Source organism: Heteronotia binoei, chromosome 20 (assembly GCF_032191835.1).
Source record: "Heteronotia binoei isolate CCM8104 ecotype False Entrance Well chromosome 20, APGP_CSIRO_Hbin_v1, whole genome shotgun sequence".
In the NCBI taxonomy this organism is placed as follows: domain Eukaryota; kingdom Metazoa; phylum Chordata; class Lepidosauria; order Squamata; family Gekkonidae; genus Heteronotia; species Heteronotia binoei.
In genome coordinates this window covers 10,269,013-10,556,236 of record NC_083242.1, presented here as the reverse complement: position 1 = coordinate 10,556,236, position 287,224 = coordinate 10,269,013, and the positions used below count along the sequence as shown (strand labels likewise).

At 48.6% G+C, this 287,224-nt stretch overlaps 2 protein-coding genes and 1 non-coding gene across 4 annotated transcripts; 2 read left to right on the top strand and 1 right to left on the bottom strand.

Moving 5' to 3' along the window:
- Positions 1-50,251: 50,251 nt before the first annotated feature.
- Positions 50,252-50,318, top strand: TRNAL-GAG (transfer RNA leucine (anticodon GAG)). Its single transcript has one exon. It is a non-coding gene; the product is annotated as a tRNA-Leu (tRNA).
- A 25,275-nt stretch (positions 50,319-75,593) lies between these two features.
- Positions 75,594-215,099, top strand: LFNG (LFNG O-fucosylpeptide 3-beta-N-acetylglucosaminyltransferase). 2 transcript variants are annotated; one of them, XR_009556494.1, is made up of 9 exons: positions 75,594-75,978; positions 106,443-106,491; positions 112,384-112,483; positions 114,051-114,204; positions 115,228-115,313; positions 115,929-116,094; positions 118,921-119,006; positions 119,643-119,783; positions 215,089-215,099. XR_009556494.1 is itself a non-coding variant. In XM_060260489.1 (8 exons), exons 1-8 carry the CDS (start codon positions 75,634-75,636, stop codon positions 119,707-119,709), a joined length of 1,053 nt encoding a protein of 350 aa, XP_060116472.1. In that variant the 5' UTR covers positions 75,594-75,633; the 3' UTR covers positions 119,710-120,105. The 2 variants fall into 2 exon arrangements, 1 of the variants encoding a protein (XP_060116472.1); XM_060260489.1 differs by lacking the exon at positions 215,089-215,099 and having other exon boundaries at positions 119,643-120,105.
- Positions 152,976-265,400, bottom strand: TTYH3 (tweety family member 3). The gene is made up of 15 exons (XM_060260488.1): positions 265,256-265,400; positions 216,412-216,581; positions 208,972-209,083; positions 207,856-208,076; positions 206,257-206,352; positions 201,725-201,797; positions 199,579-199,654; positions 183,317-183,372; positions 177,522-177,614; positions 177,300-177,392; positions 176,341-176,477; positions 167,827-168,003; positions 166,198-166,273; positions 162,297-162,400; positions 152,976-153,059 (listed from the first exon to the last, which is right to left on the bottom strand). The coding sequence occupies exons 1-14, from the start codon at positions 265,382-265,384 to the stop codon at positions 162,320-162,322; spliced, it is 1,590 nt and encodes a 529-aa protein (XP_060116471.1). The 5' UTR covers positions 265,385-265,400; the 3' UTR covers positions 152,976-153,059; positions 162,297-162,319.
- Positions 265,401-287,224: the final 21,824 nt, after the last annotated feature.

The following is a 287,224-nucleotide window of genomic DNA, read 5'->3' as shown; positions in this document are numbered from 1 at the left end:
GAGGTGGTGGTGGCTACAAGCATAGCCGGCTTCAAGAGGGGATTGGATAAAAATATGGAGCAGAGGTCCATCAGTGGCTATTAGCCACAGTGTGTGTGTGTGTGTGTGTGTGTGTGTATATATATACACACACACACACACACACACACACACACATATATATTGGCCACTGTGTGACACAGAGTGTTGGACTGGATGGGCCATTGGCCTGATCCAACATGGCTTCTCTTATGTTCTCATGCGTATTTTTCATATAGGAGCTAAAACCAGTTCAAACGGATTCATTTAACCAGATGCTCAAGCCTTCCGGAATTTGCTTGCCTATAGCCCTCTATAATATATTCAGCAAGCTGTTCTTAAGATGGCCAGTTGCTCTTATTTTCTGTATCATTAATTTTAATATCAGCAAGCCCTTCTTTTTGCAGCAATTTTAGCTCAAAACACTTAAGTGTATGATGTTAAACAGGCCAGTACCGTGCCTATCCTGAATCCAAAACCTCTTAGAATTTACTAGTCTCCAAAGACCCTGAAGCAGGAGAAAGGTCTCCAAACCGGGGGATGCCCTGCTCCCACCTGGGGATTGGCAACCCTAATTTGTTGAGAGGATTTGCCGAGGTGTCGCTTCTTTGGACCCGGCCACCTCGTTTGCGGTTGAGCAAGCTGCTTTGGGGCCCTTGCCAAGCGCTTGTTTACGAGGAGGAACGTTCTGGCGCTGGCTGTGGAAGCGGGACCCCAAGGGGGCCGTGGGGGAGGGGTGCTGTTGGCGGGAAGGCGCTGAGCCAGAGCCGGTCTCCTCTGAGTAAGCAACAGGCGGGAAGCCTGCCAAGAACAGGGAGGCATCTTCTGCAGGTGGGGCCCAAGCGGCGGCCTGTTCTTTCCCCACGGCGACTTCTGACTGCCGTGTCTGACAGAGCCTGGCAAGTAGAGGCTGGTCGGTGGGGCTCGGTGCTGTCTGGAACGTCAACAACGCACTCTGTGCTCGGTGCAGAGGTGCCGCAGGGCTGGGATGGGCAGCCGTTGGCTCGCTCGGCCGACAGCTGTGTTTTCGAGGGACTGCTCCATCTCCTGCTTCACCTTTGTCAAGACCTGGGGAGTCCCAAGCCCCAGGCGACAAAAGAACCACCTCAGCTTTCCCCTCAGGGCACTGTTTGGATCGCTGCATTCTAAACCAGAAAAGCAAACTCCTGCTTTCACCTTTGGTGTTAGGGTTACCCACGGATGTTTTTGTAGCAGGAACTCCTTTGCATATGAGGCCACACACCCCTGATGTAGCCAATCCTCTTAGAGCTTACAGGGCTGTGAGTGCAGGCCCTCCTGGAACGCGACGACCTAGCAACAGTGATTCATGCTACGGTCACCTCGAGGTTGGACTACTGTAATGCCCTCTACATGGGGCTACCCTTGTGCCGGACCCGGAAATTGCAGTTAGTGCAGAATGCCGCTGCCCGGCTGCTATTAGGGCTCCCAAGATGGGAGCACATTCGGTTGGGGCTTCGGGATCTGCACTGGCTGCCAATAACATTCCGAGTCCAGTACAAGGTGTTGGTCATTACCTTTAAAGCCCTATATGGCCTAGGACCTGCCTACCTTAAGGACCGTCTCTCCCCACGCGTTCCCCAGAGAGTACTACGATCGGGTTCACAAAACCTGTTAGTAATCCCCGGGCTAAAGGAGGCCCGCCTGAAATCCACCAGGGATCGGGCCTTCTCGGTAATGGCGCCTTACTGGTGGAACCAGCTGCCGGAAGAGGTATGGGCCCTGCGGGACCTAGGGCAGTTCCGCAGGGCCTGTAAGACAGCCCTCTTCCGGCAGGCCTATAACAGCTAACTGACATTGAGAATATCTTCTGGATGGAACTAAAAATGACATTGAGAACATCTTCTGGATGGAACTAGAAATGCATCTACAGACCGCTGGTTTTTATTCTTATTTTTATGTCTTATTAAGTATGGTTTTAACTTTATTATGTAAATGTTTTTAAGCTGAATCTATGTGAATTATAATGTTGTAAGCCGCCCTGAGCCACTTTGGTGGGAAGGGCGGGATATAAGTCTAAATATAAACAAACAAACAAACAAATAAATAAATAAATACTGTAATCTCCAGGAGGATTGGCTACATCGGGGTGTGTGGCCTAATATGCAAAGGAGCTCCTGCTACAAACAAGCCCTGGGGTTGTCTAGGTCTGGGTTGGAAAATACCTGGAGACTTTTGGGGTGGGTCTGGGAGAGGGTGGGGTTTGGGGAGGGGAGGGAGCTCAGAGGACTGCAATGCCACAGAGTTTCCCTCCAAAGCAGCCGTTTTCTCCAGGGGGAACTGATCTCCGTCGACTGGAGATCAGTCGTAATCGGTGTCCCTCCAAGCTGAGTTAGTGTGAGCTAGCTCACCGTTTTTTAGCCTCCGGCTCACACATTTTTGTCTTCGCTCGGGGGAAAAACTGACCCCAGAGCAAACGAATGCATGCAGCGGCTCGCAACTTGAATGCCAGGAGCTCACAAAGCAGAATTTTTACTTCCAAGACTCCACAGCTTAAAGGGAGCATTGGTTGTAATGGCGAGAGATCTCCAGCCGTCACCTGGAGGTTGGCCACCCTAGCAGGTTAAACGAATACACTGCCTAGTGGAGAACAGTGTTCCCCAGTGAGCAATGGGGGCATCTCAGGCAGTGACCGCAGGAGGAGGACGAGTCTGACAGTCTCTCAGCTTTCATTTGCGAGACGCTGGCAGACTTTTGAAGCGTCTTTGCTGCAATGGTGTCGGCCCTCGTTTGAAAACCCGCAAGCAATTTTCTCGGCCTCCCAGCAGCCAACTGAAAACTTGCGTTCCAACAAAGGGAGCTAAAACTCTTGAAAATGTAAGTTCCCAGTATATGCAAAGGAAGTGTCTTGGACACTCAGAGTGCCATAAAGATACTAAAAACAAAGTCCAGCAGCAACTTTAAGACCAACAAAGTTTATTTCTGGCTGGGTATAAACTTTGTGGGTCTTAAAGGTGCTACTGGGCTCCAACTTTGTCATAAGAACACAAGAGAAGCCATGTTGGATCAGGCCAATGGCCCATCCAGTCCAACACTCTGAGTCACATAAGAACATAAGAGAAGCCATGTTGGATCAGGCCAATGGCCCATCCAGTCCAACACTCTGAGTCACATAAGAACATAAGAGAAGCCATGTTGGATCAGGCCAATGGCCCATCCAGTCCAACACTCTGTGTCACATAAGAACATAAGAGAAGCCATGTTGGATCAGGCCAATGGCCCATCCAGTCCAACACTCTGAGTCACATAAGAACAGAAGAGAAGCCATATTGGATCAGGCCAATGGCCCATCCAGTCCAACACTCTGTGTCACATAAGAACATAAGAGAAGCAATGTTGGATCAGGCCAATGGCCCATCCAGTCCAACACTCTGTGTCACACAGAGGCCAAAAAACCAGGTGCCATCAGGTTCACCTGGGGGGCCAGGACACTAGAAGCCCTCCCATTGTTGCCTCCCCCAAGCGCCAAGAATACAGAGCATCACTGCCCCAGACAGAGTGCTCCAACAATACGCGGTGGCTAATAGCCACTGATGGACCTCTGCTCCATAGGCTTATCCATTCCCCTCTTGAAGCTGTCTATGCTTGTAGCCATCACTACCTCCTGTGGCAGTGAATTCCATGTGTTAATCACCCTTTGGGTGAAAAAGGACTTCCTTTTCTCTGTTCGAACCTGACTGCTCAGTCATTTCATGTACTTCTTTCTCTATCTTCTCTTCCTACGGCTTCAGACCAACCTGGCTACCCCCCCCCGCCTCCCCAAATATAAATACTAAGCATTACAAAACATGAAGAAATACAAGTTAGATCTGCAGACTTTCTCACTTTGTTCTGGTGCCTTTTAACTGTGAAATAAAATAATGTGAGGAGGAGGAAGAGGAGGAGAAGGATTTATACCCTGCACTTCACACAGAGTCTCAGAGCATCTTACAATCTCCTTCCCTTCCCTTCCCCTCCCCACAACAGACACCTTGTGAGGTAGGTGGGGCTGAGAGAGCTCATTCGAGAACAGCTCTTGAGAGAACAGGTCCGAGAGAACTGTGACTGGCACAAGGTCACCCATCTGGCTGCATGTGGAAGCGTGGGGAATCAAACCCAGTTCTCCAGGTTTAGAGTCCACTGCTCTTCACCTCCAGCTCTCAGAGCTTTCCCCTATACCATAATAACCTTAACGTCTTGCTTCTTAAAGGCCCAGATGCAAGACCAGTCAAGGGAAAATTGCCCACTTTTTTTTTAAACACTCGCATGTACTGATGTTCGCACGGCCCCTGATACCCGGAGCAACGATGGAAGAGAAAAACCTCTTTCATTTTTTTTTTTTTTTACTTGCGCTGGCTTTCCAGCTCGTACATTTGTGTGCGCTGAAATGCAAATACAATCTCAGTCCAGGAATTTGACAATTACAGGACGGAACCTCCGGCAAGAGCTGTTTTTTTCCAGAGCATCTCTCAAATAAGCCGTTGCCGACAAGTCAAAACAGGAACATCTGAACACAAGAGGCCTCCAAGTGAAGCTCGGGAAAGATCTGTTGAGCCGGCAGCCGCAGCAGCCTCCCCCTAACCTGCCTCCCCCTAACCCTTCAGTTCGCATTCCTCCGGTTCTCTGATCCTCTGAAAGTGGGGGTGGGAAACCCCTAATTAAAGGCAAAGCCAATAATTTGCCATTGAGAAAAGTAATAAAGCATTTCCAGCTCCTTTCGAGGCACACGGAAGTGAGGCAGGTCTGGGCCAGGTGAGTTCGGGGATCGGAAGGCTCCTAGGGAAAGAGTTCTCCTCAGCGTATGCAACCACTATTGAACACGTAGAGCTGACTTGCAAGCTGGGTTGCCAGATCCGACGCAGGAAATAACTGGGGGCTCTGGGGGGGCGGAGCCAGGAGACTTTGGGGGCGGAGCCAGGAGCAAGGTTGTGACAAAAATGACTGAATTCCAAAGGGAGTTGTGGGCACCGCATTTCAAGGGACTGACTGTGTGCCTTTTAAATTGTGTATCAGTATAATTATTTGTATCAATGTATTCAAAATAGGGATATTGGCAGTATATCTCATTACATATGCTTTACCCATTTGCTTGCTGACTAGCCATTCCTCTCCAGGATCTTCTTTGGAGGTTCTTCTTGTCCATTTTATAGGAGATTTCTGGGATCTTCTGCTCATTAAGCTCGAGTGCTCTCCGAGGGCCATGGGCGTCTCCCCATTAAATGGAAATATGCCACACCTCTTTCTTGTAGGGCATTTCTGGTTATCTATTTTATCATCCTAATTGCCTCCCAATTCATAGAACAGTGTGGTAGAGAGCCACATTTGAAGACACACTGTTTGTTGCCTTGTTAAAGGAAACACATTCTTTGAACAGTTAAATGGCGGTGCTCTAACATGGGCCATCCCATGAAGACAGCTCAGATACCTCAGGTAGTGCAAAATGCAGTGGCTGCAGCATTAGGAATAGGGCCCTTTGGCGTCAGGACATTTCAAGGTGGGACAATTGCCAGGGCCCAGAGATTCTAGGGGGACCTACTGATGCTGGCCCTATTCCAGAGAGCCAGTTTGGTGGAGTGGTTAAGTGCGCGGACTCTTATCTGGGAGAACCAGGTTTGATTCCCCACTCCTCCACTTGCAGCTGCTGGAATGGCCTTGGGTCAGCCATAGCTCTGGCAGAGGTTGTCCTTGAAAGGGCAGCTTCTGTCAGAGCTCTCTCAGCCACACCTACCTCAAAGGGTGTCTGTTGTGGGGGTGGGGGGAAGTAAAGGAGATTGGGACCGTACTGAGACTCTGAGATTCAGAGTATTAGGTGGGATATAAATCCAATTTCTTCTTCTTCTTCTTCTTCTTCTTCTTCTTCTTCTTCTTCTTCTTCTTCTTCTTCTTCTTCTTCTTCTTCTTCTTCTTCTTCTTCTTCTTCTTCTTCTTCTTCTTCCTCACTTACTAGTGGTCTCCCATCCCTACTCCCAGATGCGGGCCTTTCCTGGTGCCACCAGGGAAAGGATGTGGGGGGAGCAGGTGGCTGTGAGGATGGGCGCGAACCAGCTGACGAACTAAAGATGGGAACGAACCAGTTGATGAACTAAAGTTGATTGCAAATGTTGGCTGGTTGGTGGTTCACGAAGCAATTTTCCCAAACTGAACAAGCACCATGAGCTTTCACGAATTTTGATTCATTGTGGTTCGCGGAGGGTTTAACCCCCTGCTTTCTGCTGTTCTTGAAAATTGCATTCGGGTCCTGGTATTTTGCTCCATTTACACAGCAGGACTACACAACTGGCAAAGCCTGCTCGAATTCTATTAGCTCTCTTCAATACTTTCCGTGGCCTGCCGAATCCTGCAGGCCTCTAGGTATTTTTCAGGTTATGGATATCAGGTGGAACTGGCTGCATCCATGTTTGCAACCAGTCATCCCCTAAATCGACATTTTGTGATTGCAGAATTTGTGCATCTCTTATGGCCGGATGTCTTAGTCTGAATAGGCCTGTGCAGGGCTTTTTTTGGTAGAAAAAGCCCAGCAGTAACTCATATGCATATTAGGCCATACCCCCTGACATCTCCCTTGTTTCACGCAGGGTTTTTAATAGAAGAGGCCTGGCAGGAACTCATTTGCATATTAGGCCACACCCCTCAATGCTGCCATTGTTTCACACTGGACTTTTTTGTACGAGAAGCCCAGCAGGAACTCATTTGCATATTAGGCCACACCTCCTGACACCGAGCCAACCGGAACTGTGTTCCTGCCCCAAAAAAGCCCTGGGCCTGCATCAGCTATGTCAGGGGTGGCCAACGGTAGCTCTCCAGATGTTTTTTGTCTACAACTCCCATCAGCCCCAGCCAGCATGGCCAATGGCTGGGGCTGATGGGAGTTGTAGGCAAAAAAAATCTGGAGCGCTACCGTTGGCCACGCCTGAGTTATGTCTTTGTGGATGGGCAGCTCTCTGTTTTCAGTGATCTTTCTATATTCCCAAAGAAAAGCATCTTGACTTTGGCGATGCAGGGGAGCGATGTGGCACAACGTGGGTAGCCAATAGGTCGGAGTGAGTTTTATACATCTACTTATAGAGAGAGCCAGTTTGGTGTAGTGTTTAAGTGCGCGGACTCTTATCTGGGAGAACCAGGTTTGACTCCCCACTCCTCCACTTGCAGCTGCTGGAATGGCCTTCAGTTAGCCATAGCTGTCGCAGAGCTGTCCTTGAAAGCCATAGCTCTCCCTTCTGGGAGAGCTCTCTCAGCCTCACCCACCTCACAGGGTGTTTGTTATGGGGGAGGAAGGTAAAGGAGATTGTGACCGCTCTGAGACTCTGAGATTCAGAGTGAAAGGCGGGATATAAATCCAATATCATCATCTTCTTCTTCTTCTTGTCATATTGAGGATCGAAGCCCCTCCCCATCTGATGTCCAGGGAAGCAGCCGCCGAATCCCAGTGCAAGAACTCCTAGCACAGATGCAAGAGTAGAAGAGGGAGTCACGCAATCAGAATTTCAGGGGCGTTTATTTTTAATGTCCAGAACTGTTCTGGATTTCAGCAAGTCACCAAGAAGTCAGAGATGTTGCATGCTTTGTTTGATCCCGTACCCAACGCAGACCATGTGCCCGGTTAATGCTCTGTCCAAGGCCAAAACAGGCCCTCCGTAAGCTCACACATTCAGCCCTAGATTAGCACAGCTATCAGGACAATTTAGATATGGACAATTTCCTCTGCGGTCGCTTGAGCCAACGGATCGAAATGTGCAGGGCGGCCGGAGAAGGAGGAGGGAAGAGCATCTTACTGAGCCAGCCGAGCTGGCTTCGGCCAGCCCCAGCGGTGCAGGGACTCTTTACTAATCGGATTCTGCTAACGCGAAGCGAGGGGAGGGAAAGAGGGGGAGGTCACATGACTCCTCCAGAGGCATATGGCTCTCGGCGTGGGAACTGTGTGGGAACCAGACGCTGGAAGGAACTTGTGATGGGGGACAAGGGGGGAGAGAGAAAGAGAGAGGGTGTTTGCGGGGGGGGGGGGAAATCATGCAGTAGTGAATGGCTTTTAAAGATGGGCCATATATATGGTTACCGACAGGGGTGGAACTATTTTGCATATTATGCAAATGTGTTAACACCTCAACTAACCTTTTTATTCAGGAATTTTTAATATTTCTTAGCTCAAAATGGTGAGTCTACGAGAGGTGAGGTGAGCAAGGATCTCGGTCGAGGTTTACGGAGATAGGCCGCTGGAAATCCTTTGGTTAATAATGGATTTTATTATAGGTATTGGTTTTCAAATAGTTACACCCCAATCAAACAATTCCAAGCATACAAGAGGAATACAGTGGTTAGCTGAATAAGTGTGGATGGGGGAGAGGTGATACAATACCCAGATGTTGCAGAGCGGGCTCAGTCAGAGGAAAACACAAGGCCTCTGGAGGGAGATTTCTCTTGAGAAGAAGGGGAGGTAGTGATGGCAGGAAGGGATGGAGGGAGGAGAGGATGGAGAAATCCAAATCTTGACAGGTAGGATTGCCTGTTTTCTAGGGTAAATTATGTCACATCAAGCAATTCAATTACCTATATATGGGCCATATATATGGTTACCAACAGGAGCTGTTTTGCATATTAGGCCACTCTACCCCTAATGTAGCCAATCCACCAAGAGCTTACAAAAAAGAGCCCTGTAAGCACTTGAAGGATTGGCTACAACAGGGTGTGTGGCCTCATATGCAAAGGAGCTGCTGTTAGAATTCCAGTCTCCAAGTCACACCTGGAGATCGTACTGCTTCCCAAGTGTAGCCACATAGACATGAACGTCAGATATTTGAAGGAAGGAAGGAAGGAAGGAAGGAAGGAAGGAAGGAAGGAAGGAAGGAAGGAAGGAAGGAAGGAAGGAAGGAAGGAAGGAAGGAAGGAAGGAAGGAGGCTGAGGTTCTGGGCTTGCACTGCATGGCTTTCTTGTTAGGAGCCACAACCTCTGGGCCCATTTGAGCCATATCACCTCTCTGTCTACGAACTATGTCCGGTTTGTGCTGTGCTGGAACCCCCAGGCCCACCAAAATGTTTTGAAGCAGCTCAGGCAGAGGTCTTTGCATATGGTTGCCAACTCTGGGTTGGGCAATTCCTGGAGGCTTTGGGGGCGGAGCCTGAGGAAGGTGGAGTTTGGGCAGCCCAGAGGGGTACAATGCCCTAGGATGTACCCTCCAGGGGAGTTGATCTCCATTGTCTGGAGATCAGTTGCGATCCCAGGGCACTTTCCGGAGGTAGGCAGCCGTAGCGTGGCTTCCCAAGTGTAGCTTTCTGCAAACAGATGGGCCCTGGCCATGGATAGGTTCAGCTGGGGCATGTTTACACCCCTGAGCACCGGGTGCAGAGAGAGGTGGAAAAGCCGAAGAAATGAGATTCCCATCCTTGGGATGGCGTTTTCCAGAGGGAACTCGAAGGACGCCAGATGAAGGCCTGCTCTCTGCCACCGACGCTGGCCGGCTTTGTTTCCAGGCCTTGTTAATTGGAGCAGCTGCCGGCCATGCCCTCTGCAGGGATGGGGGGAGAGGGTCAGGGGACAGCCCCAGACAACAGACTGGGGACAGAAATATGCGGGGACAGATTGCTGGGATGCTGAAGCAGCCGAGAAATTACCTTATCAGCCCCCGTTCCTCTCTCTGTCCTTCTCTACCTTCCATAGCATCATTTGTCTGGGTGTTTCCAAGGTCCCGCAGAGGAGATTATAAAGGAGCACAGGGATACACACACTCCCTTTCAGTCAGTCGTGTGCTTGCAGTGTCCAGGGTACTGAAAGAACTGGATTTTTTCCCTGTTTTCTGAGGTTGCTGTCATTGAGTTGCCAACTTCAAGTTAGGAAATTCTTGGGAATTTGGAGAACAAAGCCCGGAAAGGGCAGGCTTCGAGCCAGGGTGGGAGTTCCATGGGGTATAAGAAGACCATAAGAGAAGCCATGTTGGATCAGGCCAATGGCCCACCCAGTCCAACACTCTGTGTCACCCAGTGGCCCAGGAGGTCCGTCAGTGGGGCCAGGACACTAGAAGTCCTCACACTGTTGTCCCTCCTCCGCACCAAGAATACAGAGCATCACTTGCCCCAGACAGAGAGTTCCAACACGGCATATGGTCAACACTCCCTCAAAGCTGTGGAGTCTTGTGAGCAAAAATTCGACTTCATGAGCTACTGGCAGTAAAGCTCTGAGCCAACGATTTGGCTACTGCATCAGTTAGTTTGCTCTGGAGCCATCCTTCCTGAGCGAAGACAAAAATGTGTGAGCTGGAGGCTAAAAAACTGTGAGTTGGCTCACACTCAGCTTAGAGGGAACACTGCATATGGGCTCCTTCCGAAGCAGCCGTTTTCTCCAGGGGAGCCGACCGCTGTCATCTAAAGCTCAGTTGTAATTCCAGTCACCTCTATGTGGCTAAAATGTGCTGCCTCAGTTGGAGAGATTTCAAAGTCTCTCTAAACGGATTCTTCGTCCTGTGTCAGGAACGGATTGGTCCAAACTGCTCACCATCAAAGTGGTCCCCATTGGGGGGTTTTTTTGAGCAAGAACACACAAGAACGCAATTCTGGCTGGCTTGGCGTCAGAGGGCGTGGCCTAAAATGCAAATGAGTCCCTGCTGGGCTTTTTGTTTTAAAAAAATCCCTGTGTGAAACAATGGTGATGTTTGGGGTGTGGCCTGATATGCAAATGAGTCCCTGCTGGGTTTCGCTTTAAAAGGCCCAGTGTGAAACAATGGTGATGTTGGGGTGTGGCCTAATATGTAAATGTGTTTCTGCTGGGCTTTTTATATATATATATATATATATATATATATATATATATATATATATATATATATATATATATATATATATATATATATATATTAAAAAGCCCTGGTCTCCATCAAGAAAGCCAGAGGCATGCCTGGGGGAACAAAATCAGGGAGCAATGCTCTAGAATGGGGAAGAAGAACTGCAGATTTATACCCTGCCCTTCTCTCTGAATCAGAGACTCAGAGCGGCTCACAATCTCCTTTATCTTCCTCCCCCACAACAGACACCCTGTGAGGTGGGTGGGGCTGGAGAGGGCTCTCACAGCAGCTGCCCTTTCAAGGACAACCTCTGCCAGAGCGACGACTGACCCAAGGCCATTCCAGCAGCTGCAAGTGGAGGAGTGGGGAATCAAACCCGGTTCTCCCAGATAAGAGTCCGCACACTTAACCACTACACCAAACTGGCTCTCACCAGCCTCCGGGTGCGACCTGGGAATATCCCCGAATTACAGCTCATCTCCAGATTGCAGAGATCAGTTCCCCCTGGAGAAAATGGCTGCTTTGGAGAGTGGATTCTATTAATTTTTTTTTTATCTTTTCACATTTCTATCCCGCCCCACCCACTGAGGCCCCCGTCCTTCCCAGGCTCCACTCCCAAATCTCCAGGAGCTTCCCAACCTGGATTTGACCACCCCATCACCCACCATGGGCCACAGAGGATCTGGCAACTCTATGACCAGGCCTCAGGGAGGTTGCTGGGATTGTTTGGGGATTTTTAATTTTTTTTTCTTTGCTTGCTTGCTATTGTAGCATTTGTGCAAACAAGCGGACTGGGTTCAATCGTGAAAGAAGAAGATGATATTGGATTTATATCCGGCTCTATACTTCTGAATCTCAGAGTCTCAGAGCAGCTCACAATCTCATTTACCTTCCACCCCCCTCACAACAGACACCCTGTGAGGTAGGTGGGGCTGAGAGAGCTCAGACAGAAGCTGCCCTTTCAAGGACAACCAATGCCAGAGCTACGGCTGACCCCAGGCCATTCCAGCAGCTGCAAGCGGAGGAGTGGGGAATCAAACCTGGTTCTCCCAGATAAGAGCCCATGCACTTTACCATTGCACCAAACTGGCTCTCCAAGGTAGATGCTGTCTTAATGCTCATGCTCTTTTTGCTTCGGATGGTCGCAGTGGATGTACATAAAGGCTGGATTCAGACGGCCAATTTGAGCTGACAAGGTGGATCAAAAAAGCGAGGTCAAACACTAGGGTTGCCAATCCCCAGGTGGGGGCAGGGGATCCCCCAGTTTGGAGACCCTCCCCCCGCTTCAGGGTCGTCAGAAAGCGGGGGGAGGATAGGGAAATGTCTGCTGAGAACTCTATTATTCCCTACGGGGATTTACTCCCATAGAAAATCATGAATTGATCCGCGGGTATCTGGGGCTCTGAGGGAACTGTTTTTGGGGGTAGAGGCACCAAATTTTCAGTATAGCATCTAGTGCCTCTTCCCAAAATGCCCCCCATGTTTCAAAAAGTTTAGACCAGGGGGTCCAATTCTATGAGCCCCAAAAGAAGGTGCCCCTATCCTTCATTATTTTAGATGGAAGGAAGGAATTGAAAAGGTGTGCCATCCCTTTAAATATGAAAGCCAGAACTCCCTTTGAAGTTCAATTATGCTTGTCACAGCCTTGATCTTGGCTCCACCCCTAATGTCTCCTGGCCCCACCCCCAAAATCTCCTGGCTCCACCCCCAAAGTCCCCAGATATTTCTTGAATTGGACTTGGCAACCCTATCAGACAGGCACAGCAGCCGCCCGTCCTGCTCTTGCACTCACCCCGTCCTCTGGTGTCCCTGAGATGGACCAGATAGCTACCACTTACGAAGAAGTAGCAAAATCTTCTGCCACATCCCTCACGTCTTTCCTGGTGTCTAAATGCAGGAGCTTGCAAACGAGGCTGACCAGCGGTGTGAACCCACCAAACTGCTCTAGACGCTTACTGGTTTTTTGTTTTCTTTAAATCTGCCGAATGTCAAGACCCCAGCAGTTCAGGAAACACAAACAGTCCACTTCCTAAATGGCAGTTTATTGATTACTGACAGTTCTGGAGGCAAAATGGGCCTTGCAAAGACTGAAGGGCTATTGCGCGGCCCTCTTATATATGCTTAGCTGTAACCATTATAACTTTAAGCAAAAAGCAGGAAGCAAAGTGTGGGCTCCCTTGTCCCCTCCCCCTGAGATGTGTCTAGGCCCCTTCCTTGCAGGTGCATCTAATTTAGCAGTTTGACCTTGGGGTTCCCGTAGCAATCCGCTAGACAGGCCGAAGGAATTTTGGTTAACTTGTTACAAAAGAGATGGGAGCAGCGGAAGCAGCAAAGCAGTGAAACAGTCAGAGCGAAGACACCAAAGCGCATGAGTGCATGGGTGCTAAAAATGTAAGGGAGAAAAGAAACCCAAACTGCTGTAAGGGGCTGGCGCGCAACAACCGTGTGAATGCGCCAAAGCGTCCCCCGCACGATATATGGGTGCCTTGTGTGGAAGCGTCTGACTGGGATTTGTCCACTCCATTTGGGGATGGCTCAGTTTGTGGCGCCTCTGACGTGCATGAAGCTGCCCAAGCCAAAGTGTAATATACAGGGTGGTAGGGTGGGGAACACATGGAAATAGAAGGGGACGACTTGGAAATAGTGACAGACTTCACATTTCTGGGATCCAAGCTCACTGCAGATGGTGACTGTAGCCATGAAATTAAAAGACGTTTGCTCCTTGGGAGGACAGCTATGGCGAACCTGGACAGTATAATAAAAAGTAGAGACATCACCCTGCCATCAAAAGTCCGTATAGTCAAAGCGATGGTATTCCCAATAGTAATGTATAGCTGTGAGAGCTGGACCATAAGGAAGGCTGAGCGCAGAAGAATAGATGCTTTTGAGCTGTGGTGCTGGAGAAGATTCTTGAGGGACTGCAAGAAGATCAAATCAGTCAGTCCTAAGGGAAATCAACCCAGACTGTTCCCTGGAAGGTCAGATGCTGAAGCTGAAGCTCAAAGACTTTGGCCACCAAAGGAGAAGGGAGCACTCCCTGGAGAAGACCCTGATGGTAGAAAAGACAGAAGGCAAAAGAAGAAGGGGACAGCAAAAGAGGAGATGGCTGGACAGCATTGCTGATGTAACTAACACGAATTTGAGCAGGCTTCGGAGGATGGTGGAAGACAGGAGGGCCTGGCGTGACTTGGTCGGACTCGACTGTGCAACTGAACAACAACAACAGGGCGGCTGGGAAAGCTGCTCGTGAGCTGAGCCCACCGCCTCCTTCCCTCCCCCCTCCGTCCCTTTAGCATCTGGCCAGTTCCAGTCTCATTACTGTCTGTCCAGCTCTTTTCTCCCAAACCTCCTGCTCTCTGGCCTGGGAACCTTCTCCGTCTCTTGCGGAGCAGATGGCTCTGGATTTCTTTCCCCGTAGCCTGATAAAAGGGGGCATTGATGCTGGATCAGCTCTTCCCCCCTTCCATAGCTAGAGGACGGAGGAAACAGGATTCGGCAAGGAAAAAACGCCATTGAGAGTCGATGATAAAAACGACAATAGGTAGCTGTTTGGAGCAAAGAGAAGCTCTCCGGGCCTTGACAATGGTCTATAATGCCCCACATTCAAATGCCAACTATCTGGAGTCTCAGTTCTCAGTGGGTTTTTTTGTAATTGCCTCTTTCTCAGACAGATAGTCCCTTATCAAGGGTGCAAGTTTCAGCTTTTGTCAACGGGCGCGCTATCAGCGATTGCAATTGTTGCTTGAAATGTGGCACCCTTCTATTCTGCCCAAGGCACAATGCAGTGAAATGCAAAACGCCCCCGTGCTCCTGTGGCGCAGCTAAGCTGAACAGGGGTGGATCGGTCTGCCTGGCTGGTCTGCTGTTCTAGAAAACTGGAATCATCCTACCCCACTGAACGAGGGTTGCCAGGTCCGATTCAAGAAATATCTGGGGACTTTGGGGGTGGAGCCAGGAGAGCTGAAGGCGGAGCCAGGAGACATTGGGGGTGGAGGCAGGAGCAAGGTTGTGACAGGCATCTGGCTATCACATGTAAAGGGACTGCACACCTTCCCTCCATTGGAAATAGTGGAGAGGGGCACCTTCTCTGGGGGCTCATAGAATTGGACCCCTGGAGTCAATCTTTTTGAAACTTGGGGGGGGGGTGTTTTGAGGAGAGGCACTGGATGCTATGTTGAAAATTTGGTGCCTCTGCCTCAAAAACAGCCCCCCCTCCAGAGTCCCAGGTACCCACAGATCAATTCTCCATTAGGCCACACCCCCTGATGTAGCCAATCCTCCTGGAGCTAACAGTAGGCCCTGTACTAAGAGCTTTCTAAGCTCTTGGAGGATTGGTTACATCAGGGGGGCGTGGCCTGATATGCAGAGGAGCTCCTGCTAGAAAAAGAGCCCTTATACCCTATGGGAATCGGTCTCCTTAGGGTACAATGGAGTGCCCAGCAGACATTCCCCAACCCCCGCTTTCTGATGACCCTGAAAGAGGGGGAGGGCCTCCAAACCGGGGGAAACCCTGCCCCCACCTGGGGATTAAGGCAACGAAAAAGAGTAACTTGGAAAATGGAGCAGGTAAATAGCACAGGCATCCACGAAAAACCAGCCCCAAATGTAGAAAACCTGGTAACAATTTATATGGACCAATTAAGGCTGGCATCCTTTGCTGCAATGCCTCCTGTGCCAGCCGTTTTGTGGTTGCGCCCACCCCTCCTGTGTGTGAATCCCAGCGCTGCCTACAGGGTCAAAAAGGCTGGGAGACACACACACACACACACCCGGTGTTCCGGGAGCCCTGAAATAGCTAAATAAATAAACAAGGAGATGGAATGGATTGCAAGATCAGAACGCCCACCAGCTGCAGAACTCCATGCAAATATTCCAGCAACCCTCAGGCACCGTGAGGGGGAAGTCAGCAGGAATTGGCCACTATTATGGTTGCTAAGCTCCAGGTATGCCCTGGAGACCTCTTAGAATTATGCCTAATTGCTAGGGTACATAGTTGCTTTGGAGCAGTGGTGTCAAACATGCAGCCTGTAGGCTGGATCAGGCCCCCGGAGGGCTCCTATCAGGCCCGCGGGCAAGTTTTCTTCCTTCTCCCCCTCTCTCGCTTCTTTCTGCATCACAGCTTGCTTTGCCAGGTTTTCTCGATCACACAGGAGCTACAGAGCAAAGCCTCTATTTTCTCCATTGGCTGAGGCTCCTCTCTTGGGGAGGAAGTGTGAAGGGAGGGAGAGTTTGCTTTGATACTGACCACAGTATTGCAAAAGTGTTAATCTTTTAGGCATGTTTTATTTTAGGGTTTTTTTTAAAAAAATCTTTAATTGTGTTCGTCTGGGTCCTTTATAAGAGCTCCATGGTGCAGAGTGTTAAAGCTGCAGTACTGCAGTCTTAAGCTCTGCTCACGACCAATGTTCCCTCTAAGCTGCAGAGTCTTATGAGCAGAAATTTTACTTTGTGAGCTACTGGCATTAATGTTGTGAGCTACTGCATAAATTATTGTGCTCTGGGGCTCTTTTTCCTGAGCTAAGACAAAAATGCATGAGCTGGAGACTAAAAATCTGTGAGCTAGCTCATGCTAACTCAGCTTAGAGGGAACATTGCTCGTGATCTGAGTTCAATCCCCAGTGGAAGCTGGGTTTTCAGGTAGCCGGCTTGAGGTTGACTCAGCCTTCCATCCTTCCCGGGTCGGTAAAATGAGGACCCAGCTTGCTGAGGGGCAAGGGTAGATGACTGGGGAAGGCAATGGCAAACCACCCCGTAAAAAGTCTGTTGTGAAAGCAACGTCACCCCAGAGTCGGAAACGACTGGTGCTTGCGCAGGGGACCTGTCCTTCCTTTCCTTGTGTCCTTTATAAAGTTTATCTCTCTGCTACCTAGAATTACATTTTATGACATACGTGGCTCGGACCGGCAAGGTCTCATTTATGTCAGATCCAGCCCTCATAACAAATGAATTTGACATTCCTGCTTTGGAGGGTGGACTCTGTGGCATTATATATGATTGAAGTCTTCCCTCTTCCCTCCCCAAACCTCCTCCCTAGGTTTCACTCCCAAGTCTTCAGGAATTTCGCAGCCTCGTGCTGAAAACCCTAGTCATTGGTCGGGGGTGAAAGCAGGGGTGGAATTCTAGCGGGAGCTCCTTTGTACATTAGGCCACCCCTCCCCGATGCAGCCAATCGTCCAAGAGCTTACAAAAAAGAGTCTTGAAAGCTCTTGGAGAATTGGCTACATCAGGGGGTGTGGCCTAATATGCAAAGGAGCGCATGCTAGAATTCCACCCCTGGGTGAAAGTAACTTCAATTTCTGACTCTCTCAGGGCCCTGAAGCAAATGATGGGAGGTTCTTCCATGGTGTTGTTCTTACTTGTTTTCTGTACTGACCCATGGCGACTCCATTTCACCCCTTCCCTTGGCCCCCTCAGGAAGTTACGGTGGTAACATGAATCTGATTTAATTTAATCTAGATAGCATCTGCCCGTCTAGCTGCTGTTAAGGTTCAGTTGATTGGGACCATGTTCTAATACAAATTAAAACTCGCTCCTGCGCCAACAAAAAGATATGTCTTTCTCCCCTTGCCCACTTACTAGAGCTCGAGGGCATCCGATGAAGCTGAGGGGCATGTAGGTTCAGGATGGAAAAGGAAATACTTCTTTACCCAGAGAGGAAATAAATAGAGGTTTACAAGATTATACATGGGATGGAGAAAGTAGAGAAAGAAGTACTTTTCTCTCTTTCTCACAATACAAGAACTTGTGGGCATTCGATAAAATTGCTGGGCAGTCAGGTTAGAACAGATAAAAGAACAGATACTTCTTCACCCAAAGGGTGATTAATGTGGAATTCACTACCACAGGAGGTGGTGGTGGCTACAAGCATAGCCAGCTTCAAGAGGGGATTGGATAAAAATATGGAGCAGAGGTCCATTAGTGACTATTAGCCACAGCATATTATTGGAACTGTCTGGGGCAGTGATGCTCTGTATTCTTGGTGCTTTCGGGTGTGTGTGTGTGTGTGTGTGTGTGTGGCAAAGAGGAAGGGCTTCTAGCTCCACTTGTGAACCTCCTGATGGCACATGGGGGTTTTTTTTGGCCACTGTGTGACACAGAGTGGATGGGCCATTGGCCTGATCCAACATGGCTTCTCTTATGTTCTTATGTGACACAGAGTGTTGGACTGGATGGGCCATTGGCCTGATCCAACATGGTTTCTCTTATGTTCTTATGTGACACAGAGTGTTGGACTGGATGGGCCATTGGCCTGATCCAACATGGCTTCTCTTATGTTCTTATGTGACTCAGAGTGTTGGAGTGCATGGGCAATTGGCCTGATCCAACATGGTTTCTCTTATGTTCTTATTTGACACAGAGTGTTGGACTGGATGGGACATTGGCCTGATCCAACATGGCTTCTCTTATGTTCTTATGTAACTCAGAGTGTTGGAGTGCATGGGCCATTGGCCTGATCCAACATGGTTTCTCTTATGTTCTTATGTGACACAGAGTGTTGGACTGGATGGGCCATTGGCCTGATCCAACATGGCTTCTCTTATGTTCTTATGTGACTCAGAGTGTTGGAGTGCATGGGCCATTGGCCTGATCCAACATGGTTTCTCTTATGTTCTTATGTGACACAGAGTGTTGGACTGGATGGGCCATTGGCCTGATCCAACATGGCTTCTCTTATGTTCTTATGTGACACAGAGTGTTGGACTGGATGGGCCATTGGCCTGATCCAACATGGCTTCTCTTATGTTCTTATGTGACTCAGAGTGTTGGACTGCATGGGCTATTGGCCTGATCCAACATGGCTTCTCTTATGTTCTTATGTGACACAGAGTGTTGGACTGGATGGGCCATTGGCCTGATCCAACATGGCTTCTCTTATGTGACACAGAGTGTCGGACTGGATGGGCCACTGGCCTGATCCAACATGGCTTCTCTTATGTTCTTATGTGACACAGAGTGTCGGACTGGAGGGGCCATTGGCCTGATCCAACATGGCTTCTCTTATGTTCTTATGTGACCAAGAGTGTCGGACTGGAGGGGCCACTGGCCTGATCCAACATGGCTTCTCTTATGTTCTTATGTGACCAAGAGTGTCGGACTGGAGGGGCCATTGGCCTGATCCAACATGGCTTCTCTTATGTTCTTATGTGACCAAGAGTGTTGGACTGGAGGGGCCATTGGCCTGATCCAACATGGCTTCTCTTATGTTCTTATGTGACCAAGAGTGTCGGACTGGAGGGGCCACTGGCCTGATCCAACAGGGCTTCTCTTATGTTCTTATGTGACCAAGAGTGTCAGACTGGAGGGGCCACTGGCCTGATCCAACATGGCTTCTCTCATGTTCTTATGTGACACAGAGTGTTGGACTGGAGGGGCCATTGGCCTGATCCAACATGGCTTCTCTTATGTTCTTATGTGGGATTTGCTGCCAGAGGATGTAGTGATGGCCACAGGAATAAAGAGCTTTGAATTAGACAGCTTCATGAAGGACAGTCTGTCAAGACCTAACCATGGCGGCTGAGGGGAACCTCCACATTCAGAGGCGCTAAAACTCTGGATTTCAGAGCCAGGAGGCAACATCAGGGGAAGGCCTCGGCCTCTACGCTCCATTGTTGGCCCTCCAGATGAACTGGTCTGCTAGTGTGTGAGACAGGATGCTGGACCACCAGTCTGATCCAGCAGGCCTCTTCTAGTGTTTTTATGAAGGCCTCAGCCTCTATGCCTTGTTATTGCCCCTCCAGGGGAACTGGTTGGCCTCTGTGTGAGACAGGAGTCTGGGCTAGATGGACCGCTGGTCTGATCCAGTCACAAGTTCTTGCAGAGCTGTTCCTCTCAAGAGCAGTTTCTTTCAGAGCTCTCTCAGCCCCAATGACCTCACAGGGAGTCTCTTGTAGGGAGAGGAAGGGAAAGGGGATTGTAAGCCACTCTGAGTGAATAAATCTGCTCCTCCCTCCTCCTCCTCCTCCTCTTCTTCTTGTTCTGTCATATTTTTCTTTAGAAACTAAACTAATATGTTGTACTCTTTTAGTCATTGCTCAAGTTCTATTGATTGGAGGAAAGGAAGGAAAGGATAATCACTTCATGCCTCTGAAGAAGTACACAGTGAATCACGAAAGCGAATTTCCAATTCAGGCCTTGAATTCAGCAGGAGCTCACAGGAGCACAGCTCCTGAACCTTTCTGAGGGTTCCCCCTCTTCCACCCCACCTACCTTGTCCATTGAATAGTAGGTGCAGCTGCATAACAATCCCTGGATTAGGAGAGCGGGCAGCCAGCCGGCCACCAGGGGCTTTGCCACACCCCCAGCAGCCCTCATTAACCCCTGGAGAAGCCCATGCCACCCTTTCTCAATTCCTTAGGTGATTTTGGGTGGCGGGTGGCTTGCTGGGCTTTTGATTGGGGAGGGTGGCCAAAGAGAGCCCCTGGTGAGCGAGGCCTGCTTGGGCTGGCTGGATCTCTAGCTAGCCCAAGCAGGCCTCACTCGCCCGGGGCTCTCCTTTCTTGTATCGGGTTGCTTTTGGCTGGTGGGGGGGGTGGCATATGCTAATGAGTGATGCTAATGAGCTCCACCACCTATTTTTCTACAAAACAACCCCCGGATCAAATGAACACCAGTCTTTTAAGCACTTCTTTAAAGAGATTGTGTCGTTTTGCTACGACGGGCTAAGAGGACGGCCTTTTGGGGATTTACTAAAAATGTTTTATACGAAAGCAGAATCACTGGGGTGGGGGTGGGGGATACACCACATACTGCTTTCTTGGTACCCAAATATCATTCTCAGGGCCTGTAGGGAAGTGATTCTTCATTAGTATGCACCTCACATCTCTGGCGTTGGTCCCCCTACCCTCCCAGGTTGGCACCCCCCCAGTTCCTTTCCCTTGTTCCCATCACCTCCCAAGCGGATGTCAACTTTCCTCTCCCTCCATCCCAATTAAGAGACGGCCATCTCTTTTGTTGTCCCCGGCATTCCAGAACCATGTCCAATAGCCCGCCCCATCTCTCTCGCAACCCCCCCCCCTTACTCGGCCAAACCAAAAGCTCTCAGACAAAGAAATCTCAGTGTACGCTTTGTTAAGAAAGTTTCTGGTTCATTAACGGTAGCCTGGCGGCATTTTCAAACCGGCTGGAATTGGAAGGACAAGGGCAGGATTCCAGGCAGACCTGAAGAACTTTGGGGACAGACACGAAACACCCCCAAAGCATAGCTGTTTCCTGGCATTGTATGCAGAGTTTTGGGACTGAGAAACACCGTACGTCCCCGCGAAGAGGAGAGTCCCCAAAATGTGAGGGTGCAGGGCTGTTTTTGAAGCAGGAACTCCTTTGCATATTAGGCCACGCACCCCTGATGTAGCCAATCCTTCTGGAGCCTTCATTAGGCCCTGTACTTAGAGCCCTGTAAACTCTTGGAGGATTGGCTATATCAGGGGGTGTGGCCTAATATGCAAAGGCGTTCCTGCTACAAAAAAAGCCCTGCAAGGGTGGATGTTTTATGGTAGTCCGAACCTTATTTTGGAGTCCAGAGCTTTCAAACTCTTCTCAATATTTTTTGGCTGAATTCGTGAATAAGTCACAAACAAGGAACGGGGAACCAACTTCAGCCTCCTTCTGTAAATGCAATAGGGCAACTCGGAGGAAAGAGCCTGGTTTTGTTCTGTGGCTCTTTTCTCTCTACTTGAAAAACACCATTCACGGACACCTCTCTGTGGAAGCTAATTAGGTCAGGGAGGGAAATTCCTGGCAACTTGAAGGAGACCCAGTGAATCATATTCGAAGGGCCTCAGCCAGAGACATCATGGGAGCATGTCGAGAAGAGTTTTTTTCCTGGATTGAAGGAATCCTGCCCACAGGAACAGGGAGTTGGGAGGCCGTACATAACAGAAGGCCTATCCAGGTGAGCTTAAAAGCGTGCCTGTACTGGTTTGCTCGTATGCCTCACGAGCTGAGGATATGTCTGAGATTACATTTGGCAGGTCGGTGTTGGAAAATACTTGGAGACTTTGGGAGTGGATCCAGGAGAGGGTGGGATTTGGGGAGGGGAGAGGTCTCAGCAGGGCTTTTTTTGTAGCAGGGACTCCTTTGCATGTTACGCCACACCCCCTGATATAGCCAATCCTCCTGGAGCTTACAGTAGGGTCTGTACAAAGAGCCCTGTAAGCTCCAGGAGAATTGGCACCATCAATACCACAGAGTCCACCCTGAGGGTGGAGCCTGGGTTGGGGGTGGGGTTTGGGGTGGAAAAGGACCTTGGCAGGGTACAATGTCTTAGAGTCCACCCTCCAAAACAACCATTTTCTCCAAGGGAACTGATCTCCAAAGCTACAGTTGTTAGTAGTGGGAGATCTCTAGGTGCCACCTGAAGGTTGGCACCTAGGGCTGACAAGTTCCCGGGTTCTCCCATTTTGGAAGTCCCTAATGTCACCAGCATGATGTCATAAGTAACGTCATCACGCCAGAGGCATCATGCTCTAGGATCTTCCGGGGAAACATTATGATTTCCCCGGACACTCTAGCAATTTGAGAGGGGAAAAAAAACTCTATGGTACCATAGAGTTTTTCCTCCCAAATTGCAAGAGTGTCCGGGAAAACCATAGCGTTTTCCTGGAAGCTCCTACCGCGGCCGGCTCGCAACATCGTCGGCATGATGACGTCACTTACGAGTGATGTCATCGCTCCTTGCATGCAATGTGCGTGTGAAAAAAGTCCCCCTGCCAGAGACCACAGGGGATTTGGTAACACTGTTGCTACCCCAACTTGTGGCAGCCATCTTTTGGCTCCCGCGGCGGCTATCTTGCAGCAGCCATTCTGTTGCTACACCGATCAAGTCATCTCTAAATTCCAAATGTTCCTGCAGGCTCAAAAAGGTTTGGGGGTGCGTGGGTTAGACTGTTGGATTCAGATCTGGGTTTGAATCCCAACCGCGGAAGCTTGCAGGGCGCCCTCGGGCCTTCCCGAAGTGGGTCATTGCTCGACCCAGACAATGACCCTTCCATCTACGCTTTTGAGAAACAAAATTAGTGTTCTTTTGCAGAGCAGATTAGGTTTGGAGTGCCTTCATTCCTCCCCCACCTCTGTCTGGGTTTTCAGGCTCCAGCTAAAGAGGTTTGGGCCTTCTCTGTGGCAGCAGCAGCTTAATTAAACATTATCAGAGATCAGAGCACTCCTCTCTTGGTGCATCAGACTTTCTTTTCCGCTAGTCATATGATCTGGGGGGGCACGGGAATTCCAGGGAGGCTGCCATCTGTGAAGATCAGCTGTTAGCAAAAGCCGCCCCCCCCCCACATCACCCTGTGGTTCTTTTTAATTCAGGAGTCTTCTCCATTACAGGTATTTTCTCTGTCCTGATGTCCTTGTGGATCATTCTAACAGGGAGTGTGGGGGTTTCGTACAACCCATCTTCACAAGTGGCATTTGCTAGGGTTGCCAGTTCTGGACTGGGAGATTCTTGGACCTCTGGAGGTGAACCCTGGGGGAGGGTGGGGTTTGGAGAGGAGAAGGACCCCTTAGCAGGTAATGCTACACAGCCCACCTTCCAAGGCAGCCGTTTTCTCCAGGAGAATTGATCTCTGCAGTCTGGAGATCAGTTGTAATTCCAGGGGATCTCCAGGCCCCACCTGGAGGATGGCAACTACATGTGCACCACCGAGTTGAACGTGATACTGCTGAAGCAGCATTTAAATGATGTGTTGATTGATTAAAAGTATTAATAGTAAGAAAAGAAGAACCCTGCTGGATCAAGACCAATGATCCATCTAGTCCAGCATCCTGTCTCACACAGAGGCCAACCGGTTCCTCTAGAGGGCTAACAACAGGACAGAGAAGCTGAGGCCTTCAAAAGAACATTGGAAGAGCCCTGCTAGATCAGGCCAGTGGTCTCTCTAGTCCAGTATCCTGTCACACTCAGAGGCCAGACCAGTTCCCCTGGAGGACCAACAGCAAGGCAGAGAGGCTGAGGTCTTCATAAGAACATCAGAAGAGCTCTGCCGGATCAGGCCAGTGGTCCATCTAGTCCAGCATTCTGTCTCACACAGAGGCCAACCAGTTCCTCTGGAGGACCAACAACAGGACAGAGAGGCTGAGGCCCTCATAAGAACATCAGAAGAGCCCTGCTGGATCAGATCACCATCCTGTCTCACCCAGTGACCAACCAGTTCCACTGAAGGGACAACCACAAGGCAGAGAGGCCAAGGCCTTCATAAGAACATCGGAAGAGCCCTGCTGGATCAGGCCAGTGGTCTATCTAGTCCAGCATCCTCAGAGGCCAACCAGTTCCTCTGGAGGACCAACAACAGGGAAGTGGGGCTGAGGCCTTCATGAGAACACCAGAAGAGCCCAATTGGATCAGGCCAGTGGTCCATCTAGTCCAGCATCCTATCTCACACAATGGCCAAGTTCCTTTGGAGGTTCAACCACAGAGTATAGGAGTCGAAGCCTTCATAAGAACATCAGAAGAGCCCTGCTGGATCGGACCAGTGAAGATCCATCTAGTCCAGCATCCTGTCTCACACAGGGGCCAAAATCATTTCCTCTGGAGGGTCAACCACAGGGCATGTTGATGCCTGGCTCTGAGATGCAGATTTAGTGCCTTAGAATGTGGAGGTCCCCCTCAGTCACCATGGCCATTGAAAGACCAATCCTCCATTGATCTCTCTAATCCTCTTTTCAAGCTGCTTATTCCAGTGGCCATCACGACATCCTCTGCCAAGAAATTCCACATTTTAATCACTCTCTGGGTAAAACAGTCTTTCCTTTCATTCATCCCTTTAGTCTGCCTTTCTTACTGGGACTCAAAGTGGATTACAGAGACAATAAAATGAAGAGGATGTGGGGTTGCCAACTCTGGGTTGGGAAATTCCTGGAGATTTCGGGGGTGGAGCCTGGGGAGAGTGGGGTTTGGGGAGGTGAGGCACCTCCAAAGAAGAAGAAGAAGATATTGAATTTATATCCCGCCCTCCACTCCGAATCTCAGAGCTGCTCACAATCTTCTCTATCTTCTCCCTGTGAGGTGGGTGGGGCTGAGAGGACTCTCCCAGCAGCTGCTCTTTCAAGGACAACTCCTGCCAGAGCTATGGCTGATCCAAGGCCATTCCAGCAGCTGCAAGTGGAGGAATGGGAAATCAAACCCGGTTCTCCCAGATAAGAGTCTGCACACTTAACCACTACACCAAACTGGTATAATGCCATACAGTCCACCCTCCAAAGCAGTCATTTTCTCCAGGTGGCAGATCTCAGCCCCCTGGAGATCAACTGGGACAGCAGAAGATCTCCAGGTGCCACATGGAGGTTGGCAACCACATCTCAGTAAACAACAAAGTAGGCTCTAAGTAGTGGGACCAATCAGATATTAAAAAAAAAACAACAGAACTGAATCAAAGCAAATTGTCAGCATGACACATTAAATGAAGCTAAATTACATGGTAGGAGCCAACTTGCAGCAAACTATACACCGTCGTGTAGACCACAGTCCCTAATAACGTATCCAAGTAACTTTGTGAATCATTTTTGGACAGCGCTACCCTATCATCTGCGTAGCAAACCCCTCTTCAACGATGACTGGCGGCGATTCGAAGGGGAGGCTATTCATTCTGTTGGGGAAACCTGGGCGCGTTTCTTTATTGACGTTTACCTTCTTTGTCGTCTACCGGCCTGGATACCCCATCCCGAACTTGCAAGCAGAGCGAAGCTGGCCAGTTGAGTGAGAGACCACCAAGAAAAGACAAGAAGGCAGGCAATGGTATACCACCTCTGGTCATCTCTTGCCTCAAACATCCCATGGATCGGGTCCCCATGAATCGGTTGTGACCTGATGGCACCTTGGTATGTGTGGGGGGGAAGCGCTGTCAACTCACAGCTGACTTCTGGCAGCCCTGTGGGAGTTTTCAAGGTAAGAGACGTTTGCCATTGCCTGCCTCTGTGTTACAGCCCTGGTATTCTTTGGAGGCCTCCCATCCAGATATGAGCCAGAGCCTGCCCCTTCTGAGCTTCTAAGTTCTGGCAAGGTCGGTCTATCCTGGGCTATGCACAGGGGTGGAATTCCAGCAGGAGCTCCTTTGCATATCAGGCCACATACCTCTGATGTAGCCAATCCTGCAAGAGCTTAGAAAAAAGAGCCTTGTAAGCTCTCGGAGGATTGGCTACATCAGGGGTGTGTGGCCTAATATGCTGAGGAGCTCCTGCTAAAATTCCACCCCTGACTATGCAGGTCATGACTGATGGCACATGATGCATTATTTAGAGTTTGCTCGCTCTGAGTGGGGAAATACTTGGAGATTCGGGAGGGCGGAGCCTGGGGAGGATGGGTTTTGGAGAGGGGAGGGACCTCAGTGGGGCATAATGCCATATTGTTCACCTTCTACTACAGCCATTTTCTTCTGGCAGCCGTTTTCTCACCTTCTACAGCAACCATTTTCTCTGTAATCCAGAGACCAGTTGTAAAACTGGGAGATCTCCATCCATTACCTGGTGCAGGGGTGGCCAAAACTGTGGCTTGGGAGTCATCAGTCAGTCAGCTTGGAGCAGGCATTTGTCTCTTTAAATCACTTCTCCAAGCCAAGCCTGGCAGCAGCTTGGAGAATGCATTTAAAGTTAAAGTTGCTTTCTTTCCACCACTCCCTCCCCATCTATTTTCCTTCCTTCCTTCCTCCTCCCTCCCTCCCTCCCTCCCTTCCTGTGGCTCTCAAACATCTGACATTTATTCTGTGTGGCTCTTACTTTAAGCAAGTTTGGCCACCCCTGGCCTGGCAGCTGGCAACCCTGTCTGTCTTTCACACTGAGATAAGTGGATTTCCCTGTATAACATCCCCTGGTGCTATTTCAGATTGGGGGAAAGGGGCAGGCAGGAAAGATGAAGCCCGTATCTCACCGGTGCTGTGGTGCCAGTCCAAACGGGCCACTGCATGCACGGCAATTGACTCAAACCCATGACTCATCACATCTTTCCCTTCTGACCAGGGCTATTTTTCTAGCAGGCGCTCCTCTGCATATTAGGTCACGCCCCCTGATGTAGCCAATCCTCCTGGAGCTTACAGTAGGCCCTGGACTAAGAGCCTTCTAAGCTCTTGGAGGATTGGCTACATCAGGGGGGCGTGGCCTGATATGCAGATGAACTCCTGCTAGAAAAGGAGCCCTGCTTCCAACACAGGACAGGACGAGGGTTCCCTCGAAGCTGAGTTAGCGTGAGCTAGCTCACAGATTTTTCGCCTCCAGCTCACCCATTTTTGTCTTAGCTCAGGAAAAATGGCCCCAGAGCACAACAATTCATGCAGTAACTCACCCCTTGAATGCCACAAGCTGACAAACTTTAATGCCAGTAGCTCAGTAGAATTTTTGCTCACAAGACTCTGCAGCTTAGAGGGAACATTGGACAGGACCCCAAGCCTGTGTCTTCTGTGCAGATCTGTTTTTCAACATTTTAAAAAGTTCAGAACAGCATCCGGAAACATGGTTGCCAACTGGCCAGGGGAGTTGGGGGGGGGAGCTGGTTTTTGGGCCTTGATCTTCCACCGGGAATGCCGAAAACAGGAGATGAAGTTTTGCATCGCGCTGGAGATAAACATCCCCACCCACTTCCAAGTGCATTCTGTCCAGGAAACGGTTCTTCCTCGTATCCCTCCGGTGCTGGTAGACTGAGATCTCTCGCATCTGTTGCTCTGCTCTTCTCATTCCTTGTATCTCCCTCTGCATTTGGGGGGAGGGGAGGGGAAGTAATTTTTTTTCCCCCTGTTGTGGAATCTACGAGCTTTGGAGAGGCGACCTCCTGCTTGATTCCCTACCTTGGCCCCTTTGCTCTCCCAAAGGAAGGATGGGGTTAACCCTACCCTTCCCCTTGTAAGTTTGTTTATTGGCAAGATGAGTCTTTTTCCAGATGTGCTGAGAGAAGGCGGGGGGGGACACAGAGAGGCATCCCTTCATTGGAGATCAAGTCGTTCAAAACAGCTTCGTGGAGACAGCTTCTGCAAATCCGTCCATTTAGCAACTTGGACCGGCCCGTGTGAGCTTGGACCGGCTCCCAAACCAAACCTTTGTTGTGTCACGGGATATACAACACACACTCCGTTGGTTCTCCAAGCGGCACACAGCTGTGAGGGGGGGGAATCCCTTTGGAAGTCCCTCCAGCTGGGCGATTTGGCTCGTGAACGATTGGGGCTGCCGAAAACGGAATGGTCGCTTTCCGAACATGTTCACTGCGGAAGTTTGCAGCGGGCCTTTTGCAGTAAGAGTTGTTTAACGTTTCAAATGGAAAGGAAGGTGGGGTGAGCTCCCCCTCACTGGCAGTCTTTAAGCAGAACACTCGTTGGGGATGCTCTAGGCCAGGGGTGTCAAACATGCCATTTGGGGGCCAAATCAGGCCCCCGGAGGGCTCCTATCAGGCCCTCGAGCAGCTGGCTGTCATCTGCTTCCTTCTTCCTCTCTCTTGCTTCCTTCTGCATAACAGCTTGCTTTGCCAGGCTTGCTCAATTGCACAGGCGCTTCAGAGCAAAACCTCTATTTTCTCCATTGGCTGAGGCTCCTCCCCTGGGGAGGAATAGCCAGGCTCTCTCAATTGCACAGCAGAGCTACTGAGCCAAGCCTCTCTTCCTTCTATTGACTGAGGCTCCTCCCCATCCTGCTCCCCTGGTGAAGGAAGGAAAGAACCAGAGCTTCCTTTGCCCAAATACAACAAAAGCATCTTTAAAACCAACTAGTGCTAACGTTTTTAGTGTGTTTTAAGTTTTTAAAGATATATATTTGTGCTTGTCTGTGTTCTTTATAAAATTTATATCCCTGCTACACACATTGCCCGGCCCGGCAAGGCTCAGCTCAACCCTACATGGCCTGGCCCAACAAGGTCTCATTTATGTCAGATCCGAGCCTCATAACAAATGAGTTCGACACCCCTGCTCTGGGCTGATCCTGCATTGAGCAGGGGGTTGGGTTGGATGGCCTCTATGGTCTCTTCCAACTCTGTGATGCCAGGATCCCATGCCCTAATTCTCCTTCATGGTTATGACTAGTCAGGTCAGGTCATTAAATGATGCAGGGCCTGTCTCCTGATCCCATGAGGCTGTGTACGAGATGGACACGCGCAGAATCATTTTAGTGATTACACCGACTTAAATAAACACCAAACGGTAGGACTTTTCGTTTTTAAAGCGTTCCGTTTATAATCCCTGACGAACTGATTGGCTTGCTCACTCTTTATTGAGAAATGATTTCTTGCCGAGTGATGGGCGATGACGTTGGGTCCAGGGAATTAGGACTTTCTGTCAGTTGGTGCCAAAATGGGGTGTGTGTGAAATGCTGCCAATTGAACTGTTTGGATACAAAGAATGTGGCATAGAGTGTTGTGCCCAGGGCCTTTTTGGTAGCAGAAACTCCTTTGCATCTTAGGCCACACATCCCTGTTAGGGCCAATACTGCAAGAGCTTACAGTAGGCCCTGCAAGAAAAGCCCTGTAAGCTCTTGGAGGATTGGCTACATCATGGGGGTGTGGCCTAATATGCAAAGGAGTTCTTGCTACAAAAAAAAGCTCTGGTTGTGCCTGAGAGGTCTGGGTACAAAGTCCCACTGTGCCATGGAAGTTCGCTGGGTGGCTATGGGCCAGTCACACCTACACAGTTTAACCTACTTCACAGGGTTCTTGTGAGGATAAAATGGTGCGGAGGAAGAAGAGAGAGTTGGACTCATACCTCACCCTTCACTTGGAGTCTCAGAGCAGCTTACAACCTCCTTCCCTTCCTCTCCCTACAGCAAACACCCTGTGAGGTAGGTGAGACTGAGAGAGCTCGAAAAGAACTGCGACTGGCCCAAGGTCACCCAGTTGACTGCATGTGGAGAAGTGGGGAATCGAACCCAGTTCTCCAGATTAGAGTCCACCTCTCTTAACCACTACACCCAACTGGCTCTTGACATCGTGTGCCACCTTGAGTCCCCACTGAGGACAAAGGTAGGGTATAAATACAGTAAACAATACATCGTCGTCATCATAACCCAGCGAAAGGTTTTCTACTCAGTAGAAGTTCTGGTGATTCACTGATTCAAAGGCCGATGACAAATCATCTTGACTAAAAACAAGTGCCCACGGTGGGGCTGAAAAACTCTTAAAGTGATTCACAGGCCCACAATTAGACACTCCAGCCATGAGAAATCTCACGTTGTCAGTCTCAATTCCCACCCCCTCCAGGGGGGGAAAAAAAAGGCCAACTCAATGGCAGAACTGTGCATCAGACGGCAGGTCAAAAGGTGGGAATTCTAAACTGTACTGAGATTCCAGCGTTGGTAAAGCGCTGTCTATTGAGGGTGAAGAAGAGGTTTGCACTTGGCAGCGTAGCGACGGAGAGAAGCCCCTTTCTCCATTGTTCAGCTCATCCAGGCCCGTCCATTCCCACAGCCGTGGGGACAAAAGAGACACAACAGGTTTCTCTGGGGATAAAACCTAATCTGAGAGATACCAAGTTTCTGAAAAGCTCTTCCTCCCCAAAGCCAATAAAAGCTCACAGTGAAAAGCTTTTTGGGTCCTGACACTCGATCCGCTAGCTTTTTGGGTATTATTCTCCCCGGCATTGTCCGTCTTCTGAATGTGATGCTTGTTTCCCCGCAGCTAATGGAAAGCGATTGCGCCGGGAGGGAGCGCTTCGGAGGGGACAGAGGTGTGTTGGGTTTTCCCTCCTAGGCAGCGGGTGCCAAGCGGGCTTTGTCCCACCTGAAAATGACACTCTGGAGGCAGAGAGTAAGCCAGGTAAAGAAAGAAAAGGGGGAATGCGAGCTCGGAGGGGAGACTAGCCCCTGGCTGTTGGGAACCGTCGGGAAGAAAAAGTGGGTCATGGCGATAGAATGACACGTCGACTGCATTCTTGGGGGGGCGAAGGCATGCCGGGCTCCCATGAATGAGGGTGACCCTGATGGGTTGTGGGAAATAGGTCACTCTAACGGAGGGCAATGCTAACGCTTGATGATCCAACTTGCATTTTTGAAGTCATTGTAGCCCTCTGTTCTAGAAGCGTGCCTGATTCGGTGCGGGCGAGATACTAGTTTGTTTTTTTTAATTCTGCTTTGCCTTCGTAGCCTGAAAAACACACTTTTGACGTCACTATCTAGCCAAGTATCTCTCTCTCTCTCTCTCGGCTTGGCTTCGCGAACGAAGATTTAAGAAGGGTGCAATAGTCCACGTTTGCTGCAGGCTCGCTGGTGGCTGACAAGACCAATGTGGGACAGGCAGGTCCGGCCACAGCGGCTGCAGGGAAAAGTCTGATTTAGGGTTGGTCCTGTAGCAGTGCGATTCTTCCTCAATCTCCTTTTGTCCTCAAGACCAGCTATGCGTGTGTTCTCAAAGGAAGAGACAGCCTGGTGGATGGTGTGCCTCCATGCTTTGCGATCTGAGGCTAGGTCAGACCACTGGTGATGGTTGATGTGACAGGTGCTAAGGGATTTCTTCAAGGAGTCCTTGTACCTCTTCTTTGGTGCCCCTCTATTTCGATGGCCGGTGGAGAGTTCGCCATACAGGGCAATCTTGGGAAGGCGGTGGTTTTCCATCCTAGAAATATGCCCTGCCCAACGCAGCTGCGTCTTCAACAGCAGTGCCTCGATGCTGGTAACCTCTGCCCGCTTGAGGACTTCAGTGTTGGTCACAAAGTCACTCCAGTGGATGTTGAGGATGGTGCGAAGGCAGCGCTGATGAAAGCGCTCAAGGAGTCGCAGGTGATGACGGTATAAAACCCACGATTCGGAGCCATAGATGAGGGTTGTCATCACAACCGCTTTGTAAACATTGATCTTTGTGCCTTTTTTCAGATGCTTGTTGCTCCACACTCTTTTGTGCAGTCGGCCAAATGCACGGTTTGCCTTTGCCAGCCTGTTGTCAATCTCCTTGTCGATCTTGGCATCTGAGGAGATGATGCACCCCAGGTAGCTGAACTGCTGGACTGTCTTCAGAACTGATTCACCCACAGTGATGCAGGGAGGGTGATAATCTTCCTGGGGTGCAGGCTGGTGGAGAACTTCTGTCTTCTTCAGACTAACTTCTAGGCCGAATAGCTTGGCAGCCTCTGCAAAGCAGGACGTCATATGCTGCAGAGCTGATACCGAGTGGGAGACAAGTGCAGCATCATCAGCAAACAGTAGCTCTCGGATGAGTTTTTCCATTGTCTTGGAGTGTGCCTTTAGTCGCCTCAGGTTGAACAGGCTGCCATCGGTGCGATAGCGGATGTAGACACCATCGTCCTCATCTAGATCTACTGCGGCTCTTTGAAGCATCATGCTAAAGAAGATCGTAAAGAGAGTTGGCGCGAGAACGCAGCCTTGCTTTACACCTGTGCCTATTGGGAAGGGCTCCGAGAGGTCGTTGCAGTGTCTGACTTGGCCTCGCTGGTCTTCGTGTAGCTGGATGATCATGCTGAGGAACCTTGGGGGACATCCTAAACGTTCCAAGATTTGCCACAGGCCTTTCCTGCTAACGGTATCGAAAGCTTTGGTAAGGTCGACAAAAGTCACATACAGAGCCTTGTTCTGTTCCCTGCATTTCTCTTGGAGCTGCCTGAGAACAAATACCATGTCAGTGGTGCTCCTGTTAGCTCTGAAGCCGCACTGGCTCTCTGGGAGGAGTTCTTCTGCAATGGTGGGCACCAGTCTGTTCAGGAGTATTCTGGCAAGGATTTTGCCTGCGATGGAGAGCAGGGTTATCCCCCGGTAGTTGGAGCAGTCTGACTTTTCCCCTTTGTTCTTGTATAGGGTGATGATGATTGCATCGCGAAAAGAACATGAAAAGGGAACACGTCCTTTAGAAGAAGAAGAAGAAGATAGAAGAAGAAGATATTGGATTTATATCCCGCCCTCCACTCCGAAGAGTCTCAGAGCGGCTCACAATCTCCTTTCCCTTCCTCCCCCACAACAAACACCCTGTGAGGTGGGTGGGGCTGGAGAGGGCTCTCACAGCAGCTACCCTTTCAAGGACAACCTCTGCCAGAGCTGTGGCTGACCCAAGGCCATTCCAGCAGGTGCAAGTGGAGGAGTGGGGAATCAAACCCGGTTCTCCCAGATAAGAGTCCGCACACTTAACCACTACACCAAACTGGCTCTCCTTTACACAATAAGTGATTAAAAGGTGAGATTCACTGCTGGAGGTTATATCATTATGCCAATAAAGGTTTTTGGAATTGGAATTGCTGGAGGTTATAGAGACAGTCGCAAGCATAGAGGGCTTTAAAAGGGGATCCGACAGATTCAGGGAGGATAGATCTATCAGTGGTTACTAGCCACATGTGCTAAAGGACACTTCCACTAAGCCTTTGAACCCCAGAGCCAGGAGGCAACATCAGGGGAAGGCCTCAGCCTCTCTGCCCTGTTGTTGGCCCTCAAGAGGAATTGGTTGGTCACTGTGTGAGACAGGATGCTGGACTAGATGGACCACTGGTCTGATCCAGCAGGGCCCCTCTGGTGTTCTTATGAAGGCCTCGGCCTCTCTGCCCTGTTGCTAGTCCTCCAGAGGAACTGGTTGGTCACTGTGTGAGACAGGATGCTGGACTAGATGGACCACTGGTCTGATCCAGCAGGGCCCCTCTGGTGTTCTTATGAAGGCCTCGGCCTCTCTGCCCTGTTGCTAGTCCTCCAGAGGAACTGGTTGGTCACAGTGTGAGACAAGATGCTGGACTAGATGGACCACTGGTCTGATCCAGCAGGGCCCCTCTGGTGTTCTTATGAAGGCCTCGGCCTCTCTGCCCTGTTGCTAGTCCTCCAGAGGAACTGGTTGGTCACTGTGTGAGACAGGATGCTGGACTAGATGGACCACTGGTCTGATCCAGCAGGGCCCCTCTGGTGTTCTTATGAAGGCCTCGGCCTCTCTGCCCTGTTGCTAGTCCTCCAGAGGAACTGGTTGGTCACTGTGTGAGACAAGATGCTGGACTAGATGGACCACTGGTCTGATCCAGCAGGGCCCCTCTGGTGTTCTTATGAAGGCCTCGGCCTCTCTGCCCTGTTGCTAGTCCTCCAGAGGAACTGGTTGGCCACTGTGTGAGACAGGATGCTGGACTAGATGGACCACTGATCTGATCCAGCAGGGCCCCTCTGGTGTTCTTATGAAGGCCTCGGCCTCTCTGCCCTGTTGCTAGTCCTCCAGAGGAACTGGTTGGTCACTGTGTGAGACAAGATGCTGGACTAGACGGACCACTGGTCTGATCCAGCAGGGCTCTTCTGATGTTCTTATGAAAGCCTCAGCCTCTCTGCCCTGTTGTTGGTCCTCCAGAGGAACTGGTTGGTCACTGTGTGAGACAAGATGCTGGACTAGACGGACCACTGGTCTGATCCAGCAGGGCTCTTCTGATGTTCTTATGAAAGCCTCAGCCTCTCTGCCCTGTTTCTGGCCCTCCAGAAGAGCTGGTTGGCCACTGTGTGGGACAGGATGCTGGACTAGATGCACCACTGGTCTGATCCAGCAGGACTCTTCTGATGTTCTTTATGAAGGCCTGGGCCTCTCTGCTCTGTTGTTGGTCCTACAGAGGAACTGGTTGGCCACTGTGTGAGACAATGCTGGACTAGATGGACCACTGCTCTGATCCAGCAGGGTTCTTCTGATATTCTTAAGAAGGACTTGGCCTCTCTGCCCTGTTGTTGGCCCTCCAGAGGAACTGGTCGGCCACTACGTAAGACGGGAGGCTGGATTAGATGGACCACTAGTCTGATCCAGCAGGGCTCTTCTTCTGTTCTTACCACAACAACAGATATAATTGTCTGTTTAAATAATTTGCATCCTGTCTCCCCAGCCTGAAGGCTCCAGGTGTAATAAAATACACAGTATAATTAACCTTCCCATCCCAAAAGCAAAGCAAAAAAAGAACAAACAAACAACTGAGTCTGAAACACTGGAGCCATGAGCAGGACTATAGGTTTCCTAAGGCCCATTTGCTTCTCTCCTGAAACTAGGCTCGCCAGGCTGCAAGCTCTGGGTTGGGAAATACCTGGAGATTTTGGGAGCGGAACCTAAGTAGGGCAGGGCTTCAGGAGGGGAGGGACGTCAGTGGGGTACAATGCCATAGAGTCCACCTTCCAAAGTGACCATTTTCTCCAGGTGAACTGATCTCTGTCACCTGGAGATCCGTTGTAATAGTGGGAGATCTCCAGCCTCCTCCTGGAGGTTATGAGTAAACCAAAAATGAGAATCACGGTAGTAGGTAGCAAGAGAAAGCACAAGGCTTCCGTGATTACCAGCCTCAATGATTAACAAATTTCAAGAAGCTATCAAAACTCATATAAACCCTCCCTGAAAATTAGCAAAATCCCATGCACTCATTTAAACAGAACAGAACGGCTCAGAAGACTATCAGAAATAAAGTCCAACTCATAAAGTAATCCAATGCTGTCTTCTTATCAAGAAGTCTGATGGTGAGAAGAAGGATGATGTAACAACAGTCTAAATTTGATCTGTACAGCAGCCAGCAGTCCAGTTACTGCAACAAGACTGTACTCATGTCCTTGTTTCACAGTTGCTTCTTCAAGTTTCACATTACAGATAACAGGTAAGAACGCCAAAAATCCTCTCAGTTCACTTTGTAGCAAGTAAACGATGGTCTTCTGAGCTGCTCTGTTCTGTTTAAATGAGTGCATGGAATTTTGCTAATTTTCAGTATGTATTATATGAGTTTGATAGCTTCTTGGAATTTGTTAATTATTGAGGCTGGTAATCAAGGAAATGTGATTTCTCAGGCTACCACCTGGAGGTTGGCAACTCCGAAAACACCTCTTCCCCAGAGCAACCCCCCCCCCAAAAAAAACCTTGGGTTTTCATTGGAACAGGAGGTGTTTCCAAAGTCCCAGGAGATATCTCAGGGTGTTCCTGTTTGGAAATAGCTGACCCCATCATAGGACTATGCTTGGCTTAGAACGCCCAACATTCTGTGAATGTCACTCAACTCCCCCCCCACCCTAATGCTTCAGCAAAAATGAATGTGTTGGAAATCAGGTTCCACTATTCAGCCACTTGTTGGAAGAAGACATTTTCTGAAACATTTAATAAATTACCTAGGAGAGGCATTCGGCTGACAGATGGGGGCATCAGACTCATTTGCTATGAGGGCCGGATCCTGACCTTGTCGGGCCAGGCCATGTGTGTCCTAAAATGTAATGCCAAGTCAGGATGATATAAACTTTATAAAGGACACAGACAAAAAACACACACACAGCCTAATCCACCTCACTGGCTTGCTGAGCCTCAGCCAACATTCATCTTACAGTTGTTCTTACTGCTTATGGATTTGTAGTACCTTAAAAGTTAAATGGTGGCCTTGGTCATGAATAAACTTCTGTCTGGCGGCAAAATGACACCGGTCAGCTTCGCGGAACAACCACAAATTCGGGTGCTTTGGACAAACATATTGCTGTCATCCATAGCTGACTCTGTCTATCTCTGGCTCTCTCTAGTTCGCATCACTTCCTGTTCCTCCCAGTTTACCCTCAAGTCCAAAATGGCTTTGATTCAGATTCAATGACTTGGATACTCAGGGCGCACATCCGTATCTGTGGGGTGGGTGCGCACACGTGTGCGTCAGTTGTTGCCAAGTTGGCCCATAACCTCGATCGACGTCTCTCGTATGCCCTTTGCCGGGGTCAGGGCCGCTTCCTCTCTGGCCCTGGTTCCCCAGCCGTGCATCCGTTCAGCTCTCCCCCATTCCCCCTCTGAGGATCTCTGTGAGCTGCTCTCACGTTTGTTTGCTTTTCAAAGGGGAGGCTTTGCAGATATTAAAATATAATCCAGGAAGAATTTGCTTTGTGAGGGATTATTTGGCAGAGAAGGAGGGTCATTCGCGGGCTGAGGGAGGGGAGCGGAGAGAAGGTTTTGATTCCCCCTTTGGCGTCCCTTTGGGGTCCGTGTTTATGCTTCCCTAGAAACAATAGCGGCTGGGTGGGAAGAGAAGTCGGAGACTTTAAAATATTCCAGGCATTACAGGAGGCAATGATCAAAGCGTTCTGGTAGGGAATGGTAACACTAGATGGGCCACCGTGGGTTTTTTTGGCTAAGGAGGGGGAAACGTTTCTTGTTGGTTGTGGGCCTGAAGAGAAATGAGAAATGAAGGTGGGTGAATGAACCTGGGAACTCAAACAAGAGACGATCATGTATAAGAAGAGCTGAGCTGGATCAGACCAATGGTTCCACTAGTCCTGTAACCCACCTCACATACAGACCAGCCAAAGAGGGTCCCCACCTCTGGGTTGGGAAATACCTGGAGATTCTGGAGGTGGAGCCTGGGGAGGGCGGGTTTTGGAGAGAGGAGGGACTTCAATGAGGAAGAAGAAGATATTGGATTTATATCCCGCCCTATATTCTGAATCTCAGAGTCTCAGAGTGGTCACAATCTCCTTTACCTCCCCCCCCCCCAAAAGTCACCCTGTGAGGTAGGTGAGGCTGAGAGAGCTCTTACGGCAGCTGCCCTTTCAAGGACAACTCCTACGAGAACTATGGCTGACCTAAGGCCACTCCAGCAGCTGCAACTGGAGGAGTGGGGAATCAAACCCGGTTCTGCCAGATAAGAGTCCACACACTTCACTACTACATCAGACCACTACACCAAATGAAATCTAATGTCATAGAGTCCACCTTCCAGAGCAACCATTTTCTCCAGGAGACGTGTTCTTGACTGTGCCAAGGCTAAATTGGGGCCCACCACTGTCCTGGCATCTGCTCCTTAAAGTCTGCAGCCCTTTGTGGTTAAAGAGCTGCATAGTGTTTGTATAACTGAAAAGATATGGAGTCACATGACTGATCATTGACATGTGGATTAATTATCCATAAAGTTTCTGTAGCCGAAACACTTGTTATTGTGGATCCTGTATTAGATAGGAAGTGGAACATTCCCTATCCCTCACCATGTGTATGTGACTTCCAAGCACAATGGGAAAATGTCAACGAATAGCTCTAGGAATTGCTGGAAACTCTATGGTAAAACCATAAAGTTTCCTGCACTTCCTAGAGCTACCTGTTGTGATGTATCAGCACAGAGGCTGGTTTTTTTTTTTTAATTTCTCCTGCTGCCACTTGGAAGAAGCAGAAGAAAAAGCAGGAGGAGGAGAGATGCCCTTCACTTGGAGTCTCAGAGTGGCTTACAATTTCCTTCCCTTCCTCTCCTCACAACAGACACCCCATGAGGGAGGTGGGGCTGAGAGAGCTCTGACAGAAACTGCTTTTTAAGAGAACAGCTCTGAGAGAATTATGACTGACCCAAGGTCATCCAGCTGGCTGCATGTGGAGGAGCAGGGAATCAAATCCAGTTCTCTCAGATAAGAGTCCGGGCACTTAGCCACTACACCAAACGAGTGGCAGCCATCAGTGAAGGCTGGCAACGCTAGCATTGTGAAATTATTTTAGCATACTGGCACAAATCTTCACATGGTTCGCCCACGGATTATGGGCCACTGTTCGCCTCGGTCATTCTTTTTCTGTAAGTGCTTTAGTCTCATGAGAAATATTTCTGCCCACCATTCCTTTTCACATGGCAGCTATTCTAGCATGCCGCCTACTCAATGTTCCCTCTAAGCTGAGGAGTCTTGTGAGCAAGAATTCTACTCTGTGAGTTAATGGCATTACGGTTGTGAGCTGCTGGCATTATAAATCGTGAGCTACTGTCAAGTCGGCAGATTCAATAACAAGTTGTTGATACAAAGAAGCTACTTTATTGATACTGATACTTGAGGCTAGGCCAGCATTGAAAAGACTAAAGAGTATACAGTAGATACATTGCATATAAGGAATGCTTTAAAGGGATTCCTAAGGGGGGAGGATTATGCAGGGAACATTCACACATTGATGCTACCAATTCGTTCTCCGGCTTGCATGGCCTTGATCGTAGTGGGCTCCTGACTCCCTTCCGAGAGCCAGGCCTGAGAAGGTACAGATAAGACTTTCACATCTTTCCATTTCAAAGCAAAGCTACACACTACAAGAAGGGAGGGGTAGGGAGAGTATGAGCTAGCAGCACTTGATTATACTTTGGTTCTACCCAGAATGCTCTTTGACTGAGCCAGAGTTACAGACAGACTTGACAGCTACTGCATACATTAGTTTGCACTGGGGCCATTTTTCCTGTGAGCTGGAGGCTAAAAAATTGTGAATTTGCTCACAGTAGCTTAGAGGAAACACTGCGCCTACCCCTCCTCTAAATCTTAAATTAGAGGTATTGGTTTTTTTTTTTCTAAGAGTCGTTTTGGTTCGGCATTGAACCCCATTCAGCTGTAGAGCTATAGTGGCAGACACCCCCTCCCCTTCTAAAGATGAACATGCCAGATCTGTGTGTGTGTGTGTGTAGGGTGTGGAACTGCCCTAAATATTCAGACAATAATAAAAAGCAAGAAAGGAAGAACTGTGATGAACATAACAGCACACAGAGAGCGGAGACATCATTGTTTCCAAGAAAGGAAACTGTCCCGGGGCTGTTCTTTTTTGGGGGGGAGGGAAAGGGGAGAATTCCCACCTTTCATTTCTTAGAAGTCATTTTTCTAGACGCTGTTCTCCTTTCCCGAAGCTGATGGGTTTCAATGTGTATATTTGTATGTGGTTAGGAGATTAAATATCTTTTTCCCCAGGGAACCAGCACAAGGGTTTAGCTACCCTTGGTTAGCCATGAAGAAAACATTCCAAAGGACTGACTGATTGGGGTTTTAAGTCCCTTCTTTCCATGCAAAAATAAAATAAAATAACAAAACCCCTAAATCCTTGAAAAACTTTTTTTCGAAAAATGAATCACGCTGGTTTTCTTCCTCCCCTTGATGGTTCGGGAATTGAATCTGATTGCATCTGAAACCGCTAGGGCAGTAATGAATCCCGTATGGAGAAGCCTTCCCCCACCCAGCCAGTTCACACAGTTGTCACTTGATTACGGCGGCTGTCGAGGGATGACTTGCATGCAGAACTTTTTATGAAGCAGGAACTCCTTTGCATATTAGACCACACCCCTCTGATGCAGCCAATCCAAGAGCTTACGGGGCTCTTCGTACAGGGCCTACTTTAAACTCCAGGAGGATTGGCTATATCGAGGGGGGGAGTGGCCTAATATTTATTTATTTCTCGCATTTATATCCCGCCCTCCCCGCCGAAGCAGGCTCAGGGCGGCTAACAACAGTCAAACCCAGACAATAAAATAATAGCAAACAATTAAAATTAACAATAATCATTGCCGAACGAACAAGTTAAAACAAGTTAAAATGATCTAAAACCATTTTGGCGCTAGTGTTGGTACTAGTATGCAAAGGAGTACTAATAGTACTAATATGCAGAGGAGTTCCTGCTACCCAAAAAACCCTGCTTCCGTATGTGAAGGAGGGATTGGAGAGATCCCAGCAGAAAGAACGTGTCAGTTGACCTATATGGAATAATATACCAGTGAAATTGGAACTCATGCATTGCAGATATGGGAATGGCATTCTGGAAAGGTTGGGTGCAAGCAAGGGTTGCCAACCTCCAGGTGAGGCCTGGCGATTTCCCAGTGTTAGTGATGATCCCCAGGCAACAGAGGGCAGTTCCCCTGGAGTTAGGCTTCCCAATCCCCAGGTCCCAGAGGGGGATCCCCCGGTTTTACAGGTTTCCCCCCTCCCCCAGCCAGCTGGCCGGCGGGGGAAGCCCCGCCCCCAGAGCCATCATGCACCTCTATGAACAATTCCCATAGGGAATTATGGGGAATTGATCCACGGGTATCGGGGGCTCTGAAGGGGCTGTTTTTTGAGATAGAGGCACCAAATTTTCAGTATAGCATCTAGTGCCTCTCCCCAAAATACCTCCCAAGTTTCAAAAAGATTGGACCAGGGGGTCCAATTCTATGAGCCCCAAAAGAAGGTGCCCCTATCCATTATTTCCTATGGAAGGAAGGCATTTAAAAATTTGTGCAGTCCCTTTAAATGTGATGGCCAGAACTCTCTTGAAGTTCAATTATGCTTGTCACACCCTTGCTCTCGGCTCCACCCCCAATGTCCCCTGGCTCCACCCCCAAAGACTCCTGGCTCCACCCCCAAAGTCCCCAGATATTTCTTAAATTGGACTTGGCAACCCTACCTGGAGTAAATGGCTGCTTTGGAGAGTGGCATTATATTCCACTGATGTAGCATTGCCAGATCCCTTCTAGTAAGGGGGTGTCTGGGCTTTTTTTCAGCAAGAACACAGTTCTGGCTGGCCTGGCATCAAGGGGTGTGGCCTAATATGCAAACGAGTTCTTGCTGAGCTTTTTCTACAAAAAGGCCTGTGCAAAACAATGGTGATGTCAGAGGTGTGGCCTAATATGCAAATGAGCTCATGCTGGGCTTTATTTTTCTACCCCCCCCCCCCAAAAAGGCCTAGGGGACGTTACCAAGAGAAAGGGAAATGTCCAGGTCATATTGTTGCCATCATACAGGAAGTGATGTCATCATCACACCTCTGTCTTCCGGGTGACCATCTAGTATTTGGGCAAAAACTCTATGGTAAAAGTGGCTTATACCATCGCGTTTTTGCCCAAATGCAGCAAGTCACCCAAAGTCATTGACATGATGACATCACTTCCTGTGTGATGCCGGTGAAGTGGCCTGGGCCTTTCTCTTTCTACTAGCAATTCCCCCTGCCAGCCAGCTGATGGATGGATGGGGGGCAAGGCCTGACGATGAGGGACCTCCATCTACACCAAAGGGTTTGGTAACCCTACACTGACATCTTGCGCCTCCTTAAACCCTTCTCGCCCCAGGCTCCACCCCCTAAATCACCAGGTATTTCCCACCCCAGAGCTGCCAATTCTACTTTCAACCTGTACACAGAGAGTTTTTTGTAGCAGAAGCTCCTTTGAATATTAGGCCACACCCCCTTGATGCAGCCAATCCTCCCAGAGCTTACAGGGCTCTTCTTACAGGGCCTACTGTAAGCTCTTGGAGGATTGGCTACTTTGGGGGGGGGGTGCCTAATATGCAAAGGAGTCCCTGCTACAGTCTATCATACATTTATCGCATCTTTCCTTCAAGATGCATGGGGCGCCGTATGTGGTTCTTCCCCATTTTATCCTCACGACGACTTTGTAGTGTTGGTCAAACCTGTGCATCCGAGCGGCTGTTTCAAAGGCCAGTTCCAGGCTTGCTGTGGTTGCTGACGAGATGAGGACTTTTCCATTTAGCAAAGACGTGGCTATGGGAGGACGAGAGAGAGGTTTACAAAATGATGCATGGGGTGGAGAAAGTGGGCAAATGAGATATTTTTTCTCCCTCTCCCAAAAGGCTAGAGCTCGAGGGTATCCAACAAAGCTGATGGGCGGTGGACTGAAGATGGGCAAAAGGAAACACATCTTCAGACACTGTGTGATTAAAACGTGGAACTCATGGCCAGATGATGTAGTGATGGCCCCAGGCAGAGACGGCTTTAAAAGGGGATTACTCAGACTCATGAGGATAGGTCTATCAGTGGCTACCTCTGAATATTCGTGCCAGAAGGCAACCTCCGAAGGAAGGCCTCAGCCTCTATGCCCTGTTGTTGGCCTTCCAAACAAACTGGTTGGCCACTGTGTGAGACAGGATGCTGGACTAGATGGACCACTGGTCTGATCCAGCAGGGCTCTTCTGATGTTCTTATGAAGGCCTTTACCCCTATGCTCTGTGGTTGGCCCTCCAGAGGAACTGGTTGGCCACTGTGTGAGACAGGATGCTGGACTAGATGGACCCTCACTGGTCTGATCCAGCAGGGCTCTTCTGAGGTTCTTATGAAGGCCTCAGCCTCTCTGTCCTGTTGTTGGCCCTCCAGAGGAACTGGTTGGTCACTGTGTGAGACAGGATGCTGGACTAGATGGACCACTGGTCTGATCCAGCAGGGCTCTTCTGATGTTCTTAGGAAGGCCTTTACCCCTATGCTCTGTGGTTGGCCCTCCAGAGAAACTGGTTGGCCACTGTGTGAGACAGGATACTGGACTAGATGAACCACTGGTCTGATCCAGCAGGGCTCTTCTGATGTTCTTAGGAAGGCCTCAGCCTCTCTGTCCTGTTGTTGTAGAGGGACCGGTTGGCCACTGCGTGGGACAGGATGCTGGACTATATGGACCACTAGTCTGGTCCAGTAGGCTCTTCTGATGTTTTTATGAAGGCCTCAGCCTCTCTGTCCTGTGATTGGCTCTTCAGAGCAATTGGTTGGCCACTTGTGAGACAAGATACTGGACTAGATGGACCACTGCTCTGATCCAGCAGGACTCTTCTGATGTTCTTATGAAGGCCTTGGCCTCTCTGCCCTGTTGCTGGCCCTCCAGAAGAACTGGCTGGCCTCTGTGTGAGACAGGATGCTGGACTAAATGGACTTTGACCCAGCCCATCTCTTCTTATGTCCTTTTTAAAATGCTGCTGTTGCGCTATTACGCCAAGGTAGTTTCAGAGGACAGCCATGTTGGCTTGCAGTAGAAAACCAAGAGTTGAGTCCAATAGCACCTTGAAGACCAACAAGATCTCCAGGATATAATCAATGGTCTCTAGTGAAAAGCATCTGACAAAAGGAGGTTTGACTCTCAGCAGCTTTACACCCAGGAAACCTCGTCGGTCTTTAAGATGCTACTGGATTTGAATCCTGCACTGTTATACCGAAACGCCTAGCCCTCATGAGTATGAGCATGAAGCACTACCATTTGTCTGTTTACATATGGCAAGCATTGTGCTACAGATGTAATATCCGTGTCTCCAATATGTGAACAAGGCCTCAGTTATCTGCCTTGGCAAGATGACTGTGAAAGACGAACAAGTTAATTAAGGTAAGACTGAAAGGAGAGAGAAACAATTTCCTTTTGAGTAATCCCCACTGCCTTTCTGAGTTTGTTGCGTGTCTCGGCAGGGCAGGGCCCCGTCTGGCATCTTCTTGAAAAGGCGACGCTTTGGTTGCTTCAGCTCTTTTGCTGTTGTTTGGGAAGCTGTTGGCAAAAATGCAAAAAAGAAACCACTGGCAAAGTGGGTCGTTGGATGAAATCCCGGGTACCCAGGCGTAGGGGCCACTAGGAGAAATGGTGCTAATCCTCCCGGTGAGGGGGTCCTCAAGTGTTTGGAGCCTGTGGGAACCCTTGGAATTTTCAGAGCGGGTGGTGAACACCAAATCCAAAATGGATGCCAGAGGAGGCGGAGACATACACAAAATGGCCGGGGAGGGGGTCCTCAAGTGTTTTGAGCCCTGTGGGAACCCTTGGAATTTTCAGAGCGGGTGGTGAACACCAAATCTAAAATGGATGCCAGAGGAGGCAGAGACATACCCAAAATGGCCGCTGTTGGAGCCAAACTCAAAATGGTTTCTACAGGAGGTGGAGCCGAATGTAAGAACTCCCTCTTCACTCTAAAAGAATCACAGGAGTGGAATAAAAAGTAATAGGGGAAGCTGGTGGAGGAGACAATGGGAAAAGTCAGCTTTTTGCCTTCTTGTCCTTCCAGTGTATCTGGCAGTCATGACAGGGTACAAAATACTGAACCAGATGGACCTGATCCAGCAGAGGTCTTCTGGAGAGCCAGTTTGGTGTAGTGGTTAAGAGCAGTGGACTCTAATCTGGAGATATGGGTTCGATTCCCCACTCCTTCTCCACATGCAGCCAGCAGGGTGACCTTAGGCCAGTCCCAGTTCTCTCAGAGCTGTTCTCTCAAGAGCAGTTCTCTCGGAGCTCTCTCAGCCCTGCTTACCCCCACAGGATGTTGTGGGGAGGGGAAAGGAAAGGTAGATTGTAAGCCACTCTGAGACTCCGAGTGAAGGGCGACATACGAATTCAAACCTGTGTAGAAAGAAGACACCCTCCTTTGGCCACAGTCGTTTCTTGTTATCTCCCTCAATGAGGTGCTTTGCAGACCAGAGATGACAGTGGGCACCATGATCCATGTCTTCTCTTTGCCTCAGTTATTTGGGGAGAGGGAGCTCAAACAATGTAAGGAGATGTATGATAGCACATTAGAAAATCTCGAGTCAATTGTATTGTGGATGCTGGAGGAGGAGGAGGAGGAGGAGAAGAAGATATTGGATTTATATCCCATCCTTCACTCTGAATTTCAGAGTCTCAGAGCGGCTCACAGTCCCTTTTATCTTCTTCCCCCACAACAGACACCATATGAGGTGGGTGTGGCTGAGAGAGCTCTCCCAGAAGCTGCCCTTTCAAGGACAACTCCTGTGAGAGCTATGGCTGACCCAAGCCCATTCCAGCAGGTGCAAGTGGAGGAGTGGGGAATCAAACCCGGTTCTCCCGGATAAGAGTCCGCACACTTCACCACTACACCAAACTGTAGAGGAGGAGGAGGAGGAGTTGGATTTATTCCTTGCCCTTCACTCGGTGTCTCAGGGTGGCTTACAATCTCCTTGCCTTCCTCTCCCCACAGCAGATACCCTGTGAGGCAGGTGGGGCTGAGAGAGCTCTGAGAGAACTGTGACTGACCCAAGGTCACCCAGAAGGCTGCATGTGGAGGCAGAGTGGGGGAATCAAACCCCATTCCCCTGATTAGAGTCCCCCGCTCTTAACCACTGCACCAAACCGGCTCTCTCTCTATTGCCAGACTGATATAGCATATATGTATAATATAGCAATAGAGCAGATTAAAGAACCTCGTGAAAGCAGACTGGAGAATCTCTGATGGATCATAACTGTCATGATGCTGTCAATATAGCGGGTCAACGTAACAAGAAATTCTAAGAGGTTTTGAATTCAGGATAGGCACGGTGCTGGCATGTTTAAAATCATACACTTAAGTGTTTTGAGCTAAAATTGCTGCAAAAAGAAGGGCTTGCTCGATATTAAAATTAATTATAAAGAAAATAAGAGCTAATGGCCATCTAAAGAACAGCTTGCTGAATATATTCAAGGAGGGCTATAGGCCAGAAAACTCCAGAAGGCTTGAGCATCTGGTTAAATGAATCTGTTTGAACTGGCTGCAGCTCCTATATGAAAAATGTACACACTTACGTGTCTTGGAGAGACTGAGAGAAAAGATGTGGTAAGAAGAATCATGAACATTGGTCAGTACTAGTGGCTGTTACACCTGGAAAAAACATGGAAAGGTTTCAGGTTTTCACGGCTGGCATCATCATTAGGGTTTGTAGAATCTTTTGGGCTCAAGTGCCGTGTTCTACTGGAGAAAGTTTTCCTTCCAGACGTTTCGTTCTCAGCTGCGGAGAACATCTTCAGTGGCGTTGCAGCCGGAGCAGGCGCTCTGACCTTCTTGGCTGCTGTGCATTGAGTCAATGCACAGCAGCCAAGAAGGTCAGAACGCCTGCTCCGGCTGCAACGCCACTGAGGATGTTCTCCGCAGCTGAGAACGAAACGTCTGGAAGGAAAACTTTCTCCAGTAGAACACGGCACTTGAGCCCAAGGAAGTCTACTGATGAAATGGGCCTATATCCGGGTGCTCATAGACTTTTTTGGCAATATGGAAATGTTAATATTGGACCTCTATTACAACATGAGGTATGCAAAATTTACAATATGAAATATATGAATGGATATTTAAATTGGATTTTTTAATTATAACATGAAGTATGCAAAATTTAAAATGTGGAGCATTAAAATATATGAAGGTTTTTAAATGGATGCTGCAAACTTTGTTTATCATCACAGTAGTTGTTTAACTTCCAAATATAGCGGATCAAGGCAAGCGCAGGCCGTTGCCTCCGGGTGGCTGAGAATACAAGGTAGGCAAATCCACATTCTTTTTGAGTGCTGAAAGCATTGCACAATTCTTTTAAGGGAATTCAGCGGCAGCAACATCATGTCAAGCCATTGTTAGGTTCCACACTGTTCCTGTCCTGTTAAAAATTGCTTTCTCAAAATGCTTCACTTGAATGCCGTAGGCATGGGCAGCTTTAAAAGGGGATTCGATACATTCCTGGAGGACAGGTCTATCAGTAACTACTAGCCGTGGTGACTAGGGCTTTTTTTTGTAGCAGGAACTCCTTTGCATTTTAGGCCACACACCCCTGATGTAGCCAGTCCTCCTGGAGCTTACAATACTCTTAGTATGGGGCCTACTGTAAGCTCCAGGATTGGCTACATCAGGGGGGTGGCCTAATATGCAAAGGAGTTCCAGATAGATAGATAGATAGATAGATAGATAGATAGATAGATAGATAGATAGATAGATAGATAGATAGATAGATAGATAGATAGATAGATGATGGATGGATGGATGGATGGATGGATGGATGGATGGATGGATGGAGAGAGAGAGATGGATGGACGGACGGACGGACGGACAGACAGACAGATAGATGATGGACGGACGGACAGACGATAAGAAGAAGATGATATTGGATTTATATCCCGCCCTCCACTCCGAAGAGTCTCAGAGCGGCTCACAATCTCCTTTCCCTTCCTCCCCCACAACAGACACCCTGTGAGGTGGGTGGGGCTGAGAGGGCTCTCACAGCAGCTGCCTTTTCAAGGACAACCTCTGCCAGAGCTATGGCTGACCCAAGGCCATTCCAGCAGGTGCAAGTGGAGGAGTGGGGATGGATGGATGGATGGATAGATAGATAGATAGATAGATAGATAGATAGATAGATAGATAGATAGATAGATAGATAGATAGATAGATAGACAGACAGACAGACAGACAGACAGACAGACAGGCAGACAGACAGGCAGACAGACAGACAGACAGACAGACAGGCAGGCAGGCAGGCAGGCAGGCAGGCAGGCAGGCAGATAGGCAGGCAGGCAGATGAGAGAGAGAGGGAATTGGTACATGGCCTATGTGTAGCCAAGGAGTACCGTGAAGTTGACCTAAAGCAACCTCTGGCCAGCAGCTCCCTCCTGTCCTCCACTCCTTCTTTCTTTTCCCTCCCCCCCCCCATGTGAAAAGTCAGTCTTAGTGACTTGCATGACAAACTAGATGGATCAGGGCAGTTCCTTCTGCCACTTGCTTTGGTGGCTGGGGTCAGTGTTTTCCCGGGCCCATTGGTCTTTCCCGGCCCCATCGCCCTCTGCCACAATGGCCGCCATCAGGAAAGAGAGCGAAGGGTTGGCTGGCGTTGCCATAGGGAGGAGAATGTTGACTGGGGGGCTCTGGCAGTGGGGGGGGGAGGAGGGGAATAACTTAGCCCTGAAAGAGTCACTGCTAGCTTCCAAGGGACAGAAAAGGAACGCAAATCCTTTTAAAGAGAGACAGCTTCCTTTCACGAAAGCCCTCTCAGTCTTTTTGTCTCCTGGTGTTCCTTTCTGACAAGAGGGCTCGAGGAAGCCGCCCCAATACATTAACCAATTTAAGTTGTCATTGACTCTCCCTGCCAAGCCCTCAATGGGAACTCCTTTCCCGCCTCTGGGCCCCCCTTTTCAGCGTCCCCCTCCCCTGCTGTTCCTTGCCTCACAGGCCTCTCTTTCCCTGGCCCTCTGGCTCAACCTTTCTCAGGCTTTTCCGTGAGGCCTGGTTCAACCTGCACCCCTTCCTTCCACATCGCCATGGAGAGATGATTTCCCCACAAGAATTTTCCCCTCCACAAGGAGGAGTTTGTTGGAATGTTGGCAGGCTGAGGGGGCTCCAGAGTTTTCATTTCGTATTTGCATTTTATTTGGCATAAGTTGCAAGCAATGTTCCCTCTAAGTTAGGGTTGCCAATCCCCAGGTGGGGGCAGGGGATCCCCCGATTCAGAGGCCCTCCCCCCCCACTTCAGGGTCATCAGAAAGCATGGGGAGGGGAGGGAAATATCTGCTGGGAACTTTATTATTCCCTGTGGAGATGTATTCCCATAGAAAATAATGGAGAATGGATCCTCGGGTATCTGGGGCTCTGGGGGGGGGCTGTTTTTTGAGTTAGAGGCCCCACATTTGCAGCATAGCATCTGATGCCTCTCCCCAAAATACCCTCCAAGTTTCAAAAAGATTGGACAAGGGGGTCTAATTCTATGTGCCCCAAACAAAGGTACCCCTATCCTTCATTATTTCCTAAGGAAGGAAGGCATTTAAAAAGTGTTCAGTCCCTTGAAATGTGATGGCCAGAACTCCCTTTGGAGTTCAGTTATGCTTGTCACACCCTTGTTCCTGGCTCCGCCCCCAATGTCTCCTGACTCCACCCCGAAAGTCTCCTGGCTCCGCCCCCAAAGTCCCCAGATATTTCTCGAATTGGACTTGGCAACCCTACTCTAAGTGGTGGAGTCTCGTGAGCAAAAATTCCACTTTGTGGGCTGCTGGCATTTAAGTGGTGAGCCGCTGCATCAATGAGTTTGCTCTGGAGCCATTTTTTCCTGAGCTGAGACAAAAATGTGTGAGCAGGAGGCTAAAAAACTGTCAACTAGCTCACACTAACTCAGCTTAGAGGGAACATTGGTTGCAAGTCCTTTTTATTCATCGACAACGACAGGATGACTTATCCTGGCTTTTGTCTTCTGCTCGGGGCAGTGGGTGCGACTCTGACCCCATATTATCCTCATAATAACCCTGTAAGGTAGGTTACGTTGGAAGACGGAGATCAGCCCAATTTCATTCTGCAAGCTTCACGGCTCAGGACTTGAACCCAGGTCTCCCCAATCTATTCATTTCTTTACTTAATTTAGGCCTCACTTTTCTTCCCAAATGGGCACCCTAAGGGGCTTACAATGTTCAGGTCTTTTTTTGCAGCAGGAAGTCCTTTGCATATTAGGCCACACTGCTCTGATGTAGCCAATCCTCCAAGAGCTTACAGGGCTCTTCGTACAGGGCCTACTGGAAGCTCCCGGAGGATTGGCTACATCAGGGTGTGCATCCTAATACGCAAAGGAGTTCCTGCTACAAAAAAAGACCTGCATATTAGGCCACACACCCCTGATGCAGCCAATCCTCCTGGAGCTTGCAGTAGGCCCTGTAAGAAGAGCCCTCTAAGCTCCACGAGGATTGGCTACATCAGAGGGGTGTGGCCTAATATGCAAAGGAGTTCCTGCTACCAGAAAAGACCTGACAATGCTTTTTATTCTCACAATCCCCCTGTGAAATAGATCAGGCAGCGAGTATGTGACTCTCTTATGCTTTTTTGCCATCTTCTGGGCATGGAGCAGAGGTCACTGGGGATGTATGTGTGTGAAGGAGGTATTTGTGAATTTCCTGCATTGTGAACATATGAACATATGAAGCTGCCTTCTACTGAATCAGACCCTTGGTCCATCAAAGTCAGTATTGTCTTCTCAGACTGGCAGCAGCTCTCTAGGGTCTCAAGCTGAGGTTTTTCACATCTTATTTGCCTGGACCCTTTCTAGTTGGAGATGCTGGGGGTTGAACCTGGGACCTTCTGCTTACCAAGCAGATGCTCTACCACTGAGCCACTGTCCCTCCCCGACGGGAGGTTGCAGGGGGGTTGGACTAGATGACCCTGGAGGTCCCTTCCAACTCTGTGATTTTGAGTCTGGGCCAAGGTCTCACCCTTCCTGGTAAAAAAATCTCTAAAGCAGGGGTGTCGAACTCATTTGTTATGAGGGCCGGATCTGACCTACATGAGACCTTGTCAGGCTGGGCTGGACCATGTTGATTCAGGCCATGTGTGGACCGATTTAAGATTAGGTAGCAGAGATATAAACTTTTTAAAGGACACAAACACAAGGGGGGAGGGACGGTGGCTCAGTGGTAAAGCATCTGCTTGAGAAGCAGAAGGTCCCAGGTTCAATCCCTGGCATCTCCAAAAAAGGGTCCAGGCAAATAGGTGTGAAAAACCTCAGCCTGAGACCCTGGAGAGCCGCTGCCAGTCTGAGAAGACAAGACTGACTTTGATGGACCGAGGGTCTGATTCAGTAGAAGGCAGCTTCATATGTTCATATAACTAAACATTTTTTTAAACTTAAAATAAAACATGCTTAAAACATTAGCACTCGTTCATCTTAAAGGTGCTTTCTTTGCATTTCTGTCATGGGATCCGGGGAACTGGGCAAAGGAAGCCCTGGCTCTTTCCCTCCCTTCTCAGGGGACCAGGAGGGGGCAGAGTCTCAACCAATAGAGAAAACAGAGGTTTTGCTCTGTAGCTGCTGTGTGATTGAGCAAGCCTTGCAAAGCAAGCTGAGATGCAGAAGGAAGCAAGAGAGAGGGAGAAGGAAGCAGACAAGAGTCAGTTGCTGGGGGCGGGGGGGGCTGATAGGAGCCCTCCAGTGGCCTGATTCGCATGTTTGACACCCCTGCTCTAAAGTGATGCATGGTGCATTTCCTGGATGTCTGAACAGCCAGGGTGCGCAATGCACCTGCCCTGCATGGGCAGGAGTAGTCCGAATGCTTCTCTTGTGCATATGCAGCATGCGCCTCCCCCACAGCAGGGTGGGGGCTGCGTGATCACCTAGAAAGGCATCAAAGAGCCCTGGCTTTTTATAAAGCTGGGATACTGCCGTGCCAAATTCCCAGCGTGATCCCTCCTACTGTGTGATCCAGCTCGAAGCTCGGTGCGAAAGGCAGATTATAAATAGCTTAAATTAATTAATTTAATTAAATATAGAACGAGACCATGCAGGGTTGGGGGGGGCGGTGTTAGATATATTTGATACTTTTATCCCCTTTGGAGTCAGTCGTGGGCCCAATGATGGGGAAAGGTTTAAGGTCGTGTGTTCTGTGTAGGGTCGCTAGGTCTGTCTTAAGAAATATCTGGTGACTTTGGGGGTGGAGCCTGGAGACTGAGGCTGGAGCCCAGACCAAGGGCGTGACAAGCACAAGTGAATGCCAAAAGGAGTTCTGGCCATCACATTTAATGGGACCACACGCCTTTTAAACGCCTTCCCCCCATTTGGAAATAATGAAGGATAGGGGGTACCTTCTTTTGGGGCTCAAAGAATTGGACCCCCTGGTCCAATCTTTTTTAAACTTGAGGGGTTGTTTTGAGGCGAGGCACCTGATGCTATGCTGAAAATTTGGCGCCTCTACCTCAAAAAACAGCCCCCACAGAGCCCCAGAGCCCCAAGGCTCAATTCTTCATTGTGCCCTACAGGAATTGGTCTCCATAGGGAATTATGGAGTGCTCCTCCCTCCCTGCTTTCTGATAACCCTGAGGCGGGGGGAGGACCTCCAAACTGGGGGATCCCCTGCCCCCACCTGGGGATTGGCAACCCTAGTTCTGTGATGTCTGGCCATCTTTTGTGGGTTTCCGCGTCTCTTCCAAACACACAACACAAACGAACCAAGTCGAGCAATGCAATATACTTCCAGAGAAATCTACCTTCAGGGTAGATTTTAAAAAATACCTGTAGACAGGCCTCAGATTCAGTGGGAGCTCACAGGAGCACAGCTCCTGAGCCTTTCTGAGAGTTCCAGCTACTTGTCCATTGAATAGTATGTGCAGCTGCATAACAATCCCTGGATGAGCTCCACCACCTATTTTTCTACAAAACAACCCCTGCCTGTAGACCAGCATCTTAGTTCCTGTGGTACCAATCAGATAGAAGATATTGCTCATTGAATTCTATCCTGTCCAGTCTAGGGGCCCATTCGAAATAAGCTGCTGAATCAATTTCTCACAAAGTTTAAATCAGAAGAGGAATGTGTTAAAATTTTATTGGCTGATGCCATTCCGGATGCTGCCCTTAAGATGGCTACTTTCTTCTTTTCAGCAACAAAAATAAGGAAGAAGATAACCACAGCCACCCATGCAAGAATTTTGGCCAAGTTATAGTCTCCTTCTGTCACCTTGTTTTATTATTTATGTTTTAAATCTTGTTCGTAGCTCTGTATTTTACTATGTATTTTTTTTAATGTTTTAATTTTTATGGCTAGAAGTAAACTGCATACTTTGGGGGGGGGGGGTTTGCTGGGTTGTTATGGCCTATGGCTACAACAATAAAATACTTCGAACTTTGAACTTCCAGAAAGATAGGGTTGCCAAGTCCAATTCAAGAAATATCTGGAGACTTTTGGGGGTGGAGCCAGGAGCAAGGGTGTGACAAGCCTAACTGAACTCCAACGTGAGTTCTGGCCATCACATTTAAAGGGACTGCACACCTTTTAGATGCCTTCCCTCATTGGAAAAGGATAGGGGCAACTTCTTTTGAGGCTCATAAAATTGGATCCCCTGGTCCAATCTTTTTGAAACTTGGAAGGTATTTTGAGGAGAGGCACTGGATGCTATGCTGAAAATTTGGTGACTCTGTTTCAAAAAACAGCCTCCCCAGATACCCACAGATCAATTTCCATTATACCCTATGGGAATCGGTCTCCACAGGGAATAACGGAGTGCCTAGCAGGCATTTCCCTCCACTCCCTGCTTTCTGATAACCCTGAAGTGGAGGGAGGGCCTCCAAACGAGGGGATCCCCTGCCCCTACCTGGGGATTGGCAACCCTCGTTCTGTGATGTCCGGCCATCTTTTGTGGGTTTCTGCATCTCTTCCAAACACACAAAGGAACCAAAGGCGAGCACTGCGATATGCTTCCAGAGAGATGAGAGGAAGGGGGGAAGGAGGCAGGAAATCCCAGGGCAAATGGGATTGAAATCCATTGTTCTTTTGTTCTCTGTCCAGGCCCCGTCCCAAACAATGCTTGTAACATCCACCTGTCCTTTTTAATCCCACACTTCGAAGGACGGCCTTTTGAAGTGGGGGGAAGGGGAAGCGCTCTTTGTTTGAAGCACGGCAAGCTTTGTACAAAGGCAACCAAGAATCTCCTGGCGCTAATCCAGACAAACAATCGACCCAAAATAACAACCCGGCGATGCCTATATCCGAGAAAGGTTACTGGAACAAGGAGCAGAGAAGCAGGTGTCTCCAAATGGGATTTCCCTCCGGGCCAAGGATTTCTATAGGCCAGGGCTTTTTTTGTAGCAGGAACTCCTTTGCATATTAGGCCATACCCCCTGATGTGGCTAATCCTCATGGAGTTTACAGTAGGCTCTGTACTAAGAGTCCTGTAAGCTCTTGGAGGATTGGCTACATCAGGGGTGTGTGGCCTAATATGCAAAGGAGTTCCTGCTACAAAAAAAAAGCCCATAAGGCAGGGGTCTTCAGTAGTGCTGAGCCGGTGGGCACTTTTGGAATCTGAATTAAAGGTAGTGGGGACTGCTACAAAATGACTGCTGTGGGCTTGTGCTAGGCTTACCAACCTCCAGGTGGGACCTGGAGATCTCCTGGCATTAGAACTGGTTTCCAGATCACAGAGATCAATTTTACTGGAGAGAAAAAAAAATGGACAGTAGACTCTATGGCATTTTACCCTGCGAAAGTCCCTCCCACTCCCAAATCTCCAGGAATTTCCCAACCCAAAGTTGGCAACCCTGGTTGGTGCCAATCACAAAAGGCTGGGGAACTCCGCAGAATTCTGGAATGCTGTAGGGAAAAAACTCATGCCCCGTCACAAAGGAAAGCACAGCCTGAGATAACGGTTGCTTTCACACTCGGCATTTTACTATGGAATAGACATTCATCCACTTTTACAGGAAACCCTAGATGGCACCGCTGAAAAATCTATGCATTTATTTAGAAAGCTTTACACCCTTTCTGACACTCGCAGCTTTGTATTGTTTTCTGTGCAACTTTACTGCGCAACTTTACTGCATCTTTCCTTTACTTAAAACACAGCGGAGCAAAGTTTGAGTCCAGTCAACACAATTTAATTCCTGGTATAAGCTTTCTTGTGCAATGTACACTTCTTCAGGAATACCCAGAATTAAACTTTCCTATGCAATGCACGCTTCTTTAGAAATGCCCAGAATTAAACTTTGTGGGTCTTCAAGGTGCTGCCGGACTCAAACATTGTTCTGTTGTTTCAGACCAACACAGCTGCCCACCTGGATTTCTCTACCTATATGTAAGGCTTCCTTCCTTCCTTCCCCCTTCCTTCCTTGGTTTTTCTTTGTCCCCCCTTCTTCCTTTCTTTCCCTGCAAGTGATGCTCTGTCTGTATTCTTGGAGCTGAGGGGGGGAAGCAACAGTGGGAGGGCTTCTAGTGCCCTGGCCCCACTGGTGGACGTTCTGGTGCTTTTGGGGCATTGTGTCAGAGAATTTTTGACTGGATGGTCCACTGGCCTGATCCAACATGGCTTCTCTTATGTTCTTTCTTTCCATGTCTTTCCTTCCATTTCTACTGGATGAAACTTTTCTGTTCATCATACTGTTGTTGCAGACATAGGAGCTCTGCCAATGAAAAGTTGGCACCTCCAGTTGTAGTCAGCTAGCCTTTCTATTAGATTTCTGTGTGTGTGAGTGAGAGTGGGAGGTGTGGGGCAGAAAGAGATTATTGAAGATTACTGCTGTATATCTCAACAGCACTAGAAGTGATGGTACTATGAACCTGGCACCATTTTATGGGTCCTGCTTTTAACAGCTGTCTGACACCAAAATTAAACTCCTCCTGTAGATATTGAAAAGGATGAAAGAAGTTCACTGGCTAAATATCTGCACAACAGGTTGCTTTTAAAGGCATGGGAAATACAGCCAGTAAAAAGCTGCAAGCGCCTCATAAATATCCTTTTTGGGATAACTGCAGAAAAGCTTGTATGAACACTATATAATTTAAAATTAATTCATTAATTGCAGTACAATTCTCTGCTACCTTTCACAGCAACTTCCCAGTGTTTTAGCCAAGGAAAAGTATGAAAAATAGCTGTCAAAAGATTTTCTTGAAACCAAGCAAGCTTGGTTGTAGCTTGAGGCAGAGTTCCAGTAGTAGTAGCTACTGGAGGAAGGGCCTACTAAATGTGTCAGATATTTTGAGGTAGAGCAGCTGCCAGGGCCCAGTGTGGGTGATACACAGTGCTGTCATTCTTGATGGCAATGGCAACAGCACTCCCAACTGCATACATTGGCCAGTGCTGTTGAAGAAGGGGTGTGTAGGTGGTGCAGGCAACTGAACATGGGCATGAGGAGTGCTTGCAAGTTGGAGAAGAACACATGAGCAGATAGGTGCATGCAGATGTGGGGGTGGAAAGAGAGGACCCTGGGAATGTATGAAAAAGTTGCAGACCACCCACTTTGGCTCAGCATGAGTTTCAGAGAGATTTTTTCTGAAAACGAAGTTACTTCAGAAGAAGAAGCAGGTTTGCGGGAATGACCTGGAAGTGACATCACAGGAAAAGGTGGAGTTTTGGTTCAATGTGCCCCAGAAGCAACATTACTTGGCCCTTGACCTGGAAGTGACACCGTAGGAAATGACATAATTCCTGTCTCCCAGCTTCACCCCCGAAATCTTCTGGCTGCAGCCCCACATTTTAGTGGGCCACGAAGGAGAAGTGTAAAAATAACCGGGCCACAGGAAAGAAAAGTTTGGGAAACCCTGCCATAGTGCATTGACTAAACGCTATTCAAATGTTGCCTTCCCCTTTAAGTTTTCCTCTGCTTCTCTTCCTTGCTTTTCTTTCTCAAGCTTAATTATAGCATCCGTAGTGACCAGGGCACTCCTGAATGGACCCTTCGCTATTTCTTTTCTCATTCTTTTTTGCAGTGGGTGAGATATTAATGACTGCTTTTGTCCGTGCAAACCGAAAAGGGATCGCTCATTACATTTCTTGGCTCTTTTTCTTTGCTTCTTGCATGGTTAGGCAATCACATGACTTAAAAAAAGAGAAGGGAAAAACAATGAGAAATCCCAACGGTGGGGAAGACAGAAGTAATTAAAACACTTCCTCTTGCATTAAGTAATAGTTAATTATTATTATTTGTTATGAAATGTCCCCATGCATTCAGTTTTGCTTATCATGCATTGACAAGATTAGGGACATTTTATTTAGGTCCAGCCCCCGTTCAATCCCCAGCAGTTAAAAGGGATCAGGTGGTATGTGAAGTAAAAGGCCTCGCTCTATGACCTTAGAGAGCTGCTGCTAGTCTGAATAGAAGGTTCTGACCTTAAGAGCCAGTTTGCTGTAGTGGTTAAGAGCGGCAGACTCTAATCTGGAGAACTGGGTTTGATTCTCCCCTCCTTCTCCACATTCAGCCAGCTGGGTGACCTTGGATCTGTCCCAGTTCTCTCAGAGCTGTTCTCTCAAGAGCAGTCCTCACAGAGCTATCTCAACCCCACCAACCTCACAGGGTGTCTGTTGTAGGGAAAGGAAGTGAAGGCTGTTGTAAGCCACTCCAAGACTTCAAATGAAGGAAAGGAAAGGCCCCCTGTGCAAGCACCAGTCGTTTCCGACTCTGGGGTGACGTTGCTTTCACGATGTTTTCACAGCAGACTTTTTACGGGGTGGTTTGCCATTGCCTTCCCCAGTCATCTACACTTTCCCCCCAGCAAGCTGGGGACTCATTTTACCGACCTCAGAAGGATGGAAGGCTGAGTCAACCTGGAGCCAGCTATCTGAACCAGATTCTGCTGGGATCAAACTCAGTTACTGCGGTTTTACCACTCTGTGCCACAGGGCTCAATATATATATGTGTGTGAAAGAGCCACATTTGGCTCCCGAGCCACAGTTTGGCCACCCCTGTTACATACCATTTATATTCTCAAGTGTCCTTTTGATGAACGTCGATATTTTAAAACTTTCTTTCCAGTTTTTCAGATTCCCTGCTCCTCTTTTTATTTCTGCACCCTTATCTTCCCCTCCCCAAATAATAAAAAAAAGAATATTAAAAACGGGTGTGTCTCGGTAAGTTTTTATAGTATTTGTGGGGAACAGGGGCAGTGACCTGAACTTCTCAAAGGCCAGTAAGAGTTTCCGGTTCTTAGAAGAGGAAATGGGCTTTGCTGAAGAACTGAGTCCGCTCTGGGTTCAGCAGACAGTCAGAGGCTGGGCCTGGCTTTCCAGCACACGCCAAAAAACCAGAGCCGACGCCTGAAGGGGAAGTCTGGGAAGGGGACGCGCGGCTGGAGTCCACCGTTTTCTCTAGGGGCCTGCCCTCTGATGAAACAATCCGAAGGGAAAGGAAACGTCTTTCGCCCCGCCAAAGTGGCTGCCATTGGCATGCACGCTCTCGGCCGCGGGGACTGAAAGGCCGCACACAACAACCGTCTCTCTCCTCTGCAGTCAGGGAAATCAAAGGGAAGAGAAAGCATTTTCTGGTAATCACTTTATGTGGAGCCCGGAAGAGTAGCGGCTTTGTGTGGCTGACAGGGCCCAGGCCTTGGACATGTTCTACTGGACAGTCAGGCCATTGTTGTCCGCACTGTACAGAAATGCCAAGGGCACATTGGCCATGCGGCAACAGCTGGCCTGAACATCTGCCTGACATCTTGCCCAGTCCCTTGGAAGACCCCAGTGGGGGGAGACGTGCACCATTTGGTGGGGGGGAAGCCCTTTGTTCCGTTCCACTTGCCTTTGAAAAGGAGCTTTGATGGGTTTATGTATGTTTTGGTCCAGCCTCTCTGGCTACATTTAGACCAGGGGTGGCCAAACTGTGGCTTGGGAGCCACATGTGGCTTTTTCACACATACAGTGTGGCTTTTGAAGCCTCCATCACCCCACTGGCCGACTTGGAGAAGGCATTTCTCTCTTTAAACCATTTCTCCAAGCCAAGCCAGCTGGTGGTTTAGAGAAAGCATTTAAAGTTTGCTTTCTTTCCACTTTCCCCTCCCCTCCCCCCCTTCCTACCTACCTACCTACACCAGTTTGGTGTAGTGGTTAAGTGTGCAGACTCTTATCTGGGAGAACCAGGTTTGATTCCCCACTTCTCCACTTGCACCTGCTAACATGGCCTTGGGTCAGCCATAGATCTCGCAAGCGTCCTTGAAAGGGCAGCTGCTGTGAGAGTCCTCTCAGCCCCACCCACCTCACAGGGTGTCTGTTGTGGGGGAGGAAGATAAAGGAGATTGTGAGCTGCTCTGAGACTCTGAGATTCAGAGCGGAAGGCGGGATATAAATCCAATATCATCTTCTTCTTCTTCTTCTTCCTTCCCTCCTTCCTTGCATTTATTCTATGCGGCTCTTACATTAAGCAAGTTTGGCCACCCCAATTTAGATGGCTTTCGGTGTATGTCGACTCCAGGAACGGGAAAGTTTGTTGTTGTTGTTCAGCTGAACAGTCAAGTCTGACTCTTTGCAACCCAATGGACCATATCACGCCAGGCCCTTCTCTCTTCCACCATCCTCCTAAGTTCCCTCAAATTAATGTTCATGGCATCGATAACACTGTCTAACTATCTCCTCCTTTGCCGTCCCCTTCTTCTTCTGCCTTCAATCTTTCCCAGCATCAGGGTCTTCTCCAGTGAGTGCTCCCTTCTCCTTTGCTGGCCCAAGGACCTGAGCTTCTGTTTCAGCCTTAAAAACTAGAATCACCGTCGTCGCCTCTTGGTGTAAAACAAAACCATTTGCCGTGATGAATTTTAAAATTTAATGGACGGGCGTCATTCCGTTAAAGGCCTCCGTAAGTGCCAGTAGTATTGTGTGATGGAGAGCGTTGTGCGGCCTTTGAAATCGCACATTGAACGGCCTTGTAAAAAGGGCTGGGATTGTGAAAACGGCTTATAAAAGGGCATTTGGGGCAAAGGGTGAAAAGGTCCAAGCAGAGGACACGCCTGGCCTGTAAAGCCAAACAGAACGCACCCTGACAAGAACACGACCTGCTGGAAGACTGTTGCAAGCAGCCCCCTTAGACAGGAGAGACGGTGCTTCTTTCAAAGCTTTTATTTAGCTTATATTCGGTTGCCAGCCTCCAGGTGGGGCCTGGAGATCTCCCCCTTTTCCAACTGATCTCCAGCTGGAAGAGATCAGCTCCCCTGGAGAAAATGGCTGCTTGGAAGGGTGGACTTTATGGCAGTGCACCATGCTAAGGCCCCTCCCCTCCCCAAACCCCGCCCCCTCCTGGATCCACCCCCAAAATCTCCAGGTATTTTCCAACACTGCTCTGGCAACCCTAGCTGAGCAGCTTATGGAGCTTCCTCACTAAGGTTGCCAACTCTGTGTTGGGAAATACCTGGAGAATTGGGGGGGGGGGTGGAGTCTGGGGAGGAGAGGGGCTTCCGCAGGGTCGAATGCCCTAGAGTCCACTTTCCAAAGGGGCCATTTTCTCTGTTGCTGGAAGATGAGTTGTAATTCCAGGAGAGCTCCAGCTATCACCTGGTGGTTGGCAACCCGGTTCCTCCCTGTCGGTTCGAAGTGGCGTGCTTCAAGGAAGGTCGAAGGGATTCCACGGCTGGTAGTCAGGGGTGGAATTCCAGCAGGAGCTCCTTTGCATCTTAGGCCGCACCCCCCCTGATGTAGCCAATCCTCCAAGAGGTTACACGGTTCTTTTTTGTAAGCTCTTGGAGGATTGGCTACATCAGGGGGGTGCGGCCTAATATGCAAAGGAGCTCCTGCTAGAATTCCACCCCTGCTGGTAGTTATGAGTGAGACATTTCACCAGTAACCCATTGGGAGGCTTGGGGGAAAGCAGGTTAGGAAGTAGCAAAGAGGAGAGGAAGAAGCATTTCTTTTGTCTTGTTTTTCTAAGAGCTTGCTAGTAGGAAGACAGGGAAGACCTGTGAATCCAAGGGTCAAACGTTTGCGCTCTCTCTGCAGGTTCCCAGTTCAATCCCTGGCATTTTCAGTTAAAAGGACAAGTTAGACCCTGGAGATAGGGTTGCCCGGTCCATCTCAAGAAATATCTGGGGACTTTGGGGGTGGAGCCAGGAGAAAGGGTGTGGCAAGCATGATTGAAGTCCAAAGGGTGTTCTGGCTATCCCATTTAAAGGGACCCCACCGCACACCTTTTAAATGCCTTCCCTCCATTGGATATAATGAATGATAAGGGCACCTTCTTTTGGGACTCATAGAATTGACCCCCCTGGTCCAATCTTTTTGAAACTTGGTAGGTTTATTGAGGGAAGGCACCAGATGCTATGCTGAAAATTTGGTGCCTCTACCTCCCAAAACAATATCACCAGGACAGAATGGACGGCATTGGAAAAGAAAAAGGTGGAGGCTTCTGCTGCATTGGGAGAGGTCTTCTGCCCAATGGTTTGTGCCTGGGGGGCTTCTCCATATCCCAGCTGATATGCTTGGTTAGCAAATGGGAGGACTGATAGGATGAAGAGCTTATGGGAGTTTACAGCCGGCTGCTTGGAAGAAAGTGTTCCTGATCCTTAGAATTTGCCCCGTATAAAAGTTTATGTGTTTTGCTAGCAAACAGAAACACTGAGTGCTCCGAGTCAATATTTAACTGACACTGAGTTGTGTGTGCGTGTGTGCATATTCTGCAGTACTCCGCTAGTGAAGCGACGGTGAACTGTGTTTAGGACTGTACTGTTAGTTATCTCCTCCCTCTTCACTCGGCTGTCTGATTTTAACGTTTATGATCTAGACCAGGAGTGGGCAAACTGTGGCTCAGGAGCCATGTGGGGTTCTTTCACACATATTGTGTGGCTCTCAAAGCCCCCCACTACCCTGTCAACTGGGTTGAAGAAGGCATTTGTCTCCTTAAATCACTTCGCCAAGCCAGCTGGCAGCTTGGGAGAATATATTTGAAGTTAAAGTTGCTTTCTTTCCATCTCTCAGTCCCCCATCTATTTCCTTCCTTCCTTCCTTCCTTCCTTCCTTCCTTCCTTCCTTCCTTCCTTCCTTCCTTCCCTCCTTCCTTCCTTCCCTTCCTTCCTGTCTCGTGGCTCTCTACTTTCAAGAACTGTGTGAGTCTCAAACATCTCTGACGTTTATTCTACATGGCTCTTACGTTAAGCAAGTTTGGCCACCCCAATCTAGACCAAGAGTCCCATCTTCCTAAGCCAATGGGCATTTTTGGAATGGAGATGCAAGCATCCAGATAGGACCACAGAATTGTAGCTCATCTCCAGACTACAGAGATCAGTCCTTATGGAGATCATGGCTGCTTTGGAGGGGGGGCTTTAGAGCATTGTTCCCCATTGAGGTCCCAGTCCCCCCCAGATCTCCAGGAGTTTCCCAACATGGATCTGGCAACCCAACCCTACCCATCCCCCACCGGTGGCTAGGGGGAAACCTGGCTACCCTATTGAAGTCATACAGACCTGAAGAAGACCATAGATTTATACCCCGCCCTTCTTTCTGAATCAGAGACTTGGAGAAACTTACAATCTCCTTTATCTTCTCCTCCCACAACAGACACCCTGTGAGGTAGGATGGGGCTGTGAAAGCTCTGAAAGAAGCTGCCCTTTCAAGGACAACCCTGCCAGAGCTATGGCTGACCCCAGGCCATTCCAGCAGCTGCAAGTGGAGGAGTGGGGAATCAAACTCGGTTCTCCCAGATAAGAGTCTGTGCACTTCACCACTACACCAAACTGGCTCTCCTGTTTCCTGAAGAAGTTGGCACAGCTCTGGAGAGGGGACATTGACCAGATTGGAGAAGCGCGACCGAACAACAGGGTGGAAAAGCAGAGAAGCCACCCTACAGCTGAGGTAACAAGCTGGGATCCAAAACCAGCCACCGACTGGATGAACTTGGGGATAACCTTTTATTTTAAAAAAAGGTAGCCCCCTGTGCAAGCACGTCATTTCCGACTCTGGGGTGACGTTGCTTTCACAATGTTTCCATGGCAGACTCTTTACGGGGTGGTTTGCCATTGCCTTCCTTCCACCGTCATCTATGCTTTCACCCCAGCAAGCTGGGGACTCATTTGACTGACCTCGGAAAGATGGAAGGCTGAGTCGAGCTGGCTACCTGAAATACCCAGCTTCCGCCGGGATTGAACTCAGGTCCTGAGTAGAGCTTAGGACTGCAGTACTGCAGCTTTACCACTCTGCGTCATGGGGGTGGGGGGGATCCTGGTTTTTTGCTATACGGAGGAAGGGAAAGGATGATGGCATTGAAATGGGGGAGGGATGAAAAGCGTCTCCTCAGAGATGATCTGATTTGAAAAGGGGTTTGTGTGTGTGCACTGTGAAGGGGAGTTTTCTTCTCTGGCATGAAAGGTAAAACCTATCTCTGAGGAGAAATGTTCCTTTAGGGAGATGGAGAGGTTAGATATATATATTTCACATGATAAGAGTAGGGGGAGAAATCTTCCTGTCTAGCCATTACGATAAGGAGGGATTACCTGAAGCTGACCCCATGGCTCATTGTCCTGCTTATCTGGGTCATTCATAAAGGCCAATTTATCAGGGAGGGGACCCCCTAGGTCCATGGGGGGAAAAACCCTCAGGCTGACTCCCACCAGAGATGGCTTTCTCATGAGGAATGGAGTTGCCTTTGCATTCCTTGCAGGACCTCAGTGTGACTCACTGTTATTTTGATATCAGTTTGATTCAGACTCCATTTTGAGCCAGACTCAATTTTTCATTGCTAGGCCCATGTTGAGAGGAAAAGAAGGAGGAGGAGGAGAGACTCCCAAAGGAGTCTCAGAGTGGTTTAAAATCTTCTTCCCCTCCTCACAACAGACCACCTTGTGAGGTAGGCGGAACTGAAAGAGCTCTGACAGAAACGGCTCTTGAGAGGAACAGCGCTGCGAGAACTTGTGACAGACCTGAGGTCACCTCAGCAGGTGCATGTGCAGGAGTGGGGAATCAAACCTGGGTTCTCCCAGATAAGAGTCCGCACAGTTAACCAATACACCAAACTGGCGTTATACTCTGCTGAGGTACCTCCATTCTCCAAACCCCGTCCTCCCCAGGCTCCACCCCCCCCCCAAAAAATCTTCCCAAGCGGGAGTTGACAGAGTCATTTTACAGCACTGACGACTGTGCAGTCTATTCCTAGTGGAATATCCTCCATTCTCGCCACCCGCGGGCACCCGCAACCTCAGCGTGTCTGACAATACTGAGGGCCGGTCTCTTAGAAAAACACAGCGGGCTCCTCTGCTACTTCCGAGCAGCAGTTTTAACTGAACTGTACTTGGCCCCGCAACTTGCTCTTGGTGACTTATCTCCACCACTTGGAAGAGGCACGCTGTTGTTTCCAAGAATAGTCTATCCACGCTTGTGACTTGGCTCTTCATGAAAAGCAAAACTCCCAGGGGTTCTTGACCAGCAATGGGCTTTTAGCTGATGGACGGGCTTGCCTCAAAAGAGGTCATGGAGGAATTAATCCAGAAAGATTTTTTTAATATCATCTGGACGCATATCCTTAAAAAAACAGATGGAGCTAGACTAGTATCTCATGGTAAGGCCAGGGCTTATTTTGTAGCAGGACTTCCTTTGCATGTTAGGCTACACTCTCCTGACGTAGCCAATCCTCCTGGAGCTTACAGTAGGTCCTGTAAGAAGAGCCCTGTAAGCTCTTGGAGGATTGGCTACATCGGGGGGAGTGGCCTAATATGCACAGGAGTTCCTGCTACAAAAAAAGCCCTGAGTAAGGCTATCAAGAAGAAAATATTGGATTTATATCCTGCCCTCCACTCCAAATCTCAGAGTCTCAGAGCGGCTCACAATCTCCTTTATCTTCTCCCCCCACAACAGACAGCCTGTGAGGTGGGTGGGGCTGAGAGGGCTCTCCCAGAAGCTGCCCTTTCAAGGACAAGCTCTGCAAGAGCCATGGCTGACCCAAGGCCATTCCAGCAGCTACAAGTGGGGAGTGGGGAATCAAACCCGGTTCTCCCAGATCCACACACTTAACCGCTACACCAAACTGGCTCAATTACTGTGATAGCTAAATGTTAAGAACCTAAGAGAAGCCATGTTGGATCAGGTCAATGGACCATCCAGTCCAACATTCTGTGTCACACAATGGCCAAAAAGAAACCCAGGTGCCATCAGGAGGTCCTTCAGTGGGGCCAGGACACTAGAAGTTATTATTTATAGCAATGATTGAACATATGAACATATGAAGCTGCCTTATACTGAATCAGAACCTCGGTCCATCAAAGTCAGTCTTGTCTACTCAGACTGGCAGTGGCTCTCCAGGGTCTCAAGCTGAGGTTTGTCACGCCTATTTGCCTGGACCCTTTTTAGTTGGAGATGCCGGGGATCGAACCTGGGACCTTCTGCTTACCAAGCAGATGCTCTACCACTGAGCCACCATTCCTCCACATTGGGGGTGTGGGGTTGTCTGTACATATTATGGCGCCTTCCAGTGTGTTTCCTGGGCCCCAGGAGTTCCTGTTCCAAAGCAACACATGAAAACCTGAGTCTGCCTTCTACTGAATCAGAGCCTCGATCCATCAAGGTCAGTATTGTCTACTCAGACTGACAGCGGCTCTCCAGGGTCTCAGGCAGAGGTCATCACATCACCTCCTACCTGGTCCTTTTAACTGAAGATGCCAGGTATTGAACTGGGGACTTTCTGCATGCTGAGCAGATGCTCTTCTACTTTCCCTCAGCTCCTCTCTTCTCCAAAGTAGAGACCCAGTCTTGGGTTTCCTCATTATTGGAGCAGGGGGTGGTTCAGAAGACCGCCAGTTAGAATCCACTTTCTCCCTCAGGGGAGGGGGCTTGGCTTGGAAGTTCCCATGGTTCCAGGGAGCCTCCCAAAGTTTTAGATCCAGCACCCCCGCTTCCCCGCCCACTGTGTCCACCATTTTGGGATTAGTCTAATTCCCCCATGGCAGTCTCAGAGCAGCTTACAATCTCCTTTCCCTTCCTTTCCCCACAGCAGACACCCTGTGAGGTAGGTGGGGCTGAGAAAGCTCTCGCAGAAACTGCTCTTTGAGCAGAACAGCTCTGAGAGAGTTATGACTGACCCAAGGCCATTCCAGCAGCTGCAAGTGGAGGAGTGGGGAATCAAGCCCCAGTTCTCCCAGATAAGAGTCCGCGCACTTAACCATTACATCAAACTGGCTCTCTTGAAAGTGTCCTCAAGTCGTAGCTGACTTATTGCAACCCAGTGGGGATTTCAAGGCTGGAGACATCCAGAGGCGGTTGGCCATTGCCTTCCTCTGTGTAGCGACCCTGGACTTCCTTGGTGGGGTGGGGTCTGCCATCCAAGTACTAACCTTACTTAGCTTCTGAAATCTGACAAGTCTGGGACAAACCTTGGGTACCAGGTTAGGGCTTGGTGTCTCCCAGCTGTTTTCCAAATTCCAGATGTTCCCACAAGTTTAACAAGGTTTGGCACCCCTCTTCCCAGCTAGTAAAATGCTGCCAGGGGACAGAACGCTTGGATAGCCAAAACTCAGGTCTCTGCCTTCAAGAGGCTTACAATCTAAATTAAATGGAGGCCTCCAGTTCCTGGGGCAGTGGACGTCGTTACAAGAGAGCCAGTTTGGTGTAGTGGTGAAGTGTGCGGACTCTTATCTGGGAGAACCGGGTTTGATTCCCCACTCCTCCACTTGCACCTGCTGGAATGCCCTTAGGTCAGCCATAGCTCTGGCAGAGGTTGTCCTTGAAAGGACAGCTGCTGTGAGAGCCCTCTCAGCCCCACACACCTCACAGGGTGTCTGTTGTGGGGGAGGAAGGTAAAGGAGATTGTGAGCCGCTCTGAGACTCTTCGGAGTGGAGGGCAGGATATAAATCCAATATCTTCATCTACCTCACAGGATGTCTGTTGTGGGGGGGTGGGAAGGGAAAGGAGATTGCGAGCCGCTCTGAGACTCTTTGGAGTGGAGGGCGGGATATAAATCATCTACTTCACAGGGTGTCTGTTGTGGGGGGGTGGGAAGGGAAAGGAGATTGTGAGCCGCTCTGAGACTCTTCGGAGTGGAGGGTGAGATATAAATCCAATATCTTCATCTACCTCACAGGGTGTCTGTTGCAGGGGAGGAAGGGAAAGGAGATTATGAGCCACTCTGAGACTCTTTGGAGTGGAGGGCGGGATATAAATCCAATATCTTCATCTACCTCACAAGGTGTCTGTTGTGGGGGAGGAAGGTAAAGGAGATTGTAAACCACTGCGAGATTCTTCCGAGTGGAGGGCGGGATATAAATCCAATATCTTCATCTACCTCACAGGGTGTCTGTTGTGAGGGAGGAAGGGAAAGGAGATTGTGAGCCGCTCTGAGATTCTTCCGAGTGGAGGGCGGGATATAAATCCAGTATCTTCATCTACCTCACAGGGTGTCTGTTGCGGGGGAGGAAGGTCAAGGAGATTGTGAGCCGCTCTGAGACTCTTCGGAGTGGAGGGCGGGATATAAATCCAATATCTTCATCTACCTCACAGGGTGTCTGTTGTGAGGGAGGAAGGGAAAGGAGATTGTGAGCCGCTCTGAGACTCTTCGGAGTGGAGGGCGGGATATAAATCCAATATCTTCATCTACCTCACAGGGTGTCTGTTGTGGGGGAGGAAGGTACAGGAGATTGTAAACCACTGCGAGATTCTTCCGAGTGGAGGGCGGGATATAAATCCAATATCTTCATCTACCTCACAGAGTGTCTGTTGTGGGAGGGGGAAGGGAAAGGAGATTGTGAGCCCCTCTGAGACACTTTGGAGTGGAGGGCGGGATATAAATCCAATATCTTCATCTACCTCACAGGGTGTCTGTTGTGGGAGGGGGAAGGGAAAGGAGATTGTGAGCCGCTCTGAGACTCTTTGGAGTGGAGGGTGGGATATAAATCCAATATCTTCATCTACCTCACAGGGTGTCTGTTGTGGCGGAGGAAGGGAAAGGAGATTGTAAACCACTGCGAGACTCTTCGGAGTGGAGGGCAGGATATAAATCCAATATCTTCTTCTTCTTCACAAGCAGGGAACAGTCAGCAAGGGAAGAGTGTTGCCTTTAAGGCCTGCCTGCGAGCTTTCCACAGACATCTGGCTCAGCAGTTACTAGAGGGGGGAAAAAAATGTTATGATTTTAATCTGCCCTTCTATTTTTACCTCCTTCAGCACAACGGGGCCGCCCTCACCACCTGCCCCGGCCTCCAAGAGCGGATCTTTTTCATGAAACCGCGCCCGGCTGGAGAGGAGCACGGTGTTCATCGTCGCCATGCACACGCCTAGCCCGTCTCACTGCGGCTAGGTGTATTTTCTTTTCAATAATTCATCATCAGATGATTAGGTTGCCTTCTCCTGCCTTTCACCCCATGACAAAGGAGCGGCACGCAGATGTTCAGATGCTGCGTGGAAGGAGAGGCATCTGTTTGCCAGGCCGGTGCATGCAAATCCTCCGTTTACATTCAGCCTGCAAACTGTTTTCATTTAAAGCAGCTCATTTCCCTCCCCAGCAGATAAAACCTCCCCTGCTCTGCAAACGCTCATGGAACCGTTTAAAGAACAGATTCCTACCTTATCAGAGACCACCTTGGTACATGGACATTTTTTAAAAAAATCAATCTTCTGCAACTTTAAAAAAATAAATTGGGATTCATTGCCTTTTATTTCAGTGGGGAACATTGCTCTTTTAGAGATCTAGGTTCAAGTGGGCTGTTGTGTTCCTCTGAAGCAGCCTCTTTCACACATGTTGTCTGGCTATCAAAGCCCCCACTGTCCCATTGGCTGGCTTGGAGAAGGCATTTCTCTCTTTAAATCACTTCTCCAAGTAGCTTGGAGAATGGATTTAAAGTTAAAAGTTGCTTTCTTTCCACCTCTCCCTCCCCCATCTATTTGCCTGCCTTCTGGCTCTCGATCATCTGACGTTCATGTCTTGCGGTTCTCAAACATCTAACGTTTATTCTGTGTGGTTCTTACATTAAGCAAGTTTGGCCACCCCTGAAGCGACAGAACAAACTTTAATTCTAGGTATCAGCTTTCCCGTGCATGCACACTTCTTCAGATACGTTGAAATCTATTGGGAATATATGAACGCATACCCAGAATTAAACTTCGTTGGTCTTAAAGTTGCTGCTGGACTCCAACTCTGTTCTTCTGTGGCGGGAGCTGTTCACATTCTCATTTGCGGACGCAGGTGAGCACTCGGCAATCTTGGCCGGTGTGGTGGAGCTGGGAGGAGTCTGGAACCCCAAAACGGGTAGTAGAAGTTTTGATTTCACCTAGGGGGGCCAGCAATACTCCCTCTAAGCTGTGGAGTCTTGTGAGTACCAATTTCACTTGGGGAGCTATTGGCATTAAAGTTGAGAGTGAAAAATATGGCTGCTGCATAAATTAGTTTGCTGGGGGGGCCGTTCTTCCTGAACTAAGACAAAAATGTGTGAGCTGGAGGCTAAAAAACTGTGAGCTAAGCTCACGCTAACTCAGCTTAGAGGGAACATTGGTGCCCTAGTCTGGGTTGGAAAGCAATTGGAGACTTTGGGAGTGGAGTTGGGAGAGGCTGGGGTTTGGGGAGGGGAGGGGCCTCAGCAGGGAGGGTTTGTAGCAGGAACTCCTTTGCATATTGGGCCACCCCCCCCCCCCCGATGTAGCCAATCCTCCAAGAGCTTACAGGGCTCTTCGTACAGGGCCTATTGTAAGCTCCAGGAGGATTGGCTACATCAGGGGGTGTGGCCTAATATGCAAAGGAGTTCCTGCGACAAAAAAAGCCCTGGGCCTCAGCTTGGTCCAATGCCCTAGAGTCCGCCCTTCCAAGCAGCCATTTTCTCCAGGGGAAACAATGTAACTTTCACGTGAACCACAGGGGTGGCCAACAGTAGCTCTCCAGATGTTTTTTGCCTACAACTCCCATCAGCCCCAGCCATTGGTCATGCTGGCTGGGGCTGATGGGAGTTGTAGGCAAAGAAACATCTGGAGAGCTACCGATGGCCACCCCTGAGTATATTTTAGTGCAAACTGAATAAGACAAAAAACTACAGAACACTGACTATTCAATACATGAAATATCCCCACAAAGCCTTTCAACAGCCTGTATGGAATGGCTTCTTCAGATAGACACAACAGTGGGTAAACACTTTTTATCCCAGCGTTCAACTCCTAAGGATGCGGAGAGAGTAAGGAAGGAACTGCTTATGAAATGCCAGTTCCAGTTGTTTTGATCATTTTCTCCAGGGGAGCTGATCTCTGCCAGCTGGAGATCAGTCGTAAAAGCAGGCGATCTCCAGGTCCCACCTGGAGACTGGCAACCCTACTTGCACCTCCTGGGAGAGGCTAGCAGTCCTTCAGCACTCGGGGAAAAGACCTGGCATAAATTGGGAGGCTGAAGCCCTGCACAGAAGAAACTAGTCTGGGAGAAATAGTAGCAGTAAAGCAGGGGATGTGGAGGGGAATAATCTAATCTGATCTTACTCACACACACTGACAGTCAATCGCTCTCACACAGCTCCATCATTAGCAATTGTGCTAAGCGAAGCGATCTCCAGATTCCAGAACGCTGACTCAACCAATGCACGCTGGATGTAAACCATCTGTGCTAATAGAGGTAAAAAGGAAGTTCCGTTGCCGAGCCAGCTAATGGAACCAGTTAAGTCTAGAAAACCCTTCCCGGCTTGCTCTGACTGTGCAATAGTTTTCAGAAAGAGCCAAAAATGTCAGCTGGGGTGATCCTGTTCGGTGGGACCGCTTCCGGTTGGATCACTTCCCTGTCAGGCACAGATCTGCTGATATCCTTGTTATCCTACCTCCTCTGAAAGAAAAATCACTGGAAGTGGCTCCTAATCTTTCAGGAGTATTAGGTACCGTTTAGTTCTGGCTCACTTCAGTACTGATGGGCACCGGGTGCTACTTCCGGTCCTCAGAGAGGGTGTGATGTTTTCAGCATACGAACTTGCCTGATTTTGAGTCAGACCAGTGGTCTATGGATAGTCCTGCTTTCCAGAGTCAGAAGCCCAATTTCTCTCTGTTTTGACATCCTTTAGCTAAAAATGCTAGGGATTGAAGCTGGGATCTTCTAGATGCAAAGCTGATGTTCTACCACTGAGATCTCATCCCCAACCATTCTGGACAGGACTTCTTTTTAATGGAGGGGGTGTCATCTCCATATTTTCCTAGAGGTTATGCAGCACACGAACTGCATAACATCTAGAGAGGATAAGATCAGATGCCTTTGCTGAGAGCCAGCATGCTGCAGTGGTTAAGAGCAGTGGATTCTAACCTGGAGAACTGGTTTTCTTCCCCACTCCTCTACATGCAGCCATCTGGGTGACCTTGGGTCAGTCACAGCTCTCTCAGAGGTGTTCTCTCAAGAGAAGTTCTCTCAGAGCTCTCTCAGCCCCACCGACCTCACAGAGTGCCTGCTGGAGAGAGAGGAAGGGAAGGAGATTGTGAGCCGCTCAGCGATTCTGAATCAAGGGCGAGGTATAAATCCAGTCCTCCTCTTCTTCTTCCTCTTAGAATCATGGAGTTAGAAGGGACCTCCAAGGCCATTTAGTCCAACCCCCTGCACAATGCAGGAAATTCACAAATGCCTCCCTCTAAATTCACAGGATCTTCATTGCTGTCAGATAGCCATCCAGCCTCTGTTTAAAAACCTCCAAGGAAGGAGAGCCCACCACCTCCCGAGGAAGCGGCTTCTTCTTCTTCTTCCATGCCTCTTTACCCCAGGAAATGGAACACCTTCCCTGTGAAGAATGGTTAAAGAGGTTAGGGCTCTTTAGCTTGTAGAATCAAGGATAGTCCGTGCGTGTGTGACATGAGGTACAAAATTGTGCATGGGACAAAGAAGGTAGAGAAAACAGTACTCTTCTCCCTTTCTCACAATGCAAGATGTCATGCGCACTAAACGAAATGAATGCGCAGAAGGCTTAAAAGAGATAAAAGGAAGTATTTCTTCACCCAAAGAGTAATTAACATGTGGAATTCACAGCAGGAAGTGGCGGTGGCTGCAAGCACAGACAGCTTCAAGAGGGGATTAGATAAACATATGGAGGAGAATTCAGTGGCTATTAGCCACAAGGTATAGAGGGATCCAAGCGGGCAGCCGTGTTGGTCTGAAGCAGTAGAACAAAGTAGGAGTTAAGTTGTACCTTTAAGACCAACAAAGTTTTATTCAGAATGTAAGCTTACATTCTAAATAAAACTTTGTTGGTCTTAAAGGTGCCACTTGACTTTTACTTTGTTCTAAGGCAGGGGTGGCCAACAGTAGCTCTCCAGATGTTTTTCGCTTACAACTCCCATCAGCCCCAGCCAGCATGGGAGTTGTAGGGGGGAAACATCTGGAGAGCTACCGTTGGCCACCCCTGTAAAGGTATAAAGGGAACACTATGTCTGAGGCATTGACGCTCTGTATTCTTGGTGCAGCAGTTGGAGGGTTTCTGGAGTTCTAGCCCCTTTGGTGGACCTCCTGATGGCACCAGGTTCTTGGCCACTGTGTGACACAGAGTGTTGGAGTGGATGGGTCATTAGCCTGATCCAAGATGGCTTCTCTGATGTTCTTATGTCTGGGATAGTGATGTTCTGTCTTCTTGGTGTTTGGGGGGCAACAGTAAGAGGGCTTCTGGAGTTCTGGCCCTGCTGGTGGACCTCCTGATGGCGCCAGAGTTTTGGCCACTGTGTGACACAGAGTGTTGGACTGGATGGGCCATTGCCCTGATCCAACATGGCTTCTCTGATGTTCTTAAAAACATGGGGGGTGGAGCCAACAGGTGTTGAGTCCATCAGCAGGTGTTCGCTGGGTATAGGTAAGCTTTGCTTAAGAAGGCCATCCTCTCTGGTAGGGACAACACCCAGCTCTGAAACTGCTAAATGAGTCCTCAAAATAAACCCCAGTGATTATTAACAAAAAGGAGCTCCAAAATTAAAAACAGCAGCTGTAATGCCAGTCTTTGGGTTAAAGTGGGGGCTTGCATCCAGCCAGTAACATTTTTAAAAAGGTAAAAGTAGTCCCCTGTGCAAGCACCACTAGTTTCCGACTCTGGGGTGACGTTTTTTCACAAAGTTTTCACGGCAGACTTTTTACAGGGTGGTTTGCCATTGCCTTCCCCAGTCATCTACACTTTCCCCACAGCAAGCTGGGGACTCCTTTGACCGACCTCGGAAGGATGGAAGGCTGAGTCAACCTGGAGCCAGCTACCTGAAAACCCAGCTTCTGCCGGGGATCAAACTTAGGTCGTGAGCAAAGCTTAGGACTGCAGGACTGCAGCTTTAACACTCTGCGCCACGAGGCTCTTGCCAGTAACATTGGTCTCCTCATTTTCCTCAAAGGAGTTCCAGGTGACTGGGCAGCAGCATGGTGTAGCAGTTAGAGCAGGGGTGTCGAATTCATTTCTTATGAGGGACGGATCTGACATAAATGAGACCTTGATGGGCTGGGCCATGTTGGGCCAGGCTGTTTGTGTACCTATTTAAGATTAGACAGCAGAGATATTAACTTTTTAAAAGACACGGACAAATACAATTCAAGATTTAAAAAAAACTTAAAACATGCTTAAAACATTAGTACTCGTTGGTCTTAAAGGTGCTTCTTTGTATCTCTCCCTTGTGGTCCAGGGAACTGGGCAAAGGAAGCTCTGGCTCTTTCCTTCCTTCCCCAGAAGGAGAGGAGCCTCGGCCAATAGAAGGAAGAGAGGCTTGGCTCAATAGCTCTGCTGTATGATTGAGAGAACCTGGCAAAGGAAGCTCTCCCTCTCCCCCTTTACTCACCAATGGAGGAGCCTCAGTCAATGGAGAAAATAGAGGTTTTGCTCTGGAGCTCCTGTGCAATTGAGCAAGCCTGGCAAAGCAAACTGTGATGCAGAAGGAAGCAAGAGAGGGAGAAGGAAGCAGAGGACAGCCAGTTGCTCGGGGGGGGGGGCTATTTTGGCCCCTGGGCCAGATGTTAAAGTGTCAGATTAGTCTGAGAGACCTAGGTTCAAATCTTGAACCGTGGAAGCTTAAGAACATAAGAGAAGCCATGTTGGATCAGGCCAATGGCCCATCCAGTCCAACTCTCTGTGTCACACAGTGGCAAAGAAAAAATTTATGCACACACACACATATATACACACTGTGGCTAATAGCCACTGATGGACCTCTGCTCCATATTTTTATCTAACCCCCTCTTGAAGCTGTCTATGCTTGTAGCCGCCACCACCTCCTGTGGCAGTGAATTCCACACGTTAATTACCCTTTGGGTGAAGAAGGACTTCCTTTTATCCATTTTAACCCGACTGCTCAGCAATTTCATCGAATGCCCACAAGTTCTTGTATTGTGAGAAAGGGAGAAAATGACTTCTTTCTCTGCTTTCTCCATCCCATGCATTATTTTGTAAACCTCTATCATGTCACCCCGCAGTCGACGTTTCTCCAAGCTAAAGAGCCCCAAGTGTTTTAACCTTTCTTCATAGAGAAAGTGTTCCAACCCTTTAATCATTCTAGTTGCCCTTTTCTGGACTTTTTCCAATGCTATAATATCCTTTTTGAGGTGCGGTGACCAGAATTGCACACAGTATTCCAAATGAGACCGCACCATCGATTTATACAGGGGCATTATGATACTGGCTGATTTGTTTTGCTTGATGGGTAACCTTGGGCCAGTCACAAACTTTTTCTCCAACCTACCTCACAGGGTTGTTGTAATGATAAAATGGAGGCGAGGAGATCAGAGCAAAGGGGAGGTTGGGTTAAAGTGGGGGAGAAAGGTGGGGTTAAACCAAAGGAAACAGATCAAATGTATTTATTTAAAACAGTTCAATCCTACCTTAGTCTAGCCACCCTGAGCCTGCCTCGGCGGGGAGGGCGGGGTATAAATAAAAACTTATTATTATTATTATTAACAATGCAACAACAAGGACACAAATGCTTAAAACACAACAGCGCAATTAACAAGATTCAAAGAAGTCACATTTAAAATGTTCACAAACACAGTTTTAAAATGCACAAGATACTTACTAGAAGAGGCACAGACTTGGAAAAACAAACCAACCCTAGTGAACAACAGAGAATTTTTTTTTTCACTGAACCATTTGCCCTCTGCCAAATGCTCTCTGGAACCCAGTCAGCCAAGGGCAAAGCCATCCAGCTCTCCCCAGCCTAGCAACCTTGCCAACCTCCAGGTGGGCTCCTCCAGGTCAGGAGTGGACAAACTTGCTTAGCACAAGAGCCACATAGAATAAACGTCAGATGTTTGAGAGCCGCAAGACGGAAGGGAAGGAGGGAGAGCTGGAAAGAAAGCAACTTTATATGCATTCTCCAGCTTTGCAAAGTGATTTAAAAAGTCACATGCCTTCTCCAAGCCAGCCAATAGGGCAGTGGGGGCTTTGAGAGCCACACCGTATGTGTGAAAGAATCACATGCAGCTCCCGAGCCACAGTTTGGCCACCCCTGCTCCAGGTTCTCAATCTCCAGGTGGGGCCTGAAGATTTCTCAGCCTTCCACCCATTAGGGTTGGCCGCTTCAGCTTGGGAAATTCTTGGGAGATTTTGCAGACACATGGGGAGGGTGGGGTTTGGCCTGGTATAATGCCAGAGTCCTCTCTCCACAGCGGCCAATTCCTCCATTTGGATTTGCCAGCCTCCAGGTGGGGCCTGGAGATCTCCCGCTTTGACAACTGATCTCCAGCCGGCAGAGATCCGCTCCCCTGGAGGAAATGGCCGCTTGGAAGGGTGGGCTCTAGGACCCTGCTGAGGCCCCTCCCCTCCCCAAACTCCGCCCTCTCCTGGCTCCACCCCCAAAGTCTCCAGGTATTTTGCAACACAGGCCCGGCAACCAACGTTCCCTCTACACTGCAGAGTCTGGCGAGCAAAAATTGGACTTTGTGAGCTCCTGGCATGAAAGCTGTGAGCGACTGCACAAATTACTGTGCTCTGGGGTCCTCCTTCCTGAGCGAGGACAAAAACGTGTGAGGTGGAGGCTGAAAATCTGTGAGCTCGCTCACGCCAGCTCAGCTTAGAGGGAACACCGCTGGCGACCCTAATTCCAGCGGAACCGATTTCTGCCAGCAGGCGCTCAGTCATCGTTCCGGGAGATCCCCCGGGGCCACCTGGAAGCTGGCAACCCTACAACTCCGGGAGGGGGGTTACAGTGCGGGTTTGCAGCAGAACAATGACATTTCCAGTTCAATAGGCGAAGCCGCCAACTTCTAAGGCTCAAGGCCGAGGGGGGCGTCCACACGTGCCACCCTCCCCCCCTCCCGCGCATCTGGGCAGCTGCGGATGCCAGGCGCCAAAAGGGGAGGCGGGGAAGCTCTCCCGCCCTTCTGTTTCCAGCCCGTCCCCTCCCCTCCTTCCCAGCTGAGCCACGTGGGCGACCCGCCGCCGGATTGTGCCCGGAGGCTCCGCCCCCGCCGCGCCGGGGACCGCCCCCCAGAGGGCGTGGCTTGCGCAAACCACGCCCCCTCCCCAAGCCAGCCTGGCTGGAGCCCTGGCGGGGGCGTGGAGAGCGCAGTTTTAAAAGCGGTGCGGAGGCGAGCGGAGGGAAGAGCGGCGTGCGGCAGGCTACAGGGCGGGCAAGCGAGGCAGGGCGGCGCTTGGAGCGAGCGGCCGCGTCCCCACGTGCCTCCCGCGACCCGGGTTTGCTCGACTCGCGTCCGCCGCACGTCTGAAGGGCCGGCGATGTTGAAAAGCTGCGGGAAGAAGCTGCTGCTCTCGCTGGTGGGCTCCATGCTGACCTGCCTGCTGATGCTGGTGGCCGACCAGCAGAAGCGGCAGGTGCTGAGCGTGGCGGGCGCCGGCGAGCGGGGGGGCGAGGCGCGGGGCTTCGGCGCCTACTTCAGCCACTTGAGCCGGAGCAAGCGGGAAGCGCGGCCGGGGGGAGGCGCCGAGGAAGGGGCCCCCCGGCGGCGGGTGGAGGAGATCCGGCCCCAGGACGTCTTCCTCGCCGTCAAGACCACCAAGAAGTTCCACAAGGCCCGCCTGGAGCTCTTGCTCGACACCTGGATCTCCCGCAACAAAGAGATGGTGAGCCGCGGGGTGGACTCGCCTGGGCGCTGCGGGGAAGGAAAGCGCTCTGCACATGGGCAGAGGGCGGGCAGCGTGACGCGGAGGCGCTTGCAACCGGGGGGGGGGGAAAGTGCCATCGGCGGCAAGCGGTCTAATCCCCTCCCCTCTCGTGGGGAAGAAAGGCGCTCTGTGCATGGGCCGGAGAGCACCTTTGTGTAAAAAGAAGAGGGCGGGCTTTGCAAGGAGTTTCCGGCGGCGGGATTGCAACTGAAAAATACGGGGAGGGACACTCTGCACATGAGCTGGGGTGCTTTTTGCTCGCCTCTCCGGCAGCCGCTGCTAGGGGGCGTGACGGTGGAGGAAGAAAGGCACTCTGCGCATGGTCTGGAGCACCCCTTTTTTTAAAAAAGGAGGGCGCGTCGTTTGGCCCTTAAATCAGCGGCCAGCGAAGTAACCGGACTGGGGGCTGGCAGAAAGGCGCTCTGCACATGCTCGGGGAGCTGACGGCTCGCTTCTGAACGTTGCACGGAGCTGGGCCCTTGCAAACGAGCGGGCTGAAGGCCGCCCCGCCCCTCGCGAGCAGCAACCGTCCGGGGCGCCTGGGGCGAAGGGGCGTGTGGCGCACGATGCCCGCCCGTGCCAGAGGAGCGGGCAGGACGGAGGCGGGCGAGCGCCGGCAGGCCCCGCTGCCTTGATGGAGGCCGCCGCCTCCCTTCGCCTCCAGGGAGGGAAAGTGAGCCGCGCTCCTCCGACGCAACCCGTGGCGCTCTGGCTGTTTTGCTCTAGCCCACGAGGGGCCAAACTGGCTCTTGAGCACGTATGGTGCTCCTCGCAAAGCCTCCAGCATCCCGGCTGACTGCCTGGGAAATGCATTTAAAGTTGCTTTCTTTCCGCCTCTCCCTCCCATAGATTTGCCTTCCACCCGCCCTCCAGCTTGCACCTCTCAAATATCTGATGTTTATTCTGTGTGGCTCTCAAACACCCAAGCTAGCTGCTTGGAAAAATGCATTTAAAGTTGCTTTCTTTCTGCCTTTGCCTCCCTTCCTCCCTGGGTCTCTCAGCTCTCAAATATCTGATGTTCATATATTGAGGCTCTCAAATATCTGATGTTTATTCTGTGTGGCTCTTAGGTTAAGCAGATCTGGATGCTTTGGGGAGGGGTTTGTTGGAGGGGAGTCATGGATCTTCGGTCTGTGCCCCTGCCCCCCACGCCATTGCAGGCCAGGATGGACCTCAAGAAAAGAGACGTTGCATCTTGGAAAGTTGGAATTGGACGGGCAGCACTGAGATTCCTTCGTTTCCAAGCCAGCTCTGCTCTTGAAAACCTGAACTCTGAACTGATCATTGAATGAATTGGGGAGAGGGGGGTTGGTGATGGCATGGATTAGGACTTGTCCCCCCTCCCCAAAGGTGCTCCAAAATGTATTTGTAAAGGAAATCTTGTGTTGCAGAACTTTGTTCCCATTGCAAAATTAGACTTCAGTGGAGAAAGTGAGCTCTTTTGAAAATGGATGTTGTCCTCTGTTGATTTGATGCCAAGCACAGAACTCCCCCCCTCCCCCCCCCAGATTCTTAGGTCGCCACTTCCTTCCCTCCCTGCCTGCCGAAGTGCTCTGGTTTTGCTCTGAAGCTGGCGCACGCTTGGCAGAGGGAAGATCTGTTACGCAATCCATGCCCCCGTTTCTGGAGAGCTGCCTGCCAATTTGACTTTGGCGGCTGCCAGTGCGCTGCCGTTCTGCCAGAAGTGAAGAACGGCCGTGCCGGTTAGAGCTCTTCATATCTGGGCCGCATCTTTCCAAACCAGTTTGTGAAGTTGCTCAGGAGTGGCAAGATGAGGGGCGGGGGGGGGGATGTCATTCCCGCAGAGAATGGACAGCTAAAGGCTTTTTCTGTACCTTTGGGAAGCTGCCGATCTCAAGGAATCCGTCACAGTGCGCAGGTCTTCAAACTGGTTTATTTAGACTTCAGAGCAGGGGTAGCCAAACTCGCTTAACGGAAAAGCCACATAGAATAAACGTCAGATGGAAGGGAGGAAAATAGATGAGGGAGGGGAGAGGCGGAAAGAAAGCAACTTTAACTTTAGACACATTCTCCAAGCCAGCCGACAGATGTTTGAGGGCCACAAGACAGGAAGGAAGGAAAATAGATGGGTAGGGGAGAGGTGGAAAGAAAGCAGCTTTAGCTTTAAATGCATTCTCCAGGCTGCCTTGGCTTGGAGCAGGTTTAAAGAGAGAAATGCTTTCTCCAACCTGCTGATGAGGGTGGGGGGGCTTTGAAAGCCACACAATTCGTGTGAAAGACATCCACGTGGCTCCCGAGCCATAGTTTGGCAACCCCTGCTTTTTTTTAAATATATATATATATATATATATATATATATATATATATATATATATATATATATATATATATATATATATATATATATATATATCTGGCTTCTTGTCACTTGTGTGAGAAGTGGACGGTTAGAAGTGCATCATTTCACTGGGGAGAAGTTCTGCCATGTTGGCCTAATGCCCCGAGAAAGGAATCCTGCAGAGAAATCCTTGCGCATGGCCAGAATCCACTTAACTCTGTAACTCACTCTCCCCGCGTTCTCAGCAGACGGAATTAATGATCCCCCCCTCCAAACCCCATGCCTGTTTATTCCTCCCACTCCTCCCCCCCCCCACTTGTCCTCTTTTACTTTCTCAAGAAGCTTGGGGGGATGAGGAGCGTGAAATGTGATTTGTGTCGGTAGACTGGACTTGTCAAGAGGCAAAGGAGAGACTGAAGGCTGGGCTGTTTAGCATAAAGAAAGAGAGGAGGCGAGGGAGAGAATTTCTCAGGCTTATTGGGGGGGGGGGGGAAGCGTCTGAACCACCAGGGCCTATTATTTTGTCCCCTCCCAATCGTTGCTAGATGTCCAGTCTTTCCTGAAAGATGGAAAGACAATTGAGGGATCTCTCACTTACGAGGATGGGTTGGCATGCCGGGTTGGTATGCTGTTAGGGAAACAGAGGCTGAGAGCACTGTTCTAGACACCAAAGGGGCCAAACCAGCTTAATGTAAGAGCCACATAGAATAATGGCAGATGGATGGACGGAAGGAAGGAAAATCAATGAGGAAGGGAGAGGTGGAAAGAAAGCAACTTTAATTTTAGATGCATTCTCCAAGCCAGCCAGACAGGGCTGTGGGGGCTTTGAGAGCCGCACAAGCTATGTGAAAGAGCCACGGGTGGCTCCCGAGCCACAGTTTGGCCACCTCAGCTCGTCTGGGTCCCTGTGGTTTGTCTTGTGATTTGAACTGGCGGGGGGGGGGAGACATCTCATATTCTTGGTTCTGATGTCCAGTGATCATCCTGACTCTAGGTGCCCCACTCACCTTTAAATTAGCTCGTGGTGGGTGCTGTGGCACCCAAGGGCATCATGTCGGGGAGTCCTGACCACAACCAGGAAGTCACCCTGCAAGGTAGTGCTTCTTGGCCAGTTGGAAATCTGTAGATCACTCGGCTGACTTAGAGAATTCCACCCCCTCGCCTGCCTTCTTTCCTGGATCTCTGGCCCTTTGCAGAAATGTGGTACCATTGACTTCCCCTGTCGTAGGTCAGCCGGGAAACCAAGGGTGTTTCACGCGTACTGTAAAAAGCATTGGGTCTCTTTGTGGTGACAGGGTTTATTTGAAGGGAATGCTGTGTTGCGAGGACTGGAGATGTACTATTCTTTCGGTACGGACCAAAGGCCCCCTATGTTTAATCCAGACCAAGGGTGGCCAAACTTGCTTGATGGAAGAGCCACGTAGAATGCACATCAGATGTTTGAGAGCTACAAGACAGGGAGAAGTCCTGGTTGACATCTGACGACCCCTAGTGAGGCTTGGGCATTCAGACAGGTGGCTTTGTATTGCCTGCCTCTGCATCCCAGGCCTGGTATTCCTTGGACATCTCCCATCCAAGTACTTGGTAGGGTCAGCCCTGCTTAGCTAATGCGATTGGGCTTGCCTGGGCTATCTAGGTCATGGCACCACGGAGGAATTTGGCCCAGCTCTTGGGCCCTGGAAGGGATGGGCGGCCTTGAAACAACTGGGGAATTCCCCCATTTCAAAAGGCAGCTGTTTTTTCTTGCACGTTATGTCGCTGTGCAGGCCTCAGTTCAGTAAGGTCAAACGTACAGTTTTTTCCCCAACAAGCCTTGTTAGAATCATCTTTCTGTCCGGTCATTGGGGGAGAGCCGGAAGGAAGGAAAATAGATGAGGGAGAGAGAGGTGAAAAGAAAGCAACTTTAAATGTATTCTCCAAGCCAGTCAACAGGGCTGTGGGGATTTCAAGAGCCACACAATATATGTGAAAGAGCTAACTGTGGCTCCTGAGCCACAGTTTGGCCACCTCTGCGCCCCCCCCCCCAATTAAACGGGCCCAATCACTCCTTAAAAATGAGGCCAATTTAAGTGTTAAAAGATCCGATGAGTGTTTTCAGGCAGGCCTGGCGAAGGACTCAGCTGCTTCTGTTGGATGCTGGAATGAATGTTTTGGTACCAATGCGCCGTAGGTCATTCTGGGACCTCTGCCACTGACTGGAGTTCTTTCCTAATCTTTGGTACTTCTGGTTCTGCAGGACGTTCCGATTTTGCGTCCGGGCATCGTCCACCGGGGAGCCGGAGGTGGCTAGAGTCCCAACACCTACCGCAAGCCCTGAGAACGGTGGTCCCTTCTTTCTCATGGCTTCGAGCCTTTCTTCTCCGGAGGGTTTTTCTCTTTTTTTGTTCCATCTCGTTTGTCCTTTCGGCTTCTCAGAGCCCCGGGCTCCGGCTCTCACGCTGCCTCCGCGGGCAAGCGAACAAAGCCCCTTTTTCTCCCAGGGCTGAGAAAAGACTTTGCAGTCAGTTGTGCGGTTCTTCTTTGCCGTGGGAACGGGTGGCCAGGAGGGGGGGGGGAGCTGAAACCAGCAATATCCAGGTCGGGTTGCCTAGAGATGTGGACAGTGGGGGGTGGGGACTCTCAGAACTCTCTCTCTTCTTGGAGAGAGGCCCGCCTGACAGGCCCTGGAGTAACACCTCCTGCCACGCTTGAGGGACACGAGCACGTTTAGTTGGGAAGATCTCGGCGGGTCAGAGCTGAAAGAACCGGGGGAGGCAGGCAAGGAGGGGCGGGGAGTGTCTCCCCACCTTTCCATGCCGTTTGCCCACTCTATCTCCAATACTGCCTAGGCGTTAGACCAACAGTCCCCAAGAAGGACACTTGGGGGTGCCACTGTCCCCAGCAGCACTTTTCACCGAGTGTTTTCAGAAAGTGGGTGGGGTCAGGAGGGGCTTTTGCCCAGCAGTGCTTCTGATTGGCTGCCGGAGATTTTGATTGGCAGTACAGATTTGTTGCTTCGGCAGTAGCTGCCACCACAGCTCAGGGTTCTTTGCTGTGTCCCTGATGGCGAGCTGCAGGAGCCGTTTTGTGGCTGCGCTCACCACCCACATCAGTAATCGAAAGGTGGTCACAGGCAGGGCTGGCCCTAGACTGTCTGGCACCCTGGACCAGGGGTGTCAAACTCATTCGTTATGAGGGCCGGATCTGACATTAATGAGACTTTGTTGGTCTGGGCTGTATGTGTATCTATTTAAGATTAGGTAGCAGAGATATAAACTTTATAAAGGACACAGACAAATACTCATTGACTTTAAAAGGTGCTTTCTTTGTATTTCTCTGATGGGATCCAGGGAACTGGGCAAAGGAAGCTCTGGGTCTTTCCTTCCTTCTTCAGGGGACCAGGAAGGAGAAGAACCCCAGCCAATAGAAGGAAGAGAAGCTTGGCTCAGTAGCTCTGCTGTGCGATTGAGAGAGCCTGGTAAAGGAGCCTTAGCCAATAGAGAAAATAGAGGTTTTGCTCTGTAGCTCCTGTGTGATTGAGCAAGCCTTGCAACACAAGCTGTTATGCAGAAGGAAGCAGAGAGGGAGAAGGAAGCAAACAGCCAGTTGCCCAGGTGCCTGATTTGGCCCCCTGCCCTAGATTGTCTAGCTCTTCCTTCCTCCCTCCCTCCCCTGTCTTGTAGCTCTCAAACATCTGTCTTGTGGCTCTCACACATGTAGTGTTTATTCTATGTGTTTCTTACATTAAGCAAGTTTGGCCAAGGCGCAAGATTGGCATACTTGACTGGGGGGGGGCGTGGAATAAGGCAGGGGGGTTGGAGCGATGTTGGTCCGTTTGCCAGGCTTTCCACAAAGTCACACTGTGTTTGCGAACATTGCTGTACGTGCGAACTGACTGTGCTGTCTACAGGCCACTTGGTGAACATCCCCTTGGGCTGCAGACGCTTATGGTCACTGCAGCCTGGGGGCATCCCAGAATTGTCATTTCTGCTGACGGCTACTCTGGTTTTGCAAAGGGGGAAATGGCCGCTGTTGGTCGTAAGCGGAAAAAGGCAGATGGTCCCCGTTGGCAAACCAAAGGTGCTGTTTTCTACCGGCGCCTTCCCCTTTCTTGCTTCTCTGTTCTGTTCTTTTCTTTTGCCCCCCCCCCCCATTTGGCACAGTTTCTGCCACAGTGTTGTGACTTTTCCATGCCCTGAAGCATGGTGGGAAATTCCGTGGGCGTGGCCCCCTCTCCTCTGCTCAAGTGCTCCATTCAGGCCGAATTTGCATCTGCATTCTTAACGATCAGTTCCCCTGGCTTCTCTTATTTTATGGAAATATTGGCATGTTGTGTTTCCTGCCGACAGTAGTGGTGCAGGGTGATTTTTTAAAAAGGTGTTTAGATTCCATGTTTCTCTCCAGTGGGAGCCCAAAGAAGCTGGCCTGGAAGATAAGCGGGTTGGCCCGGGTGAAAACCTGGAAGGGAAATCACCCAGGAAGTCCAGGGTTGGTCCACAGAGACAGGCAATGGCAAACCGCTTCTCGCCCAAACAAGGGTGGAATTCTAGCAGGAGCTCCTTTGCATATTAGGCCGCACCCCCCTGATGTAGCCATTCCTCCAAGAGCTTACAAAAAAGAGTCTTGCAAGAAATGTTCCTTCTAAGCTGCAGAGTCTTGTGAGTATAAATTCTGCTTTGTGAGCTACTGGCGTTAAAGTTGTGAGCGACAGCATAAATTATTGTGTTCTGGGGTCATTTTTCCTGAGCTAAGACAAAAATGTGTGAGCTGGAGGCTAAAAATCTGTGAGCTAGCTCGCACTAACTCAGCTTAGAGGGAACACTGCTTGCAAGCTCTTCGAGGATTGGCTACATCAGGGGGGTGCGGCCTAATATGCAAAGGAGCTCCTGCTAGAATTCCACCCCTGCGCCCAAGTGAGCTTCCTTTGACAGGGCAGGGACTTGAACTCGGGTCTCTGAGGTTGTGGCCCAACACTCGATAGTTGCACCAGCAAAGCGCTTCCGATAATCTGTTATGCTTTCCCCGTGTTCAGGGCTTTTTTTGTAACATGAACTCCTTTGCATATTAGGCCACACCTCCCTGGTGTAGCCAATCCTCCCAAGAGTTTACAGGGCTCTTCTTACAGGGCCTCCTTTAAGCTCCAAGAGGATTGGCTATATCAGGGGTGTGTGGCCTAATAGGCAACCGAGTTCCTGCTACAAAATAACCACCCTGCCTGTGCTAATTGTCACCCCCTTCCCTGTAGGCCAGGGGACTCCTCAGCCTTTTTGAGACTGTGCAGACACCTTTGGAATTCTGACAAAATGGCTGCTGCTAGAGGCGGAGCCAACCACAAAATATCAGGAAGTGAGGTCATGCAGAACTCTAACATTACCTCTTCAGTTCTGGCAAAAGTTCTGTTTAACAGGATGCTTTTAAAAAACGCATTGTTTTAAAGAATCCCTTCTGGAGTATGCCTTCGGTCATTCTGTGGAAGATCCCCATGCTGTGGTGGAAACTGCTGCAAAAGCCACTTTTTAAAAATCCACACGGCCAGTCGCGCGTCTCTGCGCAGCCAATCCTGCCTCCCAGGGCCAATCAGAAACCCTGCTGGACAAAAGCCCTTCCTAGCCCCACCCACTTTCTGTTAACTCTTGGTGGGTGTTGTGGTGCCCACAGCTGCCGCGTTAGGAATGTCTATTGTTGGTGATGCAAGGGGAGATAATCCCAATTCTTGCCTCAGCCAGATACTAGGTTATGCAGCTCTTCAACTGCTCTGCCATGTTTATGTGGTTGTTGAGACACAAATCAGTGGCAATCTCCCCTTTTGCTTTACATGTTTGCATTTCCTTCCCTGAATTGGCTCCGCCTATTATTTTGGATCTCTTGTGGAATCTACAGCACGAAGGAAGATCTCTTGTCTCTTTTCCCTGTGCGATTTGCTTTACCCCAGGGGTGGCCAAACAGCAGCTCAGGAGCCACAATTGGCTCTTTCACACACATTGTGCGGCGAAGGAATTTGTTTCTTCAAATCACTTTGCCAAGCCAAGCCAGCTGACAGCTTGGAGAATGCATTTAAAGTTGCTTTCTTTCCACCTTTCCCTCCCTCCTCCTTCCCCCTACCTTATTTGCCTTCTTTCCTTGCGGCTCTCAAACATCTGATGTTTGTGTCTTGCGACGGTCAAGCATCTGACATTTATTCTGTGTGGCTCTTATGTTAAGCAAGTTCGGCCACTCCTGCTTTTACCCTTTCCCTCTTGCAAGGAAATGAGGACGGTCAAGGAAAAGGCTTGCTGATTTTAACTGGTGTGAGTTCAGATGGTCCTCTCGCTAACAATGCGCATATGCCCTGCTTAAAGGGTGAGGGGAAACCCAGTGAAATAACCTTCGTATGGCCTACCTCACAGGGTTCTTGTGAGGACAAAACAGAAGAGGTAGGAATGATGTAAGTCGCTCTGGCCCCATGTTGGGGTGGAAGGCAAGATAGAAATGAAATAAAGAAATGTATGGAAAACACAGTGGGCGGCTAATGAAAACATGTCCTTTCCAACATGACGCGGGGTGGTTGAAATTTCCAACGGGCCCCCTGCGTGCCGCAGGTTCATACAAGCTTAAGAGCACATTTTTTTGTTTTTCTCTGTCTCTCGCACACACAGCCCCGACAGAAAGGGAGAGACTTAAGTTGCGCACGGGAAACCTGCCCAGAAAATGGATCTCGAGTGCGAGCCAAGCGGGGGAAAAAAAAAAAAATTCCCCCTTGTGTTTAAGAGCCTGCTAAAGAACACTTTCTTGAAGGTTGCCTTTTGTCCCAGCAGTGTTCTGACACAAGCAGTTCTCCGTTCTGAAACCAAAAACACGTTTCCTTCCTGTGGCAGGCCAGCCTGCACTGCTCTGAACACGGCTTCCGAAACCACAGCGCTGCGTTCTGCTCGCTGGTCTGGTGAGCATAAAAATGGGATCGTTTTGCAATGTGGCAGAGAACTGCGTTCTCTTTCTCTGCGCCTGCACACTTTGCGTCAAGCCTGAAGTTCCTATGAACAGCTAAGCGGTATCTCAGAAATGGGACTTGACGGCTAAAATGGTGAAATTACAAAAACGAAAGATTCTCAAATGTGTGATTGGTGCAGTAACCAGTAGGGTTGCCAACTCCAAGAAATATCTGGGGACTTTGGGGGTGGAGCCAGAAGCAAGATTGTGACAAGCATCATTGAACTCCAAAGGGAGTTCTGGCCCTCACATTGAAAGGGAAATGCCCTCCTTCCATCGAAAACAATGAAGGATAGGGGCACCTTCTTTGGGGGCTCAGAGAACTGGACCCCCCTGGTCCAATCCTTTTGAAACTTGGAGGGTATTTTGGGGAGAGGCACTGGATGCTCTGCAGAAAGTTTGGTGCCTCTTCCTCAAAACACAGCCCCTCCAGAGCCCCAGATACCCACAGATTAATTCTCCAGGATACTCTATGGAAATTTATCTCCATAGGGAATAATGGAGTGCCCAGCAGACATTTCCTTCCCCTGCTTTTTGATGACCCTGAAGTGGGGGGAGGGCCTCCAAACCGGTGGATCCCCTTCTCCCACCTGGGGATTGGCAACCCTAGTAATCAGGAAGGGGAATCCTAAAGATGAACCATTCTTATTTGTATTCATTGGTTTAGTTAGTTTCTCCCCAGCTTGGAGAAACTAATTTAGTTCCTCTCTCCCCAGTGGGACCCAAAATCATTCTCCTTTCCTCTGGTTTATCCCACACAGCAAATCTGTGAGGCAGGTTAGGCTGAGAGAGTCTGATTGGTTCAACGTTACCCATTGAGCTTATGTGGCCCGAATCAGGATTTGAACCTGGATCCGACAGTCTTAACCAGGGGTGGCCAAACTTGCTTAACGTGAGAGCCACATAGAATAAACGACAAATGTTTGAGAGCCGTAAGACAGGAAGATCAGATGTTTGAGAGCCACGAGGAAGGAAAGGGATGGGAAGGAGGGAGAGGTGGAAAGAATTAACTTTAAATGCACTCTCAAAGCCAGCAGCGAATGCCTTCTAGAAAGTGGCCAACAAGGGTAGTGGGGCTTTGAGAGCCACACAATATGGATGAAAGAGCCACATGTGGCTCCTGAGCCACAGTTTGGCCACCCCGATCTTAACTAATACTCCTGTGGAATCTTGCGAGCAACAATCCTGCTTTATGAGCTGCTGGCATTAAAGTGGTGAGCTACTGTAGAAATTGTTTGTTCTGGGGTCATTTTTCCTGAGCTAAGAAAAAAGTGTGTGAGCCGGAGGCTAAAAAACTGTGAGCTAGCTCACAGTAACTCAGCTTAGAAGGAACGCTGCTCTTAACCACTACATCCCACTGGCTTCTTCCAGCAGTTCCGGAGTCTGGGCAGACTTTTATCAGAGGCACAGAAGGATAAAGCCCTTTGGCAGACTTTTTTTTTAATGCTCAAAGCTGCAAACAGAGACGTGCATATGGAGGCGCAAGGGAAATCTCGAGTCCGGGGGCACCTTTAAGACCCACCAAGCTTTAGAGAGCCAGTTTGGTGTAGTAGCGGTTAAGTGTGTGGACTCTGGAGAACCGGGTTTGATTCCCCACTCCTCCCACTTGCAGCTGCTGGAACGGCCTTGGGTCAGTCATAGCTCTCATAGGAGTTGTCCTTGAAAGGGCAGCTTCTGCCAGAGCTCTCTCAGCCCCACCTACCTCACAGGGTGTCTGTTGTGGTGTGGGGGGGAGGTAAAGGAGATTGTGAGCCGCTCTGACATTCAGAGCATAGGGCGGGATATAAATCCAATATCTTTATTCAAGGTATAGAAGATATTGAAGATAGAAGATATTGGATTTATATCTGAAGAGTCTCAGAGTGGCTCACAATCTCCTTTACCTTCCTCCCCCACAACAGACACCCTGTGAAGTGGGTGGGGCTGGAGAGGGCTCTCACAGCAGCTGCCCTTTCAAGGACAACCTCTGCCAGAGCTATGGCGGACCCAAGGCCATTCCAGCAGCTGCAAGTGGAGGAGCAAGGAATCGAACCCGGCTCTCCCAGATAAGAGTCCACACACTTAATCACTACACCAAACTGGCTGTTGCCCTCCATTCATCTCCTCTCAGGCATGCAGGTGACTTTACAGCATCATCTTCTTTGAAGTGCTACAATTGACTGTGTAGTTCTCTCCCCCGGCCCCAGAATGGAGAAATACATTCCAATACATTCTGCTGCTCGTCACATTGCAATCTACTATTTCGATCTGTTGTTCCAAATAAGACATAAAATGGCTTACTGACCCAAGCCATTCCAGCAGGTGCAAGTGGAGGAGTGGCGAATCAAACCCGGTTCTCCCAGATAAGAGTCCACACACTTAACCACTACACCAAATTGACTCTCCAGTATAAGCTTTCATTGACTTCTCCAGTATAAGCTATTAGCCACAGTGTATGTGTGTATATAAAAATTTTTGCCACTGTGTGACACAGAGTGTTGGACTTGATGGGCCGTTGGCCTGATCCAACATGGCTTCTCTTATGTTCTTATGTACATCCACACTTCTTTTTCAGATACAGTAAGCAGTGTGCATGCACCTGAATATACCCTGAGTGAAACTTCGTTGGTCTTAAAGGTGCCACTGGACTCTTAAGCTTTGTTCCGCTGCTTCAGACCAACACAGCTGCCCTCCTGAATTTGTGTAGGTGGAAGGCGTTATGCAGGGGGCTTTTTGGTAGCAGGAACAGCTGGGCAGAAGCAGGAGAAATGAGGCTCCAAGAAGGGGCCTCTGGAGTTAGTAGGCCAAGCAATAGAGAGACTTGGAAGAAAAAGCCATCCTACTGAGTGAGCAGGGAATACAGAGAGGAGGGTTACCACCCTCCAGGTGAGCCCCGAAGATCCCCCAGGACGATGACTCCTCCCCAGAGATCAGCAACCCTGGAGAAAACAGTTCTTTTGGAGGGTGCTTTCTATGGCTTTCTACCAAACTAAGGCCTCTCCTCTCCTTAGACCAGGGGTGGCCAAACTTGCTTAGCATAAGAACCACATAGAATAAATGTCAGATGTTTGTGAGCTGCAAGACGTGAACATCAGATGTCTGAGAGCCGCAAGACATGATCGTCAGATGTTTGAGAGCAGTGGTGGCCAAACTTGCTTAACCTAAGAGCCACATAGAATGTCAGATGTTTGAGAGCCACAAGACATGAACATCAGATGGGGGTGGGAGGAAGGAGAGAGAGTAGAAAGAAAACAACTTTTAACTTTAGATGCATTCTCCAAGCCTCCGGCTGGCTTGGCAAAGTGATTTAAAGAGACTTTAAATGCCTTCTCCAAGCTGGCCGATGGGGCAGTGGAGGCTTCTGAGAGCCACACAATATGTGTGAAAGAGCCACATATGGCTCCCAAGCTGCAGTTTGGCCACCCCTGTTTTAGAGCCACACAACAGGAAGGAAAATAAATAAATTTAGGGGAGGTGGCGGTGGGAAGAAAGCAGCTTTAACTTTCAATGGCATTGTCCAAGCTGCCATCTGGCTTGGCTTGGAGAGGAGTGAGTTAAAGAAAGAAATGCCTTCTCCAACCCGGCCAATGGGGCGGTGGGGGCTTTGGGAGCCACACGGTATGTGTGAAAGAGCCACCTGCGACTCCCGAGCTGCACTTTGGCCACCCCTGGCCTCCCCAGGCTCCAACCCCAGACCTCCAGGAACTCCCCAACCCAGAGTTGGCAACCCTGAGCCGTTGGAATTTCTCATGCCCATTCAAGCAAGCAGCCTGTAGTCCGCAAAGCGGCCTCAATTGCGTCTCCTGGCCGGGGCCGATGACAGCCATAGAATGGCCAGGAAATGAGAATAATTGGGAAGGTTTGTCCAATCAATCCGGGCTGTTGTAAACCTCCCCCCCTTGCAAGAACGGGCACCGGGGCGGTTTGCAGTGCTCTATTATTGGATCGTGCACAAAACTGTTCTCCCCCTACCCCACCCCGCCAGTTTCCTGTGTCTCTAAGCTTAGAGACTAAGAGGTGCTGGAAAAAGCTCTAAAGCTCCCCCCCCCCGCCACCTCCCATTTCCTCCTTTTATCTCTATGGTAATGAGGGCCTTTGTTCTACCCCCCTCCCCCCACTTTGGAGTCCTGGTCTCACTTCTGGATTCTCTAGTCTTTTAGGGCCTTCCTTCCCCCCCCCCCTTTCTCCTGAGGCTAATTTGGTTGCTTTTAAGGGATAAGAATGGCGTGTGTGCCGGCACAAAAGGGACGGATATAATGCCAGAAAGTTGAGGGGGGCGGGGGCGGGGAGGAGAGTATACAGTTGGCTGTGAATCCAAACCCACCGAATTCCTGCTGAGGCGAAGGATTTGTCTTAACAGGGACCGTGCAAGGCAGTGCTTCCTATCTCGGCGTGCCAACGGTGGAGAAAGCGAGAGCTCTTTTGCACCGGGTGAGGGAGAGCGGGTGGTCTGGTTTCCCCCTGCTTTGTTTTAGCTGCGAAAGGAAGCTGGTCCCGTTAAAATAACGGCAGCTTTCAAACAAGTTTTTAGCAGAATGCAAGCTTGTGTGGATTGGGACCAATACTCCCATTAAGCTATGGAGGCTTGTGAGCAAAAACTCTACCTTTTTTGAGCTACTGGCATTAAAACAGCGAGCTGTTGCATAAATTAGTTTTCTCTGGGGCCATCTTTCCTGAGCGAAGATAAAAATGTGTGAGCCGGAGGCTAAAAAAAACTGTGAGCTAGCTCACGCTAACTCAGCTTAGAGGGAACACTGGGACCCACTTCCTCCAACGCGTGCCAAAAAAGTCCTGACAGATGTGTTATGAGTGGGGAAATAACAAAAAATTTCAGAGACTCCAGCATGAAACCTGTAGAGGTAGAGAATCTTTCCATAGGTTTGCTGAAATCTCTTTTCTCCCCTGTGCACCTCCGAGCATGCCTTTGGGATTCGCTTGACGTGTTAACCGTCTTAGTTAAAATCGGTTAACTGGCTTAACCCAACTAGAGAGACGACTGCTGTTGTGAATGGGCTTTTGTTCTTTCTCGGTTTACGTCTGTGTTCGACACGCTTGCGTCTCGCCCTGCACTTCTGGCATTTCATGACCCTTTACTTTTGCTTTTTCTAAAAAATAGTCTCATACATAAAAATGCCTGCCGAGCGAATCCCATGGTGTGCATCGGACAAAGCGAACCGTGGTCTATTAAAGTGCATGCCAGCGTAACGATTTTGTCATTCTTTTAGTTGATGCTCCAGCCCTTTTGAAACGAGTGCAGGTAACAGTGCAGCCTTAAAAACCACTTTCCTGGGAGTAAGCCCCATTGAATAGACCTGATTAGGATTCTGAGTAGACCTGCTTAGGATGGTACTGTCAGTTCAAGTGCTACATGAAGGTTCGACTGGGCAAGATTTACGTTTCAAAACCTTTTTGTGTGTGTGCTCATGGGTAAAGGTCACGGTAGTCCCCTGTGCAAGCACCAGTCGTTTCTGACTCTGGGGTGATGTTGCTTTCACAATGTTTTCACAGCAGACGTTTTTACAGGGTGGTTTGCCATTGCCTTCCCCAGTCATCTACGCTTTCCCCCAGCAAGCTGGGTACTCGTTTTACCCACCTTGGAAGGATGGAAGGCTGAGTTATCCTGGAGCCGGGATTGAACTCAGGTCGTGAGCAGAGAGCTTAGACTGCAGTACTGCAGTTTTACCACTCTGTGCCACGGGGCTCACGGTGGGGGGCTAAATTTCTGGATTGCTGCCATGAAAAGGGCTGGTTTTTTTTAAAAAAGAAAGTTGGCAGTGCCTTCAGTAGACTTGCCCTGGAAATCCTACTCCTTGATTCTAAATGTGTAGTTGCTGAGAGGCGAGAAATGCTCTCTTCGCATGCTCAGGAGAACTATTCATTGTGCTTTTTTTAAAAAAAGGAACAGGGATAGCTAAGGAGAGAGGGATGCCTGTTAACCAAGCAGGAGTCTGAGGAAAAGGGGTGGGAAACTCAAAAGTCGAGATTTCTGCTACCTTATCTGTCCTGAATACTTAGATATTCTGAGTAGCATGCAGCAGTATAAGGTTTTGGGCAGAGATCTGTTTCTAGAGCTGGATCTGGTTTCAGTTGATTGCCGTGTGCCAATTTGTGCTGGTGTGTGGGGCAAACAAAAAGTCTTAAAAACGAACAGCTGATGTGTTGTGGGGGGGAGACTAGATGCAGGGGGTTGGACTAGATGACCCTTTGCAAACTTTTCTCGTTGCAAAGAGGGACAACAACTTGATTTTCTCATTTTGACTCGACAGCCGGAGCTTGTGCCTGCCGGACCCTACGGTCCCGCCAAGCTCTTTGGCCCTTTGTTCTTATTTCGGAGACTTACTTTAACAATTGCCCGTTCTGTCTTTTCTTTACTCTCCCTCTCCGTTCAGCTCGTAAGGAACACGTTTTGCCTTTGGGACGGCACATTCCTAAGCTGCAGCGGCTCCCAAATTCTCTTGGCTGGACTCCTTGCCCTTGAGGATAATTGCCTGCTGTGGGGTGCATGCCTGTCTCCAGAGCGCACGCCCCATAAACCTGAGGGCACTCCTGTGTACAGAACAAACATGGCTGTGTTTACTGTTTATACTCCAAACACAGGTGTGGGGCCTTGCCCGACGGGATCTGATGACCTGGGTTGGGAAAGGTTCCCTGAACCGGTTCTAGCCACTCAGCTAGAACCTCTCTCTTAGACAGTGGCATTCTTGGAAATGCATTCGAACCCCGATTGCTTCCAAGGGGAACCTGGGAAATCTAGGAGCGGGGTCCCCAAATGCTGACTCTTTGGTCAATGCCAGTTTCGTCTTGGCAAGAAACTGCAACTCCCTCTGTTTCCACGGGCCTTTTGTGGGTTATCTGAAACTAAGGGGTTTTTTTGTAGCAGGAACTCCTTTGCATATTAGGCCACGCCCCCTGATGGAGCCAATCCTCCAAGAGCTTACAGGGCTCTTAGTACAGGGCCTACTGCAAGCTCCAGGAAGAATGGTTACATCAGAAGTGTGTGGCCTAATATGCAAATGAGTTCCTGATATAGCCAATCCTTCTGGAGCTTACAGTAGGCCCTGTACTAAGAGCCCTATAAGCTCTTGGAGGATTGGCTACATCAGGGGGGCGTGGTCTAATATGCAAAGGAACTCCTGCTACAAAAAAGCCCTGTCTAAAACTATCGAATGCCCGTTGTTGTGTTATCTGGGGGTTTATGTGTGTGGAGGAGAGGACTGTGTGAATTCATCTCCTAGCACAGGTGTCCCCAACTGTGTTCCTGTGGGCTTCTTTGGAAGGCTGACATGGTATGAGGAAGGCAGCCACAAAATGGCTGCCACAGAAGGCGGAGCCAAACACTGAATGTCAGGGAATATTGCCACCTCCGGCCTAGGAAATACTTGGCAATTTGGGGGGGTGGAGCCTGGGGAGGGCGGGCTTTGTGGAAGGACAAAACTTCCGTGGGGCGGAATGCCATAGACTCCGCCTTCTTAAGCAGCCATTTTCTCCAGGGGAACCGATCTGGGTTGTCTGTCATTCCAGGATGTCCCCAGCCACCACCTGGAGATAATAATACATCTTCTGCGTTCCAGGCAGACACCGTTTAACTGGATGCCTTTTAAAACGAGCATAGTGTTTCCAAAACAGAGTTTGAGTCCGGGGGCGCCTTTAAAGCCAACGAAGCTTCATTCAACGTATAAGACCAGAGAAATACATCCTGATCGACAACAAACCTTTTTGGAACTCAAGTATCTCACCTGATGAACTTAAGAAACGGCATTAGCAAAGTCAGAATGGTACCCAGAGGAAAACCTGTTACAAGACAGGCCCCAAAGAGACAAGAACGGAACGCCACTAGCGGTCACACGCAGCTCTTAACTCAAAACAGTTCAATTCATCAGCAGCTTACAACCTCTGCTGGAGAGTGACCTCTTTCACAAGTACTGGGGGGGGGGCAGGCTTGTGCGCAGACAGCCCCCCAACCTCAAACAACTCCTCACCCTCAATAATACAACATCAAGATGGAAAGTAGTATCAGAGCTTGCACCAAACCCAGATGCCAACTTTGCTGCCACACACACCCATATAACTGGACCTAACACCGTCTCAGGCTTGTTCACACATGCTGGTCTTCTATTCTTATATATGCCATTAAATGCCAACAATGCCCTTGGGTTCTCTACATAGGGCAAACAGGTCAGATCCTACACTGAAGGATAAATGGACACAAATTTGACATTAAGAATCACAAGACTGAGAAACCTTTAGGAGAACACTTTAACCAGGACATTCAATGGGTGACCTCAAGCTAGCAGTTTTATTTCCAGGGAACTTCAGGAACAGACTAGAACACTCAGCGCAATGGAATCCCCAGGACTTAACAGGGATATTGGTTTCTTGTCTCACTGCATGTGCTAATCTAACTCAGCCCTTACATCTGTATTCTCATCAATCCCCCAGAAGGGCTAGACATCCTCTTTATTTTATGTCTTATTTGGAACAACAGATCGAAATAGTAGATTGCAATGTGACGAGCAGCAGAATGTATTGGAATGTATTTCTCCATTCTGGGGCCGGGGGAGAGAACTACACAGTCAATTGTAGCACTTCAAAGAAGATGATGCTGTAAAGTCACCTGCATGCCTGAGAGGAGATGAATGGAGGGCAACAGCCAGTTTGGTGTAGCGATTAAGTGTGTGGACTCTTATCTGGGAGAGCCGAGTTCGATTCCCCGCTCCTCCACTTGCAGCTGCTGGAATGGCCTTGGGTCAGCCATAGCTCTGGCAGAGGTTGTCCGTGAAAGGGCAGCTGCTATGAAAAGCTGTCTCAGCCCCACCTACCTCAGAGTGTGTCTGTTGTGGGGGGAGAAGACATAGGAGATTGTGAGCCGCTCTGAGTCTCTGATTGAGAGAGAAGGGTGGGGTATAAATCTGCAGCCTTCTTCTTCAGCCACTGTTGGCCCTCTGCTCCAGATGTTGATCTAACCCCCTCTTGAAGCTGTTGATGCTTATAGCTGCCGCCGCTTCCTGCAGCAGCGAGTTCCATGTGTTAATGACAATGACTCTTCACCTTAGAGACAGAGTTCCAGGGTTATAACTTTTCGACTCTCAAAAGCTTTTGTCTTGAAACATTTGTTGGTCTCTAAAGTACTTTCGGGCTGTAATCTAACAATGGTGGAAGCTTCCTTTGGGGCAGCCAGCACTGCCAGCATATTTGAGGATAGAGCACCATCTCTTTCTATAAGCACACCAAGCTGATACCCAAATGCACAGGGCTTTTTTTGTAGCAGAACCTCCTTTGCATATTAGGCCACACACCCCTGATGGAGCCAAGCCTCCTGGAGCTGAAAGTCCCCTGTGCAAGCACCAGTCGTTTCTGACTCTGGGGTGACGTTGCTTTCACAACGTATTCACGGCAGACTTTTTGCGGGGTGGTTTGCCATTGCCTTCCCCAGTCATCTACACTTCCCCCCCAGCAAACTGGGTACTCATTTTTCCGACCTAGGAAGGATGGAAGGCTGAGTCAACCTCGAGCCGGCTACCTGAAACCAGCTTCCGCCGGGATCGAACTCAGGTCGAGAGCAGAGAGTTCAGACTCCAGTACTGCACCTTTACCACTCCACGCCATGGGGCTCTTACAGAGCTCTTAATTCAGGGCCTGCTGTAAGCTCCAGGAGGATTGGCTACATCAGGGGGGCGTGGCCTTATATACAAAGGTGTTCCTGCTACAAAAAAGAAAAGCCCCGCAAAGGCTGCCGGTTCCCACAGCTACCCCGGAACGTTGACCCTGCAATGCAGCCTATCCTGTCGACGTGTGGTCTGTCTGTAGACAGGGTGCATTGTGGAACCATGGGATGTTCCCAGCCTGCCCTCGATTCTGCACTAATAGACTTTCCCTCGTACGCCAACGCCAGCTCCGCACAGAGCCTCGGCGCTCTTTAATCGGCTGCCCGGGGCCGTGCGGCCTTTCCATTCAGGGCTCAATAATAGGGCTGGAAACCGGAGTCCCGGAGAGGCATACGTGGTGCGTGCGGTGGGAGGGCTGTGCGGGCACCTAATTGCACAAGGGGGCCATTGTCCCCTTGGGGGAGATTAAGTAGAGTAACCTTTAAAATTACAGAGGGAAGGAGACTGGAGAGCGCCAGGCTAGGATGAGGGAGAGCGAGGGAGCCGCGCCGCTTGTGAAAGCCCTGTAACCACAGGCTCTGCTGGATGGGAAGTGGGAGAGAGGTCACGTCTTGCTCTGCTGGGGTCTTTGCGCCAGCTGTTCCTCTGAGGGTTTTGGCAGGGCCCAAGGGGCGTTTTTTTTTTCTTGTGAGTTTTGACAACAAGACAAAAAAAGAAGGCATTTCCAGAAACGAGTGTCTGTACTGGCCCGTCTGTGTACATAATTTTGCCGGGCGAAGATGGTGTGTTTTTTGGTAAATAACTTCAGGCCTTTCTGAAAGGCTTTCGGAGTCTCGGCCTCCCCTCCCTTCTTGGCACCAGGGATTTTCCCGGCTGTCTGACAGGCAGCGGTGAAGGGAACTGGAAGGATCCCGCCCAACTTGCCTCTTCCGCCCCTTCCGGTGGGAATTTCAAAAAGTGCGGAGTCTAAGGAAGATCTGCTCAGCGCCACGCAGGGCTGGATCTTGTGCCTCGGACTCGTTCTTTCGAGGAAAAGCCACCCGCCCCCTTCCAATCCCGGGGACACCAGTCGGTTTCTCACGAGACGGTGACCCCAAAGAACTTGGTCATTGCAGCAGGGTTGGAGGGGACACCCGGAGGGCTTTCTACTGAGTTGGGCCTCTGGTTCATTGAGATCAGTATTGTCTACTCAGACCGGCAGCAGGTCTCCAGGGTCTCACCCAGGCGTGGCCAAAATGCAGCTTGGGAGCTACACGCTCTCCCCACCATCCCTGTTGGATGGTTTGGTGAAGGCCTTTGTCTCTTTAAATCACTTCTCCAAGCCAAGCCTGCTGGCACCTTGGAGAATGCATTTAAAGTTACAGTTGCTTTCTTTCCAGCTCTCCCTCCCCATCTATTTTCCTTCCTTTCTTCCTTGTTTGGTGTAATGGTTAAGTGCATGGACTCTTATGTGGGAGAACCGGGTTTGATTCCCCATGCCTCCACTTGCACCTGCTGGAATGGCCTTGGGTCAGCCATAGCTCTGGCAGAGGTTGTCCTTGAAAGGGCAGCTTCTGGGAGAGCTCTCTCAGCCCCACCCACTTCACAAGGTATCTGTTGTGGGGGAGGAAGATAAAGGAGATTGTGAGCCGCTCTGAGACTCTGAAATTCAGAGTGGAGGGTGGGATATAAATCCAATATCATCTTCCTTTCCTCCCCCCTCCCTTCCTTCCTTCTCTCAAACATGTGATGTCCGTGTCTTGTGGCTCTCAAACATCTGACATTTATTCTATGTGGCTCTTATATTATGAACGTTTGGCCACCCCTGCCAAAGGTGTTTGGCATCACCGATCCTTTTAAAACTAGATTTCCAGGACTGCAGTTGGGGTCTTCTGAATGCTAAGCAAAGCGTCTACCACTGACAGAGGGGGGAACTGCCTTATAGTGACTCAGATCATGGGCCAGACAGAGTCAACATTGCCTACTCAGACCGGCAGCCGCTCTCCAGGCTCTCAGGCAGAGGTCTTTCACCTCACTGACGGCCTGATCCTTTTAAAACTGGAGATGCCAGGGATTGAACCTGGACCTTCTGCATACATACCAAGAAGACGTTCTACCACTGAGCCAAAGCCCCATGCCAGGAGAAGAACACGTTCTAGATCCTTCTGAAAAAGGAACAGACTGGGTGTCAGCCCTTCAGGCACTCAGACGGCAGAGGAGGGTTTTGTGATGTCATAAAAAAGTCAAGAGGTCCATTTTGCAATCCTGTTTTTGCCTCCCTGCCGAAACCAAAGTCGGCGTCTGGCCAAAGACGGGTGGAAGGGGAAGACTTCCGCAATCCAGTTTTGCGCTCCCGTGTCTGGATTTCGGGTTGCCTTCCTGAAAGACGCGGTTTCAGATGGCTGTGGAAGGTGACATCAGAGAGCAGGCCGGGGGGGGGGGGTGTGTCTGTCTCTCCCCCCTGGGTTGAACAGCTCCAAGGTAGGAGTGAGCGGGTGTCCTTGCCAATGAACTCTGGAGATATCTGCTGCTACTTTTAGCTCCTGTCCCGGGGGCCTGCCGGGAAGGGGAAATGGTTTTGTGACTCATCTCGAGAGACGGGCCGCGTGACAGAAACGAGCTTGTCGTATGACAAGGTGGCATGGACAACTTCTGCTTTCCCCCCACTGCGCTGGAGAAGGATCGGCCTAGGCTTGGACGGGGCTGTCTTAGTGGTTTGTCTCCTGTCTGCCCAGTGGCACCTTCGGAAACGAACAGAATTAATTCCAGGAGAAGGTCACTTCCAGAGGTCACTTCGTCAGATGCATCGGAGTATATCTCCACCAGGCAGACACCTATAAATAAATGTTCCCGTGCATGTGATGGAGTCATCATCAAATGCACCGTGAATGATTCTCCAAAACCTATATTGGAATTATTTTGAGTTAGTCTTTATGGTGCAGTCCAGAAGTCTTCAATAAGGTGCTAATGGGCACTATGGCACACATCCTCCCCTTTCCTGACACATGCTTTTTTTTAAGAAGGTGGGCCGGGCCGGGTGGAGTTTTTGCCCAGAAAGATTTCTGATTGGCCTTTGGAGATTGGATTGCTTGTGCAGATTGGTAGCAGCTACCATCGCGGCGCAAGGATATTCATTGTGTGACTGAAGGTAAACTGTGGCGGCCATTTTGCACCTGGCTCCACCTTCTACACCAGCGGCCCCATGGTGCAGAGTGGTAAAGCAGCAGTACTGTGGTCTGAACTCTCTGCTCACGGCCTGAGTTCGATTCCGGTGGAAGCTGGATTCAGGTAGCCAGCCCAAGGTTGACTCAGCCTTCCATCTTTCCGAGGTCGGTAAAATGAGGACCTGGCTTGCTGGGGGGAAAGTTTAAAAGACTGGGGAAGGCAATGGCAAGCCACTCCATTAAAAAAAGTCTGCAGTGAAAACGTGAAAGCAGTGTCACCCCAGAGTCAGAAACGACTGGTGCTTGCACAGGAGACCTTTCCTTTCCCTTTCCACCTTCTATGACAGCCTTTTTTGGCCACACCCACCGTACTGTTAGAACTTCAAAGGCTCAAAAAAGACAGGGGACCCCCCCCCCCCTTACAGTTGGATTCCGTTATATGGGATTGAGGTGCACCCCAATGGTAGAAGCCACAAGGATATTCATTTTGTGACTGAAGGTAAGCTGTGGCGGCCATTTTGTGCCTGGCTCCTCCTCCTACAGCAGCCATTTTTGTGACAGCCTTGTTTTGGCCACTCCTACCGCACTGTGTCAGAATCCCCAAGGCTCAAAAAAGGCAGGGACCTCCAGTGTAGTCAGATCCCTTTATATGGGGTTGAGGTGGACCCCAGTGGTAAAAGTCAAGCCAAGGGGATCGATCCTTGCGCAGTGAGAAAGGTGTCAAGGAGAAGCGTGGCCTGATCTGCCAGAACGGGGGTCTGCACTGCCTGCTTCCAACCCAGTCTCTCTCTCCTGCGGCGTCTGTTCCATATGAGCCTTAAAGGGCCCAGCCGCATTATTCTGGCTCTCTCTCTCTCTCCATGGGTGTCCACTATTGTTCCCCAGGCCTTTCCTCCCCTTTTTTGGCATCCTGTGTTTCTTTCAATTTCAGCCTTCAGAAACAATGAGGTTTCCTGAGTGTCCCTAAGCCGGGGTCCTCGCACAATACAGGCTCTGAGTAAGCAGCAGAGGAGAAGGAGAGAGAGAGAGAAACCCGTTTTCTTTCTTTTAACGGTTCTTTCTTAGCTGTGCTGGCAACTACGGGTTGATTCGCAGAGGTGCCTACATGTCTGAATATTTCAAGCAAGGCTGTGGGATGGCACACTGATGAATTGCGTTTATTTTATTGTGCAAATTATTAATGTATTTTAATTCTTAATTTTATTGTTAGAATTTTTATGTTGCGAGCCGCCCTGAGCCCGCTTCGGTGGGGTAGGGCAGGATATAAATCGAATTAAACAAATAAATAAATGTCGCTTGGGATCCTCGCCTGCTAGCTCAGCTGATCCACTCACGAGGCACCGGAAGGCACAGTAGTAGACCTCTGGTCATGTGCAGAGGGCCTGCCAGCACCACGGAGTCATTGCAGCCTGGTCTCTACCAACCCCCAAAGTTTTTTCAGTTTGTTTCCACCCCCACCTTTTTCCCAGCGAGGACCGAGAGCGGCTCACACCAGTCTCCCTTTCTCCTTTTTAGCCTCATGACGGTCCTGTGAGGTAGGTTAGGCTGAGAGAGCGTGCCCAACCCAAGGTCACTGGGCGCAAAGGGGGCACTCGAACCTGAGTCTTCCAGATCCAAGTTCAACACTCTTAACCAGGGATGGCTGAACTGTGGCCCGAGAGCCACATGTGGCTCTTTCACACATACTGTGTGGCTCTTGAAGCCCTCACCGCCCCGTCGGCTGGCTTGGAGAAGGCATTTGTCTCTTTAAATCACTTCTGCAAGCCAAGCCAGCTGGCGGCTTCGAGAATGCATTTTAAAGTTGCTTTCTTTCCACCTCTCCCTCCCTCCCCATCTATTTTCCTTCCTTCCTTCCAACGTCTGCCATTTAGTCTATGTGGCTCTTAGGTTAAGCAAGTTGGCTTCCCCGGCTCTTAACCACTATAAGTTGGAGGTTTGGGGGGTGGCTTGGACTTGCACCCAAGTCTGCTCCTTTAGAGCCACATCACGGGTTTATGCGTTCCATGTTTATTTAGTTATTTATACCCCTCCTTTCCCCCCAGGGGTAACCCAAAGCCGCTCATCGCATTGCTCTTCCCTCTTCTGTTTTATCCACGCAACAACCTCTCTGTGAGGTAGGTGAGGCTAGGAGATGGCAACTGGCCCAAGGTCACCCAGCAAGCTTCTGCCAAGAGCAGAGATTCGAACTCAGGGCTTCCAGATCCTAGTTGGAAACTCTTGTGTATTGGGCTACCTGACCTGACACTTTAGAGGTGTACACTTTAAAAAAAAAAACATTGTGTGAACAAAGTTTAGAAACATGTTCACAGCTATGTTTGGTGAGGAAATGTCGTGCTCAGCTTCCTGTTGACTGTATACCAGACAGTTGATGAGAAGAAGAATTGCAGATTTATATCCCGTCCTTCTCTCTGAATCAAACTCAGAGCGGCTTACAATCTCCTTTATCATCTTCCCCCACAACAGACACCCTGTGAGGTTGAGAGAGCCTTCACAGAAGCTGCCCTTTCAAGGACAACTCCTACGAGAATTATGGCTGACCCAAGGCCATTCCAGGAGCTGCTTTCCTCTAGGATTGACGGAGGGGAGATTCATCTCCCCTCTCAAATGTGGTGGCCTTCCACATTCTCCGCCTGTGGCTTGCAGAATGGAACTTGGAGAGACGCCCAGGGCAAGGCTGATCTCAGCCCTCCGTAACACATTTATTAAGAAGTCACTCGTGTGTGTGTGCGTGTGTGTTTAGGGGGGGGGGTGCAATTGTTTTGCCTTGTAATTGAATTTCCTGGCTGGGCTCCTACTCAAAAGCAGGAAGGAGCTGGGGGGGGGGGGGGAGAGCAGAGTGGGTGGGAGGCAGGGAACATGGCGGGGCGAGATTGTTCCAGGAGGTGACGCTGCGGCTCAGGGACATACTGTACCCTTCCTGCCCCAGGGAGATGGGGGGATATGCTGCACCTTTCCAGAGCCGACTTCCAAAGCCCCTGCAGGGTCCTTTCCTGTTAGGCAGCATTTGCCTCCTGTTTCCCCAACCAGCAACTGGCATTGTCCTTCCTTCCTTCTCCCGGGAGATGTAATCGGTAGTGGGTTGGCATCTGCTGTTTTGATTCCGGCCATTTACATATATATAAATTTCCCCCCCCCCAAAAAAAGACTTCGGGGCTATTTATAACTGCAAGACGCTTTAGCTGAGGGGCTATTTCTGGGAACAAGCTAAGACACAGTTGCTGGAGATGTAGCGCCTGATCTAATCAAGTAAACTTTTTCTCCTTTTTTTCATGGAATTCCCAGAAGGGGGATCGTGAGTGGTTTCTTTTCTGCCTCTTCACCCGCCAACCTTTGGCTGGCTTTTGCAGGGTATCCATAGAATGGATTGCAGGTTGTTAAAGCACGCAGAGCTTGACCTGGCTCAAGGTGTGCGCGGTTCCTCATCTGTTGCTCCCAGGGGTGTCGAACTCATTTGTAATGAGGGCCAAACCTGACATAAATGAGACTTAGCACTCTTTGGTCTTAAAGGTATTTTCTTTGTATCTCTCTTGTGCGATCCAGGGAACTGGGGAAAGGAAGCTCTGGCTCTTTCCTTCCTTCCTCCAGGGACCGGGAGGAGCCTCAGCCAACAGAAGTCAGAGAGGCTTGGCTCAGCAGTTCTGTCATGTAGTTGAGAGAGTCTGGCAAATTAAACTCTTCCTTCCTCCTCAAGAGAGGAGTCTCAGCCAATGGAGAAAATAGAGGTTTTGCTCTGTGGCTCCTGTGTTATTGAGCAAGTCTGGCAAAGCAAACTGTGATGCAGAAGGAAGCAAGAGAGAGGGGGAGAAGGAAGCAGTTGGCAGCCAGTTGCTTGGGGGTCTGATAGCCCCTGGGCTGCATGTTTGACACCCCTGTTTGAAGTCAAGTCAGTGCTGAGTATGTGAGTTTGGTTCAGTGAACCTAAGTGGGTTTGCATGTCAGGAATACATCTTGGAGGGATGGGCCGATGAGCAGTCAGAAGGGCAGTTTATTTGTAGTCGGCACTGTTGTTGGGAGAAAGTTCTCTGGAAACCAATAGAGTACTGGAGGCCCTGGGCTTTTTTTGTAGCAGGAACTCCTTTGCATATTAGGCCACACCCCCTGATGTAGCCAATCCTCCAAGAGCTTACAGGGCTCTTAGTACAGGTCATATGAGAACATATGAAGCTGCCTTATACTGAATCAGACCCTGGGTCCATCAAAGTCAGTATTATCTACTTAGACTGGCAGCGGCTCTCCAGGGTCTCAAGCTGAGGTTTTTCACACCTACTTGCCTGGACCCTTTTTAGTTGGAGATGCTGAGAATTGAACCTGCGACCTTCTACTTACCAAGTAGATGCTCTACCACTGAGCCACCATCCCTCCCCTTTTGTAAGCTCTTGGAGGATTGGCTACATCAGGGATGTGTGGCCTAATATGCAAAGGAGTTCCTGCTACAAAAAAGCCCTGACTGGAGTCTTTTCCCCAGAATACCCAGCATCAAAGCCCAATTGAAACCCTGCTCCCCCAGAAGTCCACACGGGGTATCTGATTAACTGTGGCTTCCAGAGATTTTGGTATTGACAGAAAATGTCTAGAGTAGGGATCCTCGGCCTACTTGAGCCTGCTGGTTTATTTGGAATTCTGACGTGGTGTGGTGGGTGCGGCTGCAAAATGGCTGCCTCAGGAGGTGGAGCCGCAAAACGATAGCCGCGGCCAAACTTCAGCGACAGCAAAGATCCTTGTGCTGTGAATGGCAGCTGCTGTTTTTTTAAAAAAAAAAAAAATCTGCAGAGTTGGAGTCTGCAAAAAAAAAAATAATCTGCAAAGTTTTGTTGAGAATGCAAGCTTAAATGTGCTAAAAGCACAATAAAACTTTGTTTAATGTACTACTGGATGCCAACTTTTTCTGTTGCTTTGGACCAACACAGCTGCCCGCCTGGATCTATTCCCCAACTTTCTCCACTCTTTGAGCTTCCACCCTGCCCCCCCCAAAGGTTCCACCCCCCCCCCCCCCAGCCTGGCATTGGCAGTTGTGGAATTGTGCTTTGAAATGAAACACACGCTGCCAGTCAGGAGCCCAAATTCCATGCCAAGGAAATGTGAAATCCTGCTCCTTCGTCATAAATCTGAATTGCTTGACAGGACAGGCCGCAAATGAGCTATTTAGGGTCTCTGTGTCTCTAGTTGTCCCCGCTGTCCTCTCCTTCCTTGTCCCTGAGAGTCAGTTTGGCGTGGTAGTTAAGTGTGTAGTAGTTAATTGCTTAGTAGTTAAGTCTGCTCATGATGTGAGTTCGATCCCCCCCCCCCCCGTGGAAGCTGGCTTAAGGTTGACTCAGCCTTCCATCCTTCCGAGGTTGGTAAAATGAGTCCCCAGCTTGCTGGGGGGGAAGTGTAGATGACTGGGGAAGGCAATGGCAAACTACCCCGTAAAAAGTCTGCCGTGAAAACATTGTGAAAGTAACATCACCCCAGAGTAGGAAACGACTGGTGCTTGCACAGGGGACCTTTCCTGTCCTTTTTCCTTAAGTGTGTGGACTGTTATCTGAGATAACCGGGTTTGATTCCCGCCTCCTCCACTTGCAGCTGCTGGAATGGCCTTGGGTCAGTCATAGCTTTTGCAGGAGTTCCTTGAAAGGGCAGCTTCTGAGAGAGCTCTCTCAGCCCCACCTACCTCACAGGGTGTCTCTTGTGGGCGGTGGGGGTGGGTGGGAGGTAAAGGAGATTGTGACGGCTCTGAGATTCAGAGTGGAGGGTTGGGATATAAATCCAGTGTCTTCATCTTCTTCTCCCTTGTTCATGTGACTTTGCGCAGGTATTGTTGATCAGCAAGCTCGCCTTCATGTGCGGCCTTAGAGACTGCACCGCTGATTTAAAAAAAAAAAGTTTGAAAACTTTAAAAAGTAAGGTTTTTCTAAAAAAAGTTTAAAAGCTGTTTTATTTAGGAGTGCACTGAACAAAAACAGTCCTGAATTGTGATTTGACATTTTAGCTTGACGGGCTTTTAAAAAAGGTTTCTTATTAATATCTCAAGCCGTCTTGAGCGCCATAGGAAGAAAGGCAGCTAAGAAATACTTTGAATAAAGTTGGAATCAGGGGGCAAAAAGCCACTTTCTGACCAATTTTGCACTAGACTTTTAATCCTGGTTTCACTCTGTCCCCAAGGTGACATTCTACACCAGAATCATAGAGTCATAGAGTTGGCTCCTCTGATTCTTGCATAGAATGTCAGTCTGCGGACAGAGTTAAACCAGGATTAAAGGTCTAGCGTGAAATTGGGCTCTGTGTTGGCGGGAGCCAAGAGAATGGAAAAGCAGGAATGGGCCTTTCAGAGAATCTCCCAGGCTTTTATCTCGAAACTCTCATTCCTTCTTTTCGCCCTTAGCGGAAAATCTGCTTCCCATTCCCCTCTCTGTCCCATCCACATTCTCTCCTTTTGTTCACGAGGACTCTTCCTAGCGTCCCCCTTCCCCCCCCTTAAATGGAGTGTTTTTCACAGTTGCCCCCCCCCTTGGCCTGATCCCTTCTCCTCCAGTTAACCAGCCCAGCTGTATGCTAATGGAGAGCAAGCATCATTGCGAACTTGCATTAAGTCGGCTGAAAGAACCTCGGCTATTGTTAGCGGAGTGTCTCTCTTCCCTGGTCTCTCCAGCCCCCCCCCCAACTGCATTCTTCAAAGGGGGAGAGAGAAGCAGCCCCCCCACCTAACTGATGGGTGGCCACAGACTTCCAGATGTAATTCACCACTTCCAAGGGCTCCCCCCCCTCCCTTCCCTGGCTCTCCCTTTGTCTTTTCTTTCTTCCGCCTTCGCTTTTAATATATTTTTGGCAGCTGGTTGCAGCGCCTCCCCCTTCCCCCCTTTTTTGCTGCCTTTGTTTACTGCCCCTTCTGAAAGATCCCGCCGGTCCTTTTTTTCTCTCTCCCCACCCGTTGCTCTCCCTCCCAGCCCAAAACAAACAGACGGCTCCCTTCCCTGGAAACCGGTGGCAGATGGCGGGCATTACCTGTGTCAATAAGCGAGTGCAGCCAGGCAGGTGGCAGGTAGGGGAGGGCGGGGCAGCGGTGCCTCCCTTGGCCCCCGTTCAGGCGGCAATTGGAGGTGAATCAGCGCCTGGCAGAGGGATTTTGTGGCACTCAAGGCAGGCGGGGGGGACGGGTGCAGAGAAGCGTGTTGTTCAGGGCCGGGACCGGGTGATGGAAGGCCCTGGACAGAGAGTGCCCAAGGTCTCCTTCCCCTGCTCTGCCCGCTCTCAGGTGCCCACTGATATCTTCTTTCCCACACACCTGCCTAAGAACATCATAAGAGCCCTGCTGGATCAGACCAGGGGTCCATCTAGTCCAGCATACTGTCTCACACAGTGACCAACCAGTTCCTCTGGAGGGCCAGCAACAGGGCAGAGAGACTGAGGCCTTCATGAGAACATCAGAAGAGCCCTGCTGGATCAGACCAGGGGTCCATCTAGTCCAGCCTCCTGTCTCACACAGTGGCCAACCAGTTCCTCTGGAGGGCCAGCAACAGGGCAGAGAGACTGAGGCCTTCATGAAAACATCTGAAGAGCCCTGCTGGATCAGACCGGGCGTCCATCTAGTCCAGCATCCTGTCTCACACAGTGGCCAACCAGTTCCTCTGGAGGGCCAGCAACAGGGCAGAGAGACTGAGGCCTTCATGAGAACATCTGAAGAGCCCTGCTGGATCAGACCAGTGAGGGTCCATATAGTCCAGCATCCTGTCTCACACAGTGGCCACCCAGTTCCTCTGGAGGGCCAGCAACAGGGCAGAGAGACTTATGCCTTCCCTTGATGTTGCCTCCTGGCACTGGGATTCAGTCTGATTACCTCTGAACATGGAGGTTCCCTTTAGTCATCATGGCTGGTAGCCTCTCTCTTCCATGGATCTGACAAATTCCCTTTTCAAGCTTTTTTTTTTTTTTTAAATCTCCACAGCCAATCAAATCTTCAGTCTCCTATCAGAACCCTTGCTGGGGAAAAGCCCTGCGCTTTGGGCGTTGTGGAAAGGCGGGATACTAATGTTTTGAATAAATAAGCTGTTGATACTGGGATGGGGGGGGGGATGGGACCATGCATCTTACCAAGGAGGGCTGACTGTTCAGCTCAAGGGCTACATCTGGATCGCCAGCCGCTTTTGAAGTTTTTGAGGAAGGGTGCCAACTCTTCCTGTTTCTGGATGTTCAGTGGTTTCCTGTCCCTTCTGCTTCAGCTGTTTTTGATGTTCAGGTGCACTGGCATTAATGTGGATGGAGAGACCCAGATGTGGTGGTCTACTTTTGGGCAGCTTCACAAGTATTTTTTTTGGTGGGGGGGGGGAAGCATCATCCCCATGGGAGGGTTACAGAACTACGGAATTTGTGAGGAAGCTTTCCATGTGCAATGCTGGGATTTTGAGAAGGAGAAAATGTTCATGGAAACAACTAGCAGTGCCCTGCTTAAAAGTTTCTCTCTCTCTCTCTTTTTAGACCTTCATCTTCACAGATGGGGAAGACGAAGAACTCAAGAAGAGAACCAGTGAGTTGATATATTGAATCCCTGACTTGTTCGTGGTTCCACAGACCTAAGAACATAAGAAAAGCCATGTTGGGTCAGGCCAATGGCCCATCCAATCCAACACTCTGTGTCACACAGTGGCCAAAAAAACCCAGGTGCCATCAGGAGGTCCACCAGTGGGGCCAGGACACTAGAAGCCCTCCCACTGTGCTCCCTCCCAAGCACCAAGAATACAGAGCATCACTGCCCCAGACAGAGAGTTCCAACAGTAAGCTGTGACTAATAGCCACTGATGGACCTCTGCTCCATAATCTTCTTCTGTGAAACTGGCTATGCTTGTAGCCGCCACCACCTCCTGGTGTAATTTCTCTTATAGTGCCATCTTCCCCTGAGTTTCGTCCTTCTAAGCCCACTGAAGTCAGCGGGATTAGAAACACGTAAGAGAAAAGCCTTGCTGGATCAGACCACAGTAGTCCATTTAGTCCAGAGACTACCCAAGGTTCCCCTCACTTTGCTCACTGCCAAGTCTCCACTGGTATCTTCTTTCCTGCTCACCTGCCTAAGAACATCAGAAGAACCCTGCTGGATCAGACCAGTGAGGGTCCATATAGTCCAGCATCCTGTCTCACACAGTGGCCAACCAGTTTCTCTGGAGGGCCAACCACAGAGCATAGGGGTAAAGGCCTTCATAAGAACATCAAAAGAGCCCTGCTGGATCAGACCAGAGGTCCATCTAGCCTAGCATCCTCTTTCACCCAGTGACCAACCAGTTCCTCTGGATGGCCAGTAGCACGGCAGAGAGGCTGAGACCTTCCTCTGAGAAGAACATCAGAAGGGCCCAGCTGGATCAGACCAGTGGTCCATCTAGTCCAGCATCCTGTCTTACACAGTGGCCAACTAGTTCCTCTGGAGGGCCAGCAACAGGGCATAGAGGCCAAGGCATTCCCTTGAGAAGAACATCAGAAGTGCCCTGCTGGGTCAGACCAGTGGTCCATCTAGTCTCACACAGTGCCAACCAGTTCCTCTGGAGGCCAACAACAGGGCATAGAGGCCGAGGCCTTCCCCTGGTGTTGCCTTCTGGCTCTGTGATTCAGAGGCTTACTGCCTCTGGATGTGGAGCTTCTCTTTAGTCCCCATGGCTCGTAACCATTGACAGACTTAACCTCCACGAATCTATTTAACCCCCTTTTAAAGTTGTTTATCTCTGTGGCCATTGCTACATCCTCCGGCAGCAAATTCCACATTTTAATCACTCTGGGTATAAAATATTTCTTTTTGTCCATCTTGAATCTACTGCCCGTCAGCTTCATTGGACACCCCCAAATTCTGGTCTTTTGGGAGAGGGAGAAAAATTTCCCTTTGTCAGCTCTCTCCACCTCGTGCATCATTTTATAAACCTTTCTCTTGTTCCTTCCCCCTTAGTTGTCTCTTTTCTAAACTGAAAAGTCCCAGACCCCAGCCTCCCCTTACAGGAAAGGTGCTCCAATCCCCCATCCCTTCTGTACTTTTCCCAGCTTAATCCTTGAATTGATTCCCCCAGTAATGTTTAAAGCAGGGGTGGAGAACCTTTTTTCTGCCAAGGGCCATTTGGATATTTATAACATCATAACAACTTTAAAAAACAGTGCCTCCGCTAAGGTAGAATGATTCGGGGCGGCAAAATTAATGTCAATAGTTGTTTTTCTATTTGAAGTCATGGGGGGGAGGAGCCTAATTTGGTGTGCACACACCCCCTGACCTGCTGTCCTAGGCAAATGCCTGGGCCCAGGGCTTTTTTTTGTAGAAAAATTCTGGCAGGAACTCATTAGCATGTTAGACCACATCCCCTAATATTAGCATGTTAGGCCACACCATCTGGGATAATCGAGTGCAAATCGAACTGGTGGTCACTCCCACCAGCTGGGCCCTGCGGAAGCTGCTGCACGGTGCGGCTGGGCCTCGCGATCCTCACCAGCCAGCCAGGCCCCGGGGAGGCTGCCATGTGGCTTGGCTCGGCCCAACAATCCCCAAGGGCCAGACCGAGTGACCTCGAGGGCCGTAAATGGTCCTTGCGCTGGACGCTCCCCACCCGTAGTTTAAAGCATAGTAACAGCCAGGGCTTTTTTTTGTAGCAGGAACTCCTTTGCATATTAGGCCACACCCCCTGATGTAGCCAATCCTCCAAGAGCTTGCAGTAAGCCCTGTACTAAAAGAGCCTTATCAGCTTTTGGAGGATTGGCTACATTAGGGGTGTGTGGCCTAATATGCAAAGGAGTTCCTGCTACAAAAAAAGGCCCTGGTAACAGCCACACAGAGTGCCAATTGGGCTGGATGTGTGTGCGCGCGCACAGCACCAAAGGAGATATTGACCTTTTCTCCCGCCAGGGCAGACCTCACAGTCGAAGGTCTGGGAAGTTTGGGCCCCTTGCTCGCCCTCCTGGGGTCCCTCTGTCCGAAAAGGACAAAGTAAAAACCACACCCAACCAGGGGTCATTTCGTAGGAAAAGATGTGCCGGAGCTCATCAGCACAACTCATTTGCGTAATTTATTTGCATATGCCACACACCCCCTGTAATCTCCAGGTGTACTAAATTCTGTCAGCTCAGCATCTACCTTAAAAATGCTTCTCGGATTATAGTTGTCCTAATAAAACCTTACCCCCATCATACTTTTAGAATTACTTTCTCCTATGTGGCCACAGTGGCACGATGAAGATTCCATCTGTCTGCTTTCTGTGTTTTTTTTTTTTATTATTTCCCCATTTTTTTGTTGGGGGAAATATTAAAAAGTTTGTCATGTCTAAGAGTTCAGCCAAATTCTCACAGGGTGTTTGAACAATGGAGCCCAGAAGCAAGGGGGGGGGGTTGGGGGGAGGGGGTTAGAAAGAAAGAAGGAGCCCCGTGGCGCAGAGTGGTAAAGCTGCAGTATCGCGGTCTGAACTCTCTGCTCACAACCTGAGTTCGATTCCAGTGGAAGCTGGGTTCAGGTAGCCGGCTCAAGGTTGACTCAGCCTTCCATCCTTCCGAGGTCGGACAAATGAGTCCCCAGCTTGCTGAGGGGAAAGTGTAGATGACCAGGGAAGGCAGTGGCAAACCACCCTGTAAAAAAGTCTGCCGTGAAAACGTCGTGATGCAACGTCACCCAGAGTCGGAAACGACTGGTGCTTGCACAGGGGACCTTTCCTTTCTTAGAAAGAGCACAGTAAAATTTAGGGGTTCCAGAGATCTTAATCTAGGGGGGTGATAGTTCGGTTTTTCTCAGGCACTTCCTGTTTTCTCTCAAGTGCAACAATCTTGCCAAACACATGCTTTTGGCTTCCGTGTTTTTGCATTGGCTTATGGATTCTTCCACACCACTGCGATGGGTTTGCAAAGGACGCAGGACGGGGCAGATGGTCTTCTGAAATGGGGGTGGGCTTTTTTTTAACTAGGTGCCTTTTTCATCCCCAGAGAACGTGCAGATTAACTTTCTGAATTGGAGGGGGGGGGGAGAAGGAGGGGGAACTTACTCATCGAGTGTTTATAGAGCAGCCTTGCTCCCCCCCCCCCCCCAGACTGGGTCAGGGCCCCGCTATTCTTCAGATGCAAATGTCCTCTATTCATGCCCTGAATGGGTCCCCCCCCCCACCCAAGACAGCCCAGTGAGGAACAGGTGGCTGTTGATGGGAAAATGGCCTTTGAATGGGATGACAACTCTCTCCTGGGAAATCATTTCCCCCTCCCCCTTCAGAGGCCACTAGCCGGGACCGCTTGTAACCCCTCCTCTTTTTGGAGTTAACATTCTTGGGGGCGGTGGGGGGGGGAGAAACCTGGCTATAAACTTGGGAACAAAAAAAAGAAAGCAGCCTTCTTGTTCAAACAGCCCTCTTTATCTGTTCTTCCCCAGCCTTTCTTACACCAGGGCACGGGAAGCGAAGGGCAGACCCCCTTTTTGGGAAAATTCAGGTTCCTGAACAAAGATTTTTGGTTGGGGCTGATCAGAAATACTGCTCTTTTCAGCTGTGCTTGCCACGCAGTCTGAGCCACACTTCGAAATCCACTGAAGTCTAGGGGCTTAGAAGGACACAACTTTCATAGGATCATAGAATCTGAGAGCTGGAAGGAACAAGCATAGGCAGCTTCAAGAGGGGATTGGATCAGCATCTGGAGCAGAGGTCCATCAGTGGCTATTAGTCACAGCATACTGTTGGAACTCTGTCTGGGGCAGTGATGCTCTGTATTCTTGGGGCTTGGGAGGGGTAACAGTGGGAGGGCTTCTAGTGTCCTGATGGACCTCCTGATGGCACCTGGGTTTTTTTGGCCACTGTGTGACACAGAGTGTTGGATTGGATGGGCCATTGGGCTGATCCAACATGGCTTCTCTTATGTTCTTATGTGACACAGAGTGTTGGACTGGAGGGGCCACTGGCCTGATCCAACATGGCTTATGTTCTTACCTCCAGGGTCATCTAGTCCAACCCCCTGCACAATACAGGAAAGTCACAAATACCTCCCCCCCCCCCCCACACACACACACACCTCCAGTGACCACTGCTCCATGCCCAGAAGATGGCAGAAACCTCCAGGATCCCTGGTCTGGAGAAAAATTGCTGCCTGACCCCAAAGTGGCAGCAGCATTTCTCTGGGCATGTAAGAAAGGGCCATGAGAACTAGGACCTGATGCAATCCTTCTTGCCCTCCTGCTCATGAACTTTCCCCATGAATCCTAAACTTTGTTTTGGATTGCAACTGGAAAAGCAATCCTGGGTGTGTTGGGCTGCTGTGGCAAAAATTAAACCCAAAAATCCAGCTGCATTCAAAAGACTTAGCGTTTCTCTCACCATGGCTTGCTCCTAATCTTACTTTGTCAAAGTCAATGTTGAAATAAAATGTTGAAATAAAAGCCAGCCATATTTCAGGTGCCGCTGGATTTATTTTAGCAGACCAACATGACTTCCCTACTAGCGAGCATCCAAAATAAATGGAGGCACATTGGAGTGTAGCCCGCATTTTATTCCAGCGCAATCTGTTGTATCATAGGACGATTTTTCTTCTTGATGCACCAGGGCAGGGGTGGCTAAACTTGCTTGACAGGAGAGCCACACAGAATAAACATCAGATGTTCGAGAGCCGGAAGAGGGAGGGAGGGAGGGAGGAAGGAAGGAAGGAAGAAAGGAAGGAAGGAAGGGGGGGGAGGGAGGTGGAACGAAAGCAGCTTTAACTTTAAATGCATTTTCCAAGCTGCTAGCTGGCTTGGCTTGGAGAAGTGATTCAAAGAGACAAAGGCCTTCTCCAAGCCGGCTGGCGGGCTGGTAGGGGCTTCAAGAGCCACACGATATGTGTGAAAGAACCCCACATGTGGCTCCCAAGCCACAGTTTGGCCACCCCTGCACTAGGGGAAGGCATTTGATGTAGGAGGCAAGAAAAGAAAGGAATGGCTGGACCCACGGGGCCGTGAAATGCAGGATACAGAAAGATCATGGGGTGAGAGATGCTGCTCCCAGAATCCTTTCCGACTTCCAGAATGATGCTGGGGTAGTCACCCTCGTGTCTCTTGGAAAATTGCTGTGGATTCTGGGATGGCGCATGTCGAGCCACGAATGCTCTGAATGGGATTGGAGGTGGTCATGGAAAATGTGGTCCAGTCGCAGCCGACTTACGGTGTCCCCCCTCGGGTCTTCAAGGCAAGAGGTGTTCAGAGGTGGTTTGCCATGCCTGCCTCGGCAAAGCAGCCCCAGACTTCCTTGGCAGTCTCTCCTCCCAAGTCCTAACCAAGGCCGAATCTTCTTAGCTTCCCAGAACTGGCCTGCTTCACGCCATTCAAGGTTGCCCAAACATTAGGACCAGGGAAGGGTGCCTAAGGTGGTTGCCACTCAGTGGGACGTTCGATGAATTCCAAGCTGGGTAGAAGTTTGCAGAGGTGACCGTCCCCGTCTGTCTTTTCCCCTCCCTCTAGGGAACGTCATCAACACCAACTGTTCATCCGCTCACAGCCGACAAGCTCTGTCCTGCAAGATGGCGGTCGAATACGACAAGTTCATCGAATCGGGGAGGAAGTAAGTGCGGGCAGGGGGAGACGTGGTTTGCAAACTGGCCTGACTCTCAGTTGCAGAGAATCTGTTTTACAGTTACTAGTGACTAGTCCAAAGGATCAGATTGTGTGCAACGATCCCTCTTAAGCTGCAGAGTCTTGTGAGCAAAAATTCTACTTTGTGAGCGACTGGCATTAAAGTCGTGAGCGACTGCATCAATTACTGCGCTGTGGAGTCCTCCTTCTTGAGCTACGGCAAAAATATGTGAGCTGGAGGCTAAAAACCTGTGAGCTAGCTCACACCAGCTCAGCTTAGAGGGGACACTAGTCATGTGACTACTACCAGTCAGAGCTGCCAAGACTGACCCTGAGAGATGGAAGCTTTCAGTAGAAGAAGATGATATTGGATTTATATCCCACCCTCCACTCCGAAGAGTCTCAGAGCGGCTCACAATCTCCTTTCCCTTCCTCCCCCACAACAGACACCCTGTGAGGTAGATGAAGATATTGGATTTATATCTCGCCCTCCACTCCGAAGAGTCTCAGAGCAGCTCACAGTCTTCTTTCCCTTCCTCCCCCACAACAGACACCCTGTGAGAGCGTGAGTCTAGATCCACCTTAAAGACTAACAAAACTGGAGGCAGGGGGTGGGCTTTTGTGAGTCACTGCTCACTTATTTAGATCCCTTTCCTTATCAGAGCTTTGCTCATGGAAGGAAAAGCGGTTTCATCCCCTTGTGCGTGCTCACTGCAGACCCACAACCTGTAGGGCTAGTCCTCTCTGTGGGTCCCATGACCCAGAGAATGATCCTTCTGTGGCTCAGAAGGGGGGGGGCAGCAGGGAATGCTGGGAAAACTCCATGGGCAGTGCCCCAGAATCCTTGGTTCCGTGTACCCTTGTGCACAGAGAGCATTTTCAGCCTTCTCAAACGTATCACCGGGGCTTTTTTTGTAGCAGGAATTCCTTTGCATATTACGCTATGCCCCCTTGATGTAGCCAATCCTCTCAGAGCTTGCAGGGCTCTTCTTACAGGGCCTGCTGAAAGCTATTGGAGGATGGGCTACATTGGGTTGTGTGGCCTAATATGCAAAGGAGTTCTTGCTACAAACCCCACCCCCACCCCGTGTGTCACACATTTTAAACACCCCTGGATGTTTAAAGGCCAGTCCATTGCAAGTGGGAAGGCTTCCCATGACGGACACAACCTCTAGGCAGTGTTCCCTCTAAGCTGAGTTAGTGTGAGCTGGCGCACAGATTTTTAGCCTCCAGCTCACACATTTTTGTCTTAGCTCACAACTTTAATGCCAGTAGCTTACAGCTTTAATACTAGCAGCTCATGAAGTAGAATTTTTGCTCACAAGACTCTGCCGCTTAGAGGGAACATTGCCTCCAGGAGATGGAAACTCACCTCTTTCCCTGTCTTGTTCTGCATTACAATGGCAAACTTGGCATCTGAACTCCTGTTGGATGCAGTTCCAACACGGGCCCGGAAGTGGAGCATTCTAGCTAGTGAAAAGGATTGTGCGAAAATAGAAGGTGTGTTCACTTGTGCTGGTTCTAACCCGGTCCCTCGTTCACCGCTGTTCCTCTAGGTGGTTTTGCCATGTGGATGACGATAACTACGTGAACGTGCGGACACTGGTCAAGCTGCTCTCCAGTTACCCGCACACACAAGACATCTACATTGGGAAGCCAAGTCTGGACAAGCCCATCGAGGCGAGCGAGAGGATCAGTGAGAACAAGATGGTAAGAGAGCCAGGGGTGCCTGAGCCCAGACTGAATGGCTGATTTATGTGACTGATCTCTAGAAGTCTTTGGCCCGAAGCGCCGTTTGAGTTGAATGTGGGGAATGTTCTCACGGTAGCGATTAACCTGGATGGATTCGTTCACACCGACAAGTTTGTTGCTTGTGGTCAGCCAGTAGCAAACTTGGCACAAGAACCTGTCTGACACTGTATGGTGGATGCAGCCGCAAAATGGCTGCTGCAGGAGCCAGCCACAAACCGGTTGCCTCAGCTGCCCCTTAAATCTCACCGTGCAGGTCTTTGCGCTGTGGCAGCAGCTGTTGCCCAAGCTGTGTTTTTAAAAATCTGCACAGCCAATCAGAAGGCTTGAGAGGCAAAATCCTCATGTGTCCCCGCCCACTTCCTAAAAATACTTGGTGGGCACCAGGAAAACTGTTGGTGGGTCCCAGCGGAGAGCAGGTTGGGGACTCTTGTGCTACAAACTTCAATATAACGTAGAAACTGGAAATAGGAGGAAATGGAGGAGAAGTCCCCAATGATGAGAGAACGTGGTGTCTCTTGGCATTGCTTAGGAAAGGAAGGGGATGATGACAGGCTAATATCTAGATCAGGGTGGCCAAACTTGGTTAACATAAGAGCCACATAGAATAAATGTCAGATGTTTGAGAGCAGGAACGCAGGCAGGCAGGCAGATGGGGAAGGGAGAGGTGGACAGAAAGCAACTTGGTCTATATAGTCCGCCTTTCTCAGTGGGACTTGTCAAGGCCAATTACATAGGGTAAACCAAATAAACTGAAGAGTATGTTAAATGGGCGATCCGTACAAAACCTAATCGGAAGGGTTGGCTGAGAGGATACCATACTTTTCAAAGGGAATGTGAGGAAACTCTCGGTCTCCATTCCTCGGCAACCGAGTTGGGTCTGGTGATCCCTCCACACCATGGAGACCGTCTGAAAGGTTGGTGTTGCAGAGAGAGCGGCTGAGATTAGCTTTTATGAACCTGTTCTCTTTTCTTCCTCCCCAGCATCCGGTCAGCTTCTGGTTCGCAACGGGCGGAGCCGGTTTCTGCATTAGCCGAGGACTAGCGCTGAAGATGAGTCCCTGGGCCAGGTAAAGAGTCTGGCGCTCGGTCTCCAGGCTGTCGGGCTAATGTGTGGGATAGCCGTTAAGTCGAGCTAGGATTTTGGGAGACCCCGGTTTCGAATGCCCGTTCTTCCATGGAAGCTCGCCGGGTGACCATGGGCTAGTCACACCCACTTGGCCGACACTACCTCACAGGGTTGTTGTGGGGATAAAGCAGAGGAGGGGAAAACAACATTGTGAGATGCTGGGGAGGGGAGCGGGAGCAGTAAGATCTAAATTTGGCGAGAGCCAGTTTGGTGACCTTGGGCCAGACACAGTTCTCTCAGAGCTGTTCTCTCAAAGAACAGTTCTCTCAGAGCTCTCTCAGCCCCACCAACCTCACAGGGTGTCTGTTGTGGGGAGAGGAAGGGAAGGAGATCGTAAGCCACTCTTGAGTTAAGAGTGACATATAAATCCAGTTCTTCTTCCCTCTCCTCCTCGTCTTCTGTAAAAGGTCTTCGCCAATCTTAATTCCAACCTGTTTCCTTCCTAGAAGCCAAATGTTTGGGAAATAACTTACACTGCTGTATCTCGCTTAGAGCAGAATTACCCCTCGGCTATTTCCCCACACCTCTTAACTCTCCTTCTCCATTCCCCTCACAGTGGCGGTCACTTTATGAGCACAGCGGAGAAGATCCGCTTGCCGGACGACTGCACCATCGGCTACATCATCGAGTTCGTGCTGGGGGTGAAACTCATCCGGAGCAACCTCTTCCATTCTCACCTGGAGAACCTCCATCAGGTGCCGAAGTCGGAGATTCATAATCAGGTATTTTCTGGAGCTCTCCCTGAGGGGTCATGGGTTCAAGAGCCAGCGTGGTGTAGAGGCTGAAGTGTTGGGCTAGGAGCTGGGAGATTCAGGTTCGAATCCTCCCCCTGCCACAGAGACTTGGGGCCAACTGCGCACCCTCGGCTTAACCTGCCTCACAGGGTTGGAGTGAGGATAAAATGGAGGATTGGAGAAGACGACGACATTGGATTTATATTCCGCCCTCCACTCAAGAGTCTCAGTGGCTCACAATCTTCTTTACCTTCCTCCCCCACAACAGACACCCTGTGAGGTGGGTGGGGCTGGAGAGGGCTCTCACAACAGCTGCCCTTTCAAGGACAACCTCTGCCAGAGCTATGGCTGACCCAGGGCCATTCCAGCAGGTGCAAGTGGAGGAGTGGGGAATCAAACCCAGTTCTCCCAGATAAGAGTCCGCACACTTCACCACTACACCAAACTGGCTCTCGTCAGTATGTCATAGGAGAATGACATAATCCACTTTAGGTCTCCATTAAGGAGAAAGGCTGCGTATAAATAAAGTAAATAAAGAACTATTTTGTAAGGAAGACCCAGGAACATCAGTTCTTGTTTGTTGCAAATATTGCTTTAAGATCCAGTAAGACTGACTCATCATTCAGAAATGCTCTCTGTTTCAAGCAGGGCTTTTTTCTTGTAGCACACCCTCCCCCCCCCCCCCCCGGGTGTAGCCAATCCTCCAAGAGCTTCCAGGGCTTTTAGTAAAGGGCCTACTGTGAGCTCCAGGAGGATTTGGCTGCATTAGGGATGTGGCCTAATATGCAAAGGAGTTCCTGCTGCAGAAAGAAGCCCTGGTTTCAAGTGATAGGGTCAGGTAGATTCTTCCCCCTCTTTGGGCAGTATACAGAGAAGGACTGGGTACGTTTACCCCACAAACAATTCCAGAGAAGTAGCACAGCGTTAGTCTCTAAAACTGGAAAGAAAGGGAAAAGGCAGGTGCAAGGTGGAAATATTTCTTAAGAGCTTTATAGATCCTTATGCATTTTGGTTTTAAGTGTCTTCGGAGGATCTTCTACAGGGTTTTTTTCCCCCAAATTCTACCTTGAGCACGGAGACAATTCTGTCTTACCCACTTCGTTGCTGATGGTGGAATTTGGAAAATAAAAGCCTATAGAAAATCCTCGGAGGAAGTTTAACAGCGAAATGTTGCGCTTTGCACGTGCTTTTTTTGCTCCCCACTACCACCACTTACTGGTGTGGACAGTTGTTTCTCCAGCCTCTAAAACTGCCATGGGGCTCCTAACAAAAGTACATACCAGCATTAACTCTCCAGAATTATTCATTTTCTGAGTTCATATTGAAGCTGTCAGCATAGGTGCAGTTGGCAACATGGTTTTAATCAGACTGGGGTGCACTTTCCAGTGACAAAACACATCAAAAACACATCAGAAAATACAAAATCGTAAGAGATTTAAATTAAAAATACAATAATAATAATAATAAATTTTTATTTATATCCCGCCCTCCCCACCGTGGCAGGCTCAGGGCGGCTTACAGGACATAGTATAGACCATGTTATAACAGTAAAAACAAGATAATACAGTTAAAATACGATTCATAGTTAAATATATTAAATAAATAATCTAAAACCAGTATAACTTAATGGTGCCACAATCTCAATATGTGCAAAGATGGCTTGATGTTACTACCAGGTTCTATTTTAGAAAGCTAGTTGGAAGAGGGCGGTTTTGCAAGCCCTACGGAACTGATTGAAATCCCGTAGGGCCCGCACCTCCTCCGGTAGCTGGTTCCACCACTGGGGTGCCTGTATCGAGAAGGCCTGCTCTCTAGGGGTGCGGTCACACGTACCATTAGTGACGACACAGCTCCGTCTGGCTGACGGATTAAATGTGTTCGTTCAGACATGCACATCTGGCAATCAAGCGTCATCCGGGGTCATTCCGACTTGCTGCGGATCAGTGCTGCGTTAAATTGACAGCACATAAAGTCCGGCCCTTTTTCAAAACAGTGGCACAAGATCGGCTTTTTGTTGTTTGGACAGCTCACGCACGATACTGCCTCTCACCTTTTTTTTTAAAGAAAGCCCCAGCAGACATGCGCATTGCCAGATCATCCGGAAATCTGAGGTGACGCTTCTGCTTCTCCAATCAACACAGGATCGGAGGGGGGGGGGGCGGAAACGTTATCCCACTATTCAGAACAGGAAAAAATTCTTTTTTTTTTTTTCCAATGTGGAGGATTTCAAGATATCATTGTCACTGCCAATTTCTAGGAAAATAATTCCTGGCAGTTCCGTGGTTTGGATCGGCAACGTTAATTCTGGAAACTTTCGCCCTTCCCCCCTGCCTCTGAAGAAAGTTTTGATTTCCCAGCTCCAAACAGTTGGGCACATGTTCACTGGACTCCCTCCCCTCCCAGAAATCACCATCTGATTACGCATGCTCCAAGAAATGAGCGTGATAGTATTGGATGTCTGATCGCGCACAACAGAATGAATCGCATTCTTGGATGCTCGTCTGAACTGCCCTCCATCGAATCAATATTCAGCAGTTCAGATTTGAGCGCCACACACACGCTTTTAATGGTACGTGTGACCGCACCCTAGTTGTTTTTAATTTGGCCTCCTTTGGCCCAGGGATTTCCAGAAGATTTCGTGAACTAGATCGCAGTGCTCTCTGGGGAACATATGGGGAGAGGCGCTCCCCGAGGTAGGCAGGTCCTCGGCCATATAGGGCCGTTCATAAGAAGAACGTCAACAAGGGATCTGGGGAAGCAGCCGTCGGCCTCGATAACTCAAAACCATTGGGGCTTTTTTGTTTTGTTGTACAGGTGACCTTGAGTTACGGAATGTTTGAAAACAAGAGGAACTTAATCCACATGAAAGGCGCTTTCTCTGTCGAGGAGGATCCGTCCAGGTGAGCCTCATGTTTCCCGACAGGCAAAAGTTGTACCAGAAAGCTTTTCTCTGTGTTGGCAGGGGTCGCTTCATCCTTCCATCCAGTTATGTAGGGATTTTGGAGAGCTGTTGACAGGCAAAGTTCTTTCTATCACTCCTACAATCCTGTTCTAAACAATGGTAGACAGCAAGGGGTCGAACCCGGGAAGTCTTATACGCAGAGCATTTTTATTGATTTACTTCATTTGTAGTCTGTCTTTTGTGCTGAGGTTCAAGGCAGGTTACAACACTGTAGAACAATGCAATACAATGTTATATAATGAGACCAGCAAACAATAAAAATAAAACAGGATTATAGAAACAGAAAGCAGTGCACTGAACACAAGATAATTTGCCCCCTTCTGCCTGAAAAGCTTAAAGCTGGTTTCTGGAAGAGACTAGAATTGGGGTCTCTAACCTTTTGGATCCACAAAATGGCTGCTCCAGAAGGTGGCGCCAGCTGCAAAATGGCTGCCACAACCTTTGGAATTCTGACACGGGTGGGGGGCACAATGGCTGCCGCAGTCTAGCTCGTTCTGTGCTCATTATCTGGGCTTTCAATCATCTTGGGTGTGGTGCTGCTGACCTAAACAACTTCTTTTCTTTTGCTTTGCAGGTTCCGTTCCGTCCACTGCATGCTGTATCCCGACACCCCTTGGTGTCCCCTGAACGTCGCTTACTGAAAGACAAGACGTCATCCCCACCTTTCTCAAAACTCGTCCCGAGTTCCCCCCGGTATCCGAAGGGCTCGTGGGACCTGTGTGTGCGCATGTTTGTGTGTGTGTGTGTGTGGGCGTGTTCCCTTTGCTGCAAAGCGATTGGCTGTTAATTACTGTGGTTAATTCACAGTGTGCATATGTTTATAGGCTGCCGTGCGGCCCCTTTCTGACCCCCCCTCGCCCGGCCGCCCTCTGGGCAAGCTGAGCTAGTGGATATTCTCGGTGCCCCTGCCCTTTCTGATAGGGCAGGGGTTAGGTAGGTGGGAAGCAATTGCGCTTCATCCCAAGCAGTCTTTGGCAAGAGATTCTGACTAGGGGTGCAGTGATATCCCCCTCCCCAACAACCAGCTTGGATACTTCGGAATATTGTTTTAAAGAATGGCAGTGACTGTGCTTTCTTTGCCCCCCCCCCCTGCTAGGGTGAAGCGAAGAAAATGGGGGGGGTACAAATATGGCCCAAAGGAAGCTCTTTTGACTTCAGTAACATCGTGTGCTTGATGCTGCAGTTCTGAGCAGAGCTCCTTTCTAATGTTATGTAGACTGCAAATCTCAGAATCGATTGGACAGAAGGGTGCTCCGAACCCTTGGCTGGGTCATGCCTCAAACCAGGGGTCCCCGGCCTTTTCCCAGTCTACAGGCACCTCTGGAATTCTGACATGCAGAGCTTTTTTTGCAGCAGGATCTCCTTTGCATATTAGGCCACACACCCCTGATGGAGTCAATCCTCCTGGAGCTTACAATAGGCCCTGTACTAAGAGCCCTGGAAGCTCTTGTAGGATTGGCTACAGCAGATGGGTGTGGCCTAATAGGCAAAGGAGTTCCTGCTACAAAGAAAGCCTTGCTGGCGTGGTGTGGTGGGCAGCCCCCAAATGAATGCTACAGTGTTACCTTCACACAATGAAGATCCTTGTCCTGTGGTGGAGGTAGCTGTTCCCATAGTAATTTTTTTTTTTAAAAAAATCTGCATAGTCATTCAAATTTCCAGAGACCAATCAGAAGCCTTCCTAGGCAAGTGCCCCACCCATTTTCTAAAAAAACAGCAGACATTGGGAAAGGTGTCGAGCGGGCATTGTGGTGCCCGTTGGCACCACGTTGGAGACCCCTGCCTCAAATCTTTTGCCCTGCCTTTCATCCCACCCAATTTTTCTTCAATCGAATCTGCACAACTTCTAGGAACGCTTCTAGGAGCACCTTTCCTCATTCCTTCCCACCTGCTAGGCCCCGGCGAAGTTTGCAAATGAAGGTTTACGTGCTCAAAGGTTGTTGTCATTTCCGATTGTCTATTTTGTTTGTTTTTCAAAAAGAAAAGAAAAGGATTCTTACCCTGTCCCTTTCTAACTATCTGGGGTCCTGAAGGACTCTTTTTGTAACAATTAAGACAAGTTGCATTTTGAGCTGGTCTCTGGGACTCTTCGCTCTCTCGGTTGCATTGAAGGGGAAACGGATGCTATCCTAAGGAAGGCCAAAACTGGATGCAGGCTGTGGTGTTTCCCTGCCTCTTTGCAGTTAGAGTCACACAATCTGAAATACAAGGTATTTCTCAAAATGATCAGGCATCTTTGTTCAACGGATGCTATCCCAGCAGGGAAGGTTGCATCCAGTAAATACATACCAAATGGAAAATTTGTCATTGGTCAAAACAAAATTGGCTGCAGCAGTAGGCAGAAAAAAAATGTAGGAAACCATGTGCAAGGTGAAATAATATTTATTTCCAGGGGTTTTTTTGTAGCAGAACTCCTTTGCCTATTATGCCACACACCCCTGATGGAGCCAATCCTCCAAGAGCTTACAGGGCTCTTAGTCCAAGGCCTACTGTAAGCTCCAGGAGGACTGGCTACATCAGGGGTGTGTGGCCTAACATGCAAAGGGGTTCCTGCTACCAAAAAAAGCCCTGTTTTTCATTTGCCTCTTCAGGGGATCTAGTATAAGATAAAATTACAATTCAATTAATTACATTTTTATATAGCATTCAAAAATCAAACCTAATATTCGTTACGACTGTTTTTATGTATCATGCTCAGCTTTGTAATTATGAAAATTGTCGTGTAAGTAATGTGAGGTTTTGATTGTTGAATGCTATATCGTTTTTAAAAAGAAGCAAATCGCAAAAGGCATAGGGACCTACAAGAACTTAAATGTTAATTGGGTCTTCCTTCAATGCGAAATCTCTCTGCCTGCTCATCACTTCTACCAGGCCGTCATTCTCCAAGCTAACAACGTGCTATAGGGGGGTCACGGTCTGCTTTGCCCCCTTGAACGGCTCCCGCACTCCAGAACGTTAAGTTTCTGCACATGGGCGTTACGCATGCATTCCCGGGTGCATGAAACAAACCTTCTGTTTTTTTGGACGCAGCGCACTTGTGTGGCAGACTGTGCGTTCTCTTAAGCTCCCCCCCGATTGTAAACCTGGTTCCACGTCCTCTGGATCAGAGACAGAGTTCAGCCTGAGGAGTTGGATCCATAAGCTTGGGGGGGGGGGGGAGCCCCAGGGTAGACTTCATCTAGGTCAGCAGAGATTTCTGAATGGAAGTTAAAAATGTTTTCTTTCCCCACCGCTGAACGATGGGTCTGTTCTCTCAGTCTGCCAATACAGAGCAGGGCTTTTTTTCATAGCAGGAACTCCTTTGCCTATTAGGCCACACCGCCCTGATGTAGCCACTCCTCGCAGGGCTCTTCTTACAGGGCCTACTGTAAGCTCCAGGAGGACTGGCTACATTGGGGGGTGTGGCCTAATAGGCAAAGGAGTTCCTGCTACAAAGAAAAGCCCTGATACAGAGTAAACGTTCATCATAGTTTGTGGCATCCGTTGCAAAGGAGACGGCTACTGAGTCATCGTCTTGGCCATGAAACCATCCAGCAAACGGGATGGGGTCAAGGGCATCAAACGGGCAGAGAAAGAGAGAGAGAGAGATTGGAAGAGTTCCATTCCAAATGCAAAAATGGCCCATAATGGGCGGTAGTTGTAAATATCTCTTATTTCAGCAGTATTATTTACTGTGTCTTGTTTAAAATGGAGACTTTTGTGTAGCTTTGTATTAAAAAAAACCCTGTGGATGTTTTGTTTGTTTTACATGTTTTTCCTCTTCTGTGGATCAGAAAGGAGGAAAAAATGCCGGCTTCTGTAAAAAATCTGTTTGAAATGCGGAAAAAAAATGTTTCTTGTAATTGCTACTTATCCTTAATTTATATATCCCAGTATCTGGGATATTGCTCTATTTTTTTTTTTTCATAAAGTAGTATGTATTGTTTAAAAAAAAACAGAGAGAATGAATTAAAAAAATAACAATGATAAAAAAAATGTTCTCAGGGAATTAAACCTGGTTGTTACCACGGTGACTCAGTGGTAGCCATTTTTTCTGTGCTTTCAATAAAGCAGCTTGTTGGCTGATCAATGTCATGTGACTGACTTTTTTTAATATGGTGGGCATTATGAGTGGGGTGAATTGACAGTCGGGGATGCGGAATGGTATGGTATAGCCTGATCTTATCAAATCTCAGAACCTAAGTAGAGTTTTGGCACTTGAATGGGAGTCCACCAAGCAAGACTCTGCAGAGGACGGCAGGGGCAACCCCGGCTCTGCTTCTCGCTTGCCTTGAAAGCCCCTTGCTGGTGGGGTTGCCCTAAGTTGTCAGCTAAACAGAGTCAGTACTTGGAAGGGAGACCTCCAAGGAAGACTCTGCAGAGGAAAGCAATGACAAACTATCTCTGCTTCTCCCTTGCTTTGGAAGCCCCTTGCTAGAGTCACCATAAGTCTTGGATGGGAGACCATAAAGGAAGGCTCTGCAGAGGAAAGCAATGACCAACCACCTCTGCTTCTCCCTTGCCTTGGAAGCCCCTTTGCTGGGGTCACCATAAGTCTTGGATGGGAGACGACCAAGGAAGACTCTGCAGAGGAAGGCAATGGCCAACCACCTTTGCTTCTCCTTTGCCTTGGAAGCCCCTTGCTGGGGTCGCCATAAGTCTTGGATGGGAGACCACCAAAGAAGGCTCTGCAGAGGAAAGCAATGGCCAACCACCTCGCCTCTCCTTTGCCTTGGAAGCCCCTTGCTAGAGTCACCATAAGTCTTGGATGGGAGACCACCAAGGAAGGCTCTGCAGAGGAAAGCAATGGCCAACCACCTCGCCTCTCCTTTGCCTTGGGAGCCCCTTGCTGGGGTCGCCATAAGTCTTGGATGGGAGACCACCAAAGAAGGCTCTGCAGAGGAAGGCAGTGGCCAACCACCTCTGCTTCTCCCTTGCCTTGAAGCCCCTTGTTGGGGTCACCATAAGTGTTGGATGGGAGACCACCAAGGAAAGCTCTGCTGAGGAAAGCAATGGACCAACCACCTTTGCTTCTCACTTGCCTCGAAAGCCCCTCGCTAGGGTCACTGTAAGTCGGTTGCAACTTGACCACACCCACATACATTTACAACCAGTGATACCTGAGCTGCAGCAACCCAGTGACCAATCATAACTTTTGCACAGGTGGCAGGCTGCAATATGTAGAATCGGCTGATGTTTCACCAAGTAGCTTTTTTGTAAAGCTTTAAAAAAAAAAGGCCCTCCTCAACGTAAAAGCCTGGGTAAAAAGAGACATCTTTTTGGTCTGGGGGCTAAAGGACAATAAAAGTAGACATCTGGTGAGGCTAGCGTTGCCAACTTGCAGGGTCTTGGTGAGAGGTCTTTCACATCACCTCCTACTTCAGGGGTGGCCAAACTTCCTTCATGTGAGAGCCACATAGAATAAGCGTCAGATGTTTGAGAGCTGTAGGACATGAGTGTCAGATGTAGGAAGGAAATCGAGGGGGAGAGAGAGGTCGAAAGAAAGCAACTTTAAATGCATTCCCCAAGTGGTTGGCTTGGAACTGTAGAGAAATGCCTTCTCCAAGCAGGCCGATTGGGCAGCGGGGGCTTCAGGAGCCACACAATACGTGTGAAAGAGCCACGTGGCGCTCCCAAGCCACAGTTTGGCCACCCCCCTGTCCTATCTCATCCTTTCAACTGGAGATGCCAGGGATCAAACCTGGGAGCTATCTGGCCTAGGGTTTTGAAAACAAGTCTCCGTGCTCCTAGTGAATCGCTCTCTATTCACCACCGTTGCTCACAGGACAAAGTGGACCGTGCTTGGCTCTCCTAGCGAGAATAAATCCCCCTCTTCCTTCCATGATGGGGAGGAGGTTCTGGCCTTAATGTTGGTGGCAGACAGTGCCGCCAAGTCTTCGCTGATGGACAGTGACCGTTCATTTCATTTCGTCTTTCAATTTCTACCCCACCCTACCCCGCAAGCCAGTACCGGATTAAACCCTGCGAAGGCCCCTAGGCAGCTGAAATCTTGGGGGCCCCATTGCAAATTATCTCCGAGTCTGAGCACCCGCCCCGCTGCCCTCGGCCCCCACTGCCGCCTGGAAGCACCTTCTCAAAAGCCCTTTTGACAAAGCTGCAGGGGAGAGGCAGAGAGAGGTAACCCTGGCGACAACGCCAGCAGCAGCCACACCAGGCAAGTCGGGCAAAGAGCAGCTGACTGCACGTCCAGGCTGGAAAGGCTGCAAGCAGGGGGGAAACCAGAGAGGGAAGCTGGCCTGGGGTGGGGGCCCATAGGCCAGTGCCTACTTGGCCTAATTTTTAATACGGCTCTGCCGCAAGCGGGCTCTTAAGAACATAAGAGAAGCCATGTTGGATCAGGCCAGTGGCCCATCCAGTCCAACACTCTGTGTCACATAAGAGAAGCCTTGTTGGATCAGGCCAGTGGCCCCTCCAGTCCAACACTCTGTGTCACATAAGAACATAAGAGAAGCCATGTTGGATCAGGCCAGTGGCCCATCCGGTCCAACACTCTGTGTCACATAAGAGAAGCCATGTTGGATCAGGCCAGTGGCCCATCCGGTCCAACACTCTGTGTCACATAAGAACATAAGAGAAGCCATGTTGGATCAGGCCAGTAGCCCATCCAGTCCAACACTCTGTGTCACATAAGAACATAAGAGAAGCCATGTTGGATCAGGCCAGTGGCCCATCCGGTCCAACACTCTGTGTCACATAAGAGAAGCCATGTTGGATCAGGCCAGTGGCCCATCTAGTCCAACACTGTGTCACATAAGAACATAAGAGAAGCCATGTTGGATCAGGCCAATGGCCCATCCAGTCCAACACTGTGTCACATAGTGGCCAAAAAAATTATATATATAATTTATATATAATTATATATAATTATATATATATACACACATATACATATACATACACACATATATATATACACACTGTGGCTAATAGCCACTGATGGACTTCTGCTACATATTTTTATCCAATCCCCTCTTGAAGCTGTCTATGCTTGTAGCCGCCGCCACCTCCTGTGGCAGTGAATTCCATGTGTTAAATCACCCTTCGGGTGAAGAAGTACTTCCTTTTATCCGTTCTAACCCAACTGCTCAGCAATTTCATCGAATGCCCACGAGTTCTTGTATTGCGAGAAAGGGAGAAAAGGACTTCTTTACTTTCTCCAACGGGAACTCATTCCACCAGGTAGGGGTCCAGACCAAAAAGGCCCTGGCCCTCGTTGAAGTCACTCAGGTGTCCTTAGGGCCAGGGATCTCAAGAAGATGCTGTGTAGCTGACTGCAGCACCCGGGGCGGGGGGGCTCATATAGGGAGAGGCGGTCCCGAAGACAGGGTTTCAAGGCAAAAGACGTTCAGTGGTTCACCATTGCCTGCCTCTGAACAGCAACCCAGGACTTCCTTGGTGGTCTCCCATCCAAGGACTAACCAGGACCAGCCCTGCTGAGATTCAGAGGTGGGATGAGATCCAACTAGCCTCGGCCATGCAGGTCAGGGCAGTCTTAATGGTCCAAAAGGCAAAGTCACCCGTATTTGAACTTAAAAGAGGACTCACCATTTCTGCTTGCAAGGCAGACGCACAAGGGGAGGGGAAACGGCACTGTAGGCGTCAAGGGCGCTTGTCGAGCTGGTACTCCCGTCTCGGTGCCTCTTCTCTGCCCTTTTGTTTCTCGCCAACGCTTGGGGTGACTCATGTCGCCACCAGCGAGGTGTCAAAGCGCTTTCCTGTTGAAAGAAGCAAAGGGAGACCTAGAGGCCCGTTTCCCAAAAGGCACACAATCAAACATGCGATCTGTCTTCTGCTGAAACGGGCAGGATGGTCTTTCCTCTGCAGGTTCACCGAAATAATCACAGTGGCGGCTCAGGAGGACATTAGAAATAGCACCACTCAAAAAAGCCGGGAGAGAACGATTTAGTCTTCCAGGTCATTCTATTGCTGACCTAACAGGGACAGAGATTTCAATGCGAGATTACCGGATTTGAGTTCATTCACAAATTCAGAACAACGGACCCCACCCCCCCAGGGCTGAATAGAGACACGGACTTCTTAACTCACTACAGAGGCTAATTTTCTGCTCCCTGAGCATTTCCCCTCTGCGGTAATGCAGCTGATTACAAATTAGCATAGGGCATAGGGCCTCGCGTCCTTTACAAGCAAAAGGACCCTGCGATCTTCCTTTCTGCTTCTGGCTGATGAAAGTTCATACCTTGAAACTTGTGTTGGCTTCCAACAAGGCTCTGCTGGACTTGAATCTGTTTCATTTAAGACCAACACGATTTCCTTCTGAAACTATTTTCAGGAGGGGTTGTGTTTCTGAAACACTCTGGCCTTGTTTTGTGTGTGTGTGTGTGTGGGGGGGGAAGGCTTTATGGGGGAGGCCAAGGATGATGTATGGGAACTTTGCTGGGAAAAGGCAGCTTCCGTTGTTGGCCCGTAATGCCTCAATAACCCCAAATGGCTTCAGTTGCCTTCTCTGGATCAGCGACAAAGCTTGAGGGACGGGCATTGGAGGAAGCCGTTTTTCACCAGCATCTGGCTTGGCACTCCAGCCTCTCAAATAAATCTCCTGTCCCAGCCGAAGCCAGAGTTGAGAACTAGCCAAGAGCATTATCAGAATAGCAGTGTGTCCTGGAAGTCCACCTTGGACTCTCTGCAAATGCTGGAATGAAGGAGGAGGCAACTTGGACTCGATCCATCGTAAGAACATGAGAAGCCACGTTGGATCAGGCCAATGGCCCATCCAGTCCAACGCTCTGTGTCACACGGTGGTCAAAAAACCCAGGCGCCATCAGGAGGTCCATCAGTGGGGTCAGGATACCAGAAGCCCTCCCACTGTTGCCCCCCGCCCAAGCACCAAGAATACAGAGCATCACTGCCTCAGACAGAGTTCCAACTCTTATCTGGGAGAACCGGGTTTGATTCCCCACTCCTCCACTTATATCTGCTGGAATGGCCTTGGGTCAGCCATAGCTCTGGCAGAGGTTGTCCTTGAAAGGGCAGCTGCTGTGAGAGCCCTCTCAGCCCCACCCACCTCACAGGGTGTCTGTTGTGAAGGGAGAAGATAAAGGAGATTGTGAGCTGCTCTGAGACTAAGTGGAGGGCGGGATATAAATCCAATATCATCATCATACACTGTGGCTAATAGCCACCGAGGGACCTCTGCTCCATTAGTAGCCAGCAAGAGAACAAATCTATCCGGCAGACTTTCAGCTTATACAGATAGTGGTATTTAGCCTCCGGGTGGGACTTCAGGATCCCCTGGAATCACAGCTCATCTCCAAACGACAGAGAACAGTTCCCCTGGAGAAAAAGGCTGCTTTGGAGGGGGGACTCTAAGGCATTGTCCCCCCCCCCGCCCCGAAGTCCCTGTCCTCCCCAGACTTCATTCCTAAATGTCCAGGAATTTCCCAAATTGGATCTGGCAACCATACTCCTGATGGCGCCCAGGGAGACCTGGCAACTCACTCCCCACTCTTTCCAGCCAAATTCAATTATATTGAGCATTTTCGAAAGGTGCCGATACCCACCCAGTATGGTGAGAGCCAGTTTGGTGTAGTGCGCAAACTCTAATCTGGGTGAACCGGGTTTGATTCTCTACTCCTCCTCCACAAGCAGCTGCTGGCGTGACCTTGGGTCAACCACCATTCTGGCAGAGCTGTTCTCTCAAGAGCAGTTGGTTCTTTCAGAGCTCTCTCAGCCCCACCCTCCCTCATAGGTGTCTCTTGTGGGTAGAGGAAGAGAAGGGGATTGTAAGCTGCTCTGACTGAAGGGCAGGGTATGAATTTATTTATTGTGTAGGCTTATATTCCGCCCTTTTCCGCGAACGGGCTTCAGGGCGGATCACAACGTACAGTAATAACAACAAAAAGCTACAATCCAGAGTTAAAATAACACATTAAAATTAAAGAAGTAGAAACAATAAAAACAATAAACAAAGTGCGCCACAGGTGGGAAGGGCACATCATACAGGATAAGCAATTATAGGCCCATGGTGGTAGTAATAGCAGGATAGCACTGTAGTAAGACATGATGTTGCTACAAGGGAGGCCAACTGATGGATAGGAGACCCGCTGCCTCAGCCTAAATCCCATCTCCTCTTCCTCCTCCTCTTCTCATTTTCTCCAGGGAAATAGCTATGTCTAGGGTTGCAAGGCCTGTGTTGGAAAATACCTGAAGACTTTGGGGGTGGAGTTAGGAGAGGGCGGGGTTTGGGGAGGGGAGGGGCCTCGGCGTGGGCCAATGCCATTTCCTCCAGGGGAGCTGCTCTCTGCTAGGGGGAGAACAGTTGGAAAAGTGAGAGATCTAGAGTTGCCAGCAGTGTTCCCTCTAAGCTGAGTTAGTGTGAGCTAGCTCACAGTTTTTTTAGCCTCCGGCTCACACATTTGTTTCTTGGCTCAGGAAGAATGGCCCCGGAGCAAACTAATTGATGCAGCAGCTCACGGCTTTAATGCCAGTAGCTCACAAAGTAGAATTTTTGCTCACATGACTCTACAGATTAGAGGGAACATTGGCTGCCAGGTCTGTGTAGGCAAACTGGAGACTTTGAGGGGGTGGGTGGAATCCAGGAGAGGGGAGGGGACTTAGCAAGGCACAATGCCCTAGAGCCCACCCTTCCAAGCAGCCATTTTCTCCAGGGGAGCTGATCTCCGCCAGCTAGAGATCAGATGAAAAAGTGGGTGATCTCCAGGCCCCACCTGGAGGCTGGCAACCTTAACTATGTCAACAGGAGATCTCTAGCCATTCCAGAAGAACTCCTTGGCCCACCTGGAGGTTGGCAACGCAAGCTAACTACGGCCATAAAGGCAAAGATCAAAAGCCGGGGTCAAGGGGCATTCTATAGAGAAGGAAGCATTTCCAGTGACATTACTACACCCGCCCTTTGTCACACTTCACCCCCTTTCAACACCCACTCCCTTCTTTATTGCAGCTGACGCTTCCTTGTGAAGGAAGGAAGGACTAGCTAATTTGTGAACAGTCCCCTTGATGGGAAGTGTGCTTATTGTTCCAAACCAGGGGGTGGCCAAACGGTGGCTCGGGAACCACATGTGGCTCTTTCACACATGTTGTGGGGCTCTCAAAGGTCCAGTTGGCCAGCTTGGAGAAGGCATTTCTCCCTTTAAATCACTTCTCCAAGCCAAGTCAGCTGGCAGCTTGGAGAAAGCATTTAAAGTTGCCTTCTTTCCACCTCTTCCTCCCTTCCCCATCTATTTGCCTTCCTTCCTTCCTTCCTGCTCTCAAACGTCTGATGTTCATGTCTGGTGGCTCTCACACATCTGACGTTTATTCTACGTGGCTCTTAAGTTCAACAAATTTGGCCACTCCGGTCCCTGACTTTGCTAAGAGGATCAAAGCACTAGCCTGCTGCCAAGACAGCCACTCTTGTCACAAACATCGCCGGCTGGTGAACCCCTAAGGCAGGGGTGGCCAAACTGTGGCTCGGGAGCCACGTATGGCTCTTGCCCACATATTGTGTGGCTCTTGAAGCCCCACTGCTGACTCGGAGAAGGCATTTCTCTCTTTAAATAATTTCTCCAAGCCAAGACAGCCGGCGGCTTGGAGAATGCATTTAAAGTTCCATCTCTCCCTCCCCTTTTCCATCTATTTTCCTTCCTTCCTTCCTTCGCTCCCTCCCTCCCTCCCCATCTTCCTTTCTCCCTCCCTCATCTTGCAGCTCTCAAACATCGGATGTTTATTCTACGTGGCTCCTGTGTTAAGCAAGTTTGGCCACCCCTGTCCTAAGGCAAGGATGCTCACCCTTGGAAGGCCACAACTTTCTCTTTCTTGTGAAAGAGATTGTGAGCCGCTCTGAGACTCTTCGGAGTGGAGGGCGGGATATAAATCCAATATCTTCTTCTTCTTCTTCTTCTTCTCTTGAGGACAGAATTAAGTGCCCTCCACTCACCTCCAATGTTATGTATGGTCCTTAACCACAAAGAGATGCCGCCTCCCCTCTTGCTTTCCCATAACCAGGTGATGTAGGGCACTGTTAGCGGTCTGCAGAAGATGCTGGCAGCGTAGATAAATGCTGCGGGCTAAGGAAAAAAGAAAAGGTCCCCTGTGCAAGCACCAGTCGTTTCCAACTCTGGGGTGACGTTGCTTTCACAATGTTTTCACGGCAGGCTTTTTACAAGGTGATTTGCCATTGCCTTCCCCAGTCCAGTACACTTTCCCCCCAGCAAGCTGGGGACTCCTTTGACCGACCTCGGAAGGATGGAAGGCTGAGTCAACCTCGAGCCGGCTACCTGAAAACCCAGCTTCTGCCGGGGATCGAACTCAGGTCGTGAGCAGAGCTTAGGACTGCAGGACTGCAGCTTTAACACTCTGCGCCACGGGGCTCTTCAACGAAAGGGCTAAAGGGACATGAAAAGAGAGACGAAGAAGGGTCCCTGTGTTTGGCTGCCTACATGTAGCAGTAACGATCAAGAGTCCAGTAGCACCTCCACGACTAACAAAATTTGGGGTGGGAGTCAATGTCCCCTCTAAGCTGAGTTAGCGTGAGCTAGCGTGCAGCTTTTTAAGCCTCCAGCTCGCCCCTTTTTGTCTTCGCTCAGGAAGGAGGACACCAGAGCACAGTAACTTGTGCAGTCGCTCACAACGCTAAGGCCAGTCACTCACAAGGTCGGATTTTTGCTCACAAGACTCTGCAGCTTAGAGGGAACATTGGTGGGAGTATGGGTTTTCACGAGTCACCGCTCACTTCTTCAGGATCTAAATAAGTGAGCAGTGACTCACGAAAGCCCACCCCCGCCTCCAGTTTTGTTAGTCTTTAAGGTGGATCTAGACTCACACTCTCACAGGGTGTCTGTTGTGGGGGAGGAAGGGAAAGGAGATTGTGAGCCGCTCTGAGACTCTTCGGAGTGGAGGGCGGGACATAAATCCAATATCTTCATCTACCTCACAGGGTGTCTGTTGTGGGGGAGGAAGGGAAAGGAGATTGTGAGCCGCTCTGAGACTCTTCGGAGTGGAGGGCGGGATATAAATCCAATATCTTCATCTACCTCACAGGGTGTCTGTTGTGGGGGAGGAAGGGAAAGGAGATTGTGAGCCGCTCTGAGACTCTTCGGAGTGGAGGGCGGGATATAAATCCAATATCTTCATCTACCTCACAGGGTGTCTGTTGTAGGGGAGGAAGGGAAAGGAGATTGTGAGCCGCTCTGAGACTCTTCGGAGTGGAGGGCGGGATATAAATCCAATATCTTCATCTACCTCACAGGGTGTCTGTTGTGGGGGAGGAAGGGAAAGGAGATTGTGAGCCGCTCTGAGACTCTTCGGAGTGGAGGGCGGGATATAAATCCAATATCTTCATCTACCTCACAGGGTGTCTGTTGTGGGGGAGGTAGGGAAAGGAGATTGTGAGCCGCTCTGAGACTCTTTGGAGTGGAGGGCGGGACATAAATCCAATATCTTCATCTACCTCACAGGGTATCTGTTGTGGGGGAGGAAGGGAAAGGAGATTGTGAGCCACTCTGAGACTCTTTGGAGTGGAGGACGGGATATAAATCCAATATCTTCATCTACCTCACAAGGTGTCTGTTGTGGGGGAGGAAGAGAAAGGAGATTGTGAGCCGCTCTGAGACACTTTTGAGTGGAGGGTGGGATATAAATCCAATATCTTCATCTACCTCACAGGGTGTCTGTTGTGGGGGAGGAAGAGAAAGGAGATTGTGAGCCGCTCTGAGACTCTTCAAAGTGGAGGGTGAGATATAAATCCAATATCTTCATCTACCTCACAGGGTGTCTGTCGTGGGGGAGGAAGGGAAAGGAGATTGTGAGCCACCCTGAGACTCTTTGGAGTGGAGGGCGGGATATAAATCCAATATCTTCATCTTCTAATGAAAAGAGAGGTTTGAATGGTGCTGGCAAAGTTCTCAGATGACCGTGGCAGCGCTCAAGGTCTAAACGTAGGTAGGGGGTCCAAGCTTGCCTGATCAAAGTCCAGCAATACAGACTCGAGCTTTTTTTGTAGAAGGAACTCCTTTGCATGTTAGGCCACACACCCCTGATGTAGCCAATTCTTCTGGAGCTTACATGAGATACTGTATGAAGACCCCTGTAAGCTCTTGGGAGGATTGGCTACATCAAGAGGGTGTGGTCTAATATGCAAAGAAGTTCCTGCTACAAAAAAAGCCCTGGAGGACATGCTCCAGTTATTTCTACACCAATAAAAGGTGAGAGGCAATTGGTTGACGGTGGCAAAGACAAGGTTTTGACTGGGCGGTTCTAGGCACGTGATCCCTAAAGGGTGTCCCAGGCCACATGGCAGCTATTTCGTAGAGGACAACCCTGCCCCTATGACAGCCATTTTATGATGGTACCCACTTTTTTTGGCCGCCATGTTGCAGGTGACTGAAGACAACCCCTTAGGGTTTTCAAAGCAAGAGATGTCCAGAGGTAGTTGGCTGTTGCCGGCCTCTGCGTCACACCTCTGGGCTTCCTTGGAGCTCTCCCATTAAAATACTAACCGGGGCTGACCCTGCTTTGCTTCCGAGATCTGACGAGACAGACCAGCCTGGGCTATCCAGGTCAGGGTGGCACCCGTTACCAATTCTCGCAATTCTAAAACGGCCCACCAGTCCAACAGGGCTGGGCACCCGTTCCATACTTCCGTGGATCAACCCTATAAACAGTCAACGTCAGGGCTTTTTCTGTAGCAGGAACTCTTTTGCATATCGGGCTCCACCCCCCCCCCTGAGGTAGCCAATCCTCCAGGAGCTTCTAGGGCTCTTGGCACAGGGCCTACTGTAAGTTCCAGGAGGATTGGCTACATCAAGGGGAGTGACCTAATATGCAAAGGAGCTCCTGCGACAAAAAAAAGAAGAAGCAAACCCTGGTCATCGTCAACATCTATGGCTGGATTTTCTGGTGCCCACTGGCCCCTCCCCCAAAGCTTGTTGGAGTAGGAGAACCCAGAAGCAAACGAGGAGGAAGATTGGCTTGCTGGTCCTCGACATTTGGTAATTGGCCCCACTACCTGGTAGCAGCTGTTTTCTGATTGGCCCCAGTCTTGCGTGACAGCCATGATGTTGTGACACCTATTTCCTGTTCTCAAAATTCCAGAGGGGCACATCGCCTCAGAAGGGGGTCCCCTCTATAATATTGTCTTAGCTGGAGAATCTAACTGCAAACCGCCGATGGTGATGATGATGAAAAAGGAGGAGGAGGAGGAGATAGAATTTCTACCCCGCCCTTCACCACCCAAAGGAGTCTCAGGGTGGCTTACGATCTTCTTTCCCTTCCCCTCCCCACAGCAGACACCCTGTGGGGTGGGTGGGGCTGAGAGCTCTCCCGGAACTGCTCTTGAGCAGAACAGCCCTGTGAGAGTTATGATTGACCCAAGGTCGGTCCGGCAGGCGCATGTGGAGGAGTGAGGAGTCAAACCCGGTTCGCCCAAATAAGCATCTGCGCACTGAACCGTTACACCAAGCTGGCTCTCAACAAACAGAAGCGCAGTCGATCTCTGGGGCAAAAATTCTTGTCTCTTCGGCCAAAGCGTTGCATTTGTTTCTGACTAAACAATGCAAAACAAGGAAGAGTCCCACAGACCCTTTGTTTTTGGAAACAAAACAACTGTTGTTTGTGTGGAGCCTGTGTGGCTAAACAGGATGTTCTAAACAGCCGGGGAAGGAAGGGACTTCTAAGGGGGGATACAATGCCCCACAGCCCACCTTCTAAAGCAGCCGTTTTCTCCAGTGGGAACTGATCTCTGATGTTTGGAGACCAGTTATAACCCCAGAACGTCTCCAGCCTCAAGAGAAGTCTCGACTTTGTCGTTTGTTAGGCTTCACAAATCACTTTCAGCTGTCCCCGGGACCACAAAAGAAGCCTCACTCTATTTATTTTACCACAACCTACACGTGTGCCACAAAACACGGTCGATGTTCCCACAAGAGGTCGGAATTATTCTCTTGCTGCAAAGAGGCCCAGAGGGTGCCTCATGCCACCCTGTTGGAGTCCCTGGCAGTGGTCGTCTTCAACCAGGGACCATCCAAGTCAAGCTCCGGGGTGGTTGGTTGGGACAGCCTCTCTCCCTTCAATTCCTGCTCGGGAACAATGTTTGTACATGAGTGACTTATGTAGGACATCTTCCCGCCTCTGCAGTTAAACAGGTCAGTGCTCATACATCCTGTTAGTTCAGCTGAACTGAGAGAGAGAGGGAGAGAGAGAGAAAAGGGGTTGATCTATCCAGATAACAGTGCCTGTTTCTCAGAAGAGAGAGGTGAAGACCCAAGACCTTCCTCCCTGCACTGTGAGATAGCCATCAACAGAAACCCATTCTTCCACAAAGATTCTTTTACTAGAAATGACTTCTCTGGTGACTACACTTCCTTGACGCTCGGTTACAATTGCATCTGGCTTGCAGAAACCGAGGGATAACAATTATCCCCTCCAAATATTCCCCGGTAGCCTATACAGATGTATGGCTTCAAGCAGTCCCACAAAGAACATTTTAATGGAGAATATATTGGTTTTCTTCCTTTGTTGTTCATCTATTTTGGTTTTAAACGAAGAAGAAAGAAGAAGAAGAAGAAGAAGAAGAAGAAGAAGAAGAAGAAGAAGAAGAAGAAGAAGAAGAAGAAGAAGAAGAAGAAGAAGACGGAAGAAGAAGGAAGAAGAAGGAAGAAGGAGGAAGAAGGAGGAAGAAGAATTGCGGATTTATACCCTGCCCTTCTCTCTGAATCACAGTCTCAGAGCGGCTCGCAATCTCCTGTATCTTCTCCCCCCACAACAGACACCCTGTGAGGTGGGTGGGGCTGAGAGAGCTCTCACAGCAGCTGCCCTTTCAAGGATGACTCCTGCGAATTTGTTTTGTATTTACTGTCTTGTTTTATCTTGAGTTTAAGACCATTGGTCAAAGAAGCTAATAAACATAAGGAAAAGGAGAATAAAAGAATCGCAATTCCTAACTGAGCACTCAGTACTAATAGGAGTATGCCGAAACCGGTTTGGGAGTCACTGGGTCTCCCTTCCTTCGAGCATACATTTACCATCCTTTGCAATAATAAAATACTCGGATGCTTCGGAGTGGGGAGGGGAGCCAGAAACAGCTCTGAGTCACAAAGTGTTGGTGAAAGCGAAGCTATTGTTGGGGTGAAGTCGTGGCCAGCCAGTCTGCAATTCTCTGCATTGCTTGGGGGTGGAGGGGAGGGAAAGGGAAGGCTGGGGAATTGGTTCATCAGAGAGAAAAGGTGGTCAAGGAAGGTCAGGAGTCTGCCAATCTCACGTTCCATTCCTTGGCAGGAAGATAAAGTCTGGTAAAACATTTACACAATGACCCTGACGGGAGCCTCATTCACTCCGAAGCCCGGCCGATACGCTCAGGAGCTTTGCGGCAGTCCCGTTAAAAAATGAGAAACGACCCGTGACCAGCTCCACGATTCCCAGGCTGGTGAGATGCTACAGTCACGGTGCTGGACTAAAAGCTGGGAGATCTGGGCACAAATTCAACGGCCCTGGGTTCATCCCCATGTTGGCCCAGAAGCCCCCAGGAGGACCAGGGGCCAGGGTGACCAAACTGTGGCTCGGGGGCCACCTGTGGCTCTTTCACACATATTGTTTGGCTCTCAAAGCCCCCATCACTTTTTTGGCTGGCTAAGAAAAGGCATTTGTCTCTTTCAATCTCTCCTCTGAGCCAAGCCAGCCAGCAGCTTGGAAAACTCATCTAAAGTTACATTTGCTTTCTTTCCACCTCTCCCTCCCCATCTATTTTCCTTCCTTCCTCCTTCCCTCCATGAGAGCCGGTTTGGTGTAGTGGTTAAGTGTGTGGACTCTCATCTGGGAGAACCGGGTTTGATTCCCCACTCCTCCACTTGCACCTGCTGGAATGGCCTTGGGTCAGCTGTAGCTTTTGTGGCAGTTGTCCTTGAAAGGGCAGCTTCTGTCAGAGCTCTCTCAGCCCCACCCACCTCACAGGGTGTCTGTTGTGGGAGGAAAGGTAAAGGAGATTGTGACCACTCTGAGACTCTGAGATTCAACGTATAGGGTGGGATATAAATCCAGTATCATCTTCTTCTCTTCTCTTCTCTTCTCTTCTCTTCTCTTCTCTTCTCTTCTCTTCTCTTCTCTTCTCTTCTCTTCTCTTCTCTTCTCTTCTCTTCTCTTCTCTTCTCTTCTCTTCTCTTCTCTTCTCTTCCCTTCCCTTCCCTTCTCTTCTCTGCTCTTCCTTCCTCTTCCCTCCCTCTTGCAGCTTTCAAACATCTGATGTTTATTCTATGTGGCTCTTACATTAAGCAAGTTTGGCTACCCCTGGCCTAACAAACCTGGCAGAGAGATAACGCAAGAGAGGGAAAACCACAACTGATGCCCTGTGTTCTACAGAGGAATGGCAAAGACAGAGAGAGGGCGGAAAGGGAGTGAACAATCCACACCATCAACGACCTTTCCAACTGAGCAGTAGTCGTGGAACTGCGGAGGTTGAAGGAGAACAGCGCTGCTCTCCTGAAGTATTTGAAGGGCTGTCACTTAGCCACAGGGTATAGATGGTCCCCATGTGAGCAGGGGTGTGAGCAAACCTAAGGGCGTTGGTGTATTACAATACTGCTACACTCCCTTTTTTTGCACAAGCAAATCTCAGGAAGTTGACTAAAGAGAATACAACACAAAACCTGGATAACACAAGCCAAACCCTACCAATGAAAAAGCTGGCAAAGCTAAAGTCAACAGAACTGCCACCGCAAAGCCATCGCCACATATTGGTTCAGACTGAAATCTCCTCTTTACAGACTGTGAAATAACTTCCACTGCAGGCTTGCCCCAGAGCGATTCCCAAAAGGGCCCTGGAAGGGGTAGCCAGTTCTCACTTCCTTGCAGGAACCACAAGGAGATGCTGGCAGGACAAACTGTGTAGGAGTACGGGCTTGTATAGCGAGAAGCAGTTCTTTGGGCATGAGAGCTCCAGGCCGCGTGAGGTTTTAAAGAGTTAAAACCAGCACTTAGACTGAGTCTGGAAACACACATGAAGCCAATGCAGACGTTCCAAATCAGGCTGGCTGCCCTGAGCTTGAACAAAAATTCAGGATGGACAAAAGGAAATACTCCGTTATACAGAGAGGGATTAAAATGTGGAATTCGTTGCCAGAGGATGCGGTGGTGGCAATCAGAATAAACAGATTTCAAAGGGAATTAGATAAGAGTCATGGAGGATAGGTCTATCCATGGCTACTAGCCATGGTGACTGAGGGGAACCCCCATATTCAGAGACACTAAACCTCTGAATCCCAGAGTCAGGAGACAACATCCTGCCTCACACAGTGGCCAGCCAGTTCCTCTGGAGGGCCAACAAGAGGGTAGAGGCCAAGGACTTCCTCTGATTGGAACATCAGAAGAGCCCTGCTGGATCAGACCAGTGGTCCATTTGGTCCAACATCCTGCCTCACACAGTGACCAGCCAGTTCCTCTGGATGGACAACAACGGGACAGAGAGGCCGAGGCTTTCATAAGAACATCAGAAGAGCCCTGCTGGATCAGGCCCGTGGTCCATCTAGCCCAACATCCTGTTTCACACAGTGGCCAGCCAGTTCCTCTGGTCTCAGCCTCCACACCCTGTCATTAGCTTTCCAGAGGAACTGTTTGGCCACTGTGTGAGACAGGATGCTGGAGTAGATGGACTACTGGTCTGATCCAGGAGGGCTCTTCTGATGTTCTCATGAAGGCCTCAGCCTCTCTGCCCTGTTGTTGGCTCTCCAGAGGAACTGGCTGGCCACTGTGTGAGGCAGGATGCTGGACTAGATGGACCATTGGTCTAATCCACCAGGGCTCTTCTGAGGTTCTTATAAAGGCCCCAGCCTCTCTGCCCTGTTGTTGGCCCTCCAGAGGAACTGGTTGGCCACTGTGTGAGGCAGGACGTTGGACTAGATGGACCATTGGTTTGATTCAGCAGGGCTCTTCTGAGGTTCTTATGAAGGCCTCAGCCTCTCTGCCCTGTTGTTGGCCCTCCAGAGGAACTGGTTGGCCACTGTGTGAGGCAGGACGTTGGACTAGATGGACCACCGGTCTGATCCAGCAGGGCTCTTATATTCTTAAAATTTGAACTGGAGCATTCTCTCCCAATTGTGAATTTCATCTTGCCGTCAAGGGCAGCCCCCTGTACAACACACTGCAGTAATCCAGCCTCGAGATTACAGTGGTGAGCATCAACACAGCTAGACCTGCCAACAAAGTAAGGAATCATTTTACAAAGCAGATGTCAATGGAAGAAAACCCGATTTGGCGACATCTGTTTCTTCGTAAGCACGGCCATGTCCAGCGGCGCCCCTGCATTCTTCACACCACCTGCCAGAGATAGGGTTACCCCAGCCAATGATGGCCGAGCAACTTCAACCGGCCTTTCTGATCAGCATCGCTTCTGTCTTAACGGGTCCAGTTACAGGCCAGCCACCTGGCCACAGCCATTGCGAATGAAATGCAGAGCTGGGAGGGGAACTCCGGAGAATCTCAACCAACAGCCTTACCTATTGAAGTTAAGTAGCAGCAGCATCACCTGAAGTATTGCGTGTGGTTCTGGAGGCTTCACTTCAGAAAGGATGTGAGCAGAATGGAGGGGGTGCAGGAGGGAGCGAGGAAGATGATCAGGGGCCTGGAGACCAAGTCCTAGGAGGAAAGGCTGAGGGACTTGGGAAGGTTCAGTCTGGAAAAGAGGAGGTTGAAGGAGTACAGGATTGCTCTCCTGAAGTATTTGAAGGGCGGTCACTTAGAGGAATTCACTGCCACAGGAGGTGGTGGCAGCTACAAGCATAGACAGCTTCAAGAGGGGATTGGATAAGCATATGGAGCAGAGGTCCACCAGTGGCTATTAGCCACAGCTTATCCTTAGAACTCTCTGTCTGGGGCAGTGATGCTCTGTATTCTTTGGAGGGGGGAGGCACAGTGGGAGGGCTTCTAGAGTCCTGGCCCCACTGGTGGACTTCCTGATGGCACTTGTGTGACACAGAGTGTTGGACTAGATGGGCCACTGGCCTGATCCAACAGGGCTTCTCTTATGTTCTTATGTGACATGGAGTGTTGGACTGGATGGGCCACTGGCCTGATCCAACAGGGCTTCTCTTATGTGACACAGAGTGTTGGACTAGATGGGCCACTGGCCTGATCCAACATGGCTTCTCTTATGTTCTTATGTGACATGGAGTGTTGGACTGGATGGGCCATTGGCCTGATCCAACAGGGCTTCTCTTATGTGACATGGAGTGTTGGACTAGATGGGCCACTGGCCTGATCCAACATGGCTTCTCTTATGTTCTTATGTGACATGGAGTGTTGGACTGGATGGGCCACTGGCCTGATCCAACATGGCTTCTCTTATGTTCTTATGTGACATGGAGTGTTGGACTGGATGGGCCACTGGCCTGATCCAACATGGCTTCTCTTATGTCCTTATGTGACATGGAGTGTTGGACTGGATGGGCCACTGGCCTGATCCAACATGGCTTCTCTTATGTTCTTATGTGACACAGTGTGTTGGACTAGATGGGCCACTGGCCTGATCCAACATGGCTTCTCTTATGTTCTTATGTGACATGGAGTGTTGGACTGGATGGGCCACTGGCCTGATCCAACATGGCTTCTCTTATGTTCTTATGAGACATGGAGTGTTGGACTGGATGGGCCACTGGCCTGATCCAACATGGCTTCTCTTATGTTCTTATGTGACACAGAGTGTTGGACTGGAGGGGCCACTGGCCTGATCCAACATGGCTTCTCTTATGTTCTTATGTGACATGGAGTGTTGGACTGGATGGGCCACTGGCCTGATCCAACAGGGCTTCTCTTATGTTCTTATGTGACACAGAGTGTTGGACTGGAGGGGCCACTGGCCTGATCCAACATGGCTTCTCTTATGTTCTTATGTGACATGGAGTGTTGGACTGGATGGGCCACTGGCCTGATCCAACATGGCTTCTCTTATGTTCTTATGAGGGCAGGGAGTTTTTCCTGTTGGCAGAAGAGGTTAAGGTTTGCAATAACAGGTCTCAATTAAGGGCAGGAAGGTACCCGCTGGATATTAGGAAAAACTTTGTTACAGTGTGAGTTGTTCAACAGTGGAATCAGCTCCCGAGGGAGGTGGGTGAGCTCCCCCTCCCAGGCAGTCTTGAAGCAGACACTGGGCAAACGCTTGACAGGGATGCTCCAGGCTGATCCTGCATCGGGGCAGGGGGTTGGACTGGATTTGCTATACTTATTTCCTTTGCTATGTTTGCCCCCAGCATTCAACCCAAACAAACGGTGACCGTATAAACTAAGCGTATCATTCCAGTTCGGTCCTTGCATCTATCAAAAAAACCTTCATTATGCTGTATGTTAATTTGCTGCTCACCCTACCTGTATGTATGGGCTGGTAACTGCCATTTCAGTGTATCTGAAGAAGTGTGCACGCACACAAAAGTGAATAAAACTTTCCTGGTCTTAAAGGTGCCACTGGTCTGTAACTTTTTTCTGCTGCTTCAGACCAACACAGCTATCCACCTGTTCTGTAGCAGAAGAAGAGAGTCAGCTACTTGTTTGATTAGAAGCAACTAAAGAAGTATACACAGAATATGGGCTGTTGCTGCCATCTGGTGGAACAAAAGGAAAAGGTAGTCCCCTGTGCAAGCACCAGTTGTTTCACTCTGGGGTGACATCGCATCACTATGTTTTCCTGGCAGATTTTTTAGGGGGTGGTTTGCCATCGCCTTCCCCAGTCATCTACCCTTTCCCCCAGCAAGCTGGGGACTCATTTTACCGACCTTGGAAGGATGGAAGGCTGAGTCAACCTCGAGCCGGCCACCTGAACTCAGCTTCCGCTGGGATCGAACCCAGGTTGTAAGCAGAGAGCTCAGACTGCAGTACTGCAGCTTTACCACTCTGCGCCGCGGGGCTCCTCTGGTGGAACGGCAGCAGTACAAAATTACCTCCCTCCCCTGGGAACCCAGCCAGAGTTTCAAAAGAACCGAACAACGCAAAAAGCATTGGGCTAAATTTGCCAGATTGTTTCATTAAACTAGATGCTTCAGGGGAGAAAAGGGATGAGATACGGTGGAGCACTGTCCTATCTGCAATTTCCGGAGACAGTTGGTTGAGCTATTTATTTATTTAGGTCAATGACTTGCTCAAAGATACCTATTTCCAGAGATAGAATACTGGATATGTTGCAAACGGGACAGGATGACTACAATGTTATATGCAGACAGATTTGGGCAGTGGCAGGGCTGATGGGGTGGCAGAATGTGGTAGGGGCGGGGGGAGGGAGGCTACAATTCCTTAAAAAACGTAAAATCTCGTCACCAAAATACGCAGGGTTACCGTGACCTGAAAACGTCTATTGATCCCCACGTCTGATGAAGTGTGCTTAGAGAGCACATGAAAGCTTACGTTCTCAATAAAACTCGGTTGGTCTTAAAGGTGCAACTTGAATCATGCTTTGTTCAATTGCATACAATGCTGCTCCCAACACAATTCTAGTGCTCCACCTACTGGCTTTCAGGCGCAATTCAAAGTGCTGCTTGTCGATTTGGAAGCCCTTCATCATCACCATCCGTGGCCCCCAACGTGGTGCCCACAAATGCCGTGGTGCTCACCAGCTGCTTTTAGAAAGGGGGGGGGGGACTTTTACACAGCAGCACGTCTGACTCTGTAGATTAAAAGGCACCACATTAAACAGAGATTCTTCCTGAATTAAGAACATAAGAGAAGCCATGTTGGATCAGGCCAGTGGCCCATCCAGTCCAACACTCTGCGTCACATAAGAACATAAGAGAAGCCATGTTGGATCAGGCCAGTGGCCCATCCAGTCCAACACTCTGTGTCACATAAGAACAGAAGAGAAGCCATGTTGGATCAGGCCAGTGGCCCATCCAGTCCAACAGTCTGTGTCACACAGTGGCCAAAAAACCCAGGTGCCATCAGGAGGTCCACCAGTGGGGCGAGGACACTAGAAGCCCTCCCACTGTTGCCCCCCCAGGAACCAAGAATACAGAGCCTCACTGCCCCAGAAATAAGAACATAAAAGAAGCCATGTTGGAACAGGTCAAGTGGCCCATCCAGTCCAACACTCTGTGTCACACAGTGGCCAAAACAAAAAATCAAAACCCAGGGGCCATCAAGAGGTCCATCAGTGGGGCCAGGACACTAGAAGCCCTCCCACTGTGCCGCCCTCCAAGCACCAAGAATACAGAGCATCATTGCCCCAGAGAGTTTCAATTATACGCTGTGGCTAAATGTTGAACTCTTGAGTTGGTCTACCTACCTACCTACGTCGATCCTTGGCATTTTGTGGCTGGCTCCGCCTCCTACACCTTCTGTGATTGGCTGCACCTTCCGCAGCAGCCATTTTGTGGTTGTGCCCACCACCCTATATCAGAATTCCAAAGGTGCTCGCTGGCTCCAAATGATTGGGGACCCCTGGCCCTTGTACTTACTTAATCACATCTCCCGTGAACCTGCAGTGCTCTTCAACAGCGTCTTCTTCTTGCAGTGCCCTCTTTCTGAAGACCATCTGTTCAGCAAAAATCAGGGTGAAGCCTTTTCCTGGAGCAGGATGGGTTCTTTGGAATGTTTTTCTAGAATGGGTACAAAGCTCCAGTTTGGAAGACTGTTGCCATAGAAGACACGCAAAAGAGAGTTAGCTCTGTCTAAAGAAGACTGCAGATTTATACCCTGCCCTTCTCTCTGAATCAGAGATAGAGCAGCTTGCAATCTCCTATATCTTCTCTCCCCACAACAGACACCCTGTGAGGTGGGTGGGGCTGAGAGAGCTCTCCCAGAAGCTGCCCTTTCAAGGACAACCTCTGTGACAGCTATGGCTGACCCAAGGCCATTCCAGCAGCTGCACGTGGAGGAGTGGGGAATCAAACCTGGTTCTCCCAGAGGAGAGAGCTATGGCTGACCCAAGGCCATTCCGGCAGCTGCAAGTGGAGGAGTGGGGAATCAAACCCGGTTCTCCCAGATAAGAGTCTGCACACATAACCACTACAACAAACTGGCTCTCCCAGTGCATGGAAGTTAGATTCAGGTGGGTACCTGTGTTGGTCTGAAGCAGGAGTGGCCAAACTGTGGATGAGGAGGCACATGCAGCTCTTTCACACATTGAATGTGGTTCTTGACGCCCCCGTTGCTGGCTTGGAGAATGCATGTCTCTTTAAATCACTTTTCCAAGCCAAGCTACTCAGCAGCTTGGAGAAGGCATTTTAAAAGTTGCTTTCTTTCCACCTTTCCCTTCCCCATCTGTTTCCTTCCTTCTCTCAAACATGACCATTCTATGTGGCTCTTACATTAAGCAAGTCCCCCCCCCCCCCCCGTCTGAAGTAACAGGACAAAATTTGAATCCAGTGACACCTTTAAGACCGATGAAGAAGAACCTGATGCTGGGAAAGACAGAAGGCAAAAGAAGAAGGGGACGGCAAAAGATGAGATGACTGGACAGCGTTACTGATGTAACAAACACGAATTTGAGCAGGCTTCAGAGGATGGTGGAAGACAGGAGGGCCTGGCGTGACTTGGTCCATGGGGTTGCAAAGAGTTGGACTCGACTGTGCGACTGAACAACAAATGTGCTTTCATGAGCACACAGTGCATACAACTGTCCGTAACATAGCTGAACACTGGGGAAGTGAGGATGGGGGTTGGATGGCAGTTAAGGGTTCTCAGGCAGGTGTGATATGAAGAGAATCTATGTCTGTGTTGGTGTTAACTGTTTTCAAGTCCCTTCCGATTTACGGTGATGTTAATGACCTCCTAACCAGGCTAACCTGACCTGGTCAGATTTTGGAAGATAAGCAAGGTCAGGCCTGGTTAATATTTGGATGAGAAACCACCAAGGAATACCAGGGTCGCAAGACAGAGGCAGGCAATGGCAAACTTCTGGAGGTTTCAAAGGGCCGCCGTAAGTTAAGTGTGACTTGATGGGGGGGAGGGAAACTGTACAAGGAGCCAAAATCGTTCCATGTAATGCAGGGGGCTGAAACCTTTTATAATTAATGAGCCCAACTATGTGAAAAATCAGAGCAGATCTCTAAAGCACCTGTAGAAGAAAGTCCATTTGCTCCACCAAAAGGATACAACTTAACATTGTTGGCAGTTCACATGTTGATAAATGGCGACATAAATTTATGCAGTAGTGAGAATTCCCTCCCCCCCCCCCCCGCCCATGGGACTTCTGCTGTAGTGTAATCTTGCTAATTTCTTTGACTCTCACATCACGCCTGGTACAGTTCAGAGCCAGCCTGGTGTAGTGGTTAAGTGGGCGGACACTTATCTGGGAGAACCGGTTTGATTCCCCACTCTTCCACTTGTAACTGCTGGAATGGCCTTGGGTCAGCCATCGCTCTTGTAGGAGTAGCCTTGGGTGAGCCATAGCTCTCGCAAGAGTTGTCCTTGAAAAGGCAGCTTCTGTGAGACCTCTCTCAGCCCCACCCACCTCGCAGGATGTGTTGTGGGGGAGGAAGGGAAAGGAGATTGTGAGCTGCTCTGAGACTCGGAGTGGAAGGCGGGACATAAATCTAATATCCTCCTCCTCTTCTTCTTCATGCTCACATTCACACTCTCTTTTCTCAACCTGGATGGCTGACTTTCACCTCCGAGGGTCACCCTCAGCCCTTTCCTTGTCTCGTCTGATGCTCCCTTCCCCTGCCCGGATGGGCCTCCAACCCACTCCTTTCTAGATCCCTGGGCAAATTGGTCCTTGGGGCCTCTCAATAGGCAGCGGCCATCTTAGGAGCTGGCTGAGAAAGGTGTAGGTAGGCACAATGTGGAGATACTCCCAGCCTGAAATGGTGGCTTTCAGAACGTATCAAAATCATATTCAGTTTTTTAAAAACACAAATCACTCCAGCCTTTATTATTTTTGAAGTTGTTTATTTTAAAACATTAAACCCAAGCTGAATAGAAACCACAGAAATTACATTTAGAATGTTTTTGCTTAGTATATGCAGAACAAAAAAAAAAAAATCCAGTAAAAATCAGGTACAGTACAATTAATAAAACAAAGTAAAGGAAATATCTTTTTTTAAAAAAGGCGCACTCAGTTGAAATCCCCACAATGAGAAACAAAAAACAAAACTTTTTTCTTTTTTTGGAGGGGGGGGGGAAGTGCAGACCACTTGAAAGGACCAAGTTCTGCCTAACGGCTTTTAAAAAATTATATATATATTTATATTATATATGTATATATAAAGTGGTATGATATACAGCCAATGTGGTTTAAAATAAGGTCAGAATGAGAGAAACAAAGGGGCAAAGGCCAGTTCGTTTTCACTGGTAAGTTTTGTACACACATACAGGTGTCCTAAAAAAGGGGGGGGCAGGATTTCAAAATCCAGAAGAATCAAATCCACAGGAGACTGCTGCATGTAGACTCGCTAATATGAGATTTGTGGTGGGCGTTACCACCTTTGCAACGCAATCCTAAGCAGCGTTACACCCTCCTAAACATTCGATGGACTTCAAAGAGTGTAACTCTTCTTTGGATCATTGTGTGGGTTACCAACAGTGCCACCCTAAGCTGGTCTATCCAATGGGGGTTTTACTCCATAACGTATAAGCCTGACCTGCTTTTGTTGAGTTTTGCCGTAGCCCGAATGTGAAGAACAGGGCAGTTTTCTCGGGGAAGGGGGATGAAGTCGCTTGCCGATGTCTGCACGCTTGTCTGTGATTCGGCAGAGCGCAGCTGGCCAGTTTGAAAAAGTTGGCTAATCTTTCAGCTGCGATAGCGAGCACCCAAAAACGCTCAATGCAAAAGCCACCGAGGGGGCGAAACTGTGGGTGTGCGCTGCCATGGGCGTCAACGCTCTTTTGGATATGAAGTTTTTGCAAAAGATTCTGAACCGGAATTGTGTGCTTGTGAGTGGAGGTGGGGAAATAGGAGAATTAACATTGCATAGAGAGGGAAACAGTGGTGCAGATAAGCTAGGCACCTAAAGCAACCCCTGACAGAAGGGTTGATTCCGCCCTTCTTTGATGCTGAAAGGAAGAAATAAGACTCTGCAATTCCTTGCGGCTGCCTAAATTATGGTCATCTTGAAAACTGGTCCCGGTATTTTCATTTGGTCCAAATGCTCCCAAGGTGGAAGGGCACCATTTCAAAGTTATAAATAAATAAGTTAAAAACAAAGCAAAAGAAAGTATACCACAAAAGCCCCGCTTGTGTTCTTTGCAGGACGTCAATGCAAGTTTCGCACAGGTCATTAAGGGGTGGGTCTCCTCATGGACAGAGAGGACAATTTAATGAGTAGGTACAGCTAGCCTCCTTCCACCACTAAAACTTAGGCTGATTTCACGCTCACCTTACGCTGCTCTCACGTTGGTCTTCTCAGCATGACTTACTTCCGATTTCCCACTATCTGCCCTGGGGCTGCAGCAAGGATCGGCGTTTTTGCACAGCAAACAAACTGGTTTTTAGCAGTTTCTGTTCGCTGCACGAAAACGCCGATCCTTGCTGCAGCCCCGGGGCACATAGTGGGAAATCGGAAGGAAACCATGCTGAGGAGAAGAATGTGAGCGCGAAATCAGTCTTAAACTGCAAATAACCCCCTCCGGGGGAATCCCAGCTCCTTCATCTAAACTTCCAACCTTCCTACTCCTATTGTCGCAGAACAGATGCGAACTCAGACTTTGTCAAGGTCTCTACCAATCTCCTTGACACCACAACAAAGAGTCACAGGCTAACAATTCTTGTTTGATCCCTGGAATAATGTCTTGCAGCAAGTGAGAAGACTGCACAAAGGTCAGGGTTCAAAGAGCTCCTCTAGATGTTTCCTAGGGGTTGCACTGTGCTCATGGGATAGCAGAGCACCATACTGTCTCATATGCAGCATGGGGGAACTACGGCTTAATAAGCCAAGAACTAATGGAACGGTTCTTTCAGTCCTAGCCAGTGCACACGATCATCAGTCGATGGACAAACTGATAATACAGCATTTATGGAAATGGAAATGCCTCGAGTCACTGAGTTCTTGGGTTTCCCTTTACTGCTGGCCCTCTTTCATCCATGAAACTGGATCTCGGGAATTCACACACGAAATTGGAGCGCAAGAATTCAGAGTTTAGGGGACTGTGCCTTTGTAGTACAGGTTGGGGGCAATGATCTTAGCTGCTCAGTCAGCTCTGATTCAAGAAAAGCTCATAAGGCGTTTGGTACCCACCACCTTGTGGAGGATGGCAAATTAATTTGAGACGGGACCGAGAGAAGTTGCATGCTCCCCCAGAAATAAAGGAATGAGGGAAATGCCCATGACGAGCTTGACAGGAACCGCATGAGACCCCCAGTGGACCACATTTCGTCCAATTCAACTATCACCCAATGGCTGTCATTGCAACCCAATACATGGAGTGGTGTCAAACACCCCCAGCTGTCGCATCCCTTCCCTGTTAAGGAACTTGCATTGGACATCAAGGAAGCGTCACAAAGAATGGATTAAGGCAACCCCTCAGTCTCTTGTGTTTTTGTTACCTTTATCTCCTGCACTATCACCGATCAAAACCCACCTACGCAGGACGCTGCTTCTCAGTTCTCAGCTCGTTTCATTATTGATCACTCTCCAAAGTATGTGGTGTTCCTTCCCTGCACAAAGACTTCAACTTCATGGGCACTTCCAAAGCAGTAGGAACCAGGCGAATATTCGCTCAAATGATGCTCGGCATGAAACGTCGCTTGGCGTGCATGTCTTGCGACTCACCAAACCCAGTCTAACAGTTGTGTATGTTAGTATTCCAACGGCATCGCTTTTTTTGTAACAATAAGCCACATTGTCTGGCCTGGGGAGTGACAAGCTGTGCAGGCATGAAATATCTAGATACCAGATCTATTGGCTGAGCAGCAGTTCCTAGGAGCATGAGACAAAGCGTTGCTGGAAGTTTTTTTTTTTTTATCAAGCTTTAGCCCTCTGAATGTGAATGTACAAAGAGCTTTTCAAATCTCCCTTTTGTGCACATCGGCTGGCTTCAAACTATGCAACCTTCCATTGCTGTCCAAGCTGTCTGCGCATGAGGTATCACACTGAAACATCTTCCAAATGAAACTGTTTTAAAACATGAATTGGGGGCAAATCTAACTCCTCAGATTTGGGAAGATGGAGGAATGACATGATTCTTACCTTGAGACCCCCCCTTTTCAAAAGAAATCAGCAATAGGTGAACTCAAAATGGCATCAGCTAATATTACATACAGGATACAAACACTACAGTTATTATTCCCCAGACAGCACACAAAATAAAAATAAAAAATTCACAGCCAAGTCTTGATTCGATTTCCTTTCTTTTTTTTTTTTAACAATTACAACGCAGTCTTGAACACTGGACGCGAGAGGAGTCTCTGCATGCTATTTACACTTCACATTGTGGAGATGTCTGTGTGCTTGACAAGATCCTGGATTCACATCACAAATTTATTGATTTCTTTTAAAGGTGCTGTGACGATGCAGTGCTGGGGGGGGAATGAAAACCTCAACCAAATAAACCGGACAAGCAGATCGCGATGTTGAGCGTTCGAGGGAAAAGCGAAGATCTTGACCGCTCTAAGTTACTTATATCCCAGCCTACGGCCTTTTCATCTGGATTCAGACAAGATTAGACTCTGATTTCTCCTGAATGTCTGAAACGTAAGTCGATAGCATAGTGGTAGTCTTGAACTGACGGAAGAGACACCGAGGAAATCAGCCAAGGGTTCACATTCCAAGCAATATGGTGTTATAATATCGTATCACTTAAAAACTCGTACAAATTAGGAAAAGGGGGAAGAGAGAGTCCCTTGCGAGTTTACTCGCTATACCAAAAAATGGTTCAGAGCCCTGATGAGCACCAAAGTCAGCTAGAAGGTGAACCCCTGCCGGTTAAAGATGTGGGATCCATCTTGTCAGAAGCGGGCTCTAGAAAGCAAAGGGAAGAGTTGGGGTGGGTGGGGAACACAACTCCTGAGAAGTCCATTCCACTGATATGCTGCAACCATGAGGTGCTTCGGGCCAGCGCAAGAGACTGCATGAAAGTCATGTCTCGCTGACTGGTTGCGGTTGTGTGAGCTTCTCTTCACACCCGTGCAAGTGATCGCGCACACACGCACACACACACGCAAGCACACCAACATTCTGAAGCAGATTCATGTAGAAGACCAGCTCGAGATCCCCATGAGCTGCTGATATCACGCAGGCGTCCACATTTGTTTTTCATTAAAAAAAAAGTTCCAAAAAGTTGAGTCTCGCCCACGTTTGTTAAAATATATCAAGGTCCTGTATCGTAGATGATAAAAGACTATTGTCTGCCATGACCATCTCTGGAAATTGAGCCTAGAAGTCCCCAGGTGGAATGCAGGCAGTATACAGAGACCTCATGGCTTGCATTGTAGTAGCATTGTATGGGGAAGGGGAGATCTGACTCTCCTTTTTAGGACCCACAACTATGCGCTTTTTCAATCTGCGACTCGGGATACAACAGCATCTTGCCGGGACTCCTCTTCGCAGCATAAGTCGTGGCTGTGCCGTGAAGCGAGATAGTGAAGGTGATTTCTATAGTGGTTACTGTAACGTAAGGGTAGATCCACGGCTCTGGTTAAAGCACATTCTACACCCTTCCATTTTCTGCTCCTAGGACTAACTGCAGGATGAGGAAGGGAGAAGAACACTTGCCTGAAAGGTTTGCTTCCTCAAGATTCTTGCCATTAAGAATTTACAGCTATTCTAGCAAAGAGAGCTTAGCATAGTTAGGGCTGCCTCCTCAGTATCTTCTGACGACACACATGTTGGGACTTAAGTACGCTACCTACAGTTGTGAAGAACAGGGGTGTTGGAAATGTATGCACGATATGGGTGCACTTGGGGACAGGCGTGGTCTGCCACTACCAATCAAGTGCATGTTCTATGTCTAACCCGGGCTGCTGCTTGTGTTGTGGCCCTCCAATTGGGACTTGGTCCATTTTTTTTAGTCCGATTGGCAAAAATGACAGGAAGTGATTTTCTCTCGTTAGGGATCTAGGGAACAACACTGGCTGGCTTTCGCTCCCTAGCTGCCCCTCCTGACAGCACGAGATGCAACGTTGTCATCACACAGATTCCAGTGTATTTAAAAAGCTTGCTATCTGCGTATCTGCCCAACGCTTTTAACCAATGGTGGATCTTCAGGCTCTTAGAAGGATTAATAAGGGTCAGGTTACACAGATGCAGACTGGGATTGAGCTGAATCTGTCCTTCCTTCTTGCAATGCCACCGGCAACATCCAAGGATCTTAGGATCCCCTAATGCGCCTTTGTTTTCTCAGCAAGACAGCTTGAAAGGAGACGCCTCTCAAAGCAAGACGTATTTAGAAAGGAATACTTCCTCGGAATGCGCACGAGATGCCAACCAGAAACAGCAGCTGCCCTGCTTCTCCACCACAGCGCAATGAAGATTTTTTTTTTAAAAAATCAAGCATTCTGAGTCTAGCAAGCTTTGGGCACCTCAAGCTGCAGGCAAAAACAACAAACTCTCTTGTCGGCTATTTTGAAGGATTTTACCCTTTTGTTTCCTCCCTTGGGCTTAGTTCTGCAGAAAGGGAAATCCAACCATTAAGGAGGGAAATACAAACGGTGCCCTTTGCCCGAAGTTCCCTTGAGAATTACGTTCTTGCTTGATAAGAGGAGCACATCTGAGCATGGGAACATCCAGTAATTTTGCTCATCTGGGCACCCGAATGGTTATTTGACTGCCGCCGTCCCTCCGCCCCAGCACACTAAGAGGCAACGGGAATTGGGCCACATATGAAAATTAAGACTGTTAAGAGGGGAAGGAGCCTGTTCCAATATGTATTTAAGTCTTTGTTTTCGTTTTGCATCATGTGCCCCGGGATCCTCCCAGAGATCCCACATCGAAAAGCAAATGCTTCATAAAACATGCCTTGCTACACATCAGGGGGTTAACGTGAACAAAGTGGATGGGTCTCCTGAGCTTCTGAGAAGGGAAAGTGTTGTTTGTTTGTTCCCCACTACACTGTAGCTCTTGGCCAAGGACTATTCTTTTACCCTTGCTTCCAAACACTCCCGCTGGTCCACCTCGATGCTCCTTAAATCTTTGGGACTTTTGTTTTTAGACCAATGGCTCTGTTTCAACGTGCACACTCCAACAGGGCACGCCCACCCCGCTGACTGTGGTTACAAAAGACAACGTCAAAGTGGCACAGGCTATTCTAGCACAGCTCGTGGGAAAGCGCACACATGCTTGGGTGCGGGGAATTATACGGCCAAGGGCAGCCGTTTCAGGAAGCCACCTGCTTCTCCCTCCAAAGTTAGGGGCTAGGTACAAAGGAAGGAAGGAATTGTATATCCGAGAGCCACAAAAGGAATCGACAGATATTCCAGTTCTTAAAAAAAAAGAAAGAAAAGCAATAATCCCTAATCCAAGTAGGAGACTGATTAGGCCATGAAGAAGGGGCAGTTGTTTCTCCACAGTAGCACCAAAAAAAAAAAAGGCCCCCCAAAATGGACAGTCGGATTTGCAAGAAGGAGCTGGGCGAGAGATGAGCTTTATGTGCGCATTAAAGATTGCTTCCTTGTATCAGCACGTTATAATCCATGGCACTGTTGCAAGACGAAGAGGTCAACTTTTCTCGGATCCCCAGATGAGGTCGATTTTCTCTTCTATGGATTTGACGGGCCAGGGAGGAGAAGGAAGGCGAGGCCGACGTTTTTGCAAAACGTCTCCCGGCTGGATGATGACAAAGCTAGTCCCGTACGCATAGGGATGACCCAGGCTGACTGCACACACACACGAGTGCTTCTTCTCCCCTCGTGCGGATCTAAACCCAGCCTTGGTCTTTCCGCAGAGCTTCCCTCCAGGTTTCTTTCGAAAATGAACGAGAGGATCGGTCGGCGAAGCAGGAAAAAAAGCCACAGAGCTGGATTTGGGTTGGGAAGGCTGCTCCATGAGGGCAGTATGGGATGGCAGCGGTTGGCACGTCTTATTCCGATTTTTACTTCAAAAGTATTCTAGTGTTTGTTTGTTTTTTAATGCACACTGCCAGAGTCTGGCCGCGGCTGGTTAGTGGCGAGGTATTTGGCTCTCATGCTGGAGGTGTACTGGAGGAAGACAAACAAGAAAAGAAAAAAAGAAGAATATTAAATTCGAGGAGAGTGATGACACCTAGAAAAGCTGGATTAAAGGAGGCTCCACAGAGAATCACAGAGTTGGAAGGGGCCTCCAGGGTCATGTAATCCAACCCCCTGCAAGATGCAGGAAACTCACAAATACCCCCCCCACACACACACACACCCAGTGACATCTGCTCTACACCCAGAAGATGGCAAAAAAAAAAAAAAGAGCAACCCAGAATCCCTGGCCAAACAGGCCTGGAGACAAATTGCTGCCTGTGTGTAAGAAAAGGCTACAAGATCTGCCTAAATTCGCAGCATTGCTATCAGACGGCTGTCTAGCCTCTGTTCGAAAACCTCCAAAGAAGTTCATTAACTTGGCTAGGACAAACAGAGGAACGTTTCAGCTGTATAAAACGGCTGGCGGAAGCATTTCCACAAGGTAAATCGCCAGCTCTCTAGTCCTCTGCTATGCTACAGAACTTCAATCAGGGCTAATATTCCAGTCCCACCACTGCAATTGCAGGCTTGTCTCCATGGGAAACATTTCCATCTTCACAGCATGACTTTCATGACTCTCCCCTCCTGCTGTAGCCCCAAAAGCCCCCCAAAATGATGTTCCTGGGGGTCCCATGCCTCCCCTCAACCCGGTACAGACTTCTGGGGTCATTTTGGATTGCATTAGGAGGGGGAAGACAAAACATTCATGCTTTCTGGATGGAATCTTTCCAACCATGGAAATGCTCCAAGCTCCTGTTCTGCGGGGGAGGACGCTAGGATTTCTACTTCCCCCACCCCTCGCAAACTACAACTCCCAGGATTACTAAAAACATGAGAAGCCATGTTAGATCAGACCAACGGCCCATCCAGTCCAACACTCTGTGTCACACAGTGGCCAATATATGTGTGTGTGTGTACATACATACATACATATACATACACACACATACATAAACATGCACACACACACACACACACACATATATATACACACATACATAAATATACACACACACACACACACACACATATATATATATATACACACACATACATATATATATATATACACACATATATATATATATATATACATATATATATATATACACACATATATTCACACATACTGTCGCTAATAGCCACTGATGGACCTCTGCTCCATATTTTTATCTAATCCCCTCTTAAAGCTGGCTGTGCTTGTAGCCACCACCACCTCCTGTGGCAGTGAATTCCATGTGTTAATCACCCTTTGGGTGAAGAAGTACTTCCTTCTATCTGTTTTAACCTGACTGCTCAGCAATTTCATTGAATGCCCACAAGTTCTTGTATTGTGAGAAAGAGAGAAAAGTACTTCTTTCTCTACTTTCTCCATCCCATGCATAATCTTGTAAACCTCTATTATGTCACCCCGCAGTCGACGTTTCTCCAAACTAAAGAGCCCCGAGCGTTTTAACCTTTCTTCATAGGGAAAGCGTTCCAAACCTTTAATCATTCTAGATGCCCTTTTCTGCACTTTTTCCAATGCTATAATATGCTTTTTGAGGTGCGGTGACCAGAATTGTACACAGTATTCCAAATGAGACCGCACCATCGATTTATACAGGGGCATTATGATACTAGCTGATTTGTTTCCAATGCCCTTCCTAATAATTCCCAGCATGCCGTTGGCCTTTTTTATTGCAATCCCACACTGTCTTGACATTTTCAGAGAGTTATCTACCACGACCCCAAGATCTCTCTCTTGGTCAGTCTCTGCCAGTTCACACCCCATCAACTTGTATTTCTAGCTTGTACTTGCAGGGAAGCCTCCCAGGATTACTTGTAGATGAACTGGTTGGCCACTGTGTGAGACAGGATGCTGGGCTAGATGAACCTTCACTGGTCTGATCCAGCAGGCCTCTTCTGATGTTCTTATGAAGGCCTTGGCCTCTCTGCCCTGTTGTTGGCCCTCCAGATGAACTGGTTGGCCACCGTGTGAGACAGGATGCTGGACTAGATGGGCCACTGGTCTGATCCAGCAGGGCTCTTCTGATGTTCTTATGAAGGCCTTGGCCTCTCTGCCCTGTTGTTGGCCCTCCAGATGAACTGGTTGGCCACCGTGTGAGACAGGATGCTGGACTAGATGGGCCACTGGTCTGATCCAGCAGGGCTCTTCTGATGTTCTTATGAAGGCCTTGGCCTCTCTGCCCTGTTGTTGGCCCTCCAGATGAACTGGTTGGCCACCGTGTGAGACAGGATGCCAGACCAGATGGACCACTGGTCTGATCCAGCCGGGTCTTCCTACGTTAAATAAGAACGCAGCCACCGGCTAATGGTTTTTAATCCCACTCTCCAAATAAATTTATGGTGGTATACACCATTATGTCCACGCAATGAATCTTCCATGGCTGAGTGTGAGTGTCTTAACCAGAGACTGAGCAACAAAAACATTACAACAGACTCTTTTCTTGCACTTCACTTCAGAATAACTAAAAGGTTTAGTACATGGACATCTATCTGCTTTATATCACCTTCTGTTGTTGTGGTTTCAGCCCAGTTAACACTAACTAACAAACACCAGAACCTCAACTCACGATTCTTTTAATCTGCTAAAAAAACTTTTCCGTGACTCTGCACACTAACACACAGCCCACTTTTTCTATATTTAGGACTGCTTGCCGTTCCTTGCTATTGCCTGATGAAGTGTACTTAGAGCACACGAAAGCTTACATTCTGAATAAAACTTTGTTGGTCTTAAAGGCGCTTCTTGTCTCCTGCTTTGTTCTACTGCTTCAGACCAACACGTCTGACCCACCTGGATTAACCTACGATGTGATCCTAAGCAGAGCCGCACCCTTCTAAACGTGCTCCTCATGAACAGAGGAGCTGACTTGGCTTGCCGAATGAGCCCAATGCCGCACCCAGCATCACCTGCAGGGCAACTCCCTGTGCAGGCCTGGAGATGGCATGGGATTCACTTCACTGCAGTCTTGCTGATTAGCCTGCTGGTTGGTCAAACCCTCTGAACCTTGTGGCCTGAACTTTTGGGCTTGCTTGTTGAACCTGGCCTGGCAGGGACTGTGACTGTGGAACGCTGTGGTTGTCCAGAGCCTTGCTTGGGGCAGTGATGCTCTGGTGCTTGGGGGGGGGGGCACAGTGGAAGGGCTTCTAGCCCCACTGGACATCCTGATGGCACTTGAGGTTTTTGGGCCACTGTGTGACACAGAGTGTTGGACTGCATGGGCCATTGGCCTGATCCAAGATGGCTTCTCTTATGTTCTTACGTGACACAGAGTGTTGGACTGGATGGGCCACTGGCCTGATCCATCATGGCTTCTCTTATGTTCTTACGTGACACAGAATGTTGGACTGGATGGGCCATTGGCCTGATACAACATGGCTTCTCTTATGTTCTTATGCTTCCTGCCGGGTGTGTAGGAGACACACACACACACAAATGGTATACACGCAAATGGATACATTAACACACAAATGTGTGTTTTATTGTAAAATATGGGGTCTCCCAATCTTTGGGAAAAAGCAGCAGTAGAAATTGAAGTAGAAATAATGCAACCCACGAGCACAGTTAAAACCTCTTCCAAAGAGACCACTCCATTTAATTTCTTTTTAAAAACCAACGAGTTATTCAACTTTCATGATTTCTATAAATCATACAGTCAGGCTGACTGAGAGTTCAGTCACTGGACTTATACTAGGCAAAACATTCAATTTCCAGGTCTTCTTAAGCAGGAGCTGGCCTGATTGCTTATTTAATATTGTAGTTTGCTGTTCAATATTGTGGACATGAAGACATACACCAAATCTCACCTGTGCTCTCACGATGGAGGGCTCAGATGAACCAGTAGGCTAGATAATTTGATGTTATTTGCTGTCTGCTTTTCATAACTGGGGCAAACCGATCACTGGTACCTGTTTACAAGGCTTGTTTTTGTAGAAAAAGCCCAGCAGGAACTTATTTGCATATTAGGCCACACTCCCTGACACCAAGCCAGCCGTGCGCTCCTGCTCAAGAAAAACCCCGCCTGTCCTGTCCTCCTTCGCATTTTCTACTTTTCAAAACTGTAGCAAACGACAGGACACAAATGGTTCCACGATTCTTGTGGGGGACGCTGTTCCCATTCCTTTGTGGGTGGAAAACCAGCTGGGCAGGGGGAAAGAAGACAACGACGACTGCAGTTTTATACCCTGCCCTTCTCTCTGAATCAGAGTCTCAGGGCAGCTTACAATCTCCTATATCTTCTTTCCCCACAACAGGCACCCTATGAAGTAGGTGGGGCTGAGAGAGCTCTTACAGCAGCTGCCCTTTCTAGGGCAACCTCTGTGAGAGCTATGGCTGACCCAAGGCCATTTCAGCAGCTGCAAGTGGAGGAGTGGAGAATCAAACACGGTTCTCCCACGTAAGAGTCCGCACACTTAACCACTACTCCATACTGGCCCTTTCAAGGACAACTCCAGCCAGAGCTCTGGCTGACCCAAGGCCATTCCAACAGCTGCAAGTGGAGGAGTGGGGAATCGAACCCGGTTCTCCCAGAGAAGAGTCCGCGCACTTCACCACGACACCAAACTGTGGATGGATAAGCCCTGGCAAGGAAAGAGTCACCACTGAGGCCAAAAGTCGGCCTCTCCCACCCCCACCACTGACACACACTCGCCTCCAGCTTATATCAGGCTGGAAGAAGAACTGCAGAACCACGCGTCACGTGTCGTTCGACTGTAAAGGAAGAGAACCCACTCCACAGAAGAAATGCAAGCATGTGATGCAGCACCCTCTGTCTCAGCAGTATCTGAACAACCCTATTAAGGCAGCCCTCCCCGATCTTTTTGAGCCTGTGGTGACCTTTGGAATTCTGACACCATGTAGTGGGTGCAACCACAAAATGGCTGCCGCAGTTTATCTCCAGATACACAGGTAAGATCCTTGTGCTTTATTGGCAGTGGCTGCCGAAGCAAAGTTTTAAAAAATCTCCACGGCCAATCAAATCTCCATTGGCCAATTAGAAGCCTTGCAGGGCAGAAGTTCCAACTGGCCTCGCCGCCTTTATAAAAAATACTTGGCAGGCACAGAGTAGTCAAAGAATCACAGAACTGGAAAGGGCCACAGAAGCCATCTAGTCCAACCCCCTGCTCAGTGCAAGATCTCTCACACATGTCTGTCCAACTCAGGGGTGGAATTCTAGCAGGAACTCCTTTGCGTATTAGGCCACACCCTCCTGATGTAGCCAATCCTCCAAGAGCTTAAGAAAAAGAGCCCTGTAAGCTCTTGGAGGATTGGCTACTCAGGAGGGTGTGGCCTAATATGCAAAGGAGCTCTTGCTGGAATTCCACCCTTGATTGGCTACATCAGGGGTGTGTGACCGAATATGCAAAGGAGCTTTTGCTGGAATTTCACCCCTGGTCCAACTGCTTTTTGAAGAGGGGAAGCTCACCACCTCTCTAGGCAGCTAATTCCACAGTTGAACTACTGTTACTATAAACTCCGCCCCCCACTCAATATTCAGCTAGTATCTTTCTGCTTGTAATTTAAACCCATTATTGCGAATTCTGGCAGATGCTTTTAGACAGGGCTTTTTAAGTAGAAAAGGCCCAGCAGGAACTCATGTGCATATTAGGCCACACCCCCTGACATCACCATTGTTTCGCGCAGGGCTCTTTTGGAGAAAAAGCCCGGCTGGAACTCATTTGCATATTAGGCCACACCCCCTGATACCAAGCCAGCTGGAACTGTGTTCCTGCTCAAAAAAAGCCCTGCTAGTTTTAGATGTACTTTTAGCTATAATCAAGATTAAACTGGGGCGGGAGGGAGAGTAAGAATTTAAATCTTCCCATTCCCAGCACTGAAAATCAAAATGGTGCCTCTGCTTTTAAAAATCCAGGAGTGGCCCTAGACTATAAAACTCTGCCCAATTTTATCCCTCCAGCCCCCAATCCTGAAATATAAAATTTGTAAATACACAACAGTAACACAACACAACAGTGCAAATGGACACCTATGTCGACACCCACCGAAACAAAGTAACCCCGCATCGAATCCTGGTTTCCCAGGAAGGCTAGCACACGGTGGCTTACGAGAGAGGAAAATGCAGTGGCATTCTGCAAGAGTACAAGCAACATGCAGTCAACAAAGCACACGGATTCTCACTCATGCGCTTGAGGGAGTGCACCAAGACCAGGCTGTTCTTTTTGCCAATCTGGCCCCAATTCTCGAGAGAGCACCCCTCCCGCCCCCACAAGCACCCTCCCAAAGCACAGCAAGACAATGACAAGGGAGGCAGGGAGAACACAAACCAGGCAGTGACACGAAAGAGAGAGAAAGAGAGAGAAAGATATGGAAGCCAGCACAAGATGGCGGCAGCACGAAAGCACCAGAGAGGAACGGGCAATGTGGAGCATGGGGGCGGGGTGGGGGAACAAACAGGTCTTGAGGAACGGGATGCAGACTGCGAATTGGGGACCGTTATCTGTCTGAGCAAGACAAGCGCTGCAATCGGTGCTGATCGCTTCCAGAGGCACGTGGTTTTATTTTAAGGGAGGGGGGAGAGAAGCCACGCGGGGAATGGATAGCTCTGGGACGCAAACTGCAGGTGAGCCTCCTCGATGCATCTGAGTCGCTCGCAAACATGGAACATACACAAAAAGCGCCTTCCGTTCCAGGGCTGTCTCTGCTGACGAGCGGCTGCTCCCAGAGGCCTAAGCTGTTCCGGGACGTGATCCTCACAAATCCGTTTTTAAACTAGCAGTGATGGAGGCTGAGCCTGTGCTCTGGTCCTTCACCTTAAGGCGGCAAAGAAGCTGCTTCATGGGAGAGTTCTCGCTCATTAGGAAGAAGGAGAGAAGAAGACGACTGCAGATTTATACCCCACCCTTCTCTCTGAATCAGAGACTCAGAGTAGCTTACAATCTCCTATATCTTCTTCCCTCACAACAGACACCCTGTGAGGTAGGTGGGGATGAGAGAGCTCTGATAGCAGCTGTCCTTTCAAGGACTACTCTGCAAGAGCTATGGCTGACCCAAGGCCATTCCAGCAGCTGCAAGTGGAGGAGTGGGGAATCAAACCCGGTTCTCACAGATAAGAGTCTGCACGCTTAACCACTACACCAAACTGGCTACCAAACTACTACTACACCAAGCAGTGTCTGACAACCTCTATGATTACTTGTTACTCTGAAGGGCCTAGCAGCGGAACTGAGGATATAGGTTGTTGGGAGAGGGGAGTCTGCCCTGCAAGAACTGGGGAGGAAATCTGGCAGAAAAAAAAAACTCTAAAAGAAGAACTGGAACAAGGAGCTTGCACTTCCTCATGCAACCTTGACTGCAAAGATATATATTTTTTAAAGTGGGGAGATGAGGTATGCAAACACTGGGCTTTTCTGCCCGATTTTCTTGGCAGCCCATCTGCAAACACTAGAATAGGTTTGGGATTGGTCCTTTCTCATGTCTACCCTCCTTTTGCATTTTCACAACTGTGGAGTCAGTTATTTTCTTCTGCGACGTGCCTTCCGTAATGAGGATTTCCAAGGAAGGATGTCTTCATTGGCGGTGACATCACGGCACACACCCCCCCCTTTTTTAAAAGGTCCTAAATGATTGCTACATTGCTATTTATTTATTTATTTGGGATTTATATCCCGCCCTTCCCACAAGTGGCTCAGGGCGGCTAGAGTGCTGTAATAGGTTTAGCAGGCTCTTTGAATTCCCACATTTAATTTGGTTTGGTGTAGTGGTTAAGTGCGCAGACTCTTAACTGGGAGAACTGGGTTTGATTCCCCGACTCCTCCACTTGCACCTGGTGGAATGGCCTTGGGTCAGCCATAGCTCTTGCAAGAGTTGTCCTTGAAAGGGCAGCTTCTGGGAGAGCTCTCCCAGCCCCACCCACCTTACAGAGTGTCTGTTGCGGGGGAAGGAGATAAAGGAGATCGTAAGCCACTCGGAGACTCTGATTCAGAGAGAAGGGAGGGGTATAAATCTGCGGTCTTCTTAAATAAAAATCTCTAGCCCTGTACCTCAGAGAGATACAAGGAAAAAGGCGTATCTCCACAGGAGAAGGGACTTACTTGAAGGAAAAATAAAACAGGGGATTCAGAGCACCTGCTACACCTATTGCTACGATGCTCTAGCAATATGTTGCTATCATAGGGCCATTTAGAAAAAAATGAAAGCACTTGTTTTGTGGGTGGCAGGGGAGAGGGAGAGCTTTGACAGTTACAGGTCCAGGGCTTTTTCTGTAGCAGGAACTCCTTTGCATGTTAGGCCGCACACCCCTGATGTAAGCAATCCTCCAAGAGCTTAGAGGGCTCTTTGTACAGGGCCTACTGAAAGCTGCAGGAGGATTGACTACGTCAAGGGTTTGTGGCCTAATATGCAAAGGGGTTCCTGCTACAAAAAAAAAAAAGCCCTGGACAGGCCAATCATCAAAAAGTGAGCTGGTCGTGGGTGGGCCAAAGAAAACCGACAGAAACGTTGTGCACAAGGGAAAAGGTGAATCAAAATTGGCTGCCAGAAAAAGATTGGCATAAAAGTGGTCTCAAAAGAACTGGGAAAAACCTGGGGGGGGAATGCAAAAATAGAGAAGCGAAAACTAAAGGCACAAAAATGCATGCGGAAATGAGGATATACTGATGCGGTTTGGGGCCAGAAAAACCCACTGTTAGGTGGCTGTTTGAAAACATGTTATTTTAGGTTTAAGGTTTACTTTGAGGAGATTTGCCTTTACAGAGAGGCAACGATCACCCCCCCCCCCCCAAAAAAAAACCAGGATGTTTTGTAGCACAGACTGGGACAAAACGCAGAAGAGAATGGCCAAGAATCCAAGGGAGGGATGGCAAAGAACGTCTGGCATTTATTGATCAGCAAGACAAGCTCCTGCGTTTGAGAAAAATTTGACAAGTCCATTCTGTTCCATTGCATCCAAGTTCGAGGGTGCTCCTAAATAAAGGAGAAGAAACCCCCAGCCCATTGCTACGATGTTCCATCTTCTGACTGCCAGAAGGAGCATAGGAAGTGTCACCGAGGAAAAGATGCTGATGCTGCTTCATCGCTAAGCGCCAGGGCAATCCGTGAGAGCTAGCGTCAGCCCTGGGCAGGAAGGGGGTGGAAGCTGGAGAGTGCAGGGAGGAGGAACGTGAAGACTTTTGGCACTGGCCCAGGGAAGAAGTAAAGTGCAGGAATGGCAAAGGTCGGTGAGGTCGGGAAGGGTTCAGCGAGAAGGACCTTGAGTTCAGTACCTGTTTTGATTTTGCGGGCGCTGTTACCAGTACGTCCGAGCACTGTCCGAGGGCTTAAACTGCCAGCTCGTATGGCTGCTACTGTCCATGGCAGCCAAATACAACTGTGATGAGGCAGGAAAAGAGAAAGAAAGAAAGAGAGAGAGAGAGAGAAAAAAAAAGAGAGAGAGTGCAGCCTCAACGTGCATGAAAAACACACAGTGCAAGCAAGTGACAACGCTGTGGCGTGTATGCCGATGACGGAGTGGGGAGGGAGGTTCTACCATCCTAGAGGAACGGAACTCGGGAGCAAAGAGAAGGAAACGAGGGGAGGGATGACCGGGGGGACAAAGAGAGAGAGACACACAGACAATGAAGCAGACGATTCCAGGGTGAGTTGTGCCTTGGTTCCCACATTATAAGCCAAGCCCAAAAGGGACGAGTCCGGTCAGCTTGGGCACCTCCAAGCGCTTACCTCTCAACAGTGCCCTGAGTAAAGGAAGTAACACAACTTGGAAAAGGGCGCAGGCCTGCGCAGCTCTCCTACTCGATGGCTGCTTCCTGTTTTTATATGACTCGGGAAAAGTACCCTGATCCTAACAGAAGAGGAGTGGCGAGAGATAGGTCTAAATCGTGCCACTTTGGTGCACCACAGTCAAGCCTGAGCCAGACGACGCCTTTGGGATGCGTGACTTGGAACAAGGCCTTGATTCACACCTGAATCCTGCTTCTCTGGCGTCTGCGTATCACAGACGGCCGCTTCCTACACTGTTAGAATCTAAATGGCGAAAACATCTCCAAAGCCACCTCTTCTACAAACTGCAGCTATATTTCCAGTCTGATTAGGTTAATCTCCCTTTCCTTAGTTTCGCAGGGTGGTGTTATCATCCATTTATTTAGATATCTATGTTCCGATGTTTTCTCCAATAGGAACCAAAAGCAGCCTACAATGCCTTTCTTCCCTCCATTTTATCCTCGTGACCACCACCCCTGTGAAGGAAGTTAGACTGAGAGAGGAGTTGACTGCCCATCCCCCCCCCCCAAGGCTGCCCAGTGAACTTCCGTAGCAAAGTGGAGATTCGAACCCAGGTCTCTCAAACTCTAGTGAAGCCCACTGGCTATAAAATCTCTCTATGGGTCTTTCTGTAGCAGACTGATCGCATTGTCCATCCTACACCTTCCCCTATGATAACGCTGTTCGTGTCTCTGGCTTCCGTTTCCCTCTCTCCAAACTCAGACATGGAATTAGGGCCACTGACTCTCTCCCCTGACTCTTGGGAGAATAAAGATTCTCTTTACAAACAGCAGCTTTACAGAAAGGTACTGCTACCAGTGCATGAATGGGGGTATTGCACTGAGCTAAAAGAGCCCCGTGGCGCAGAGTGGTGAAGCTGCAGTATTGCAGTCGGAGCCCTCTGCTCATGACCTGAGTTTGATCCCGGCGGAAGCTGGTTCAGGTAGCCGGCTCCAGGTTGGCTCAGCCTTCCATCCTTCCGAGGTGGGTAAAATGAGTCCCCAGCTTGCTGGGGGGAAAGTGTAGATGACTGGGGAAGGCAACGGCAAACCACCCCGTAAAAAGTCTGCCGTGAAAACGTTGTGAAAGCAACGTCACCCCAGAGTCGAAAACGACTGCTGCTTGCACAGGGGACTACCTTGACCTTTTTAAAAGGGGAAAGCCCATCTCACCCCCCTCATCCTCAAAATCTGAACGGCGATGGTTTCAGACACTGCGCCAAAGAATGCATCTGCATTTTCTCTGGAAAGCCAACGCTGCACCCGAGAAAGCCCATTTAAATTAAAAGGAAAAAAAAATGAAATTTAAAGACCACCGTGACAAGTACATAGCAAATCAATCAATCAATCTAGAATTCTCTGATATTAACCAGGACTGGCAGTGAGAGGTTACCACAAATCTGCTCGTCTTTTCGGAAGGGTGAGGAGGGAGCTTCCATGAATCTGGTCCAGAGACAGGGATGCCAGCTCTGCGTTGGGAAATTCCTGGAGATTTTGGGGTTAGAGCCTGGGGAGTGCAGGGTTTAGGGAGCAGAGGGATCTCGGCAGGGTGCAGTGCCCTAGAGGACATGCTCCAAAGCAGCTCTTTTCTCCAGGAGGACTGATCTCTATCGTCTGGAGACCAGCTGTAATAGCAGGAGATCTCTAGGCCCTACCTGGAGGCTGGCAACCCCGTAAGTTGCCGGGTCCCCCTTGGCCACCAACAGGAGATGGGGGAGGGGACAGGGTTGCTAGATCCTGGTTGGGAAACTCCTGGAGATTTGAAGAAGGAGCTGGGGAAAGGCAGGGACCTCCGTGGGGTACAGTGCCGCAAAGTCCACCATCCAAAGCATCCATTTTCTCCAGGAGAACTGATTTCTCTAGTTTGGAAAAGAGCTACCTGGAGGCTGGCAAAGGTTCTTAAGCAGGGGCGGAATTCTAGCAGGAGCTCCTTTGTGTGTTCTAGCAGGAGTTCCTCTAGCAGGAATTCTAGCAGGAGTTCCTCCACACACCCCTGATGTAGCCAATCCTCCAAGAGCTCACAAGGCTCTTTTTTGTAAGCTCTTGGAGGATTGGCAACATCAGGGGGTGTGGCCTAGCATGCAAAAGAGTTCCTGCTAGAAAAAAAATCCCTGGACAGGATGTTTTCAAGGTCATTAATTCATAGGGTATCCGTAAGTCAGAAGTGATGTGACAGCACTTGACACACAGAATCGCTCCCGTAAGGAGTCAAGATTCCGGCTCCTCAGATACCTAACCTTCTCATAACTGCATATGGGTAACAGTGCAAATTAGGCTCACTTGTCTGCTGCCTGGGAAAGAGTGAATGAGGATATCCAAGGCAAGATTAATATCCATTCCTTTTTCTCTAGCAGGAAGAAAAGACCACATTTCTGATGGAAGTCAACAGTGCCATCCTTTGAAGAAATACTCCAGTTAGATCCCATTGATTTCAGTACGTTCAGACTGGAGTAACTCCATTCGGGATTGCATCGTTAGTTACCTTTCTATAGCTATAAGCAGTGGTGGAATTCTAGCAGGAGCTCTTTTGCATATTAGGCCACACACCCCTGATGCAGCCAATCCTCCAAGAGCTTACAAGGCTCTTTTTTGTAAGCTCTTGGAGGACTACATCAAGGGGGTGTGGCCTAATATGCAAAGGAGCTCCTGCTAGAATTCCACCGCTGATCTTAAGGGTTCCTCTTTTTATAGATTGAAAACGCATGTCCTGCCTTATTCTATGGTCAGGGTGGTTTTCAATGATTTTGCCAGCTGGGTACTAAGGTTGCAATCCTCAGCAAACTTGCCCCCTTCTCGGTCAGCTGAAGCCAATGGACTTAGAAGGGCGCTTAGAATGGCCCTGTAAAGTACCACCTGCTCAATGCCAAAGTGGGTCACTTATTGCAAAGTAGTGTTGGTGTAAGACTGCAACCAAAGAGAGAATCAGGAAATAAAATCTGAATCTGGAGCAGTTTGTGGGCCTATCAAAACCTTCCATGAAAGGAATTTCTACTAGACAAAAGAGAGAAAAATAAACACACCCCGAGAAATTCAAAGTACAAATATCAAAACACAAAAAGGACTTCCGCCCCCTACAAGAATACAACAGCAAGGCAGATTTTGGAGAAGGATTCGGTGTTCATGTCCAAACGGAGCATGCTCTGCAACCTCAAGAGGTGGGTCTTGCAATCCTGCATAGGGGCTGGGCTGATGGTGTGCGTGTCGTCTGCTAGAAATCTGCTAATGAACACAAAGTGGAATTTGTGCAGATATTAAAGTAACGTGCATTTACTTTCATTGTTGAACAGCTATCCTGACACGTGACCAGAAGATGCAAGTGGAGTAGATCCCGCCTTTGACTGACTAGTAGCTGATTATACATTCTGCAAATATCTGCCTTACCCTTCCAAAACAGTAAATACAGACTTACAGAGGGAGGTGGGGACTCTCGGCCAATCAATGGGGTGTTCTCACAGCGAGGATTCTGGAAATTTGCATTTTGGCTCCTGGAGTGGAGAGGGGGGGGAGAAAAATAGTGTGAAAAGGTAATTTCTTTGTAAAAACAGCAATGACTGAGAGAATCACAGAATCGTTAACATGCATTCACTGGCAAAATGGTAATGGTCTGGGAATCTTATTGATAATGGTGCCCAACACAAGGAATTCTGTACTGTCTCTCCCACAGAATGGGTTTTAAATAAGAGCCAAAAGATTAGTAACCACATGAAGAAGAAACTGGATTTATATCCTGCCCTCCACTCCGAATCTCAGAGTGGCTCACAATCTCCTTTATCTCTACCCCCCCCCCCCCGCACAACAGACACAATGTGAGGTGGGTGGGGCTGAGAGGGCTCTCACAGCAGCTGCCCTTCCAAGGACAACCTCTGCCAGAGCTATGGCTGACCCAAGGCCATTCCAGCAGCTGCAAGTGGAGGAGTGGGGAATCAAACCCAGTTCTCCAAGATAAGAGTCCGCATACTTAACCACTACATCAAACTGACTCTAAATTAGCCTGCCCCCAAATGACAATGAAATAGTCCTGCCCTGTTCCAAGAATGTAACTCATTTTCCTTTTTCGCTTGGTAGTCCATGCTATTTAAACACGGAAATGAAGGCATGGGGAGAGATCATTCAGAGACTTGGGAAAATGCACCATCGAAAGTGCTCAGTTTCGTGGAATCCAAAAGTGGCTGCGCTTAGCAAGTCATTTGAGTCAGTCGCAGGCTAAACAGGGATTGATACCCAGAAGCAGATGCCAGACAAGGTTTCAGCAGGCTTTAGAGACAGCTTTCAACCTGCAATGGGGTGGCCCTGCTTTCAAATCAAATCTTCTCTGCCTTGCACCATGTATGCCTTTGGTGTTAACAGATGCTGTAGAATGTTCGTTCTGGGACGAACGAAGGAGCAAACGATGGAGATCATCTCGTTTGGAAAAACAAACCGGGCAGCAGACCGGTACCGGTCCATGGCCTGTTAGCAACCAGGCCGTTACTTGTATAATTATTTCATTATATATTACAATACAGTAATAATAATAATAATAATAATAATACCAACAACGACAACACTGGATTTATATCCTGCCCTCCACTCCAGATTTCAGAGTCTCCGAGCGGCCCACAATCTCCTTTACCTTCCTCCCCCACAACAGACACCCTGTGAGGTGGGTGGGGCTGAGAGAGCTCTCCCAGAAGCTGCCTTTCAAGGAGAACTCTGCAAGAGCTCTGCAAGGCCATTCCTGCAGCTGCAAGTGGAGGAGTGGGGAATCAAACCCAGATAAGAGCCTGCAACCTTAACCACCATGTCTAGCTAACAGAAATAAAGTGCACAATTGTATCATCCCCAAACCATCTCCCTTCCCCAGTCCTTGGAAAAATTGTCTTCCACAAAACTGGTCCCTGGTGCCAAAAAGGTTGGGGACACTCAACACCCAGCCTTTGACTTCTTTTTCCTTTCCTACCCTGCTCCCAGAAATCTTTTCAACCAGAGACACCCCAGGACCCAAAGCCCGTGCCTGCCGAGCGTGCACTCTGCCCTCCCCCCCGCGCCATCTACTCACATGTACTCCGTGACGGGAGCGTTGCTAACCGTGTGCGCTGCTGCCGGAATGCTGGTCTCGCTGCCGTAGCTGCTCCCGCAGCTGTACAGGCTGGGCATGTGCACCCGGTACAGGTTGTCGTGGGTCTGCCTGTTCCCTTGAGCTGTGGATTCATCCTCTCCATCATCCTCTGAAGCCCTGCAAGGGAAGAGCGGGTGTGCGTTTGCAAATCGAAAGCTTCTCTCGAGACATTCCAAGGGCTGCTCCGAAGACAAGAAAACTGAGCGTGTGGGCTTTCCCTCTCTGCTCAGCCTCCTCTGCAAACGCACAGCTGAATACTCGCACAGGGAAATTCGGCGTGGCAACAGAGCATGTATTGCAGAGAGACCAAATCTTCCCAGCAAGCGGCGTGACTCAGCCCTCCCACAAACACCATCTGGGCTCTTAAACCTCGCATTTCCAGTCACTGTGCTTCCCACGGAGCTTGCCAGAATTCCACACAACTAACACTGGTTTGGCACACAGTAAGAAAGCTTGTTTCAAGAGCCTCTGAAAACATAACTGAACCCGTACGCAACCTGTGTTCTCTGGCTGGCCGTAATGAAACAGCGCTTTTCTGGAAGCAAGTGCTTTCTGTGACTTCCGTTGGTTTCCAGAGATTGGCAAAACGTGCTGGAAGGCCTATTCCACCAGATTTGGCACAAAAACACACACCTCTGTGATCTTCTATACCACGTTAAGTTTGCCACCCTGTACTACAGTGCAATTGTCAAGCATGGTAGAATTCCATTGGTAATTAATTGTTTTAGGGTCCTCCATAAAGCTGGTCTGTGAAATATCATGGAGGGCTAAAGTGTGTTAGATCTGTTATTCTTTCCCCCTTCCCTGCTTTATTGCTGTGAAGTAGAGTAGAAAGAAGCAAAACCAACTTGAGAAAGAGTAATCGACACCTTCCCATACATTCCCGGATGGGAGTATGAGCCATCTGGAGAAAGCAAGGACGAGATACTGATAACATTATGGGAATGTAGACATTTATGATAGTTTATGTGTTAGAGCGTATCCCTCGCCCACTCTTTTGGAAATCCTTTGAAGTATGCCTTAAAAGTAGTGTATCAATGTATATGTGGTATCACTCTCAAGAACCTGTATCCAGGCAGCGTATCAGTCTGTCAATAAACGTAGTTTTGTATCTACTTGACTCGTCATTGAAAACTGCATGCTTGACAGCAATCTCCTGATCAAAGGTGAGGGAAGGGAAAATATTGAGTTGTGTGTTAGCGAAGAGGGAAGGCACCCACTTTTGGTAATTTTAACAGCATCCTCAGTTTTATTAGCCATTATCGAAAATGTTTAAGAGCGTTTTAGTTTTTAAAAATCATTCGTTAAAATATGTTTAACTGCACTTCTATCCTGTTTTTCTTTCCATCGGAGAACGCCCCTGATGGGGCACCGAAGGGAACCGCTCAGCTTAGCTGTACTGCCTACTCTCCGAGCATACTGCAATAATACTGGAGGTTGTCTTGTCCTAGTATCTGCCCTTTTTCTGAAAAGCCAAACTCAGGGATAAGAATTGCAATCCCATCATTAAAAACTGCATAAACCCTCAAATTGCATAAAGAGCAGCAAGTGCCGCTATGACCACAAAGAAGCAGCAGAGATTATGTTCCCACAGTGAATCACAATCGCCAAGGGAGCATGACTTAACTCATGCCATGAATGCGGGTCGGTCTGAAGAGGGCAGCACTGAGCAACAATTAAGTAACATTACCCTCTGATGCCCAAAAATCAGATGGCAGTGAAGAATCACTGCTATGCAGACCTGAATTATTCAAGAGTGCTTTTCTATGCATGCAACAGAGTTGCACAGCAGTACACGATTCACAAAGTTAACTTGGATAAATTATTAGAGACTCTGATCCACAGTACCGTGATTAGATTGCTGAAACTAGGATTCTCCTATGCAATTTCTGCATCATTTCATGTGTCAGGCTAACACAGTTTGCTTCAGGGCTGTTTATTGATTTCTGCCTAGGTTCTATACATTTAATTCTATTGTATCATTTACTTGAACGTCCAACCCTGCCAATTATTTTGACCCATTCTGTGTAATCTGCCTTGAGTCCAAGTGAGAAAGGCAGATTATAAATAAGGTAAATAAAATAATGTAAATCAAACAAAGAAATCAAACCAACATGAGAATACCACCTTTACCAACACCAGACATGCAAGGGACAGTCCTAACCCCCATCTTGTAAAATGCTCTTGATCAAAACCAGGGGTGGAATTCTAGCAAGGAGCTCCTTTGCATATTAGGCCACACACCCCTGATGTAGCCAATCCTCCAAAAGCTTACAAAAAAAGAGCCTTGTAAGCTCTTGGAGGATTGGCTACATCACAGGGGTGTGGCCTAAAATGCAAAGGAGCTCCTGCTAGAATTCTACCCCTGACCAAAACTTAGCCCTATACCAGCACATCTTAGTTCAACCAACACCAAACTGGTGCAGAGGCCAAGAAAAGACGAAAAGGCTGTGGCTCAGGGGCAGAGCCTCTGCTTTGCCTGCAGAAGGTCTCAAGTTCAAATACCAGCATCTCCAGTTAAAAACACCAGGCAGCAGGCGATGTGAAACACCTCTGCCTGAGACCCTGGAGAGCCGCTGCCAGTCTGAGTAGACAATAATGATCCTTAGGGTTTGTAGAATCTTTCGGGATCAAGTGCCGTGTTCTACTGGAGAAAGTTTTCCTTCCAGACGTTTCGTTCTCAGCTGCAGAGAACATCCTAAGGATGTTCTCCGCAGCTGAGAACGAAACGTCTGGAAGGAAAACTTTCTCCAGTAGAACACAGCACTTGATCCCGAAAGATTCTACAAAGCCTAATGATGTTACCAGCCGTGAAAACCTGAAATCTTTGATAATAATGATCCTGATGGACCGATGGTCTGATTCAGTAGAAGGCAGATTCATATGTGTTCACATGCCAGGGAAGTGGAGGGTCAAATTATCCTAAGCCTCCTTCCGCTCACTATGTACCGTTAACGTCTACAAATGCTATAAAGGTTGAAGGAGCTTGGTATGTTTAGCTTGGAGAGGAGACGACTGAAAGGAGATATGATCACCATCTTCAAGTACTGGAAGGGCTGTCACTCAGAGGATGGTGTGGAGCTGTTTATGCTGCCCTAGAAGGTTGGACAAGAACCGACGGGTTGAGATTAAATCAAAAGTGTTTTCAGCTAAGCATTAGGAAGAACTTCCTGACAGATGGTTTGTCAGTGGAACAGGCTTCCTCGGGAGGGGGAGGGCTCTCCTTCTCTGGAGGCTTTCAAGCAGAGGCTAGACGGCCATCTGACAGCCATACTGATTCTGTGAACTCAGGCAGACTGTGAAAGGAAGTGCAGGAAGGGTTGCATCCGGCGATTTTTTTGAGCAGGAATGCAGTTCCGGCTGGCTTAGTGTCAGGGGTGTGTGGCCTAATATGCAAATGAGTCCCTGCTGGGCTTTTTCTACAAAAAGGCCCTATGTGAAACAATGGTGATGTCAGGGGTGTGGCCTAATATGCAAATGAGTCCCTGGCTGGGCTTTTTCTACAAAAAGGCCCTATGTGAAACAATGGTGATGTCAGGGGTGTGGCCTAATATGCGAACGAGTTCCTGCGGGGCTTTTTCTACCCCAAAAGCCCTGGTTGCAACAGTGCATCATGGTCCCTTCTTATATGCCCAGGGAATTTCTGATCACCATTTCGGGGTGAGGAAGCAATTTTTCTCCAGGCCAGGGATCCTAAAGATTTTTTTTTTTTTGCCATCTTCTGAGCACAGAATAGGGGACACTGGGTATGTGTGTGGGGGGAAGTACTTGTGAAATTCCTGAATTATGCAAGGGGTTGGACTAGATGACCCTGGAGGTCCCTTCCAACTCTGATTCTAAGTGGTATAAGCAGAAATGCTTCCAGAGCAAAGCTTGATTCCAGTGGCACCTTTAAGACCAACAAAGTTTTATTAAAGGTATAACCTTTCATGCACAAGCGCATTTCTTCAGATACAGCGCTTGCGCACGAAAACTTATAACTTTGGTCTTGAATAAAATGTCAGTCTTAACGGTGATACTGGACTCAAACTTCGTTCTGCTACTTCAGACCAACATGGCTATCCACCTGACTCTATCCACTGAATTCAATGGAACTGAAAAACACATCCCACCCCCCACCCCCCTTCACACTCACAGGGCTGCTTAGGATACTATGCAGTTTGTGGAGCATGCCACAAGAGGGCACTGGACTTTTCCAATAGGAAGGATGGCTCTGCAGCCGCACAGCACTTCCCAAAGGAAGCTCAGTGTGTGATCTAGCACATTAGTGGTCAAACTTGGTTAATGTAAGAGTCACAGGGCATAAACGTCGGATGTTTGAGAGCCGCAAGGAAGGAAAGAAGGAAGCAAATAGATGGGGGAGGGAGAGGTGGAAAGAAAGCAACTTTAACTATAAATGCATTTTCTAAACTGCCAGCTGGCTTGGCTTGGCGAAGTGATTTAAAGAGGCAAATGCCTTTTCCAAGCCAGCGGAAGGGGTGGCTGGGTAGAGATGGGGCTTTGAGAGCCACACAATATGTCCGAAAGAGCCACATGTGGCTCCCGAGCCGCAGTTTGGCTACCCCTGATCTAGCAGCATTGTGGCTGCACAAGACAGCTTGTCAAATCCTATGAGGAAAGGTTGAAGGAGCTGGGGATGTTTAGCTTGGAGAGGAGGCGGCTGAGAGGTGATATGATCACCATCTTCAAGTACTTGAAGGGCTGTTGTCTAGAGGATGGTGTGGAATTGTTTTCTGTGGCCCCAGAAGGAAGGACCAGAACCAAGGGGTTGAAATTAAATCAAAAGAGTTTCCGGCTCAACATCAGGAAGAACTTCCTGACCGTTAAAGCGATTCCTCAGTGGAACAGGCTTCCTTAGGAGGTGCTGGGCTCTCCTTCCTTTGAGGTTTTTAAACAGAGGCTAGATGGCCATCTGACAGCAATGAGGGTCCTGTGAATTTAGGGGGAGGTGTTTGTGAGTTTCCTGCATTGTGCAGGGGGTTGTACTAGATGACCTTGGAGGTCCCTTCCAACTCTGTGATTCTATGATTCTATGAAATGTATCTCCTTCCTGCCTATTTCCAAGACCCCTCCCTGACAGTTCGCTGCAGCTGGCAAAACAGGGTGGGAGGGGGATCTCCACCAACTGTAGGAGCCTTTGTGGTTGGCAAGGAGCCCAAAACAATAACCATCGTTTGGAACTGACAAGGTGGGGTTTGGGGCGTGCCCAGGATCCATGTGGCTACCCATGTCAGAAAGGAAATCAGCTGAACGTCAATACAGTGCACGACCTTTTGCTTCCCTCGGTGACCTGTTGCACCTGGGCCAATAAGACAGGGAGGAGTCTCTGTTGGTGTGCACACGGTCCCAAAGACAGGAGAGCTGTGGGGTCAGCTGGGGATTCCTAAGGTGTGAAAGTACCTGACCTCCCCTTGCAACATGGCTGAGGGGGAAGAATCATAGAGCTGGAAGGGACCTCCGGGGTAATTTGATCCAACCCCCTGCACAATGCAGGAAACTCACAAATTAAAAAAAAAAAGGTAGTCCCCTGTGCAAGCACCAGTCCCTTTCGAGTCTGGGGTGACGTTGCTTTCACGACGTTTTCACAGCAAACTTTTCACAGGGTGGTTTGCCATTGCCTTCCCCAGTCATCTACACTCACAAACACCTCCCCCTAAATTCACAGGCTCTTCATTGCTGTCAGATGGCCAGCTAGCCTCTGTTGAAAAACATCCAAGGAAGGAGAAACCCTGAACTGAATTCAGAGTCAGAAGGGAGTCCAAGGAAACATTATGGTTAATTCAGAAGGTATTTCCATTAAAAGCACCATGGACAACTCCACCGCTCTACAGTATGCATGAAGGCCAGGGGCACTGTGGGAGACGCTGACCCCCAGAATGACCTCACTTTCTGGTGGATTCATTCCAAGGAAAATGAGATCATGGCTGCCAACAGATAAGGACCGTTTCCTGATGTTTGTTCAGAGCCCCAACGGAGTGAACACTTCCCGAGAAGATCTAAAACTCCATATTCCCCAACTGCATCTTTTAAAATTTAATATCCAAAACAGCCATTAGTATTTTACTGCTTCTGCCACCTTAATAATGTATAAGAAGAGATCCTTTTTTCAAAAAATTGTAAGCGTATTAATATGACTGAATGGTCATTCCATGGAGATGTCTGATGACAGAATCGAGGTGACTTAAAAATGTCAAAAACAGATAGGTTTGTTAAGAATGTAAACTAATTAACATTGCTATTGTGTGTCTATTTGTAATCCCTAAATATGTCTTTTTCTTTTTGTTCCCTTTTTATTTTGTCATTTATTTAAATACAAAGAGGCTTTTTCTTCTGAAATGAATTAAAAACATAATTTTAAAGAGTCTATCTGAAGAGAGAGATGGAGACACAAAGGGGAGGACATTGAAAACTTTTTTTCTTTTCTCCCTCCCCCCCCCCCTGGTATTTTTGTATTTGCATGTGTGTAAAAGTCATGGCAACTTCTGATGTCTGACCCTTACTGGGGTCTGGAGGATATTCAGGGAGGTGGCTGAATAAAGCCTGCCCCTGCCTCCCGGCTCTGGTATTCCTGGAAGGTCTCCCATCGAAGTACTTGCCAGGACCAACCCTGTGGTGGCTTCCGAGACCTGACAATATTGGGCTTGCCTGGCTATCCAGGTCAGGGTGAACACAGAAAACTTAGAGAAGAATTTCCCTCTGGTTTTTCCCTTCAAAGCATTTCATTCATGTCAAAGGAGAAAATATTTCATATAGGCCACAAAAAACCTTTCATTTTATCCCATTGGGAAAACTGAAAATCGTTGCCCCTCCCTCCAGAACTGCCCCCATTTTCCTAGTAGGGGGGAAACTGGGATGTTAAAAATATTTTCTCTTCTGAAAGAAATAAAACGCTTGGAGGGAGTTTAACTCACTCTAAATATGTAGCATGGTTTTAAAAAATGCCAGACATAGATAATAATTCCTGAGAATACTGGAGACATAAGAACTAAAGAGCCCTGCTGGATCAGACCAAAGGTCCATCTAGTCCAGAGTCCTGTCTTATATAGTGGCCAACCAGTGTTCCCTCTAAGCTGAGTTAGCGTGAGCTAGCTCACAGATTTTTAGCCTCCAGCTCACACATTTTTGTCTTAGCTTAGGAAGGATGACCCCAGAACACAGTGATTTATGCAGTCGCTCACAACTTTAATACCAGTAGCTCACAAAGTAGGATTTTTGCTCACAAGCCTCTGCAGCTTAGAAGGGAACACTGTGGCCAGCCCATTCCTCTAGACAGCCAACAACACAGCACAAAGGCCAAAACCTTCCACAGAACCTTCCACATTTTGCCTTCTGGCTCTGGGATTCAGAGTCTTAGTGCTTTCTGAACATGGAGGTTCCCCTCAGTCCCCATGGCTAGTAGCCACTGACAGACGTATCCTCCATCAATCTATCTAATCCCCTTTTCCAGTTGTTTATTCCTGCAGCCCTCACAGCATCCTCTGCTGGGGGATTTTACCTTCTAAACCCCATAAATGTGACAAGCGCAACTTACTGTGACAACCGAGCTGCAAATTATTTATTTTATGCTGTTCAAGCAATTTAAAAAGCTCATATTTCAAAATGGTGGTCCCGTGTGGTTTTTGAGGCAAGAGGTGTTCAGAGGCCTCTGCGCCATGACCCCGGTATTCCGGAATCCCTGGTATTCTGAAGTACTGACCCTGCCTCCAAGATCTGACACAATTGGGCTAGTCCAGGGGTGGCCAAACTGTGGCTCTTTCACTCATATTGTGTGGCTCTTGAAGACCCCACCACTCTGTCAGCTGGTTAGGAGAAGGCATTTCTCTCTTTAAATCGCTTCTCCAAGCCAAGCCAGCTGGTAGCTTGCAGAATGTATTTAAAGTTGGTTTATTTCCACCTCTCCCTCTCCTCCCTCCTTCCTTCCAGCTCTCAAACATCTGATGTTCACGCCTTGCGGCTCTCAAGCATCTGACATTTATTTTATGTGGCTCTTACATTAAGCAAAGAGCCCCGTGGTGCAGAGTATTAAAGCTGCAGTACTGCATCCTAAGCTCTGCTCACGACCTGAGTATGATCCCCGGCGGAAGCTGGGTTTTCAGGTAGCCGGCTCCAGGTTGACTCAGCCTTCCATCCTTTGGAGGTTGGTAAAATGAGGACCCAGCTTGCTGGGGGGAAAGCGTAGATGACTGGGGAAGGCAATGGCAAACCACCCCGTAAAAAGTCTGCTGTGAAAACATTGTGAAAGCAACGTCACCCCAGAGTCGAAAACGACTGGTGCTTGCACAGGGGACCTTCCCTTTCCTACATTAAGCAAGTTTGGCCACCCCTGGGCTAGTCTAACACCCCCCTCATTTCAATTTTTAAAAAATTCTATGTAGCATCAACATTTCTAGACATTTCACATCTTTGGCGGTGGCACGCCGTGAACCCAAAGGGCCGGATCTTTCCTGCGCATACCTCTTCTGCTGCCACGTGTGGGGGACGCTGCACACGATGGAGCTGAACATCAGGGCTGTGACGAAAGAAAAGAGCACCAAGTAGATCAGCCCTTCCACGCCGTCATAGCAGAAGCCCGTCAGCGCCTGGACGTAATCCTGAGGAGAGAGGTCACAGCAGGGATTTGAACTTGGGTCTCCCAGATCCAGCGCTTTCAACCGCTATGCCGCGCTTGCTCTCCGGAATGAAATGTCAGTCACCAGCAAGCAAACCCCCAGGCCGAAGAAGACAGGAAGCAACACTTGCAAATGTGGATGTTTGGCCTTTGCCCTGATGTCAAAGGGACAAAGGGCCTCAATTCATAAGATGCCACAGGGCATGCAGGCATTTAAACACCTCCGTATTTCGTACAGGCTGTCTCGCTTCCTTTGCACTATGAGGCAAACTCAAGTCTAACAGACCACCCCCCCCCCCAATTTTCCAAAAAGTCAGAGTCACAATTCCAAGCAAAGTCTTCTTGCGCTGGAAGAAAAAGAAGAAGAAGAGGAAGAAGAAATTGGATTTAAACCCTGCCCTCCACTCTGAAAGAGTCTCAGAGCAGCTTACAATATCCTTTACCTTCCTCCTCCACAACAGATACCCTGTGAGGTGGGTGGGGCTGAGAGAGCTCTCCCAGAAGCTGTCCTTTCAAGGACAACTTTGCAAGAGCTATGGCTGACCCAAGGCCATTCCAACAGCTGCAAGGGGAGGAGAGGGGAATCAAACCCGGTTCTCCACGCTCTTAACCACTACACCAAACTGGCTCTCACTGGATATTGCAACCCACTCACAAAAACGCTGATGCAGCCAACATGCTTCATTGCATCCAAATCTGATAACGGGGAGCTTTTGACTCTCAAAAGCTAGTATCCCGAAAACTGCTGGTCTCTAAGGGGCTATTGGACTTAAATCTAACTGCTTGACACATCCATGGTACTCACCAAATGCAGGCTCCGACAGTCCACCAGGGCGGTCAAGTGCTGCAGGTTGATTTCTGTGGAGTTCAGGACTTCCTGGACCCGGTTAAGGAACTCCTATAGGCAAAGATGTTGGGAAAGGAATTGAGAAATCGGTTCATGCTGCCTAGGTTGCAAAAGCTAAGCGATGGAAAAGAAAGCGGCCATGTCCTAAAGATATACATCTTCACACACATCCAGATTTACCTTGGAGGTGGGGTACTCCCTGACGGCCGACCTCATCAGCTCCAGCACGTCGTCTTGCATTTCCACCAGGGCTTTGTGGCTTCCTGACAGCTTCTGCTTGGAACACAAAACATGGCAGCTCAGTCCTCAGGGGGCCAAGGGAGGCTGGCCCCTCTCTGCCATGACTGAACCGAGCTGCAAAACTACCCTGAATTATTGAGGAGCCGCCTGTCCAGGCACAAACAAGCAGTTGCATGTGCCCTGTTTCATTCTGAGTGGTGGGTCCCTGCGGTTTTTACACACACACACGACAACCACATGACTGTTTTACACACAGACACATGACATATATAAGCATATAAGATAGAGGGACAGCCAGGTTACATATTAAAAGAGTACAAAATCCATACAGAATAAAATTAGGATTACAAGATAAAAACAAAGTAGCAACATAGTAAAACCTGGTACTGCTTATCAGGATGAGTAACCAAAGCTCTATACAAAAACTTTGCTACTCATTCAATTATTTCCAGATCAGAATTATCAAGCAAAAAAAGCACCTTAAAATCATCAGAGGTCTCTAAAATTTGGGCCGATACAGGATATAAAAGATCCAGAAGGGACACCAAATAGAGAGGACAATGGAGAAGAACATGGGCAGCAGTTTCAACACAACCCGCGCTTTTGACAGAGACAGGCATACAAATCAGCTCGGAGGGAAAAAAGAGTTTGGAGGGAAGTGAGCACACTCTATAAAAGAGCTAAGCAAAGCAGCAAAAAGGTACAAAAGTTTTTAAAATACACCAAGTCATAGATTTATCACAAGTTTCACGTTCCCTCCCCTTCCCCCATACATGTCTCAGTTTTAAAGATCTTAACCCGAGTTCCATTCATCTTCCTTCAAAATTCTGCATCTCTTAGGCCCATGGACTTCAGCAAAAAAAGGGAAGAAACTTCCAATTAAAAAAACTTCAGCAAATTGTGAAAGTTTGTCTAGTAGTGAGTAGAATATCTTCCATGGCAGCTGTAAAGACTGTCCCTTCTAAACATGGTTCTAATTTGTGAATAATGAGACATTTCATGGAAGGTGTGTGAATGGGCTGTAATTTTGTTTCAGCAGACACGGTCTTCACTACTGAATTTTTAAAACTCATCTATTTTATCAGACTGTATTTATCCGTTGCTTCTGTGAGTCTGTTTGGGGCTTTGGCCAAGAGCTCCTGGCTTGCAGAAATACCAATATGCAAGATCCAGGTTGGCCTGCAAGGAGATTTTAAGGAGAGCCAGTTTGGTGTAGTGGTTAAGTGTGCGGACTCTTATCTGGGAGAACCAGGTTTGATTCCCCACTTCTCCACTTGCACCTGCTGGATGGCCATGAGACAGCCATAGCTCTGGCAGAGGTTGTTCTTGAAAGGGCAGATGCTGTGAGAGCCCTCTCAGCCCCACCCACCTCACAGGGTGTCTGTTGTGGGGGGAGAAGATATAGAAGATTGTAAGTCGCTTTGAGTCTCTGATTCAGAGAGAACGGCGGGGTATAAATCTGCGATTCTTCTTCTTGATAAGCAGTGATCAAGCTTACAGGCAATAGCAGGCTAAACTCCCATCCACTGGGTCTCAAGTGCACACATGCAAAGTGAAATGTAGCCAGACCTCAAGATGAGAAATTGCTAATGATAACCGCCATCATAAAAGAACAAATAGCATTAGCACTTTTACTAATTTAATTAATTAATTTTTAAACTTAACCAGAATTTTAATGTTTAAATGTAATTTGTTTTCTTTGCCTTTCTTTGTATAGTTGAAATTTAAATGATGCTGTTAGCCGCCCTGAGCCTGCTCCGGCAGGGAGGGTGGGATACAAATAAAATTATCTATCTATCTATCTATCTATCTATCTATCTATCTATCTATCTATCTATCTATCTATCTATCTATCTATCTATCTATCTATCCATCCATCCATCCATCCATCCATCCATCCATCCAGTGCTAAAACTAAGCATTTTATACCCTAACTGTTGGCTCCGAGTCAAAAATCATTAATTAAGCTATCCCGAACACTAGAATGAGCAAGGGCCATCTCGTATCTGGAGTCTAGTGTTGGGAGGAAAGAAAGAAAGCTTCCTAGATAAGAGCTGCTAAGAAGCATGAGAAAGAAGAATATTCGCTTGGGAGCGATCTGAAGGCTGTACCCCTCACAGAACTCAAGGCAACTAAAGGGGTCAAGCACCAGCCTAGAATGTAGATGGAGTTGTGAAGGCTGCACAGCTCCAACTAAAGTGTGGGGAGAGGCAAGGATATAAAGGTCCAGATAAATAAATACTTAGATTTGCCAAGGTGAAATTTCAATCGTAACACCACCAACCACCACCAACAATAACCACAAGAACAATAGCACTAAACAGCTTAAGGCCTTTTAAGGAAGGTATGGAAGGAATGGGGTCTGACTGAATCAAGCGAGATTACAAAGTTTTTGGCTGCATCTCTGTTAACGTTTCTGACTTAATGCTCTAGCCAAGAGCTGCTCAGCCAGTGCATTATGCAGCCTGACCACTTGAGCCACACAGGATTGTAACTCTAATGTGGAGGCCCCATGGATGGAAGTTAAGAGGATCTGGCCGTTCTGGTGGATAGCTAGGGTTGCCGGTTCCGGGTTGGGATATACCTGAATTCGGGGATGGGCTTAGGCAGGGCAACAGTCTCAGCAGCATAGAGGCTGCTGAGCCCACCTTCCAAAAGTAGCCATTTTCTCCAGGGGAGCTGATCTTGGTTGCCTGAAGAGCTATTGTAGGTGCTACCTGGAGATTGGCAACCCTATGGACAGCACTCCTTTTCTGTGTGGGAGAGCTTTCTGCTCAAAGCCCCCAAATATCTCCAAAAAGCCTTGCCATGGGACAATTACGACTCGTGTCTTCAAGTGAGCATTCCTGCCAAATGCATACAAAGCAGAGCAGGGGGGTGACTTCTACCAGAAATTGTCAAGAGTGCCTCTTGCCATGCTTTCATTTCCACTAGTACGAATGACTCTACGTAACCTCTCAGGGTCCTGCTTAGCTCTTATCAGCCCATTCTGCCTGTTTTGTCTATACCTTACTATGTAACCGTTTCTACCCTGGGAAGAGGATAGAACGCAATGGCACCAAGGCCAGCGTATGTTATCTGGCTCCTGGAGAACGCATGCTTTCATTTCTCTCATGCGAAGGGGGCTTGGAATGTTGGTGGGAGATGGAGGGGAAAGCAACGGGTAGATTTTGGCGCTTTGCATTCTGAATGTCTAACAGACAGACCCAAACCTATAACGGTGGGAACTGAGGCTTGCAGCCCCAGTAGCAGCAAAAAGTACTGTGTATGCTGTACCTGCTTAATTATTAAACTACCCTTATTCAAGTAATGAAGGAGTGTTTATAATAATAATAATAATAATAATAAATTTTATTTCTATCCCGCCCTCCCCACCTCAGCAGGCTCAGGGCGGCTAACAACATTTTATAAAAACATACAATAATAATAATAAAACCTTTAAGTTTAACAATATAAAACATCAACAATAAACTTAGTAACATTAAAAACCAGTTCAATAAATACAGTTATTCTGCGGTATAGTTCTTCAACCGCGTTGGCGGCTCCTTAATTTCTGATCTTCCTAACAGTCCGGGTGTGCAAATTTGAAAAGGACGGTCTTGCAGGCCCTGCGGAACTGCTCAAGGTTCCGCAGGGCCCGCACCTCCTCGGGGAGTCGGTTCCACAGAGTAGGAGCCGCAATCGAGAATGCCCGTGCTCTGGTGCTCTGATATTTTATCTCCTTCGGCCCGGGGATGGTCATTAGATTTTTCCCGACTGACCTCAGTGCTCTCTGGGGTTCGTATGGGGAAAGACGGTCCCTCAGGTAGGCAGGTCCTCGGCCATATAAGGCTTTAAAGGTAACGACCAACACTTTGTACTGGACTCGGTATACAATCGGCAGCCAGTGCAGTTCACGCAGCCCCGGCTGTATATGCTCCCGTTTTGGGAGCCCCAGCAACAGCCTGGCTGCCGCGTTCTGCACTAGCTGCAGTCTCCGAGTCCGGCACAGAGGTAGCCCCAAGTAGAGGGCATTACAGTAGTCTAATCTTGAGGTGACCGTTGCGTGGATCACTGTTGCGAGGTCCCGGCGCTCGAGGAAAGGGGCCAACTGCCTTGCCCGCTTCAGATGGAAGAATGCTGACTTGGCAGTGGCTGCTATCTGGGCCTCCATTGATAGTGAAGGCTCCAGTAAAACACCCAGGCTCTTTACCTGGCGCGCTGCTTTCAATAGCGCACCATCGAAGGCCGGGAGAGCTATTTCCCTTCCCAGAGCGCCGCGACCCACGCAAAGGACCTCTGTCTTCGCTGGGTTCAGTTTCAGCCCACTCAGCCTGAGCCATGTCGCAACAGCCTGTAAAGCCCGGTCGAGATTCCCTGGTGCGGAGTCAGGCCAGCCGTCCATTAGTAGATAGAGCTGGGTGTCATCTGCATATTGATGGCAACCCAGCCCAAACCGCCGGGCAATCTGGGCGAGGGGGCGCATATAGATGTTGAACAACATCGGGGAGAGAACTGCTCCCTGAGGCACCCCGCAATCCAGTGTGCGCCTCCGGGACCGTTCCCCCCCAATAGCCACCCTCTGTCCCCGACCTAGGAGAAAGGAGGAAAGCCATTGCAAGGCCGACCCCTCAACCCCAATGTCGGCGAGGCGGCGCGTCAGTAGCCGATGGTCGACTGTATCGAATGCAGCCGACAGTGGCAACTGTGCAGAACAAATGGCTCTATGTAACCAGAAATGAGATGGATAAGGACAGCCCTCAGTTTCAGCAGGAGCTCACAGGAGCACAGCTCCTGAACCTTTCTGAGGGTTCCCCCTCTTCCTTCCCATCTACCTTGTTCACTGAATAGTAGGTGCAGCTGCATGACAATTCCCAGATTAGGAGAGCGGGCAGCCAGCCAGCCACCAGGGGCTTCACCACGTCCCCAGCAGCCCTCATTAACCCTTGGAGAAGCCCACACCACCCTTTCTCCACTTATGTGATTTTGGGCAGTGGGTGGCTTGCTGGCCTTTTGATTGGAGGGGGGGGGGGTGGCAGGAGAGTCCCAGGAGAGTGACGTCTGCTTGTGCTGGCTGGATCTCTAGCCAGCCCAAGCAGGCCTCATTCACCGGGGGATCTCCTTTCTTGTGTTAGGTTGCTTTGGGCTGGTGGGGGGGGATGGCATATGCTAATAAGTTATGCTAATGAGCGCCACCACCTATTTTTCTACAAAACGACCCCTGGATAAGAAGTTTCTCCAGACTTCCTCTACCTACCCCCCCACCCCCATCAAAGCCCCTCCCCTCCAGGCCATCACCCACTCGTTCCAGTCTCTGATCCGAACTGGTTTCGCTTTCTGAGATTCCAAAATGACTTGCTGGGTCTGAAAGGCCAGCTGTGCTGCAATTGCATAGCCCCGCCCTCTTTAAACAGATTCTACACCTGCCTTAATTAACAGTCCCCCTTGTTTCTGCCCATCCTAGACACTGATCAATCTCGCTTAACGTTTGTCTCAAAAGAAGATGAGGTCACAGTCTGAGACTGCACCGCCATGTGCTGCGGAAGAGACTGGCGGTCTGTCCTCCATCCATCACTCTCATTCAAGCCTATGTCCCTTCTTTATTAGAAGATTAAACGCACAAATACTAAAAATACCCCCATGTTTTGGAGAAGGCACGCTTATTACTCGCTGCCGAGACTTCCAGTCACACTGAAGAAGAGCTTTGTGAAAGGGAGGTGTGCATGGGAGCAAGGGGGGGGGATGACATCACTCACCTGCTGGAAGGGGTTTGGGTAGCCGGCATTGCAGACAAGGTAATAGTTCAGAGTATCTGCAAAAAGGAAAGACAAAAGAGGACTTAGCAATCAAAAGTTTGTGTCTGGCTCTGGTTACGTTGCTTCATTCCTGTAAGGCACCGAAAACTTCCTCATGAATACACACAAAACACAAATCTACTACAAAGCTTGATGGTGATGGAATATGTCATTAAGTCGCAGCTCACTTACAGCAAACCACCCTCCCAAGGGTTTTTCAAGGCAAAGAACTAAGGTTACTCCAGTATGGTGTAGTGGTTAAGAGCACGGACTCTAATCTGGGAGAACCGGGTTGGATTCCCCACTCCTCCACATGCAGATGCTGGAGTGACCCTGGGTCAGTCATAACTCTCTCAGAGCTGTCCTGCTCAAGAGCAGTTCTCTCAGACCCACCTGCCTCACAGGATGTCTGTTGTGGGAAGGGGAAGGGAAAGGAGATTGCAAGCCACTTGGAGACTCCGAAAGAAGGGTGGAGTATAAATTCAATCTCTTCTCTTCTAGTTACCGTGGTCTTCCTTGATAGTCTCCCATTCAGGGCCGGCTCATCCACTAGGCAAACTAGGTGCTTGTCTAGGGCGCTGGGAAGGAGGGGGCACCAAATTGGGCTCCCCCCCCTCAGCCAACAGGTTTGCCTGTTGGCTGCCTGCCTCTCTCCCCTCCACCACAGCGGCATCTTCCCTTCCCTTCCCTCCCTTCCTGCCCGCTCCCCCAATCACTGCGGCTGCCATCGCCCTTTCCCTTCCCTCCCTTTCTGTCCGCCCCCCCATCGCCGCAGTTCACCTTTCCTTCACTTCCCTCCCTTTCCACCCGCTCCCCGTTCGCTGTGGCTGCACCTTTTCTGCCTGCCCCTCCCCTGATCGCCGAGGCTTAGCCCTACCACCTGCTCATGAGTAGCCCCACGCCCAGTGACTTGGGATGGGGGCGGAGCTATGCTGCCTAGGGCGCCAGAGGGGCTAGGGCCGGTCCTGCTCCCATACCAATACTAACCAGTGCCAGTCCGGCTTAGTTTTTGAGATCTGATGAGACTGGGCTAGCCTCTGCAGAGGGAAGCTACCGGGGAGGGAACCCTTTGGTGTATTTCACAAGACACTGCTGAGCTTACCTGTACCTGGCGTCCATTACGTGGTCATCTGTTCAGCCACGTATGGGAACTATGCATGCATAGGCCAGACACAGAAAACTCCAGAGCTCAAGATGTTCGTCTCCCTTCCTAACAATGATCCAAGGAGTTGTGGGAAAATTGCGTGGAGGGAAGGGCATGCCCAATTTCCTCATTCTTACCGTGAAAATTCCTTCGTTACAGTGTTAGGAGACCTCACAGCGGAGTGGGAAGGAGGGAATGCATGGCTGGCCACACAGAAAACTGCTTGAGCTGTTAGGAATGAACGTCGTGGTTTATTTTGCCTACTGCTGATTCTTCTGGGATTGATATCTACCAGAGTACAGCCTGATAAATGATAAGCCACAAGATCAGGGGTGGAATTCTAGCAGGAGCTCCCTTGCATATTAGGCCACACATCCCTGATGTGGCCAATCCTCCAAAAGATTACAGGGTTCTTTTTTGTAAGCTCTTGAAAGGGCAGCTTCTGGGAGAGCTCTCTCAGCCCCGCCTACCTCACAGGGCGTCTGTTGTGGAAGAAAATACAGGAGATTGTGAGCTGCTCTGAGAGACTGATTCAGAGAGAAGGGCGAGGTATAAATCTACAGTTTTCTCCTCCTTCTCTCTACTGCACCCTTTTCTCAGCTACTTGTCGGAGCTGCCTTCAAGCTCCTGAACTGCCAAAAAGCCTGCTCCCAAAAGGCAGATTTTTACGCAAGAAGCTTGTGCTTTAGATGTAAACGGATGGCAGGCTGGCACTGAACAAAATGAAGATTCTCAATGAAGCCCATGCGGCTGAGGGGCCACTTGCCTGTTTGAGTGACTTTTCTTTCATATCTTGAACTCTCTCTCTTTTTTTTTGACAGGGGCTTTTTGGGCCATAACAAAATAAAACAATTGACCAAATACTTCTGCCTTTTTTGTTTCCCTTCCCTCCGCTGTCATTCTTTTAGTTTATTCATTCATCTTCAGGGAGCAAGCCCCCTTTAGCTTCCCCTGCCTGAAGCTTCCAAGGGCAGACCTGATGGAAAGGGGCATGCAACTGTGGGGAAAGACGCTGAAGGAGGCGGGAACGCCTCGTGCTTTGCTAAGTTCTGGAACCTTCCATGGTGGACAGGTGCATGAACAGCTCTCGTGTGGGGACTGCACGGAGACCATGTGAATGAAATCTCAAAATACTTAATATTGATGACATAAATAATTCCTCCCCTCCCAATGGGATATGTCTTATTTTTTAAACTCCTTCCCCCAAATAAGTTCTATTTGGAAGCAACTTTGCAGTTCACTGATCGCTTGCTATTCTGGAGAAATTATTCCAGGTTTTCCCACCAGCTGGTGTACGTAATTAAGAGCTGTTGGAACTCTCTGTCTGGGGCGGTGATGCTCTGTATTCTTGGTGCTTGGAGGGGGGGGCACAGTAAGAGGGCTTCTAGTGTCCTGGCCCCACTGATAGACCTCCTGATGGCACCTGGTTTGTTTGGCCACTGTGTGACACAGAATGTTGGACTGGATGGGCCATTGGCCTGATCCAATATGGCTTATGTTCTTATGTTCTGGCCCGTTTTGAGTTATGTGGTCCAATGGAGTGAATTCCCCAAGAGTTCCACTCTGGGCCTATATATTTTTTTTTAATCATTCACAATATTTTTGTGTTTATATATTTACATTATTTATAGACCACCTTTTCCACTTGGACTACACAGGTGGATTGCACAGAGTGAGCCAATACAATCTATGGGATGGGACATTTAATCAACAAATGCAACAGGATTAGGGTTGTGGAACCAATCCGCCTTTCCCCTGAGCATCGTAGGACTCTATAAACCCCATTTTATACAAGAGACATTGATTTAGTTAGTTAGTTCTATTTATATCCCGCCCTCCCCACCAAAGCAGGCTCAGATATAAAGGAAAAGGAAAGGTCCCCTGTGCAAGCACCAGTCGTTTCCGACTCTGGGGTGACGTTGCTTTCACGACGTTTTCATGGCAGACTTTTTACAGGGTGGTTTGCAATTGCCTTCCCCAGTCATCTACCCTTTCCCCCCAGCAAGCTGGGTCCTCATTTGACTGACCACAGAAGGATGGAAGGCTGAGTCAACCTCGAGCTGGAACCCTGGTGGAAGCTGAAAACCCAGCTTCCGCCAGGGATCGAACTCAGGTCGTGAGCAGAGCTTAGGACTGCAGTACTGCAGCTTTAACACTTTGCGCCATGGGGCTCTTACAGATATAAAACAAGATATAAAAACATTATTTTAGAAAATGACATTACACCACCCATCCGCAGACATTCCCTCCCCGCCCCCTGCCACGGTTCAGACTTTTCCCTAAACCAGGAATGGCCAAACTGTGACTTGGAAGCCACATGCAACTCTTTCACACATATTGTGCGGCTCTTGAAGCCTCTGCCATCCCATTGGCCATCTTGGAGAAGGCATTTGTCTCTTTAAATCACTTCTCCAAGCCAAGCCAGCTGACGGCTTGGAGAATGCAGTTAAAGTTGCTTTCTTTCCACTTTCCCTTCCCCCGTCTATCTGCTCTCTTTCCTCCTTCCTTCCTTGCAGCTCTCAAACATCTGACATTCATGTCTTGCGGCTCTCAAACATCTGACGTTTATTCTATGCAGCTCTCACATTAAGCAAGTTTGGCCACCCCTGCCCTAAACTTTCCCAGAAAGCCAGGAAAGCAGGCACCCCCTGCCCTCTTTCAGGAGGCTGTTCCAGAGGCATGGGGCAACCACCCAACAGGCTCCGGCTAGGACTGTTGCCAAAAATCACGGACCGCAGATCTGGCTGGGAAGAGTGTTTTAAAGCATTTCTATTCCTTTTTCTGTTAACATAATTCTGAGTCCCTCTTCAAAACAGATCTTTGCAATGTAAGCAGTTTTGGGGTGGGGGGGTTGGGAGCGAGGGGAGCTCACAGAGAGGCAAACAGCTCTTTCACTTGCCAAGCGCACCACGACGGGGAAAGAGCCACGGTCAGGGATCAAGCAGCCCGGGCTCCCCCTGTTTTACTGCACGCCCCATGAATATTTCATGCGCCTTTCTTTTCCAAAAGGCAGCACACACTGGACAGGCCGGGTGGCGAGATGGAGCCTGCTTGCTTCTGCGTGCTAGGAAGGGAACCCGATGGCTGCTATTTATAATTCATCACAGCCCGCTTTGGGGCTGCTTCCGGCAGCTGCTCCATCTCCTCCTGCTGAATTGCTTTCTCTCTCACGTGCTGGAATGACTTGCGTCTGCTGCTCAGCTGGCCCATTAAATGGGAACTGCTAAGAACAGGGCAAGCGGCAGGTGTGGGCTTGGATTGCCAAATGGACTTTGATGCAAAGGGCTCTCCCTAGTAGCTGTCCTCACACAAGAACCTCCTGGACAGCAGCTGCGTTGGAGGCTCTGCTTCTTTGCAGAGGGGTGGGGAAGGGCATGAGTCCAACAGAGAGCCAGTTTGGTGTAGTGGTTAAGAGCAGAGAACTCTAACCTGGAGAGCTGGGTTTGATTCCCCACTCCCCCACATGCAACCAGCTGGGTGACCTTGGTTCAGTCACAGTTCCCTCCGAGCTGTTCTCTCAAGAGCAGTTCTCGAAAGAGCCCTCTCAGCCCCACTCACCTCACAGGGCGTCTGTTGTGGGGAGAGGAAGGGAAGGAGATTGTAAGGCATTCTAAGACTCTGAGAGAAAGCCAGGGTATAAATCCAACTCTTCTTTTTTCCAGGACTTTTTTTGTAGCAGGAACTCCTTTGCATATTAGGCTGCACCCCCCCTGCTGTAGTCAACCCTCCAAGAGCTTACAGGGCTCTTAGTACAGTGTCTACTGTAAGCTCTTGAAGGATTGGCTACTTCAGGGGTGTGTAGCCTAATATGCAAAGGAGTTCCTGCTACCAAAGAAAGCCCTGTCTTTTCTATAAGGTCTTCTTGATGAGGGCACCCCCGTACATCCCCAAACCCTATAGGGCAGGGGTAGTCAACAGTAGCTCTCCAGATGTTTTTTTTGCCTACAACTCCCATCAGCCCCAGCCATTGGCCATGCTGGCTGGGGCTGATGGGAGTTGTAGGCAAAAAAACATCTTGAGAGCTACCGTTGGCCACCCCTGCTATAGAGACATCAGGAGCAGCAGTCCCTTCACTGCAACATAATTTGCACTGACTTTAGAACCAGCAAAGGCCTCACCTTAACCAAGGTTTAAAAGTACACTTCAAGTCCTGGTTTGAGAGCCCTGTCTTAAGGGGGGATGCTGGTTTATGGCATCCCCAACCTTGTTGAACCCATGAAGTTTTGAGACCAGGCAATGGACACTGCAACAGATGGACTGCTACAGGGGTTAGGTCCCATCACAAAACACCGGGCGGTTCCAACGCCACCATCCTCCTATGATGGAGGCAGCCGTTTTGCCGTTTTCCATTACAGGGATGAGGGCCTGTGGGGCTCTTCCGAAGCACCCCATATTTCAATGCAGCAAAGGCAGAACTGGCTGCCTACTTTGACGGAGATGCAAACGGGTACCAGGAAACGGTGCTACAGTGTCCACTGTCTAGTATGTTCCCTCTAAGTCACGGGTGGGGAACCTTTTTTCTGCTAAGGGCCATTTGGATATTTATAACATCATTTGCGGGCCATACAAAATTATCAATTTAAAAAACAGTGTACTATGTGGGGAAATTATACTACAATCAGTGGATTTTTTTTTTAGTATTAAGAGACATTCTCTTTCCCCCAGTTTCTCCTTAATATCCAACAGGGCATTTATTTCCCTCATTATAGCAATCTGGAATCTGTTTCTAAACCATTCCATTCTGGTGAAAGAGAGGCTGTCGTGTGGCTCGGCTTGGCCCAGCAATCCCTGAGGGCCAGACCAAGTGATCTTGAGGGCCACAAACGGCCCTCGGGATGGACATTCCCCACCCCTGCTCTAAGCTGCAGAGTCTTGTGAGCAAAAATTCTACTTTGTGAACTACTGACGTTAAAGTTGTGAGCTACTGGCATTAAAAGGTGCAACCTACTTCATAAATTATTGTGCTCTGGGGTCATCCTTCCTGAGCTAAGACAAAAACGTGTGAGTTAGAGGCTAAAAATCTGTGAGCTAGCGCACGCTAACTCAGCTTAGGGGGAACACTGGTGTCCACTGACATTGCACTTGGAAGCCCTAAGCTACAGACCTAAATTAAGAAGTATGGGAAGAGGTTCAAAGCAATGACCTTTCCTTGCAGACTCACAGTGGGATTCACCCCTTGCTCTCGGAGCTGCATGACCCATGCTTTGCTTGCTCTGCAGTTTCTGCCACCTGTCACAAGGAAAAGCGGGAGTTCGAGGAATACCAGATGCACACTTGTCTCCTGTTGTAGACATATGGAGCACGTCTGAGCCACTTGATCTTTATGGCGCATGTCTGAGCCACTCGAGAATAGCGGCTGGCCCTGCCTGCGCTACTCAGGTTTCAAAAGAAGATGACTGAAATTAAGCCACGATCTATTACCAGTCGTTTGAGAGAAGCATCGCCATCGGCCAAATGGGCCGTTCCTCGACTGGCTCTAGAAGAGCTAGAAAAATCAATACTTCGGTGCAACCACTAAATGCACTCAGAAGCTACACTGTGCGCGTCGCTCAACCGCCTGTGCGAATGCGGGCGGGGAGGGGGAGCAGGAGGAAATGCCATCTTGACTGCTCTGGAATCCAAAATCCTGCTTGCAGGGCATGCACCGTGGAAGAAGGAGTTCCAGCGTGAATGCAAGCAAACAATATGGCTACGAACAGTACAGCTGAAAACAACAACAACAATACAAATGCTTAAATCCTTATATAATCCAAACCCGTGTATACAATGTCCTCAAACCTTCCCCCCCTAAAAAATTTCCAATTACAATTAATTGCAAATCAGTTTGCATCCACAATGTCCAACAGAGGGATTAATCCCCTCTAGATTTCAAGACGTTTCAATACTGGTCTTCTTCAGTTATTAGGCTGTCAAACTGGAACCTTATTTCAAGGACTTCTAACACAGACTCAAGGTTCATAGCTTACAGTAGAATCAATAGGTTCTTGTGGCGCAGAGTGGTAAAGCTGCAGTACTGTAGTCCTAAGCTCTGCTCATGACCTGAGTTCGATCCCGGCAGAAGCTGGGTTCAGGTAGCCAACTCAAGGTTGACTCAGCCTTCTGTCCTTCCGAGGTCAGTAAAATGAGTACCCAGCTTGCTGGGGGGGTGGGGGGAAGTGTAGATGACTGGGGAAGGCAATGGCAAACCAACCCCGTAAAAAGTCTGCCGTGAAAGGTCTGGGGTGTGACGTCACCCCAGAGTCGGAAACAACTGGTGCTTGCACAGAGGACTACCTTCACCTTTTTAAAAAAACATTATTATTTTCAGTGGTACTGTTTGTAGCAGTCTTTGTTTGCTTGCAGAGCATGCACGGCATAAGGGGTGACGGTGGTGGGGTGGCACTGGCCCCCCCAATACACCTCAATCAACACCTGGAGAAAACCCACACCCCCATGAATTCAATCTACACGGCTTGACTCATGTAGAACCACCAACCGTATTGGATAGCTAATGAGTCCTGCAACACTGCCAAATGGCTGGACACAAAGTGGGAGGAAGAAACTGCTCTCTATCTACAACTACCATAGAAGGAAACCAGGTATCATAGTCACATTCCACCCAGCTACCCACACAGGAAGAAGTCCCATGGTGCAGAGTGCTAAAGCTGCAGTACTGCAGTCCAAGCTCTGCTCACAACCTGAGTTCAATCCCCGGTGGAAGCTGGGTTTTCAGGTAGCTGGCTCAAGGTTGACTCAGCCTTCCATCCTTCTGAGGTCGGTAAAAGGAGTACCCAGCTTGATGGGGGGGGAAGTGTAGATGACTGGGGAAGGCAATGGCAAACCACCCTGTAAAAAAGTCTGCTGTGAAAACGTCGTGATGCGATGTCACCCCAGAGTTGGAAACGACTGGTGATTGCACAGGGGACTACCTTGACCTTTAGCCACACAGGATGTCACAGCCCCACTGTACACTGCATTGGTCAGGCCACACCTGGTGTATTGTGTGCAGAGGAGAGTGACAGGGGCCTGGAGACCAAGCCCTAGAACAGCGGTGGCCAAACTGTGGCTCAAGAGCCACATGTGGCTTTTTTGCAGATATTGTGTGGCTCTCAAAGCCCTTGCAGCCACCGCATCAGCCAACTTAGAGAAGGCATTTCTCTCTTTAACTTGCTTCTCTGAGCAAAGCCAGCCAGTGGCTTGGAAAAGGCATTTAAAGTTAAAGTTGCTTTCTTTCCACTTCTCTCTCCCTCCTCCATCCCCATCTATTTTCCTTCCTTCCTTCCACTCTCTCCGTCCAGCTCTCAAAATCTGACGTTCATGTCTTGTGGCTCTCAAACATCTGACATCTATTCTTTGTGGCTCTTACGTTAAGAAAGTTTGGCCACCTCTGCCCTAGGAGGAAAGGCTGAGGGACTTGGGAGTGTCTCGTCTGGAGAAGAGGAGGTGGGGGGGGGGACATGATGGCTCTCTTGAAGTATCTGAAGGGCTGCCACTTAGAGGAGGAGGGCAGGGAGCTGTAACTGTTGGCAGCAGAGGAGAGGACTCATAATAATGGGCTTAAATGAAGGGCACGAAGGTACCAGCTGGATATTAGGAAAAACATTTTGACAGGAAGAGTTGTTGAGCAGTGAAATCAGCTCCCGAGGAAAGTGGTGAGCTCCCCCTCGCTGGCCGTCTGGAAGCATCAGCTGGACAAACATTTGCCAGGGATACTCTAAGATGATCCTGCATTGAGTGTGGGGGGGGACTAGATGGCCTCTGTGAACCCTTCCAACTCAGTGATTCTATGACCTAGATAGCCCAGGCAGCCCCAATCTCGCAAGATCTTGGAAGCTAAGCAGAGTTGGCCTTGGCTAGTATTTGGACAGGAGGCCTCCGAGGAATACCAGGGCCGTGACGTGGAGCCAGGCAATGGCAAACCACCTCCCAATGTCTCTTACCATGAAAACCCCATGGCAGGGGTGTCAAACATGTGGCCTGTGGGCCGAATCAGGCCCTAGAGGGCCTTCTATCAGGCGCCAAAGCAACTGGCTTTTGGCTGCTTCCTTCTCCCTCTCTCTTGCTTCCTTCTGCATCACAGCTTGCTTTGCCAGGCTTGCTCAATCGCACAGGAACTGCAGAGCGAACCCTCTATTTTTTCTATTGGCTGAGGCTCCTCCCTTGAGGAAGAAGGGGTGAGGGAGAGCTTGCTTTGCCAAGGGTCTCTCAATCGCACAGCAGAGCTACTGCGCCAAGCCTCTCTTCCTTCTGTTGGCTGAGGCTCCTCCCCCTCCTGGCCCCCTGGGGAAGGTAGGAAAGAGCCAGAGCTTTCTTTGCTCATTCCCTGGATCCAATGGGAGAGATACAAAGAAACCACCTTTAAGACCAATGAGCGCTAATGTTTTAAGCATGGTTTAAGTTAAAAAAAACTTTAATTGTGTTTGCCTGTGTCCTTTATAAAGTTTCTATCTCAGCTACCTGGCATTACATTTTATGATATACGTGGCCCAGCCCGATGAGGTCTTATTTATGTCAGATCCAGCCCTCATGAGTTCAACACCCCTACGCCCTATGGGGTTGCCATAAGTCAGCTGTGACTTGGCAGTGCTTTCCACCACCCCCTCCCCGCCCAGACAGGAGATTGCTTGTGTATCGTCATCGTCCTGCTTTACTAAATCATCAGTAATAAAACATAATCAGTGCAAAGAGAAAGAGAGAGAGAAACGTGAGGCTAGGCAAATGGCCTCCTGCCTCGAAAACAAACATCTTGGCTGCGTTTGGGCTTCTCCGAGCAGCATGAGGCGATTATCCCATCAGCGTTCGGCTCTATTTGTCTTTATCTCACTTAATGAATTCTGGATGAGCTGGGCATATAAATACCACGCTCTCCTCACACCAAAGGCTTTAATTTCCCTCCTCGGCTCTGATATTTTGAACCCCGCCGATGGCTAAAACTTGAAAAAACAAAAGGCGCTAATATTGAAACCAACACTTAATCAGATGATCTTATGTGCTGTTTGTTCTGCTGAAGATATTGAAAGATGCCAACACGATGGTGCGCCTGCCACGTGCCATCCAGCTGCTTGTGACTTATGGTGGCCCTGTGAATAAAATAACCTCTCAAATGTCCTATCATTGCTCAGGTCTTGCAAACTGTCGGCTGTGGCTTCCTTTAATCCAAATACTTGGGGTTAAAGTAGAATCCTAGAGTTGGAAGGGCCCATGGAAAGGAAAGGGAAAGGTCCCCTGTGCAAGCACCAGTTGTTTCTGACTCTGGGGTGACGCTGCTTTCACGTTTTTGCGGCAGACTTTTTTTACGGGGTGGTTTGCTATTGCCTTCCCCAGTCATCTACCCTTTCCCCCCAGCAAGCTGGGGACTCATTTTACCGGCCTCGGAAGGATGGAAGGCTGAGTCAACCTCGAGCCGGCCACCTGAAAACCCAGCTTGTGCCGGGGATCGAATTCAGGTCATGAGCAGAGGGCTCCGACTGCAGTACTGCAGCTTTAACACTCTGCACCACGGGGAAGGGGTCATGCAGACCATCCAGTCCAACCCCCTGCTTCATGCAAGATCATCCAACCGCATTTTGAAGGCTACCAATGAAGATCACCACCTTTCTAGACAGCTGGTTCCACCTCTGAACTACTCTGACTGTAAAAAATTTTTTCCTAATATCCAGTCAGTAACTTTTTGCTTGTAATTTGAGCCCATTGCTTTGGGTCCTATCCTCGGCTGCCAAGTGGAACGGCTCCTTGTTGTTGTTCAGTCGCACAGTCGAGTCCAACTCTTTGCGACCCCATGGACCAAGTCATGCCAGGCCCTCCTGTCTTCCACCATCCTCCGAAGTCTGCTCAAATGTGTGTTAGATACATCAGTAACACTGTCCAGTCATCTCATCTTTTGCCGTCCCCTTCTTCTTTTGCCTTCTGTCTTTCCCAGCATCAGGATTTTCTCCAGTGAGTGCTCCCTTCTCATTTGGTGGCCAAAGTATTTGAGCTTCAGCTTCAGCATCTGGCCTTCCAGGGAACAGTCAGGGTTGACTTCCCTTAGGCCTGACTGATTGGATCTTCTTGCAGTCCAAGGGACTCTCAAGATTCTTCTCCAGCACCACAGCTCAAAAAGTATCTATTCTTCTGCGCTCGGCCTTCCTTAATGGTCCTGCTCTCACAGCCATCCTGTCCTCTTCTAAATGACAGTCTGCTTGCCCTCCTCTAAATGACAGCCTTTCAAATATTTAGAGAGAGCAATCATGTCCCCCCTCAGAAAGTAATTCCTTTCTGACTCCTCTGTACCGTATCAACATGCTCACGATGCATGTTGAAACAGGAAGGGGTCCCACTGTGTTAGCTTAGCTGAGAACTGACAAAGACCAACAGAGAGGAAACTTCAGCTCAGTGGGATTTTTCGTTTTTTTAAAAAAATACCAAGATAGTTTGTTAAAAAACCTAAATAATCACATCGGAAGAGGTAACATGTTTAAAATTTTCTAGCACATACTTGCCCGCTGAGCCGCTTTTCTAAATGCACTGTGTAAAGAGGCCTACAAAGGACCTTATAGAGGGGGGGAAACATCAATTTTCTAATGCAGGGGTCTCCAACAGGGCACCACACCGTATGCTGACACCATACCCCTAGTGCGACCAAGTGTTTTCAGAAAGTGGGTGGAGCCAGGTGAAGCGCTCGCCCAGCGCGGTTTCTGATTGGCCGGGTTGGCTATGCAGATCAAAAGAACATTACTTTGGTCGCAGCAGTCATCACAGTGTTTGGTTTTGTTCCATCTCTTGCTCCTCTTTCCCAGAGCAAAGTTTGAATCCGGGGGCACTTTTTGAAGACCAACAAAGTTTTATGTCAATTGGGAGGGGTTGCAAATACGTAGAAGATGGAAACAGGATACAGGATGATCTTGACGGGCTGGAAAACCGGGCTAAAACCAATGAAATGGATTTTAACAGGGATAAATGTAAACAGAGGTCAGAGCCCATTTGCGGGATAGGGCGGGGTATAAATTAAAAAAAATTAAATTAAATTAGATGGCCACCTGACAGCAATGAGGATCCTGTGAATTTAGGGGGAGGTATTTGTGAGTTCCATGCATTGCGCAGGGGGATGGGACTAGATGACCCGGGAGGTTCCTTCCAACTCTATGATTCTATTAAAGGCATCACTAGACTCAACCTTTGTTCTGCTGCTTCAATCCAGTACAGCTACAACACGGCTTAATGTGGGTGTTATCTTGACATGACCCAGCAATGCTGTTGCATTCTTAAGCAAGAATGCAGAGTTAGGCTTGCTTAAATGCAGAACCATCAGTACAGAAATGCTGGGAGACTTTAGGCACGCACTCAGAAGAGATTTGACTTAAACGGATAAAAGGAAGTACTTCTTCACCCAAAGGGTGATTAACATGTGGAATTCACTGCCACAGGAGGGGGTGGCGGCCACAAGTATAGCCACCTTCAAGAGGGGTTTAGATAAAAATATGGAACACAGGTCCATCAGTTGCTATTAGCCACAGTGTGTGTGTATGTATAAATTTTATTGCCACTGTGTGACACAGAGTGTTGGACTGGATGGGCCGTTGGCCTGATCCAACAGGGCTTCTCTTATGTTCTTATGTGACTTAGAGTGTTGGACTGGATGGGCCATTGGCCTGATCCAACAAGGCTTCTCTTATGTTCTTATGTGACACAGAGTGTTGGACTGGAGGGGCCATTGACCTGATCCAACAAGGCTTCTCTTATGTTCTTATGTGACACAGAGTGTTGGACTGGATGGGCCATTGGCCTGATCCAACAAGGCTTCTCTTATGTTCTTATGTGACACAGAGTGTTGGACTGGATGGGCCATTGGCCTGATCCAACATGGCTGCTCTTATGTTCTTATGTGACTCAGAGTGTTGGACTGGAGGGGCCATTGGCCTGATCCAACATGGCTTCTCTTATGTTCTTATGTGACACAGAGTGTTGGACTGGATGGGCCATTGGCCTGATCCAACAAGGCTTCTCTTATGTTCTTATGTGACACAGAGTGTTGGACTGGATGGGCCATTGGCCTGATCCAACAAGGCTTCTCTTATGTTCTTATGTGACTCAGAGTGTTGGACTGGAGGGGCCATTGGCCTGATCCAACAAGGCTTCTCTTATGTTCTTATGTGACACAGAGTGTTGGACTGGATGGGCCATTGGCCTGATCCAACATGGCTTCTCTTATGTTCTTATGACTTTTTTAAAAAGTACATCATGTAGAACACAGCTTCCTTTACGCTTTATCTACCCAATTCACAAACTGTTTCGTTGTTTTATACTATTGTATTCCATTTTTTTAAAAAAAAATCCTGACCCAGGTTTTTGTATAACATCAAAATAATGGATCATTCGGCACAGAAGAGTCGCCGCAGAACAGAAAGCGACTGTGCTCCAGAGGTCATTTCTACATTCCAGAGCTACATTTTCAAGGCTGGGTGGAAATATCTAATTTTTCTCTCTTACTGTTCCAGTCCATTTGACTTCCAGATTACCAACAGTGGTAGAGTGTGCGTGTGTGTGTGTGTTTAAGACAGAAAAGAGAGAATTACTATTTAAAAGAAGAAATGATTCTTAGACTCCCAGGGCTATGAAAAGCCAAGACTGATTTGCAGAGATATAAATCATAGTTCTCCCTGCATGACTGGGTTTCTATTCTTTATCTTGTCTTCCTGCCAGGCCTACTTGGATGCACCGCGTGAGGTCACTGGCGCAGCTTATTCCCACCAATTACGGGTCCCTTCTTCATGCACAGGAACTTCCTGAACCGTAAGTAAGTGCAGGCTCGTGACAAACCTGGTCAAAGAGGCACAGTTCCTCCAATTTTCAACCCCCACGCGCATCGCTGGACACGAGACGCCTCTCACCAAGTAACCCTCCACCTTTCCCCCACCTCAGTCTCAGTGTTATATAGGGTTTCCCTTCCCCACAGCTCAGTGAGCCCCTCCTGCGTCCCCTGGCTTCTATCAATCACCAGTTACAGTGAGAATTGAAGAGAACAAAAGTAGAAGGAACTTCTGAGCTGAGTTGTGTCCCTCTACACCAGGGATGGCCAAACTGCGGCTCGGGAGCCACATATGGCTCTTTCACACCTATTGTGTGGCTCTCGAAGCTCCTCCCCACCACTGGCTGCCTTGGACAATGCATTTAAAGTTGCTTTATTTCCACCTCTCCCTCCCTCTCTCATCTATTTGCCTTCCTTCCTTTCTTCCAGTTCTCAAACATCTGATGTCCATGCCTCGTGGCTTTCAGACATCTGACGATTATTCTGTGCGGCTCTTATGTTAAGCAAGTTTGGCCACAGCTGCTCTAAGCACTACTGAATTCAACAGACTGAGAAGGATGTAAAACTCTGCTCGGGACGACGCTGCAAAAATACGACGCTAACGGAGCATTATAAGGAAGTGTAAGGGTATTAACATATATGTAATAAAAATATATTAAAATATTAGAAAATACAGCGCAGGTCAGCGCACAGAGTCCAGCAGGCTAACAACTGAGCACTCTCCCTCACCCACCCCTTTTAGGCCTCTGGTTTCTTTACTTTATACCAGGGGTGGCCAAACTGCAGCTCGGGAGCCGCACATATCGTGTGAAAGCCCCCGCTGCCTGGTTGGCCAGCTTGAAGAGGGCATTTAAAAGTTAAAGTTGCTTTCTTTCTATCTCTCCCTCCTATCTATTTCCTTCCTTCCTTCCTTCCGGCTCTCAAACATCTGACGTTCATGTCTTGCAGCTCCCAAACATCAGACATTTATTCTATGTGGCTCTTAAGTTAAGCAAGCTTGGCCACCCCTGATTTATACTCGGCTTTTCTCCCCAGCGGGGACCCAAAAGAGCTGACCTCGTTCTCCCCTCTTCCATTTTTTCCTCGCAACAACAACCCTGAGAGGTAGGTTAGAAGAGTGTGCGACTGGTCATGCAGCAAGCCTCCCATGGCAGAGTTGGGATTTGAATCAGGATCTCCTTGGTCCTAGTCTGGCTTGCTAACCACTAACCCGTGCTGGCTCTCCTGCTCTCAGCTTTGCAAAGAACAGCTTCCAGCCATGTGGCTAACCCTGGCCAGAGCTCAAGAAATGACAAGGAAACCAGATTTTCTTCTGAACGGTGTCTGCAGGGGAAGGTCTTTGGCTCCCCTTCCTTCTCTGCCCTGCAGGTACCAGACCCCATCCCCATTTCTCTTCTCTGCCTTGAGCACCAGTTTGATGTAGTGGTGAAGTGCGCGGACTCTTATCTGGGAGAACAGGGTTTGATTCCCCACTCCTCCACTTGCAGCTGCTGGGATGGCCTTGGGTCAGCCAGAGCTCTCTTATCTGGGAGAACCAGGTTTGATTCCCCACTCCTCCACTTGCAGCTGCTGGAATGACCTTGGGTCAGCCAGAGCTCTCTTATCTGGGAGAACCAGGTTTGATTCCCCACTCCTCCACTTGCAGCTGCTGGGATGGCCTTGGGTCAGCCATAGCTCTGGTAGGAGTTGTCCTTGAAAAGGCAGCTGCTGTGAGAACCCTTTAAGCCCCACCCACCTCACGGGAGGGCTGTTGTGGGGGGAGAAGATATAGGTGATTGTAAGCCGCTCTGAGTCTCTGATTCAGAGAGAAGGGCGGGGTATAAATCTGCAGTCTTCTTCTTCTTCCCCAGTCGCCAGAATTCAATTTCTTACCCAACGTCTTGGGGGGGAAGAAGAATTACACAAACATACAATGCATGCTGTATAAATATACATGATTTCTGCACAAATAATTTGGGTTTTCTTTGGGAGAGGAACTTGGATGCCATTCAACCACTTGGACTCTCGACAGAGCTCATGCAATCCAACACTTCTGCATTTCTCAGAGAATTCTTCCACTGCTGCATTACCAAAGGGGACTGCTGTATACAAGCGCAACCGCAAAAAAGGCATATCAATCTATCCACACAGAAATCCCTTGTTTTGGAGAAGCTCTCCCTCTTCCAATAAAAGCGGAAGGGGGAAATCCTTATAGGATTTCAGCTTCCCTTACAGCCTTAAGCCTCCATTTCTATTTCCCCCCTTCACCATTATTGAAGCTTGGTGAAGATCAAATATGTTGTCACATTTTAGAAAGTCTCTCCTAAACCTTACCGGTTGTGAGAACAGCCTGATCCTCTACCACCCTGGAGACATAGGTGTCGGGATTGACACAGAAGTCACTGGAAGCCTACAAGAGAGAAGATAAGCAAGGAATGAAAGGGGAGAAACAACAGCCAAACGCAGGAGATTTCTTCACTTTGGGATGTCTTGCGAAGTTACTCTGCCCTCATTTCTGTTTCAACCACAGCTTAAGCAGCAAGCACGATTTATCTATTTAAGAACGGGGGAACGACTCCTGAAGAGGGCTCTTGTGTCCGGCGAGTCAACAAATGTATCTGGACGGGATGGAAAACGTGCTTTCTGTCCCCTGCTTTCCAGCCTGCATCTTAGGGCCAGCTGACACGTGCAACGGAATAGAGTGGCATAGCTCTTCCTGGGCTGTACCGCTTCAGGCAGATTGTGGGAGGTTATAGGTATGCACAGGGGTCGTTTTGTAGAAAAATATGTGGTGGAGCTCATTAGCATAACTCATTAGCATATGCTGCCCCCCCCCACCAGCCAAAAGCGACCCGACGCAAGAAAGGAGAGCCTTGGGCGAGTGAGGCCTGCTTGGACTGGCTAGCGATCCAGCCAGCCCAAGCAGGCCTCGCTCACCTGGGGCTCTCCTTGGCTGCCCCCCCCCCAGTCAAAAGGCCAGCAAGCCACCTGCCTCCCAAAATCACATAAGAAGTGGAGAAAGGGTGGTGTGGGCTTCTCCAGGGATTAATGAGGGCTGCTGGGGGTGTGGCAAAGCCCCTGGTGGCTGGCTGGCTGCCCGCTCTCCTAATCCAGGGATTGTTATGCAGCTGCACCTACTGTTCAATGGGCAGTAGGTGGGGAGGAGGAGTGGGAACCCTCAGAAAAGTTCAGGAGCTGCGCTGCTGTGAGCTTCTGCTGAATTCAAGGCCTGGGTATGCACGTTCCCTTCACTGGACAGAAAAATCAGCATCTCCGGAAGAAGCGCTACAACTAGCTCTTTTCCAGTCATGCCAGTTTTCTACATAGAAGAAGAAGAAGGTGATATTGGATTTATATCCCGCCCTCCACTCCGAAGAGTCTCAGAGCGGCTCACAATCTCCTTTACCTTCCTCCCCCACAACAGACACCCTGTGAGGTAGATGAAGATATTGGATTTATATCCCGCCCTCCACTCCGAAGAGTCTCAGAGTGGCTCACAATCTCCTTTATCTCCCTCCCTCACAACAGACACCCTGTGAGGTAGATGAAGATATTGGATTTATATCCCGCCCTCCACTCTGAAGAGTCTCAGAGCAGCTCACAATCTCCTTTACCTTCCTCCCCCACAACAGGCGCCCTGTGAGGTAGATGAAGATACTGGATTTATATCCTGCCCTCCACTCCGAATAGTCTCAGAGCGGCTCACAATCTCCTTTCTCTTCCTCCCCCACAACAGACACCCTGTGAGGTAGATGAAGATATTGGATTTATATCCCGCCCTCCATTCTGAAGAGTCTCAGAGCAGCTCACAATCTCCTTTACCTTCCTCCCCCACAACAGACACCCTGTGAGGTAGATGAAGATATTGGATTTATATCCCGCCCTCCACTCCGAAGAGTCTCAGAGCGGCTCACAATCGCCTTTCCCTTCCTCCCCCGCAACAGACACCCTGTGAGGTAGATGAAGATATTGGATTTATATCCCGCCCTCCACTCCGAAGAGTCTCAGAGCGGCTCACAATCTCCTTTATCTTCCCCCCCACAACAGACACCCTGTGAGGTGGGTGGGGCTGGAGAGGGCTCTCCCAGCAGCTGCCCTTTGAAGGACAACCTCTGCCAGAGCTATGGCTGACCCAAGGCCATGCTAGCAGGTGCAAGTGGAGGAGTGGGGAATCAAACCCAGCTCTCCCAGATAAGAGTCCGCACACTTAACCACTACACCAAACTGGCTAGTTTTGCTGGGGAGGAGGGGAAGTATCCCAACCTAGATCATCCCCCTACAAACACGCATGCAGATTATATCTTCTGCGTTGAAGCTTTTATATTCTTGTTTTTTTACTTGGCCTGTGACTGTAAATAAACTGACTGACTGACACTGTGTGTATATCACAACCTTAATTCCTTCTTTTAGCAACGTCAGCCTGGATGCCTGGTTAACCCAAAGAGAAAAGGGTGTGCACTTTTGCATCAGATCCACTCACCACAGCCACAGCTAGCTCCAGACCCAGTGACCCCCAGCTCACGATGAGGGCGAGAACTCCAAGGAGGCATACCCTGCGAGAAGGAGAAGAAATAAGGCACGGCTGGTAGACAGATCGGCTCCAGTTCTAATACCTCCAGTTCTAATACCAAAGGTTGGTAATTCGGAGTTCCAAGCAACAAGCTGTCAATCAATCGGTATTTCTGCAACTACCAATTTGGGAGAGGAGGCAGAACGGCCGCCAAAGTCGTTGGCTGCGTTTGTGAAATTCAGATCGGTGCCGTATGAAGAGCTCCGTGCGGGGAACCTGAAACCGGGCTAGCTATTAACAAGAACGGTCGCTTGGCAGACAAAGCTCAGCGCCGCAGTTCGTTTTCCTCAGACTCCCTTCATTTTGGACAAGTGAATAAACCTCACTCTTTCGCACTGGCATGGATTCCGCCAAGGCAAAATGCTGACAGCTCACGTCCTTGAGGTAGGAGGAGAGGAATGAATGAGCGCGAGGAATGGTGGGCCAGAACCAGAGCCAACAGCACTCCAACCAGTTACAGGCCATTCTATAGAAAGGTAGATGGGACTATAAAATGAGGAACCTCTCTTATCCAGGAGTCTAGGTTTCCTGAGCGGGCCTTCCACAAGACTCCTTCAGTTGGGACTCCCATTCCAGAGCGAATCCACTGCCCTTGCACTGCCCACTTATCTGCCCTGTTTTGGATAAACACAGGGCATTTTTTGTAGCAGGAACTCCTTTGCATATTAGGCCACACGCCCCTGATGTAGCCGATCCTCCTGGAGCTTACAGTAGGCCCTGTAAGAAGAGCTCTGTAAGCTCTTGGGGGATTGACTACATCAGGCAAAGGAGTTCCTGCTAAAAAAAAAAACCCTGTATAAACATGGAGCAGAATCAGTGGCTATTGATGGAACTCTCTGCATAGGGCAAGTGATGCTCTGTATTCTTGGTGCTTGGGGGGGAGGGGGGCACAGTGTGAGGACTTCTAGTGTCCTGGCCCCACTGATGGACCTCCTGATGGCACCTGGGTTTTTTGGCCACTGTATGACCCAGAGTGTTGGACTGGAAGGGCCACTGACCTGATCCAACATGGCTTCTCTTATGTTCTCCCTTCTGGGCACAAACGTGACTGTGGCCCAGAGGAAGAGGTGAACGGCGGCAGCCACTCCTTCTCTTGCTTCCATCACTGTCAGCATGAGCAAAGATGACAGGTAAACAGGCAAGAAGTGCAAAGAGCAACAAGGGCTTGGCAGTGGGCTCTCTGCCAGGGGGTGGGTCTTCACAGCTGCGCTATGGCATAGACCAGGGGTGGCCAACGGTAGCTCTCCAGATACTTTCTGCCTACAACTCCCATCAGCCCCAGCCAGCATGGCCAATGGCTGGGGCTCATGGGAGTTGGAGGCAAAAAAAAAAAATCTGAAGAGCTACGGCTTAATATAAGAGCCACATAGAATAAACATCAGATTTTTGAGAACTGCAAGACATGAACGTCTGAGGGAGGGAGGGAGGGAGGGAGGGAGGGAGGGAGGGAAGAAGGAAGGAAGGAAGGAAGGAAGGAAGGAAGGAAGGAAGGAAGGAAGGAAGGAAGGAAGGAAGGAAGGAAGGAAGGAAGGAAGGAAGGAAGGAAGGAAGGAAGGAAGGAAGGAAGGAAGGAAGGAAGGAAGGAAGGAAGGAAATTGATGGGGGAGGGGGAGGAAGGCGGAGGTGGAAAGAAAGCAACTTTAACTTTAAATGCATTCTCCAAGCCACTCGCTGGCTTGGCTTGGAGGTGATTTAAATGCCTTTTCCAAGCCAGCTGACAGGGCACTGGATGCTTCGAGAGCCACATAATATGTGAAAGTGCCACCCCTGGCCTACGGGCATAAGGCAGCAGTTGACAGGACTGCCCCCTGGGAAGTGAAATGAAACCAAAACCTTGCAGCTTCAAAACCCTCCTTTTCTCTCTTGCATTGACGAATTATTACGAAGCACAGCTGCATGCATGAAATTCAGCTGCCACATTTCGTTATCTGTGCCACGCTCTCTTGTGTATTTAGTTTCAGGCAAGTCCACTCCCATGTTGAAGAGGGCAGGGGACGCAGGACTTCACCCTTAAATTACTCGAGGTAGGCAGAAACTAAGCTCCTCCAGCAAGCTTGGCAGATCCTTGAATGTCAAGCTCTAGCCCGGTCTCCTGATTTCTCAGGTCATAACAAAAACCAACACATGTAATTGCACAAATTGACTTCAGCTTATCAAAACAAGGAATTTAATTAGGATAACAACTTGTGTCATCTGATGAGGTTGGGCACAACATTAGCCACAGACTCAGCAGGGTTTCTACGGAGTGACACCGGTGCTTTGTGGATGGTCTACACACATCGCACAACAGAACATAAGAGAAGCCATGTTGGATCAGGCCAATAGCCTATCCAATCCAACACTCTGTGTCACACAGTGGCCAAAAAAAAAAAAAGTGCCATCAGGAAGTCCATCAGTGGGGCCAGGACACTAGAAGCCCTCTCACTGTGCCCCACACAAGCACCAAAAATACAGAGCATCACTGCCCCAGACAGAGAATTCCAACAATAAGCTGTGGCTAATAGCCACTGATGGACCTCTGCTCCATATGCTTATCCAATCCCCTCATGAAGCTGTCTATGCTTGTAGCCGCCACCACCTCCTGTGGCAGTGAATTCCATGTGTTAATCACCCTTCACGCTGGAACTACTGAGGGCTTCTCTTCCCTAAAAGCAAAAGGCCAGTCCTGGTTTTCCTCTACTACAATAGAATAGGAGGTGCTTCAGGAGGTATTGAGCCTGCTTTGGGAACACCCATTTGGAAACAGCTGTTAAGAATATCCTTATCTTGGAACTGCCTAATATTCTGTGGTGCCTTCCAATATTTTGTGAATGGGATACAGCCCCCATAGCACCCTTTTATTGTGGTGTCCACAGGTTGGGAACCCTTGAGCTAAACTAATTCTGCTGAGCCTCTGTCCATTTCAATGCCAAGAAATCAAATTCCTGCAGACATTCCCTTTCAGAACTGCCTGGGAGTGGACATTCTTAGTAACCTTTTCTCTCTTTAAAGCCCACAGACTTCATCTTTATTTCCAACTCTGGTTTCATTAACCATGTTATTTTAACTAGTTTCTGGTAACCTAGATGATTTGAGGTGGGGTGGGGGTTGGAATCAAGCAAAACCTAGCTGAATTGCAATAACCAATCATTAATTTAATTTAATTTATAATTAATTAATAAGTAAGATTTGCCTCTTAAAGTTAGCCCCGTGGCACAGAGTGGTAAAGCTGCCGTACTGCAGTCCAAACTCTGCTCATGACTTGAGTTCTACCCCAGCAGAAGCTGGGTTCAGGTAGCCGGCTCGAGGTTGACTCAACCTTCCATCCTTCTGAGGTTGATAAAATGAGTCCCCAGCTTTCTGGGGGTAAAGTGTAGAGGACTGGGGAAGGCAATGGCAAACCACCCTGTAAAAAGTGTGCCGTGAAAATGTCATGTTTCAACGTCACCCCAGAGTTGGAAACGACTGGTACTTGCACAGGGGACTACTTTTACCTTTAAGGTTTTCCCCCATGTTTGAGAGGAGGTGAGTGGAACCTAATGTCTCACCATTAAGGATACAGATGTACCATTAAGGATATACGCAGATGATGGCCATAAAACCAAGCCTGTTATTCTTTTAATCTGTTAAAAACATCTTCCCTATTTTGCATGCTACTTCATTGCCCACCCTCTTCATATATGACTGCTATTTCCAATTCCATTCCATTTCATTGTCTGATGGAAGTGTGCTTGCACCTCGAAAAAAAACTTCGTTGGTCTTCAAGGTGCCCCTGGACTCTGAATTTACAATAACCAATGTGATGGTGAACTGTACCACAAATGGAAACCACGGTGACTTAAATGAGGGCTGTTTAACTCTACCTGTGCTGCTCAGCAAAGCCATGTCACATAAAAGAACAGAAGAGAAGCCATGTTGGATCAGGCCAGTGGCCCCTCCAGTCCAACACTCTGAGTCACATAAGAAAATAAGAGAAGCCCTGTTGGATCAGGCCAGTGGCCCATCTAGTTCAACACTCTGTGTCACATAAGAACAGAAGAGAAGCCATGTTGGATCAGGCCAATGGCCCCTCCAGTCCAACACTCTGTGTCACATAAGAACATAAGAGAAGCCCTGTTGGATCAGGCCAATGGCCCATCCAGTCCAACACTCTGTGTCACATAAGAACATAAGAGAAGCCATCTTGGATCAGGCCAATGGCCCATCCAGTCCAACACTTTGTGTCACATAAGAGAAGCCATGTTGGATCAGGCCAATGGCCCATCTAGTCCAACACTCTGTGTCACACAGTGGCCAAAAAACCCAGGTGGAATCAGGAGGTCCAGCAGGAGGCCCACTGTTGCCCCCCCCAAGCACCAAGAATACAGAGCATCACTTGCCACAGACAGAAAGTTCCAACAATACACTGTGCTAATAGCCACAGACGGACCTTTGCAAGCGCTGTTCTTGCCGTTGGGACTTACCCCATCAGGATGGCCTTTGAGTTTCTGATCAGCCCAAACAACACTAGCAAACAGATCAGGACGTGGAACATGAGCAGGCCCAGATATCCCAGCCACCTATTGCAAAAGAAAAGAAAAGAATCAAAACACTCATGGTCAAAGAGAACTGAGACTGAATTAGCAATCAGCAAGACAGAATAGGCAGCTATCCATCTTATCCAACAGACCACCATCTAAAGATCAATACAGCAGTTGAAATGCTTTGATATTTTTACGATTTTTATGTCTTAATGTATTTTTATATTTCATGTATATACATGAACACGTAAGTCGCCCGGAGCCTGCTTTGGCGGGGAGGGCAGGATATGAATCGAACAAATAAATAAGTGCAAGGTGAAAAGATGCAGCCTTCAGTTCCTGGCATCGTTACATTGAAATCAACAAGCTGTATACATGCTCACCGGATCTCAAAAGCTAACCAGGTTCAGCTCTGCTTTGTTCCTTGGCTGGGAGACCACCAAGGGTGTCCAGCATTCCTAGGCAGAGGCAGGCAAAGCCCTATATGGCCTAAGACCTGCCTACCTTAGGGACAGTCTCTCCCCACACATTCTTCAGAGGGTACTTAGATCTGGACTTCAAAATCTGTTAGCAACCCCTGGCCCGAGGGAGGCAAAACTAAAGTCCACTAGAGAGAGAGGGCCTTCTCGATAGCAGCCCCCTACGAGTGGAACCAACTGCCAGAGGAAGTGAGGGCCTTATGGGACATTGCCCAGTCCCGCATTGCCTGCAAGACCACTCTCTTCCGGTTGGCTTTTAACTGACGCTGTGTCTGTACTTTAGGGAAATTGAAGAAATACTCGGCAGGGAGGGCAGGATATAAATCAAATAAAAGTATAAGTAAGTATAAACAAGGTGAGAGCAACCCACCTCTGAAAACAGGATTTAAAGAAATTAATGGCATCGTGCTGATGCTGAGGCTCAGTCGCTGCTCTGGCTTGAAACGACAAGCCCTCGTAAAATTAAGGCAGCTCATACTCGAGATTAGCCTCATCCAGATGGACCAGGCTAGTATGGTCTTGCCAGATCTCAGAAGCTAAGCAGGGCTGGCCCTAGTTAGTATTTGGATGGGAGACCACCACCGTAGTCCAGGGCTTGCTACACGGAGGCAAGACAATGGCCAGCCACCTCTGAACATCCCTTGCCTTGAAAACCCTACAGAGGCACCATAAATCATCTGTGACTTGATGGCACTTTCTACTACCACCATAACTTGAGCTTCAATGCTTGGTAAACCTTTCGGGTTTGAAAGAGACAGAAAGGATCCTAGGGCTGTAAGTCAGATGCAGGAAGGAGGCTAAGGCTTGAGGGAGGAAGGGAGGGAGGGAGGGAGGGAGGGAGGAAGGAAGGAAGGAAGGAAGGAAGGAAGGAAGGAAGGAAGGAAGGAAGGAAGGAAGGAAGGAAGGAAGGAAGGAAGGAAGGAAGGAAGGAAGGAAGGAAGGAAGGAAGGAAGGAAGGAAGGAAGGAAGGAAGGAAGGAAGGAAGGAAGGAAGGAAGGAAGGAAGGAAGGAAGGAAGGAAGGCAGGCATCAAAAATACCCACAAGAACATCCACACTGCCCACCTGTACCAGTCATACAGATCAATCCGGACTGCCAGCTCTTCCAGAGAGACGTCCTCATTCTTCCAGAAAGGGATCTCTGTCGCCTGCCTCACCAGATCCTCCAGGAGCCCTTGCAGCTTTTGGACAACGTTCAGGTAATCTGTTTGCTTGGCGAATATTTCTTCGAGGATCACTAAGTTCGCTTCTGCAGTTTGGTTCAGAGCCAATGCTGTGTCTAGCACCTGCAGGGGAAAGAAAGGCCTGATCTTTGACAAGGCAACCTCCACAGGAGCACAGAGAAGTAAGGCCCAAGGAATCCAAGGGGAAGTGTTGAGTCGAGATGGATGACCCAAGGCAATGGTTCAGTATTTTGGATTGGGATATCTAATAGCCTATCTAGGTACAACATCAGAGACTTGTCCCAACAAGACACAGTCTCTCATTCAAATCAGTAACCCATATATAAACATTAACAACTTCTCCCATTCAACAGCAACAGACCAGGACAATTTCAGAAAGCAGCTGTGTTGGTCTGCAGAAAAAAATCCAGATTCGAATCCAATACCACCTTAGAAACCAACAAGTTTTTTTGCAAACGGGCTTTTGAGAGTCAAAGCTCCCTTCATCAGATGGGTGGGACATTCTTTCTTGGTATTTCTCACACTATTCAGACTTTTGCTGCTGGGCATGGAAAGACCGGTTTCTAATAGAAAGCAGCTGCCAAGCAGAGGATTGGGCCAACAACAAAAAGGACCTGACTCTTAAGGGAGCTCTTTGTATTCACATAATCAAATGGTAGAGCTGTAAATCAAAAAATTTTTACCCGCTACCCTCCTGAGCAGTGACAGTCCAAAATGTCTTTCTTTTTCTGTTGCGTGTGCGTGCACGCAGCTGCATAGACCATGCATAATCGTGACAGAACATTTCTTTATCCAAGAAAGTCAAAGCTGTTATTTTTAGAAAAGGATGGAGACAGAACAGGGCTGCATCTCTGCCTATTAACATGCAGCCATCCAAGCCTTGCTGGCAGGCAGGTGAGAACAGAGAAGGCACCTACAGGTGGACAAAACCTCTCGGAGAGAGGATTTCTTCCACCTCCTGCTGAAACACACTCTTTGGCGGATCCCTTCAACTCACCCGGTCTTGGACCCCAGAAACAGTGCGATTGGCATGTCGTAGGGAGTACGTCACCCGATGAATACCATCACTGGTTTCCCCATTTCCATAGAAGCCAACAGCTATACCAGCGCTATGAGAAAAAGAAACAATAAATGGATAAAACAGGGCAGTGCATTTCAATCTGCTCCTGAGTGGGGAAAAACCGGCCTCTTCCTCATTCAAGGGTCTCCACAGGGAGAAAAGGAAGGAACCTTCAGGCTCCAAAGCAAGAACCACTGCCGGGCTCATTCTGACCCCTTCAGATTGCACAAATAAGAGAACCGACTCGGCTATTTAACTGAGGATGAAAACAAAACACGCTGCTTTCCTTTCGTTCTGCAGCAACTGCATCCAGCATAGCTTCCATTGTCAGACCCAAAGAAAGGCTGGAGCGTCCGCCCACGTGAGCATCCGTTCCCATGGGCAGTTTTCCGAGCTCCCCGCCTTCAGAAAACAGTCTGCAGCCCTGTCTCTCCAACCCGGACTGTGGGGGTGTCTTGGAGGACAGGCAGTCTACTCAGTATATATGCTTGGGACTCACCTACACCGTTAACAAACTGGGGTGTGTGTCATGACCTCCTCTGACCATTCCAGTGACTTCAGGGGAAGAGACCGAGGAGCCAAGGCCTGTCGATGCGGGGGCCAGGGAGGGCCCAGAACTGTAGAAGTGCCTGCTGACAATGCTGTCCCCATGCCAGAGCCTGCAAGGGAGAGCTTGCCACCGGCCCTTGGTGATACCCATCAACCCTCCAACCTGGGCCCGAAGACACCCCCACCCCACCCCGCAGGACCTGCTCACACTGCAGGAACGGCAACGGCACAAGGCCCAGGATGAGAAAAGGAAAGGGAAGAGAAATGGAGGGAGGGAGGAAGGAAGGAAGGGAAGGGAAATGGAGGGAAGGAGGAAGGGAAGGGAAATGGAGGGAGAGAGGGAGGAAGGGAGGGAAGGGAAATGGAGGGAAGAAGAAGAAGATATTGGATTTATATCCCGCCCTCCACTTCAAAGAGTCTCATAGCGGCTCACAATCTCCTTTACCTTCCTCCCTCACAACAGACACCCTGTGAGGTGGGTGGGGCTGAGAGGACTCTCCCAGTAGCTGCCCTTTCAAGGACAACCTCTGCCAGAGCTATGGCTGACCCAAGGCCATTCCAGCAGGTACAAGTGGAGGAGTGGGGAATCAAACCCGCTTCTGCCAGATAAGAGTCTGCAGATAAGAGGGAGGGAGGGGAGGAGGCAAGAAGGAAGATGTGGAGGAGGAGGAAAGGGGAGTTGGAAAGAAAGCAACTTTACATGAATTCTCTAAGCTGCTGGCTAGCTTGGCTTGGCGAAGTGATTTAAAGAGACAAATGCCTTCTCCAAGCTGGCTGACAGGGGCAGTGGGAGCTCCCCTAGAGCCAGTTTGGTGTAGTGGTTAAGTGAGTGGACTCTTATCTGGGAGAACCAGGTTTGATTCCCCACTCCTCCACTTGCAGCTGCTGGAATGGCCTTGGGTCAGCCATAGCTCTGGCAGGAGTTGTCTTTGAAAGAGCAGCTGTTGTGAGAGCTCTCTCAGCCCCACCCACATCATGGGGTGTCTGTTGTGGGGGGGGGGAGGTTAAAGGAGACTGTGAGCCGCTCTGAGACGCTGAGATTCTGAGTGGAGTGCGGGATATAAATCCAATTTCTTCTTGACCACCTGAATCATGCCATTTCCTTATGTATGCTGAGATAAGAAAGAGATCTACGCATACAAGGAACGCAGCTGGAAAACCTGTGGAGCAGGCCACCAGACCACATGGCCCCCGCATGCACAGAGAGAAGAGAGAACCTGGTTCTCCTTGTGACTGTTTCAAAATCACAAGAAAGTACAATTTTTTTCCCACAGACTTGCATTCTCGCTTCTCCAAAAAAAGCAAGCCCGGATTCACTTGGTGCAGGAAGCACTATTCTTAAAATAGCAGAAGCAGCAGTTTCCAGTCGGAGGAACTAAGGAAGAAGGATGACCCCCAGGAGGAAGCAGCAGCAGCCGCTTTATAATTTCAAGAACAAGAGAGCCAGCACAGAGCCTGCACTTTTCAAAACTGTGCTTCATAAGTGAAAGCGACCACGAACACATCAGCTGCACGATGAGTCACTTTCTTTTAAATCCACTTGTCTACGCCTCTGCTTTTAAGTGCCTTTCCCCTCGACTACAAATAATTATCAATCTGAACCAGTAACCGGCTTCCCCTCTTAATACACCCTCCAAAGCCAGGGAGGAAATGTGGTGGTCTTGACAGTGGGTCACACAGCGACCGTTTGCAAGTGGATTTTGCTATTCCTACACCCAGGGGTGGAATTCCAGCAGGAGCTCCTTTGCTTATTAGGCTACAAACCACTGATGTAGCCAGTCCTCCAGGAGCTTACAAAAAAGAGCCTTGTAAGTTCTTGAAGGACTGGCTACATCAGGGGTGTGTGGCCTAATATGCAAAGGAGCTCCTGCTAGAATTCCACCCCTGCTTACACTGTGAAAAACCAGTTGCAAAGCACGTTATTTAGTGTGCGTGAACCCACCCAAGTGTGAACACATTCAGTGTCTCTTCAAACTGCTTAAGGCCAGAAGGAACATGCCCTAGCTCTCCTTCCGGGCAGAGTTCCTTGTTCCCCACAGGTAAATGAAGCTAAAAGCCCTTTCCTCTTCACCCTGATCCAACAAGAAACCCATCCATAAAAGTCTCATATTGAGTCAGTCTACTGATGGCAAAACACCTTTAATTACAGGAATTTTACAAGCTGAAGCTTTTAAAAAAAAAACCCTTAACGTTACTCCCAGGGACGAATTAATTTTCCCATCTAATTACCACTTTATTCTTCAACATCAGGGGGAAGTGCTATTTCTGAGAGAGCTGCAAAAACCATCTTTCAACATCTGTTTGCATCTTGCGTCTGCAAGAGAATCAGACATTTGAGACTGTCCGAGCAGTCCAACAGATGGTGCACAAATGGGAATCCTCTTGCTGCCTTCCCCGCCTCCCCCCCCCCAACCCCTCTCTCCTTGCTCCTCCGATGTTTTCCTGGAGTTCTTGACAATACAAAACATGCACCTCCAAAAATGGACAGAAAACCCTGCAGCAATGAAAAGCCACCCATTTCCTTCCTACTGGGCCTAGAGCAGAGACTTGCAAACTGGTATTTAACAAGGCACGGGGAGGGGACCGGGGGGGACACTAGGGTTGCCGAGCCCCCCAAGCCACCAGCAGAGATGGAGAAAAATAAGGTTGCCAGAAACTCCTGGAAATTTTGGGGGCAGAGCCTGAAGAGGATAGGGCAGGGGGGTCGAACTCATTTGTTATGAGGACCGGATATGACATAAATGAGACATTGTTGGGCCGGGCCATGTGTGTACCTATTTAAGATTAGGTAGCAGAGATATAAATTTTATAAGAATACAGACAAACACAAATATATATTTTATAAAAACTTCAAACATGCTTCAAACATTAGCACTCGTTGGTCTTAAAGATGCTTTCTTTGTGTTTTTCCCATGGGAACTGGGCAAAGGAAGCTCTGGTTCTTTCCTTCCTTCCCCAGGAGACTGGGGGGGGGGGGAGCTGCAGCCAACAGAACGAAGAGAGGCTTGGTTCAGTAGCTCTGCTGTGCGATTGAGAGAGCCTGGCAAAGCAAGCTATTCCTCCCCCATTCCTCCCCAAGGGAGAAGCCTCAGCCAATGGAGAAAATAGAGGTTTTGCTCTGTAGCTCCTGTGTAATTGAGCAAGCCTTGCAAAGCAAGATATAGAGAGAAGGGAGCAAGATATAGAGAGAAGGAAGCAGATGACAGCCAGTTGTTCAAGGGCCTGATTCGGCCCCCGAACTGCACGTTTGACACCCCTGAGATAGGGGCTTCAGTGGAGTAGAATTCCACAAAGTCCACTCTCCAAAACATCTAAAAAATGGGGGAAGCAATTGTGGTCTGAAGATGAGCTGTAATTCTGGGGGATTCCCCAGGTCCCGTCTACATCCCTCGGGGACACCAATGACCACACTGGTGTGGTCACTGGTATCCTATACCAGTTGGGGGGAACAAGTTAGTGCCCTCTGCCGTGACATTCAAAATTACCGGTGGTTGCGCTTGAGAAACGCTGGATGAGAGCCATAGGTAAAATTAGACTCACAAGGCCGCCTCTCTGGAATGCTTCACAAAATTTGACACAAATCGGTACTGAAAAAATCTGGCAATTTCCTTAAACTGCACAACAAAGAGAACAGAGCCTGGTGTGTTTCGCTCAACAAGTATAATGAATTCCAGTTCCAGTATTTGAGCTCTGTTTCTTTTTAGTGACCCTGAACAATAAGGAACCAGGGAACAAAGGTAGTTAGATAGCCCCTGTTTCAGGGAGGGAGGGATATTTCCTGAGTTTTCTTCTCCTCCCCATGGTCATGTCCATCTATTGTCTCCCCGTTCTGTTTATGCAACGGCAAGTAGTCAAATAAGCTTTACAGTAAGCAGAGAGAAAAAGAGAGAGTGAGAACAATGGTTGCAGGCAAGGTATGAGCTGCTTTCATTAGAGGACACAAAAAGAACCCACAGACTTTCAGATGTATCCAAAACAGACCAGGTCACCTTTAGCAGGGGAATCCAGACGAGCAGCATTCCTGGACTGCAGTGGAAGAAAGCTGCTCAGAGGTATCTATAGCAGGATAGCATGTGCTGCTCAGGGGTCTCTATAGCAGGATAGCAAGATAGCATGTGCTGCTCAGGGGTCTCTATAGCAGGATAGCATGTGCTGCTCAGGGGTATCTATAGCAGGATAGCATGTGCTGCTCAGGGGTATCTATAGCAGGATAGCATGTGCTGCTCAGGGGTCTCTATAGCAGGATAGCATGTGCTGCTCAGGGGTATCTATAGCAAGATAGCAGGTGCTGCTCAGGGGTCTCTATAGCAGGATAGCATGTGCTGCTCAGGGGTATCTATAGCAAGATAGCAGGTGCTGCTCAGGGGTATCTATAGCAGGATAGTTCAGCAAAAATTCAAGGAGTTCAAGCAACATTCAAGAACCTGAAATTGCCTCAGTATTGATGAAAGAGTAGAGGATGGCCTCAAATGCACTTCCTTTGTATGCAGGGTTAAACACAACACTGTGCAATCTCCTAGTCCTCCATCAGGTGATAGGAACCACCCACTGGGCTTGGTACTCAACCCCTCTCACGGGCTTGGTAGACATTCCCCTTCTCCCTTTCTGTTTCAGGAATAACTACAATTAGCATTCTGTTCGAATCAACGATTTCACCCTATTTGCCACCCAACTGCTGTTTACAACCATAGTTATGACAAGGCTTGCCAGTGATGGTTCAGTACCGAGTATACATGAACACGTGAAACTGCCTTTTACTGGATCGGACTCTTGGTCCACCAAGGTCCATATTGTCTACTCAGACTGGCAGCGGCTTTCCAAGGTCTTTCACATCACCTAACTGGAAACCCTGAGGATTGAACCTGGGACCTCCTGCAAGTATGGTTATGTTGCTGGTACAGATGAAACAATAAACATAGTAGGTCATGAATGAACGAAGCTGCCTTATACTGAATCAGACCCTTGGTCCAGCAAAGTCAGTGTTTTCTACTCCAACAGGCAGTGGCTCTCCAAGGTCTCAGGATGAGATCTTTCACATCACCTACCACCTGGTCCTTTCGAATCACAGACACCAGGGATTTAACCTAGGGCTTTCTGCATGCCGAGCAGATGTTCTAAAGCTAAGCCATATTTCAAACCACCCAACCAAGAGCAGAAGATCAGATGGCACTACACTGTGCCAAGCCAGGGCCTGTCATATTCTGGCACAGAGATCATGCTTATATGCAGACAAAGATTAATTTTTGCCCTTTGGTCAGATTCACATCTGCAGGTGGCATGCACCCTTTACAAATTCATCACTGCCCCTCTCTGAATTTTCAGTTTTCCATTACACATGGAACATAAATGAAGCTGCCTTATATTGAATCAGACCATTGGTCTTTTAAGGTCAGTATTGTCTTCTTAGACTGGCAGCAGCTCTCCAAGTTCTCAGGAAGAGACGGCTTTCATATTATCTACTGCCTGATCTTTTTAACTGGAGATGTGGTGGATTGAACTTGGGACCTTGTGTGCGTCTAGCAGAGGCTCTCTCATTGAGCCACAGCCTGTCATTAGTGCTTTTCCTCCTGCCTCAATCTCTCCAACCTCCTTTCTAGACTCACTCTTTGCATCAGTCATATAGCAACAGGCTCTGCAAAATCCTACAACACAAAAGTCTTATTGGAAATACTTCACTTTTGAGAGACGGAGCGGGCCTAGTTGTAAAACAGCTCAAGGGACCAGGATCAGACACTGCCAGCAACACTGTCGTCTGGGTCTCATTTCTGTAAACTAAAATAGCTGGGTCAGTGGACAGAAGGGACAGAGGTCACTTCTCTCTGGTGCTACAAGATTTATTCTTTGAAAGCAAAACCCTTCTTCAGACTTCAGGCCTTACACTGACAGTTATGCCCATCCCAGATTCCGTCCCTCTAGGAAGGCGTTCTCGGAAAGCTAACGGTAGGTGTCCGAATAAACCCAAATAAGCACTGCAATCTTCATGATCCTACAACCAAAGAAGAATCCCACACCATTAGCTTCCTGTCTTATTCTAAAAAAACCTCAGAAGAACAAATTCACTTATCTGCAGCTATTGCCGCTGTGTATCTAACACTGAAATACAAGCCAGTAAACTCTCCAAGGATATACAGCAGGGGTGACCAAACTGCGGTTTGGGAGCCACATGTGACTCTTTCACACATATTGTGTGGTTCTCAAAGCCCTCACCTGTCCTGTTGGTCAGACTGGAGAAAGCATTTGTCTCTTTAAATCACTTCTCCAAGCCAAGCCAGATGGCAGCTTGGACAATGCATTTAAAGTTAAAGTTGCTTTCTTTCCACTTCCCCTCCCATCTAATTGCCTGCCTACCTTCCTTTCTGTCTTGTGGCTCTCATACATCTGACATTTATTCTATTAGGCTCTTACATTAAGCAAGTTTGGTCACCCCTGATATACAGTAACTAAATCTATACGTGCTTCAGGACAGATAGAAACTCTGCAGTATTGCTTGTGGGCAGGGCTTTTTCTTGTAGAAAAAGCCTAACGGGAACTCATTTGCATATTAGGCCATGCCCTCTGATATCACCATTGTTTCACACAGGGCTTTTTTGTAGAAAAAATCCAGCAGGAACGTATTTGCCTATTGGGCCACACCCCCTGACACCAAACCAGCCAGAACTGCATGCCTGCTCAAAAAAAAAAAGCCCTGCTTGTGGGAATGCGGTAATCTTTTGCAGCATTAGATATTCGCCCAACAATAACCAACAACAAACATCCAACTAGTTATAACTCGGTTTGCAAGCTGCTGGAGGAGAAGGCAGAGGTGGTGGGGAAGAGACCCGGACTCACCTGCAGACTAGCGTCGCAATGATGACGCACCAGGCCGTGCAACAGCAATCTGCATTCAGATGTTCTTCACTCTTTCGGTGGCGACAGCACAGCCAGAAGGAGTAGAAGAGGAGGAAGAGGAGATCCAGAGCCAGGCAGGACACGGCCACCCCGCCCAACAGCAACAGGGCCTGCGGGAGACAAAAGAGATCCAGGTAAATGACAGAATGCTCGTTAAAACAACATCCAATGCCTTCGTGTGGCTCTCTCCATATGTTCTCAAACTGCCTCCAAGTTGTCTTGATCCACTGCCTGCCATATTGTCGATAATATCCTGATCTGAAATGGACAGGTGCCCAGATCCTTCAGATTGGGCTTCACTGAAAACAGTACTAACATCATCATCATCAATCATCATCATCATCATCATTTGGTGTAGTGGTTTGTTGTAGTGGTTAAGTGCGCGGACTCTTGTGGAAGGACCGGGTTTGATTCCCCACTCCTCCACTTGCAGCTGCTGGAATGGCCTTGGGTCAGCCATAGCTTTCATAGGAGTTGTCCTTGAAAGGGCAGCTGCTGTAAGAGCTCTCTCAGCCCCACCTACCTCACAAGGTGTTTGTTGTGTGGGGGTGAGGGAGAGGTAAAGGAGATTGTGACCGCTCTGAGACTCTGAGATTCAGCGTATAGGGTGGGATATAAATCCAATACCTTCTATTATTATTATTATTATTGCTGCTGCTTTAGGGGCTTAAAAGTGCTGGCAACCAACAACCAATTCAAGGGATTCTCACTGCAATCCCTAGGCAAAGATTCATGTCTATCTCTTAGCTAGACAAGCAGCGCAGCAACATCTATCGGTTCAACACAATACAGTGAAAATATAGTTTTAATTTAACATTCTGACAGTGCCAACTGTAACCATACAGTGAGGAAAGACTTTTTTTTCCCTTTTTGGTCTCATGCAAAGTTCTTAATGTTGTTTTCTGAAATATTGTATATAAATAAATATTACACAGTCTCAAACCCTTCGCTCAATATGGCTCCCAACGAATAACAAATAAGGACTTTCCCTCTTACATCCAGGGCTGAAGTCATAACTGGGAGGGGAGGTTAACCAGCTATAGTTTAAAACAAGGCGATTCCCTATTTGGCACTTTCTCATTCATGGATGAAGAAAGGCTCCCAAATAACAATGTCCTGTTACGGCATAAGTAAATTGTTGGAGAAGCCACACTTGGTAATCGGGGTGAAGATGACAGCTTCATCAGGTAGGGCCCCAGATTTTGTCCTTGATGGTTATGCTCAAGATAACTCTCCATATGACGACACTGATGTGGCAACAGATTTCTTAATCTGAAGATTCTAGCAACAGGAAGACTCTCTCGGTCTTCCCTGTTTGCTTCCAAGTAGGAGAATCCATCTCTCTTTTGACACCCCTGGAAGCTCTTTTTTGAATCAGTGTCGTGTTTTCAACCGAGGCCAGCAGCTTTGGCTCCGTGCATTCAGATGTGGCCAAACTTGCTGAACACAAGAGCCACATAGACTAAACATCAGATGTTTGAGAGCTGCAAGACATCAATGTCAGATGTTTGAGAGCCGCAGGACAAGAAGGCAGGCAGGCAAATAGATGGGGGGAGGGGGGTAGAGAGGTAGAAAGAAAGCAACATTAACTTTAAATGCATTCTCCAAGCCACCAGCTTGGCTTGGAAAAGTGATTTAAAGAGACAAATGCCTTCTCCAAGCTGGCCGACTAGGGCAATGGGGGCTTCGAGAGCCACACAGTATGTGTGAAAAAGCCACATGTGGCTCTCGAGCCACAGTTTGGCCACCCCTGGTGCATTAGATTGCCTGGGAGCTGTAATCCACCCTTCCCACTTCCCCACTGTGAACAGCAACAGACATTTCAGTAGACTCCCCCCCGCATAATATTAAAGTGGGAATCTACAGGCTAGAAGTAACCTTTTTTTTAAAAAAAAGTGACATAATTTTAGGCATTTCATAAATAAAAGAAAGAGAATGCAGCCATTCATTCAGTCCAAGATACAGCACAGCTCCTTAAACTTCCCAGCCTCCAACACAAGGGGCAGAAACCAGAGCCTTCGGGGTTGCCACTCACATACTATATAGCTGTGTGATGTAATGGTCAAAGTGTTGGGACTCAGTTGGTGGTGACCTTGGGCTCATTTCCCCACTAGGCCAGGCAGCAAACTGGGTGACTCTCACTCCACCTTCTCTTTGCTTTGCTGGGCTCTCTCAATCGCACAGCAGAGCTACTGAGCCAAGCCTCACTTCCTTCTATTGGCTGAGGGTCCTCCCCCTCCCGGTCCCCTGGGGAGGGAAGGAAAGAGCCAGAGCTTCCTTTGCCCAGTTATGCTATCACGTATGCTTCCCTGAGATCCCTGAGGAACAGAGCAGGGAGAAAATGCAACTGATTTATTCAGACACCAAAACGACAGCTCCTCCTTGGAAGTGCATCGAGGGTCCTGCCAAGCTGTAAGCATCAGGAAGCCATGGCAGCCATACAGAGCTCAGAGCAGCTATTCTCCACGCTGCCCGTAGCTAGGCTGGCCCAAAAGGGGTGCTTTTAGGACACGGCTCTGCCTCTTCCAACCCACTCGTTTGACACAGCCCTGTGACGGCATTTGTTTAGCTGACAGTGTGTGGAAACCCAGCGTGTGAAGTTCACTTTTCCGTTTTGCCTGTTAAACAAGCTCTGTTTTTAGACCTGCCTGGGATCACCAATAGGGCTCTCTGGGAATCAGAGAGCAAAGGGGATGATGTAGTCAGAGTTACGGGACTAGAGAATCAGCGCTGGCTGTCATCACTCACGGCAAACAAATCCAAGGAAGATATATGGAGAGAGGGGGTAAAGCTTCCTGGATACACAAACACTACTGAAGGAATTATTTTATAAAAAGAAAACAGGTGGGGTACCTTTTGCCAAAAACATTCCCCCAAAGCAATAAGCACTCTCTGCTCAGCCCCCAGTTCCATGCACTACAGCAAGACTTGACAAATCCCAGGCGTCATGTTAGGGCTGCCAGCTTCATGTTAGGGCTCCTATCAGGCCCCCGAGCAACTGGCTGTCATCTGCTTCCTTCTCCCTCTCTCTTGCTTCCTTCTGCATCACAGCTTGCTTTGCCAGGCTTGCTCAATCACTTAGGAGCTACAGAGCAAAGCCTCTATTTTCTCCATTGGCTGAGGCTCCTCCCTTGAGGAGGAAAGGGGGAAGGGAGAGCTTGCTTGGTCAGGCTCTCTCAATCGCACAGCAGAGCTACTGAGCCAAGCCTCACTTCCTTCTATTGGCTGAGGGTCCTCCCCCTCCTGGTCCCCTGGGGAGGAAAGGAAAGAGCCTTTGCCCAGTTCCCTGGATCCCATGGGAGAAAGCCTTTCAGCTGAGGCAGTGGGTGTCACTTGTTATTGGCCTCCTCCCCTCATTCCAACCCAGCACTACAAGAACTGCTAGACCTGGACAATAGGTCACATCTGTGAGGCAGAATCTGCCATCTTAGTCTGCCTAATTTTAGATTTTATATATTTTAAACTGGTCTTTTATTGTTTTTACTGTAGACTGTTTTTATGATGTAACCCACCCTGAGCCTGTTCTACGGGAAGGGCGGGCTAAAAATCTAATAAATAAATAAATAAATAAATAAATAAATAAATAAATAAATAAATAAATAAATAAATAAAATACAAAGAAAACACCTTGAAGACTGAGAGCTAATGTTTTAAATATGTTTTTTTTAAAAAAAAATAAACATCTTTAATTGTTTTTGTGTCCTATATAAAGTTTATGTCTCTGCTACCTGGTATTACATTTTATGGCACATATGGCTCAACGTGACAAGGTTTCATTTATGTCAGATCCGGCTCTCATAACAGATGAGTTCAACACCCCTGTTCTAAGGCCTCCATTTTCTCCAGGGGAACCGATCTCTGTCATCTGGAGGTTGTAAACCCTACGCCAAATTGCCATGGAACCTAGAAATTTCATTGTGGCACCTACTATTCACAGCATTGGGTTTATTGCCACTTTTCTGAACAATCCTCATGAGCAATGTTCCCTCTAAGCTGCAGAGTCTTGTGAGCAAAAATTCTACTTTGTGAGCTGCTGGCATTAAAGTTGTGAGCGACTGCATCCGTTAAGTGTGCTCTGGGGTCATCCTTCCTGAACTAAGACAAAAGTGTGTGAGCTGGAGGCTAAAAATCTGTAAGCTGGCTCCCGCTAACTCAGCTTACAGGGAACACTGCTCATGAGAACTGCTAACCTCATCTGACATCAGACTATGTTTTACTGGATGACAGAGAAAAACACGTGAAGTCCTTGCCATTGCTTGTTCAGATGTTAACTTTACACTATTCAATGGTGACAGAGGAATTAGATTTCCTAAACTTTTCAGTTGGCTCCCAGAGCCAAAAATTTTTTTCAAGGCCTGGTGCTGTTGAACATGCCTATGAAAACTTCAGCTACCACAACTTCATGTTGCTGGCATTCAAACAAAGCCTGCATCCGCATTATGCGCAGCAAAAAATACTCCAAGCATTTCAACTGATTGCTCTTTGGACACAAAGCTGGAAGGTGAGACCTGCCAAATGCCGCAAACCGACAAAACATCTTAAAAACAGCTGGAACGGAGCCCAAGGGGCCAGCAATATTACTGCCCTTCAGTCCACACACAAATCGGGCGCAACAGAGAAGATTTCATTTTCAATCATTTTCATTTCCTGCAATCCTTGTAAAATGACAGAGGCATTTGAATTTTTAGCAATAAAATAAAATAGCTTCCCCTCAGCAAGGGAGCTGGCATTAGGAATGCTACAATTAAATTAAAATGGGTTTCTTAAAAAAAAAAAAAGAGAGAGAGAGAGAAAGAAATGGGGAGGGTTCCCTCCGTTACCACACAATAATTACAATCAAACACATCTGCTGAAGACAAAAGTCCACAGATCTGAAGCTTTTCCCACTGAGGAATTCTCTAAGCCAACTTTCCATGCTTTATGCTAAGCCAATAGCAGAATTTGAACATTTATGTATCTACAAAGGGGCCTCAGAGCCCAATAACTGTTCCACCGAACTCAATATTGTCTTCCCTGTTAGGTGACACAGAGTGTTGGACTTGATGGGCCGTTGGCCTGATCCAACATGGCTTCTCTTATGTTCTTATGTGGCAATTCCCCAGAGTCTCAGGTAGAACAGAAAGGAGCAAGAGTCCAGGTGCACCTTAAAGAATAGCAAAATTTGTGGCAGGGTTATGAGCTTCCATGTCACAAATGTTGTGAGTCTTCAAGGTGCCACGGGACTCTTGCTCTTTTCTACCATGACAGACAGACTAACATGGCTACCCATCTATTCTATTTACTTCATTTATACCCCCTCCTTTCTGCCCAGGGGGAAACCAAAGCAGTTTCCTCTCGTCCATTTTATCATCAGCACATCTCTGCAAGGCCATGTCTGGCTCAAGCTTCTATAGCTCAGTGGGGGCTTGAACCTGGATCTCCCAAATCTGCTTTGGTCATCTTAAACTTGGCCTCTTTGATGCTGGGGATTGAGAGCAGATTCTGCAACCCCAACCAAAGTGCTCTCTGGGGTACATGCAGGGAAAGGCGGTCCCTAAAGTATGCAGGTCCCTGGCCACTTTCCACCACCAAGGTTTTTTAGAGGGGTAGGTTAGATACTAGACTAGCCAGTCTATGAAGGCAATGGGCAAGGAATTTATTTTATGGGATCTAATCCATTAGGCGAGGGACGGTGGCTCAGTGGTAGAGCAGTTGCCTGGTAAGCAGAAGGTCCCAGGTTCAATCCCCGGCATCTCCAACTCAAAAGGGTCCATGCAAAAACCTCAGCTTGAGACCCTGGAGAGCCTCTGCCAGTCTGAGTAGACAATACTGACTTTGATGGGCCAAGGGTCTGATTCAGTAGAAGGCAGCTTCATATGTTCATATATATGACTAAAGGGCTTCTGAGAGATGCTTTACAAATAAGAAAAAGAATCGAGGTGAACAGTTGCCAGTGATCCAAGTGTAAACTATTTACAGACGGAGGACAATGCACTGAAACAGCCGTGCAGAGTGTTCTCATGTATATTTATGATTTATTGTGAGAGTGTGGGGGAAGGGGATTTGTGTGTGCCACTTCCTAATCAAGGACTAAGAACAGCCAGTGCGTGAGCTTGGATTATTAACCTACACGTCAATTATCATTAGTATTAAAATGTACACTTCTTGTAATGTAAAAGTGCTTTCTTTGACTGATTCTTTCCTGATCCTCTTGCTCTGAATTCTGACGGAGTGTGCAGACCCCGGCTGCAGAGAGCTTCCTGAGGCTCCCATGATATTGTGCCAAAAGGTGACATCATCTCTTTTCTTCTGCCTCGCTGAAATTTCTCGGAAGTGGTAATGGGAAGGAAGTCATTAACGACTACCCCCTCACCTACACTCGATGACCGAAAGGCAGACTGCAAAACCCTTCAGTCTCTACAGACAGGCCTGAACCTTTGCTAGCTTATTAAAGAGGGGGTTTATGTCATGGAACAAAGCACCAAAACGTTTATGCAGAAATCACGGCTGACATGAATCACTTTAGGACAGGGGTGTCAAACATGCATTCCGGGGACCAAATCAGGCCCCTGGAGTGCTCCTATCAGGTCCCCGAGCAACTGGTTGTCATCTGCTTCCTTCTCCCTCTCTCTTGCTTCCTTCTGCATAACAGCTTGCTTTGCCAGGCTTGCTCAATTGCACAGGAGCTACAGAGCAAAACCTCTATTTTCTCCATTGGCTGAGGCTCCTCCTTTGGGGAGGAAGGGGGGGAGGCAAAGCTTGCTTTTCCAGGCTCTCTCAATCGCACAGCAGTGCTACTGAGCCAAGCATCTCTTCCTTCTATTGGCTGAGGTTCCCCCTCCCCAGTTCCCTGGGAAAGGAAGGAAAGAGCCAGAGCTTCCTTTGCCCAGTTCCTTGGATCTCATGGGAGAAATACAAAGAAAGCACCTTTAAGACCAATGAGTGCTAACGTTTTAAGCATGTTTTAAATTTTTTAACAGATATATATTTAATTGTATTTGTCTGTGACCATTAAAGAGTTGATATCTCTGCTACCTAATCTTAAATAGGTACACACACGGCCCAGCCAGGTATGGCCTGGCCCAACCCGACATGGCCCCGCCCAACACGGTCTCATTTATGTCAGATTCGGCCCTCGTAACAAATGAGTTTGACACCCCTGCAAGGACACGGTAAAAAAAAAATGTTTCTACAAAATCAACTAACTGGGAGTAACAGAGTGGTGCTCTGTATTCTTGGTGCTTGGGGGGGGGCATAGTGGGAGGGTTTCTACTATCAGAGAGCCAGTTTGGTGTAGCGGTTAAGTGTGTGGACTCTTATCTGGGAGAACCGGGTTTGATTCCCCCACTCCTCCACTTGCAGATGCTGAAATGGCCTTGGGTCAGCCATAGCTCTGGCAGAGGTTGTCCTTGAAAGGGCAGCTGCTGTGAGAGCCCTCTCAGCCCCACCCACCTCACAGGGTGTCTGTTGTGGGGGGAGAAGATATAGGCGATGGTAAGCGGCTCTGAATATCTGATTCAGAGAGAAGGGCAGGGTGTAAATCTGCAGTCGTCGTCTTCTATAAGCGATCAAATGCCAAGTTCCTTCACACTCGCACCTAGAGACAAAGGGGCACAGATCTTTCTCCCTCTTCTGATATGTTACTCTCTCCTTACAGGCACAGCAGAGGTTTTTTTTTTAAATGACTACTTCTATAAACACAGGTCCTGCACACCTGAAAAGTCCAAATGTATTTTCTCCTTGAGGACATTTAAATACTTATAAATAGTTCTTTACACAAAAAGGGATTAACATGTGGAATTCGCTGCCAGAGCATGTGATGATAATAATAATAATAATAATTTTATTTTTATATCCCGCCCTCCCCCGCCAAAGGCGGGCTCAGGGCGGCTCACAGACATGGAATTCCATGATTCAATAAAACAATGCAAACAGTCTCAAATACAATCAATTACATGATAAATTATTTAAAATAGATAAAATATATAAAATGGATGCTAAAATACTGTAAGTCATAATATCCACAAGATGGCTAGGTGGTAGCGCGTCAAGTTAATCAGGTTCTGTTTCAAAAGCAAGCTGGAAAAGAAATGTTTTGCAAGCCCTGTGGAATTGATTCAGGTCCCGCAGGGCTCGTATCATCTCTGGAAGGTGGTTCCACCAACGTGGGGCCATTACTGAGAAGGCTTGCTCCCTAGTAGCCTTCAACCTAGCTTCTCTTGGCCCAGGGACTGTTAGAAGGTTCTGAGAGCTAGATCTCAGTGCTCTCTGGGGAACATATGGGGAGAGGCGGTCCCTTAGGACACATAGACACATGAACAGAGAACTTTAAAGAGCAATTAGATTAGGGATGTCAAACTCATTTGTTATGAGGGCCAGATCTGACATAAATGAAACCTTGTCAGGCCGAGCCATGTTGGGCTGGGCTATGAGTACCTATTTAAGATTAGGTAGCAGAGATATAAACTTTATAAAGGACACAGACAAGCAAAGATTTTTTTTTAAAAAAAAACCTTCAAAATAAAACATGCTTAAAAAGCATCGCACTTGTTGGTCTTAAAGGTGCTTTCTTTGTATCTCTCCCATGGTATCCAGGGAACTGGGCAAAGGAAGCTCTGGCTCTTTCCTTCCTACTACACAGGGCCAGGAGCATCCAATAGAAGAAAGAGAAGCTTGGCTCAGTAGCTCCACTGTGGGATTGAGGGAGCCTGGAAAAGCAAGCTCTCACTCCCCCCTTAGCTAATGGAGAAAATAGAAACTTTGCTCTAGCTCCTGTGCGATTGTGATGTAGAAGGAAGCAAGAAAAAGGGAGAAGGAAGCAGATGACAGCCAGTTTCTTTGGGGCCTGACACCCCTTTGATAGATTTGTGGAGGATAGATCTGCTACTAGGTCACGGTGGCAAAGGGAAACCTATACCTTTCCCTTGTCATTCTGCTTTTAGAAACCAGAACATTTAGAAACCAGATTTCCAACACCTCTGAAAGAGGCTATGGTCCGCCCTCTCTTGAAAAAAAGTACAGCAGACCCAGCCAAATTGGCTAACTACTGACCGGTCTCAAATTTACCATTTTTAGGTAAAATTATCGAGAGGGCAGTAGCGCTACAGTTGCAGGGTTTTCTGGATGACGCTTCCATCTTAGATCCTTACCAGTCCGGCTTCCGCCCAGGCCACGGGACGGAGACAGTGCTGGTCGCCTTGGTGGATGATCTCCAGCGGCATCTAAATAGAGGCGGCGTGGCGGTGCTGATGTTGTTAGACCTGTCGGCTGCGTTCGACATGGTCGACCATCGGTTACTGACCCGTCGGCTCGCCAACGCAGGGATTAGGGGGATGGCCTTACAGTGGCTTTCCTCCTTCCTTGATGGACGGGGACAAAGGGCGGCAATTGGGGGAGAGCTGTCCCAGAGGCACTCACTAGATTGTGGGGTGCCACAAGTAGCAGTTCTCTCTCCAATGTTATTTAACATCTACATGTGCCCCCTTGCCCAGATTGCCCGGAGGTATGGGCTGGGGTGTCATCAATATGCGGATGACACCCAGCTCCATCTACTAATGGATGGCCGGCCTGACTGCATCCCAAAAAACCTGGACCTGGCACTGCAAGCCGTGGCTGGTTGGCTCAGGCTAAGTGGGTTGAAGCTATATCCAACAAAGACGGAGGTCCTTTGCTTGGGTCGTGGCGCTCTGGGAAGGGAAATTCCTCTCCCGGTTTTTGACGGTGTGGTGCTGAAAGTGGCACACCGGGTCAAGAGCTTGGGGGTTTTACTGGAGCCTTCATTGTCAATGGAGGCCCAGATAGCGGCCACTGCCAAGTCCACGTTTTTTCATCTTAGACGGGCGAGGCAGTTGGCCCCCTTCCTTGAGCGCCAGGACCTAGCAACAGTGATCCATGCAACGATCACCTCAAGACTGGATTACTGTAATGCCCTCTACATGGGGCTGCCTTTGTGCTGAACCCGGAAGCTGCAGCTGGTGCAGAATGAAGCGGCTAGGCTATTGTAAGGGCTCCCGAAGTGGGAGCACATACAGCCGGGGTTACGCAGGCTGCACTGGCTGGCGGTTGCCTACCGGGTTCGGTACAAAGTGATGGCTATTACCTTTAAAGCCCTATATGGTCAAGGGCCTGCCTACCTGAGAGACCGCCTCTCCCCATATGAACCCCAGAGAGCACTGAGGTCAGTGGGAAAGAACCAGCTGAATATCCCTGGGATGAGGGAGGCCAGATTGAAGAACACAAGGGACCGGGCCTTCTCTATTGCAGCTCCACACCTGTGGAATCAACCTCTGGACAAAGTGCAGGCCCTGCAGAGTCTTGACCAATTCCACAGGGCCTGCAAGACCACTCTCTTTAAGGTGGCTTCGCTGAATGCTGAGCTAATGATAGATTCGCTGCTGTTGTATTCCGCCATCAATTTATTAAAAACCTGTAATTTAGCACCATAACTATCAAAGATTTCAGGTTTTCACAGCTGGTAACATCATTAGGGTTTGTAGAATCTTTCGGGATCAAGTGCCGTGTTCTACTGGAGAAAGTTTTCCTTCCAGACGTTTCGTTCTCAGCTGCGGAGAACATCCTCAGTGGCTGCAACGCCACTGAGGATGTTCTCCGCAGCTGAGAACGAAACGTCTGGAAGGAAAACTTTCTCCAGTAGAACACGGCACTTGATCCCGAAAGATTCTACAAACCCTAATAGCACCATAACTGTTAATTTTAATTGGAATGTTGATTTAAATGATGGTTTTATAATGTAGTATTTATTGAATTATGTGATTTTATTGTATTGTATTGCATTGTATTGTATTGCACTAAAATGTTGTGAGCCGCCATGAGCCTGCTTCAGCAGGGAGGGCGGGATATAAATAAAAAGTATTATTATTATTATTATTATTAGAACTTTTAAGCATTTGTGATTCAGTCCAGAATCCCATTCACAAGAATGTATCTATATGTCTCTTGGTTGGAGATAACGGTCTCCCTTTCACGATGCTGGATGGATGCCTGAAGACGGAGAGAGCAAACCCAGAACCACTGCATAGCCAGCCAGAAAGATCTAATCCATTTCTTGAAATCTCTGAAGTTCCCACAGGAGGCCTCTTTTAGTCAATTAGCTGCCCTTGGCAGAGCCTGGAGTACCGAAGAACGTGGTTTATGAAGCTTGGAGTCTTGTCAAGGATTCAGAAATGCCGACTCCGACTGTGTTTGTGGTGGGTCTTCAGCCGGCTTTAGGTCTGTTTCCTGCATGTTATGGACTTGAAGTGGCAATGTTTGTTCCTTGAAAAATGTTTTTGAAGGCATCCTTGACTGTAAAACAGGGATCCAGAAAGCCAAACGGGACATCTGCCTTTGTTTGAAGCAACATTGCATGTTGTGAAATGCAACTTCAGTGTTGCTGTTTCTTGGTTTTTTGTTGTTGGGAGGGCGGGAAGGAAGCCACAGCAGCTAGAATTAGGAAACTGTTTGTAACTCTTTTTCAGTTGAAAGGCAGAAGAGTTTGCACTGGTTGCAGACTGCTGCAGAGAACCCTGAAATCAGGCGCACACGCACACACACACACCCAAAAATGCGGCTGGGGTGGGTAAAAGCTGTGCATTTAGGGATGATTCTTGCTTATCTTGTTTGGTGCTTAAGCAAATAAGAACATAAGAAGACCCCTGCTGGATTATAGTAGTCCATCTTGTCCAGCATCCTGTCTCAAACAGTGACCAGCCAGTTCCTCTGGAGAGCCAACAACAGGGCAGAGAGGCCAAGGCCTTCTCCTGATGTTGCCTCCTGGCTCTGGGATTCAGAGGATAACTGCCTCTAAACACAGAGTTCTGTTCTGCCAAACTGGAGGGCTGTTGCTTTAAACATAAGGGCCACATAGAATAAATGTCAGATGTCTGAGAGCCACAAGACAAGGAAGGAAGGAAAATAGCTGGGGAGGAAGAGCTAGAAAGAAAGCAACTTTAACTTCAAATACATTTGTGAAGCCACCAGCTGGCTTGGCTTCGACAAGCGATTTAAAGACACAAATGCCTTCTCCAAGCTGGCTGATGGGGCCACAGTCTGGCCACCCCTGCTTTACACCCAAAAAGGGCCCATGGCTTAATGGTGGAGCATTTGCTTGGCATGCAGAAGGTCCCAGGTTCAATCCCCAGCATCGACAGTCAAAAGGGACCAAGAAGTAGGTTATGTGAACGGCCTCTAGCTAAGACTAGGTAATACCAACCTCAACAGACCAGATTCAGTATAGGGCAGATACATGTCTGTACGCACAACAAAAGACACATATTGTGTGGACCTCTAAAAAATATTCTGAATAAATTGTGAAGGCATGGGCAAGAGGAAGCAAGAATCTCCTCCTGGGAGCCCATGAGCATTCAAAGCTAGCTGGAACATCTGCAGTAGTTACTTCCTTTTTAAAGAATGCAGTCTTTTTAAAGAATAACTACTAACACATGGATATTTTTCTCCTCTACAAGAAAGCCAAAACTGCTTTTTATATGGCACAGTACAGAACAGCAGAGGCAACCAAGACTGGCCTTCTAAATCATAAACAGTGTAACTTTCATATTTCGCTTTTCTGCCTGAACAAGCAAGATTCAAGCTGATGTAAGGAGCCCAAGTGCATAACTGAAATGGCAGGGTTCTTACAACATCAAATTCAGTTCTTTAGTCAGTATTAAAAGTCTACATTTATTTTTAAAAACACCTTCGAAGTACGATTCAGGTGGATAGCTGTGTTGGTCTGAAGTAGCAAAGTTCAAGTCCGGTGGTACCTTTAATCTCAACAAGGTTTTATTCAAGGTATCGGCTTCCGTGTGCATGCCCACTTCTTCAGATACATTGAAATGGAAGTTACCAGTCCACACACATAGTGTATTGTGTACACTTCCCCCCCAGCAAGCTGGGTACTCATTTGACCGACCATGGAAGGCTGAGTCAACCTTGAGCCGGCTACTTGAACTCAGGTCGTGAGCGGAGAGCTCAGACTGCAGTATTGCCGTTCTACCACTCCACACCACAGGGCACACACATGTGTAAAAGAGCCACATGTGGCTCCTGAGCTGCAGTCTAGCCACCCCTGGCTTAGCACTTGGGCTAAGTGGGTGCCTCTTTCTTCACAACCAAAGAAAGGAAATCAACAAAACCTGTTTCAGAGCTGAGAAACAAGACATTGGAGATGCGTTTGCTTTTACCTGGTGGCGGATGAATTTCACAGCAACGTGAGAATCTAATGAGGCGAGAGGCTGGCTGTCAGAGTCGAGACCCACACCACTACCCCTCCCTCCGCTACAAGCCCAGGAGGCCAAGGAGAAGAGAGGCAGCCCTGGCTTCAAACACGCCACAGCAAGAAGCTTTCTTGGCATGTTCCCTCTCTCACTCACCAGTCAGGGAATAACTGTGAAGGAGGTAAAGCACCTGAATACAAAAAAAAAGAATTATTTCTAAGCAAGAAGGCAAGATTGCTTTGCCGTTACTGTATTTTATCTCTCGTTGCAGATTGAGAAGCTGCTGCAAAGGAGTACAGAGAGGGCAACAATCTCCATACTATCTCCATACTCCAACAATCTACATACTCCAGAGGGCAACAATCTCCATACTCCATAATCTCACAGTAAAAAAGCAAGTCCACAACACTCACCTTTCACCCAGCAAACCAGACTTGCTTCCATGATGACATTCACCAAACTTGCACAAATTATATCATCACCCACTGTCTTCCAGGTGCTCAGTGCACCTTTAAGACCAACCAAGTTTTATTCAGAACGTAAGCTTTCGTGTGCTCCAAGCACACTTCATCAGATGAGGAACCAGGTGCAGTGAGAAGGGCTACATATAGCTACATTGTGCATTCTAAACCACTGCCTACCAGCTCTATGTAGACCTGCTCACTGTACCTGATTCCTCATCTGATGAAGTGTGCTTGGGAAGCACATGAAAGCTTACGTCCTGAATAAAACTTGGTTGGTCTTAAAGATACACTTGACTCCTACTTTGTTCTACTGCTTCAGACCATCATGGCTGCCCACTTGGATCTATCTTCCAGGTACTTGGTAAACATTTGTCTATTTTATTTATACCCCAACGGGAACTCAAAGCAGCTTACACTGTTCTCCTCTTCTCCAAATTATCCTCAAAAGGTAGGTTAGACTGAGTACATGTGACTGTCCCGCTGCTTCCATGGTAGAGTGAAAATCCAGCTCTGGATCTCCCAGATCCTGGTATTGATCCTTTAACCCAGGGCACGTCCACTTTAAGAGATGAGGAGAAGGGGGGGGAAGTGTGATGTATTGTTTTTAATTTGTTTTAACATTAATAATAAATAAGTAAATTAGGGTTTGTAGAATCTTTCGGGATCAAGTGCCGTGTTCTACTGGAGAAAGTTTTCCTTCCAGACGTTTCGTTCTCAGCTGCGGAGAACATCCTCAGTGGCGTTGCAGCCGGAGCAGGCGCTCAGACCTTCTTGGCTGCTGTGCATGGAGTGGGGCCAGGGCTGCTAGAGAGCTGCTATTTCTAGGCTGGAGGGGGTGTGATGAAAGGGCAATTGGTTTGTGCCCATTGTTTTAAACAACCCACTTTCTAGACCCTATGGGCATCTTTGAAATTTTGCCACAGGGATGTTGGGCATAACCACAAAATGGCTGGCATCAGAGACAGAGCCAACCACAAAACGCCAGCGAGTGATGCTATACATAACTCTAACTCCTCACCATTTCAAATGGAAATTCTGTTTAATGGGATACTTGTTAAAATGAACATATTGTTCAAACATGTTTTTGCATAAACACAGCTTATCTTCAGTCAAGCAGCAAAGACCTTGTTGGTGTAGCGGTGGCCACCACCAAAGCAACATTTTTTAAAAACCTGCATAGCCAATCAGAAATTGTGCCGGGCAAGAAGTATAAGAAATGTGTTTTTTTTATTTCTCTGCAAATTGATATATATATATATATATATATACATACACACTTTCTTTTTTTAAAATTATGATTCTTTTAAAGTTAAAGATACCTTTTGATATTAGAATTTTCGGCAATTGGCACCGGCGGAAGTCAAGATTTGGGGGGAGGGGAAAGCGTAATATACGGGGAAGGTAGTAAGTGTTTATTAATATTTTATTAGTATTGGCTACAATTACCATATATTACCAAATAAAAATTGTTTAAATATAGAAATTGTGCCAGGCAAAAGCCCCACTGACTTTCTAAAATATTTGGTGGACATCAGGAAATGTGTTGGGCAGGTATCATGGCATTCTTGGGCACCGCAATGGGTACCCTTCCCCAACCACTATACTACACAGGCTCTTAGTCAGATAATCAGTATGGTGAACAAACTGAAATGGTATTTTATATACTGCCCCATGGTGGAGTGGTAAAGCTGCAGTACTGCAGTCTGAGCTCTCTGCTCCCAGCCTGAGGTCGATCCCAATGGAAGCTCACAGGGGACTACCTTTACTTTTATTATAATGGCATACTGTAGCCTAATCTTGTCATCTTGGAACCTAAGGAGGGTCGGTACTTGAAAAGCAGACCACCAAGGAAGACTGCAGTGGAAGGCAATGGCCAACCACCTCTGTTTCTCCCTTGCCTTGGAAGCCCCTTGCTGGGGTCACCGTAAGTCTTGGGACCTCCAAGGAAGACTCTGCAGAGGAAGGCAATGGCCAACCACCTCTGCTTCTCCCTTGCTTTGGAAGCCCCTTGCTGGGGTCACCATAAGTCTTGGAAGGGAGACCACCAAGGAAGACTCTGCAGAGGAAGGCAATGGCCAACCACCTCTGCTTCTCCCTTGCCTTGGAAGCCCCTTGCTGGGGTCACCATAAGTCTTGGAAGGGAGACCACCAAGGAAGACTCTGCAGAGGAAGGCAATGGCCAACCACCTCTGCTTTTCCCTTGCCTTGGAAGCCCCTTGCTGGGGTCACCATAAGTCTTGGAAGGGAGACCACCAAGGAAGACTCTGCAGAGGAAGGCAATGGCCAACCACCTCTGCTTCTCCCTTGCCTTGGAAGCCCCTTGCTGGGGTCACCATAAGTCTTGGAAGGGAGACCACCAAGGAAGACTCTGCAGAGGAAGGCAATGGCCAACCACCTCTGCTTCTCCCTTGCCTTGGAAGCCCCTTGCTGGGGTCACCATAAGTCTTGGAAAGGAGACCACCAAGGAAGACTCTGCAGAGGAAGGCAATGGCCAACCACCTCTGCTTTTCCCTTGCCTTGGAAGCCCCTTGCTGGGGTCACCATAAGTCTTGGAAGGGAGACCACCAAGGAACACTCTGCAGAGGAAGGCAATGGCCAACCACCTCTGCTTTTCCCTTGCCTTGGAAGCCCCTTGCTGGGGTCACCATAAGTCTTGGAAGGGAGACCACCAAGGAAGACTCTGCAGAGGAAGGCCATGGCCAACCACCTCTGCTTCTCCCTTGCCTTGGAAGCCCCTTGCTGGGGTCACCATAAGTCTTGGAAGGGAGACCTCCAAGGAAGACTCTGCAGAGGAAGTGAATGGCCAACCACCTTTGCTTCTCACTTGCTTCGAAAGCCCCTTCATGTGGTTGCCATATGTTGGCAGCTACTTAATAGCAATTTATACACATTAAAAATTGATAGTTGTTGTGGAGAAACGCCATTTTAGTCAGTGGTGGTGCTTCATTTGGCAGGGGTCAGTAAATCCCTCAGCCGGCGTTGTAGCCTTCCCCTCACTCCCCCCCTCCCTTCCAGAGCCAAACCAACAACGCTAGGGGGAAAATCTCCTAGAGAGGCAGGAAGTGCTGTTGTTCCTTGCATGTGTTAGGCAGGAAGAGAAGGCAGATTTGAACTGAGGCTCGAGCGAGCATGTGGTGAGCAATGGAGGCTCCTGCCGGGGAGGCCCCCAGGCAGGCGGACTAAGTAAGTAATTCACAAGACAGGGCAAGTTTAGATCAGGGCCAGCAGGATGCGTTTATAATCAACTTTTCTTTGTTATGCTGTGTGCTGTGCTGTGCTAATTTTGTAGATGCAACTGTTTTTGTTTTGTTTTTCTTTTCCTATATTTTTCTCTTTTAAATAAATGTTTTTTCTGTTTTAAATGCTGGCAGTCAATCTCTGTACCACATAGATCCCCAGACCGCTTTAGACCACGCTGTTTTTAGGAAGGGGGCCCCAGGGAAGGGGGAAGACATGCAGTTGGATAAGGTGCCAATCCTCCAGGGGTGCCCCAAAGAAGTGCTGAGGTCTCTGTGAAACCCAAGTACAGGGTGGCAGAGGACCTGGAGGCCTAGCCTCACAGCTGGAGAGGGGGATTGGGAGTCCTGTTCCTCTCAATCTGAACCCCGGGACTGAGCAGGTGGTGGCAGCGAGCCCAAGGGGCAGGAGGAGAAATAGCTCCCTCCAGGAGTTGGCGACTCCATAGGGAGCTGACGGGACCGGGCCTGAAGGCAGAATCGGGCCGGTTCCGCCACAGTTGTGTTTCAGCACAATCCTAAAAACACTTTCCTAGGAGTAAGCCCTTTTAAACAGACCATAGTAGAATTCAGAGGAGATCTGCTTCGGATTGTTCTCTTAGTGTGTCTAGCAATGGAGTGCTGCAACACAGAATGGTCGACCTTTTCTCACTGAGACTCAGGGTGTCTCTGCTTTAGCTAGGCCTTTTGGCTCTGCTTTGTAGCTTCTTTTACCCTTTCTGTGCCCAGATTGGTCTATGCCTGCTAGTCTGCAGTATCACAGAAACTTGACACTGCCTTGGAAACCCTAAATTGGGTAGAAAGGCAGCATAAAAATGTTTTAAATAAATGAATATTTGCATTTTGGAAATGTGAAGTAACAGGACAAACAAAAGCAGAGATAAAGTCAGGGCTTTTTTTTAGCAGGAACACAATTCTAGCTGGCTTGGCGCGGCCTAACATGCAAATTAGGCGGCCTAACATGCAAATTAGTTCATGCAGGGGGTGCGGCCTAACATGCAAATTAGTTCCTGCTGGGCTTTTTCTACAAAAACAGCCCTGTGTGAAACAATGGTGATGTCAGGAGGTGTGGCCTAAGATGCAAATGAGCTCCTGCTGGGCTTTTTCCTGCAAAAAAAGCCCTGGATAAGTTTATACTGTGAAGTGACCAAAACACTTGAAAATGTATTCAAAGTGGAAGACACAGGGTTTCTTAACGTCTTGGAAGTGGCAGACACAGGGTTTTTTAATCAATTCTTAGCACAAAACAAAACAAAATACCAACACTAAGTATCGCCTGTTAAATGCACCCTGGTACAATAGGGGGAAAGGTTTGTTCGCATTACAGATGAAGGGCAGAAATACCTGTTAACAGATGGGACTGACTGTAGATTTATCAAAGCGATGGATCTCTCTTTAAAAGGTCAATGACAAAAGCAGGAAAAGGGTCAAAGTCTTGCACGGCAACAGTCAGACCTCGCCTCTCTCACAGTAATACACACTCAACTTCCTCCTTAAGAGAGACACTTGGCAAGCCAGCATCTTGAAACCCTTCTTCCAATACAGAAGGTATTTTTAGGAACACAGCTCATGCCGCTCAAAATACCTCATGCTGGCACTGCTAGAATAATTAGCAGGTTGATGCAGGCGCGAGGTAAGCCAGTGCTGTGACAAAAAAAAAAATCCTTCCGCCAAGGGTGTCACTGAGTCAGTTCCTCTCAAAGCAGCACAAAACCCGCACAGAGCCCAGCCCAAAGGAGTTCCCGCCTATCTACACAGGTCTCCCCCTCAGAGTTAAAGCGGCAATTCAACTTGGTACAGAAGCCACAAACTGGTTATTATCTGGAGCCAGTTCCTGTTCTGCAGTCCTTCCATCGGCTGCCAACGAGTTACTGGGCTCAATTTAAGATATCGGTTATCACATATTCCATGGCCTTGTTCCCTCAGTCTGGTGTAGTGGTTGGGTGTGCGGACTCTTATCCCGGACAGCTGGGCTTGATTCCCCGCTCCTCCACTTGCAGCTGCTGGAATGGCTTTGGGTCAGCCATAGCTCTTGTAGGAATTGTCCTTGAAAGGGCAGTTGCTGTGAGAGCCCTCTCAGCCCCACCTACCTCACAGGGTGTCTGTTGTGGGGGAGGAAGGTATAGGAGATTGTGACTGCTCTGAGACTCTGCGATTCAAAGCATAGGGCAGGATATATATCCAATATCATCATCTTCTCATATACACAGGACTGCCTCTCACTCTATGCTCTGCCTTAAGAGCCTCCAAACAGCCACCCCACAAATGGGCCAAATCAACAACAGCCCAAACACATGCCTTCTCCGTTGTGGCCCCCACCTTGCGGAATGCTCTGCCTGATGAAGTCAAGAAGGTTCCCATCCTCCTGGCTGGCTTTCCACGAGCCACGCAAAGCTGAATTATTCAAGAGGAGCTTTTGCACAGGTAACAGGGCTGCACCATAACGATGTGGTTCAGAGACAGTCCTGGGACGGAGCTCATACTGTCCGTTGCTGTGAACAGGCTCCTACTGTGTAATTGTTGCTTTTGTTTAACGCATATGTGTTAATACTCGTGCTGTGCTTCACCTCTGGTTGGTTTTCCAGATCTCAACAAGTCAAATACCTATTGCATCATCTCCCTTGTCGATTGTACTGGTTGATTCTATGTAACCCGCCTTGAGTCCCAGTGAGAAAGGCGGATTATAAAATAAGTCCCTATGTTAGCTCCAGACACCCAACCACATTGATGTAAATAAATCAAAACAGAGCCAGAACTTGGGTACAAGCTTTTTATACAGATAACAGTTTTTCAACTGTTTCCTGTACTACATGTTAAACATGTTTGGAATATACTGTTGTCCCCCCGCAACACTTCCAAAGTCTCCAAAAGTTATTATTTAACAGGACTGATCAGAAATTTACATAGGTTAAGAAGAGTCCTGCTGGATCAGACCAGTGTTCCATCTGGTCCAGCATCCTGTCTCACACAGTGGCCAACCAGTTCCTCTGGAGGGCCAACAACAGAGCAGAGAGGCTGAGGCCTTCATGAGAACATCAGAAGAGTCCTGCTGGAGCAGACCAGTGATCCATCTAGTCCAGCATCCTGTCTCACACAGAGGCCAGCCAGTTCCAGGGCACAGAGGCCAAAGCCTGGCTGTGGGATTCAGAGGCTTAGTACCTTTGAATGTGGAGGTCTCCCCTCAGTCCCCATGGCTAGTAGCCGCTGATAGACTTGTCCTCTATGAATCTCTCTCTAATCCCTTTTGAAAGCTGTCTATTCCTGTGGCCATCACGACATCCTCTGGCAGCGAGTCCCACATTTTAATCACTCTCTGTGTAAAGCAGGTTCACCTTAATCTTCTCGGATTCCTACTCTACCACCTGAGGAGCATCATTTCGTGCAGAGAGGGCAGTGAGCAGGAACTCAAATTTACATCCAAATGATTTCGCCCTGACTGCCAACACATTTCACTTAATCCCAGCTTCCTACTCTGCAACGGTATTAAAAGGACTCCAACGGCCAAACCACTAATTGCTGGGCTGTCGGAAGGAAAACACACTCAACGCAGATGCACAGCTCTGAAAAGTGCTTTCTAGGCAAAGATTCATTCTGAGATTCCAAACAAGACACAGGTATACGTTCTCTTCTATCGCGGACACTTGCTAACTAGAGGCTTGTTTCCAATGTTGCTCACATACTATGCCGGTCTATATCTGATGCAACCCCCAAGAATGTTCCCAGTATCTTGAAGATAGATAGGTGATAGATAAATGACAGATAAAGATTTTGGGATAGGGCTGCCAGCCTCCAGGAGGGGCCTGGAGATCTCCCGCTTTTTATAATTGATCTTCAGCTGACAGAGATCAGCTCCCCTGGAGAAAGCAGTCACTTGAAAAACGGTTTGAGAAATTGGTGAGCGCAAGTGATTGTCTACAGCAATGTTCCCTCTAAGCTGGGGAGTCTTGTGAGCAAAAATTCTACTTTGTGAGCTACTGGCATTAAAGTTGTGAGCTACTCCATAAATTAGTTTGCTGTAGTGCCGTTTTTCCTGAGCTGAGACAATAAAGTGTGAGCTGGAAGCTAAAAATTTGTGAGCTAGCTCACACTAACTCAGCTTAGAGGGAACACTGGTCTAGAGTAAATATTTCATTTGGCTTGTGGGGAAAAGCTTCATTCAGCAAAATGTAGATCTTTAAACTGGCGATCGCGTGAAGGAAAAATTACCCTTTTGAGCCGAACACTGCGGAAAGACTCCTCTCCATGATTTGAACTTTGGATCTTCCATGACTTTTTAAAATAGTAGAAAAAACTGAGGAGTCGCACAGGAGTAGTGACTTTGGCTTTAAGAGACACTGTGCTTGTCTGGCTGTATGTATCTAAATGTCTGATATTATTATTTTTTTGTGATAGTACACCATTAAGAAATTTTTGATATTTCTTTTTAAATTGTGTGGATAGTTTTTTTCTTGTGAGCACAGCTGTTTTTTCTATTCTGCCTTTCACTGTGCTGCCACTGTTCTCTCGGTCCCCTGGAGAAAATGGCTGCTTGGAAGGGTGGACGCTGTGGCATCGTACCATGCTGAGGCTCCTCCCCTCCCCAAACCCCGCCCTCTCCTGGCTCCACCCCCAAAGTCTCCAGGTATTTTCTAACACAGACCTGGCAACCCTAAATTTGAGAAGAGAGAAGGTGGGAGAAGAGTTCCTAAAAGTTGCACGTGTTTAGCTGAAGAGCATGTGCAAGTCTGAGAGTTTGACTCCAAGATCAGGATAGGTCAGGCCCATCCAAGTGGTGCAGTGGTCAGACTAAGACCTGGATTCAAATCACAACCTTGGGACCAGTCACTCTCTCACAGCCTAACCTACCTAATAGGACCATTGTGAGGATAAAATAAGGAAAGACATCACGGATGCCATGCTGAGCTCTTTGAAGGAAGAGCAGGACTAAAACAGAGTCAAACAGACAAATACTGATTCTCTTACCATGGAAAAAAATCTGGTTTAAAAGACCCTATATTCACTCTGGTTTAAGAACAGAGTATGCACCTTGCTGGATCCACCAAGTCCAGAATTTTGTGCAAGTACTTTAGCAAATAGCAAGTACCAGGAGATCCACCAATGAACTTTGGTGCACTTCTGATCCACCGCTGATCTAAACTCTAATGCAATGCTGACGTCAACAACCTTGCCTGGAGTTCATGTTGAGAAACACAAACAAAGCAATACTTTTCACTTCCCCAATATACCATTCTCCCTTTCTGACATTTACAGAAACTAATGGAAGGTAAAGCCAGCTTCTTGTCAAGACTTCCTCGGAAAGAAGTTTGCAAAAGATCACTCTCCATCATTTGATAAGAGAACTCAGAATCAGCTCTAGGGGGGAAAAGGAAGACTTTTCCCCCCTTGGTCTTGCTGATCTTTGGCCGTGGTAAAGCAGCCATCCCCAAACTACCTTTAAAAAGAAAAAGGGGAAAAAATGAACTGTAACAGTTCCTCCAGAATATATATATATATTGTAAGGGGGGGAAACGTGTGATATAGCTGCGCTGCAGAATCAGAGCTCATTAAAAAGAGAAAGCTCATCTCTATGGGGAGATCTTTGTTACATATTCCACAGAAACCCATTTTATTAAATCCTTGGCTATCCACCGTGTTCTGTTTCATACCGGCTAATGGAAGCCGTCCACGTTACCTCTCTGACGACTTTATGCTCTTCATTATAAATTCAGTCAAACTGCAAAGACAACCCACAAACCCAGTTAATAGTTTCAGTCATTTTATGTCCTTCTGGTTACTTAATCTCAATCGTTCACAGCTATGTCCTGACAATGAGCATTCTCAGGCCCTCTATCCATCAAAAATACCAGATATCTCAGCATCCCACAACCCAAATTAAGTTTAGTTGTCATGGATGTTAAACAAATAAGGACTTTAAACAGACAGAGGTTTGAGATCTCTCTCTCTCACCTACAGAAGCCACCCCCCCTCCCCATTCCTCATGACAAGTTTTCAAAAGCGATCTGAGCTGCAATATTAGGATCTGCCATTCAAAGTTTAAACATCCCACTGGGATGAAAGCACACCAAGTCTCCCTTCAAGCTTCCATTTGGGTCTCAGCAGCCTACTAGAAGAAAGGAGGAACAGGTATCAGCTTCTCTGTTCCTACTGCTCACCTAATATACAGGCTGAACAAATTTTTGAGTCCAGGGGCACCTTTAAGACCAACAAAGTTTTATTCAAAGTGTGAGCTTTCGTGCGCGCAAACACACTTCCTTAGACATATTCAAATGGAGGTTAACAGTTCATATATAGAGACAGAGCCTCAATCTAGGTGTAGGTTTGTTCAGACCAACATGGCTGCCCACCTGGATGGATACACAGGCTGGAATTGGTTATGCACCATTCCATATCCTTCGCTCTTCCAAATCCTGTCAAATTCTCTGAAACTCTATACCTGTTAAGTACATAACAGTCTGCAAGAGCTTACTCTGCATAAGTTATTCTGAACACTGGACATTCCTCCACACAGAATTTGGAAAGGAGGATGCCAAAATACACAGAGACAGTCGTTTCAGCTCACGAAGACGTGAGAAAGTTCTCCTATATCTATCTCTCGTACGCTGGGATTTAAGGCCTAATTCATCGGGCAATCTTTGCATTGAAAATAATCCACAGGTGTTGACTGTTTATCAGTTTGGCCTCCTGGACCAGACTCATGCATGTTCTAAACAAAACTGAGATTTGAAAAACAAGGTGGGTGGGGCTGTGGCTCAGTAGCAGAACGTTCTGGGTTCGATTCCCAGCATCTCCAACTGGAAAAAAAATCAGTTGACAAGCAGCGTTCCCTCTACGTCGAGTTAGTGTCAGCTAGCTCACAGATTTTTAGCCTCCAGCTCACACATTTTTGTCCGAGCTCAGGAAGGATGACCCCCAGAACACACTCATTTATGTAGTAGCTCACAACTTTAATGCCAGTAGCTCACAAAGTAGAATTTTTGCTCACAAGACTCTGCAGCTTAGAGGGAACATTGGTGACAAGTGATGTGAACCGAGACCCTGGAGAGCCTCTGCCAGTCTGAGTAGACAGTATTGATCTTGACAGACCAAGGGTCTGATTCAATATGAAGCAGCTTCAGGTATTCAAGTTACACCAAGTCACAAAATTGTTTCCACGGCTGGGTAAAAAGTATGTTCTTGACACATTTGGAAGTATTTGTAAGATTTGTCAACTAAGCCAAAAAAACCCGGCTTGCGTCTATGGTGGAAAAAGCCCTCTCTCTCTTTGCTGCCAGAAGACACGTCTCAAGATAAACGGAAAACTGACTAACTCAAGATAAACTGAAACTTTGGCAGTGCTCCTGACTAGAACTTCAATGAGAAGCCCTACTTTATTACCGGTCAGTTCTTTAGCTTAGTTGGATTCCCGCAATTGAAAGGCAAATTTGTGCCCCTAAACCCTGTTCCTCTTGTCCTTCACTCAGGGACAAAGAAGCCCCCCCAACCTCTTCTTCCTCCTCAGTTCCTCAAAACTGCTGTTTTTGGTCTTTGGAGCTTGCCATATTGAACCTTAGAGCTTTCTCTCATAAAAAAGACGGGAGACAATCCAGACAAGCTACTTTTCTTGAAACCATTTATCACCTCCGTTGCAATCTCCGTCCCTATGAATATGTGGTTGATAAAGATCTTTTATTAAAAGTACTCGGCACACACAGTATTCCTAGGAGATGACAGCATGGTTCTGATTGGGCATGCTCAGATACAACCCATGAGCCTCCTGTGGTATCACAGGCCCAGGCTGGGTTCAGTTTCAAGCCAACAATGACCCTCAAATCCATTTCTAAGCCCTGCAACAATGAAGTCTCATTCATTAGCAGGTTACATTGCATGCCACAAGGAAAAGGGCCTTTCGGGTTGTGGCACCGTCCCTCTAGAATGGCCTTCAAGATCACCTGTTTTGAGACTTTTGGAATGAGGGGTTTTTTTAAAAAAAAAAAACCTTTTGAGAGGAGACAGGACATATGACAAAGCTTGGTGTTATTCTACTCCACAAAACAACTTTGTAGAATTACTTTTAACTTTTATGTATTACACTACCCATTTTTGTACTGCATGATCTATATAATTAAATCATTCAGCCCTAAGGAAATCAACCCTGACTGTTCCCTGGAAAGTCAGATGCTGAAGCTGAAGCTCAAATACTTTGGCCACCAAATGAGAAGGGAGCATTTCCTGATGCTGGGAAAGGCAGAAGGCAAAAGAAGAAGAGGACAGCAAAAGATGAGATGGCTGGACAGCGTCACTGATGTAAATAACACGAATTTGAGCAGACTTCGGAGGATGGTGGAAGACAGGAGGGCCTGGTGTGACTTTGTCCATGGGGTTGCAAAGAGTCTGACTCAACTGTGCAACTGAACAACAACAATCTATATTTATGCATATTTTACTTATATCCTGTTTTGCTCCCCAACGGGTACCCAAAATGGCTTACCACATCAATCTTTCTACAACAACAACCCTGTGAGGAAGGTTGGGCTGAGAGACTGTGATAGACCCAAGGTCACCTGTCAAGCTTCCAAGGAATTGTTGGGATTTGAACTCCGTTGCCTCAGACTCTACTCTTGACACTCTAACAACTATTCCATGCAGGTTTTCAGGCTCCATATACACACACCTCACTGTTTATGTCCTGTTTATAATATGTGTCTGTTAATTTACTTTATTTATACGCCATCTTACTCCCCAGTGGAGACCCAAAGCAGCTTAGAAGATGACGATTGCAGATTTATACCCTGCCCTTCTCTCTGAATCAGAGACTCACAGCGGCTTACATTCTCCTATATCTTCTCCCCCCCACAACAGACACCCTGTGAGGTGCGTGGGGCTGAGAGGGCTCTCACAGCAGCTGTCCTTTCAAGGCCAACTCCTGCGATAGCTATGGTTGACTCAAGGCCATTCCAGCAGGTGTAGAAGAAGATGATGAAGAAGAAGATGATGTTGGATTTATATCCCGCCCTCCACTTCGAAGAGTCTCAGAGCGGCTCACAATCTCCTTTATCTTTCTCCCCCACAACAGACACCCTGTGAGGTAGTTGAAGATATTGGATTTATATCCCGCCCTCCACTCCGAAGAGTCTCAGAGCGGCTCACAATCTCCTATACCTTCCTCCCCCACAACAGACACCCTGTGAGGTGGGTGGGGCTGGAGAGGGCTCTCCCAGCAGCTGCCCTTTCAAGGACAACCTCTGCCAGAGCTATGGCTGACCCAAGGCCATGCTAGCAGGTGCAAGTGGAGGAGTGGGGAATCAAACCCGGTTCTCCCAGATAAGAGTCCGCACACTTCACCGCTACACCAAACTGGCTCTCTGTGTAAGTGGAGGAGTGGTGAATCAAACCCAGTTCTTCCAGATAAGAGTCCGCACACTTAACCACTACACCAAACTGGCTCTCTGTTTTCAGTTAGCTTACAGTTTTCCACTCCTTCATTGTAGCTTCACAAGACTAGGCTCACACACACACACCCTGTTGCTCGTGTAAAACTGAGACAGAAGCCTCAATACTGCATTCAGGCAGCAACTAGGTACCCACTCAGATTAGAGCCAAAATGAACCAAACAGGTTTTCATCACACCTGTTCGCTATGAAGAGGGTGTTCAGTGGGCAGTAGGCGATGCTACCCATGTATCATTTTATTCAGGCAATGTGTCAGGAGGATTTTAACACTCAGTGATTCATTGACATTGTCTGCACTGAGTTTTTTTTTATACTGTGTTTGGATCGGATGATTAATCAGATTTAAAATAGTAGACTAAAAAAAGAAATCTTTCAGCCAGACTGAAAACTTCTACCGGCTTCCGTGGTTTGCGGACAGGATAAAACTGTAGTCTAGGTGAGGGGTCGCCAACGTGGCGGCCATGGGCACCATACCACCTGCTGTCACCTTTCCTTGTGCCTGCCAAGTGTTTTTAGAAAGTAGGTGGGGCTCCTGCCAGCAAGGCTTCAGATTGGCCATTCGAGAGTTGATCAGCTGTGCAGATTTTTTTTTTTAATGGTGCTTTGGCAGCAGCTGTCTCCACAGCACAAGGATCTTCACTATGTGGCTGACAGTAAGCTGCCGCAAAAGTTTTGTTGCTGGCTCCACTTCCTGTGGCAATCACTTTGTAGCTGTGCTCTGCCACCCCGCCCCCACCCGGATGTCAGAATTCCAAAGATGCCCACAGGCTCAAAAGTGTTGGGGACCCCCGGTCCAATCGTTAGAGCAGGGGTGTCAAACTTGCAGTTCGGGGGCCAAATCAAGCCCCCTGAGGGCTCCTATCAGGCCCTCGAGCAACTGGCTGTCATCTGCTTCCTTCTTCCTGTATCTTGCTTCCTTCTGCATCACAGCTTGCTTTGCAAGGCTTGCTCAATTGCACAAGAGCTACAGAGCAAAACCTCTATTTTCTCCATTGGCTGAGGATCCTCCCTTGGGGAGGAAGGGGGGAGGAATAGCTTGCTTTGCCAGGCTCTCTCAATCGCACAGTGGAGCTACTGAGCCAAGCCTCCCTTCCTTCTATTGGCTGAGGGTCCTCCCCCTCCCCCCAGTCCCCTGAGGGAGGAAGGAAACAGCCAGAGCTTCCTTTGCCCAGTTCCCTGGATCCCATGGGAGAAATACAAAGAAAGCATCTTTAAGACCAACAAGTGCTAATGTTTTAGGCATGTTTTAAGTTTTTTCTATATATATATATATATATTTGTGTTTGTCTGTGTACTTTGTAAAATTTGTATGTCTACCTAATCTTAAACAGGTACACACATGGCCCAGCCCAACATGCTCTTATTTCTGTCAGACCTGGCCCTCATAACAAATGAGTCTGACACCCCTGGGTTAGAGTGTCAGACTGCAGAGACCCAAATTCAAAACCCCACTCTGCCACACAAATCCCCCAGGTGATTCTGGGATAGCTGTTCTCTCTTCCAGCCTGATCTGCTTTACACGGTTGCTGTGAAAATAACACAGAGGAGGGGAAGAACCATGCTGAGCCTTTGGAGCGCAGGTGAGGTAAAAATATAACTAACAGGCTGAAGTCCAAGTTCTCCTGCTTAACGGAATTGCAGAAGGGAGTATTCGTGCAAATCTATTTCTATCTTGTTCTCCCTCTGAAAAGAACTGCGGGTAGTATGATTCTCCTTCTTTTGCTTTTATTGTCACAACAGGTGAGACAGGTCCAGGGGTAAGGAACATTGGCTTTCCTGATGTTTTTTTGCCTACAACTCCCATCAGCCCCAGCCATTGGCCATGCTGGCTGTGGCTGATGGGAGTTGTAGGCAGAAAAAACATCGGGAGAGCAAACGTTTCCTAACCCTGACTGCCAGTCTCACTGGTGAGCTTCATGGTGAAGGATGGATTCAAACTCTGTTAGAAAAAAATTGTTGTGTATTTTATTCAAGGACATAGAAATTTATCCGATTTATAGAAAGTGTGTGCGTATATATGGAGGTAACAATCTTCCACAGCCAGATCAACTGAAACGGAGAAAAAGAAAAAGGACTCTAACCTGAGAAACTTGTTCGCAAAACAGCTAGGGTCCAGTCCTGCAGTACTTTAGAAACCAACAAATTTTTCAGGATACAAGCTTTCGAGAGTCAAAGTTCACTCCATCAGATACGAGTTGCTCACAAAAGTCTCCCTACAAAAGTCTTGTTATAGCCATTATGTAAGAATGGTATGCCAAGGCCGCTGCAGGCCAGGGTATCAGTCTTAGGCTGGAGTATATTTATGTATTTATTAATTTTATTTGTAGCCCACCTTTCCCACTGAGACGCAAGGTTGGGTTACCAAGACAATGCGGTCAAACAGCACGAGGCATCCAACAAACAACGCAACAGGAAGAGGATCACAAAGCTAGCAACAATGCCAAAAGAACGTTATCAGACCTACAGTATCCCTTGGCTTTCTCAACATGAAAAGCAGCAATGAAATATACACAAGTCTACCTGCAATATAGCACAACACTGTTCAAGGAAAGAGGTTGCTTAAAAACGCAATTACTTGTACAGAACCCATCATATACAAAAGGGCAAACAAAACGGCTTGCCATTGCTTGCTTCTGCATCACGACCCTGGTATTCCTTGAAAGTCTCCCATCCAAATACTAGACAGGGCAGATCCTGTTTAAGTTTCCAAGATTGGGCTAGTCTGGGCTATCCAGGTCAGGGTAGCTACGAGCACCGATGGCTTTAAAAAGGGGAAGTAGAAAGACTCATCCTTCAGTAGCTACTAACCCTTGGTGAGTGAAGGGGAACTCCATAGATAGAGGCCAATCACTGAGTACCAGTGCTAGGAGGTAGCATCACCGTCACACCTTGGCCATCGTGCCATGTTTATTTGACCCTCCAAGGCAACTGGTGGGCTCCTTTGTGGAAAACGATGCTGGAGTAGATGGATCACTGGTCTGACTGCACCAGACTCTTCTTTATATTCTTAGCCAGTGCTTGGAGAACTGTGATTTTCCAGTTTTCTATCACACCTGTCTCTTGGCACTTCACTGATACTAAATCCAACTAACAATTCAGGGTGTTCTGGGGGGGGGGGGGGGGAAACTCACATCCCATCATGCATCCAGTATTATCCTTGGATCACAGCCAGCTCAGAGTTTTCACGTTACTTATCTTAAGCACACAACAGTTAGAAGGGGGAGAGCCATTTGCTGAACAAAAAATAACAACCTTGTTTCCCTTCCCCATGCAAAAAAAACCTATTATTCTCACTAGCTGGTTCAATAAAGTCCAGTTTTTGTGTGCGATGAACCCTAAAAAGTGGGAATAGAGCAAACAAGAGTAGAATAGAGCAACCAAAGCCATGAGAAGTTATATCCCAACTACCGGTGTTTCTTTTTCCGTGAAATAGCCCTTTTCTATTAAAACAAATCAGCTACGAGTTAATCTTTTAAAAATATAACCATACAGGGTGAGAATGAGATCACACAAGAGATTTGGCCGGATCTAGCCACACCTCCTCTCCAGATTTACATCCACATACATAGCTGCTCACCCCCCCCCCCCCCCGGTCCCACCTGTACTTACCTTAGGATAGGCTGGGACCGGATTAAATAGCTACTGGGAACTTCCTGGAAGCAAATCTCTAAAATGCACACACAGCGTGTTTCCTGACTGTCTGAACAACCGGGGCATACAATGCACCACCGCACATGTGCAGGAGTAGTCTGAATGTTCCTCTTGTGCATGTGCGGCCCATGCCTCTCCCGGAAGCAAGGCAGGGGCTGTGTGATTTCCACGGCACACATGAAAGAGCACGGACTTTTTCAAAGCTGGGATACTGCTGTGCCAAATTCCCAGGGTGATCCTAAATGCAGACACATTCAAGACTGGAGAACAAAACAAACAAACATTACTTTCTTCCAATAAAAAAAATCTGCAAAACCTGTAAGTCTACATTCGTCTTTAAAATACCAGCTGGCTTAAGAACCATATCAAAGCTCTGTTCCTCTATAAGGGGCATTTATCTTTTTCGTAACACTACTCACGTGGCATACTCCAAACCAAAGTCAGTGGAGGAGGAAATGCTCTAAAACTAACAGGTATCTTCCAAGCGGCTGCCTTTTTAAAAAATGTTTTTGGCTTCAAAACAGCATTTGACATACCTACAGTTATTTATTTATTATTTTAGTATATTTCTATTCCGCCCATTCCCCGTAGGGCTCAGGGCAGAGTACAACATATGATAAAACAATAATACACAATAAAAACAGACAACTCAACAGCACTCAGAGAAGTTTACCGTATCATCACATCTTGCCCAGCCTGGCCATCTCACGTTATGATATCTTATAGAGATGGCAGATGATAATCCATTTTATAGCACAGGTGGGCTATGGGGAAGGCTAACCAGATCAAGAATAGACGCCTGCAGCCTCAACTAAAAGCCTGGTGGAACAGCTCAGTTTTACAGGCCCTACAGAAGACTAATAAGCCAGGTAGGGCCCGGATCTCTGTAGGGAGCTGATTCCACTAGGTAGGGGCCAGGACTGAAAAAGCCCTGGCTCTAGTTGAGGCAAGGTGGACGTCTCTTGGACCAGGGATGGCCAACAGATGTTGGGAGGCCAAACATAACAACCTCCTGGGCATATACGGAAGGAGATCGTCCCGCAGGTATGTTGGTCCCAGGTCACGTAAGGTTTTAAACGTTAGAACTAAAACCTTGAAGCGGATCCAGTACTCAATGGGCAGCCAGTGCAGACTGCGGAGTGCCGGCCAAATGCCCACCAGTAAAGGTGGTGCAGTCGGCAGGCGAGCCACCGCATTCTGCACCCGCTGCAGTAGGGTTACCATTCACAGTTACCACAGTTACCATTCACAGCACCCCCAATTAGACATTTATTTATTTAATCAAATTTATATCCCACCCTCCCCTAACGGGCTCAGGGCGAAATTTTCTACACTTTGCAGAATTCTTTAACAGTGAGTTTCCACCAGGAGAACAGCTTTGTGCCAGGTCAAGACTTCCTATCCTGCACTAAAGTGTTTCTTCTAGGAAACATAAGGGCCACTTGTGGTAACGGTGTTTTATAAGAACATAAGAGAAGCCATGTTGGATCACGCCAATGGCCCATCCAGTCCAACACTCTGTCTCACATAGTGGCCAAAACCCAGGGGCCATCAGGAGGTCCACCAGCAGAGCCAGAACTCCAAAAGCCCCCCCACTCTTGGTCCCCCATGCACCAAGAATACAGAGCATCATAAGAATATAAGAGAAGCCATGTTGGATCAGGCCAATGGCCCATCCAGTCCAAAGCTCTGTGTCACACAGTGGCCAAAAAACCCAAGTGCCATCAGGAGGTTCACTAGTGGGGGGCCAGGACACTAGAAGCCCTCCCACTGTTGCCCCCCACAAGCACCAAGAATACAGAGCATCATTGCCCCAGAGTTTTCTGTGGAATGTAACCATTTTATATTTTCTTGTTCCTTTAAAAAAAAGAAGAAAAAATGGGTCTCATGGGATACTAGCATCAAATCTGTACAAGACACAACACAATCTACACCAGGAATTTAGGGGAGGGGCCATGGCTCAATGGAAGAGCCTCTGCTTTGCATACAGAAGGTCCCAAGTTCAATCCCCACCATCTGCAGCTCAAAGGATTGAGCAGATGATGATATAAAAGACTTCTGAGACCCTGAAGAGTCGCTATCAATCAAAGCAGATTGGCCTTGACAGACAAGTGGTCTGATTCAGTATAAGGCAGCTTTATGTATATTCAACATCACGTCCTGCCATCTCTCTTATATTTATTTATGGTAATATCCAGCCTTGAAGAAGAGTTCTGAAGAACTGGAAAGCTCGCGCACTGCTGTTTGTCATTTGGTTGGTCCTAATAAAAGGTATTAAGTGGATTGTGCTCTGGGTTTTTAGATCTTTTAGGACTACCTATTAAGAGAATCCAAACATACCCCGAAGAACTGAGCCGTCAGTCAGAAGAGGGGAAAATATACCAGAGACAACAGGAAGCTATCGTGCACACCAGAAAAAGGCACTCAAGACAAGGGGGTTGAAGAGAACAGTCAAAAAGCAGAGCAAGACACTTGTCTCAATAACGTTTTTCACAGCTAGTTGTTATAAATCACTGTCTAGATTCAATCTCAGACCAAAAATGGTGGTGCTCATGGAAAATGCTGTCAAGTTGCAGGGAGTTACAATGACCCCGTAGGGTTTTCAAGGCAAGAAAAGTTCAGGGGTGATTTGCCATTGCTGGCCTCTGTGTAGCAATCCTGGACTTCCTTGGTAGTCTCCCATCCAAACACTAACCAGAGTTAACCTTATTTAGCTTCTGAGAACTGATCAGATCAGGCTAGCCTGTGCCAAACGAAGAACAGAGGCCAGTAAACAACAAAAATAAGAGCATCCCCACTGAAAGGGATGGAAGCATTTGTCTATAGAATTTAGGTCAAAATAATACTGAAAGCAATAGCATTCTTATATAAGAACGTAAGAGAAGTCATGTTGGATCAGGCCAATGGCCCATCAAGTCCAACACACTGTGTCACAAAGTGACCAAAACCCAGCTGCCATCAGTAGTCCACCAGCAACTTTTCCACATCCTCTGTCCCTACTCCACCAAACGATCCCAGGAATGAAGAGTCTGGCAACAGAAGCTGAACCTGACAGGGACGAATTAACAGCCAGTCAACATCTTAACCTTGTTATTCACACCCCCAATCAAATGCTTCAGGCACACCCCACACCATAACACACTGTGCGCACCACAAAGCAGAGGTGCACTGGGAGAAGAGGCCAGTTTCCAAGAGTCTCCAGAGGCAAGCAGAGCCAAAGACAAAGAACTGATTCAAAGGAAAAAACAAGAGGTTTTTTTTAATGGTTCAGCACCTTCTTGAATGCCATTTTTAAAGCCAAGTTTACATTGTGTAGGACTGAATTTGCAAATGGGAAGGGCTGGCGGATTGATGGCACAACAAGTATCTTCCCTATGAAACTTTGCAGGTTCAATCACTAGCTTTTTCTACTTAAAAATACTAAGAGAGCACACGTTTGGAAAGTCCCCGTTCTACGAGAGACCTTGGAAAGTCAGCATGGTGTAGTGGTTACCAGAGGTGGAATGCTAGCAGGAGCTCCTTTGCATATTAGGCCACACCTCCCCGATGTAGCCAATCCTCCAAGAGCTTACAAGGCTCTTTTTTGTAAGCTCCTGGAGGATTGGCTATATTAGGCCTAAAATGCAAAGGAGCTCCTGCTAGAATTCCACACCTGGTGGTTACAGTGTCAGACCCAGGATCTGAGAGACCCCAGCTCAAACCCCCACACTGCAACGGAAGTGCACTGGGTGACCTTGGGCAAGTCACACATGCTCAGCCCACTGCATCTCACAGGGTCATTCTGAGGATAAAATAGAGGAGAATGATCTAAGCTGCTTTAGATCCCCGCTGGGAAAGAAGGCAGGTTATAAACTACACAAGTAAATAAAAATAAATAAAACTACTGTCAGAGCAGACAGTCCTGAGACAGATTATTATCGACCACCTGATTCAGTATAATGCAGCCTCCTATGAAATCACACCACTGGAATATTCATTTCAGTGCTTTTATGGCACTTGGTGTGCGCTGAACCAAAGAAACCCATGCTGGACTTTGATTAACAGTTGCAGGTCTCTCTCATCATTTTTTTTAAATTAAAAAAAAAACATTTAGAAGACTTCAGAAACAGACTTCATCACATTCCAATCCGACACGTCACAGGCGCTGTCCCTCCAGCGAGTGATAGCTGGATCAAATCCAGCCACCGCTTGTCAGACAGCTGAACACAAAGGCCTTCTGATGCTGTCATAAAAACGCCTTTGAATACGGAGCAGCCAGATAAGAGATTCCGTAAAGTGCTGACTTGGTACTTTTAGTCAGTATCCCAGCTCCACAACCCCCACCCCACAGCTTAACAATCAGAGTTCAGTTTTTGAGTATCCAAGAGACCAGGCAAAAATTGAAAACAGATTCCTACCACAGCACAGCTTGTATTTCATAAATTCCATCACTCTCAACTTTCTTAGCCCGTCTAGAAATTGGAGGGGGGGGGGAGAGGCAGAGAGAATGAACAGCAGTCACATTGTGCCCTTGTTCTACTTCTGAAAACAAGTAAAGTTAAGCCACTATGGAGGCTTTCTTGTTCCCCCATATTTTTTTTAACTTAAATGTAAGAAAGATTCTCCAATTCAGCATGCATTTGAAGAGTCCAAACTGAATCTTAACATGAGTGTGTGCGTGGAATAATTTGAAAAGTATGGACTTAAAGAATAGGCCCATGAGGACAGATCAGACAAAAGGACGTATGCAGGAAGCACACACAGAGCATTGCAGATACTACCACAGATTAGAGAATCTTCCTTTCAGTCACTAGGCAATATAGCTAGTCAGTATCCCATGTTCTCAGAGCAGGGCAAAATTCCAGAAGAGACTCAACAAAAAGAAGTTGTGCATGTAGCGATTGCCCTGGAGTCCACACAGAAGTGGAGCAAAGGCTGCTGCTACTGCATGCATGACTTCAGTGCACCCAATAAGAGATGTGTTTATTGTGATCTTGTGATCTCGGCAGCGGAGAGCCCGAATGCCAACCTGTGACCATTTCTGAAGCACAGGCAGCCTACCATAATGCCCAGTCATCTTCAAAACTCAAAAAAGTTTATGCACCACTCAAGTTGAGAAGAGACGATGGAGATGTGATATAAAACAAAGCTGGAGTCCAGTAGCACCTTTAAGACCAACGAAGTTTTATTGAGAATGTAAGCTTTCACGTGCTTAAAAGCACACTTCATCAGACAATGAAACGGGGTACAGTTAGCAGTGCTACGTATAGCTTGTGGGTAGTGGTTAAGCATGCAAAATAGTACACAATAAGAAACCAATGGCAAAATAGTGAAATTAAGAAATTGAAAGAACAACAAGTTTGGTCTGGATAGTATAAGTTGCGTGGAGAACAACAAAAGGCAATAAACGTGCCAAAACTGGAGAATGATGTAGTTTTAAAAACAGACAAGATGCATTCAGACCTGCCGCTTTTCTCATTAGCTCACCCCGAACTGCAATCTTAAACTTCCAACAGCTCTCCAGAGATTATTCCAATGCACAGAAACGCAGCCTCTGTGAAAGCAGGTGTAACGGTGCCACGTTTTGTTCATTTACTGGCATCTCCACCTCCTTCTATCTACACTCCATAGATGTTTTAGGAAGGCTAACAGTGCCATCCTGTGCAGAGTTAACCCTAGTCACAGGCTACTAAATCAACAGGTCTCGACCACAGTTGTGCAGACAGGATGGCTCTTGTAAATGTTCCAAGCTAGTATCTGCCTGAACTTGAATGAATTTCCCAATTTCCCCCCCCCCCTTCTTTCCAATGTACTGTGTTTCCAGCTACGGGTTTCACTTCCCTCCTGCCACTTTCCCAAAAATGACATATATCAGACTCCGACACTCATTTGTTGACAAAGGCAGAACATCAATTTCTGCCGGAAATATTGAAAAAGGAGGGTAGAAAAGCAACTGTGAACAGGAAACACCAGTGAAGTGTAAACCAAGCAGCAGGGCAGGGTAGGGAACAGAGGCTAGAAACTCACATTGCAACCGTCATAACTTTCCATAAATGACTTGCTCGCAAATGTGAAACCAGGCAACTATCAGAATAAGTCGACGCAGGCATGGAAAAAAAGCACAAACCAGGGGAGGAAAGCTTGAAAACATCTGAGAACACCTTCTAAAAGGTCAAAGGTCTGAGAATATCCGAGTGGCCCGTTTTTCAGGGTTAAAAAGGAGGCACACACAAACTCTAGGCTTTTTGCGTGCTAAATTTAAATACGCCCAACTGGGACTGATACCGTTTTTGCTTTTATAACCTCCAAGCGGATGAAGAACTCATCATTTTATGGACTGTGCTGCCAAGAGAGTAAATAGGTCTGTGACAACAGAACACTGAGAGTCCTTAATGGCAGTAGATGACTCCTCCAGGGGATCAAGTGGTCAGGAGATAACCTCTCCAGAAAAGCTTCCGTCAGATTTGGGGAAATCTGTGAGAGCAGCTGTCTGAAATTAGAAGAGTGACAGATGAAGGTGATTCTTGCGGTCCAGCCTCTCCCACTCAGGGAAATCCAATGTGGGGAGGAGGCCACACGACGCATTGGTAGAGCATCTGCTTGGCATGCAAAGGGTTCAGTCCCAAGCATCTTCAGCTGCACTGGCTGCCAGTGGTATACTGGATCCGCTACAAGGTGCTGGTTATTACCTTTAAAAGCCCGATATGGACGAGGACCTGCCTATCTTAGGGAAGGTCTCTCTCCACATGTTCCCCAGAGGGTATTTAGATCAGGAACACAGAACTTGTTATCGATCCCTGGGCCGAGGGAGGCAAGACTGAAAACAACGCGAGAAAGAGCCTTCTCAATTGCCACCCCTCACTGGTGGAACCGACTGCCTGAGGAGGTCAGAGCCTTGCGGGACCCTTCCCAGTTCCACAAGGTCTGTAAGACAACACTGTTTCAGTTAGCATTTAACTGAGATGCTGACCTCCATTACTGAGATGTTAGATCTAGTGCAGGGGTGGCCAACGGTAGCTCTCCAGATGTTTTTTTTTTGCCTACAACTCCCATCAGCCCCAGCCATTGTCCATGCTGGCTGGGGCTGATGGGAATTGTAGGCAAAAAAAGCCTCTGAAGAGCTACCGTTGGCCACCCCTGATCTAGTGGATGCTTAAGATCACTGATCGCCATCTCAATCTGCACTGAAACTAGCACCAAACTGTTCTTAAAATCAAAGATTTCAGGTTTTCAGAGCTGGTAACATCATTAGGGTTTGTAGAATCTTTCGGGATCAAGTGCCATGTTCTACTGGAGAAAGTTTTCCTTCCAGACGTTTCGTTCTCAGCTGCGGAGAACATCCTCAGTGGCGTTGCAGCCGGAGCAGGCGCTCAGACCTGTGCTCACTCAATGCACAGCAGCCAAGAAGGTCTGAGCGCCTGCTCCGGCTGCAACGCCACTGAGGATGTTCTCCGCAGCTGAGAACGAAACGTCTGGAAGGAAAACTTTCTCCAGTAGAACACGGCACTTGATCCCGAAAGATTCTACAAACCCTAATGTTCTTAAAATGTTTTTAATGCTTTTTAATGTAAATGTTTTATTGCATGCCACGTGTTGTGAGCCTCCCTGAGCCTGCTTCGGTGGGGAGGGCAGGATATAAATCCAAATAAATAAATAAGAATACAAGGACCAGGTAGCAGAGGATGTGAAAGACCCCTGAGAACAAATGGCGAGGGGCGACAGCTCAGTGGTAGAAAATCTGCTTGGCATAAAGGAGGCCCTAGGTTCAACACACACACCCACCCACCAGCATCTCCAATTTAAAGGATCAGGTGCACAATTATGTCAATGATCTCCTCTGGAGACCTGCTGCCAGCCTGAGCAGACTTTGATGGATCGAGGGACGATAAAGCAGCTGCACATGTTCATGCCTGGGGTGGCAGACTCGCCGTGTATGGGTTGTGTATGGGTTGGGGTGTGTATAAAGCAGATCAACGATTTGTGTGGAGTAATTCTCATGCCGCATTCAAGGCATGCCCAGCTGAATGTGCGACTCAAAACTCTGGATGCAAAAATCCAGGTACCGGTCCCCAGTTTCATTTGAAAAGTGAACACATGAAGGTGTTTTCATGCAAACAAATGTATTCATGTTCACTGTAACACGTGAAGAGGACTGGAGGAACAGTGGGAAAAGAAGGAGAAGTCATACTTGGGGGTATGGTTTTATCCCCATCTAGAACTATTAGACATTACCATTTTGCAAAGACGTAACTTTTACAGCAGTTAATTTAGCTTGCCTTTGTAATCCCTCCTTCATTCCTCCAAATCCAATACAATTTGTATTGTACACTTACATCCTGCATTCCCCTCACAGGCAACCAAAGCTACAGCCAGTTTGGTGTAGTGGTCAAGTGTGCAGATTCTTATCTGGGAGAACTGTGTTTGATTCCCCACTGCTCTACTTATAGCTGCTGGAATGGCCTTGAGTTAGCCATAGCTATCGCAGGAGTTGTCCTTGAAAGGGCAGCTGCTGTGAGAGTCCTCTCATCCCCACCCACCTCACAGGGTGTCTGTTGTGAGAGGAGAACATAAGCCGTTCTGAGTCTTTGATTCAGAGAGAAGGGCAGGGTATAAATCTGCAGTGATCTTCTTACAGCATTCTTCTCTCCTTTTTATCTGCACAACAACCCTGTGAGGCAGGTTTAAGCTGAGAGGGCGTGACTGCCCCTGTACCTGAGTGTGCACCATCTGCCATGTGCAGAGAAAGAGATAAGTTGCCACATCCAAAGCCCAGCCCTTCTATGTCCAGAATGGTGGGGGAATGCGGGCAATTTTTCTAGCTAGCTATTTTTCTGCACTAGAAGCGACTGTTTCTCATATTTTAACGGCTATCGTAAATGGAGAACAGACATCCATAAAGCCGCCTTCATCCTGTAGGTTTGAAAAAGCTTTGTTTTGAACTAGACCCATTCGGAAAACTAATTAGGTGTAGCCGCACAATGAACGGAACTTGATAGTTGCAGACGGGCCTTCCTTCCTCAAAGTAAGGGGCAAAACGACGCTTTCTAATCCCAAGAAACAAAGAGCTGTTTACACACAAAAAAGGGCTCCGTTGCACTGACAAGCAGCCAACAGCATGGCCCCCTAATTAGCTTTGCGGTTTTTAAGACACCATCTATCTGGGCAGCACCGAAGATAAAACACACCATTAGAATGAAATATGTAAACAGCCACGTGCTACGACTCCTGCTTCTCACTGCTGCTAGAAAAAGAATACTCGGCGGCAAGCAACAATCACTCCTAAAATATGCCATTAGCAAAGGTACATGATCCCCTATATGTTTGGCTGTGTGGTTTCCCCACACTGGACTTTCTAGCACAAGGGTGTCAAACATGCAGTCCAGGGGCTGAACCAGGCCCCCAGAGTGCTCCTGTCAGGCCCCCAAGGAACTGGTTGTCATCTGCTTCCTTCTCCCTCTCTCTTGCTTCCTTCTGCATAAAAGTTTGGTTTGCAAGGCTTGCACAATTGCACAGGAGCTACAAAGCAAAACCTCTATTTTCTCCATTGGCTGAGGCTCCTCCCTTGGGGAGAAAGGGGGGGCAGAGCTTGTTTTTCCAGGCTCTCTCAATTGCACAGCAGAGCTGCTGAGCCAAGCCTCTCTTCCTTCTATTGGCCGAGGCTCCCCCATCCCCTGGGGAAGGAAGGAAAGAGCCAGAGCTTCCTTTGCCCAGTTACCTAGATCCCATGGGAGAAATACAAAGAAAGCACCTTTATGACCAATGAGTGCTAACATTTTAAGCATGTTTTAAATTTAAAAAAAATTATTTGTGTTTGTCTGTGTCCTTTATAAAGTTTATATCTCTGCTACATAATCTTAAATAGATACACACATGGCCTGGCCCAACCCAACATAGTCTCATTTACATCAGATCCGGCCCTCATAACAAATGAGTCGGACACCCCTGTTCTAGCAGAGAACAGTTCTGCCAGATGGGAGCTTTCAGGGCGGCTCTTGAATTCAGCCAAGACCAATTCGCCTGGGCTAACAAAAACCTCCACATTTCAGTACAGATTTCATTGAGGATGAAACCCTTGCTGCTGCACCATTTAGTTCTGACATCCTGAATTGGGGGTTCGTGGGATCCGCGTGGCCAATGCCACCTCCTACAGATTTTTTTTTGTTTTGGCCCCGGATTGCCAAACACTGGCTGTGCGCCCTCTTCGATTCCTTCGCTTCAGGTTTATGATTCACTATTAAGCAAGAAGCCGTGCGAGGGTGACTCAGAGAACACAGCTGGGAAAAAACTGTTATCGCTCGAGATAAACCCTTCCATATCCATAATGATTCATACTAAAGAGGAAAGGAGGCAGAGGCTGACGAAAAAGAAGGCTTGCCTGATAAAGTATTCTGCCAGATAGAAACATATGAAGCTGCCATATGCTGGGAAATACCGCCAGTCCATCTAGCTCTGAAATGTCGACACTGACTAACGCTTTTAAGACTTCAGGCAATGACTTTCCAACATGCCTCCCAATTCTTTCTTCCAGCTCAGCCCAGCCCACAAGATGGCCCCCTACCTTGACACACCCGATCTGGCCACCTGGATCCTTGCCATGGTAACACTAAGTCTAGACTACTGTAATTAACTCTACATAGATCTCCCCTTGAAGAGAGTTCAGAGACTCCAGTTGGCAGGGAACACAGATGGAGCATGCATATTACTCCCACTGTGCAATCATTTCATTGGCTGCCTATCAGTCACCAGACTCAATTCTGGGTATTGGCTACAACATACAAAGCCCTTCGTGGCCTTGGTCCACTGTGTATGCAGGACCACCTCTCTCTCTATGCTCTGACACAACAGCTTCACCTGTCTGAGAGGGGCCTGAGAGAGCCAGTTTGGTGTAGTGGTTAAGTGCATGGACTCTTATCTGGGAGAACCGGGTTTGATTCCCCACTCCCCCACTTGCACCTGCTGGAATGGCCTTGGGTTAGCCATAGCTAGCTGTGGCAGAGGTTGTCCTTGAAAGGGCAGAGCCCTCTCAGCCCCACCCATCTCACAGGGTGTCTGTTGTGGGAGGGAGACGATATAGGAGACTGTAAGCCGCTCTGAGTCTCTGATTCAGAGAGAAGGGCGGGGTATAAATCTGCAATTCTTCTTCTTCCTTCTTCCAGAGGTATCACCCTACAGATGGCCAAAATCAACAATACCCATACATGTGCTTTCTCTGTCACTGTCCTGGTAACCCACCTTGAAGAAGAAGAAGAAGACTGCAGATTTATACCCCCCTGCCCTTCTCTCTGAATTAGAGACTCAGAGTGGCTTACAATCTCCTATATCTTCTCCCCCCACAACAGACACCCTGTGAGGTGGGTGGGACTGAGAGGACTCTCCCAGAAGCTGCCCTTTCAAGGACAACTCCTAAGAGAGCTATGGCTGACCAGAGGCCATTCCAGCAGCTGTAAGTGGAGGAGTGGGGAATCAAACCCAGTTCTCGCAGATAAGAGTCTGCACACTTAACCACTACACCAAACTGGCTCTTCACCTTGGGGTGAAGCGGGACACCATCTTAACTAAGGAAGGCAGCAGTCCAAGTGCAAAGCTGAGAAAAGAGCAAGTTGGTCCTGCAACAGTAATGGAGGAGAAGATGGGGGAAGTCAAACAATACTAGCTCCTTATGCAGCAAAGGCCTCCTTGAGAGAAAGGGCCTACTCAAGGGTAAGAACAGGGAAGAAGGACCTGCAAGTGATCATGGGAAGAGGAATAAAAAGCTCCAGCTGAAGATAGTGGAGTAAGTGGTTGACTGGAAGAGGGCTGAGGGAAGATGTGCTTGGAGCCTTTGCAGGTGAGAAGGTACCAATCGTACCACAGAGTCAGAAGTCAACATTTCTGACCTGAAGAGAAGCAAGGAAGAACCTTTCCCATCTGAGGCAAGCAGACAGGCCATCCCCTGGCTTGATCCTGCAGAAAAGGTGACGCAGTTAGGACTGGAATTTGTGGAACATGGAGAAGGAGTGGGGCTCAGACAGCTGTCTAGCACTGAGGAGTGAACAGGCCTATTACGTTTTTGCTTGGGCCTGTCATGAACATATGAAGCTGCGTTATACTGAATCAGACCCTCGGTCCATCGAAGTCAGTACTGTCTACTCAGACTGGCAGCGGCTCTCCAGAGTCTCAAGCTGAGGTTTTTCACGTCTACTTGCCTGGACCCTTTCTAGTTGGAGATGCCAGGGATTGAACCTGGGACATTCTGCTTACCAAGCAGATGCTCTACCACTGAGCCACTGTCCCTCCTCAAATGCCATGGGAGAGGGAAGAGAAGAGACTCCTATCAGGGTCACCCCAGAGTCTCCAACAAGTCAGTTCCCTCTGTGCTCTTGGCGACAGAGAGCTTGCTTGGTGCGTAACCTCTGACTCTCCCCCCGCGCCCCCCCCCAAAAAAGACAGAGGACCAAAACAGAACAGAATGAGGTCTTATCTCATAAGAAGTGAGCAAGCAGTTAGAAGTTCTGTATATTCATGCACGCACCACACACACACAGCAGTCCCAGCATTTTCCCCAAACACAGAAAGGATTTATCTCCAAGAAGCAGAATGAAAGCAATACTGAACCACACACATTATGTGTCGACTTCAGAAGACATTCGTCATCTGTGGCTTTCCGCTACAATTATATGCACTGCTACAGATACTGAAGTTAGTACTGCCTTTACCAAAACTGCACGGCATATGTAAAGGGTTGCCAAGTCACAGTCAACTTATGGTGACCCCAGCAAGGGGTTTTTCAAGACAAGTTAGAAGAAGAGGTGGTTTGCCATTACTGGCCTCTGCAGAGCCTTCCTTGGAGGTCTCCCCTCCAAATACTGACCCTGTTTAGCATCCAGGATCTGCTGCCTTCCCTCTCAAAACTGCATTAGCTATCCATTAAAACAGGGGTGTCAAACATGCAGCCCGGGGGTCTAATCAGGCCCCCGAGCAACTGGCTCTTGTCTGCTTCCTTCTCCCTCTCTCTTGCTTCCTTCTGCATCTCAGCTTGCTTTGCAAGGCTTGCTCTATCGCACAGGAGTTACAGAGCAAAACCTCAGCTTTCTCCATTGGTTGAGGCTCCTTCCCCTCCTGTTCCTCTGGGGAGGGAGGGAAAGAACCAGAGTATCCTTTGCCCAGTTCCCTGGATCCCATGGGAGAAATACAAATACAAGTGCTAATGTTTTAAGTATGTTTTATTTTAAGGGTTGTTTTTTTTTAAAAAAATCTTTAATCATGTTTGTCTGTGTTTTTTAAAAAATTTATATCACTGCTACCTGATCTTAAGTAGGTACACACATGGCCTGGCCAACCCAGCCCGACAAGGTTTCATTTATGTCAGATTCGGCCCTCATAACAAATGTGTTTTGAGACCCTTCCTTGAAACTTATGGAATAGCTCCATGCTTTTTAAATTTAAGCCTGTTCTCTTCCTCCAGCCCTAATGATAATGCAATCGAGGGGAGGCTATTTTAACAAGCATTGCGTCCTTGCTATCACCAAAGGAGCACCCAAAATTTAAGGTTTATCTGGGAATTGCAAATGAAATGTTTCTGCGGCAGTTCCCAGGAAATGGCCATGGGGCAGGGCGATGTATACAGTCATATACTTGGACTAGTGCTCACCTGTAAGCACCTCCTTAAAACAAAACATCCTGAATGTTTCTCATCCCCCTTCTCATGTCAAGCCGCTGCATGAACCACTTTTCTTAAGGAGGCCAGCCTTCCACGTCGGCAGGTTAATACACCCTTACCGTACTTTGAACTCTCCAGCATTCAGCCACGATCACCAGGTTAATTGAGGAGAGCACATATTATTAACTCTCCCATTTACTGAGTGTGTGCGTTGACATGCCTAGACTGTCAAGCGGCTGTTTTTCGACTGCCTAGCGCATAGGGGTCTGCAATGTTGGTGTATTCCTCTTCAATGTAGCTCCCTAAAACAGCAGCCAGCCACTTGAACAGGCAAGTTACAGAACAGAGACATTAACCTGGGTTTGGACTGTGGCTCCAAGGAAAAGCATCAACTTGGCATGCAGAACCTCTTCAATCCCTCACCTCTCTACTTAAAAGGTTCAGGGAAGGAGTGATGTGGAAGACCTTCACCTGAGCCCCTGGACAGCCACAGACAGTCTAATCAGGCAACAGCAGGCTTTGATGGGCCAAGGATCTGATTCAGTATAAGGCAGCTTCAGTCTTATTGATGCCGAGCAGACTGCAGCGGTTGACCTGAAATCACACTGAAGGCGACCTCAAGCACTGTCATTTTCCTCCGTAGCAGAAACCTTTTTAGAAATGTTTAGCGCATCTTTGTTGCACTGCAGCCGCCACTACCTAGCAACCAAGTCTCAAGACCGTGACACCGGCAGGAGAAGCTGCTCCTGTTACCGTAACTTATCCCTCTCTTCCCTTGACTTATCCCTCTCTTCCTTTCACTTATCCCTCCCGCTTCCCCTACAAAAAATATCCCATGCCACTGTCAGGAACAATTTTTTTTCAAACGAGACCAAGTGGAGGCTGCAAGATACTAAAAAAAAAGAATGGGCCAAAGTCTGGATTTTCATTCACCACGGGAGAAACACGTAGAAAGGAATTTTCAAACAAGAAATGTCATCATGCACAGATTCAGAAAAAAAAACACAGCCTCTTCGATTGGCTGCATCCCATACTCTACACACACAACATATTTAATTTTCTTCTGATCATTCAGACCTTGATCCTCCTACCTGCCGTTAGGTGTGCATTTACAAACACTCTTTAAGATGACAAACATTACAAAGGGACCTTGCACAACAAAAGCAAAAGACCCAGGGATGGTTTTATCACATACACGCCTGGGGGTGCTAGATACTCTTACGTAAGAAGAAGCAAGATAAACAAGAGAACCTTCAGAAACACTGAAGCCCCCACCACTGACATCATCGTATAACATGCACCGTTTTTCTTCACAAGCCTTCATTTTGCAACAAAGGGATTTTCTTTTAAGAAAGGACAGCCACCAGAGGCTTGGATTTTAGAAACAGACAGATTTCTTAATTATTTTACCCTTTATTTGGGAGGGTTTTTTAAAAAGAGTGCTTCTTTTACATGGAAGAAAGCTCAGCAGAGCAGCACAGATACACTGCCATTTCCAAGCACTGGATGCTACGGCTGCATCCTGTTGGAAACGAGTGTACCAAGAGGTGCAAAATGGTGTTTTTTGTGCTAAAGATTTTGGAGAAACAAGGCAATCATTAAACCAAGTCTCTTTAAAAAAGATGACATCCGGAAACGCCATTCACCGGCGTCTTTGTCAGAAAACCAAGAGTAGAACCACCAGGCTTAGACACGGAGGAACCCTTCCGTTAGAGCCTGCAAGACTCGTTAGCGCTGTAAATTCAACCTCGATATTGCTGTAAGGCATTAAGTCATCCATTTTCATAACAGAACAGCACAGCTCTCTCCCTCTCAAAAGTGATCACGGACATGGGAGGGGGGGGGGGAAGACATCCAGTGAGGAAGGGATTACAGAATGGGCTAGTTATGAAGGCTCTCTTTTCCCCTAACAAAATGGACCTAATTGTTACCGAAGATTGACATCAGGCACTTCAAAAGCATGGAGGGGGAGAAGAGATCAAGGGACAGGAGGAATAAATATTGAAGGCTTCCCTCTCCATCCTACCTCTCTTCCTCAGAAAGACACTGAGGATGCAATTTATATGAACCTAAGAACTCCCTACACTACCTACTTGCCTTCATCCTGGGTTGTGGGGGGGGGGGGGGGAGAATCTTCCCCCAAATTTGAATTCCTCCTCTGCCACCTTCATAGCTCTGAAAACCCTGCAAAGGTGGGATGGAAAATGGAAGGCTGCCTGCAAATCGCCCCCAACCTCCACCTCCCAGTTCCATATGGAGAGGTGGGCAACTGCGTGGGTGCATTCCCACAGTCACCTTTCCCTCCCTGAATTCTTTTCTGTGGCGGTGAAGAAATGGAGTGTGCTAGTTTTCCTCCCCCCTGTTTGGTCCTCAACAGACGTCTACAGAAGGGGAGTGCATTTTACACGGCCCACCAACCTGCCTGCATGAACAACCAAGTGAAAGAATAACTAAAATACTCTCTGCCTTCTCCCCACCTTTAAATCTGGATTGGGGGGGGGGGGAGGAGGATGCAAGGTAGAATATGGGAAGAGAAGGTATCCAGAAGGAAGACAAAGTCTCCCTTCAGCCTAAAGGGAAGGGGGTGAGAAAGACAATAGTAAATGAAGTAAATAAAGAAGGTTAATATGAAACAGTAAGAAGGTAACGTATAAAAAGGGCTCATCTCAGTCTCTACTAAAACCTCTTGTCCAATGGCTAAGCCATTTCCCAACTAAATCGCTCCAAGCTGGGGGGGGGGGGGAATCGCCTGGGAATGTTCTCCACAAATGAACACCCCTTCACACAGAGGGTCAGCATGTCAGGAAGCAAACGTCCAGCTTAGACTTCTCCCCAATCTGCTATTTTCTTCCCTAATATCCAAGGCAGCCTTTGTTCCTGGACAGCATTCAGCCATGCAAATCCCCCCACCCGCAACCGGAAGTGGTGTAGTCCTGGAAAGGCTTCACCACTGGACTCTTGTACAGGGACTGAAGAGAACTTAAGGAACACCAAATTGTCTTTAAAAAGGGATGGAAATGATATTTCAAATCAGAGATTTGGGAAAGGAAGGGAGATGGAAAACTGAGTATAATAGCAGATGCAGAAAAACATGCAGTGTCGGGGGGGGGGGGGGGAGAGAAGAAAAAAAAATTAAGGCATGATATGAATTTCCCCCCTCCTCCATTCTGAAGTGCTCGTAGGAAGGGAGGTTTTTTTGGGGTGTAAGGGACCTATGTGGGAGGGGTGAGACATGCTATAGGGGACCAGAGAGACCACCAACCAAAGATCCTTTTAATACTCAAGATGGGAAAACTGGGAGCTAAAAGAGAAAGAGAAGGTCATGAAATTGTTTTGGGGGGACAGGGACCTGCGAGGGGGTTCATAGGCCGCAGAAAAAGATGCAAGGGGGGTGCACTGGACTCCCCCCTCCATTCCAGAATTATGAAAGGAGGTTGATATCTACATATGCATATCTGCAAGCAGGGGGGGATATAATGCAAGGGGCTACACTCAACTCCCCCCCCCCCCGCCAGCCCCGGTTATGAAAGCAGACTGATATTTATGTTTGCATAATTGGAAGCAGAGGCGATGTTACAAGGGGTGGGGGAAACGGGGCAACTGCAAAAAGACAGACCCAAAAAAGGGGAGAGACAGCCCAAATGCAAAGAGACAGGCCCCCTTCCCAAAGAAAAACCCTAATGACCATTCAGACGTGATCTGGGAAACACTCACCCCCCCACACACACACACATTATGAAAGCACATATTTATACGTGCATAAAAGCAATGTTAGGAAGGCTGGGGAGGAAGGCCCAATTGCAAAGAGACAGCCCCCCCCCCCCAAAAAAAACCCCCTAATGACCATTCAGAAGTGATCTGGGAAACACTCAACTCCTCCCTCCCCAATTATGAAAGCACATATATATTTATATATGCATCATTGGAAGCAGAGGCGATGTTAGGAAGGGCCCAACTGCAAAGAGACAGACCCCTGAGTGAAAAAAAAAACCCCTAATGACCATTCAGACATGATGTGGGAAACACTCAACATCCCCCCCCCCCAAAAAAAAATTATGAAAGCACATATTTAGATGCGCATCAGTGAAAGCAGAGGCGATGTTAGGAAAGGTGGGGGTGAAAACGGCCCAACTGCAAAGAGAGACACACACACACAAACAAAAATCCCTTAATGACCATTCAGACCTGATGTAGGAAACACTCAACACCCCCCCGCAAAAAAAAAAAAATTATGAAAGCACATATTTAGATGTTCATCAGTGAAAGCAGAGTCGATGTTAGGAAAGGTAGGGGTGAAAACGTCCCAACTGCAAAGAGAGACACACACACAAAAAAATCCCTTAATGACCATTCAGACCTGATGTAGGAAACACTCAACACCTCCCCAAAGAAAAATTATAAAAGCACATATTTAGATGTGCATCAGTGAAAGCAGAGGCGATGTTAGGAAAGGTGGGGGTGAAAACGGCCCAACTGCAAAGAGAGAGACACACACACACAAACAAAAATCCCTTAATGACCATTCAGACCTGATGTAGGAAATACTCAACACCTCCCCCCAAAAAAACAATGAAAGCACATATTTAGATGTTCATCAGTGAAAGCAGAGGCGATGTTAGGAAAGGTGGGGGTGATACGGCCCAACTGCAAAGAGGCACACACACACACAAAAAAACCCCCTAATGACCATTCAGACGTGACGTGGGAAATACTCAACACCCCCCCCAAAAAAAAACAATGAAAGCACATATTTAGATGTGCATCAGTGAAAGCAAAGGCGATGTTAGGAAAGGTGGGGGTGAAAACGGCCCAACTGCAAAGAGAGAGACACACACACACAAACAAAAATCCCTTAATGACCATTCAGACCTGATGTAGGAAATACTCAACACCCCCCCCCCCCAAAGAAAAACAATGAAAGCACATATTTAGATGTTCATAAGTGAAAGCAGAGGCGATGTTAGGAAAGGTGGGGGTGATACGGCCCAACTGCAAAGAGAGAGACACACACACACACACAAAAAACCCCTAATGACCATTCAGACGTGACGTGGGAAACCCGTGTTCGGGTGGGTTGCTCTTCTCCCTCGCCGAAGCAGGTGGGGAGGCCGAATGGGGTGGAGGGGCGGCCGGGGGGGAGGGGGCTTGCAACCCCCCATGAAGGGAAGGGGAGGGGAGGGGGCCCGGGGCTCACCTGCTGGTACTCGGCGTCCTCGGGGCGGAAGTCGTGGCCGGTGGGCTCCCAGCGGAGGCTGTAGTGGGGCAGGCGGTGCAGGAGGCTCACCCACCAGGGCGGCGAGTAGCTCACCCCGGCCGCCGCCATGGCCTCCCCGCCGGGCCCGGCCGCAGCTCCCCTCTCAGAGTCGCCTCGCCGCCATCGCGAGCAGCCGCCGCCTCCTCCTCCGCTTCACGCCGCCCGCCGCGGCTCCTCCTCAGCAGCGCCGCCGCCGCTGCGGCTCCCCGGCGGAGCCTTCCCGCCCCACATGGCCGCCTCGGCGCGTCTCCCCCGCCGCCGCTCTTTGTTCGCCCGCAGCCTCGCCTCCTCCTGCTCCTCTCCCCGGCTGGCGCCGCCCACCCCGGCCCGCGCTGTGGCGGCGCCGCCGGTGCCCGAGGAAGGAGGAGCGAGGAGGAAGAATGGCGGGAAGGAAGCGGCCTGCCGCTGAGGCGGTCTCTGAAGGGAGCCTCGTGAAGCTCGCGCGGAACGCAGTTCCGGCTGGCCTGGTGTCAGGGGGTGCGGCCTAATATGCAAATGGATCCCTGCGGGGCTTTTTCTACCGAAAGCCCCATGCGAAACTATGGTGACATCAGGGGTGTGTTTGGCCTAATATGTAAATGAGTTCCTGCTGGGCTTTTTCTACCAAAAAAGGCCCTGCGCGCGGTTATGTGTGCCCTCAGAGGCGCCCCACTGACTCCCCCGTGTACATTCTTGTTGGGGCCAGTGGTGTGTCCTTGGGGAATCAGTGGGGTGTATCTTCCTCCCAGTGAGGGGTCAGTGGGGTGTACATGCCTTTTAGGGTCAATGTGGTGTGTCTGTGGGGGAGTCAGTGGGATGTATCTTCTCCCAGTGAGGGGTCAGTGGGGTGCACATGCCTTTTAGGGTCAATGGTGTGTCTGTGGGGGAGTCAGTGGGATGTATCTTCCTCCCAGTGAGGGGTCAGTGGGGTGTACATGCCTTTTAGGGTCAATGGTGTGTCTGTGGGGGAGTCAGTGGGATGTATCTTCCTCCCAGTGAGGGGTCAGTGGGGTGTACATGCCTTTTAGGGTCAATGGTGTGTCTGTGGGGGAGTCAGTGGGATGTATCTTCCTCCCAGTGAGGGGTCAGTGGGGTGTACATGCCTTTTAGGGTCAATGGTGTGTCTATGAGGGAGTCAGTGGGGTGTATCTTCTCCCAGTGAGGGGGTCAGTGGGGTGTACATGCCTTTTAGGGTCAATGGTGTGTCTATGGGGGAGTCAGTGGGGTGTATCTTCCTCCCAGTGAGGGGTCAGTGGGGTGTACATGCCTTTTAGTGTCAGTGGTGTGTCTGTGGAGGAGTCAGTGGGGTGTATCTTCTCCCAGTGAGGGGTCAGTGGAGTGTACATGCCTTTTAGTGTCAGTGGTGTGTCTGTGGAGGAGTCAGTGGGGTGTATCTTCTCCCAGTGAGGGGTCAGTGGGGTGTACATGCCTTTTAGGGTCAATGGTGTGTCTATGAGGGAGTCAGTGGGGTGTATCTTCTCCCAGTGAGGGGGTCAGTGGGGTGTACATGCCTTTTAGGGTCAATGGTATGTCTATGGGGGAGTCAGTGGGGTGTATCTTCTCCCAGTGAGGGGTCAGTGGGGTGTACATGCCTTTTAGGGTCAATGGTGTGTCTGTGGGGGAGTCAGTGGGATTTATCTTCTCCCAGTGAGGGGTCAGTGGGGTGCACATGCCTTTTAGGGTCAATGGTATGTCTATGGGGGAGTCAGTGGGGTGTATCTTCTCCCAGTGAGGGGTCAGTGGGGTGCACATGCCTTTTAGGGTCAATGGTATGTCTATGGGGGAGTCAGTGGGGTGTATCTTCTCCCAGTGAGGGGTCAGTGGGGTGCACATGCCTTTTAGGGTCAATGGTATGTCTATGGGGGAGTCAGTGGGGTGTATCTTCTCCCAGTGAGGGGTCAGTGGGGTGCACATGCCTTTTAGGGTCAATGGTGTGTCTGTGGGGGAGTCAGTGGGATTTATCTTCTCCCAGTGAGGGGTCAGTGGGGTGCACATGCCTTTTAGGGTCAATGGTGTGTCTATGGGGGAGTCAGTGGGATTTATCTTCTCCCAGTGAGGGGTCAGTGGGGTGCACATGCCTTTTAGGGTCAATGGTGTGTCTATGGGGGAGTCAGTGGGGTGTATCTTCTCCCAGTGAGGGGTCAGTGGGGTGCACATGCCTTTTAGGGTCAATGGTGTGTCTATGGGGGAGTCAGTGGGATTTATCTTCTCCCAGTGAGGGGTCAGTGGGGTGCACATGCCTTTTAGGGTCAATGGTGTGTCTATGGGGGAGTCAGTGGGGTGTATCTTCTCCCAGTGAGGGGTCAGTGGGGTGTACATGCCTTTTAGGGTCAATGGTGTGTCTGTGGGGGAGTCAGTGGGATTTATCTTCTCCCAGTGAGGGGTCAGTGGGGTGTACATGCCTTTTAGGGTCAATGGTATGTCTATGGGGGAGTCAGTGGGGTGTATCTTCTCCCAGTGAGGGGTCAGTGGAGTGTACATGCCTTTTAGTGTCAGTGGTGTGTCTGTGGAGGAGTCAGTGGGGTGTATCTTCTCCCAGTGAGGGGTCAGTGGGGTGTACATGCCTTTTAGGGTCAATGGTGTGTCTATGCGGGAGTCAGTGGGGTGTATCTTCTCCCAGTGAGGGGTCAGTGGGGTGTACATGCCTTTTAGGGTCAATGGTGTGTCTATGCGGGAGTCAGTGGGGTGTATCTTCTCCCAGTGAGGGGTCAGTGGAGTGTACATGCCTTTTAGTGTCAGTGGTGTGTCTGTGGAGGAGTCAGTGGGGTGTATCTTCTCCCAGTGAGGGGTCAGTGGGGTGTACATGCCTTTTAGGGTCAATGGTGTGTCTATGCGGGAGTCAGTGGGGTGTATCTTCTCCCAGTGAGGGGTCAGTGGGGTGTACATGCCTTTTAGGGTCAATGGTGTGTCTATGCGGGAGTCAGTGGGGTGTATCTTCTCCCAGTGAGGGGTCAGTGGGGTGCACATGCCTTTTAGGGTCAATTGTGTGTCTATGGGGGAGTCAGTGGGGTGTATCTTCTCCCAGTGAGGGGTCAGTGGGGTGCACATGCCTTTTAGGGTCAATGGTGTGTCTATGGGGGAGTCAGTGGGATTTATCTTCTCCCAGTGAGGGGTCAGTGGGGTGCACATGCCTTTTAGGGTCAATGGTGTGTCTATGGGGGAGTCAGTGGGGTGTATCTTCTCCCAGTGAGGGGTCGGTGGGGTGTACATGCCTTTTAGGGTCAATGGTGTGTCTGTGGGGGAGTCAGTGGGATGTATCTTCCTCCCAGTGAGGGGTCAGTGGGGTGTACATGCCTTTTAGGGTCAATGGTGTGTCTATGAGGGAGTCAGTGGGGTGTATCTTCTCCCAGTGAGGGGGTCAGTGGGGTGTACATGCCTTTTAGGGTCAATGGTGTGTCTATGGGGGAGTCAGTGGGGTGTATCTTCTCCCAGTGAGGGGTCAGTGGGGTGTACATGCCTTTTAGGGTCAATGGTGTGTCTGTGGGGGAGTCAGTGGGATGTATCTTCCTCCCAGTGAGGGGTCAGTGGGGTGTACATGCCTTTTAGGGTCAATGGTGTGTCTATGAGGGAGTCAGTGGGGTGTATCTTCTCCCAGTGAGGGGTCAGTGGGGTGTACATGCCTTTTAGGGTCAATGGTGTGTCTGTGGGGGAGTCAGTGGGATGTATCTTCCTCCCAGTGAGGGGTCAGTGGGGTGTATATGCCTTTTAGGGTCAATGGTGTGTCTGTGGGGGAGTCAGTGGGGTGTATCTTCTCCCAGTGAGGGGGTCAGTGGGGTGTACATGCCTTTTAGGGTCAATGGTGTGTCTATGGGGGAGTCAGTGGGGTGTATCTTCCTCCCAGTGAGGGGTCAGTGGGGTGTACATGCCTTTTAGTGTCAGTGGTGTGTCTGTGGAGGAGTCAGTGGGGTGTATCTTCTCCCAGTGAGGGGTCAGTGGGGTGTACATGCCTTTTAGGGTCAATGTTGTGTCTATGGGGGAGTCAGTGGGGTGTATCTTCTCCCAGTGAGGGGTCAGTGGGGTGTACATGCCTTTTAGTGTCAGTGGTGTGTCTGTGGAGGAGTCAGTGGGGTGTATCTTCTCCCAGTGAGGGGTCAGTGGGGTGCACATGCCTTTTAGGGTCAATGGTGTGTCTGTGGGGGAGTCAGTGGGGTGTATCTTCTCCCAGTGAGGGGTCAGTGGGGTGTACATGCCTTTTAGGGTCAATGGTATGTCTATGGGGGAGTCAGTGGGGTGTATCTTCCTCCCAGTGAGGGGTCAGTGGGGTGTACATTCCTGTTGGGTCCAATGAAGGGGGCGCGACAACGCCGTAGAAAACGGACGCACGGTTATGTGTGCCTTCAGAGGCGCCCCACTGGCTCCCCCATGTTGCCCCACAGTGGTGGCCAAACTGTGGCAAGGGAGCCACATGTGGCTCTTTCACACATATTGTGTGGATCTTGAAGCCCCCACTACCCCATCAGCTGGCTTGGAGGAGGCCTTTGTCTCTTTAAATCACTTCTCCCAGTAAAGCCAGCTTGGAGAATGCATTTAAATTTAAAGTTGCTTTCTCTCCACCTCTCCCTCCCCTCAATTTCCTTCCTTCCTGTCTTGCGGCTCTCAAACCTCTGATGTTCATGTCTTGTGGCTCTCAAACATCTGATGTTTATTCTATGTGGCTCTTACATTAAGCAAGTTTGGCCACCCCTACCCCACATGGAAGAATGTAGGTGCTGGAGGCTAAAAAACTGTGAGCTAGCTCACACTCAGCTTAGACGGAATACTGCTGAGGAGTATACGCTCCACTGACTCCCCTGTGCGCATCGTTGTTGCCCCACATGGAGGAATGCATGTGCCATTGGCCTCCATAAACACACCTTTGGCACCCACTGTGAGGAAGATATACCCCATTGGCCCCAACAGGAATGTACACCGCACTGACCCTCACTGAGAGGAAGCTACATCCATAGACACATCGTTGACCCTGAAAGACATGTACATTCCACTGACCTCCTCACTCAGAAGATATACCTCCCTGATCCCCCATAGACACACCATTGGCCCCAACAGGAATGCACACCCCATTGACTCCTCACTGAGGAAGATACACCACAGTGCCCTGTGTATATGCCACTGCACTCCACTGAGGAATATACAACGTACTGACTCCCCTGTGCACACTATTAAGAACATAAGAGAAGCCATGTTGGATCAGGCCAGTGGCCCCTCCAGTCCAACACTCTGTGTCACATAAGAACAGAAGAGAAGCCATGTTGGATCAGGCCAGTGGCCCCTCCAGTCCAACACTCTGTGTCACATAAGAACAGAAGAGAAGCCATGTTGGATCAGGCCAGTGGCCCCTCCAGTCCAACACTCTGTGTCACATAAGAACATAAGGTAAGGTAAGGTAAATTTATTTTTATATCCCGTCCTCCCCCGCCGAAGGCGGGCTCAGGGCGGCTCACAGAAAGAGAAGCCATGTTGGATCAGGCCAACGGCCCCTCCAGTCCAACACTCTGTGTCACAGAAGAACATAAGAGAAGCCATGTTGGATCAGGCCAGTGGCCCATCCAGTCCAACACTCTGGTCACACAGTGGTCAAAAAAAATTATATATACATATATATACACACTGTGGCTAATAGCCACTGACGGACCTCTGCTCCATATTTTTATCTAAACCCCTCTTGAAGGTGGCTATGCTTGTGGCCGCCGCCACCTCCTGTGGCAGTGAATTCCACATGTTAATCACCCTTTGAGTGAAGAAGTACTTCCTTTTAACCGTTTTATCCGTTTTTTTTATTGCCCCACACAAAGGAATAGATACCTCATTGACCTCCATAGACACACCTTTGGCCTTCACTGAGAGGAAGATGTACTCCGCTGGTCCCGTAGACACAACATTGGCCCCAACAGGCATGTACACTTATACCACATTGACCCCTATGTATCTGCCATTGCACCCCACTGAGGAGTATACATCTTACTGACTCCCTTACGCACACTGTTGCCCGACACAAAGGAATAGACGCCTCATTGACCTCCATAGACACACCTTAACATCACTAAGTCCAGCATCTAAAATTGCACCACTGCCCAGGCGCAGCTGCATTGTAGCTGCCTTGGCGACCAGCGCACTGCTCTATCACCACTGCAGCGCAACCCTGCTGGTTGCTCTCCTCCAAGGAAGCCAGAAGTTTTGGGTACCATTCGTGGTCCTCTCTGCCCCCCACCCCAGACTTCCCTGGGACCCTGTGAAGCGAGTTAAACTGAGAGACAGCAACTGGTTCAAGGTCGCCCACTAAGCTTCATGGTCAAGCGGGCAACAGAACCATCTTGGGCTGACACTGAATCACTGCACTGCACTGCCTCTCTCACTGACAGTGCACTGCGCTATCACTGACACTGGACTATCAACAACACATTCATGTAACTGCCACCTTATCAAACCTTTCCTCTTTCCCCAAGCATGCCCTCTTGGCACTGGCATCATACCCTCTAACAGGCCTCAGATTAAGCAGGAGCCCCGTGATGCAGAGTGGTAATCCTGCAGTACTGCAGTCGGAACACTCTGCTCATGACCTGAGTTCGAGTCCAGCGGAAGATGGTTCAGGTAGCCGGCTCGAGGTTGACTCAGCCTTCCATCCTTCCGAGGTCGGTAAAATGAGTCCCCAGCTTGCTGGGGGGGAAGTGTAAAAGACTGGGGAAGGCAATGGCAAACCACCCCGTAAAAAGTCTGCCGCAAAAACGTTGTGAAACCTGCGTCATCCCAGAGTCGGAAACGACTGGTGCTTGCGCAGGGGACCTTTCCTTTTCCAGCTCCTAAACCTTTCTGAGGGTTCCCCCTCTTCCACCCCACCTACCTTGTCCATTGAATAGTAGATGCAGCTGCATAACAATCCCTGGATTAGGAGAGCAGCCAGCCAGCCACCAGGGGCTTTGCTACACCCCCAGCAGCCCTCCTTAACCCTTGGAGAAGCCCACACCACCCTTTCTCCACTTCTTATGTGATTTTGGGTGACAGGTGGTTTGCTGGCCTTTTGACTGGGAGTGGGGGGAAGGAGAACCCCAAGCAACTTAGGCCTGCTTGGGCTGGCTGGATCTCTAGTCAGCCCAAACAGGCCTCGCTCACCTGGGGCTCTTCTTTCTTGCATCAGATTGCTTTTGGCTGTGGAGGGGGGAGGCCCGGCATATGCTAATGAGCTCTGCCTCCTGTTTTTCTACAGAACAACCCCTGCCCTCTAACACGTTCCCCTGACCTCTACCACGTTCTGGCCATGCCACCTTCCACTGTGTCCGGGCACGGAACCCCCTTTGCAGTGGCTGCAGTATCAGTTGCCTTCCATATGATTTCAGCTGCTGGGACTCTTAAGAAGAAATCCACTTGAAGCTGCCTTATCCTGAATCCGCCCGTCTGTCAACCAAGGTCAGTATTGTCTACGCAAACTGGCAGCAGCTCTCCAGGGTCTCAGATGGAGGGCTTTTACATCAGTGTCTACCTAATAATAAATTTATTCTTATATCCCGCCCTCCTCCGCCGAGGTCCTTTTTTAACTGGAGATGCTGGGGATTGAACCTGGGACCTTCTGCATGCCAAGCAGAGGCTCTTCTACAGAGCCACAGCCTACCTGCCAGGCAGAAAAAAAGTAAATATTGTAAAAAAGTTGTCAGCCCTGCAGTGAAGATAAAAACTGGAGCTTTTCATTTAATTAATTTAAGGACTGGAGCAGGGGTGGCCAAACTGCGGCTCTGGAGCAAACTTGTGGGTCTTCCACACATATTGTGTGACTCTTGAAGCCCCCACTGCCTGTTAGCTGGCTTGGAGAAGGCATTGCCTCTTTAAATAAATAATAATAATAAATACAATTTTATTTATATCCCGCCCTCCCCGCCGAGGCGGGCTCAGGGCGGCTAACAACATTTCATAAAAAATTATACAGAGTTTAAAATCACATTAGTTTTAAAACATTCCAATTAATCGAGTGTTAAACAGGTTTCCAGGTGCTAATTCCATTTATAAATGATAATAGCGGAAGTCACCCAGCAGTGGTCTCTCAGCCAGCGAAGGCCATCCTGAAAAGGGTGGTCTTGCAGGCCCTGCGGAACTGGTCAAGGCACCGCAGGGCTCGCACTTCTTCCGGGAGCTGGTTCCATAATTGTGGAGCTGCGATGGAGAAGGCCCGTGTACGGGTGTTTTGGAGTTTGGCCTCCTTTGGTCCAGGGATAGTCAGCTGGTTCTTCCCTGCTGACCTCAGTGCTCTCTGGGGTTCGTATGGGGAGAGACGGTCCCTCAGGTAGGCAGGTCCTCGGCCATATAGGGCTTTAAAGGTAATAACCAGCTGGTGGCTTGGAAAATGCATGTGAAGTTAAATTTGCTCTCTTTCTACTTCTCCCTCCCCATCTATTTTCCTTCCTTCCTCCCTCCCTCCCTCCCCTCAAACATCTGACATTCATGCCTTGTGGCTCTCAAACATCTGACGTTTATTCTATGTGGCTCTTACGCTAAGCAAGTTTGGCCACCCCTGGAATTAGGCACATGGTTACTGAAAGCAAGTTCCCAAACTGGAATTCAGAGCAGTTGTACATGCATCGTCCCAACGCATGGAATTCCCTCGGATGCCTGAGTGTGGAAAACTAGATTTGAATCCAGTAGCACTTCAGAGAACTAGATTTGGGGGGTATAAACTTTCAAGAATCAATCAATGCTCATTCATCAGATAGCCCCAAAATCTTGTTGATCTCAAAGGGGCTACCAGACTCAAATCTAACAGTTCTGCAGACCAATAGGGCTACACTCTGAAACTAAGTATGGAAATAATCCCAATTTTGTTGGAAGATAAACAGATCCTGGATGGAGACTTCTCTGGCACCCTATGTACAGGGAGACCCAGGTTCAAATCCTCCACTCTGCTGCAGAAGCTTGCTGAGTGGCCTTGCACACTCTCAACCTTACTGTATTGTATAGGGATGTTGTGAAGGTAAAATGGAGACAAGCAGAATTATGTGTGTCCCTCTGGGAACAGAGGAGGAGGAGAAAAAACTGGATTTATATCCCACTCTTCACTTGAAGTCTTAGAACAGCCTACAATCTCCTTCCTTTCCTCTCCCTACAACAGACACCCTATGAAGTAGGTGGGGCTGAGAGAGCTCTGAGACAACTGCTCTTGAGAGAACTGCTCTGAGAGAACTGGGACTGACACAAAATCACCCAGCTGACTGCATGTGAAGGAGGAATGGGGAATTACACTTGGTTCTCCCAGATAAGAATCCATGCTCTTAACCACTACACAAAACTGGCTTTCTTGTACTTAAAGGAAATAAATAGAACACACTTTTGAGTTCTGCGATGGAAGAAAGGCAGGAGATAGATCCAGTTAATAATGGGATTCTGTCTGGCGTTATTCCAGGAATGCGTCCCAGCACTTGTCTTTGGAGAGTGGCCCCAGGTAGCCAGGCTGAAATTAAGTCCTGGTCACGTGCTTTATCCTGTAATCCCCAAATCACATCCATAGCATAAAACTGGAACTTGGCCAGCCCCATACTGGAATAATCCTCGGCCAAGCCTGTGTGAAATTAACCTTTGTTTCGGAACATAAGGAAAGCATATCCTCTTAGGAGTCGAAATAGGTTTGCTCTGATTAGCTTCAAGATGGCGTAAAGAAAGAGAACATGATAACAGACGTTGTTTGCACATCCCAAAACTGCTGCCAGGCCTAATGCAAAGATTAGTGTGGGGGGTGTAGTGGTGGTGGTGGGGGTTATTCATAGGGTTTCCAACCTCCAGGTAGTGCCTGGAGATCTGCTTTTATAAGATGATCTCCAAGTAACAGAGATCACCTCACCTGGAGGAAATGGCTGGACTCTAGGGCACTGTACCCCACTGATGTCCCTCGCCTCCCTCAATCTCACTCTCTCAGGCTCCACCCCCCAAATCTCCAGATATTTCCCAACCTGGAGCTGGCAACCCTATAACGCTCCTGGGAATGGTTGGTGTTACACACATCTGCCAGCCAACCCCCAAATCCAAACGTGTATAAATGTGGCCCAATTAGGGTTGCCAAGTCCAATTAAAGACTTTGGGGGTGGAGCCAGGAGCAAGGGTGTGACAAGCATCATTGAACTCCAAAGAGAGTTCTGGCCATCACATTTCAAGGGAATGCACACCTTTTAAATGCCTTCCCTCCAATGAAAATAATGAAGGATAGGGGCAACTTCTTTGGGGGCTTCTTTTTGAAACCTGAAGGGTGTTTTAAGGAGAGGCGCTGGATGCTATGCTGAAAATTTGGTGCCTCTACCTGAAAAATCAGCCCCTCTCCCAGAGCCCCAGATACGCACAGATCTCCATTATACCCTCTGGGAATTGGTCTCCATAGGGAATAATGGAGTGCCCCAGCAGACATCCCCCCCCCCCGCTTTCTGATGACCCTGAAGTGGGGGGAGGGCCTCCAAACTGAGGGATCCCCTGCCCCCACCTGGGGACTGGCAACCCTAGACGCAATGTAAAATTTATTTTAGCTTGTCCTAAAGGTGGATCCCATTGTAACAGAGAGGCCATCTCAGAGACTTTGCAATTCTCTGCTTAACACGAAAGCCACATCTCTTTGTCTGCAGTTGCCTAATATCCCAGGGTTAATCACTAACAACTGAGAAAGATGCAAATTTAGCTATGTTTAGTTAGTACAATGTAGCCAGGGAGGGGAGGGGGATAATAACAAAGCCAGCACTCCAACATTAGCCAATTTTGCATAGACCACCATCAAACCATTCCGCAGACAAAAAGTGGGGAAAGTTTTAAATCTAATTAAACTGTTTTAGGGAAAGGCAGCTAGCCAAGCCGCACAACAGCTCTGCGTCTCCATGTCCCAATTTGGAACCCTCAGTTTCTAGAACAGTCTTTTACACCAACTTTTGCACAGCTCCTGATCTCAAAGGCGTCTTCCGTAGAAGTTTGTGCTGGCTGGATGTGTGGAGACTATTTTAACAGATGCAAACATTTAGAATGGGAACTGGGAAACGATGTCTCCCCCCAAAAAAGTCCCTTAGAAAGCAGCTTCTCAACAGATGTTTTCTGTTTCAGACAATATCCAACGTTGGATTCTGCCTTCCATAGTACTTTGCAGTGTTAAAATGTTGTACAGTTTATATTTCATCTATCCCAGCCCAGTAAACAGCAACCTGCCCGGTCCCCAAGGCAAGCAGGAGCTGCCTCCAAGCAACCATGGAAGCTTTAGGAAAGGGCTTTCTTTTTTTATTTTGAGGCAATCTGTGTGCCAGAAAATGAGTAATAAATGCAACAGATGAGCAGGCCAATCAGAGCTGGTGGGGGATACATTGTGTAAAAAATATTTGCAATTGTAATCTATACTTCGCAATCACCTTGGAATGTAAGATGGGCCATGAATAGCCCAATCTTATCAGAGTTTCAGAAGTTAAATACGGTCAGCCATGATTACTACATGGATGGGAGACCATCAAAGAGGTCCAGGATTGTTATGCAGAAGCAGGCAATGATAATCCACCTCAAATGTCTCTTGCCTTGAAAACCCTAAGACTGGGGTGTCAAACATTTGGCCTGGGGGCCGAATCAGGCCCTTGGAGGGCTCCTATCAGGCCCCCGAGCAACTGGCTGTTATATACTTCCTTCTCCCTATTGCTTCCTTCTGTGTCACAACTTGCTTTGCAAGGCTTGCTCAGTGGCACAGGAGCTACAGAGCAAAGCCTCTATTTCCTCCATTGGCTGAGGCTCCTCCCATGGGGAGGAAGGGGGGAGAAAGGAAGAGCTTGCTTTGCCAGGCTATTTTTTTTTATCATGATCGCACAGCAGAGCTACTGAGCCAAGCCTCTCTTCCTTCCATTGGCTGAGGCCAAGATCCTTGGCCAGAGTGGCCTGGAGAAAAATTGCTGTGTGACCCCAAAGTTGCAATCAGCATTTCCCTGAGCGTGGAAAAAAGATCACAAGAACTAAGCATCAATGAAACCCTTCCTGCCCTCACTCTCATAGTCTGCCGAAGAACATAAGAGAAGCCATGTTGGATCAGGCCAGTGGCCCCTCCAGTCCAACACTCTGTGTCACACAGTGGCCAATATGTGTGTGTGTGTGTGTATATATATATATATATATATATATATATATATATATATATGCACACACACACATATACATACATACACACACACACACATATATATACATACTGTGGCTAATAGCCACTGATGGACCTCTTCTCCTTATCCAGTCCCCTCTTGAAGCTGGCTATGCTTGGAGCCGCCACCACCTCCTGCGGCAGTGAAGTTCACAGGATCTTCATTGCTGTCAAATGACCACCTAACCTTTGCTTAAAAACCTCCAAAGGAGGAGAACCCATCACCTCCCGAGGAAGCCTGTTCCACTGAGGAACCGCTCTGTCAGGAAATCCTTCCTGATGTTTAGCCAAAACCTCTTTCGATTTAATTTTAACTGGTTGGTTCTGGTCCAGCCTTCTGGGGTAACAGAAGACAACTCTGCGCCCTCCTCTATGTGACACCATTCAAGTACTTGAAGATGATGATCCTATCGCCTCTCAGTCATCTCCTCTCCAGTCTAAACATCCCCAACTCCTTCAACTTTCTTTGTAGGTCTTGGTTTCCAGATTCCCCACCATCCTTACTGCCCTCCTTTGTGGGCTGCAAACTCAGGGTTTGTGGGTCATTTCCCAACACTTAGCCCACTGTTCTTGTCCATAGTTTCAGAGCATTTGTATCCTTCAGTAGAGAAGCTCCATCAGTGGCGTGAGAAATTGCAGAAGCTGAGTCGGAGGAAGATCAAATCTCTTCTCGGGCAAAGCGTCCGTTCAAACTCACCTGTCGCTAAATCGCTTTAACTCAGACAGTGATCCCGCTGTGATGGATCGATGAAACGCCTATATATAATTTAAGAATGATCGCAGACGCGCGCAAAACAAGCAGCTGTTTGAGGCGGTTTTAAATTGCCACCCGTGGCAAGAGGTTAGGGTGCTGCCGGATGCAAAACACAAACACGCAAAAATAGATTCCCCCCCCCCTTTTTGCTGCCATGGTGGTTTTGTGGGGCGGCATAAAGCAAAAGTGGCCAATCACAACACTTTTTAGAGCCTGCTGCACAGAGGGTTGCATGGGGGCATCGTCCACTGGGAGCTGTGTGTCACATTTGTGCATTTGACTCCTTCCGGCAGAGGTGGCGCAGCAGCAGGTAAATCTCATGGGTGACGTGCCATCAGGAAGCCTTAAAGGCAGGGAATGATAACTCCAATTGTTTCATCCAGGACTGAGCCCCCGCCTCCTAGGGCCTGCACTAAAGGATGCCAACCTCCAGGTGGGATCTGGAACTACAGCTCCTCTCCAGACTACAGAGATCGGCTGCCCTGGAGAAAACGGATGTTTTGGAGGGGGGAACTCTATGGTATGGTGCCCAATTTTGGTCGCTGTCCTCCCCAGGCTCCGTCCCGGAATCTCTAGGAGTTTCCCTACCTCACCAGTGGCCAGGGAGAACTTGGCGACCTTTCCCTGCACAGAGAAAGCAAATTTAACAACTGCCTTCTTCCGTAAGGAACATACCACTCAGGTCATCGTTGTGGGGTTGGACATGCTGCTTGGGTGACACCAACTGCCATTACACCAATCTCCATCCTCCTCCTAGACCTATTTGCACGGTTAGCGACCAGCATTCCTCAGACTAAAGAAAGAGGCTCAGCTTCTCTTGCTTGACAGGTTTCAGAGCAAAGGACTTAGAAAAGGCGTGGACAAACTGCGGCTTGGGAGCCACATGTGGCTCTTTCACATATATTGTGTGGCTCTCAAAGCTTCCACTGCCCCGTCAGCCAGCTTGGAGAATGCATTTAAAAGTTAAAGTTGCTTTCTTCCCACCTCTCCCTCCAACTTCTCCTCCTTCCTTCCCCTCTCAAATAGCTGACGTTCGTGTCTTGTGGCTCTCAAACATCTGATGTTTATTTCATGTGACTCTTACATTAAGCAAATTTGGTCACTTCTGGCTTAGAATGAAGTGTGTGCAGAGGCCTGTACTCTCTGGAGCAGGCAGAGCTCATGCCTCGAAATGTCATCTAAAAGGTGTTTGGTTTTTTTTAAAGTTAGAGGAATCTTTTTTAAATCGGGTACTTGCCTTGTGTTTTAAATCCTGTGTATTTTTTGTTTTAAATGACTGTTTTTCTGTTTCCATCTCTCCCTTTGTGAGCCTTCTTGAGGTTTTTGTGAAGCAATAAGGCGACATGTATCCAATTATTTAATTTATTTCTTTAGATAATTTATATCCCGTCCTTTCCAAGATGGGCTCAGTAAAACAATTAAAAACAAATAAAAGTAAACAATACAATTTGGCAGCTCAGTTGGACACATCATAATATGCTGGACACATCATAATATGCTGGACACATCATAATATGCTGGACACATCATAATATGCTGAACATCCGATAGTATAAAATCAGTATTTCAGCAGAGGTGGTATCGCAGCATAGATGGGATAGGACGCCCGCTGCCTCAACCAAATGCCTGGTGGAATAGCTCCATCGTACAGGCCCTAATGTCAAAAGTCATCTCTGTATTCCTCTTGCCATGTTTTGTGCTATAACAATTTGCCTGGGTGCCTTCTTGCTTTGCTCATCCTCTCTGCATGCTTATCTTGGGAATTTATTAGTTAAGCTGTTTCCATCGACTTCAAGGTCAGACGCTGGGGAAGTATAGATGAGACACCTGGACTGTGAAACTAGAGGTGGACTCCAAAGGAGGGTGGGAGGGGGTCTCACCAAAACCGGTTCCTGCTTTTGCTTTGCTGCGCTTGCACTTGAAAATGTAACAGTTGGGGCGAGGGATTAAAAGGAGAGTCCTTGGGCTAAGACGTCAGTCTTAGCAAAGATGGTGTACTGCCTTATGATGCTTATGGAATAAACTGCTGAATTATTGGACTGTGTTATTCCTTGACTTGAGGTCCTGACACCTACGAAAAGGTAACAATTCAGTAAGGGCTCGGATCTCTAAGGGGAGCTGATTCCACCAAATTGGAGCCAAGGTGGCTAGTCGGATGTTTTTCGGGCCAGGGATGGTCAGCAGATGTTGAGTGACAGATCGTAGTGGTCTCCGGGGCATATATGGGGAGAGGCGGTCCCATAGATATGTCAGTCCCAGGCTGTGTCAGGCTTCGAAATGTGGCCTAAATAAGTAAAACACATTCCTGCATTTGTTAAAATCTAATTAATGAAAGGAACGGTCATCATTGAGTGGTAGGAAGTGGGAATCCCAATCATGGGGGCAAGGTGGGGGGTGGGAGGGAGGGAGGGATTCTAATTGCTTGAATCCCCTTGATCCTATTTAGGAAATTTTGCTCACATGAAAACAGATGGCTAGCAATTTCTTACCAGTTATGTCCAGATTATCTCTTCCGCAGTCTATCAGTTTAAAGGCGCTTCCCCCCACCCCCCACCTCTGCCAACCCTAGCTTCGATAGATCAATTCACATTAGCGTGGGTCTATCCCCGTTAGTCTGTCAGCTTGTTAAGTGGAAATCCTGCTTGTGGATTTTTTTTAAAAAAAAGTCCCTCTGAAAATAAATTTACTTAGAATGTGCTTATCTATTTATGTACAATGGGGGAAGAGAGGAATGGAAGTTCCCAGACTCCATTTTAAATATTTATCTCCCCAGTTAGGAAGTAGAGGCCCACAAGTCGAAGCACAGAGACCATTAATCGAATGAGACGCTCCTCTTAAACGCCTCTCAGTCTCTCTGCAAGCAACATCTGAAAAACGGTCATGATTCAAGTCTCGTAAATAAGATTTGAAAATCAAACTGATCTCGCTGTTGGGGGTCCCACCTCTAGGTTGGGAAACACCTGGAGATTCTGAGGATGGAGGGCAGCGAGGGCAGAATTTGGGGAGGGGAGGGAATCATTTTGCCTGTGTAATGCTGGAACTGATTTCCTTATAATGCTATACAGGCACTGCATGTATTAGGGTTGCCAGATCCAGTTCAAGAAATATCAGGGGACTTTGGGGGTGGAGCCAGGAGCAAGGTTGTGACAAGCATAACTGAACTTCAAGGGGAGTTCTGGCCATCACATTTAAAGGGACCGCACGCCTTTTAAATGCCTTCCTTCCATTGGAAATAATGAAGGATATTGGCGTCTTCTGTTAGGGCTCATAGAACTGGACCCCCTGGTTCAGTCTTTTTGAAACTCGGAGGGTGTTTTGAGGAGATGCACCAGATGCTATGCTGCAGATTTGGTGCCTCTACCTAAAAAAAACAGGCCCTCCCCCCAGAGCCCCGTGGATCATGATACCCTCTGGGAATCCATCTCCATAGGGAATAATGGAGTGCACAGCAGACATTTTCCCCCCTCCCACTTTCTGATGACCCTGAATTGGGGGGAGGGTCTCCAAACCAGGGGATCCCCTGCCCCCACCTGGGGATTGGCAACCCTAGCATGCATGCTACTCTTTTAATTGGTCTTAGAAGGGTGTAAGTTTGCGTAAGATGGTACTGTGAGACCAACAGGTTCACATGGCAGGGACTTTTCAGCTGATGCCTCCCCAGGTGTGGAATTTCCTACCTCTAAAAATATGCTTAGTTCCATCTCTTAAAACGCTCGCTGCAAAGGGTTTCATGACCATTCAATTGTTACAGTTACTGATGTAAACTGTATTCTGAAATGGGATGTATTTCCATTGTCATGAGCCATCTGGAGTGCTCCGGAGAGTAGGAAGTTGGAATTTGAGACATGGTTCCCAAATAAACAATGTTCACGCTTGCCTTCATGTTTATTAAATGCAACTTTTTGTTACTGGAGGCAGTAACTCTTCGTATAAGCAATTCACATTACGGAAAACTTCACTCATCTAGATATCTGTGGCCCTCTTAATTAGACACCCCAGCCCATATTCTACTGTCGTATAAAACTATGCAACAGATCCTCACATGTGAAACTAAAATCAGGGCTGAGTTTATTTTAAAAATGTACATACAATTTCCCCCCTTCATGACAAATGCCAGAAGGTCAACTGGCAACCTCTTGTTATGTCAGGGGATTAGACAACAGGAAGTCAGAGAGAGGTTGAGGTACCAGATGTCTGTTAGCACCGCCTTTGTTACGCTATTCCATTTCCTGAGTCGATGCAAAGCCTGCTAACCTCCAAGTATACAAGCCTGAATGAAATTGCCCTTTACCCTCTAAACCACAGAAGTTTCTTTGTCGCGTTATTCCTCCTCTGAATGAAACTCAGTATGATCCCCCTCACTCAAATTCCTCTGACGCTCTTGAGAAAGAAAGCAGGCTGCCTTGGTCCTCACACCCTTCAAAATATGTTCGTTTCCATGAATTCTTGAGCAGATGAATGGTCCCTTCTCTAACATGCACAAGTGCGAGTTTATGTTGAATCACCTGCCAGTTCAGGTTTGCAGTCAGAGAGCCAATACCTTGCTGCAGATGCGTCCAAGTAAATTTGATTATCTTCACTAGTATCATTAGACTGCTTTCTAGCAGCCTGCTCTTTCTCCCTGGATCTGTTGCTAACACCACCTCTAAGTCTTAAAAGGCATACTGTTAAAGGGAGGGGGCGGGAATATGTTTTGAGATGTTTGAGTTGAGACTTACTACTGAAGCCTCTCTGTGTGCTTTCAGTTCCTACCCACAATCCTAGCTAATTTTGCAGTCCCTTCCATAATTGATGGTGCTTTCCTGGGTAGGTGCAAAAAGCAAATAGGGCGATGTATCCAGCCATGTATTTTTAAGATGCATCCACCTGCACAGCTACAAACAGGAGATAAAAGCACAAGTGACTCCCAGATCGACAGGATAATTTGAATGACGCCTAACCAAGGCCTCAAAGGATACTTCCCTCTTTTCCCAAACGGACCCTGTCCTCCATTGCTGGTAGTGTACAAACTCGCAAGACACACCACAGTTGTGTTATAAGGCAGCAAAATTTGCTTTTTAAAAAAAATCGCAAACTTCCAGCTCTCCTGTTTCATGTCCCCAATTCATTTTAATAGCTTTAAAAAAATATAATTCATGATCTTTTGCATTTTTGTAATGTTTTCACTGGCAACCCACCTACAGCAGGCTTCTGAAGAGGGGACATATAAATTCCCCAAAGAAATAAAACAAGAACAGTGCAACTGCCACCAACAGTAAATACTTTCAAAGGCTTTTAGAACAGTGCCAAGCTTGAAAAGTTGGGATTTTTTTTTTGCAGTTTAAAACATGGCTTCCCCCCCCAGTTACTGGATTGATATAAATAACGACTGGTGCGTGCACAGGGGGGGGCTACCTTCACTTTTTATAAATATCACAAAACACACTTAATCCTCCCTAGTGTTTTACCCAGCAACCAACCCACTAATATTGTTTGCAGGGTGTGGGGAGGCGACATATAAAAGACAAAAGAAATATGGTCCGTTTCACCCATTGGACAAAGTGTTGAACTAGGTCTTACCTGGCTCCCAGCAAGGGGCACCATAGAGCTTTTACCCAAATGCTAGTTTTGCCCAAACACTAGTGGCTAGAGCATGCCCTGTGCAATGCGCCTAGCGCGATGACATCACTTCCGGGTGACGTCATTGCACCGGACACGTCAGGTGCTGACAGAGCTCTTTGAGGGTGGGGATTCCCCTGCCAGCCAGCTCCGTGCCAGCGGGTTGAGGGCCTCCAAACCGGGGGAGGCCCTCAACCCGCTGGGAAGCCTACATTGAACTTTCGTCGATCACCCGCAGATGCCTTCAGAAGAGCCGGCAGATCAAAAGGGGGATAGGGCCGCACTTGGCGTGCGTTCACCGGCACAGGCCCAATCTACGTCTTGTGCAATTCCCATTGAAACAGCAGTACTGGGTAGACTGGAATGGCTTTCACAATTTGCTGGGGCAGATACCAGGGATGAGGCTCTGTTCGCTGAATTGGCTACTGCTGATCCTCAAAAAACTATTCCTGGCCAGCTTGCCCTCTGAAACCAGCCAGTCTCCAAACTAAAAAACCCTCCATAGCTCCTTATGCCTTTTCTTTTAGCCAAGACACTCCACACCCCTTTTGGCACTTAGGTTGTCCTTTTATTTTTCCCAGCTCTGCAACATCCGTTTTGTGACCAATGTTCCCTCTAAGCTGCAGAGTCTTGTGAGCAAAAATCGTACTTTGTGAGGTACTGGCATTAAGAAGAATTGCAGATTTATACCCCGCCCTTCTCTCTGAATCAGAGACTCAGAGCGGCTCACAATCTCCTATATCTTCTCCCCCCCCACAACAGACACCCTGTGAGGTGGGCGGGCCTGAGAGGGCTCTCACAGCAGCTGCCCTTTCAAGGACAACCTCTGCCAGAGCTATGTCTAACGCAAGGCCATTCCAGCAGGTGCAAACGGAGGAGTGGGGAATCAAACCGGGTTCTCCCAGGTAAGAGTTCACGCACTTAACCGCTACACCAAACTGACTCTCATTAAAGCTGTGAACTACTGGCATTAAAGTTGTGAGCTGCTGCATAAATTAGTGCGCTCTGGGGTCATCTTTCCTGAGCTGAGACAAAAAGATGCGAGCTGGAGGTTGAAAATCTGTGAACTGGCTCACCCTAACTCAGCTTAGAGGGGACACTGTTTGCGACAGGGCAACCTATGCATGATATTCCAAGTACGGCTGCATGATAGATCCATCCTAAGGTGTTTCAATACTGCAAAATTCCAGCAGCACCGTCAAGACTGGCAACATTTATTTCAATGTTAGCTTTCCCGAGTCACAGCTCACACTAAAATAAACATGGTTAGCCTTTAAGAGGCCACCGGAGTTTTGTTTCGCTCCAACAGACTAGCACAACTACCCCCTTTGCAATCAAACCACAATACTGGCGTTGTTGTTGGTGGCGTTGTTGTTGTTGGTGGTGGTGGTGGCGTTGTTGTTGTTGTTGGTGGCAGCGTTGTTGTTGTTGGTGGTGGCGGCGTTGTTGTTGGTGGCGGCGGCGGCGTTGTTGTTGGTGTGGCGGCGGCGTTGGTGGTGGTGGTGGCGGCGTTGTTGTTGTTGGTGGTGTTGTTGTTATTGGTGGTGGTGGTGGCGGCGTTGTTGTTGTTGGTGGTGTTGTTGTTATTGGTGGTGGTGGTGGCGGCGTTGTTGTTGGTGGTGGTGGTGGTGGCGGCGGCGTTGGTGGTGGTGGCGTTGTTGTTGTTGTTGGTGGTGGCAGCGTTGTTGTTGTTGGTGGTGGCGTTGTTGTTGTTGTTTGGGAGTATGGTGAGACCTCCATCTATCAAAACAGAACTCCAGGTGACAGAGATCAGTTCCCCTGGAGAAAATGGCTGCTTTGGAGGGCGGACTCTATGGTGCTATGCTCCTCCCCTCCCCAAGCCCCACCCTCCTCAGGCTCCACCCCCCAAATCTTCAAGTATTTTCCATCCCAGAACTGACAACCCTATTGGAGGGGTATAAGCTTCCAAGATCTCTGTCCCAGCCTGTTAGACATGTCCAGCAGCTCTTTGTGACGTGAGACAGCTGAGAACATACGGTACAAAAGCATGAGTCAAGCCTGCACGTAGTGACCGTGGTTTCTAGGAACGTCCATTTTTGCACTCTGTAGCATCCACATCACTCATGGCAGCCTATTCACTTAGTCCTGCAGCATTTGGTGAGCCCCGCGGCACAGGGTGCTCAGCGGCAGTACTGTCGTACAAGCTCTGCTCATGACCTGAGTTTGGTCCCGGCGGAAGCTGGATTCAGGTCGTCGGCTCCAGGTTGACTCAGCCTTCCACCTTCCGAGGTCGGTCAAATGAGTATCCAGCTTGCTGGAGGGAAAGTGTAGATGACTGACGAAGGCAATGGCAAGCCACCCCGTAAAAAAGTCTGCCAAGAAAATGTTGTGATGTGACGTCACCCCATGGGTCGGTAATGACTTGGTGCTTGCACAGGGGACTACCGTGACCTTATTTACAGAATCTGGTGCTATCTCGCAACAGCTGAGCCTGCTCCTTCCGACTAGAGTCCATTACTGGGTTCCTCTTTCTCTGCCACGCCTGAGCACAAAGCTTGGATTGCCAGTTTCCAGGACTAACAGGAGCCCACGCTGTGCATTTCCTGCTAGCGCTACTTGGAACAAAACCAGCTTTCTGCCCCCAGAGGCCCTGCAAAAAGCCAGCGTGTTGGCTGACCACTCCACCCCATCCCATTAAGGGAGGTCTGCTGCAGATCTCCTAGGACTAACAGGCTGCCAAACCGAAAGGCAGCCCAGGCCTCTCTTCCTTTCATCCTGCTCCGAAATGCTTCGCTAACAGGCTCTCTAATAGCACTTGCTGCTGTGAGGAAGAGGATCCGGTCCCATCGCATTCCTCCTCCGAGCAGCTCCCTACAGACCCGAGCCTGGGGAAACCTCCTCTCCCTCTCTCAGCCCTTATAATGGCGCTCTGAGCTAGGAAACTCCTGAGGTTTCGACATCATCTGCACGGAGACCTCAAAGGCGTAACTGCAGCTCGGAGCAGGTGACTCCTGCAAGCCCCAGTGCCTTCTCCAGCCATCTCCATGTCACTGGGAACAGCAGCTAGATTAATCTACCCAAATGGTCGGTTTGGGATGGTGTCAATCTCACCCTGGACATCTCCCAGCAGCTGCCCCTGGAAAGGCTACAGACGGCTGTTTCCCCTGATGGGATTAAGGGGTGGGGGTGGGGGGAGATCATCTGCTCTGTACAGCCGCCATCCTCTCTTGGCTAGAAGGACCAGCGTGAAATGATGTTAAGTGTAGGAGGAAGCGCGGGCTGCACAGTTACAGCATTTGCAAGCCCCTCGTTTAAAGAACGTTAAAGGAGAGAACCCGCGACGGGGAAGCAAGCGGAACAAGATCTTCCAAGAAACAGAGAGCGCTTGATGCAAAATGGGTTAGCATCGCTGGATTCTTTCTTCTCGGATCGCAGTGAAACGGTTGTCATTGAGCCAGCCAACCTGGCTTCCTTTAAAAAAACACACACACACTTTTTG

Excerpts from the sequence above, each read along its gene's own strand:
- LFNG (XM_060260489.1), top strand. The coding sequence starts at position 75,634 with ATGTTGAAAAGCTGCGGGAAGAAGCTGCTGCTCTCGCTGGTGGGCTCC. Across the intron at positions 75,979-106,442 it reads TCTCCCGCAACAAAGAGATG|ACCTTCATCTTCACAGATGG; the intron begins GTGAGCCGCGGG and ends CTCTCTTTTTAG. Across the intron at positions 114,205-115,227 it reads GGATCAGTGAGAACAAGATG|CATCCGGTCAGCTTCTGGTT; the intron begins GTAAGAGAGCCA and ends CTTCCTCCCCAG.
- TTYH3 (XM_060260488.1), bottom strand. The coding sequence starts at position 265,384 with ATGGCGGCGGCCGGGGTGAGCTACTCGCCGCCCTGGTGGGTGAGCCTC. Across the intron at positions 201,798-206,256 it reads TCAAAGGCCATCCTGATGGG|GGTATGCCTCCTTGGAGTTC; the intron begins GTAAGTCCCAAC and ends TCCTTCTCGCAG. Across the intron at positions 177,615-183,316 it reads ACCCAAACCCCTTCCAGCAG|AAGCTGTCAGGAAGCCACAA; the intron begins GTGAGTGATGTC and ends TGTTCCAAGCAG.